Source organism: Mauremys mutica, chromosome 1, assembly GCF_020497125.1.
Source record: "Mauremys mutica isolate MM-2020 ecotype Southern chromosome 1, ASM2049712v1, whole genome shotgun sequence".
In the NCBI taxonomy this organism is placed as follows: domain Eukaryota; kingdom Metazoa; phylum Chordata; order Testudines; family Geoemydidae; genus Mauremys; species Mauremys mutica.
The window spans coordinates 28,760,291-28,972,592 of record NC_059072.1 but is presented as its reverse complement, the minus strand read 5'-3'; the positions used below and the strand labels follow the sequence as shown (position 1 = coordinate 28,972,592).

The 212,302-nt window shown below is 43.5% G+C and overlaps 1 protein-coding gene across 3 annotated transcripts; it reads right to left on the bottom strand.

The window, feature by feature from the left end:
• Positions 1 to 1,818: 1,818 nt before the first annotated feature.
• Positions 1,819 to 171,585, bottom strand: PRKAR2B (protein kinase cAMP-dependent type II regulatory subunit beta). 3 transcript variants are annotated; one of them, XM_045030196.1, is made up of 11 exons: positions 171,095 to 171,585; positions 108,823 to 108,858; positions 43,170 to 43,222; positions 41,679 to 41,762; positions 17,074 to 17,180; positions 14,315 to 14,468; positions 11,132 to 11,233; positions 9,347 to 9,421; positions 8,061 to 8,126; positions 7,731 to 7,869; positions 1,819 to 4,051 (listed from the first exon to the last, which is right to left on the bottom strand). In XM_045030196.1, the coding sequence occupies exons 1-11, from the start codon at positions 171,423 to 171,425 to the stop codon at positions 3,918 to 3,920; spliced, it is 1,281 nt and encodes a 426-aa protein (XP_044886131.1). In that variant the 5' UTR covers positions 171,426 to 171,585; the 3' UTR covers positions 1,819 to 3,917. The 3 variants fall into 3 exon arrangements, with proteins under 3 accessions (XP_044886131.1, XP_044886139.1, XP_044886147.1); XM_045030204.1 differs by having other exon boundaries at positions 171,146 to 171,585; XM_045030212.1 differs by lacking the exon at positions 7,731 to 7,869.
• Between the last annotated feature and the right edge of the window lie 40,717 nt (positions 171,586 to 212,302).

The following is a 212,302-nucleotide window of genomic DNA, read 5'->3' as shown; positions in this document are numbered from 1 at the left end:
CATAGCTAAGTGGTGAAATTATGGTCCGCTAGCAAGGGGATGTTAAATCTCTACCTTCTCTCTGACTTTTGTTCGTGCTCTGTATAGGTGCATGCTCTAAAGGGAAAGGCCACCAGGAAAGAATTTCTGTGTGAGGGACAGAAAGGATATGGAAAAAATATGAGGGAGTTTTCACTAAATTTTCATTCCCACAAGTAGATGAATTTAACAACCCCACCAAACAGAAAAAGTTCATGCTTTTCTTCTCCGCTCTCCCACTCCGTTACTTGTCTAAATAGGTTGTAAGCTCTTTGGGAAGGGACCTGTTTCTTATGGGTCTGTAGCTCCCAGGTTACTTTGGGCATAGTACAAATAATAATAATGGTCTTGATTGCCATCTATCTCCAGATCCATGTTGGCAGAAGCCCTTTAGATGCAGATTTCTCCATTCTGCATGTGCACCCTCTCCTCCACTCCTCCAGATGCTGCAGAGGGCTCTGTAAGGTCAGCACTAAGGTAGGGGGTGAAGAGTGGCAAGGAGGCAGTTGCGGGACACATGTTCCTCCCTCTATCCCTGTGGAGACACTTCAGAAAAGACAATACATCCTAATGCTTAATCATCTTTTCCATGGAGCTCATCCCTATCCCCTTTTATAGCACTTTCTATCCAAAGATAAAAGTGCTTTCCCCAAAATCTTATAGGGATTCCATGAAGATTCAAAGTTCTTTACAGACGTTAAGTTTAAAAGTGCTGGTTAAATTCTAAATTTATACAGCAATATGATCCATTGGCACAGACTCCTGCACAGGTCAAAACTAGTGAATATGACTGCAAGACTTGGGCCTTGCATATCACACTCCACAAAATGTATAACACATTGACAGAGAGAATATGTGCATATTCCATGAGTCTAATCCTCAGATTTAAATCTTATTAAAATGAATATTTTAACTGATTTGACAACCTGAGCAATAAACTCATGATATGTGCTTTCTATATTCAAACTTATTTATTTTCTTTTGTATATTGTAAATCTTTAGTAGAAGAGAGAATGAGTAAAAGGCCAGATGTTCCATCCAGTAGAGGGCAGTGGTTCACAAACAAACTGTATAAAAGATTACATTAATGAAACTTGAAATAACATTGCTTAGGTTACAAAGGTAAGCACTCAATAGTTAGGAAATGCCAGAATTAAGGTTGACTGTGCATAATGATTTATATTAAAACTACATCAAATGTTATTAATGTTTAGTGAGACGCACCCAACTGAGCTAAAACCCCATTCATTATTTTAAATTGAAAAATTCATCTGCCAACAAATAAAATCCCACAGATTTTTTTCCCATTTACAGAAGCATTACAACAACCTGTTGCAACACAGAGCCTGACCTTGGGCCTCATTAACCCCAAAATTTTGTGTTTATCTTATAATTATCACACCTCTTGCATTTGAATTTAGCTGCAGTTTATAACTGGGTAAGGAGGATTTGGGGTGGGGTAGGAGAGTAAAACTTGGTTTTCAGTAAAATGGTTAAAAGTAGCCATCACCAGACCATGTCCTGGCATTTGATCTATACTGAGTGAGTGTCCAGAGTTGCTGTATACACATCCTGTTTGTGTACAAGTTATTTTCTCTTTTATTTGTTCCCAATACATGAAGAACTGAGCAAGAGGCTCAATGTTTGTAAAGTTCTTCGAAGGTTTAAAGCACTACAAAAGTGTTAAAAATTATGAATGTGTTAATAAGCGGCTATAAATAATTCACTTATAACTATTTATAAAAATGAACACTGTATATATATATATATATATATAAGTGTTGTTTATTGTAAGGAAACTTTAAATATAACAAACAATATTGAAAATATTGTTACTAGCATTTATGGCCTTGATTGGAATTCATCATCAGAAAAGTAATCATTAGCATTTTTCTGAATAACATTAAGCTACTGCAAAAAATAAGTAACTTTTATAGATTAAGCATATAGAATCACATACAGATTTTGGTTACCTGATGTTTTCTTCTAGTATAACAAACTTCACTTTTTTCAATAAATCAAAAGTACAAAGGCATTCATATGTGCAACTATTCATATCAGGAGGCTGTGTAAAAAAATTGTTGACACTTGTAAATTCTGCTGAGACTGTTTTTGTTAACAATGTTCATTTATAATTTATATCATATTATACGATATAAATTACATGTTAGTAATAGAATTGTATAATCATAGTTTCATATTCAAGTATGATTGTATAAATTGTCAGAACAGATCACTATAACTACAGGATATATAATTATACCAACTGACAAACACAAATACATTGCATTAGAAAAGTCATTGTCTAAGAAGAAAAGTAAGGTGTAACTTTTCATTTGTTTAAAACAGGGATCAAGCAACCTTGTTGAAACTCTTCTGGTTCTGTCTTGGTAGAACTACTGCAACTTGTCATTATGTGAACTACCTTTCCACATGGAGCAATAAACATGTCAGTATATAATGTGAGAATTGGACTGTGTCTGATACTTCCAGTTATAGACTTTTACTAGTGAGAAATGAACCTTTTTTTCTTATTTTAAGTAAGATAATACTTTCTCCTTCGTCACAGAGCAAAACTTTACCCCATCCTTTGACTGATGCAATGACAGTCTTTTATGATATCTTAGGGGCCTTTGGTCTCTGAAGACCAAAGCAGAATCTGTCAGCTTTAATGACATGCTCTCCAAACATATATAAAACAGCCTTTCGTATTATTGATCTTTTAGATTCACATTCTTTCTCAGACTTGCTGGTAAGGATTTCGGGGACCAAAAATTTTAGTATGGCTTTCAACACTTTATATATTACAGACCAGATTCAACTACTAACGTCAGACTCTACTAAGAGAAAGAGATACAGAGAACATTTGACTTGAAATGTACAGAGAAAAATAAGTGATTTTTAAGGACAAAAATTTAACCCTAGTGTAGACATCAAATAAATATGGGAAAGACAAAATGCATAAATTTTTAAACAAGAAAGAAATTAGAAGGAAAATGATGTAGGTTATGCATGATTAGATAGAATATGACAGTTGTCTACATAAAATACTTTTGCCGTTTTTTAAAAAACATGCTTGCATCAAGATTAATTTGCCAGCTTTCTCAACAGAGGAATATACCACTTATATGTAACAAATAAAAATGCAGTTTATTGCAAAAATATAAAAATCCCCTAAATTGCATAAGATATAACAATATTTTCCAAGTGGGCTTGCTGAAATGTGACATATTAAGCAAAGAGGACTTTAATACCAAATCACAAATGTTAAAATAAGAATTGGGTAATGAACTTTACACAAAATGTATTGTTGTGCCTTATTGTTATGAGGAATTTGGAGTTATTTCTTTTTTATACAGCTATAGTAATTGCAACATAAAATTATGATAATTGTAATAGGCAGAAATGGATACCTACAGCATACCTTCTGTATTATCAATACTAATGAACACTCTGTGCATTAATACTTTAAACATATCACATTCAAGCTAACAGTCTTTCCAGAAAATCTTAACCATTTTATAGAACAGAAGCTGGTTGAACAAATTCATCAGCATAGTGTTTTCTTGAAATCTATTCTTTATGAAATGCTGTATACAAAGAACTGATTTTCAAAAGGTGCTGTGCATCTACAGCTACCCTTGACTTTAACTGGAACTGCTGGTGCTAAGCTCTTCTGAAAATCAGGACCAAAGTCTATTAAATCCCTATTTAGTTTACGGATACATCCATTGTAATATGTAAAAAAGCAAAAACAAAAAAACTCCAACAAACAAAAAAACCCCAAACCCTAAAATCACAGAAAATGCTTGGCATCTACAGGAAGATAGATGTTCTCAGTGGACTAACCACTACTGTGCTATTTTCTTGTAACAGATCTTGTTGTTCCATACTTTATTTCATGCACTGGGATCAGCAATGTCCATGTTTGTTCCAAACAGAGCAACTAGCTGCTCCTCATAGTTTGCAATGTTTCTTTTCATAATTTCCATACAAGGTCCCAAAAGCCTTTCAAATGCCTGTACATCCATAACTAAGATAAAAAGGGGTGGGGGAAGAGAGAGAGAGAGAGAGAATGTAATGTGACCATCAGCTGCAGAAATGAATTTCAGAGTTTATGACATTCATTGTGTAGAATTTTAAATTATAATGGGAAAGGCATCAATGAGGCCCATACTATGTCAGTAAAGCTGGAGATAACTTTTCCCATACGATTCAGACCTAAATAATACCTTGACCCCAATCCTGCAAACATTTATGCCTGTGCTTAACTTTATTAGTAGGAATAGTTCTACTGATATCAATGCATAAGTCTTTGCAGGATCTGGGCTTTAATAATAATTGGAGATATACCTATATTTCCTAGAACTGGAAGGGCCCTTGAAAGGTCATTGAGTCCAGCCCCCTGGCCTTCACTAGCAGGACCAAGTACTGATTTTTGCCCTGGATCCCTAAGTGGCCCCCTCAAGGATTGAACTCACAACCCTGGGTTTAGCAGGCCAATGCTCAAACCACTGAGCTACTCCTCCCCTCATGTTTTGGATGACAATTTAAAAGTACAGTTATCCATATTGGTTCACCAGGCGTGTTAATCAGGAGAACTAAAAATACTGTCGTCAATAATTTATTTTTTACTTCAAGAAACTTTACATTTTAAGAAGTCTAGAACTAACTTTGTATCTATTATGTTAGCACTGAAAAGTTTAGTAAGTCGATAAAAAGTCCATATGCAGGAAAACTGATTTTTTTTCAGTCACACACACAATTTTTCCTACAAGTTTATATAGTACAAATTATAGCATGAACGTGCATATATTTTCAACTTATGTCTTAATATGTTACCTATGGCAGTTCTTATGGGAAAATACACATTTAGATGAAAACATCAAAATGAACAATTCTGTTACACACACACACACCCAATTTTTTGCTATCCTGGAATTGCCAGTAATTTATACATACTTTGCATCAAAACAGCTTTCCTGTTGTCTCATTCTCTTTACTTCCTTTCTCTCTTCAAAAAGTTGCTGGAGCCATGCTCCTGCTAACACATACCTGAACGTTTTTACTTCAGATATAACTCTTTGCTAAAACTGAGAATCTCACCATTTACAGCTTGATATCATGCACAGATTTTAAGTGTTAATTTTTTAATTGTTATCTTTGTTATTCATAAAGCACCATAAATGTGCATAGAGCCTTACAGACAGATAAAAGAAAATGTCCATGCCCATATGAATTTACAATCTAAACTGTATCTGTTGCATAATCATGACTCAATATATTAAATAGTAAAATTCACTTTGTGGCACTAAAATAAACATGGCTGCTTACTTACTATAGATATAGTTAGGCAACACACTCTGTACATTCCATTTGAATGATTCTAATGCCTGGCCTATACACAAAGCTGCACCAGTTTAACTAGAAGTGTGATTTTAAACATACTTAGTTAAACCAGTACAATTGTGTGTGGACACTTATATCAGTTTTGAATTAAACTAAGCTGATTTAAGATAGTCTTACACCAATTTAAGGATGTCTGTGCTAGCGGTGTTGCATTGATTAAGCTAATTTGGTGTCTAAATCAGTTAATCGGTGCACAAACTGTGTGTAGACAAGGCCTAACAGTGTATGGATGTCACACCCAAACCCATCCAACACTACACAAGAAGAGTGTGCTATCAATTTTTAAAATATTTTTTAATAGTTCAGCTAGCAGAGTTTTGTCCGCAGTCTGGGTAGGATATAATGCAAATAAAAGGTTTGAAAACTATCCTCAAGATTAGGTAGTAACTCTTCAGCGTATCTATTTATCTAGGTATTTATACTGTGCCTATCACCATAGTATGATAGCCCACAACTTTGTGAAATTTCTCAGATTGCTTAAATAAGGTTTGTCAAGGAGAATTCAGTGGTTTTTGGGAACTTTGTTTTGAAAACATTTTCCAAGTTAAGATTCTGTGGAATACAAAACCAACTGGGTAACTCTGGGAAGGGCTACAGCACACTGTACTTTTCTAACAGACTATAGTTATAAGAGGTTCCAAAAGGAACCTCGGGGTTAGACTAGATGAGCCTGGCGGTCCTTTCTACCACTATGATTCTATAATGGCTTCCGTTGAACTTGGGGGTGGTATCTTGGTTTGCTTTTCTTATCTTCTGCTCAAAGTTATGAGTCTAATGGCACTGAACCTATTGAACAGTAATCATAGTGGTTTCTCTCAGGTATTATCTGTGAGCTCTAGCCAGCAATGAATTTGGTCTGTGCTTGCTCATCTGATGCCATCTTAACTGGTTCTTGTCATCAAAAGAAAGAAGAAAACTTCCTCCCTGAACCAGCCTCCAGTGGAACAAGGTCGCTGCTTTCTCAAAGGTGCCAGTGACCCAACAACTTGCCCACACTGGACCATAACAGATCTTCTTTCTTATCACCACTTCATCTTCCTCTTCTTTGGTCTTCTTTTTTCTGCTTGTTTATCTTTGTTTGGCTGGGGAGACTTATTTTTAAAAACCCAGTAGCTTTGTGAATAAACAGAGAACATTTTGTTTGCTAGCCTGATGTCTGTCATTTAAGAATACAAACTTTGCCTTTGTATCTTACAATTTTCCTAATAGTTAGATTAATAAAATGGAAGGGTTATATAATGATGTGACTGAGAAGTTAAACCTTAAACCATACAAAAGAATCCTATATTTCAGCATTAAGGGATGCATTAAGTAACATCTAAATAAACCATAAACCATGTCAACTCAGTTGGGATGAGTTAATTGTTTTGTTTTGAATGTAGGTTCAGGGTTTTTTTTAAATAACAAAATTACTGAAGGAAAGTTAAGTTAAAGAAATAAGTTTTGCATTTAGTTCTGAATGCAGTGACATTCGTGGTCATTTATCACTTCTAGTACTGAGTTACACAGTCTTGGTCCACTCCTGTGTAAGAGAAGGGAAGACTAACCCTTGAGGAATTGTACAGATGATGGTTCTGGAGGTGGAGGAACAGCTGTCCATCATGAACTTGTGCAGCTAATCCCAGGTGAAGGATTGAAGCCATCTTTCCAGTTCACCACTGCGGTCTCTCAAAGGAGAAGGAGTAGTATTTGTTTTAAATGCCACAAAGATCCAGAAGAAAACACATGTATTTGTACATCATGTCCACAGACAAGATGACGTTCTCTATTAACACAATCACTATTATCTCTGCTCTGTGGCTCAGCCTGAAACCTGACAGAGTGACATGGGCTGGTAAAGCCAGAGACTTTGCTAACGACTTGCTAACTTACTCAGAAATGGGAAGTTAGATTAAATAAGGTAGCATGGAAGGTTGGTTATATTAAGCAGTTGTTTCTTAGGTGTTGGTTGACCACTGGGCAAGGACAATTTTTTATTTGTCTGTTAAGTGTTATGCAGATTAAAAGTACTATGACCTGGTCTGTGCTAGTTGGAAACCATTTTCAATGCCACCTAAAGAGGGAAGACATTGAAGGTCCATGGTTGACACAGTTGTCAATTACAAGTAATTTTTCTAGTGTACGTAAGAATATACTATAACAGGTACAGTACAGTCTAACAGTCCAATGGTTTTAAAGCAATGCTACTGGGTGACTGAAATCTGATTTTATGGTATGAAGGAACATTATAAATGCAGCCTTTGATAAGTAAAAAGATTCTTTTTTATTAGTCACAGCAAGGAAAAATATCACTGAATCAGTACCTAAACACTTGACAGTGCCAAGAGCAAATGCTGAAGCTGCTCGAGGTTTGTTAGTTACAAGAGCAAGTTCTCCAAAATACTGTCCTCTAGAGTACCGGGCTATTTCAACCGCCCCATTCTCTTCTACATCCTGTTTATTCTGAAAAGTCAGATAAGATAAGCATAAGAGACACTTGCTGAATGTACAGTTTTACTCAAAATGGAATTTAAACATGTCTAAAGAATAAAGAAAACTGCAGTGAGATAACTAGAGACATCTGCTGTTTAACATTTAGAATATATTAATGACTTCAAGATTTTGAAAAATTAAATTCATGTTAGGGTTTTTACCTTCCTTTTCATAGTAATTCTCACTTCTCCAGATTCTACAATGAAAAAACAATCAGCCATGTCTCCCTATTAAAAATAAAAAAGCAAGTAATGAAAACATGAATATTGCTTTTTTGTTTTGTAGTAACAGTAATACATTAAAATATATGTAGCCAGAGGCTAACAGCTAATCCTCTGGTACCTAATGCAAAATGCTTTAATACATTCTACTTAGAAATCCACACTCATGGCACAGAAGGATTAAAATGTCCATAAAGAGATGAGACGAGCAACAAGCTCTCCTGAAAGAAAATGACACCGTTGGCTCCATGTAGACCTCAGTTCTAAGCCATGGACAAAACACAGTATGAAGCACCAAGAGAGGCAAAAGAAGATATTGGATAACTTGGAGGATACTTATCCCTATTCCCCAAAACAAACAAGCTGCTTCCCTATGGATCAGTGGGCAAGAGCAGAATTGGGTTGGTGGACAGAAATAATCGGCCTGAAATCCAATTGCCACCTTCTTCTGTTCTAGAGGATTTTGAACTCATAAAATCCCAAAAATTATTCCCGATCATGGATGCTCAGGTATCAATAAGCATAGGAGAGGTTAAAGCCAACATCTAAAGGAAGTCCAAAGGCAACACAGAGTCTGAGTTGCCTGCAATCTACCCTGATGGAATTATCTTCACATTGTTCTTTTTTCGGAACAGAAACAGACACTCAATTATAAGATCCACTTTCAGCGCCTACTAGTACAAGCCTTCCTCTTCTATAGTATTTGCATAGTTTACTTTGTTCTGTTCAGACCAACAAAACAGGTTTCTTAAAATACGGCAGATGAAATAAAGTAGCTGTTAAAGTGGAAAGAAAACCCCCAATCAGACGCTGGATAAATATTCCACAACAGACATTTACCATTTACAGCTTTGTAAAAGCTAACAAAACGTTCCAAATCCCAGAAAGAATTAATTACATTTTGTCATCATAGAGACACACTACTAACCGCAGATATGCGCAGTATGGAAATATAAAAGAGTAAAAAAGCCACTGGAAAATTAATTGAAATAGCCTGCCAAGTATTTGTACAAAACTTTTTTTTTTTTGCTTTAAATTGTTATTTGGAATTTACATCATCATAACAACATATTTCTTTGAACTACACCATTTTTTTCAGACCAGTTTATTCCCTTTATGTGTACTATACTGAGACTCACTTAGTTTAAAAGAATGGATTCATTATAGATAATACAGTAGTTTCACTTATAGACGCAAAAACTAAATCAACTAAGACACTACCATACCTGAGTAATGATTTGTTCTCCATCTTTGTATATTTTGGTGCCTATTACATCCACCACTTTCAAGCGTTCAGATAGCTTTATAAAAAGAATGAGAATATTTAAAATGTTTTGCTAAAAATATTAACCATATGTTTTGCTAATCCTTAATACCTGTTTTTATGGACCTATATACAGTATAATACAGGGGTCTCAAACATGCGGCCCACGGAGCTCCCCAGGGCCGCCCAGAGGGGGGGGCAAAGGGGGCAATTTGCCCTGGGCCCCGGGCTCCGCAGGGGCCCCCAAGCTCCGCAGGGGCCCCCAAGAGAAAAGCGGAGGCTCCCGCCTCCGCCCCTCTCCTGGAGCCTAGGCGCATAGAGCGCCGAGTCTCCGTCCGAGCGCCTGAGCCCCGCCCCGATCCGAGCCGCGTGGGGAGGGGGCGGGGCTGGGAGCTCTGGGCTGAGCGCTGCGCTCGGCGTGGAGCTCACAGCCCCGCCCCCTCACCACGCGGCTCTGAGCGGGACGAAGCTCAGGCCTCGCCGGAGACGCGCTCGGGTAAGGGGAGGGGGGGGAAGCGGGAGCCGCCGGGGCCGGGCCGGGGCCTGGGTGGGAAGCGGGACCCGCCGGGGCCGGGCCGTGGGGGGGGGGACGGGAAGCGGGACCGGCCGGGGTGGGAAGCGGGACCGGCCGGGGTGGGGAAAAGAGGGACCCGCCGCCGCCGAAGCGCAGCCCGGTCTTCGGCGGTGGGGGGCCCCTTCTGTTCCGGGACCCGCCGCCTAAGTGCCCCGCCGCTAAGCCACCAAACAGCTGTTGGTGGCGCTTAGCACTTTCCAGGAGGGAGGGGGGAGGAGCGAGGAGCCGCGCGCTTAGGGGAGGAGGTGGAGAAGAGACAGGGCAGGGGCGGGGCCTCATGGAAGGGGTGGATTGGGGGTGGGGCCAGGGGCAGCAAGGGGGCGTGTCAGTGATGCGGCCCTCGGGCCAATGCACTAGTCCTCATGCGGCCCTCGGGGTCATTTGAGTTTGAGACCCCTGGTATAATATGTCCCTAGCCATCTGTATTGACAATAAAGGGATAAAGAGACCTCTGTTTAACAATTTTCCAGGGAATGGTTTACCAACATACACCTCTACCCGATATAACACTGTCCTCGGGAGCCAAAAAATCTTACCGTGTTATAGGTGAAACTGCGTTATATCGAACTTGCTTTGATCTGCCAGAGTGCGCCGCCCCGCCCCGGCCCCCCCAGAGCACTGCTTTACCACGTTATATCCGAATTCGTGTTATATCGAGGTAGAGGTGTACGTGTTTATTTTCTATTTTTGTAAGGTAAATCTACATGCTCTAAGTCTTCCAAAATACGTACTGGAGAAAGTGCATGTGTGTGCAGAAAAATATATCTTTTAAATGAAAGTATTCACTTTTTTCAACATGCCCAAAGCACTAGTTCAGATTATTAATATCCAGCAAAAATTCAGTTTAAGAAATGGAAGGCTGGAAAGCACAAACATATTCTAATCTTTTGCAGTAGTATGGCCTCTATCCTACAAGTTGATTTGCACAGGCAGACTCCTGTTCCAGGCAGATCCCGATTAGGGGACTGCTGTGTGGATCAAATTATAGGATCAAGCTTTATGAAGAAACTAAAATAGTCAATGGGGGGGGATCAAATTGGAAATTTCAACACTTTTCCTCAGAAGTCCCTTCTCCAAAAATAAAGACGTGCAAAATTTTAATCTAGAGGAAGTTTTTATTCCAAGATAAAACCCCATGCCACAACTACTAAAATAATGCAATTGAAAGCTTACTTCTAAAGATTTAAGGAATGGCAATGACTGAATAAAATTTTCATACATTCTTCTCTTTTTGGCATTGTTTTTTACAATGATTCTCCGGAATGTTACCCTGTCCTGAAAACACAAAGAGAAGAAAAAAAGTATATTAAAGGAAAATGTTAGCACAGGATGGAAAATGCATAAAAGAAATAGGTAAAATTTATAATGATTACAATCAGCCACTAGAGAGCAATTTTATGTGTTTTTAAGTACTTCCGTGAGGCCTTCTATTAAAAGGCGCATAATGAATTTGATATTTTAAATTGTATCAGTTCAAATAACTGATTTTTCTGATAGGAGATCTTTGAAGTCAAATCTCTTGCCCATCTTTTTATACCTCTTTTAAAAATTCATCTTCCTTGGTGATGTTTGCAAGGGTTTTTTGCGCAGGCCCAAAAGCAACACCAAACATTGTGGTGCCCACTCCTTCTCACCTGCCTACTTCTGTGCACAGCTGCTGCCTATTGAGTTTCAGAGTCAGCTGCGCAGCAGCAGTTACTGGCCTTCTTGTCTGCCCAGGGAAGAGCATATACACAAACTGCCCCCAGACAAGATGCATAAGATAGGAAATACAACTGGACATCAACAAAACTGAAACTGACTCTACACAAACAGCTGATGAATCAACAAATGGGAAACTGAAAAGTGATTTCTCCTCCCCACCCCACAATCAGTTTCAGCTCTAGTAATCTTATATTGTTACTTGTAAAAATAGCAATTACAACACTTTCAGATGGAAATGTAATTTTTAAGATGATTTTAAGTGTCCCTTTAAGATCTTGTTTTACTTATAAATTCAGAAGGATGAATAATGTCTGTGTAATCCAACTAAATGTTAGGGCATCCCAAGACAGCCTTCTTAACTAATTACAGAGAATTAATTTGTCTTTCAGACCATAAAAAGGTTCAATTTTTGACTCCTATTCAGATTTCTATGATTTTATATTTTTGAGGCAGATTGGCTGTTTACCTTCCTTTTTTGAACCAACATTCCACCTAATACAGGTTTAGGAACCAGACACATAGACCCAAACTCACAAAGATACTTAAGTACCTAAGCTCCAGATTGAGGTGCCGAAGTCCCAGTTCTGGATCCGCTGCAATCCACAAAACTATCTAGGTGCCTAAACTCGGTGTCTATTTTTCAGAGTAAAAGTTCCCTTGGTGCCTCTGTTTCTGCCTCTGGGCATCTATATCCAGATGCCTAACCTCACCTAACCCCGCCCCCCAAACCAGGGGAAGATATGTGTTCATCCACCTAAGTTGCATGTGGGTCCTGATCCAGCAGGCATGCTCACCAACTGGATCAGATCCCATTCAAAATCCAGCTACCAGAGGAGGAGGAGGTGGAGATGATGGTGTCCACCTTATAACTTTTAATTCAGTGGTTCAAGCACTCACCTGGGAGGTGGGAGACCCAGGGTTCAGTCCCTCTACTCCAAAAACTCTTTCATTATTTATCCACAATGGAACAGCTTCAGCAAGAGAGAGCCACATCAGAATATCCCACAGCTCAGTGGTTAGAGCACTCTCCTGAGAGGTGAAAAACCTCTACTCAATTTTTTTCTCCCCTCTGGCAGAGAGGGGAGAATTGAACCTGGGTCTGCCCACATCTCAGCCCCAGTGAGTGTGCTAACCACTGGGCTACAAGTTAGGCACCACCCCCATTTTGTGTGGAGCAAGGCAGGCACCTAACTCATTCCTGCAAGAGGCACCTAAGCTGCCTGACTCCGAGAGAGGGATTCCCGGTCCTGGATCACTAACCAAAGATAAGCATACCCCTGAAGTCTGGACTTAGGCGCCTACCTCTGAGAGAGGGGTGGGGCTTAGTACACACCCCTCTCATCGCATCTCCCTCTGGCTAGCCTAGGCTGTTTCTCACATAACGTGCTGGCTTTTATGGATCACATTCTAAGGGGACTATCCCTCCCCTTTCATTGTACAGGGAGCCTTGCACTGAAGTTCGCTTGTGGATCACAGTGTGGTTCCTGTAATTTTCTAGGCACCCACAAATAAGGAACCATGACGCTCCACACTGCAACGCCCAAGTCCCTTCATGGATCCCACCCATGCTGCCTAACCTTTCAGGCTCAGTTGCAGACTATGTTTATTACCAACATATATTAGCTTTGTATGACAAGTTTGGAGTAAATGACTCCAGGAAAACAAAATATATAATTTCAGATGATTAAAAAATTATCAGAAACATTGCAGTTAAATCATTTCATCCCACAGTTCTCAGCACATTTATTTCAAGTAATGAGCTTCATGTTAGCTAAACCAAACACATGGGACCAGATCCTTGGCACCACTTCAGCAGCACAAAGGGGCCATAAAACTTCCCTATGTGGGCAAAGGGAATTCCCTGGGGTGGGACAATCCTTTAAGCAGAAAGATGGGTTACCCAACTGTATGTCATCCTCTCTTGTTCTCACACCACCCAGCTCAAGGGGATGTGGCTGGAATGCACTGTAATCCCACTAGTACAATGGCCCTGGGTGGCCATTACAATCTATTGCAATTTAGAGCATCATTCAGGCTGCTCCAAGTTATGTAGAAAGCTCAGCAGTCTAAGGGATCAAGGTGGCAGAAAGCCACCTATGCTCCCCTACACCAAGCACTGCTCTGAATTGGCATCTTGGAATCAGTTACCAGACCAACATATAAGCCTTGAAGTAGAACAGCTTTCTCAAAGTACCTATTGCGCAGATTCCAGATATAGTAAGCTTAACAAATAGCACCATGTGGATTTTTTATACTGTAGCCAAATGCATTCATGTTTTTTGAGATCTAAGAAAATATTTACTATTTGGCAAAATAATTGCCATGTCTCTTACAGATGGAAACATGATAACTAAGCTCTGAAAGTTATTGAGGTATTTTCCAAAATTACTTTTGTTGTAGTACTTATATCAAATTCCCATTCTAATATTCAAGTTTCCTTGAAGCATATGTTCAGGGTCTGAGAAAAGACAGTATTTGTCCAGGATTTTTCTGCAAGTTTTAAAAGGCTTCTATCCTAATGATACATTTCCAATTATAAGACAATATTTCAATTTCAAATAGCTGTAGATACAGCTATACAATTTTAAATTATTTTATATAAAGACAAAAATGTTTTAATGAAAAATACATTCAAACATACATTTCACTTACCAAACCCCATACAGCACCAGGAGATGTAGCAATTATGGTAGCTGCTCTGGGTGTATTGTACATTAAGGCCAACTCACCAAAACTTCCACGGTTATCATAGGTACCAACACACCTCCCAACACCGTCACATTTTACATAAATGTCATATGTTCCTCTGTTAACAAAATACACAAATACAGTGAGTAAACATCCACCCTTTCCACTCCCCCATGTTCCTTCCTGAGCAGTTAGCTGGTTTAGTTTACTACCTTGTTTGTTTAGTTTACCAAGTTGATTATGCACCACGCATTACACTGATGGTACTGCTCCAGAAATACAAATTTTGTTCAGTTAAAAGATACTGAGTAGCTTGCAGGGTCATCTCACTTATTTGTGTTTGCCCTAGAAACGGGGGCTATTTTAAGGGGGACAGTTGCTACTTCTTTGTGAGGACATGGTAACTTTGCACTTGAAAAATAAAAAAAAATTCAGAATTGGAATTACAATTATAAATTACATATAAATAAAATCAAAATGGCAATTATTAAAAAATAAAGATGAACAAATTTTGAGCCTAAATTATTTAACAATTTCTTTTTAACCATGAAACTGTGTAATGTACAAAGTTGTCACAAAGAAATGGTTTCTGAAAACTATGCTTCTCTCCTTAAATTAATTTAAAATGTAAAAGTTCTTTCACATGTAAAATGTTTTTTAAAACAGTAATTGGTATATTGCAATATACAGTTGCATTAGTGAGAATGGTGGCAAAACATACCGTGAGTCCTTATCTAAAAAGTAACAAATACAAAATAAAAATATTGTATACTCATCTAATATAAAGTTTTAACTTTAAACATCAAAGCAAACCTACAAAAGTATTTATCGATAGTTGTTGCTCTGAGAAAGAAGTAAAATATGACAGCCACCAACTCTGATGCTGGGTCATTAGCTTGTTCAGTGCCAAATATTTATAGCCTTCCTTTTTGGAAGTAGCTGGAATGGAATGCATATGTCTCTACAATTCCTTTCCCTTCATAGTCAAGGACTCTGTAGACAGATAGTCAGAGTCACCTACACGTGAAAGCTATGTATCTGGAAGAACTCAATGGAGTCCCTGCAGCTTTCTGAAGAGGAAGTGGCTAAGCCATAAGCCCAGAAAAATGGGAGAAACTTGGATCCTCCCGTGAAGAATCCCAACTCTGTGTCACAGTCTCCTCAGAGATATACAGAGTACATTGGGGATTCTCTCTAGAAGCCAGCATTAATAGCCCTGACTATATCATTGTATCCTACCTGAAACTGAAGACAGAAGGTAGAAAATGTTTAGTGCAGAGGTTCTCAAACTGTGGTCCGCAGATAGTCCCCTCTAAGCTGCATGCCTGGGCGGCTGCACACAACAGAATGAAGGGCCACCCACCTAATTAGTGGAGCTGCACAGGCATGGCCCTACTAATTAGGTGCCTTGACCCTGGAGAAGTCGCACATGTAAGGTGAGGTGGTGGCTTTGGGGGGGAATAAGGGGCAGGTGGGAGAGGACAGTGGGGTGAGAAGAGGGGGCGGGGGGAATTTGGGATGTGCAGGGCTGCGGCGGCCAGAGAAAGAGGTGACTTTCCTCAGCGCCAGGGCTATGGCTGCCTGGGAGAGACGGCCTCCTTCCCAGCCTCAGCTCTGTGGCTGCTGTGGTGGGTGAAAGACCCCCCTCCTTCCCAGCCTCACCTCTGTGGCTGCTGTGGGCGGAGGAGAGATCCCCCTCTTTCCCAGCCTCAGCTCTGTGGCTGCTGTGGTGAGGGAAAGACCCCCCTCCTTCCTAGCCCCAGCTCGGGGGCTGCCGCGGCAGGGGAGAGAGGGAGAGACCCTCCCTCCTTCCCAAACCCAGTTCAGGGCTGCTGCAGTGGGGGAGAGAGGAAGAGATCCCCCTTCTTCCCAGACCCATCTCGGGTGCTGCTGCGGCAGGGGAGAGAGGGTACATCCATCGCATTAGAAAGGTGAGACTACTGATATTAAAATATGATTTGTGTGCTTTTATTTGTAGAACAAAAAAATGTTAATTCTTATTAAGTTTTTTTTATATAGCACTTCTATCCAAAGCGCTTTACCATAGTTAGCTAACGGTACAAACAACATTTGGAAAGATCATTAAATGGTCCACTGAGACCCACAGAAATTTTCAAGTGGTCCGCAAAAAAAAAAGTTTGAGAACCATTAGTTTAGTGCATTGACCTATATTGATGACTTGGTAAGAATTTAACCAAAGGTCAACAGCAGCAACAGCAACACAAAGAGTGCTCCCAAATCACTGTTTCAGCAATTATATCTCTCATTTTACCTATTAATCTGACTATGAAGAATTAGACCTATATGGGAAGTGTAGTTAAAATTTGTGCAATTCTTTGAAAATTTAAGTTTTCTTCTTATGAACAAGAAACTTTACCAACAGCATTGAGAATGTAATAAGGTTTCAATCAAATATTGAATGCTAAATCTTTTCCAATTATTTGTTACATTAAATCAGTTGGTCTTTGTGACAGAACATTACATTAAAGGACCAGTGACATGTTCCCTTGCAAACATTTTATTACAGGTGAGAACAGGCTAGATTTTTTCACTAACTGCTCTCTATTGTTCAACTACTCTTTAACTCTGATAAAATATCTTTGCATTTTCTTTCATACATGCACACAACCTGTCTGATTCAACTGCAAGTATATGCAAAAATATATTTTCATTGATACAACTGTGCATAATCCCTTGTGTTACAATAATATATCATCACTCACCTATCAATTACATAGAAGTTGTCACCATCATCACCTTGATCAATGACATGCTCCCCTCCTTCAACCAGCTTTTCAAACATAGCATCTAATACCTGAGACATCTGTTCCTATTTAAAAAAACAATAACAAAAAACCCCATAAGATGAAAATTATGCTCTAATTTTATGTTATCACCCTCAAAAATACAAATTAACTGTTTAAATGTTCTATTTAGTCTTAAATATTGCACTGGACACAGCTCAGATGATGATAGCACACCTGAAATATATAAAAAAATAATGTTACAATAATCTGTCAATTTATCAGAAAAATAGTGAGATTTTTAGTCAGTATTTCAACTTTTAGTTCCAGCTCTTTCCTTTTATTGTGTTCAGAGCACAAAGACACACCTGCAGTTTTAATGCTGCTGTTGTTCACTTTCCTAATGCAGTGCCCTGTAACAATCCTTTCCAAAACCGTCCCTTCACTTAATAATGCAAGATTACTTGATATCTGGTGTGATACCCAATATATTACTTGGCATCCCCTGCAGCCGCATAAAATACATTAACTGTTGCTTTGCTAACCAATGTGCGATGGCGTGCACTCACCCCGCACTGGATGGGGAAGTGTTAACTCCAAACTATGGGCTGAGGAAGCCATGCCCCCACTTTTTACTGGGCATGCTCGAGGTGTAGCACTAGTATAAAGGGGAGTAGCCCCCCAGCTCAGTCTGGGCTGACCACTGGAGAGGAAGGACACATGCTGCAGACTCCAGCCCGGGAGCTGCCGAAGTCCCAGACTGTGGGAACTGGAGGTGCTGTTACCCAGGCAGACACCAAGTGGGATGCCATTTGGAAGTCAGAGCCCCCGGGAGCAGCACAACCCAAGGAAACCAGAGACCCCCAAGACGTCTAGAGTAAGTGACTGCAGGAGTCATGGTAGGAAGTAGCCCAGGGAGGGACTAGCCATTGTCCCTACAGCAGTCAGTATGTTTTGGGAGGATCCCCACTGACTAAGTGGCGAGTCCACTTGCCACTACCAGGGCCCTGGGCTGGGACCCGGTAGAGCAGGGAGGGCTCAGCTATCCCTACCCAGGCTGCCACCCACCACTGGGAGGCAGCCCAATCCCCACTAGGCCTCCCTGCCCTGCCTACCAGGGCAAGCCTATTGACTTTATACACTAGGCTTCACTGTCTTGAGACAGAAGACAACTTAAATGCTGGCGTGCACTCACGCTGCACTGGATGGGGACCCCCCGTCACACAATGGTAGATATATTTGTGGCAATATAGTATTTACTTGACTTCGATACGTAGCACCTGAACTAGTATGTTTCAATATTGAAATTCCCCATTTATTTATACAATAGCCATATCTTGTGTATTAGTATGTGAAGCTATACACATGTAAATATACATGAAGTTACATAATATTAGTCACATATAATTAGTATCTATGAAGCACACTGAAGATAGATTATAACTTGCGAAGGGGAATACTAGGCACAGAGGTCCCTTGCGGGAGGACTCGGGTCCTACCACACCCCGCCCCAGGAAAAAGCAGTAGAGGTGAGTCCTCCAGGCTGCCTAGAACAGCTACAGGGAAGCAGCCAATCAGAGTCCAGCAGGCTCATATATAAAAAGGAGCTACTGGACACATTCAGTTGCTGGCTGGAGCCAGGGGAGCAGGAAGCTGTTTCTGGCTGGCTGCAGGAATTGACAGAGCAATTGCTGACAGGGACCAGGGGAGCAAGGAAGGTGCTCTTGGCTGCCTGAAGGGACTCAAGAAAGACTTAAGGGTGAAGATGAAAGTACTGGGGCTGTGGGGAAGTGGCCCCAGTAAAGGGAGGCAGCAGGCAGCTGCTACTTATAGGATCCCTTAGTTTGGACCCAGAGTAGTGGATGGGCCTGCCGCCGCCCCCACTAGGGAATTGGCTTAAGCACTTAGAAGGGATGTAGCCCAGAGAAGGGGCTAAAGACCCAGAAGAAGGTCAGCATTTGTGGGAATTTTTGATACCCCCTGGAAAGGGAGTGAACTGAATTGTAAAGAGGGACTCAGCTGAAGAGCTGGGGTAACTGGTGAAGAGCCCCCCCAGGGAGGAAGCCCTGTGGGCACTGCTCCATACCAGAAAAGGGACAAGATGAGAGAGAACCCAGCGGGGGCTGAGAGACCGTTTGGGAAGCAAGCCCATGAGGGGCTATAACCAGGGTACTGGGATAGGCCCTGTTGCCTGTTGGACTTGTACCCCGGAAGGGGTTTGTTTTATTAGTATATAAATTGTGACTCGGCTGAAGGGCTGAATCACTGAAGATCCACCTGACGAGGAGTGTAGCCAACCAGAGGCACCGTGAGCAGTGCAAAGCTGAAAAAAAAGCAGGTGTATCCACATATTCAATCGAGGACTTTCAAGAGAGGCAAGTGGACCCCACCATGTTAACTACATATACTGTAACTTCAGAAAATATGAATATTTAACTTTTTTTAAAAGTATTGCACATGTCAAGACAAACACCTGTCAGGGATGGTCTAGATAATACTTAGATAATCCTGCCTTGAATGCAGAGGACTGGACTAGATGATCTCAAGAGCCCCCTTCCAGTCTTGTACTTCTACGTCCAACATACATAGAAGCAACAGCTAAATTGAGTTTTCTTTTCCTTTTATTAATGTATATCATCTATAACACGTGCCCTTCTTCCTGTACGCATCTGTCAGGGGTTCCCAAATTATGGTATGTGTGTCACTGGTGGTGCATGACCCTGATGTTCCATCAATTCACTTCATCACAATTTTTTAAGAAGGGGACACATAATGTGAATTAATAAAGTTTGGGAACTGCTGATCTACAGGAAGGCTCTATGTGCAACCTTCCCTTTCTATAGACATCTACAGAAATACTTCTGTATTCTTCTCCCCTCTACTGATGGCCCCAAAGGTTCTATTTTTGGCCCTTCCTTCCCCCACCCCATTCCTAAGGCAAAAGCTGATCCACTCTCATGGCTTTGGTGGTGGTGATTTTTAAAATCTTGCCTCATGGGAACAAGAGAATATTCCTGCTAAAATGACCTTCTCCTCAACCTGTCCAGGCTTACATCACTGCTTCTGTCTGTTCGGACCTAACAGATACCCTGCTTTTTTCCTTAATTTAAATGACAACCTTAATTTCTCTTAATTCCTGTGCAACTGCTTCGCCTCCCTTTTTCTACACCTGTGGCCTCTCAGCTGCAAGGGTCACATTCTAACCTCAGAGACTTGCATATAGCTTCCATGCATGTCAACCTGAGTTGTACATGAATATCTGAGGATATAGTTTTGCCCTTAGTGATCAAATACAGTATACAAGTTAGAAAACGAGGTCTATACTGCTGACAAAATATTTCTTAGCTGTTTTAGTGTTTGGAGCCAACTTATGGGAATACATGTTTCCAAACCACTGTGAACCATTATGAAAAGGTAAATCATACGATGCCTAGATAACGTGGGGACAGAAGCAAACCTAAATGTGTGCAATGCTTCAATTGAATAGATAAACCCTGGACTTAACTAGTGCAGTCAGTGAGTAGGATGAGTAGGATTTCACACACTGGATACAACACCGCTTTAATGGAATAAGTAGGTTTATAAAGAAATGTAGCAGACTAATAAAGTGACAGTCTGAATTATGCTTTGGACACTACAACAACAAATATTTTACTTTACCACTGACATATGGAGTCAGAAGTATCAAGGGATACATTCAATTAAATCAACTCTCAAGTAGAAATATAGAAATGTACAGATGGAACTTGGGTTTCACAGTTTAAATACATTGAAGACCTCTAATTTCTAAATATCTTGCCAAGAATGTCTATGTAGACAATTTCCTTTAGATAGATGCTTTGGAACTTAACCTGTTTATTCTCTCCAAGATTCAGAAGATATTTTAAATTCAGCAACTCTATCATATTCTTCAGTTCATGCAACAGATCACACAAAGATTTCTGCAAACTGCACATGCACATTCAATGTGGCATCCAGCTAGTTGCTGATGCAGTACTGATGTTTCTTCTCCCTGTCCAAGTTTCCTCCTCAATAGCTGACCCAGAGAATGAGCTCACACACATAGTATCATTGCTCTGACAACTGGTCCACACATTTGTTTTTAATTGCCTTTCACATGTGCCACCCCAATTCAACAAATGAAAGAGTGTCAACACTCTGAGCACTGGTTTTGCATAAAGCAAGGGTATTGGTACCCGCTGCGAGGTAGGTAATTATGTATGATAATTCCCATATTAAAGATAGGAACATGGAAACAGAGATTAAATGAATTGCCTGGAGGCACCATATTCTAGACAACTAGGCACAGGATGCAAATGAGAACTTAATTCCAATGCTGATTCTCACACCAACCATTTGTGAAGTGGGGGTAATAATATTTCTCCCTCCTTCAAACGAGGTGTTGTAAAGATTAATTAATTCATGCTTGTGAGCACTCAGGACTACTGTGATGAGAACAACAGAAAAGCCCATATTCAGTGCAGCACTGGATAAGAACAAAAGAACAGCCATACTGGGACAGATCAATGGTCCATCTAGCCTAGTATCCAACCTTTGACAGTGGCCAATGCCAGGTGCTTCTGAGAGAATGAACAGAACAGGTAATCATCAAGAGATCCATCCCATCACCCATTCCAAGCTTCTGGCAATCAGAGGCTAGAGATACTTCAGAGCAAGGCTTTGCATCCCTGACCATCCTCGCTAATAGCCATTGATGGATCTATCCTCCATGAACTTATCTAGTTTCTTTTTTAACCCTGTTAAAGTCTTGGCCTTCAACATCCTCTGGCAAAGAGTTCCACTAGTTGACTGTGCGTTGTGTGAAGAAATACTTCCTTTTGTTTGTTTTAAACCTGCTGCCTATTAATTTGATTTGGTGACCCCTAGTTCTTGTGGTCAAGGATTAAATAACACTTCCTTATTTACTTTCTCCACACCAGTCATGATTTTATAGACCTATATCATATCCCCCCTTAGTCATCTCTTTTCCAAGTGCAAAGTCCAAGTCTTATTAATCTCTCCTCATACGGAAACTGTTCCATACCCCAAATCATTTTTGTTGCCCTTTTCTGTACCTTTTCCAATTCCAATATATCTTTTCTTTGGGATGGGAAGACCCGATCTGCATGCAGTATTCAAGATGTGAGTGTACTATGTTATTTTCTGTCTTATTATCTATGCCTTTCCTAATGATTCCCAACATTGTTAGCTTTTTTGACTGCTGCTGCACATTGAGCAGATGTTTTCAGGGAACTATTCATGATGATTCCAAGATCTTTCTTGAGCTGTTGCAGCACACTTAGACCCCCGCATTTTATATGTATAGTTGGGATTATGGTTTTCCAGTGTGCATTACTTTGCATTTATCAACACTGAAAGTCATCTGTCATTTTGCTGCCCAGTCACCCAGTTTTGAGAGATCCCTTTGTATAACTTTTTGCAGTCCGCTTTGGATTTAACTATTTTGACTAGTTTTGTATAATCTGCAAATTGTTCCATCTTACTGTTTACCCTGTTTACCAGATCATTTATGAATGTTAAACAGTACTGATCACAGTACAGACCCCTGGAGGGACACCACTATTTACCGCTCTCCATTCTGAAAATTGACCCTGTGCGTCCTATCTTTTAACCAGTTACTGATCCATGAGAGGACCTTCCCTCTTATCCCAGGACAGCTTACTTTGCTTAAGAGCCTTTGGTGGGGGACCTCGTGGATGGTATGTAGTACATAAGGCATAGATGTCACACACTGAATGGTGATGATAAAAAAAACAGAACTGCCTCATTCCCTGAGCGCTGTCCAGCCAGTGCACTAAAAACAGCATGGGCCTTGTGGGAACAATTGTATGTGACTGTGTAATTAGGACTGTCATAATGCATATATACAGGCAACCCTTAATTCTGATGGCTCCTACTTTTAAGTGCTCTGTTACTAGTTTTTTTCTAATGTAGTTTGTGTTTATATACATATAAAACACAATCAGATGCAGCTTTTTATTGCAATGTGTGCACATGTGCTATATGGAATGCTGTAGTTGGGGCATCCTGATAATCTATACTACAATCCCAGCAGCATTACAAATATGATACATTTGATTTAAATTAGACACATTTCCTTAAGGAAAATGTTGTACTAAACATGCACATTATGCCATTTTAACAACTTTTTTAGTCACTTCATTATTTGTTATTTTTGAAAAAAAAACACAACAAAGCACAGATTCCTCACTGAGAACTATGTACATGCCAAATTTGAAGCTCTATTACAAAGTGGGTTGAGTAGGAAAAACTGCATTTGAAATAATTTAGAATTATTTAGTATATTTATATATTATTTGTTTTCATACTTGGATAATTAATACAGTTGAGTGGAATTTCTTAGGCCATTCAAAAAATAATTACACTTTGGACTGAGAATAAGTGTATTAATGTCAGTCAGAAAAGGAACATTTTTGAGAAAGTGACTGGAAACATGGGTTTCAATCATGACAGCACACTTTAGAATAATAAAAATACCCTTTTTTGATAGAGAAAGAATCATTGCCATCCTCTCACACTAAGGGATAGGGAAGAAATGAAGTTTTCCTAGCAACACATCCACAGTTGATAGTGGATTCATGCACAAAGACTCCTGGCTGACACAAAGGACTTGAATATTACAGTTCTTGTCCAAGATATATTCTTTGTTTGAAATGTTGTGGCTAATGTACTTCACCCCAAAATCTTTGTTACAGCTGGCTTTGCAGGGGAAGGCAAAAAGACCGGTTAAATTGCAATGAATTCACAAAGTAACTTTACTACCTATTCCAAAACAAAATGTATATGAGCATCCATAATTAGCCTGGATACATAATGGGGGAAAAAAGCCTGATTATTGTCTCAGTTACACTGGTTTTACTCCACTACAACTTCAGTGGGTAGACTCTGATCTCACCCTGGTGTAAATCAAATCAGGGTCACAGACTTCAGATGGCAGCAAAGAGAGTAGCACAGTGAGGCTGTCTACACTAGATTTTTTTTCTCTCAAAATTTCACACCATTGCTTCTATCAGTGGTACCAAGAGTGGGATCACAAGTGTACACCAGCTGCTGGTGGCCACACGTATTTGTATAATCTACACCTATTCTGAGCAGGGTTAGACAATACAGTGGTTAAAGTGCTGGTGGACAGTCCATTCTAGTGCTACCACTCCCGGAGCTGTACAGATACCAACTGTGGCAAATTTCAAGAACAAAAATGTCTAGTGTAGACACAGTCTAACAATGCCTTCGAGCACTCTTCCTAATCTCATGACATACAAGATCTGTCTTTCTAATCAATCAAAATCTATCATTCCCTGTAATTATAACCTCATAGCACAGAACTAAGGAAACATTCAATATGTAAGTGGTTGTCATTATGACTGACAGCTACTGAAAAAACATAAGGTTTATTTTTAATTCTCTATTCACACAATATGCAAATTGGCTGCATGCTGAAGTAAAATGGCTCTGACTCACTGGAAAAATAACCATTCTAACACAAATTGATTTTATACACTGGGGCAAAATTGTTTGTTTGATACAAATTAAATCATATTTGATCTCACACTGCAAGAAGAGAAGTTACCTGTTGCGTTTGGCATTGAAATATTCATGAGAACAATATCTTCAAACAGTTGTTTCAAAATGTTATGCTCTACTATACAAAATGAATAGTCTAAAACTTGGCAAAAATTATGCTGGGAGAAAGAATTTGCACAGTTGTCCAAATAAGGAGTGATCACAGAAGTCTTGATGGTGCAGTAAATACAGACTTTGAGACACAACTTTTCCAATGGCTGTTAGGCATTCCTCTTAATTTGTTAATTAGTAAATTTGGCAAGTATGCCCAGAGGGCGCACAGTTTATGCAACTTCTAAATATAAATATCCATGATACATTGGGGACCATGTGTTGTCATTTCAACTTTTTAGTGCCTTTAGGAAAAGAGAATAAAAGAATCACTTGATAGAGTCCCAAATAGCCACATTTTAGAAATTGTATTAAGACAACAGTGTACAATTATAAGTACACTTAAGATTAGTCTACATTATTGTGATGACTGCCAAATTTAGTGCAGTGTTTGGATGGCATGAAGTAAATAAGGGATCAGCCACACATATACTAAATGTTGTTCGGTATTTGGTTTTTAACCACTGCCTCACTATCTATCTATCTATCCTTTAATGTGAATGAGGCAAGACTCCTGTGGAAAAGTTAGTGTAGGATTATTAAATTAGGACTGTATCTCTATGTATGTAAACAAGTGGCTGAACTAACACTGCGCGGAAACTTAAATTCTGGCATCTCCCGCTTTTGAGTGCTTGACTTTGCAACCTTAAAAACACTACATTTACATAGCTTGCGTTTTTTTAGTTTATATGTAAACATACATAAAATATGTCTGTGGCTCAAGGTGTCCCTGCACAATAAAACAGATACAAAATGAAACAGCAGCAACTCTCACCACAATGAACCACCACTAACTTAGAGGAGTCAGAACTTGAACAAGAAAGATAAAAAAAACAAAAAATGCAGAGGTCTAAATTTAAAATAATACTGTAGGAAGTAATAATACTTCTCCCTACTTCAAAAAGAGGTACTATGAAGAGGAATTCATTCATGTGTGCAAAGTACTGATGTACTACTGTGATGAGGACAACAGAAAAGCCATGAGGAAATTTAAAAAAAAACTATATTCAGTCCAGCACCTGGATGAGGTGTAGTACACTAGGCATGAGTTACATACTGAATGCTGGGGATAAAAAAGTCTTGAACTGCCTCATTCACTGAGCACTATCCATTCTGTGCACTGAAAGAGGCCTGGGCCCTGTACGAAAATGTTTTTTCCCAAAATTGCAGATCAACTTTTGTGATGCAACTTATACAGAAGTCAAACTAGCAATACAATGCTGTAGAGCTGTGCGATTCTCGCTTAGTAGAGCTTCTAAGCTTCTAAGCTCTTTATGCTCCCCAGAGCTCAGTTACATCCAGGAGTTTGGCTCTCACGGCAAGACAGGTTGCTACCCCGCAGCTCACAATTACCATTCATGTGTGTATGCTTATGTTCACACCTAACTGGTGTATCTGAAGGTCAATGATTCTTTTAAAATGAGTTTTACAACAAAATTGTATGTGTATATAAGCTCAGTAACACTGTTATAGATAGTACAAACAAGAAATATACACAGCTAAACCCTATAGCATAGTAATTTTTCTATTGTTAGTGACATCTCCCTAGAATAGTATATGATGCTTTTTTCAAGGTCAAGTAAAAAATTACCAGTTTTCACTCCTGGCCCTTCTAACTAGCTAATATTAGTATCACGTTTTAAGTACCATCCTGTATACACACACTGCATGAATAAAATAATGTTTTAGTCTCAATTTCCTTTGAAGTCAGGAAAATAAATATGGTATCTATCTCAAGGGGACTGTGAAGACATTTCTAATAGATAATAAACAGCCATTGAACATAACCAAACATGTACTATATTTACTATATATTCTATATGGATTAAAAACCTAGTCAACAGGAGTCCTTGGATAGGGGCTCCTGCTTCAGATAGGAGAGTGCTTATGGAATGTGATTTGCCCTTTGGAAATGCTATTTAGTTCCTTTTTTTTAAAACACTAGAGAGCCCACTAATTTGCCACCATTTGGATACCTGTGTATCTTATTAATGTCACTTCATAGATTTGGTAACATGAGCCCTTCTGAAAGGGGAGAGAGAGAACAATGCTCTCCCCACTGCACGTCTATTCATCAAAACAGCTGGTCCCAAAGAAGCATCAGCATTTAAATTTGTCGATACAAACTCCCAATGCCTGACCCAGTGATGGTAGCACTTTTTCAACTCAAGCAGGATAGAAAGAATGGAAAGTCATGATCAGTACAAAGACAGAAAATAACTTCCATGAGTCCAAATTTACTTCCCTACTATTCATGTAAAACAAGATATCCTGGATTTAAATGCACTACCATATATGTACAGTTGCAATGGTGCTTGCACCAGCCAATCTGGAACAAGGAGCTGGGCTCCAACTTGACTATTAAGGTAGATGCCACAGGCACCAGAAGTCTTGGATGAGATGCTGGGGGTGTGAAAAAGACCACGATAAAAACCACGATAGGAAAGATGATCCAGTGATTAGGGTTCTTGCTTTGGACTCAGGAGATCTCAGTTCAATTCTGTTCCATCCCAAACTTCCTGTATGACCTTGAGCAAATCACGCGGTCTCCCTGTGCCCCAGCTCCCCAGCAAGAAAATGGGGATAACAGTAGTTCCCTACCTCACAGGGATGCTGTGAAGATAAATACATTAAAGATTGTGAGTTCCTCAGATACTATGGTGAGGGAGCCATATAAATACCAAACATTGATATTCAGTAATTCCTTTACTCCAAAAAGACTCAGTTCACACAGTTCTTTGATTCTATTCTGTTCTTCCTTTCAACAACAATTTTACATAATCTGCTCACAAGTTAAAATGACATCCTGTCATTTACCTTTCACTCACTTTGGTCAATTTAAGATTTCAGCATCGAGTAGGATTCAGCATAACAGTGGGAGGGAAAAGAGGCACACAGAGCCAGGGTAGGGAGCAAAATGAGGAAGAGAAAATCATGGAGAGAGGTGAACAGAATGGCAGGAAGGTCTGGGGACAAAGGACAGTTTTTCTTCAGCAACTCACTAGACGATTAATGACTGCTTCTTGGAACAGCTAGTCCTGGAACCCAAAAAGGGAGAGGCAATTCTTGATTTAGTCCTAAGTGGTGCACAGGATCTGGGCCAAGAGGTGAATATAGCTGAGCAGCTTGGTAATAGTGAACATAATGTAATGAAATTAACATCCTTGTAGGGTGAGAAATACCAAAGAAATGCACCATAGTAGCATGCAGGAAGTATGGGTAATAAGCAGGAAGAACTGGAAGTGCTAATAAATAAATACAACTATGATATTGTTGGCATCACCGAAACTTGGTGGGATATTACACATGATTGGAATGTTGGTATGGATGGGTACAGCTTGCTCAGGAAGGATAGGGGGAAAAGGGAGGAGGTGTTGCCTTCTATATAAAAAATGTACACATTTGGACTGAGGTGGATATGGACATAGGAGATGGAAGTGTTGAGAGTCTCTGGGTTAGGCTAAAAGGGGTAAAAAAGAAGGGTGATGTCATTCCAGGAGTCTACTACAGGCCACCTAACCAGGTGGAAGAGGTGGATGAGGCTTTTTTTAAACAACTAACAAAATCATCCAAAGCCCAAGATTTGGTGATGACGGGGGACTTCAACTATCCAGATATATGTTGGAAAAATAACACAGCGGGGCACAGACAATCCAATAAGTTCTTAGACTGCACTGCAGACAACTTTTTATTTCAGAAGGTTGAAAAAGCTACTAGTGGGGAAGGTGTTCTAGATTTGATTTTAACAAATAGGGAGAAACTCACTGAGAATTTGAAAGTAGAAGGCAGCTTGGGTGAAAGTGATCATGAAATCATAGTGTTCACAATTCTAAGGAAGGGTAGAAGGGAGTACAGCAAAATAGACACAATGGATTTCAGGAAGGTGGATTTTGGTACACTCAGTGAGCTGATAGGTAAGGTCCCATGGGAATCAAAACTGAGGGGAAAAACAACTGAGGAGAGTTGGCAGTTTTTCAAAGGGACACTACTAGGGGCCAGAAAGCAAGCTATTCCTCTGGGTAGGAAAGATAGAAAGTGTGGCAAAAGACCACCTTGGCTTAACCACGAGATCTTGCATGGTCTAAAAAATAAAAAGGAGTCATATAAAAAATGGAAACTAGGACAAATTACAAAGGATGAATATAGGCAAACAACACAGGAATGCAGGGGCAAGATTAGAAAGGCAAAGGCACAAAATGAGCTCAAACTAGTTACAGGAATAAAGGGAAACAAGAAGACTTTTTATCAATACATTAGAAGCAAGAGGAAGACAAAGGACAGGGTAGGCCCACTGCTCAGTGAGGAGGGAGAAACAGTAACAGGAAACTTGGAAATGGCAGAGATGCTCAATGACTTCTTTGTTTCGGTCTTCACCGAGAACTCTGAAGGAATGCCTAACACAGTGAATGCTAATGGGAAGGGGGTAGGTTTAGAAGATAAAATAAAAAAAGAACAAGTTAAAATCACTTAGAAAAGTTAGATGCCTGCAAGTCACCAGGGCTTGATGAAATGCATCCTAGAATACTCAAAGGAGCTAACAGAGGAGGTAGCTGAGCCTCTAGCTATTATCCTTAGAAAATCATGGGAGACAGGAGAGAGTCCAGAAGACTGGAAAAGGGCAAATATAGTGCCCAGCTATAAAAAGGGAAATAAAAACAACCCAGGAAACCAAAGACCACTTAGTTTAACTTCTGTGCCAGGGAAGATAATGGAGCAAGTAATTAAGAAAATCATCTGCAAACACTTGGAAGGTGGTAAGGTGATAGGGAATAGCCAGCATGGATTTGTAAAGAACAAATCATGTCAAACCAATCTGATAGCTTTCTTTGATAGGACAACGAGTCTTGTGGATAAGGGAGAAGCGGTGAATGTGGTATACCTAGGCTTTAGTAAGGCATTTGATACGGTCTCGCATGATATTCTTATCAATAAACTAGGCAAATACAACTTAGATGGGGCTACTATAAGGTGGGTGCATAACTGACTGGATAACCGTACTCAGAGAGTAGTTATTCATGGTTCCCAATCCTGCTGGAAAGGTATAACAAGTGGGGTTCTCCAGGGGTCTGTTTTGGGACTGGCTGTGTTCAATATCTTCATCAACGACTTAGATATTGGCATAGAAAGTACGCTTATTAAGTTTGCAGATGATACCAAACTGGGAGGGATTGCAACTGCTATGGAGGATAGGGTCATAATTCAAAATGATCTGGACAAATTGGAGAAATGGTCTGAGGTAAACAGGATGAAGTTTAACAAAGACAAATGCAAAGTGCTCCACTTAGGAAGGAAAAATCAGTTTCACACATACAGAATGGGAAGAGACTGTCTAGGAAGAAGTACGGCAGAAAGGGATCTAGGGGTTATAGTGGACCACAAGCTAAATATGAGTCAACAGTGTGATGCTGTTGCAAAAAAAGCAAACGTGAGTCTGGGATGCATTAACAGGTGAGTTGTAAGCAAGACATGAGAAGTCATTCTTCCGCTCTACTCTGCGCTGGTTAGGCCTCAACTGGAGTATTGTGCCCGTTCTGGGCACCGCATTTCAATAAAGATGTAGAGAAATTGGAGAGGGACCAGAGAAGAGCAACAAGAATGATTAAAGGTCTTGAGAACATGACCTGTGAAGGAAGGCTGAAAGAATTGGGTTTGTTTAGTTTGGAAAAGAGAAGACTGAGAGGGGACATGATAGCAGTTTTCAGGTATCTAAAAGGGTGTCAGAAGGAGGAAGGAGAAAACTTGTTCACTTTAGCCTCTAAGGATAGAACAAGAAGCAATGGGCTTAAACTGCAGCAAGGGAGGTTTAGGTTGGACATTAGGAAAAAGTTCCTAACTGTCAGGGTGGTTAAACACTGGAATAAATTGCCTAGGGAGGTTGTGGAATCTCCATCTCTGGAGATATTTAAGAGTAGTTTAGATAAATGTCTGTCCAGGATGGTCTAGACAGTATTTGGTCCTGCCATGAGGGCAGAGGCCTGGACTCGATGACCTCTCGAGGTCCCTTCCAGTCCTAGAATCTATGAATCTATGAATTTAACTTCAAAAAGGGGAACTACATAAAAATGAGGAAGCTACTTGAAGGTAACATAAAAGGAACACTCACAAGAGTGAAATGCCTAAAAGCTTCATGGAAACTTTAAAAACACTATAATAGAGGCTCAAATTAAATGTATACCCCAAATAATTTTTAAGAGGATCAAAAAAAAAACAGCCACCATTGGCTAAACAACAGAGTAAAAGAAACAATTAGAAGCAAAAAGACATCACTTAAAAATTGCAACTCAAATACTACTGAGGAAAATAGAAAGGGGCATAAACTCTGGCAAGTCAAGTGTAAAAGTAGAGGTAGGCAGGCCAAAAAATAATTTGAAGGGCAACAAGCAAAACACACAAAAACTAACAGCAAATTGTTTTTAAATACATCAGTAGCAGGAAGCCTGCCAATCAATCAGTGGGGCCACTGTACGATTGACGCACTCAAAGAAGACAAGGTCATTGCGGAGATGCTAAATGAATTCTTTGTATCGGTCTTCACCGCAGAGGATGTGAGGGAGATCCCCATGCCTAAGCCATTCTTTTTAGGTTGAATATCTGAAGAACTGTCCCAGATTGAGGTATCAAATTGATAAATTAAACAGTAGTATGTCACCAGGAACAGACGGTATTCATCCAAAAGTTCTAAGGGAATTCAAATATGAAATTGCAGAACTAATAAATGTGGTATATAACCTATCACTTAAATCAGCTTCTGTACCAGATGACTGGAGGATAGCTAATGTGATGCCGATTTTTAAAAAAAGGCTCCTGAGGCCATCCTGGCAATTACAAGGCACATTGGTTGAAACTACAGTAAAGAACAGAATTATCAGACAAATAAATAAAACACAGTGTGTTGGGGAAAAGTCATCACAGTTTTTATAAGGGAAAGCATGCCTCATCAATCTATAAGAATTCTTTGAGGGCTTCAACAAGCAAGTGGACACAGGTGATCCAGTGGATATAGTAAAAGCAGCAAAGAGTCCTGTGGCACCTTATAGACTAACAGACATATTGGAGCATGAGCATGCATCCGACGAAGTGGGTATTCACCCACAAAAGCTCATGCTCCAATACGTCTGTTAGTCTAAAAGGTGCCACAGGACTCTTTGCTGCTTTTACTGATCCAGACTAACACGGCTACCCCTCTGATAGTGGATATAGTGTATACTGTACTTGAACTTTCAGAAAGCCTTTGACAAGATCCCACCCCAAAGGCTCAAGCAAAGTAAAGCAGTCATGGGATAAAAGAGACAGTCCTCTCATGCATCAGCAACTGGTTAAAAGATAGGAATCAAAAGATAGGAATAATCAGTTTTCACAAACATAAAGAAGTACTTCTTCACATAACACACAGTCAACCTGTGGAACTCATTGTCTTGGGATGTTATGAAGGCCAAAAGTGTAACTGGATCCAAAAAAGAATTAGATCAATTCTTGGAGGATAGGTCCAAGATGGTCAGGGATGCAATGCCATGCTCTGGGTGTCCCTAAACTCAGATTGCCAGAAGCTGAGACTGGACAACAAGGAATGATCACTCAATTAACTGTCCTGTTCTTTTCATTCCCTCTGAAGCGTCTGGCACTGGGCAATATCAGAAGACAGGACAAAGAATTAGATGGACCAATGGTTTGACCCAGTATGGCCATTTTAATGAACTTGAGAGCCACAAACAGAGGAAGCTAACAGGAGAGTATCAGAGGCTAGACCACCCTCATCCTAGGTGGCTGACAGACTGCTTCCTTATGCCCCTATCGACAATGTGTAGGGGGAAAAAGCTGCGTGATCATGGTGGACTTCAGTGTAAATGACATGTGCTTGAGCTCTCATGGTGCCTGTACTAAAATGTCCTTGGAATTTCTAAACATTATAGCATTATATACAGTAGCTTAGGTACAAGTGATTATGGTTTGATATCAGAATCACGTTCAGATCAGTAATATACATACTTGCAGTTTTAACAGGGCCAATTTTACAAAGCTGAAAATAATTATGAGCCTAATCAGGGGAGGAAAAATTTAATCAGAAGAATGTGAATGATAATTGGAAATCATTTATGATACCCCAAAAGCCACAGTTCCACAGTTGAGGAAGAAATCTGTGCTGGTTAAAATAAGGAACCTGGTATAGAGGAGAAATGAAGACAGCCAAAAAACCCAGATGATATAGTCTCATCACACGGTGATGATAATACTCTTTCCATTCCACTAATATCTCTGGAGGATGTTAAACAGAAGCTACTAACGTCAGACATTTTTAAATCATCAGGTCCAAATGAGTTTCATCCAAAAGTTTTAAAAAAGCTAGCTGAGGAGTTCAATGGACCATTAATGTTGTTTTTTCAATAAGTCTAGAAGCACTGGAGAAGTTCTAGGAGACTGGAAGAAAGCTAATGTTGTGTCAATTTTTAAAAAGGGTAAACACGATGAGCTGGGTAATCAGCCTGATATCTATCTACCATATTTTCCGGCGTATAAGACGACCGGGCGTATAAGACGACCCCCTAATTTTCCACTTAAAACATAGGTTTTGGCCTATACTCACCGTATAAGACTACCCCCCCTTCTGAGGCTGAAGGACCCACCACCGAAGACCCGGTAGGGAACCGTTCAGTGAGTACACCCCCCACCCACGTCCTGCCCCCCCCCCTCAGAAACCACAACCCGCCCTGCCCTGCTCCTTGTCCCCTGACCACTCCTTCCCAAGACCCCCAACCCTAACTCCCCCCCAGGACCCCACCCCCTGCCAAACTTGCCCCGCTCCCTGTCCCCTGACTGCCCCGACTCCATCCACCACCATCCCAACAGACCCCAGAAATTCCCACGCGGTGCCTACCCAACCCCCCCTTCCCCATCCCCTGTCTGCACCCCCCAGAACCTCTGCCCGATCCAACCCCTCCTCCCCCGCCCCAGTCCCAGCCCTGGCCCTGGCCTCTTACCTCTGCCGGGGGCCAGGGTCGGAGCTGCTGCCACAGGGCCCAGCTTCCCGGGCCTGGCCGACACCGGAGCCGGAGCCGCAGCCGCGGGGCCCGGCTCCCCGGGCCCGGCCAACGCCGGAGCCGCAGCCACGGGGCCTGGCTCCCCGGGCCCGGCCGACGCCGGAGCCGCAGCCGCGGGGCCGGCTCCCCGGGCCGACACCGGGACCGGCGCCGCAGCCGCGGGGCCTGACTCCCCGGCCCGGCCGACACCCGGGACCGGAGCCGGCGCTGCAGCCGCGGGGCCCGGCTCCCCAGGCCGACACCGGACCGGCGCCGCAGGTAAGCCTTCCCGCCCCCTCCCACACCCCCCCACACCCACATACCCGGCGTATAAGACGACCCCCGATTTTTGGGGGCTTTTTTTAAGTTTCAAAAGTCGTCTTATACGCCCGAAAATACGGTATAGTTCTTGGCCCTATGTTTTAACATTTTTACCCATGATCTGGAAGAAAATGTAAAATCATCACTCAACGTTTGCAGATGACACATAAATTGGGAGAGTGGTAAAACAATGAAGGGGACAGGTCACTGATTCGGATTGTTTAGTAAATTGTAGGCAATTGTACACATTTTAATATGGCTAAATGTAAATATCTAGGAACAAAGAATGTAGACCATATATACAGGATGGTGCACTCTATCTTGGGAAGCAGTTAATCTGAAAAAGATTTGGGGGTCATGATGGATAATCAGCTGAACATGAACTTCCTGTGTGATGGTTGGCCAAAAGAGCTAATGTGATCCTGGGATGCATAAAGAGGGAAATCTCAAGCAGGAGCAGAGATTATTTTACCTCCGTATTTGGTACTGGTGTGACTACAGCTGGAATACTGCATCCAGATCTGGTGTCCACAATTCAAGAAAGATGCTGATAAACTGGTGAGGATTCAGAGAAAAGCCATGAGAATGATTAACAGATTAACAGTGATTAACATGCCTTGTACTGATTGAGCTCCTTGAGACTAGCCATTTAGCTTAACAAAGAGATGGTTACGTGGTGATCATGATTACAGTCTATATGCACTTATAAGGGGAACAAATATTTAATAATGGGCTCTTCAATCTAGCAGAGAAAGGTATAACATGAAAGCTGAAGCTAAACAAATTCAGACTGGAAATAAGGCATACATTTTTAACAGTGAGAGTAATTAACCATTGGAACAATTTACAAGGTTCATGGTGGATTCTCCATCACTGACAATTTTTATATCAAGATTGGATGTTTTTCTGAAAGATATGATCTAGCAATTATTTTGGGGGAAGTTTTATGGCCTGTATTATACTGGAAATCAGACAGATGATTATACTTGTCCCTTCTGGCCTTAGAATCTGAATCATTGCTTTTAAATATTTCCTAAAAAAAAAGGAAATTCACAGACAAAAATGTATTTAAAATAGATTAAGAGCTGAATAGATATTAATTAAATAAAAACATTATTAGCCACCAAAAACTCCCTTCTTCCCATCCACAATACCTCATCTATAATCACAAACCTCTCCTTGCATACTGTCATACAAATCTCAGAGTTACCATTTCATAGCCAGATCATCCTTCATTCACCACGTTGTTCACAATAAAACATCCATACATCTCGCCATCGAATCACAATACAGGAAAAAATTCAATTCAGGTATTGTTAAATGAAGTAACATTTCACTGGCAGTTTTGCAGAAACAGAAAAAACCCAATAAAAATTGGTAAAAAAAGTCTAGTTGAATAACATAGAAAGCATCACAAGGGTGGCACAGAACAGTTACAAAGTAGAGTTTAAGATACCTAAAAATTTCACATAGCACAAAGTTCTTTGTCTGACCTATTTTATATAATATATGATATGAAGTTATTCAACATCAATGTAGAAAGCTGGGAGGAGCACGCAGAATCCCATCCGATTTGGAGGGAATATCTGGCACTGGGTACAGCTGAACATGAAACAGCTTTGATCCAGAGGATGGATGCAAAGCGAGAAAGATGAAAGCAGTGTGCTGTAATCATGGACTCTAACTCAGACAACACATGGATCTGTGAAATCTGTGTTGCTCTTGAATTGGGCTAGTCAGCCACCGTGGGCAACAGGGGGGCCCCCACAGCTCCCTGCCCTCATTTTATACACACAAAACAATTAAGCGTAAACCCTATGCCCTTATAGCCCACTTGGGACTTTAAGGTTCACATGTCAAAGGCCTCTATTACCCATTTGTTTCTTATTACCCATGACAGAGCACTTTAATCCAGTCCAAGATTGTTAGCTCCCTCCCGTGACATCTGCTTATTAGCAAAACAAAAGACATTCCTTTTTCAATACCAATTGCAGCTGACTCATACGCCTAAATATGCTTGAATATTAATTAATATTCTCCTTAAGTAACCCTCTTAAGCACATAATTTACCTTTGTTCCCAGATAGCTGCAACTCTGCCTCTCAAATAACCACACATCTCCATCAAGCAGGCTTAATGATACTTCAAACATCTTTGAAGTCAACATGTGTAAGCAAGCCAAACTGTCTGGCTCCTCCCAGCACTTTCCAACACTGATTGCATAAACTAATACCTGTTTCCTCTCAGAACAATGGTAAAGTGTTATTTAGATAAAGAACAGCAGCAGTGATGTGCTACAAATATATATTTTAACAAGGGTCTTCACCAAAGTTGTCGCTGTAGTTGCATACCAACAGTACTTGCAGACAGAATGAGCTAATGTAACTATTCATTTGCTTTCTCATTTCATCAGAAATGCTCTTCCAGAACTTTATACAAGGAAGAGACACCAGCAGTTGGCAAAGAAACATATTAAACTACACTTTGCTGGCAGTTATACTTCGTTTCTGACAAATGTTGGCATAATACAGTGATCACTCTGTGTAATTTAAAGTTAGGGGTGGAGTGACTGTGATGCTGGCAGATCAGGTGTCAGCTATTGCCAAGGCTGTAGGCATCATCTGAGCACTGACAAATGCATAGCTGGAATCCAGACTAGCTCACCTGTATGTTAATATTGTTCAAGATAGCTACTGAATTTGTAAAGACATGTTTAGTTTTTAGATTTTACAAAATGCTTGCACTAATCTTACTTATGTCTGTATCCCATGATATAAGGAATAATGTACGTTTTACTTTATAACTGTCAAAAGGCCTGCTCTGAACCTGTGAACTCAGGCAGGAGGAGTGATTCCCTTACCCATCCAGGAGGACTATCAGAACTAAGCGGGCCATTGTGAGGCATCACGATACAAAGACTTTGGTAATTGTCCCTACACAAGCTATATGCAGAAGTGCAGGTCAAGAGGGAAATAAAGATGCTGACATGACTATTTTTCATCTCTTTGCTGTTTGGACTCTGGCAGGGCTGGAGCCAGGAAAAAAAGGCAGATCCCCAGGGTCAAGTTGAGTTAGCCCTAAAAGACATTTAGAGCTGACAGACTATCATCTCTCTGACACCTTTTGGAACAATAGGCTGTAACTTATTTGTGTACATAGGCTGCCTGCTCTAACCTGTAAATAATTCATTTATTTTTCCTAGTTAATAAATCCTTAATTAGTTTACTATAGGATTGGATACAAGTGTTGTCTTTGGTGTGAAATTTAAGGTACACATTGACCTGAGGTAAGTGACTGGTCTCTTGGGACTGGGAGCAATATTTTTAATATTTTGTGATCTTTGTTGTAAGTGACCATTTATCACTAAATCCAGCTTGCCCAAGTGACTTGTGTGCCCGTGGGTGACTGTCTGTTACTCCATAGTCAGACTGTTATAGTACTCCAGGAATTCACATTTGTTACTGGGTTGCTGAAATATAATTACAAAACATACCACCAGTTTTGGGTGCCCAGACAGCATGACAATCTAGTGAGGGTGTAGGAATTCTTTGTTTTTTGAATATTTTCAATTTAATATAATCCAATCCACTCCTAAAGTAAAATGTGCACATATAATGAGCTTAGTCATCCCTGACAGAGATAATATAATTATATCCAGGGAGGGATAAACTACATCAGCGGCATGGAAATCATCGTGACCTTCCTTGCATTTTGGTGGCAAAAGAATTTTAACAAGGAGCTCCTGGAAGACCCAGACAGCCCCCTACAGCACAGCACAGCACTGAATGTCAAGTCAAAGAGGCATATCTGGTATATTTTGACATCAAACAGCCTAATAAATTTAATATAAAATAAGTCATACATGTAAATAAAGCTAACTGTGTAACAGGATACTTGCCCTTCAGACGTTCACCCAGTCTGTACAAACTGGCTGCAGATATCAAAGCATTATACCTCTATGCATGTAAAATTAAATGCCCAAAATCTTGGTTAACACAGAAGGAAGGGTTGCCCACTGGTGCCTAGTGTCCTTCCAGAATGTGCAGATCAGCTAAATGTAAATCTCTGAACACCAGGAAAGGAAGAGTTAAAGTAATGCAAATTCAAACTTCAGAAAAAACAGGAAATAAAGTGTTACGGTATAGGCCATCTCCACAATGCAGCTTACGCTCTGCCCTCTGGAGCTGGCGGTAGCCACTGGGAATGGTTCAGTAAGGGGGCTGCCATAATAAGTAGACATGAGGAAGTTCTAAGAGAATGTACTACTATTTGTATTGTGATCCACAGATTTGAATTTCAGCATTAATCTGTGTGTACTACAGCTGCCTTTACTGTTAGGTGTAGCTGTATTGAATGGTGAGGGGATCAGCTGGAGCAGTTCTCACTGTGATATGACAAGAGATACGTGCATACTTTGAAAGATCAACTATGCCTCATTTCAGTAAGCTGTATTTGCAGTATGTGCACAAGGGTGTCCTCTTGCCATGAGGATTGTCAGCAGTCTTGTGACAGTGGCCTCCAAGGCTTAGTGAGGGTGAGTGAAGGCAATGTCTCAAAGGAAATCCTCAGGGCAAAGGTGAAGAAGTGGTAACATTTAGCAAGTCTTGGGTGGTTTGTGTGGAATAGGCTCAGTATTTCAGAGTAGGCCAGGTGTAGTCAGCTATGCCAGACCTAAACCTCAGTTTTGCCTTAGCAAAGAGAAAGTTTTACACTTTGTCCTACAGGGTTCACATGGTCTGTTCCTAAAGTGTTCTATAGTATCTGGAAGGGCAGAATGCTAGCATGTGCATTCGGAGTCAGCCAAGGCATCGTTCAGAAGGCAGAATTAAGGCTGTCATGTGGGGAAGGGAGTATACCTTAACTTTGTATTTTCTGTTTTTTTTAGGACTGATTACTAAGGGACAAAGTGATAAACAATTCAAGGTCGTTGTTGGCATTCATGGAGTAGCTGCAGATGGTGGAGTGATCCTTCTGGGCCCAAGAAACAAGCACTGACTGGTGGGATTGCATCGTAACACAGGCTTGGGACAATGAGCAGTGGCTGCAGAAATTTCAGACAGGAAAGGCACATTTCTGGATTTGTGTGCTGAGCTCACCCCAGCCCTCCAACATATGGACACCAGAATGAATGAGAGCTGCACTGATGGTTCAAAAGCCAGTGGCAGTTGCAGTGTTGAAGCTTAGCTGGAAATCATTTTGGAGTTGGAAAATCCAGTGAGGTCATTGTCATGCAAGCATGTAGGGTCATTAATCCTGCTACACAGAAGCGTGATTGTTAAGCACATGGCAGATATTGTGGACTGATCTGTAGCTATGGGGTTCCCAAACTGTGGTGGAGTGATAGACAGCACGCACATTCCTATTTTGGCCCCATCCCACCTTGCTACAGAATACCTCAACAGAAGGGGCTACTTTTCTATGGTTATACAAGCAGTGGTCGATCACCAGGGACACTTCATTGATACCAATGTGGGCTGGTCAGGGAAGGAGCATGATGCTCACATCTTTAAGGACATAGGAGTGTTCAGGAAGCTGCAAGCAGAGAACATTTTTTCCTAACTTGTGGATTACCATTGGTGATGTTGAAGTGCCAATAGTGATCTTGGGGGACTCAGCCTACACCTTGCTCATGAAGCTGTACCCTGGCCACTTTGACAGAGCCAAGGAAATATTCAACAACTGACTCAGCAGATGAGAATGACTGTTGAATGTGCTTTTGCAAATTAAAAGGATGCTGGTGGTGTTTACTCACTAGATTAGAGCTCAGTGAGAAAAAATATCCCAATGGTTATAGCTGCCTGCTGTGTCCCATATAATATCTGTAAGGCAAAAGCAGAAAAGTTGCCACTGGGGTGGAGGTGGAGCAGCTGTCTGCTGAGTTTGAACAGCCAGACACAATGGCCATTAGCGTTCATTGCAGAGCTATGCGGCTGAGGGAGGCCTTAAAAGAGCACTTTAAAGGTCAGCCACAGTAATGTGCTGTGCTGGACAGTGATCTGTCTGGCCCTGAAATTTTGGGAGTTGTTTGGAATTGTGTAGTGCTTGTAAAAGCAGCAAAGAGTCCTGTGGCACCTTATAGACTAACAGACGTTTTGGAGCATGAGCTTTCGTGGGTGAATACCCACTTTGTCGGAAACAGTTTTTAAATAAGCCTCTGAAAAGGCAAAACATTTTACAATCATGTTAATGTATTTCATTTTCACTAATACCAGGGTTATGTTACTTGGTACTAAAGGAAAGAACTGTGCTGTATACACCTCACAAATTTTCATAATACTTTTTTTTTTGTGAAATGTGCATCTATACAGCTTACAAAAAGCTCAAGACGAGCAGCAGCAAATCTATTATTACCTTACAAGATGTAAGTTTGTTTCAAGAATGTCTATACCAAACTCTAACTGAATTCAATCTTATTGACACTACTAAATATTGGCAAAAAGAACAGGAGTACTTGTGGCACCTTAAAGACTAACAAATTTATTGAAGCATGAGCTTTCGTGAGCTACAGCTCACTTCTTCGGATGCATAGAATGGAACACACAGACAGGAGATATTTATACATACAGAGAACATGAAATGGTGGAAGTATGCATACCAACAGGAAGAGTCTAATCAATTGAGATGAGCTATCGTCAGCAGGAGGAAAAAAACTGTTTGAAGTGATAATTAAGATGGCCCATAGAAGGTGTGAGGAGAACTTAACATAGGGAAATAGATTCAATTAATGTAATGACCCAACCATTCCCAGTCTTTGTTTAGACCACAGGTAATTGTGTCTAGTTTGCATATTAATTCGAGTTCAGCAGTTTCTCTTTGGAGTCTGTTTTTGAAGTTTTTTTGTTGCAAAATTGCCACCTTCAAGTCTGTCACTGAGTGGTTAGAGAGGTTGAAGTGTTCTCCCACTGGTTTTTGAATGTTATGATTCCTGATGTCAGATTTGTGTCCATTTATTCTGACACAAATCTGACATCAGGAATCATAACATTCAAAAACCAGTGGGAGAACACTTCAACCTCTCTAACCACTCAGTGACAGACTTGAAGGTGGCAATTTTGCAACAAAAAAACTTCAAAAACAGACTCCAAAGAGAAACTGCTGAACTCGAATTAATATGCAAACTAGACACAATTACCTGTGGTCTAAACAAAGACTGGGAATGGTTGGGTCATTACATTAATTGAATCTATTTCCCTATGTTAAGTTCTCCTCACACCTTCTATGGGCCATCTTAATTATCACTTCAAACAGTTTTTTTCCTCCTGCTGACGATAGCTCATCTCAATTGATTAGACTCTTCCTGTTGGTATGCATACTTCCACCATTTCATGTTCTCTGTATGTATAAATATCTCCTGTCTGTGTGTTCCATTCTATGCATCCGAAGAAGTGAGCTGTAGCTCACGAAAGCTCATGCTTCAATAAATTTGTTAGTCTTTAAGGTGCCACAAGTACTCCTGTTCTTTTTGCGGATACAGACTAACACGGCTGCTACTCTGAAACCTACTAAATATTGCTCACTGTAAAGAATCTCTTACCGGATCTAGGTTCTTAAAAAGAAGAATGTCCTTGCAAGCCTCTTGCAATCTGTTTCGTTGATCATCTGTTTTGGGGTAAATAATCTGAAAGATATAATAGAAATTTCTGGTTTAATTTTCTTTTCTCAGTGCAGAACCTTAAAAATGAAATGAGCACATAGCTGAACTCTGAACTAACCCTGCTAACAAAGTTTATATAACAGTATGACACCCTTGGCAGCATTCTTGTCTCAAAACCATAAGGACTTGGGTACATATTCAATAAAGACATTACACCACAGCAGTGCTTAATTTGTAAGGAAAGAGGTGCCAAGGCTCAAGCAATTTTTTACATTCATAACTGATCCACCAAGCCCAGAGATGCCAGAACTATGAACGGCCAAGCCTATGGGTGCCAGGGCTCAGCCCTGGCAAACCCTGGCACAAATTAAGCACCGCACCACAGTATTAGGGAGAGCAGCATTAATCTGTTTGTGCTTATCCAGCCACTATACCACTAACATCCAATTCATTTTTGCAAATCCTCGTGGGATACCTTGAGAGTTCAAATTTTATTATCTAAAACAACTTACTATTGTTCTCAGTTTATGTTTCAAACATATTGGGGTGATATGTAACACCAAAGTCATGCGTCCCCTTGGAAATGTTTTTTATTTGCCATGAGTATTTCCCATATCATTTTCCAACACTTTTGTACATCAGATCTGGGTTAATTTACATCAGAATTTTCACACAGTAAATAACAAACTGCATAGCATCCAAGTGGGGTACAGATGTACTAAATCAGAAAAGAAGACCAACCCATCCCAGTTTAGTAACGTGATTGGCAACCAAATTGTTTGTTTCATTCACAGTCTTAAGAAGGTGTAATGAAGCATCATAGCTGTAACACCATATGTAAGGTAGCTTACATATGGTGTTACTTTTAAAATATTGCAATCAACTGAGTTGAGGCACAGCTTCAAAAATTGCCTCAAAATCATACTTGCACTACTTTATCCTCAAAGTTAATGTAATACCTTTGAAGGGGTGACTTACTGAGTTATTAAAAATATTAGTTTTGTTAATTCAAACAAATAACTATTGCATTTCTAAATTAGAAAATATCTATGCAATTTAATCTTTTTCCCCCTGGAAAGATATTAATACTGCTGCAAAATTGTAAGGCTATTAAGTGACTACTTTAAGAGCACAGGGCCCTTTGGGCAAATATATCATTGAACAAGAAAGGTCTCATCAAAAGTCTAGGTATCACAGAGGAGATTACTCAAAACATTTTTTAATATTTTAAAAATTGGGCCCTACACAGGGACGTAGTATAGGAATTAAAGGGATGACAGTTCTTTGGAACAAAGTCTCATACACTGTCAAAGAATACTGAAAAAGAATAGTTACATTGGTTCCATAACTACTATCATCAGTGACATCTTTGTTTTTATTTCTAATGTCTGAAAACTGAGAGGTAAGCATTTCACCCAATGAGTTACATACCCTTGACTCTGTGTCATCCTCTTCTTCATCAGGATTGTAAGCTTCTGCACATACTAAAACAAAACAAAAATGAAGAGTTTAAGCTGATTCTCAAAAGGCAACATATTCTATAAGCATTTACAGAAATAATAATAGGAAACACACCATGTGCAATACTGAATTGTAGTAACTGATAATTTCTCTCTATTCTTTTCCTGTTAAGGGCTACTATTTCATGAAGCATAGTATAGTTGTTAAATATTTATATTACACTAGTGTCCAGAGATCCAAACCAGGTGTGGAGCTCCACTGTGCTACGCATCCTACAAACTGCCTACAATGTCCATTTTATAAAACTTTACAGTTTCAATAATTTAACGAGCCCGATACAACTCTCTGTGGAATCAATGGAAAGCCTCCTGCTGATTTTACTACAGTTGGATTAGGTCCAAAGTAAATGAAAATATGCCCATAAAAAGGAAATTTTAAATCTGTTGAACAACTACAGTATTGTATCTCTAAATAAACAAAATATTCTTATAAACAGTATTATGGTAGCTGTAGTATTTCAGTGATGACAGTCAGGTTTTAGGGTAACCTATTTACTTAAAAATAACTCAAAGTAAACAGTAGTGATATGTTGTAAATCTAGCATGGCTGTATGCTCTGTCTCACACTCTGCAACTGGTTTCTGTCTGTCTGTGAGAGTTAGAGTGTCAAGAGGAAGCATAGTTCAGTACTGCATAGTGTCTTGCAGCAGGTATAAACACAACGACAGTATAGCACACTTCTCATTTCCCCCCCCACCTCCAATTCTCTACGCTAACAGATTCTAACAAAAACATTTATTTAACTTGATATCTTTTATATTATTATCACAGTATCAACAGGTCTCAGTCAGTCTTTTCAGACTTTTTAACAGCCTTCTAGATCTATTGAGAAGAAAACTGAATTTAGGTTTATCTATGTCTTAAATAATCTTTTTAATCTCTTCACACAACCAGAAGCTGGATCAATCCATTAAGGTATTTTTGTCCTTTTAGTGTATCTGTTCTCCCTTCACTCTTCCTTGATATATGTTCATTCTCACTCTGTCTCATTCTTTGGACATTAGCAGCTTCCTTCAAAAAATGGTTTCCATTTTCTATCATAACTGACTACTGATGATGTGACGTTTCTTTAATCACTGTAGTTTGTTCTGGACAATGCAGAATCTATGGTTTATTAATTGATAAAGGCCTTGTTCTTCTGTTATAATTTTGATCTGTCAATCTTTTTTCCAGGACTAGAGAGTTATCTGTCTTCCTTTGGTTAGGTCTTATATCTTGTAATTGAGTATGTATCAGGGCCGGCTCCAGACCCCAGCGCGCCTGGGGCGGCATTTTGCCGGGAGGGCGGCAGGCGGCTCCAGCGGACTTCCCGCAGTCATGACTGCGGAGGGTCCGCTGGTCCTGCAGCTCCGGTGGACCTCCCACAGAAATGCCTGCGGAGGGTCTGCTGGTCCCGCGGCTCCGGTGGAGCATCCGCAGGCATGCCTGTGGGAGGTCCACCAGAGCCACGGGACCAGCGGACCCTCCGCAGGCACGTCTGCAAGAGGTCCCCCAGAGCCGCGGGACTGGCGACCGCCAGAGCGCGCCCCGCCACCCTGCTTGGGGCGGCGGAATTCCTAGAGCCGCCCCTGGTATGTATATGTTTATTTTATAACTGTTCAGCCAGTGGTTTTCAACATTGCAGAAGCATTGCTCTGTAGCTGAATAACATTAAATGTGCAATTTCTTTTCCATCAGTTGCTTATTTGAGCTATTTCTTCACTCTATAGACTCCACAATATACTAATTCATTTGCTTGTGGGTATTTCAAGATGAGATATCATATGCTGAAATTCATAAATTTTATACTCTATTCTTGAGCTGTGGTCCATTGTGTTATTATAGTCCTTGAAATGTCATGATGTGCAAACATGGTTTTAACATTCCTGAACACAGCTGATGCTGTGGTATCATAAAGTGTCACTACTGAAAAGTTGCTCCATTATGATCAGGAGATCATGTTTTCCCAATACAAACAAATCAGCTCCGACTATGTCCTATGGGATTACAGGCTGCCCATGCAGTGTTAAAGGTTTTCTATGTTGTGCATTTCTGAGCTCCAGACAAGTTACACACTTCCTCACTATTACTCCAATACAACTATTCATCTGTGATCAGAATACACTTCTAGAGCTCTTTTTTGACCAAGTCATACCTAGATATCTTTCATTCCATTCATGGCTGATAGCTTGTATTACTTTTCCTTTCTAGCTCATCCCACATTCCTGGTTATAAAGAACGTGAAGCTTTTATCATAGTCACATTCACTGCTACTGCTCACTCCAGATCATTTTATGTAATAGTCACCATTGTTAGCCATTCTATTCTATAAAGCAGCCCTAGTTTCATGTGATACAGTATAGTATGTATAATTATCATGCAAGTACTAAAAGGAAACATAATATAGACAGCCACCATTTCCCCCCACAGCTTAGTTTGACAAAGTAAAACTGTTTATTTAAATCTTCCAATTGTGTACCACTTAGCTCATTCACTGAGATGGACATTCGAACACAGAGAACCCTGAATAAATCAACAAGGCTAGGATTAAAGAAAAATTCCAAAGAAAAATATGAGTTACTGAAGTGCATTACATTACCAATACCACACATGCTGGGAATTGCAAACAAGTGAAATAAGTTGCCTTGTCAGGAGGAAGATTTGGGCTTTGTAAATTATGGTTCATCCATTCATTCAAGGTGAAATCCAGAAAGCATTTCACTGATCACTATATACAGTATGTTCTATCTTATAAAAACAAATGGAAATAAAATTACTTCACAAATGAATCCATTCCTAAATTAAAATAAATATATAGCTCACTTACATTCAGAACATAGAAAAGGTAATACTATTTGTATAGTAGCTATCCATCCCCTTGCTATACTGAAAAATTAAGGGTTTCAGAGTAGCAGCCGTGTTAGTCTAGATCTGTTGTTTTTTTTTAATTAAGAGGACTTCAATAACTAAATAATTAATGATATTATACGTAATTCATTACACTAAACATATGGGGAGAGAAAAGTCAACATGCTTTCACCATTGGTAAGCTCTCAATTTATGCATACTTTGCATACACAAGAAAATATTATTAGAAAGAGATCATGGTGTATCACGCTGATAGTGTTAAATAACTTTTCTACTCCACACTGTGAGTAGGGAATATACTTCCTTTTATAGTTTACATTTAATCTTTGCAATATTTATTATCAGTTTCTGACTTCCACTTGGTCAAGATTCAGAGGGGTAGCCGTGTTAGTCTGGTTCTGTAGAAGCAGCAAAGAATCCTGTGGCACCTTATAGACTAACAGACGTTTTGCAGCATGAGCTTTCGTGGGTGAATACCCACTTCTTCAGATGCAAGTGGTGGAAATTTCCTGGGGCAGGTATATATAAGCAAGCAAGAAGCAAGCTAGAGATAACGAGGTTAGATCAATCAGGGTGGATGAGGCCCTGTTCTAGCAGTTGAGGTGTGAAAACCAAGGGAGGAGAAACTGGTTCTGTAATTGGCAAGCCATTCACAGTCTTTGTTTAGTCCTGAGCTGATGGTGTCAAATTTGCAGATGAACTGGAGCTCAGCAGTTTCTCTTTGAAGTCTGGTCCTAAAGTTTTTTTGCTGTAGGATGGCCACCTTAAGATCTGCTATTGTGTGGCCAGGGAGGTTGAAGTGTTCTCCTACAGGTTTTTGTATATTGCCATTCCTAATGTCTGATTTGTGTCCATTTATCCTTTTCCTTAGAGACTGTCCAGTTTGGCCGATGTACATAGCAGAGGGGCATTGCTGGCATATGATGGCATATATTACATTGGTGGAAGTGCAGGTGAATGAACCGGTGATGTTGTGGCTGATCTGGTTTGGTCCTGTGATGGTGTTGCTGGTGTAGATATGTGGGCAGAGTTGGCATCGAGGTTTGTTGCATGGATTGGTTCCTGAGCTAGAGTTACTATGGTGCGGTGTGCAGTTGCTGGTGAGAATATGCTTCAGGTTGGCAGGTTGTCTGTGGGCGAGAACTGGTCTGCCACCCAAGGCCTGTGAAAGTGTGGGATCATTGTCCAGGATGGGTTGTAGATCCCTGATGATGCGTTGTAGGGGTTTTAGCTGGGGACTGTATGTGATGGCCAGTGGAGTCCTGTTGGTTTCTTTCTTGGGTTTGTCTTCCAGTAGGAGGCTTCTGGGTACACGTCTGGCTCTGTTGATCTGTTTCCTTATTTCCTCGTGTGGGTACTGTAGTCTTGAGAATGCTTGGTGGAGATTTTCTAGGTGTTGGTCTCTGTCTGCGGGGTTAGAGCAGATACGGTTGTACCTCAGTGCTTGGCTGTAGACAATGGATCTTGTGGTGTGTCCGGGATGGAAGCTGGAGGCATGAAGGTAGGCATAGCGGTCGGTAGGTTTTCGGTATAGGGTGGTGTTGATGTGACCATCACTTATTTGCACCGTGGTGTCTAGGAAGTGGACCTCCCGTGTAGATTGGTCCAGGCTGAGGTTGATGGAGGGGTGGAAGCTGTTGAAATCGTGGTGGAATTTTTCCAGAGTCTCCTTCCCATGGGTCCAGATGATGAAGATGTCATCGATGTAGCGTAGGTAGAGAAGGGGCGTGAGTGGACGGGAGCTGAGGAAGCGTTGTTCCAGGTCGGCCATAAAAATATTGGCATATTGTGGGGCCATACGGGTGCCCATAGCGGTGCCACTGATCTGGAGATATATATTGTCAGCAAATTTGAAATAGTTGTGTGAGGATAAAGCCACAGAGCTCAGCAACCAGGTGTGCTGTGGCATCATCAGGGATACTGTTCCTGACAGCTTGTATTCCATCAGTATGCGGGATGTTTGTGTAGAGAGCCTCTACATCCATGGTGGCCAGGATGGTGTTTTCTGGAAGGTCACCAATGCATTGTAGTTTCCTCAGGAAATCAGTGGTGTCACGGAGATAGCTGGGAGTGCTGGTAGCATAGGGTCTGAGTAGAGAGTCTACATATCCAGACAGTCCTTCAGTGAGAGTTCCAATGCCCGAGATGATGGGGCGTCCAGGATTTCCGGGTTTGTGGATCTTGGGTAGTAGATAGAATAACCCTGGTCGGGGCTCTAAGGGTATGTTGATTAGTTCTGGTGTTAGTGTAGGGAGTGTCCTGAGTAGATGGTGCAGTTTCTTAGTGTATTCCTCAGTGGGATCTGAGGGAAGTAGCCTGTAAAATTTAGTATTGGAGAGTTGTCTGGCGGCCTCCTTTTGGTAGTCAGACCTGTTCATGATGACAACAGCACCTCCTTTATCAGCCTCTTTGATTATAATGTCAGGATGGTTTCTGAGGCTGTGGATGGCATTGCGTTCTGCACGACTTAGGTTGTGAGGCAAGCGATGTTGTTTTTCCACAATTTCTGCCTGTGCACGTCGGCGGAAGCATTCAATGTATAGGTCCAGACTGTCATTTCGACCCTCAGGAGGAGTCCATGTGGAGTTCTTCTTCTTGTGCTGTTGGTGGGAGGGTAACTGTGTATCCGTGCGCTGTTCAGTGTTGTCCTGAAAGAATTCTTTGAGTCGGAGACGGCGAAAGTAGGCTTCCAGATCACCGCAGAACTGTATCATGTTGGTGGGGGTGGCAGGGCAGAAAGAGAGTCCCCGAGATAGGACAGACGTTTCTTCTGGGCTGAGTGTGTGGTTGGATAGATTGACGATATTGCTGGGTGGGTTAGGGGTACCACGGTTGTGCCTCCAGCTTCCATCCCGGACACACCACAAGATCCATTGTCTACAGCCAAGCACTGAGGTACAACCGTATCTGCTCTAACCCCGCAGACAGAGACCAACACCTAGAAAATCTCCACCAAGCATTCTCAAGACTACAGTACCCACACGAGGAAATAAGGAAACAGATCAACAGAGCCAGACGTGTACCCAGAAGCCTCCTATTGGAAGACAAACCCAAGAAAGAAACCAACAGGACTCCACTGGCCATCACATACAGTCCCCAGCTAAAACCCCTACAACGCATCATCAGGGATCTACAACCCATCCTGGACAATGATCCCACACTTTCACAGGCCTTGGGTGGCAGACCAGTTCTCGCCCACAGACAACCTGCCAACCTGAAGCATATTCTCACCAGCAACTGCACACCGCACCATAGTAACTCTAGCTCAGGAACCAATCCATGCAACAAACCTCGATGCCAACTCTGCCCACATATCTACACCAGCAACACCATCACAGGACCAAACCAGATCAGCCACAACATCACCGGTTCATTCACCTGCACTTCCACCAATGTAATATATGCCATCATATGCCAGCAATGCCCCTCTGCTATGTACATCGGCCAAACTGGACAGTCTCTAAGGAAAAGGATAAATGGACACAAATCAGACATTAGGAATGGCAATATACAAAAACCTGTAGGAGAACACTTCAACCTCCCTGGCCACACAATAGCAGATCTTAAGGTGGCCATCCTACAGCAAAAAAACTTTAGGACCAGACTTCAAAGAGAAACTGCTGAGCTCCAGTTCATCTGCAAATTTGACACCATCAGCTCAGGACTAAACAAAGACTGTGAATGGCTTGCCAATTACAGAACCAGTTTCTCCTCCCTTGGTTTTCACACCTCAACTGCTAGAACAGGGCCTCATCCACCCTGATTGATCTAACCTCGTTATCTCTAGCTTGCTTCTTGCTTGCTTATATATACCTGCCCCAGGAAATTTCCACCACTTGCATCTGAAGAAGTGGGTATTCACCCACGAAAGCTCATGCTGCAAAACGTCTGTTAGTCTATAAGGTGCCACAGGATTCTTTGCTGCTTGGTCAAGATTGGATTTTTTTTAATTTACACACCCACCCACACCATTCTCTTTACTTATGTGGTTAGTTGCAGCTCACAGTACTACAAATATAATTTATTTACTGATTCTAGACATTTTTTAACAAGAATTAGTTACAATAAAATTAATTGCACAGGAAAGTATCTTAAAATCATATCCTCATTATAGAATAAACTGTAACAGTAACTATTAAAGCATATTTCACACTTCCAGAAGCTCATTAGTGTAATGGAAGAGCTATCACTTACTAAAGGAATCACTCAGTTTCTTGTATCAAGTGACTATCAAGAAATAACTCTATAAAATAAAGGTTGAGTAGTGCTACGTTACATATATTTAAGGCAGCAACATCATCATATAAAAGGTTCCATCTGATTATTGGTGTATAACAGCACTTAGTGATCCAAGACTCCTCACACAAGATAGTGTGTATATAGACACCATGGGCAGTGGCTTTGGAATGCAGTTATGGTCAGAAAGAACAGCAACATCGATTTAGCAGGTCTGGTGAAGACACGCTAAGTCGATGGCAGAGCACTTTCCTGTCAAATTCAGTACTCCACCTCTCCTAGAGGCAGATGCTAAGTTGACAGGACAGCGTCTCCCATCAACATAGCATAGTGTAGATACCGCTTTAAGTCAATGTAAGTTACATCACTCGGAAGGGGTGATTTTTTCATATACAACCCACAATGTGTAATAAGTTGAGAATCACTGATTTTTATACTATTATTCCTGGGGAAATTCTGCACCACTGCAAATGGGCAGAATTCATGTGCCACACAGAATTTTTTTTTCCAGCAGAAAATACATTCTGCCAGAAAGGTGCTGCAATTATGTTTTTCACCCACCAGGGGCCGTTGTGATGTCACAACAGAGCAGCTGCTCCCAGGTGGGAGCAGACCATCTGCGGCTAGGGAAGAGAAAGAGGCTGCCTTCCTCACAGTGCCCTGCCTGTGGGGCCAGGTCAGGAGGAATGGGATGGGGGGGGGGAGAAGATGGACAATGTGGGGCACATGGGGCTATTCAGAAAGACTAGTGGGGGAACAGACTGGGGCAGGGACTGAATGGGAGTGCAGGAACATATGGGGATGGGGTGGAGAGTGCAGAGCTATGTGGGGGAAAAGAGGTGGCTGAGTGGGGGTGCAGGGACACATGGGGACGAGGCAGATGTGTCTGACTGAATGCAAGAGGCTAGGGATCAGCTAGGGTCTGCATGGGGGAGGCTCCCTAACAATCTCTCCCTGATCAAAAAAAAACCCTGTTCCATACTTCTCCCACTCACATCCAACAGCCTACAAGTTCACCCCCAGGTTCCTTTCCAGCAATGACTTCCCTCTCCCTCAGCTCCTCCATTACCTCTGACTTCCCTGACTCTTTGCATTGCTTCTGGAGGGTGTGGTAAATAAGTTTCTGTATTGTAGTTTAAATGAATTATTACTCAAAACTCTGTATTAATATGCCTAGTAAAGAGTCTATTTGTCAAAAAACATGTCCTGAATCTTTTTTGTTGTCTGTATTGTTACATAGTTGCTGACACGTATTTTGAAATAAATTACTCAAATAATTGAAACTGGCCTGATTATATTGTGTTATTTTAACATATAAAATATCCAGACTTTTAAAATATTATGTTCAGAATTTTTAATTTTTTGGTGCAGAATTCCCCCAGGAGTAATACTATATACCACAAAATGGTTGAAATAATTGAAAGCGAAAAAGTATTAAAATATCAACAGTTGATTTTTACTGAACTATCTATCACGTGGGTGTCAAAAGCTTTGGTGGCCCAATAAGATTGCCAGTGATGGACATAAACTGTATATACAACCAGGCCACCTTAAGATGGAGCACAGTGGTGCTTGATTTGCAAATAGGTCATGTCTCTTTGAGATTTGCCACAATGATGATTTAATGAACAATGTACATGTTCATAAACTATTCAGATAATTTCCACTATATTTAATGACCAAATGCATTATAATAAATAGATCAGAAAACTAATCTAACCACTTACTACAAAACTACTACAGCCAAAATTTTCAAACCTAAGTAAGAATGATCTGATTTTCAGAGATGATAAGCACCCACAATTGACTCAACAGGGAATTAGCAATGGAAATATCCACAACTGACAAGGATGTCAGAAGCGGAGAGAGTGAGAAAATGGTAAATATTGTTACATTAATGAGGAAGTAGAAATTGACATTCACATTAATAACCAAAGCAACTATGTGGTTTTCTGTTGAACCTATCCTTACTTCCCCTTAATCCCACAAGTGCTTCCTATCAACTCTACTCATGTCATGTCTTTTTAACCTAGACTGTAAAATATATGGAGCGTAGCACATTGTTTTTTGTCGTTAAACCAGATGTACTTTGTGTGTGTGTATGTACACATGCTGTATCCACATAAAACAATAGGATTTAACGAGAGACTGGATATAGGGGATGTGATAGAACAGACGTGGCCAAACCACAGCTTGTGAACCACATGCAACTCTTTTTTACAGTTAAAGTGCAGTCCACAGAGCCCCCCACACTTCCCCCTTTTCCGCCTACCAGCTGGTGGGGGGACCTTCGGGAGTCTGACCTGGGGCAGGGTGGTGGGACTAAGGGCTTTAGCCCCATGGGTGGGGGCAGTGGTGAGCTGGAGCCGGTTCCCACTGGTTTGCAAGAACCGGTTGTTATATTCAGAAGCCGTTTTAGAACCGGTTGTTCTGGGACAACCAGTTCTAAAAGGCCTTTTAAACTTAACAAAAGCTCCGGCAGCTGTCCACCCCGCCCCCGGCCCCAGCTCACTTCCCCCTCCTCCCCTGAACACTCCCCCCCTTCTCCTCCCTCTCCCCTCGAATCAGATGTTCGCGGGAAGCCTGAAACAAGCAGCAGGCAGGTAAGCTGGGGCGGGGGGCATGAGGAGGGCTCCAGGGAGGCACGGCGTGGCTCAGTCTGGCTCCGGCCGAGCGGCTCCCTCCAGCCCGGCCCCCTGGCCCTGGCCTGGCCCTGGCCGAGCGCCCCTGGCTCCGGCCCCGTGGCTCTGGCCCGGCTCGGACACCCCGGCACTGGCCCCAGTCCCGGCCGAGCGGCTCCAGCCCGGCCCGGCTCAGGCCCCGCAGCGCTGGTCCGGGTCCCTGGTCCCGGCCCAGCGGCTCCGGCCCGGCTCAGGCCCTGTGGCGCCGCTCCCGGTCCCGGCCCGGCTCGGGCCCCGCGGAGCCACTCCCGGTCCCGGCCCAGTGGCTCCAACCCGGACCCGGCCGGGCGGCTCCAGGCAGTGCGGTAAGGGGGCAGGGAGCAGGGAGGGGGTGTTGGAAGAGGGCAGGGGAGTTTGGGGGGCTGTGGGGGGGTGGATAGGGGTCGGGGCAGTCAGAGGGCAGGGAACAGGGGGATTGAATGGGGGCAAGGGTTCCGGGGGGGCAGTCAGGAAGGAGCAGGAGTTGGATGGGGTGGGGGGGGCAGTCAGGGGCAGGGATTCCAGGGGCAGTCGGGGACAGAGAAAAGGGGTTGTTGGATGGGGCAGGGGTCCCGGGGGGGCATCAGGAATGCAAGGAGGGGTTGGATGGGGTGGCAGGGGGCAGTCAGGGGACAGGGAAGGGGGGTGGATGGGGCACGGGTCCCGGGTGGGGGGCGTCAAGGAACGTGGGGGATTGGATGGGGCAGGAATCCCGGGGGGGGCACGACCCCCTCATGGGGTGAGGAGGAGGGAACCTGTTGTTAATATTTTGGCAGCTCATCACTGGGTGGGGGGGGTGTTGAGGCAGAAGCCATGCACCCCGGTAGCTTCCACCCCGCAGGGCAGAAACCCCGTGCCACTGCGGGCACCTCCCTGCAGGGCAGTTTGTGCATGTCTTGTGGCTCTTGAATATTTGAAGATTATTATATGCCCCTCAGACGGTCAGTAAGTTTGGTCACCCTTGTGACAGAAGATTAAAAGATGACACTGAGTTTACAAACTTGACAGTAAGGACAGTGAATTTAAGAGAAAGAAAAAGAGGTGGAGGACAAGTAGTTGAAGATAAAAAAAAATTGGTTTTGGAGAGAACATGTGTGAGATCATGGTAAGACAATCAAGAGATGTCAGAGGCAGTAAGATGCAAGACAGGCTACCTGGAACTAAAGTAAATTTGGAAGTTATTTGCATAAAAGGGACAGCTAGAACTAAGAGAGCAGATGAAGTCACCAAGAACATGTAGAGGTAGAAGAAGAGATCAAGAAAGAACTTTACAGGGGTCTGACAAGCAGGGGGAGAGAACAGGCAGATGATGCACTAAAGATACTAAATGAAGGAGCAGTCAGCAAGATAGGAGAAGAACCTAGAAAGCACAGGAGTCACAGAAGCCAAGAAAAGAAAGACAATAGCTAACAGTAGATATAAATCAGCAAGCAGGTCAACAATTAGGATAGACAGGAGCCATTTTAACTTATTGAGAAGGATTTTTGAGACAAAAGGGAAGCAGTAGTTAGGGAGGCTAGAGGGACTGAAAGAAATTGAGTTTTTTGTTGTTGTTTTTTAAATCTGACACAAGCACAGGCTTGAAAGCTGAGGGAAATAGTCAGAGGACAGAAAGTGGCTAAAGGTATGGATGAAGGTAGCTGCCAAGGATGACAGGAGATGAAAAGTGATGGGTTCAAGGGAACAGAGATCAGATGCAGATGATGAAAGGAGGCCCTCAAAGTCAGAGACCAATGTAAAGAATGAGCAAGTTAGAAAATGGGAAGGAAGGACATGACGAGAGAATTTTCCAACTATTGTCAAGTTTTGTTTTTGTGGTAAGAGAGGGTTAAGGAGGCAGGGGCTGCGTAAGAAGTTTGAGAGATAACTGAAGGTGGTCTGAGCAAGGAAGCCTGCAATGAATATGGAGCTGCTCTATAATATTTATGTATAATGTACGTTGGCCTGGTTATGGGGATGGTGATTTCTGCATGAGTATTTTGTTTTAAGCATTTCTCATCAAAGGTCTATCAGACAGGAAGGAGAAGATAGGTCAAGATGATCACCTATCAGTTGCCACTTCAGAGTTGTTTGGGACAACCCCAAAACTACTGACTATAACAACTCTGGCTCAGTCTCTTACCAACCTGCTTAAATATTTTGACCTGGTAAAGACAAAAGTCCACCAACACTTGAATAAGCCTCATTCAAAACAAAGAAGATGGATTTACAAGCACACTCTCTTGGAGGTATGGGGAGAAGCAGACTGAAAAAGACCGTCAGACACAGGTATCCATGGGGAGTGTCTGAAGAAGACAGGCCTCCCTAGGTTGCCACTATGGGAAGGGAGAACATTATGTAAGACAGACATGTTCAGGCAGTTTGTTGTTTTAAAATAATTTGTTCTTTAATGCTTTGTTCAGACTACTAAATAAAATACTCTGATTTAAGAAGGCCGTTGGTCACTATATCCCTGGTTTCAGGTTCCTGAAAGAAAGAAATGCAGGTGCTTCAAAATCCAGTCAGACCCTGAGGCCTGGTCTACACTAGGACTTTAATTCGAATTTAGCAGCGTTAATTCGAACTAACCGCTCAACCGTCCACACCAGGAAGCCATTTAATTCGAACTAGAGGGCTCTTTAGTTCGAATTTGGTACTCCACCCCGACAGGTGGAGTAACGCTAAATTCGACATGGCTAGCTCGAATTAGGCTAGGTGTGGATGCAAATCGAACTTAGTAGCTCCGGGAGCTATCCCACAGTGCACCACTCTGTTGACGCTCTGGACAGCAGTCGGAGCTTGGATTCTCTGACCAGCCACACAGGAAATGACCCGGGAAAATTTGAATTCATTTTCCTGTCTGGGCACTTTGAATCTGACGTCCTGGCTGGACATCGGGGCGAGCTCCGCAGCACCTGCAACGATGCAGAGCTCTCCAGCAGAGGAGTTCATGTTATCTGTGAATAGAAAGAGGGACCCAGCATAGACTGACTGGGAACTCTTCGATCTGATCGGTGTGTGGGGCGAGGAGTCTGTGCTTTCAGAGCTGCGCTCCAAAACACAGAATGCGAAGACCTACGAGAAGGTCTCCAAAGCCATGAGAGACAGAGGATACAGGCGGAATGCAATGCAGCGCCGCGTGAAAATCAAGGACCCCAGACAAGGCTACCAAAAAATCAAAGCGGCAAACGGACGCTACGGAGCCTGCCACCACTGCCCCACCAGTGACCGTGGACTCTGACGATGGGACAGTGTCGACGGCCAGTTCCTCGGTGATGTTCGCGGACGGGGAAGATGAGGAAGGGTTTGTGGAGGACGAGGCAGGCGAGAGCGCTTACAACGCTGGTTTCCCCGACAGCCAGGATCTATTCATCACCGTCACGGAGATCCCCCAACAACCCTCCCCGGCCATTAACCCGGACCCTGAATCAGGGGAAGGAGCAGTCGGTAAGTGCTTTAACCATGTTAACTTTTATTCTTAATATAACAGGAATCTTAACTGTGTGAAAAGGAGGACTCTCTATATATGGGGATAGAACAGAAATCATCCTTGGAGATCTCCACGAAGCTCTCCTTGCGTTAATCGAAAAGCATCAGCAGGAGGTTCCTGAGGAGAGCTGCCTTATTGGGTGCTCCGTGGTAGTACAGTTTTCCGCGCAAGGCTTTCATGAGGTACTCAGGGAGCACTGCCTCCCCGAGCACGGCTGCATCGGGCCCTGGTTCGTGCTAGCTTTCACGCAGCATGCGCTCTCTATCTCCTTCAGTGACCCTCCTCAGGGTGATTTCGCTCGGAGACTCCTGCATCTAATTAGGTTAATTACTGTAATTTTACGCCTGGTCCAAAGTATTTTTAAAAAAATCTACGGACAGACGGCATAGCACAGACTCAGCATGCAGCTGCGTGATGAGCGTAACGGAAAGCCAAAGAATATAATGGACGCTCATGGAGGGAGGGGGGAATGAGGATGCAAGGTATCCCACAGTTCCTGCTGTCTCCGAAAAGTATTTGCATTCTTGGATGAGCTCCAAATGCTTCTAGGGTCAAACACAGTGTCTGCGGTGGGTCAGGGCATAGTTCGGCAATTTGCGCACACACCCCACCCACCACCAGAAGTGAAAACAATCCTCTGTTGACTCTTTTACATGTCACCCTATCTTTACTGAATGCTGCAGATAGACGCGATGGTGCAGCACTCTATGGATGGCTGATGATGAGGATGGATTTCCATCTTTTTGTACCATCAGCCTACTGGCACATGGGGCAGTGCAAAAGGGCTGGTAACCATGCCGACTAGTATCAGTAAGGTTAATCAAGGGCGCCTGTCCCTAATTTTTGATGGCTGATGGTACAATATGGCTGGTAACCGTCCTCATCATTGCAACAGGGGGCTGAGCTCCATCAGCCCCCACCCTTCATTGTAAATAAAAGATTCAATTGCCCCTGGACTAGCAGAGGGATGATGGGCTCCTTCATCCACACTCCTTAATGTCCTGCCTGGACTATCATTGCAGCTGGAAGCTTCCTTCCACTCATTTCTCACAAACAAGTCACTGTGTCTTATTCCTGCATTCTTTATTACTTCATCACACAAGTGGGGGGACAATGGTATGGTAGCCCAGGAAGGCTGGGGTAAGAACGGAATGAACAGGTGGTGTTGTTGCAGGAGCACCCCCTGTGAATAGCATACAGCTCATAATATATGCAGGATCAGACACAGAGCAGCTGTGCTCTCTGGTTCTATGATACAGTGGTTCTCTAGTACACTTGCCCATAATCTAGGCAGGACTGATTCTATTTTTAGATACCAAAAAGGAGGGATTGACTCAGGGAGTCATTCCCAATTTTTGCTTTTGCGCCCCTGGCTGCTCGGCCAGGGGCACTTATGACAGCACCAAATGGGGCAGTGCAAAAGGACAGGTAACCATGCCCATCTTATTACCATCTTATTATCAATTTATGGTATGGTTGATGGTACAATATGGCTGGTAACCATCTCTGCTGTCATGCAAAAGCAAAAGCATGCTGCTGTGTAGCGCTGCTGGCCCGCCTCTGTCAGCGGCATCTAGTACACATACGGTGACATACACAAAAGGCAAAACAGTGTCCATGGTTGCCACGCTATGGCGTATGCCAGGGCAATTCTGGGAAAACGGGCTTGAAATGATTGTCTGCCGTTGCTTTCCCGGAGGAAGGAATGACTGGCGACATTTACCCAGAATCCACCGCGAAAATGATTTGTGCCCCAGCAGGCACAGGGGTCTCAACCCAGAATTCACAGAGACAGCCTAGACTCAGTTAATTGTTCGCAAAAATGTATCTTTGCAAGGAATTCACTCCCTGTTTCCCATCTCACAGCTTCCACTGTCTCCAGACCTGCCACAGCATCCCCCTCGCAGAGGCTGGCAAAGATTAGGCGGCGAAAGAAAAAGACAAGGGACAAGATGTTCGAGGAACGTATGGGCTGCTACCTAGCAGAGGCGGACCAGCAGAGCCAATGGAGGGAGACCGTCTCTCTGTGCCAGCGCTCACACAGCGAACGGGAGGAGAGGTGGCGTGAGGAAGACAAGCAGGCGACTGAAACAATGCTTGGACTAGTGAGGGAGCAAACGGACACGCTCAGGCGCCTTGTGGATGCTCTGCAGGACCGCAGGAGGACAGAGACACCCTGCAGTGTATCTGCAACCGCACTCCCCCGCCACAAAGTCCCATACCCCCCTCACCGAAAATAATCAGGAGGAGGGGCGGCCGGGGACGTGAATACTGTCACTGCACCACAGCACAGTGCTCAAGTACCCAAAAGCTCTCATACCCTACATTTGCCGAAGTCCTTCACTTCCAGACTCAGAGTAGTCCCAATCCCAGTCCCATCCCCTAACTGTCTACTTAATTAATAAACATGCTTTGCTGTTAATTACTGTTTCCGTTATGTTTTTTCAAAGAAGACTGTGTTTGAATGGGGGGCGTGGGGAAGGGGGTGGTTAATTGCATAGGACAGTCACCTTTCCCAGGGTACAGACATGGAGGCAGGATCAGCAGCGGGTCACACACACGGTGCAGTCAGTAGGCAACCTGGTCGGTTTTTGGAGGTGGTTTCCAGGATCTGTGTGGGCGGGGGAGATGTGACTTTGCAGCGGGGGAGGGCGGTTACAGATCTTATACAGCGGTCCTTGTCCTGGACCGCTGAGTCACGCAGCTGAGGAATCTGTATCCGTCCTCCTCCACCACAAGGTCACATATCCGCCCACACACAGAATTCCATAAAGAGGGATGGCAGGCTCCGTTGAAAGAAGCATTCCGGCACTGCGGACCGCTCTAGGAGCAGGAGCCTGTCATTCCTTGAGTTTAGAGGCGGTCTTTACATCACCGCACACCCTACCCAGCACAGCCTGCGTCCCAGTTTCAACCCTTTCACGAAAAGTCATGAATAAAGAAACCTTTGTTAAGTAATAATGGGACATGTATTTTATTTTTACACGTGTGCTGGAAGTGGGGGTAACGGGGTGAACGGGGTATGTAACCGAAGAGGAGAGTCAACAGTCAGTGGGTAAAGAAACAGGGGCAGGTTCAGCTTCTCTGTAAAGAAACTGAACAGTCACAGGTCACGCTGCTCGCTGGTATTTGAAGAGTTCCTTGTCGCTGTCCCAGGCGCCTGTATAGGGCTTCATGAGCAAGTGCATTAGCGGGCAGGCTGGGTCCCCGAGGATGACTATAGGCATCTGCACATCCACAACAGTTATTTCGTGGTCCGGGAAGAAACTACCTTCCTGCAGGCGTCTGAGCAGCCCACAGTTCCTGAAAACACACGCATCATGAACCTTGCCTGGCCACCCGACGTTGATGTTTGTAAAACGTCCCCTATGGTCCCCCAGTGCTTGCAGCACCATTGAAAAGTAGCCCAATTTCTCAGCAGCTGACTGTGGAAGAGGTGGACGATAAAGTGCGAGGAGGAGAAAACGGCGATGATCGCAGCGGGCTCCGTGCTTGCAGTGCTGTGGCGTCCGCGCTGTCACTGACCAGAAAAGTGCACGAACAGATTGCCCGCAGGCGCTTTCAAGGAGGGAGGGAGGGAGGTTGTGATTGACGGTTCAATGACGACACTTACCCAAAACCACCCTCGACACATTTCTCCCCCCAGCAGGCATTGGGGGCTCTACCCAGCATTCCAATGGGCAGCGGGGACTGCGGGATAGCTTCCCACAGTGCACCGCTTCCAAAGTCGACGCTGGCCCCGTGAATGTGGACTCAGAAATTCGAATTAGTGTATCTAGTATGGATACACAAATTCGACTTAAGGTCGAATCCACAAATTCGAACTAAGTTGATTCGAAATAATCTTGTAGTGTAGACAAGGCCTGAGGGAGGCAAGCAGTTGGTATTGTGACAAAGTCAGGCCGGATGGCTGCAAGAGAGTCCTGGAAGGCCGATATATTAGCCCTAGAATGTTAAAGGCCCTTTTTCCTACAAGCTGAGCAGGAGTTACCTCAGGTCAATTAAGGACAGCTGAATCCAATTAAGGGCTGCCTTAGGCCTTTAAAAAACCCTTCTGTGGGAAGAGGAAGGGAGAGAAAGAGATAAAGACAAGCTGCTGCCAGGCTAGTGGCAACAGGGAAATAAACTACTCCAGGGTGAGAGGCTGTGCCCCTTCCCATAGGGGAGATAGCCCAAACTGAGTGCCTGCTAGGGGAAGGACTGACACCCCCAGGCAACCAAGAGGATGACACCTGGCCCCAGTGAGGGGGGGCAGTGAAAGGTACCTGCCTGGGTTTTTGTTTGAGACTGTTTCCTTTTTTTTTTTTTTTTTTTGGTGGGAGACTATCCTTAGACGGACACTCAGACCTACCCTGAAAATAAATCAAGGGAGCACAGAAGGGGAAAGGCAAACCCTGCCTGAGTGGGGCTGATTACCCCAGGCCCACCATTGCCTGAGGAGGAAGCGCTAAGGCTGGCGAGAGAAAAGAGGTGCCTTGCCACAGTATATACAAGGTACAGTAGCCAGGTTCCAGTCTAAGGCCACGTCTATACTTACCCGCCGGGTCGACGCGGCGAGTTCGACTTCTCGGAGTTCGAACTATCGCGTCTGATCTAGACGCGATAGTTCGAACTCCAGAAGCGCCGCGGTCGACTCCGGTACTCCACCGCGGCAGGAGGAGTTGCCGGAGTCGACCTTGGAGCCGCGGAGTTCGCTTCCGTGGCGTCTGGACGGTAAGTCATTCGAACTAGGGTAGTTCGAATTCAGCTACGTTATTCACGTAGCTGAATTCGCGTACCCTAGTTCGAACCAGGGGCTGTGTGTAGACCAGGGCTAAGAGAAGAAATCTTGTGTGATTCCACATTGTGACAAGTAAGGAGCTAACACCTATGGGCCTGCACTCACAAAAAACAGAAAGGAGGCAAGGTGCAGCTAGCCATGTAACCATGACAAACCCATTAACAATAAAAGGAATAATATGTGTGCACTTCTTTGGAATAGAATGGAACCTCTTATTTGGGGAGGAAGAAGGGTGAAAAAGAATACATTTATAAGAAATCTTGCAATGGATGATTGTTTATATTTTATTATAGGTGGCTCTGGTAGCAAGGCCTCTAGTTAAATTTGCCTAATACTTTTCATTATAATATTAATTTGCTTTAATTTACTTAAAACTTGATTAAATTGTGGGCATTGTTTCAGACAGCAATTTGTTTGTTTTGTACCTTAAATTGTTTACAATTAGCTTTGCACTGGTATTTTTGGCCCTTCTATGTCTCATACTGCTCCACAAGCATTTCTCTGCCCAATTGAGCAACACCACTGACAGATTCCAGACAGTGTCATCCATGTTTTCCTCACGTGGCAGGATGAGAACCATTATTCAGAGCACGGGTTCTGAGCCTGTTTTATATCAACACCATTCCTATATAGCTAGGACTAAGCAACATGCAAAAGGAGAGGGTGGTCACCATGCCTAAAAGAGCATCACAACACTGAAGTTCAGCAATCTTGAAATACAGCAGCAAGGATAGAGGAGTGTAAGTGAGTGGTAGACACCACTGATTTGGCAGACATGCTCTCTACACACATGCACCTCATACATAATTTTAAAGCTTATTATGTCTATTTTAACAATGAAGTATGATGTGGATCAAAGTATCAAATGGTACCATTACCCCAGAAAAAGTGATAAACAATGACACCATCAACACATTAAAATGACCACTTTGAAATATTTGCATTTGTTTCTAGTCCCTTAATGACTATATATTATTTCAAGACATAAAATTGGAGTTCTTTGTGGATTTCTTAAACCATCCCATCAACGACCTAAAGGGTAAAAAAAAAATCATCAATCTAAGAAGAAATTTGTACTAGTATCATTGAAATGTAATAGTGCTCATGACATTTCTAGTCAACACCATTATCATCATTTTGTTCATCATTATGATCTCTGTCACAAGTGCATGGGTTACCATAGTATTCATTGCCTTAGCATGTACACAGTTCTGTGCAGGGAAGATTATTCTGACTATAGACACAGTTGATTGTGCAGTGACCCCTACTGTTACATGCACAAATAAGGTCTTGAAGAAGTTCAGGTGCCATTGGGCCCTTGAAGAATACAGGAATTAGTTTACCATTCTCATTTTTCATTCATATTGCAATGGTGATCGAATATCTGGTTTATCTATGTGTGAAGATATCCAAATCTTTGTTTGCCAAGATGCTCTTCCAACATGCTTTTCAAACTGTCCTCACATGGTGGGAGTTCAGCCAGTGACATGTCCTTTTTAATGGCTAGATTGAGACGCAAGCAAAACAGATCCCTGTGGGTCTCCTTTTCTTTCTTGCCCTGGTCATACAGCATTGCTACCAACTTTCTTGCTGCAGAAATCGAGGCTTGTCCTTCATGCTTTCCCAATCTGGCAAGATCTCTGAAGCGGTTATCTAATGTGTTCCATTTTGGGGACGTAGTGAACAGCAAGGACCAAAACATCTATATCAGGTGTCCTAATTTACTATGGTTCCTTTGACACCAAAAGCCATACTGGAGTTTCCTTGTGTCTGCTTCCTCCTGAGTACTGTAGAAGTCTTCCTCTCATCTCTCTCCATTTGTTCACCAACATCTGCTATTTTCAGTAGGCTCTTTTGTGCAACTCATGTTACATGCAGTCTAGTAGATATGTTAATAAGTACCTCTGCATGTGGTTCAGAGTCAGATGGGTTTGTCATATTGTTGATGATCTGGCTAGTAAGAGCTGTAACATACTCTTCATCCCTCTTCAGTGCAGAGGCAAGCACTTGTTTGTGGACTTCGTCTTCATTACTTCTTGTTAGCCCACCTCTTTCTCGCATAGCTTTTGCATATTTGTAATACGAAGCTGTGTACTGTCATCTCTAACTCTAATACTGATCTGTGCAAAAGTGTCACTGAATTAAAATCTACTGCTATTGGTGCACAGCCTTCAGTGTGAGACTGATCGGGTCAGCAAATTTCAGTTGAAAATATAGAAAAAACTATCGTCACTTGAAATGCTTTGACAATTAAGAATATGAAATGTGAAAACATTTCATGATAGTATTTTGCAAAACGTTGATATTTGCCATTTTCATCATATGCTAAGGACTTCATTATTTTTGAAAAAAATACACCTCTACTCCGTTATAACGCCACCCAATATAACACAAATTCAGATATAACGCGGTAAAGCAGCGCTCTGGGGAGGGCGGGGCTGTGCGCTCTGGCGGATCAAATCAAGTTCGATATAACGCAGTTTCACCTATAACGCGGGAAGATTTTTTGGCTCCCGAGGACCCAGTGTCTAACCACCCTTTTTAAAGCAAGCTAATCAAGAAATGAGGAAAATGAAGACTCAAACACCACCAGTTAAGCTGCCAGTACCCCGAATAAACTCCTCTCAGTAAGTCTTCAGCCCAGGGCACAGTACAGATAGAGTACTTGTTGCGCTGATGAATTACCTCCTTCTATCCACAAACAAAGAAAGTACAGCCATACTCAACCTGCTAGATCTCTCCACTGCATTTGATACGGTTGATCATTAAGTACTCCTGTCCTGCCTCCAAGAGGCTACAGGAGAAATGGCCTGAACTGGTGTTAGCTCTTCCTCTCAGAACAGAGCTTGAGGGATACTAAGAAAATTGTTCCTCCACTGCCAAACCTTATGGAGTCCCACAATGCTCAATTCCCCTCTCCCATATTTTCCAGTCTCTACATGAAGTTGTAAGGAGGAGGCTGGTGAAGTGCCAGCAATATGCAAGTGACAGACAGTTCTGAGGCTCTTTTTCACCGGTCATCAACAGCACCATCTCTCAGCTCTCTGTGTCTACTCAAAATCACCATCTGATTGAAGGGAAGCTGGCTAAAGATTAACTCAGGAAAGAGTGAAATGATGTCAGTAGGAAAAGGAGAGCACTTTGAAAAATGTCTTCTCCTACTGAGGGTGGTGGGAGAAAAACGAGTCCTGACTCTGAGTCTGAAGCAACAAACTAGATGCAGCTTTATTTCGAGCAATTGCAAATGCACAGGAGAGTACTCATGGGCAGGGGTTCCCCTCCCAAAGCAGGTCTCCATTAGATGAACAATTAAGGCAAGCATTTATACCTTTTGTCACATACAGTAATGATCAACAGCTGCATTTTGTTTATACATATTCCTTCCTGATATCTCACTTTTTTTCATTAATTTCTGCCACAGTATACATTCCATTCTTATCTAACACAAGGTCAAAACAGTCTCTCTTACAGTCTGTTCCCACTCGCGTTATTAGAGTCAGTGTCAGTCTGACTTTGTTAGCCTGACTCTTGCTCTATTCCTAGAGACTAAGATATCTATGTTCAAATTCCCTTTATCCCTTTCTCCAGTTCCACAGGGCATATAGCCTCAAGTTGTCAAGACAGTCTGCAGCCTTGTGGTCCTTTTGGACTTCTCAGTGCTACTGGGTGCCTAACAGATGAGGTGAAAATAGTACCCACTTCCATTTGAAACTGACCAAAGAGAGTGCACCCCCTCCTGTTGAGCAAAGACCTGGTCATTGTGATCCATGCATGTGTCTCTAGGCTTAATTATTGCAGCTCCCAACTAGTAATGAAGCCATGCACCCTGGAAAAGGATCAAACAGGTACAAAACATAGAAACCTTTCTGTTTAGCAACATAAGTCACCACAAATATAACACTTCAGTGCTCCACTCTCTGCACCAGATTCTCATTGAATACAAAATCCAATTCATGGTCTCTATCTGATGTTCAAGGCCTCCAGGGGATTGCCCATTGCTACTTGAGGGACTGCCTCTCCTTCCCATAAACATGACCTTCCAGGATGGCTACATTCCACCAGAACAATGAAACTATCAGCCAATAGGGGGAGGCAAATGAATGTGAGAGGCAGAACTTTCACAGGAGCTGGACCTGGGCCATGGAACTCACTCACACAAAAGATATGAATAAACAGACTCACCACTTTCAGAATACAAAACTCACTTATTCTCCTCAGCTATCCCTCAGTGAATTCTTTACATACATATGGTCTCACACACATATGCATTTATTTAAAAATAAAACCACATATAAATGAATCCAATCATTTATCCTACTGACTGGAAAGGAAGAAAGAGATATAGTTATTTCTATTTTAGAATACTGTATTTGGGAGGCATTGTAATTACTGCTCCTAAAACTTTACTCCAATTGTAAAAAGTATATGAAAATTTGTAAGATGTTACAATAACCTAAAATAACAAATGCTGATGGAAAATAGGTCAAGTTGCTTTCAGTAGTGAATTTATAAATAGGTGCCAAACAGCCAGCCAGACTAAATAGCTCCAAACAAACAAAAACAAAAAAGGCCAAGTTGCTATGATTCCAGGACTACATTGAAATCATGCTTGGTAAAAACACAAGAACCAGAAATTAATGAACCAGACTGGTGTGTTGGATATTAGGTCTAATTAGTGGACAAAATAATGAGGGAATGAGCTATTCCACTCATCATCCCCTTTATGGTCATTAAAGAAAGCTTTTTTTTTTTTTTTTTTAGGTGGGAGGGGGAGAATACAGAGGCTACTGGAGCAAGCTTCATTATCATGGCTGCCACCCCCACTGTCTCTTGGGCCTTCATTATTCTGATCCTGAGAGATGTCCTGACCAGACTGGGCAAGAGAGAGGTACCTAGATTACATCATCACTGTTATCAGCTCTGGTTGAATCTCAACCACCATCTGAGATAAAACAAGACCAGACTTTAACAGCAGCAGTAATAACTCTAGCTCATCTCAACTAGTTTCTTCTTTTACCCAAAAGGACAGTTATTAAAGTCTTTGATACCATCTAAGACAGTGCCTCTGGAAGCCGGTCCACCGCTTATTCAGAGAAAGCCCCTGGGGGTCCAGGCCGGTTTGTTTACCTCCCGCGTCCGCAGGTTCGGCCGATCGCGGCCCACTGGCCGCAGTTCACCGCTCCAGGCCAATGGGGGCTGCGGGAAGCGGCGCAGGCCAAGGGATGTGCTGGCCGCTCTTCCCGCAGCCCCCATTGGCCTGGAGCGGCGAACCACAACCAGTGGGAGCCATGATCAGCCGAACCTGCGGACGCAGCATGTCATAGGTCTCACCCCCACTTAGAGCTGTTGGGTTCCAATATGGGGACCTGCATGAATCCTTCTTCTAAACTAAAATCCTAGTTTAGATCTGGTAAAGCTGCCACCACCCAATAAGGTACGTGTATTGGGACACAGTCCTTCCCCAAAATCCTTGGGGATCCCAAGAGCCCCAAATCCATGGAGTTCTTACACCCAGGAGAAATAAACCATTCCCCCCTGCTTCCTCCCCGCTCCCTTTTCCTAGGAGAGATACTGGGATCTAACTACAGAGGGATGCCTCCCCCTCCCCTTTCCCTGATAATCCACCCAAGGAAAGACCAACCAAGTCCTTAATAGAAAACAATTTATTAAAGAATAAAAAAGAAAGTCACTGTCTCTGTAACCAAGATGGAACAATATACAGGTCTAAACTTATCAATCTCTGGAGAGAATCCCCCCTCCTTTCTTTTTCAGTAAAAGCAATAACAGTACAGAATTAAAGAAATTCCTTCAGCAACACACAATTGCAAATGTAGAAATCAAATTATAAGACTAATCCGCCTTTCTAATTAATACTCACTATTGAATAGTAGAAACTACTCCAGGAGAACTTGGAGACATGACTGGCCTCTCTTAGATCCAAAAAGAGAATGAACACTTACACAAAGAACACAGACAAAGGCTTCCCTCCACAGAGATTTGAAATTATCTTGTCTCTGATTGGTCCTCTGGTCAGGCGGTCATCAGGTACTGCATGTTAACCCTTTACAGGTAAAAGAGACCTTAACCCTTAACTATCTGTTTATGACACAGCAGGTAAACAAAACTGGCCCAGACCACAAGGGGTTTTCCCTGAACAAGCGGCGGACCGGCTTTGAGAAGCACTGATCTAAGAGACTGTCAAACAACGTGGGTTTTTTTCCTTCTAAAACCTCTCTCCAGATAAAGGGAAAGGGAACATGAGATGTTATTAAAATATGTAGTCTTTTTTAATTTAAATTGAATCTAGTGATTTTGTAGTAAACTAATTGGCTACAAATGAAAGCCTTACTTAATACTTTACATTTCAAATGCTTTAACTTTTTTTTTTCTTTTCTGTTTCTTTAATAAAAGGTTAAAAGGATTGTAATGGTGTTTGCTATGGTATTAAGCAGGCTGAGGTCTCTGTATACCAAACTCCGAACCTGAATTAACATTGTTTAATGTTGGACAGTGACTGGGTTATGTTAACACCTTTGGTCCATATGTTCCATTTAAATTAATACAACAGAGAAACTCAGACATTATGGTGAAGGGGTTCCAATAAAAAGAGAGAGATCAGATAGATGACATTCATGTGATATCACATATATAATAGAAAAAACCCTAAGGTCCTTTTTAATATTTAAATATACGCAGACAAATTGCTTAAAGTAGCTACAAGTAGCTTCTATTTCCTAGAGACTGACTGACTGAAACCATGCCTCCCAGCTGGTCATTCTCCAGGAAAACTGACCTAGAACTGTAACAATAGAACATCCTTCTTTGTAGGGTATTAGAATCCAGACCTAGAGTTTGGCCCTTTTGTCCTGAGGGAGGGAGTGCCCTCACGTGTTCTTCAGCAACAACTAAAGAAACACAACTGAGCCCTTGATGGAATCACGTCCAGCCTTCTCAACCAGAGTTGGAGGTTCTCAAGGACAGGAACAAAGAGAAAATAAGAGGAATATTCAAGGCTCCAAGAGCTGCTTGGATGAACCCTAAGGGAAACTTCTCTCTCCATGTATATCTTGCAATTCAAATATTAGTGCTGAAGAACAGTTTGCTTTTAATTTGCCTTCAGTTCCAAATACAGTTCTGGAAATTTCAGATTTAACAATTATATAATCATTCAATGTAAAAAAGTTACCAATACTGCAACACAGTGCTCCACAGTAACAAAAATGTTCCAGCTGAATGAGCCAGACTGTACTCAATGATTGATGTACTTGGTGCTAGATTTACATCTAAAAATTGTGCTAATCCTAAAGAATGTGGAGAGAAAAAAAACATTGCTGGTGTTGAACTCAGTAACAGGACTGGAATATTGTGAACAGAAATTAATCTGAATACAAATGCCGTACATAGTACAATTACTTGTAAAATAAATGGTGTTTTTTTCACTCTCTCAGAAGTGTACTCTTCTTCAGGCAACTTGCCAAACTATAAAAGGAAACTATATTTCAGTTATAATAAAACTGCCTAAAATAAAAAGATAACTATATGTGAGAATAAAAAGACCCCTTCATTTATTCTGCATTTTCTTTCAGGAAAAGCTTGGGATAAAAGATTCACTATTATACCTTTGCCATGCAAAATGATTAATGTCTTAACAGTGATTCTGTATGTTACATAAGAAATATAATACAGCAAAACTGCCAAAAAAGGAAGTTTTGAAAACTTCCGGATCATACAGCCAATTCCATCCAACAGTTTCAGCCAATTATGTGTTCAATAATAAACCACATATATTACTGAAGCAAAGCAAACTATTTCTATACATCTATTGAACACATTTAAAGTCATCCAAGCACAATGCAAGAAAAGAATAAAGCAGTTTTTTACCATGCAGAGAGGCTATGAAAGCAGATAAACTTATTTGAAAGTTTTATAGCTCTTAGAACAAATAAGTGCCTGAAGCTCCTCCAGGGAATTTCATTGTTTTCAAACCAAAAGTGAAAGTACAATCTGGAAGCATTTAAATGGCAAAAAAACTGACTGTCCTCTCTCTGTTTTTCTCTTCCACCCAATGACCACAAGATCTGTTAAGGTATGAAGGATCACGCCCAGGTTTAGTATCGATGAACCAGGGTCCTAGCGCCCTGGATCAATGTCTACAGTTACACTAACTCATGTATGCCCGTGACAATGGATGCAACTCAGAGAGTGGCGGGACTTTCCATTCCCCCTCCAGGCTGACCAAAGAGAGTACCTCTGAAATACCTCTTGATACACTGATACAAACAAGTTACATATTGCTCTTCTGACATAGTTAGTTACTGTCCCTTGACATGGGTTGTTACCACCCATTTACATTGTACATATTGGTTCAATCAAAACATCTCTATCCATTATACTGTCATCCTGACCTTATCTTTAAGAGAGGCCAACGTGTTCCTGTTATATTTGGTAGTGGGGTTTTTTACCATACTTGGTATTGGGGTATTCTGGTACCATCCTTCTAGAATGGGTTTCCATGAGTGTCCTGTGCCTAGCCTCTCTTAGGAATGTGTGTTTTTGTGCAATACGAGCCCTGTTCTTGACAGGCTCTCTGAGCGTGTACGCAGACAGAGCCTGACTCCTGCTTACAGCCTGTCTCTTGCTGACTTTGCTTTATATTAGCAAACTTTGGACCACTACTTTAGCTAAGGCCTCAGGCCAGGCGTCTGATACAAGGGCTTATATCTCAGGCTCTCTTCCTACTACAGTGAGTGACTGCATAATGTTCAGCAAATGTATGAGAAGATGTCCAAGTCCCTGCTCTGCATTTTCTCTGATCTTGAGGAAGGCTATGGGAGTGGAGAGGGATCTCAGGGTGTGAGTTCATACTCTAGAATGAGGTTGAAGGTCATGAGTGCAATAGCAATAGGTAATGCAGTCCGATATTCATCTTTGCTTAGAGAATGGGGATCCCTTAGATTTGTCTGCAATGGAGAGAAATAGTCTGGGAGATTTTCTGAAAGGTTTAGTCCCATCCAGATAGGAGGCTAATGTTCTCCTGACCTCAAGTGTGTGCACTGTTGCCTCCCTTTTGTCCCAGTGTGGTTTGGGTACAAAGGCTGGGAGGTGGATAAGCTGATTCATAAAGAAGTCTGAAGGTATTTTTGGTAGGAATTTTGGTTGTGGTCATAATGTAACCTTGTCTTTGAAAAAGATTGTAAAGGGGGGGTATATGCCATTAGAGCCCCTCTCTCTCTCTCACTCTCCAAGCAGATGTGATGGGCACTAGGAATGCATTTTTTATAGAGCGGTACAGAAGAGAGCAAGCGGCCATAAATTCAAAGGGAGGCCTTGTAAGGCAGTTGAGGACAAGGTTGAGGTCCCATGCTAACATAGGACATCTGATTTGTGGAAAGAGCTTACCCATACCCTAGAAAAACCTCTTTATTGTAGCATGAACAAACACAGAATAACCGTCTATCTTTTATGAGGGAAGGCAGTGATAGCTGCAAGATGCACCTTTACGGAACTTAGAGATAATCCTGACTTTTTTAGCTTTAGGATGTAATCTAGCACTAGTGGTAATGGAGATGGTGTAGAGGTAACATGTTCTAAGTCACACCAGAGTTGGAATCTCTTCCACTTCTGAATGTACGTGTGAGGAGTAGTATCGGTGAGGAGTAACAGCACCTCCTTTACATCCTCAGAGCAGTTCATTTAGCTTTGAGGTGCCATGCCTTGAGGCAGAGAACCTGCAGATTGGGGTGGTGGATCTGTCTGGCTTCCTGAGAGAGGAGGTGAGGTATGGGAAAGAGTGATTGGCACGCAAATCACCAATTGAATAAGATCTGGAAACCATGTCTGTCTTGCCATAGTGGAACTATAAGAATAACTTGGCCCTTTCTTTTCTTATCTTGAGCTGAACCTTGGATATTAGAGGAATTGGTGGAAATGCATACAAGAGACTTCTGTTCCATTGGAGAAGAAAGACATCTCCAAGAAAGTGATGACCCAGATCAGCCCTGGAGCAGAACTAGTAGCATTTCCAGTTTCTAGCTGTGGCGAATAAGCCTATATTTGGGACTCCCCAGTGTATAAATAGGTTGTAAACGATGGAAGGGTCTATTTCCCATTTGTGATCAAGGGAAAAATTTCTGCTAAGAGTATCCGCTGTAATGTTCTGTATGCCCGGGAGGTAGGCTGCTGAGATGTTGATGTGGTGACGAATGCACCAATTCAAGAGTTCCTCTGCCTCAGAACAAAGGGAAAGTGATCTTTCTCCTCCCTGGCAATTTATGTAAAATATACAAGAGAAATTATCTGTCACAATCATTATATGCTTGCCTCTGATCAGTGGTAGGAAAGGTAAGCAGGCACTCCTGAGTTCTTTGAGCTCTAGTAAGTTGATATGCAGTGTGGATTCAAAAGGGGACCATTTGCCTTGAATGGTGTGGGTGTCCAGATGAGCTCCCGATACCAGTAGGTATGCACCTGTCATCCATATTAATGATGGAAGTGGCTGAGTGAAGGAAGCCCTGGTGCAGATATTGTGAGGATCATTCCATCAGCCAAGTGAGTTTTTGACCATCAAGGGCATCAATAGAAGTTTATTTAAACTGTGTCTGCTTGGAACATATACCGTTCTGAGCCAGCCTTTAAGGCAATGCATGTGGCGTTTCACATGAGTTATTACAAAGGTACCTGCCACAATGTGCCCCAATAGTTGAAGACCGTTTCTGTCCAAAGTCTAAGGGCTGGCCTGAACTGTCGAGATTAAGTTGGTTAAGATGTTGAAACTGTGCGATGGGAGGAAAGGCTTTGGCTTCTACTGCATCTAGGGAGGCCGCTATGAATTCCAGATGTTGTACTGGGGTTAAAGTAGACTTTTGGACATTTAGTTGTAGCCCTGACTGTAGGAATACATCCATAGTCTTTTGTATGGGTCTCACAGCATCATTGAAAGAAAGCGCTTTAAGCAGGTAATCATCTAGATACGGGGGTATCATAATTCCTAGTTTGCAAAGGTGTGGTGCTACCACAGCAGGGACTTTCAAGAACATGCTGGGTGCAGATGATAGACCGGGGATCAGCAACCTTTGGCACACAGCCCAACAGGGAAATCCGCTTAGGACGTGCGGGGTCCGATTCAAAAGAGCTGCCGCCAAAATGCCGCCGAAGACAGCAGCAGCGATTGAGCTGCCGCCGAAGATAGCAGCAGCAATTCGACGGCAGCTCAATCAGTTGCCGCTGTTTCCAGAGGCACTTCAGCGGAGGGTCCTTCCTCGACAGCAGCTGTTTTCCGGGGCCTTATCTTGCGGGGCCCCTCTCCAGGACACTGTGAGGCCCTCTTAGGCGCAGGGCCTGATTCACGGGAATCGGGGGAAATCGGCCTAAAGCCAGCCCTGTATCTGCTGGCAGGCCGGGACGGTTTGTTTACCAGCAGCATCTGCAAGTTCGGCTGATGGCAGCTCCCACTGGCCATGGTTTGCCGTTCCAGGCCAATGGGGGCTGTGGGAAGTGGTGTGGGCTGAGGGATGTGCTGGCCGCCACTTCCTGCAGCCCCCATTGGCCTGGAACGGCAAACCGCGGCCAGTGGGAACTGCGATTGGCTGAAACTGAAGACACTGCAGGTAAACAAACTGTCCCGGCCCACTTGCAGATTTCCCTCATGGGCTGCGTACCAAAGGTTGCCGATCCCTGCAATAGACCAAATATGAGCACTTTGTATTGAAAATGTTCTTGACCCAGAGTGAATCTTAGAAACTGCCTGTGCAATGGGTAGATGGTGATATGAAAGTAAGCATCGTTTAGGTCAATTGAATAGGACTGGTCCTAGGACTGACCCTTGGGGAACACCACTAGTTACCCCTCTCCATTCTGAGAATTTACCATTAATTCCTATCCTTTGTTCCTTGTCTTTTAACCAGTTCTCAATCCATGAAAGGACCTTTCCTTTTATCCCATGACAGCTTAATTTACGTAACAGCCTTTGGTGAGGGACCTTGTCAAAGGCTTTCTGGAAATCTAAGTACACTATGTCCACTGGATCCCCCTTGTCCACGTTTGTTGACCCCTTCAAAGAACTCTAATAGATTAGTAAGACACGATTTCCCTTTACAGAAACCATGTTGACTATTGCTCAACAGTTTATGTTTTTCTATGTGTCTGACAATTTTATTCTTAACTATTGTTTTGACTAATTTGCCCGGTACTGACGTTAGACTGTAATTGCCCGGGATCACCTCTAGAACCCTTTTTAAATATTGGTGTTACATTAGCTAACTTCCAGTCACTGGGTACCGAAGCCAATTTAAAGGACAGGTTACAAACCTTAGTTAATAGTTCCGCAACTTCACATTTGAGTTCTTTCAGAACTCTTGGGTGAATGCCGTCTGGTCCCGGTGACTTGTTAATGTTGAGTTTATCAATTAATTCCAAAACCTCCTCTAGTGACACTTCAATCTGTGACAGTTCCTCAGATTTGACACCTACAAAAGCCAGCTCAGGTTTGGGAATCTCCCTAACATCCTCAGCCGTGAAGACTGAAGCAAAGGATCCATTTAGTTTCTCTGCAATGACTTTATCGTCTTTAAGCATTCCTTTTGTATCTTGATCATCAAGGGGCACCACTGGTTGTTTAGCAGACTTCCTGCTTCTGATGTACTTAAAAAACATTTTGTTATTACCTTTGGAGTTTTTGGCTAGCCGTTCTTCAAACTCCTCTTTGGCTTTTCTTATTACACTCTTGCACTTAATTTGGCAGTGTTTATGCTCCTTTCTATTTGCCTCACTAGGATTTGACTTTCACTTTTTAAAGGAAGTATTTTTATCTCTCACTGCTTCTTTTACATGGTTGTTAAACCACGGTGGCTCTTTTTTAGTCCTTTTACTGTGTTTCTTAATTTGGGGTATACATTGAAGTTGGGCCTCTATTATGGTGTCTTTAAAAAGTGCCCATGCAGCTTGCAGGGATTTCACTTTAGTCACTGTACCTTTTAACTTCTGTTTAACTAAGCCCCTCATTTTTGCATAGTTCCCCCTTTTGAAATTAAATGCCACAGTATTGGGCTGCTTAGATGTTCTTCCCACCACAGGGATGTTGAATGCTATTGTATTATGGTCACTATTTCCAAGCGGTCCTGCTATAGTTACCTCTTGGACCAGCTCCTGCGCTCCACTCAGGATTTAATCTAGAGTTGTCTCTCCCCCTGTGGGTTCCCGTACCAGCTGCTCCATGAAGCAATCATTTAAAGTATCGAGAAATTTTATCTCTGCATTTCGTCCTGAAGTGAAATGTTCCCAGTCAATATGGGGATAATTGAAATCCCCCACTATTATTGGGTTCTTAATTTTGATAGCTTCTCTAATTTCCCTTAGCATTTCATCATCACTATTACTGTCCTGGTCAGGTGGTCGATAATAGATCCCTAATGTTATATTCTTATTAGAGCATGAAATTTCTATCCATAGAGATTCTATGGAACATGTGGATTCGCTTAAGATTTTTACTTCATTTGATTCTACATTTTCTTTCACATATAGTGCCACTCCCCCGCCCTGCATGACCTGTTTTGTCCTTCCGATATATTTTGTAACCCAGAATGATTGTGTCCCATTGATTGCTCTCAGTCCACCAGGTTTCTGTGATGCCTATTATATCAATATCCTCCTTTATCACAAGGCACTCTAGTTCACCCATTGTATTATTTAGACTTCTAGCATTTGTGTACAAGCACTTTAAAAACTTGTCCCTGTTTATTTGTCTGCCCTTTTCTGATGTGTCAGATTCTTTTTTATGTGACTGTTTATCATATGATCTGGCCCTTACATTATCCTCTTCCATCCTCTGCTCCTGACTATAACCTGGAGATTCTCTATCATTAGACTCTCCCCTGAGAAGTCTGTGTCCGAGCCACATGCTCCTCTGCAGCAGTCGGCTTTCCCCCATCTCCTAGTTTAAAAACTGCTCTACAACCTTTTTAATGTTTAGTGCCAGCAGTCTGGTTCCACTTTGGTTTAGGTGGAGCTCATCTCTCCTGTATAGGCTCCCCCAATCCCCAAAGTTTCCCTAGTTCCTAATGAATGTAAACCCCTCCTCTCTACACCATCATCTCATCCACGCATTGAGACTCTGAAGCTCTGCCTGCCTACCTGGCCCTGCGCGTGGAACTGGGAGCAATTCTGAGAATGCCACCATAGAGGTCCTGGATTTCAGTCTCTTTCCTAGCAGCCTAAATTTAGCTTCCAGAACATTTCTCCTACCCTTCCCTATGTCATTGGTACCTACATGTACCACGACCAGCGGCTCCTCCCCAGCACTACACATAAGTCTGTCTAGATGCCTCGAGAGATCCGCAACCTTCGCACCAGGCAGGCAAGTCACGATACGGTTCTCCCGGTCATCACAAACCCAGCTATCTACATTTCTAATGATCGAATCTCCCATTACTAACACCTGCCTTTTCCTAGCAACTGGAGTTCCCTCCCCTGGAGAGGTAACCTCAGTGCGAGAGGCAACCCCAGCACCATCTGGAAGGAGGGTCCCAACTATGGGAAGGTTTCCCTCTGCTCCCATTGACTGCTCTGCTTCCCTGGGCCTTTCTTCCTCCTCAACAGCGCAGGGGCTGTCTGACTGGAGGTGGGACAATTCTACAGTGTCCCAGAAAGCCTCATCAACATAACTCTCTGCCTCTCTTAGTTCCTCCAGTTCCGCCACCCTGGCCTCCAAAGTCCGTACGTGGTCTCTGAGGGCCAGGCGCTCCTTGCATCGACTGCACACATACACCACCCGCCCACAGGGCAGGTAATCATACATGCTACACTCACTGCAATAAACTGGATAGCCCCCACTCTGCAGCTGGGCTTCTGCCTGCATTGTCTCCTAGTTAATTAAAGGGTTGTTTAAAGCAAGAAGTTTTGAATGTAGTTTGGTTTATAGGTTTTAAGGGGAATAAAGGGGCACAGATAGAACCGACAAGGGACCCCCACTCCCTTCCCACTCCCTTGCGAAACTCCCTGTTAGCAGCCCCTGTTCACAAAGTTCTCTGGTCGCTTGTGCGCGGCTTTATAAAGCCCTGGCCTGTGTGAATGCCCTGCCCACTAATTAAGGCTCAGTCAAATACCAGAGGCTTCTAGCTTTCAGACCTTCCTTTGAAGCTCACAGCCTCCAACTGCCAGCCACAGCACACGGTCCTTCAAACAACCAAACAAACAGACTGACAAACACAAGCTCAGCACACAGCAAGTAACCCCCAAACACAAACACACACACACTACAGACAGTCACTTACCCCAAGGATGCTGTCTATGACTCCATGCTAAGACTGGTATAGTGATCCAGGAGTTCATATTTGTTACTGGCTTGGTGAAATCTAATTATAGAACATACCACCAGTTTCAGGTATCTGCCTTGTTTTCTGACAGTCGGCTCTGAATTAGGTATTCATAGTTGTGAGTCCCTCCAGACAGCGTGACAATTGGTACCTAAGGAGCTTGCAGCCTTGTGGATACCCTACTCAGTGGACTTGTAGCCCACTTTTTTGAAACTTTTTAAGAGAAATCCCAAGATTTCCTCTTTGAAGTTACAAGAGAGTATTGAGCCAAGGATGCTGATGGAATTGGTCTCGTCAGGGACTGCTGAAGAGGGGGAGTCCTGGAGCGGGGGTCAAAGGCTGGTATGAGTGAACTTTCCATCATAAGGAGTCTTAATTTTAGTTCAGAATTCTTCCTAGCCCTTGATTTTAGTGTCAGGCAAAAAGTGCACTTCTAAAGCACTTGTGACTATCTGAGACAGCGAATGCAACAGGAATGTCTGTTGCTGACCTGGAATGACTTCTTGGCATGAGAGACACTGTTTAAATCCAGGGAAGCCGGGCATACCTTTTCCAGGGTTCACTTTCTGAGTGGGAAGAGACAAAGAAGAACTAACTAAAGACAGGAAGTTGGCTATTCTAATAACGAAATAAAGAAAAAAAATTGAAAGTAAAGGAGGGGAGTGTTAACATTAATTAACAGTAATTCTATGAACTACACTATTAACTGAGAACAAAAGTACGATATAGATAAGGAACTCTGAAATCGGACTGTGCTAAGGCCCCATCTCAGGCCCAAGGAGGTTGAGAAGGAACTGAGGGTGGTTTGCCTGCACAACACTAAATATCACTGAGACAAGAGCACAAGACGAGGAGAGCGTTCGTGGGAGCCGAACAGACACTGCTACTGAAAAATCTCCAATCTGATGTGTGGGGATGCAAATACATCTACAGTGGAGCACCCATAGGGATACTACTCAAAGAAGAATCTGCTACTTCAATCCAGCATTTGGACAAATAAACCTTCCCTCTCCAGTTTAAGAAAATTAATGCTACCTATTATGTCAACCAAAGCTATAGCAAATGTTCTGCCAATTGCTGTCTGTGATTGCAATTGAAATCTTAGCTCCTTTATCAGAACAGAGATGGCCAGGGTCACTAAATTTAAAAGTTATTTTATTTTTAAGTTATTCTTCTGGCTTTCATAATTTTAAAAAAGTACCTGCCAACCTAGTGAATGGACTTACCAGTTAATGGATCTTTACACTGAGCCCATCATTCCCCCCCTCACAATATTTACAATAGTTTTAATTGGTATAATCTAGTCCAATATAATATTTTAATTTCTTTCAGCACTACAATACGTACATACCACACATGCATAAATGCAGTGAGGTATTGCACTGAGTTCCTTGAATGAATTACAAAGGATTTCAGTAAGATTATACAAAGTACCCTAAAAAAACCTACAAAACTTCTTTACTTCCTTGGGGCTAAAAATTTGGTAAAAATAGTGTAAAGAGTCCCATTGACTTAAAACAGGCACTGCAACAGGCCCTCAAAATTATTCTGCAGCCTCATGAAATTAATTCAATAGTTCATATTATACACCCCATAAAGATGAACCCAAGTATGTTAGCTATAGGATCATATAAGAATAAAATTATACACACTACATTAAAGCACTGTACATACAGTATGGGTAGCCTGTGGGATCCAGAGAATGGCGGATACACCATATATAGAGCCTCTGCTCCTTCATAGTGGTGCATCTGTCCCCCGCAGTCCCCAGCCATTCCTTATATCTGTAAGAATATAATAAAAAGAAAATGCATAACATGGTGCTTAAAGATCCAAGAGAAGAGGGTGCACATGGTTCAGGATCTCTGCTCCATCACCTAGGCACTACCCAACCACTCTGGGTCTTCAATCCACCATAATACAGAACAAATTTCTAGAGTTTAATGCCACATGGTACAAAATGCTTCTCTTTAATGTAGGTCTTTAAATGGCAGAGGACCAGTGGTGAGTGGAGAACAGTTTGCTGTGTAGCCATATTGTTTGGCCTGTGGGTCAGTCTATTTTAGTGTTTATTTCCACATTTAGATATTGTGGTAAGCATACACTAGATTAACGTACACATGAATAAAATAGGATTACTTAAAGAAACAAATGGACAGACCATCAAAAAAAGATAAAATGAAGTTTTCTTTTTAATAATTCTGGGCATATGGGTGCACATGCACGCTCACATACATGCACACACTCACTTATTTAAACCTTCCAAAGACTCTAAAAGACGTCTCAGCAATTTAAAATGAACTAACTCAGCCACTATCCCTAATGATTTTCCCAATGCCTATATCAGAGGGAATGGAGATTGGACAGTGATAATTTCTTCACTGTTTTCTGTGGGAGAGGCTATAACAACAAAGAAATCAAGGACTTAATCAACCTGAAAACTGAACTTTGGATGCGATCCCTCCAAGTTAGGGTTGAGGCAAAATGGCAAGGCAATATATAAAGCAGCAGCTATTTGTGCTGTACCCAATCTATTTTATTCCAAGTACATTACAAAACACAAAATAAAATGGGCAAAATTTTTCAGCCAAAACTTTTTTTAAGGTTAAAGACGCAGATTTGGAGACACTTAGCAAATTCTTATTCGTTTTACCTAATTGTTCTTGTCCGGGGGAAAAAGCAAAAAATAAACCCAAAAGAGTTTAAATGTTTCATTTCAACATTTTAAAAACAAAATGTTTAAGTGATTTCAGAAAAAAAAATCAAATGTTTAGAAAATCTTTAATCTTTTTTAAAAATAAAAAACACTTAAAATCTAATAAAACGTTTTGTTTCTGTCAAAATGAAGTATTTTATTCAACCCAAAATGAAACTGTTTTCAACTTTTCAGTTTGCCTAAAATGTTGAAAAATGTCATTTTCAGGTTGACCCAAAATGATATCTCCCTCCACCCTCCTTTTTTTTTTTTAAATTGGCAGCAAACCAAAAACACAGTTCTTTATACAAGTCTACTGAGAATGCGGATCTTCAGTTAGCCTGGAGGTCCTAGATTTGTGTTGTTCCTTCCTGCTGAGTAACCTTTCTTTGTTCTGTTCAGCGAGCTAGCAGCAACATGCAATTCATGAATAGCCCTAATCACTGAAAGTGCTATGTATTTGCTCTTTAGTGTCCATGAATGTAGTAGATTCCACTTTGCACTTACCACACTAACACAAAGGAGCAAAAGGGAGATGTTTTACAGAGCATATTCACTCAAAAATGGAAGGAAAGGAAATAGCGAGATTGGCTAGAAATGCATAGGTATCAGAGAGGTAGCCATGTTAGTCTGGATCTGTAAAAGCAGCAAAGAATCCTGTGGCACCTTATAGACTAACAGACGTTTTGGAGCATGAGCTTACGTGGGTGAATACCCACTTCGTCGGATGCAAGTGGGTATTCACCCACGTAAGCTAATGCTCCAAAACGTCTGTTAGTCTATAAGATGCTACAGGATTCTTTGCTGCTTTTAGAAATGCATAGTTCCTATTGTTTACATGCAAAGAGGGACCCATCAGTCTGAAGTGGTGGTAACTAGGCCATAAAAAGAAGTAATTCCACTCAGTGACACACACACACTAATGTTTTTATGATGATCCATGAGTAAGACTCCGCTGCATACTGCTTAATTAAAAGGGAGTCTAGTAAATTTAGAAAGTCATGATTTGCCCATTAATAGATATAGGACACAGGTGAAGTCACCAGTTCCTGTTGATCTAACATTGTAACAGTTGATGAAAAAAGAAGGGAAATCCTAACTGGTACCATGCAAGTAAATATGTTTCTTAAGTCACAGTTAGTCCATAAGGTAACATAAAGTTCTTAAGCCAGTAATAACATACATTGATAAGTCAACATTTATGAAGAACCTAACCCACATTAAATCCTTCATACTGCCTGGTGCTCAATGACATGAAAAATGTGCACTGAACAGATGAACATCTAAAACTGCAAAAAGAACAGGAGTACTTGTGGCACCTTAGAGACTAACAAATTTATTTCAGCATGAGCTTTCGTGGGCTACAGCCCACTTCTTCGGATGCACAGAATGGAACATATATTGAGGAGATATATATACACATACAGAGAGCATGAAAAGGTGGGAGTTGTCTTACCAACTCTGAGAGGCCAATTAAGTATGAGAAAAAAACTTTTGAAGTGATAATCAAGATAGCCCAGTACAGACAGTTTGATAAGAAGTGTGAGAATACTTACAAGGGGAGATAGATTCAATGTTTGTAATGGCTGCTGAGAGACTGCTGAACTCGAATTAATATGCAAATTAGATACAATTAACTTAGGTTTAAACAGAGACTGGGAATGGTTGGGACATTACACTAATTGAATCTATTTCCCTATGTTAAATTCTCCTCACACCTTCTATGGGTCATCTCAATTATCACTTCAAAAGTTTTTTTTCCTCCTGCTGATAGCTCATCTCAATTGATTAGACTCTTCCTGTTGATATGCATACTTCCACCTTTTCATGTTCTCTGTATGTATAAATATCTCCTGTCTGTGTGTTCCTTTCTATGCATCCGAAGAAGTGAGCTGTAGTTCACGAAAGCTTATGCTGTAATAAATTTGTTAGTCTCTAAGGTGCCACAAGTACTCCTGTTCTTTTTGCGGATACAGACTAACACGGCTGCTACTCTGAAACCTGTAATGGCTCAGCCATTCCCAGTCCCTATTTAAGCCTATGTTGATCGTATCTAGTTTGCAGATCAATTCCAGCTCAGCAGTTTCTCGTTGGAGTCTGTTTTTGAAGCTTTTCTGTTGCAAAATTGCCACCCGCAGGTCTGTCATTGAATGACCAGACAGGTTAAAGTGTTCTCCTACTGTTTTTTGAGTGTTATGATTCCTGATGTCAGATTTGTTTCCATTAATTCTTTTGCGTAGAGACTGTCCGGTTTGGCCAATGTACATGGCAGAGGGGCATTGCTGGCACATTGGTAGATGTGCAGGTGAATGAGCCCCTGATGGTATGGCTGATGTGATTAGGTCACTTGAACAGACGTGGACAGAGTTGGCATCGGGCTTTGTTGCAAGGATAGGTTCCTGGGTTAGTGTTTTTGTTCAGTGATGTGTGGTTGCTGGTGGGTATTTGCTTCAGGTTGGGGGGTTGTCTGTAAGCGAGGACAGGTCTGTCTCCCAAGATCTGTGAGAGTGAGGGATCATCTTTCAGGATAGGTTGTAGATCTTTGATGATGCGCTGGAGAGGTTTTAGTTGGGGGCTGAAGGTGGTAGCTAGTGGTGTTCTGTTATTTTCTTTGTTGGGCCTGTCTTGTAGGAGGTGACTTCTGGTACATCTAAAACTGCTCTCTTGCACAATGCATGTTTTTGAGCCCTCACCCTGAAAGATATGGGGCAACCTCAATTCCCACTGAAGTCAATGGGAGATGCTCAACACTTTTCAGGATTAGGCCTTAAGTGAGACGTTTATATAAATTTTAAACCAGGAATTATGGTAACTGATTTTCAATTATAACAATGCCCAACCAATTTTCTTCTATTTAGTTATGGCCATATTCCTTAATGGGGGGATTCTTCATATGCCAAGTTTCAAAATTCAGCCATTTTGATTTAATGGTCTGAGAAGTGCAGCAATTTAAAAAAAAATGGAAACACTGATTTTGCTTCAGCTCTTGGCAGAACTCAAAATGGTTGAAGGAATTTTACTCCAACTTTCAAAAATAATTCCATTCAGGACAGAGATGAAGTAGAGAAAATTTCATCCCAAAAGTTATTTCCCACAAAGTTATGAGCATGTCAAAACTGGGGATTATCATTGGCACTCTTTTGCTGTCTTAGCTATGACCCAACAAATGCTATAATAAAATGAATAGACTATGAAACCCAATGGGCTCCCATTAATAAAGCATTCAGTTGACATCATGCTTTTCAAGAAATAAAATCAATGCACTAATTGTAATTCCTAGCATTTTGTTGCATTGGACCACCAAATACAATAAAACCATCAAAATACTCATCCGTTCTACTATTGATAATAACCCAAATAAAACCATACAGTAAGCCAATTAACATTAGGGGGTCTTAAAAAAATCTAATTGATTTGTTTGCTGCATTTCAAATCAAACCAAACTGAACATTTGGCAAAAATATAAACAAGTAGAAAAATAAAATCAAGAGAAAAGAATTTACATATTTGTACACCTCCCATAGGAGATGAGGTGAAGTAATGTCTTTGTGGACACAGAAATGGGGAATACACAAAGAAACTGAACAAAAAAATAAGCAGTTATTAACCTTTCCATAACTTGTTCTTTGAGATGTGTTGCTCTTGTCCATTCCACGTTAGGTGTGCATGCACAGTCACTGGAGAGTTTTCCCTCAGTGGTATACGTTGAGCCAGCTCTAGTGCCCTCTGGTGCCGCATGCTCATGCGCCAGTATAAGGGGCCCAGACGGCCCCACACTATATCAGTTCCTTCTTGCTGGCTAACTCTAACCAGAGGGGAAGAAGGGTGGGTCATGGAATGGACGTGAGCAACACATCTCGAAGAACAGTTATAGAAATGCTAGTAACTGTTTTTTCTTCTTCAAGTGCTTGCTCATGTCCATTCCATGTTGAGTGACTCCCAAAAATTACCTGAGGAGGTGGGCTCCGAGTTCATGGACATACGGATTGCAACACTGCTCTACCAAATATGGCATCATCTCTAGTCTGCTGGGTGATGGTGTAGTGGGAGGAGAAGATATGTACCAACGACTGGTCACTGCTCTGCAAATGTCCTGGATCAGGACCTGAGCTGGAAACACCACACATGAAGCCTGAACTCTTGTTGAATGAGTGGTCAAGATGGCAGGTAGTGGGACGCCCATCTGCTCATAGCACCTATGAATGCAGAAAGTGAGCCAGGATGAAATTCTCTAGGCCAAAACCAATAGGCCTTTCATTCTGTCTGCTACTGCCACCAAGAGCTGCACAGATTTATGGAACAGCTTGGTCCTTTCTATGGAGAAGGCCAGGGCATGTCTAACATCCAGCATGTGGAGATGCCACTCCTCTGTATTCTTGTGTGGTTTTGGGAAGAATACTGGCAGGAAAATAGCCTAAATACTGTGAAACTGCGAAACCACCTTTGGGAGGAACATGGGGTGGGAGCGAAGTTACACCTTGTTTCAGATGGAGTAGGTACTCCAGCATGGATTGGAGAGGTGACCGAGCAGGTAAGAGGCCTCAGTGGGATGACCACACCGAGAAACGCTTCCACTTGGAGAGATAAGTAGCTCTAGTAGAAGGCTTTCTACTACCTAGCAAGACCTGTTGGACTTGTTCTGAACAAGCTAGCTCTGACAGATTTAACCGTGGAGCTTCCATGCGGTCAGATGGAGGTCCTGGGGTCTGGATGGAGCAATCAGTCGTGACCTTGCAAGATCATGTCTGGGAGGAGAGGGGAGGGAAGGGAGCGGCAATGGGGTCGCTCTCTACATGTCCAATAACATGCTGAACCAGTGCTGATGCAGCCATGCATAGGCTATAAGAATAAGTCTTTTTTTTTGTCCTGCCTTACTTTCAGCAGGACCTTGTGCACAAGAGGAATGCAGGAAAATGTGTAGTACAGATATTTTATCCATGGGAGTAGGAAGGCATCTGTGAGCAACCCTGGGCTGCAACCGTGCAGCAAGCAAAACTGTTGACATTTCCTGTTCTGTCTGGTTGCAAACAGGTCTACCAGGGGGAAACCCCCGCCTCTGGAAGATGGACCTGGTTATGTTGGGGTGAAAGGACCACTCGTGGTGAGAAGAGGAAGTTCTGCTGAGGTGATCTGCCAGCGTGTTTTGGGCTCGCAGAAAGTGAGAAGCTTTGAGGTGGATGGAGTGCTCCACACAGAAATTCCACAAACGAATAGCCTCTTGACACAGGATGGACAAGCATGCTCCTCCTTGCCTGTTGATGTAAAATAGAGCTGCCATGTTATCCATAAGTACTCGCACAACCTTGTCTGCAATCTGGGGTAGAAACACCTAACATGCTAGGTGGACTGCTCTGAGCTCTCTGACATTTATAAGCAAGGAGAGCTCCTCTTAGGATCATAGGCCTTGAGTCCTGAGGAACTCCAGGTGAACTCCCCAACTAGATCGGATGCATCCGAGATTAAGGATACTGATGGCAGGGGAGTAACAAAGGGAATGGCCAAGCCCACCGACCAGGGATCCCTCCACCAGTTGAGGGAGGCAAGGACTGGGCAAGAACTGTAAGCACTGAGTCCAAATGGTGACAGCTTAGTCAGTACACTGAGGCCAGCCAAGCTTGAAGGGGTCTGAAGCTTAAAGCAGTCTCACATACAGTACTATGTAAATGCATGTGGCCAGGTGACCTAAAAATTTGAGGCATAAATGAGCTGTTGTGAGCGGGGTGGGCCTTGACCTGCAACATTAGCAGCAACATTGTCTGGAAGTGAACCTCTAGGAGGAAGGCCCTGGCCCAGGTGGAATCAAGTATCACACCGATAAACTCTATCCTCTGAATGGGGATGAGAGTTGACTTCTGCTCATTTATCAGTAGGCCCAGGGCTCAGAAGGTAGCTTGGACAAGACCGATGCTGGCTCTCAACTGGGCCTCGGACTGGCCTTTGATCAGCTTTGTTTCTTAAACAAGTCGTGGCATGGTGGCAGAGCTGAGAAGCGGACCAGTTGTTGAGGTCTGAAGTGCTTCCTCGAAGGTGCCAGGGCATAAAGGACCAGGGATTTGAAAGTGGCCCTAGAATCCTTAAGGCCATGGAGTTTTGCCTCCATCTGTTCTGAGAAGAGGGAAGTTCCCTCAAATGGAAGGTTCTGAATGGACTGCTGAACCTCTGGTGGTAGGCTCAAGGATTGGAACCAAGAGCACCTCTGCATGACTACCGCATTGCCAGCATTCTGGCAGCCATGTCAGCTGCATCCAGGGCAGCCTGGAGGGAGGCCTTGGCTATAATCTTTCCTTCCTCCACCAGATCAGAGAATTCCTGGGACTCCTGGGGCAGTGAGTCCTTAAATTTAGACATGGAGTCCCAGATGTTATAATTGTACCTCCAAAGCAAGGCCTGGAGGTTGGAGATTCAGGGCTGTAATCCACCAGTAGAATAAATCTTTCTATCAAACAGGTCTAGCTTCTTTGAGTCCTTTGCCTTGTGGGAAACACCCTGCTGGGTCACACCCTTGCCTGTCTCTTCTGTTGGCTGCTGCGACCACAAGCAACTCGGGATGGGGAGGGGAATATATGTATTCCTACCCTTTGGCAGGAATAACGTACTTTTTCTCTGCTCTTTTTGAAGTGGGGGGCAGAGAGGGTGGGGTTCTGCCATAGGGATCTGACTGGACCCATAACAGCCTACTTGAGGGGTAGGGTCACCTTTGATGGGGCTGCCACAGCCTAGTTGTACATCAGGCTGTGGGAGGATTCTTTAAGCACCTCCACTTCCAGCCCTAGGTCAGAAGCTACCCTTTTCAATAACTCCTGGTGAGCTCTAAAGTTGTTCTGAGGTGCTGAGCCACTCAATCCTGACCCAATCTTCATCTGGGGAGGAGGAAGCCTGCATCATCAGGAGGCCTTTCTCCTCTTCTTCTGCACCAACCACCTCACATAGCCCCAAATCTTAAGTATTGGACAGTGCAGGAAAAGGGCCCTTCTCTCGAATGCCACTGAGTATGAACGGCTTGAAGGCAGTCCTAGTACCAGGGGAAAACCCCCTGGATTCCAAAAAGACCATTGGACCTGCACAGGCCACTGCCCATTGGATCAAGCACCTAGAAGGGCACCCCCACCAGGTATTTTTTTAATGTATTTTGAATTTTTGGTTTATTTGTTTACTAAAGCATGAAAGCAATATATTTAATGCTCAATATACAGTATCTTTCTAGACCAAAGGCAACAGACTATGTTAATACAGAGCTAGATTCTTACCGTTAACAAAAAAAAATCAGGAAATGTAAAACATAAGGGTCCTACACTGTTAATGTATATGTGTACACACGTGCACACACATTTATTGTGCAAGTTAACATTGATAAACACATATCTGACAAAAACACAATAGTGAAAAGCTAAGCCACCTTATAATACATACCCTCTACTACACTACCCACAGACACACACCTCACCACTACCACAACTACCATGCACCACAGAGCACAACCCACATGTTCTCCCCAAACTATCCCTTCTATACGCACTCCTTTACCAGACAATGTCCTTGTGATGACGTGAAGAATCTGTAGATACAACTTATTAATTCTGGTTGATGCTATGAAAATATTATAAAACAACTGAATCAGGGAACGCCTCCATGTAGTTTTCACCCCCGGCTGACACAGGCTGCAGGCTCAGCACATACCTACCAGACCTGGGGCAATGAAGAGTCATTATAGCTAACGACTCTGCCCTGGATCAAACAACGTACAGGCTAAGGAGTCTGCTTAGAGCTTTGCAGGGCTCACACTGGCACTCTAAAAATAGCTGTGTAGACAGCACTTTGAAGTTGTAGCTTGGACTGGAGCTTGGGCTTTGCTGCAGTGTTGCTCTGCCCTGCAATGGAGGTATAGTTTTAACTGCATTTCCAAGATAATATGGGGATCTGAACAAACCACTAATATTTGGGATCAGGAAGGGTTTCCCCCAGGCAAAATTGGCAAGATGTCAAGAGTTTTATTTTGTTTTTTTGTGATCCTCACAGCATCTTGGAAGTGTGCTTTTAGGTTAATAAGGAGAAAGGACAGGAAATTAAAAGGTGTAAGTTTGTAATTTCAGCACGTGGCCTGTGTCCAGTGCAGATGAGAGGCTCAAAAGGGACAGCATCAGAGATTGGTTGAAGGAGGTCAAGCCTGAATATTGGTTATTTGGTATGCAGGCCCAAGTAAGCACCTTGTGCTGGGAGGGAAGAGGGATTTAACACCTCCGCCCCCTCCCATTTAAAAGCTTAACATTAATAAAGTTGCAGCCTTCTGCTCTAAAATCCATTTGCTGTGTCTTGATCAAAATCTGATAGCTCTTCTTAGATCTGTATCAAATAAGCATGTTTTTCCTCATGATAAAATTTTGTACTATTCACTGAATATATACTGTGCCATATGGCAATTATTCATTTTGGCATGCTCATAGTAAACCTGGACAACAATACAAGATGTCAGAAGCATATGTAGTATTTCTTATTTTGCACAAAACAGTGATTTCACAGATGCAGAATAGGAAGTTACCACTTGTTTGTTAATGATACACATCAAGCCACAGTAAAAATCTAGTGTCTATTGGTACAATATGAGTAAGGCATTATTTAGTTTTAGTTTCCCCTTTAGGACTTTTTGTTTTTGTTTTAATGAAGATGCTGTTTACTCTATGTGTGCGCACACATATGTATGTTTTACATACATATAAATATATTACACGAAGAGGGAAAGACAGTGATCAAAAAAATATGAAAACCTTTAAAACTAGTTTTCATATAGGTCATGAACTGTATTGGCTGTTGCTTGTAAACTGTAGTACAATGTATTTTAGCAGATAAGTCATCATTCAGATAGATAATGAGTGATGAACCATTAAGTCCATGAATACTGTAAAAAAAAAAATCACATCAAGCTATGTCAGTGCACTGTGGAAAATCTGCATACAGAAACACTTCAAGATTTAAAGCTATAATATGTCAGTTTCTATTTCCATAGGCACAGCTACAGGTAATGGAACCGTATCTTGACACTGTTTTCCACAGGCAGTGGTGATTTTAGCTGATATCTCACTCCTGATGATCACAGAGTATGTCTACACTGTAATTAGAGGACTATGGTAGCAGGAGTTTATACAGTGTTTCCAGATTTCATACCAAAAGCTATATATGTACTGCTTTACACACACAGAGTAAATCTGTTAGGTATTCTGGGATAGATTAATCCCCACTCTGTACATGAACACATAAGTAGAAGGAAAGACCTTGTGGTGGGCATGTAGGGTATGTGTAGCTACATACCACAGTGAAAGGCAGGCTGTGTCCACCCTCATTGAAATGTGAAGCTGCACACAACAGTGAAAGGCTCTGCCAGGGGGAGCCTTTCCCAGCTGCCTACCTCTGCCAGAGCCTTTCCCCACTGCCGGAGTCTTTCACCGTGGCAGGGAAGCAACACCACAATGCTAAAAAGAGCAGTGTAGCTGTGAGGCACTGCTTGGGATTGTAGAGTACTCTACAATCCCAAGTATGTAGGGTATGCAACTGTAGGGTGCATACCCTACAGTTCAGGTGTGTAGGACGCTCTACTTGCCTAAGCAGTGCCGCAACATCTACACGGCTACCTGTGCTAGCTGGGCATGCAGTGTCTGTGCTCTACACAGTGCAAGCAGAGGCAACGCGTGCTGGGGTCATGCAGTCACGTGCCACTGCCTCCCCCTGACTTCTGCGAGCACCTAACTGCCCTTGCAGGGCTTTCTCTGCTCGGCCTGCTGGGGGAGTAGAAGGGGGCTCTGTTCTCCTCATGCTGCACCTCCAGCCTGGCACGTTTCCAGCTCGCTCAACCCCTCTCCCCAGCAGCCAGTCCCAAGCAGGAAGCAGAGGGGGTAGGATGGAGCTGCTTCTCCTGCCACATGAGGCTTGCTGCCTCTGCAGCACGGCATCTGCCTGGGAGAGTCTGGCTGGGGAAATGGTTGTGGCAATTGCAGTGCAGGTAACCCTGGTGTGGTGGGGTGAAGTGGGGAGAGTGCAGCAGCCCCGGGCCAGGCCCAGACAGGGAGTGGAGGGGGCGGGACAGATCCACTTCTTCTGCTGGGTGAGGGTGACCACTCCAGGTCGCTGCCTCTGTGTAGTGCGGCAGCTGCCTGCAAGAGCCTGGCTGAGGAGGCGGCAGCGGCAGCTCATGCAGCAGGTAACTCTGGCAGGGCAGGGAGAACATGGAGGCCCTGGGCCGGGCACAGGGCAGGGGGTCACTGGGGAAAGCATCATGAGCAAGTTTCCCTCTGCTCAGACCAAGTAGGAGCATTGCCCAGACCCCTGAGGTGTCCGCGAGGGAGCTCCAGAGAGAAACTTTTTTTTCTGTGAGTCGTTCGTCTCCCCCGCCAGTGTTGGCCCTGGCTCAGAGTCATGTGCTCCCTGCTTCTGTGGCCCCAGCCCCACAGGAGCCAGGATTGGCTGCCCTGGCCCAGGGAGGTGGAGCTGGAAGGTTCCTGCACCCAGAGGCAACACATGGGGTGGGACAGTCACGTGACCCCCCCACACCTTTAAATTGCCCCTCTCTTGCCCCCCATTATCAGCAGATATGGGTCACCTCTGCCCTCGAACTGCAAGCCTTGGGCAGGCATAGAATTTGCCCCCTCTCCCCCGCCCCACACATGCCCTATTGTCCTGACTGGAACTGCCTCACCCCCCCACACCCACCCCCACAAATATAGAAGTCAAACTATGCCTACGTCTGTAAACGTAAACCTACAAGACTGGGCCAGAATTACAGCCTCTGAAGCTCAAGAGCTACTAAAAAAATACGCCAACTAAACAACTCAAAAGAAAGGGAGCTGGGAGTATGCAGAGTTATCGCTCTGACGCTTCCATCAACATGCCTTTCAGTGCTCTCTGGAACAATGCAATCTCACACCACCCCTAACAAAGGGCTGTACTGCTACTAGAACACAGTCTTTTGTGATTTGCTGCTTTATGAAGAAGCATTTTACACAAATAATATATTTATTACCATTAGTTTTTGCATGTGATAGTAAAATGATCTGGTCTAATACAAAAAAAAAAAAGTTTTAGCACTTGCAATTGTCAAGCACCTGTCCCAGATTTTCTAGTGTATTTGGTCCTGTACAAATGGTAAATGCTTCTTCTAACACAGTTTTGAATAATTTAATTTTAAAAGCAGAACAAACATACACCACACATTTCTGATTTTAAAATTACCTCCCCAATGGGCTTTACAAGAGAGAGAAGAGCACTTTTGCCACCATTATCAACAATCAGCAGAAAGATCTGAAGCTTAAAAAGGGCTCTTTATTATGGATTCAAAGTAGTTGGTTTTTAATTCTTTTAGCAGGTGCCAGCTGTTCTATCATACCAAAGCTACACAGAGAGGTCAAAAAAACCTCACAACTCTACATAAGACTGGTGTAACAGAACTATTGCCTGCAGGAGTATGAACGGCTTTTTGGGCGATCGCATGATTCATCAGAAGAACAAGATAAAAAATTCCAGAAATACTGGCTCCACTCATTAAACCGCATTTCCTCTCAATCCTTAAATTTGACTATATCTACACTACAAACCTTGGTCAACACAAGTTACATTGACAGGTTTCAGAGTAGCAGCCGTGTTAGTCTTTTACAAGTTACATTGGCATTCACCTGTATATCACTCAGGAGCATGCACACTTGGGCTGATTGCATTGGTATTGCACATCTCAGCAGGCGTACTTGTGTTGATGCAAAGGGCGATGCACCACATGCTGTCATCTGAAGCAATATCTTTGGGGAAATGTTTGCAGTGCGTTGTGGGATACAAATGCCTTGCTCGGGGATCTTTGGGAGCTAGAAGTTAAGTTCCCAGCACATAACTTTCTCCTTCCCATAATGCTGTCCATATCCCATAGTTTTCGCACCTTTTAAAAAAGGTCCCACAAACCCAAGTGGCACATTTCAATGTGCACCATCTCTGACAGAAGCACAGAGACCACACAGTTCTGCTCTATTTGCATGAAGATTGCAAATACAGTACATGTAATTCTCCTGTAGTTGCAGGCCTGCAGGAAATACTGCAACAATGGTGGACAGAAGGATTTCTTTGAGGACAGTTTGCTGGGTGACAAAGAAAAACAATTCAAGGTTGTCGGTGACATTCACGGAACAGCTGCAGATGGTGGAGGGCTGCTTCTGGGCCCAAAAGAGAAGCACTGACTGATGGGATTGTATCATAATGCAGGATGAGCAGTGGCTGTGGAACTTCCGGATATGTCAGACCACACTCTTGGATCTGTGTGCCAAGCTCTCCCCAGCTCACCTCCACTGCATAGACACCAGAATAAGAACTGTTTTGACAGTGGAGAAACAAGTATCACTCTGGAAGCTCACAACACAGGATTGCTACAACTCAGTGAGAAATCATTTCGGAGCTGGAAAATCCGCAGTGGGGGCCATTCTCATACAAGTGTGTAGGGCCATTAATCGTCTCCTGCTATGCAGCACTATGACTCAGCTACGTGCAGGTCATAGTAGATGGATTTGCAGCAATAAGGTTCCTAAACTGCAGTGGGGCAATGGCACACAAATCTCCATTTTGGCACCAGCCCACCTTGCCGCAGAGTACATCAACGGAAAGGGCTACTTCTTCCATGGTTATGCAAGCGCTAGTGGATCACAGGGAATAGTTCACCAATATCAAGGTGGGTTGGTCAGGGAAGGTGCATAAATCTCACACCTTAAGAACATAGGACTGTCCAGAAAGCAGGGACATTCTTTCCAGAAAGGTAGATTCTCACTAGCAATGTTGAAATGCTAATAGTGATTATGGGAGACCCAGGCTAACCCTTGTTCTCCTGACTCATGAAGCTGTTCACTGGCCACCTGGACAGCACCAAGGAAAAATTCAACTACCAGCTCAGCAGGTGCAGAATGACTGTTGAATGTGGTTTTGGTATATTGAAAGGATGCCGGTGATAGTTACTCACAAGACTGGATCTCAGTGAAAAAAAGATTCCAGTGGTTACAGCTGCCTGTAGTATTCTGCATAATATATGTAATACAAAGGGGGGGAAAGCTGCCATCAGGGAGGAGGGTGGAGTGGCTGTCTGCTGACTTTGAACAGCCAGACACAAGGGCTACTACAAGAGCCTAATGTAGAGCTATGCGATTGAGGGAGGCTTTGAAAGAGCACTTTTAACCATCAGCCACAGTAGTTTTCTCAGATGGAGTGTTCTCTTGCCAAGTGTTGCTAAGAATTGTGTAGTATTTTCTGTACATTTATAAATATGACTGGGTATTTTCCTGAAGCTATGAACTCTGTGGCACTTGCTGTACATTTACAAGTATCGTCTGCTTTGACAACCACTCTGCTTTCTGCAATATTTATTATGAACTAATAAAGATAATTTGATTCTCCAAAAATGGAAATTTTATCAGTGGGAAACAGTGCAGAAAATCAATGTGCAGAAAAACCACAGGCAACGTTATACACATTTTTAACAAATTCACAGGGTGAAACTTCAAAATTGGAAAGGGAGTCCAATGTGCACATATGTAATCCTCTGTGTCTACACATACAGCATCCGTGGTTTTCACTGCTCAGTGTACATGAAGCAGTACTTTTCCTTGTCCCCCAGCATGACCCGGTAGGAGTAAGGAGGTATATGATGTCACATGGTATGTTGAGTCCCTAAGTCTATGGTGGGGGCTGTAGGGAATAGCGACCATGGAGTTCACCAAGGACTGCAAAGGGTGGAGAGTCTGGGATTTTTGAACCTGTAGGTCAACCAGAGTCTGCAGCATTTGGGTTTGCTACCTGAGAAGACCCATTATACCCTGGTGCATCTCTTGCTCCTTGTACTGCTTGGACGTCTGGGCTTTTTCCATGCTGTCAGTCATACTGGCCCTCCAGGCCCTCATTCGTGGTTCGATACACCAGTGACTTGCAGGATCTTGCAGAACACATCCTCCCTATTCCTCTTCTTTCTCCTCCTCCTCAGAGTCAGGTGTTCTGTGAGTGTGGAGGAGACTCCCTTCAAGGCCACCAGGGCAGAAGATGCTGGTAAAAACAGACAGATGTGCCATTGGATTTACAGTCACAATAGAAAGTGAAAGATAAGTTTCCAGAACGCCCTCCACCTTATTCCCATAATAAGAAATGCTTATAGACATTTCAGTTTTGGAATGTCTCAGCACAGCACTGCTCTTCCAGCCCCAGCAATGGAGATTATGGCCCACTAGGGTGAGGAAGGCTGTTCTGTTGCATAAAGCTATAATATGTCAGTTTCTATTTCCATAGGCACAGCTACAGGTAATGGAACTGTATCTTGACACTGTTTTCCACAGGCAGTGCTGATTTTAGCTGATATCTCACTCCTGATGATCACAGAGTATGTCTACACTGCAATTAGAGGACTGTGGGAGCCCAAGCCACCTGCCTTGGGCTCATGGGGCTCGGGCTGTAGGGCCGTTTAATTGCAGTGTAGACATTCTGGCTTGGGCTGAGCTCTGGGACCCTCCCAACTTGCAGAGTTCTAGAGGCTGGGCTCCAGCCTGAGTCCAGAAGTCTACATTGCATTTAAACAGCCCTGCAACCCAAACCCTGTCAGCTGGCCTGGGCCGGCTGCAGGTTTTTAGTTGAATGTAGACATACCTAAAGGCACAGAGAACACATTTGTTTCAGGGATCCTGAAACTGCCTGGTCCCATATGCCACTAGCCTGTTTCCTGCAATGGTGTCAGCTGAAATCACTGCAGAGGGGCATGGGAAATTGTCTTGACACCAAAGAAATAGGGCAACCATCCCTAGAAACCTACAAGAGAGGATTGCAGAGTATCTAGATGACAGTTTCATTGAGATTTCTCAGGAAGATAAACAGGACATTCCTATTCACAGAAACAAAGTGCTCTGCATGGCCATTCCCTACCTAACCCAACAGGGAATGAAAAGCAGATGCCAACTCTACCTCTTGCTGTTGCACCTTGACCTCTTCTCATATGAATAAAACAATGAAAAGTCGATACTTTGTCTTGTTACCATGGGGATGAGCCAGGAGCCATCTTTAATTTTAAATATTCTAGGGAAAATGCACGCACATACTTACCCAAGTTTCCTTCCCCTCCATCAGATCATCTGTGCTTGCCTGATGGGACAGGCAAGACTGCGCAGGGTCTTGAACAAGTCCTGACTCAGAGCATGGCTGGAGCTCCCCACCACATTTCCTGCCCCCTTCCTCCTCCTCACTAGGCAGCAGCAGTCAAAAAAGCTAACAGAATGTTAGGAAAGAGATATGTAAGACAGAAAATATCATAACACCATTATATAAATTCATGGTACGCCCACACCTAGAATAATGCTTGCAGTTCTGGTTGCCCCATCTCAAAAAAAGATGCATTAGAATTGGAAAAAGTACAGAGAACTGATGACAGGTATGGAACAGCTTCCATATGAGGAGCGATTAAAAAGACTGGAACTGTTCAGCATAGAAAAGAGATGACTAAGGGGGGATATAATAGAGGTCTATAAAATCATGGTGTAGAGAAAGTGAATAAAGAAGTTTCAGAGTAGCAGCAGTGTTAGTCTGTATCCGCAAAAAGAACAGGAGTACTTGTGGCACCTTAGAGACTAACAAATTTATTTCAGCATGAGCTTTCATGAGCTACAGCTCACTTCTTCGGATGCGTAGAATGGAACACACAGACAGGAGATATTTATACATACAGAGAATATGAAAAGGTGGAAGTATGCATAAATATGTATGTATAAATATCTCCTGTCTCTGTGTTCCATTCTATGTATCCGAAGAAGTGAGCTGTAGTTCACGAAAGCTCATGCTGAAATAAATTTGTTAGTCTCTAAGGTGCCACAAGTACTCCTGTTCTTTTTGAATAAAGAAGTATTATTTACCCCTTCATGTAACACAAAAATCAGGGGTCACCTGATGAAATTAATAGGCAGCAGGTTTAAAACAAACAAAAGGAAGTACTTCTTTACACAACGCACCTGTGTTGAGTTAACCTGTGCCACTCATTGCCAGGGGAATGTTATGAAGGTCAACAGCGTAACTGGGTTCAAAAAAAGAATTAAATAAGTTCATGGAGGATAGGTTCCATCAATGTCTATTAGCCATGATAGTCAGGGATGCAATCCCATGCTCTGACTGCCAGAAGCTGGGACTGGACAGGGGATGGATCACTCAATAATTGCTCTGTTATTCCCTCTGTGACAGGGTGTATACGCCCCACACAGACAAGGAAGGGGCCAGAGAGGCCCTGCAGCAGGGCTAGCCTCACCTCCCCTCCAGCCCTGTCAATCATGCATGTTAGGGAGGCAGTCTTTAAAAAGGAGGAAGCTGAAGTCAGCAGGGGAAGAAGGAGCAGGATTGCCCTAAGCAGCAGACTGCAGGAGTGACTCCTGAAGCTCTGGAGGGAACTACTAGGCAGGAAACTTTCACCCCAATCCTGAGGGTACAGCAGACTCCCAGGGTAAGACAGATAGGCTGAGCCTGTCTCAGTGACCCAGCCAGAGTGATGTCTCCAAACCCACTACGATGGGGCTGGATCGTTGGCAGTACTATAGATTCGCCAATCCACCCCCACCCCCTTTGCTGGGATTGCAGGGAGGGAGTATCCTTTAATGCGTGGGGGTTTGTGACTTTCATTTTGATCTATCAGTTGGAGAGACCTAAGGAGGCCCACAAGGGCAGAACCACCCCCCTGCAAGTAGTGGGGAAGTGGGGTCCGGGTTGTGACCAGCCACTGTAGCTAACTGAGCATGGTCAGATTCTCCACTCCCTGAGGGAAGAACCACTAAGGACTCTGCCTGCATTCTCTATCACTTGTAATATTCGATCAGTCCTGCTGAGCAGTGAAGGGGGAAAAAAACAGGAGGCGGCCCAGGGTTGTAAAGTCCATCCTGAGAAATGGATCTAGAAATGGATCAGCAGCAGGCCACCCTACAGCAATAGCAACAGCAGCTGCAGCAACAGGAAATTAGGGGAATTAGCCATACACCAGCAGGAGCAACAACAGAATTCAGTGCAACAAATGGTGTCTGCACTCCAACCTCAAGAGATGACCGGAGGTAGAGGCGAACACCATTCAGGGCCCCCCTAACGCGACGCCTCCGGAACATTGGGCTGTGTTATGGCACCCCACCTGTCGGGACCAGCCCAAACCACATACTGAGAACTTGACTCAGCATTGACTCAACATTGTCCCGGGACTATGCAAAGGTAAGCAAGGCGATTCTTGACTACCTGGTCTCACTAAGGACATCACTAAGGAGACTCACTGGTGGCAGTTCCAGGAAGAGGCATACCCTCCAGGGGCACACCCACAAACAGTAGCCCAGAAGTTAAGAGATCCCTTCTGGAAGTGGTTGAAGTGAGACTCCTAGACAGGGGTACAGGTGGCAGAGCTCGTACTCATAGAGCAGATCTTACAGGCAGGAGGATGGGCTTGAGTGTTAAGACTTTGACCCGAGACCATGAAGGATGCTGGAGGCCTTATGGAAAACTACTAAGCTGCCTACAATCCCCCCGAGACATCTGGAGGTCGGACTCAGAAAGATAGAGATTTGCTGAGAACCAGTGATGCAGCATATGAGGCCTGACAGGGTCTCAAAGGGACCCCCAATTGCCAAGAAGAAGCTAAGTCCCCCAAGCCGGAACAAAAAGAAAGGAGGGCAGGTTGGCAGAACCCTCTACCACACATAAAGGACCCCCAGTCTCCCACAATAGTACCTCCTGCACAACCCCAGAGAAACCAGATAGGCCGGGTAATAGCAGGCTATGCCACCACCTGACATCTGCACCGTCAGTTGGGAAGTGCTTCTCCTGTGGACAGTGGGCCACTTCTGTAGCGACTGCCCCTATATGGAATGTGACTATGGGTGAGTGTGGCCCGCAGACTCTAGAGACCATAAGAAGAACTGCAAGTAGTCCTGGTGTGGGTAAGAAAGTAGTAAGGTTGGTGGGCTCAGGATGTAACCAGACCTTGATCTGCCAGCAACTTGTAGACTCAGAGAAGGACACTGGAGGAATGGATCCTCCACCAGTGTGTCCGTGGCGGCATAAGGCACTACCCCTCACAACAAGTACAACTGATGGTGGGGGGACATTCAGTGACTGTATGGGTGGGCACAGCGTCCACACTGGCCTGACCAGTTATACTCAGCAGGGACTGGGAGTGCTTCAGTGAGGTTCTGGTGAAACAAGCCAACGCATAACTGCTGGACCAGAGTCACTCCACCATAGAACCTACGTGGGTGGAGGTGAGCGAACTCGACAATCCTGGACAGGGACCATAAAACCAAAGGACCCAACCCTCATCCCAACCAAGTCCGCAGCTCAAAGCTAAGACCTACAATGACCACACAGATACCCTAACCTAAGTCACCAGTTTTGTGCAGGAATAACAAGCAGATCCAACCCTCTCCCTCATGTCTGACCAATTAGCCATGGTAAATGGGGAAAGTCATAGACCCCCACACAGAGAGAAACAATGGCCATGTTTCAAATTACAGGGACAACAGCTTTACTGCATGGAGCAAGCAAGACAGACTGTGGAAAGTAGGGCCCAACTGCTAGCTGATCAGGGCATCTATGGCAGGAGAAAACTGTTGAACACCTCATGGTTTGCTTTTACTGGCCTGGGGTGTTCCGGGATGTTGCAGACTACTGTGCGTCTTGCCTGGAGTGCCAACTCTGAGGCTAAGGGGGTCAAATGGGCAACTCTTGTCCCACTGCCCTTAATAGAAACCCCCCTTTGAGAGGAGGATAGGGTTGGATCTAGTTGGCCCCTTAGAAAACAGATCATCAGGCCATCAATACGTATTGGTAATAGTGGATTATGTAACATGTCACCCAGAAGACAGTCCCTTGTGCTCTATCAACGCAAGTGTGCTAGCAAGTAAGTTAATGAAACTCTTTGCCAGGGTAGGCCTGCCACAGGAAATCTTGACCAACCAGGGACCCAACTTTACATCCAACCTGATGCAGGACTCATGTAGTCTCCTTACGATAGACAAGTTAAAATCCATTGGTCTACCATACGCAGACGGACAGCTTGCTGGAACATTTTAATAAGACCCTTAAGGGGATGTTGAAGAAGTTTTCCTCCACTAATCCCAAACACTGGGATCAATTGTTGCCTCCACTACCATTTGCTAATCAGGAGGTTCCCCAAGCATCCACAGGTTTCTCACCCTTCGAGCTGTTATATGGCCAACACTCCCAGGGCAGCCTCAACTTATTACAAGACTCCTGGAAAAGCCAGGGACCATGAGCAGAAAACCTAGTCCCACATGGCCTTCAGTTGCACAAACGGCTTAAAAGATTGGGGGCCTTTGCCCATGAACCTACAGGAGGCCCAACAAAGTTAGGCAGTGATGCACAACTGTGGAACCCGGTTACACGAGTTTCAAGCCAGGGGACTGAGTTCTTCTGCTGTTGCCAAGCACAGAGTCCAAGCTACTAGCCAAATAGCAGGAGCCTTTTGAGGTGTTGCAATGTGTAAGCCCAGTCAACTATTAGATACAAAATCCAGGAAAAAGAAAAAATGACACCCACTCTACCATGTCAACCTACTAAAGGCCTGGTGTGACAGAGAAGCCTTCCTTATCACCCCCGTCACCACTGACCCTGAACTAGCACCCAAGATTCTGACAACAGAGGCTGATAATGCTGTCAAATTGGGGGAAATGCTTGGGGCTGAACAAAAAGCCCAGATGGATCAGCTGGTACAAGTATTCCCTCAGGTATTCTCCGCCCTTCCTGGGTTTACCCACCTGACATATCAATGCATTGAGACCAACCATGGAGACATGGTGAGGGAGGACCATCGGCCCCCTCCCAAGATGATATGGAACATCATCAAGACTGAACTCCATGCAATGCTAGATTTGGGCGTAGTAGAGGAATCCCACAGTGAATGGCGGAGCCCCATAGTTCTCATCCTGAAGCCTAATGGCACAATGAGGTTTTCCATTGACTTCCAGAAGGTCACCATAATCTCCAAGTTTGATCCATACCCCATGCCACAGGTGCACAAGCAACTGGAACGACTCAGGGTAGCCAGATACCTGTGCACATATGATCTAACAGATCCAGCTGACTCCAGAGTCCAGGGAAAAGACGGCCTTTGCCATGCCCTTCGAACTCTACCACTTTCTGACCATGACATTGAGACTTCATAGGGTGGCTGTAACCTTTCAGAGGCCAGTGGATCGAGTGCTACTTCCACACAGACTCTATGCCACAGAGTATCTAGATGATATACTATATAGCCCAGATTGGGACAGCCACATGAGGTACTAAAATCGATCATCAAAGCCAGCTTGACTGCCAACCCAGCTAAATGCAGATTTGGGAATAGCAAGACCATGTAACCGGGACAAAACTACAAGCTTTGGCCAACTACCCAATACCCACAACCAAAAAACAAGTTATGCAATTCTGGGGGTTGGTCAGATACTACAGGTGATTCATTCCTAACTTTGGAGTAGTGGGCCAGCCTGGGTCCCCCACTTGCCACTGAGGAAGTGGCTGAACTGTTGGACTGCGGTACTTTCCCCTGGAAAGGGGGGAGCAGATGCTGTGGTCTTTGGAACGACATGGGTCCAAGAGCAGAAATGATGGCAGCAAGACATCACTAGAAGAAGGAGCACGGATTAGCAGAGCTAATCCTCGGGACAGCCAGCAAGAGGCGCTAGCATGGTGAGTTGCACCCTGACACAGAGACGTCAGTTATTTAATAAAACCACTGTGCAATTTAAGAAATATGTAGCTCAAGGCTTCATGCTTCCCATAAGGCATATGGAACTGACAATGTTTAGGAAGCAAACATCAAGCCACTGTACATTTCCTAAAATGCAAATGAACTAGCACATGGTGTTCAAAATGTATACAGGAATGACATTAAATAACTTAATATCCCATCCTCTACCCAGAACTACTCAAAACATCAGTATTAAATTCAAATTTGGTTTAAGGGACAACCCATTTGAGTTATACTGTTCAACAATAAAGAGAAAGTGCTCAGAAAGTGAAATGCTTCATTTATGGAATTTCCCCAAAGCATAAAAAATCACACCAGGTGACATTGCAGACAAAATGGATCCACTTTGGCAAAATTGATGTTACAAACAGGCTTAAAAGATGTGGTTCATTTATTCTGTAACTATAACAGAGATAATAGTTTCTCTCTAATTAGTTATCAAGGAGCAAGTGTTAACTATATTTGTGAAAGAATAAGTTAGAAGAAAAATTGAGATTAAGACCATAGTAGTTACAGATGCTGACATAAATTAGAGAAGGCAAATCAGAAATATTTAAGAAGAACTGATAATAGCCATCTGCTCCAAAATGTTTTTTAAAATACAGTCTACATATGAAAATGCTATACATACAAACTTTATTAACTGTTTTGTTTCATTAGCCTCAAATGGTAAAATACAAGCACTTGCATAAATGGATTTAAAGGTTATTATTAAAGGCTAGAACTGTAACTTCTTTGAGCACCTCTGTATTCTGTGCTGCAATGCTATTGTGTTCTCTGGTATATTGCCAGTTAAGTGACATTCAAAGGTGGATCTGGGGAGGAAAGTAGTATATGCTAATGATTGCTAGGTGTACAAGAGTGTGACTCAAGCACTGTGAGTCACCTTGTTTCCTCTTGCTTCTAGTAAGAGGGAGTCTTGTCTCTGGTAGGCAAGAGCTGAAGGTTAGCTCCCTAACACCATCAGCTTCAGCCACCCAAACATTCTCATCTGGGCTACGCCAGACCAGTCTTTGCCTTGCAGGGTAAAAAGGTACACCCCAGTCCAAGTCCCCTTGAAGCTTTCCCCCATGATTTCCAGCCCTTGACACTGGCTACTCACAGAAATCCCAGATCCTCTGCTGCCAAAGGAGCAGTGTACCCCAGTTTACCAGTTTTACCTTAAATCATGTTTGAGCACTTATACTAAAACAAAAGAAGGTTTCTCTAAGAAAGAATAGAGATTTCACTAGCAACGAGAGTGTGATGGAAAAAAAATGGTTACAATATAAAACACGAACTAGTGCCTACACTTAATAGCTATCTTTCCTTACTAATGAAGTAGGTTTTCCACCCCCACAAAGTTCAGTCTGTTGCAGAGCTGGGTGGCTTCCCAGAAACCAGGATCCAATCTTTCATGAAACAACCCCTCTCAACAAGAGTCTCCTCAGTGACTAGACCCAGAATGTCTTTCTCGACCCTGCGATATACTGAATCAGTCTTTTATCTTTATTCACAGACAGGGTGATCCCCTTGATGTCAGATCATTCCTTTTCCCTTCCAATTAATTTTGATGTTTACAGTTGGTCTTTCATGGTGACCGTAAGGGTATAATTTTCAATACAGTTACATTATTCCTTAACTAGTACCCGTACACATCTCACAATGCTTATGAGTATCATTAAGTTACAAGCTTTCAGTAGAGACCTCACATGCTACGCTTCATGGATAAGTACCATGAAAATAATGTATTTGGTGCAGTGAGTTTGCCCAGGTTGAGACATAAGTTGCTTGTTAAGAAAACTGAAACCTTTGCCTGTTGGCACCAATGAGTCTCTGTCACAAAGAGATGGCCTGGATGTTAAATGTAATGGGAGCAAACTGATTGGTTGCTAATATGGAAAATTGCATAGTTAGACTGAGAGAACTGAGAATATATCAGAAAAAAATAATGTCATGTGTTCTATCCACTACAATTTAGCATTCATTAAAATCTTCTATAGCAGGGATCGGCAACCTCTGGCACACGGCTCACCAGGGTAAGCTGGGCCAGTTTGTTTACCTGCCGCGTCTACAGGTTTGGCCAATCGCGGCTCCCACTTGCTGCGGTTCGGCGCTCCAGGCCAATGGGGGCAACGGGAAGTGGCGGCCAGCACATCCCTCGCCCCGCGCCACTTCCCGCTGCCTCCTTTGGCATGGGACGGCAAACCGCGGCCAGTGGGAGCCGCGATTGGCCGAACCTGAGGAAACAGCAGGTAAACAAACTGGCCTGGCCTGACAGGGGGCTTACCCTGGCGGGCCACATGCCAAAGGTTGCCGATCCCTGTTCTACAGTATCCACTAAGGAGATCTTAGTAAATTTGTTGGCTGTTATACTAATACTCTCATATTTGCAAACTAATGCTTATGGATAAATACCAACCATATTTATTATTAATTTGAAAAATTTGTCTTAAAGTCTTGTCTTGAAAGCTGTTAGCTCTGATCTTGCTTAATGGAATTTAACAACTTAGTTATGGAACTTGCCTTCTCTGCCTATACTGTATTTATTTTGTTGAAGTTTGATTCAAATTTATATTAACCAATTGTCAAATCAGTTTATCAAAACTGTTCAAATCCCTTACTAAAGTGTGAAATTGTCAAAGCTGATTAAAGAATTGATCTGTCAGGTTCTGTTTCAGGTGTCAAGACTAGAAAGGCGGCTACCTAAAATGCTAAATTATGTTCTTCTCTTATTTCAGACAGAGGTGGGCGGGATACCGATTCACCCAGAATTGTGAACAGTTGCTTCACAGACTGATCTCTATCTATCCAGTACACTGAATGAGACAGAGTCCTGTGGAAAAAATAATTTTGATCATCTAAGTAAAGACTGTCCTCATGCATATGCACCAGGGACTAAAGCTAATGTTGCAAGGCAACTGCAAGTATAGTTAACCATAACAGTTAAGTGCTTGACTTTGCAACCTGAGGCCTGATTTACAGTAGGAAATTAGGTTGGTAAAACTACATCATTCAAGGGTGTGAAAAATCCATACCCCTGAGCGACACAGTTAAACTGACCTACCCCCGGTGTAGACAGCACTAAGAATTGTCCCATTGACCTAGCTACCACACCTTGGGGAGGTGGAGTACCTATGCCGATGGGAGAACCTCTCCTGTTGGTGTCGGTAGAGTCTTCACTGAAGCGCTAAAGAGGTGCAGCTGCACCACTGCAGCATTTTCAGCGTAGACAAGTCCTTAGTGTCGAATAGTTATTTTGAATAAAATAATTGTGGGTGTTAATTGAATGGTTCTCTCTCTCTCTCTCTCTCTCTCTAAAAATAAAATTGTGAAGAATTGGGCATTTAAGCCAGATAGTGTCTAAAGGCATATAAGAGACATGGATGAACCCAGGCATCTTTGAGTTCTCATGTTAAAATACTAACATACAGAAAATTCAGACCTTTAAGAATCCGATGATTCCCCTGAAATCAGAATTTGATTTGCTTAATATACAACAGTTCTTCCTTCTACTTGCACTCTAGGCATGGCGTGTATAGATACTTTAGTATGTCAATATTAATTCATCATTTGTTCCAATACATTTTCATCTTCTGCCTTTAACGAAAACACATGACCATTTTATTTAAATTATCCTCTTTTCTTTCTAATAATAATAATAATTGGAGCTATACCAATCTCCTAGAGCTGGAAGGGACCTTGAAAGGTCATTGAGTCCAGCCCACTGCCTTCACTAGCAGGACCAATTTTTGCCCCAGATCCCTAAGTGGCCCCTTCAAGGATTGAACTCACAACCCTGGGTTTAGTAGGCCAATGCTCAAACCACTATCATAAGAAGTGAATGCCTGCCTGTAAAAGTGGAGGACAACTAATTCCAACAGGCTGTCATCACAGAGAACATTTAAACTTTTTGTGAGTTCAAAGGTTTCTTCTCTTCCCCAATAACATATTCCATTGTTGGTTTCCAGTATCAGTTTTTGCCATTATTCACTTGTGTTTAACACTGCAACTACATTTAATACCACAGTTCCATGAAGGAATGAATTATATTAAATCTTCCTCGATTAATATCAGATTTTTCTAAGTAGACTAAATTCAGTAAGAATTCTTCTTTGCTTCTTAGGATATCTAGCATACTTATCATGGAAATAACTGAAGGAAAACTAGCAGCAATACATGTAAACATTACCACATCATTAAAATGCTGAGAACTACCTTAACAATATAACATTAATTCTATTATCTTAATAAAAATTGAACTACTTTGATGTGTTTAGGTTTTTTATAACTGATTTTCAATTTAGTAAATGAGAAAATAATCACTATCAACTCATTTTTGCAAATTTTAACCTTGCTAGCAAAAACAAACAAACAAAAACACTTTAAAAATGTATTTCACCATCATATGTAAATGACTAAGCAGGATACAGGCCAGTTAAGTAATTAGCAGATGAATAAAACAGGCACTTTCCAAAAGAGCTGCTTCTTTTCAATAAAGCATTGTGAAAGCATGGTTTTCCTTTTCTAGTATTTCAACTACAGTTAGTCACAGTCCAAGTGACACATTGAAGTGCCACATACATTTATATCATGTCCAGCTGTCCTATTTTCTTCTTTATAGAGCCTCAGAGACTGCCAGAGTGAGGTACCCTTACAAGTATATATCATCTTAAAGAACAAGCTTTCTGCTAGCACTGCAAGTCACCTAACCTTGACAGCTCTATATTTCAGGTTCATTCTAAATAGAGTATTTTCCAATTTTACAACTTCTGAATTAAAAATGTGTTACATAAGAGCGATAGATGACCTATTTATCTAGCTTTCCAAGTTGCTGAAGCATAAGAGCCTGAGGCATCTGCTGAGGTATGCACAAGATCTTACAAGGCCTGCAGAAGCCTTTCCAGTCCCAGGTTTCCTACCCAGATGAATCAAAACCTCCATAACAAGGAAAGATATTGCTCCTCAATGAGGGCTATTTCCATGCTAAATTTCACATTTCAAATCTCCTAAGAGAAGACAATCCCAGGGTCCAAAGACATTGAAGCTTCCAAGAGCAGACACAGAATTAACCTCAGCAGGCACAGAAGCATTGAGGGGATACAGGGCAAGAAAGGGACCAGACAGGACTACCCCTCTTCCCAGCAGCCTAGACCACAACTGTGCAGGGATGACTCCCCTCAGGGTCATTGGACTCATACTGCTCGTCCCACCTCACAAGTCACTTGGGTTTGGCAAAGAAAAATTCTGAGTAAGACCCAACTCCAGGCACCAATGAAATTGAAGGTGGCAGGAGCAAACATGCAACCAGCATCAGAGCTTTTGCAGTAGGGACAGACAGACACTGATGACACTATCAAATAGCTTTCTACAGTTTTCGCTCTGGATAGTCTCTCCCCTTGCTGATTGACTGACTACTCCAACTTCCTCTAGCTCCCTTCCTTAAAGCCTCATTTCACCTTCCTTGCCTGCTCCCCTTCTCCCTCTTCAATCCTGCCTTGTCCTTCTACCCTTTTCAGTATTCCCCACTCCCTCATCTTTGTCTTCTAATTCCCTCCTAACAAAACCCAAGTCCATTATTTTTTTTAAATTGTGGAAGTAGCATGATGTTTACTGCTATCAAACTGCTCACTCTACTTGTATGTTCCATCCTTTTCCCCCAACGTCTCTGTCTTGTCTATTTTTAGACTGTTAGCTCTTCAAGGCCAGGACTGTCCCTTACTCTGTTTATCCAGTGCACAGCACAAGAGGGTCCATTCTTGGTCAGTAACTAGGCACTATTGTAATAAAAAATACCAACCAAATGTTCCAGTTGTAGGGCCATTTTGTAAAAAGTCAAGAATTTGAGAGAATGGGAAACATGTATTTTTCACTCTCTGCCTGTTCAAAAAAAGCAGCTAAATCACTTTCCTCTTGAACCTTAAAATAATCCACTTTCTGGCAGAGACCAAGAATAGAAAATTCCAGCCCAAGAAGCGAAAATTTCAGAAAGTTATGATGAACAACCTAAAGCAGGCTTTAGAATGTAAATTATTGTGCAACATAACTAAGCCAGGTCATACTAGCATTCCACTATGTCACATTTATACACACACAGAGATACATTATTTATCTCACTGAGTTTTAAGTATTAAAATTCAGGAACAATTACATCTTCCTGTTTCCCCTATATACCTGCCCTCCATGAACAAATGGAACACTGATAGCATATTAGTATATTCACAGTATGCTAATGGAACAGCTATTAAATAATAAATGCCTTATATTGTTATCAGCAGGTGCTTCAACAATTAATCTCTGGCTGTTTAATTTCTAGCTCTGCTAAGCAAAGGAACTAAAACTTATGCAGTCTACTAAAATAGTAAGGAATATCTCATAATTATGATAGAAACATCACAAACAACTTGTCCATTGTAGTGGTGAGTACCAGACTTTGAAAAGAAGTAGTAGAAGCCTGATGTAGATTTTTTTCTGTGGCACTTACTTAAAAGTCACTAACCCTGCAGAGTTCAGAACCTTAAGATTAGTTAGTCCTGGTAAAGTATGTCTCGAGGTGATTGGAATCCATATTTTAAAAAATTATTATTTTTTCCCACTTGGGCAGGCTAGCATTTCCTAAAAGTATGAATCAACTTAAAATTATTGAATTCTATGAAGTTGCAGTAGGTGGAACATTAACATATACATATGGCTTTTCCATCTGCAAGAGCATCTTGAATATCACAATGTACGAAAAGGTGCCTCAACAAAAAAAATTGCATTTCAAGATTACTCCACTTATTTTAAAATGTCTTTGTAAACTGTATGGATGTCAGCAACAGCCCTCATACAATGTCTCCTTATATTTTACAAATACACCGTTTAAAAATATGCTATACCAATTCTATCACCAGTGAGCATTTAAGAATAAAAATAAGAAATATCACCCTTCATGACTTTTTTTGTTTCAAAAATAACTACTCCATGATTATTATAATAAGGCTGGTCCTGCAAATTGTAGGTATATACCGTATGTTACTGTAAAACAACCACATAGGGATGTAACAGGAATTCTTACTAGTGCTGCTGCTTTTTTTTTTTTTTTTTTTAAATGGGCCTAATTTTCTTGAAGCCTTGCAGTTCTTTTCTCAACTCCTTACCTAGTCAAAACTCCCAGGATTATATTAGAGACAGTTAATGCACACATCATTAACACAATAGACCATTCTGGGCCCTGTGAAGTCATTACAGTCTAATCCGTTCACAGGTCTATGCAAGTGCACTAAATGTCACATTTGTTTAAGGAGAAAAAGCTGTTTTTGTCAGTTATCACTTTTCTAAACGACATAACTTCATGTTCTCTCTTTATAATGGACAAATGCACACTATGCATTAATGGCCCACAAGAGTTGGTTTGGTTTTTTAAAGTGTTGTTTTTCAGATATAGGCATGCAGAAAAAAAAGTGTCCCGAACCATTGTTTTCCTCCCAATGTTATAATATAAAAGTAATTGCTGATTTTTTCCCTCTACAATATTAACTCACTTTTTTCTATTGAATTGAACCCATCTATTAAATTACAAAGCTGTCATTCCTTTGCTAGTCAGCTTTCATTAATTAAAAAGTCAACTATTGATAAAAAAAGTTACAGTATACCCTTGCCAACCGTCACACACTACAGGTAGCACCAAAAATATCTTTCCTCACTTTTAGTGAATGCTCCTGTTTGCTAACAGTTCATTGGCTTGATAAAATATACAATATTGGAATACATGAAATATTATCACGTATTTAAAACTACAAATGCAAACATAAAATAAGCTAGGTTTTGTGATGCATTATCCTTCTTTAATGTGTGTATCACTTACCACAGGCACCAGTCCTGCAAACATACATGCATGTGACTTTGCATTTATTTTATGCCGTTCCCACATTTCAGTTTTCAATATGGCAAAGACTTTTGGGCTGACCATAGCATAGCTGAAGTTGCCAGGGAAGAACCTAGAGGTTTTGGAAGCAGGATAGGGAGCATGTGTGTCAGTGTGCTTATCCCATACTCCAAAACTATCTGTTTCGGTTAAAATGATCAACAGTAAAATAGTTCATAGCGGAAAGTGTCAGTGTTGTTTTCTTTAGGCTTCAAATTTAACTCACTGAGATAATGGAGCTAGTTCACCTCTTCAGTGTTGCCAGCTCACAATTTTATAGGTCTCATGATAACTGGAGATTTTCTTAACGCGTCAGCTTGTCAATTCACCTTTTTTTTTTTTTTTAAATGAAAGCTAAGTTTCTCACCTTCATGGCTGTGGAGAAACATTTGAAAACAGGAAACCCAAAGGCTATGAACCCAGACAACAAATAAAAATAACCCAAAAGTAATTTTTTTTAATGTAATCATTTTTGGGGGGCCAACTCATGATTTCTAAATGCTCAGGCTTGACAATATTGCATTTCAAAGTTTGCAGGCCAACTCAGAGCAATGACACTGGTTTACAATCCTTTGATATTTTCTTTGCACCCATCACCACCAGAAACATTCTTTTTTTTTCCTTTCTTTCTTTCTTTTTTTTTAAAGTAAGCTTAGATTCTTGACCAATTCTGTAACAATGGGAGAATTCTATGGCAAATTCTGTGACCCTGGAATTGCAGGATGCCTGAAGTCTTAACAACAGTCATTGTACATACAGTATTTTTTTTCAGCAAACCAGATAACTAACTTAGAGAAACTTAAGTTAGTTATCTGTGAACACATATAATTAATATTACTTAACATAATAGCCATAATCATCATTATGTTTCAATAGTTATATAGGCCAATGAAAACATGCAACTTTATCAAACCTACCTGATGCCCGTCTAGTGAACCGGTTTATCACTGGAGCTAAAAGAAAAATAGAAAGACATAATTAGACTTTATTAATGGTTTAAAGACAGAACTTTAAAAAATAACACTATATAAAAATAGTATTATTTTGTTTAAAAATTCTCTGTAGATTTTCAGAGAAACATGCTAGTTGTCCTCTAAATCTAAATAATATAATATAATAGGAGATATACCAATCTCCTAGAACTGGAAGGGACCTTGAAAGGTCATTGAGTCCAGCCCCTTGCCTTCACTAGCAGGACCAAATTTTGCCCCAGATCCCTAAGTGGCCCCCTCAAGGACTGAGCTCACAACCCTAGGTTTAGCAGGCCAATGCTCAAATCATTGAGCTATCCCTCCCCAATGAGGGGATTAGTGCTGAAATCGACCCTGCTGGGTCAAATTTGGGGTAGTGCGGCTGCAATTCTATGGTATTGACCTCCGGGAGCTATCCCAGAGTGCTCCATTGTGACCGCTCTGGACAGCACTCTCAACTCAGATGCCTGGCCAAGCAGACAGGAAAAGCCCCACAAACTTTTGAATGAGCTCCAGTCACAAAAGGTGTTATGGTCAGTTATCACTTACATTTAAAGAAATTAAGATTTAAAAAAACATTTTCACTCTCTTTTTAAGCATTACTATATGCATGTATTTATTGCCATGTCTCATTATGAAATACTTTATATTTGCATCAGTTACTTAAATAACTAGGACTGCAAGAAGCCAACGTCTACAAATGATGCAAACTTGGATGCAAACATTTAATAGAGTGGATTTTATTTTATTTTATTTTTACAAAATGTACAGATCTAGATATCAGTTAACTTAAAGATACTCGTGCATAAAAAAGGACCAACCTGAAATGGCACTTGAGGAATCAAAAGTTATACAGGTCAGTAACTGTTCACATAAGACAAGAACAACGCCAAAAAACGCCAAAAAAAACCCCTCCATGTGTAGCTCCAAGGCACCAGTGACTCACAAACTACCTATAAATGTGCCCTGTACACACTGAGAAAACAGAGATTCCCAGCTTGTTTCTAACCCTGACAGGCCTAGTGTTACCAGCACACTCAAGGACTGCTAGAGCTAGAAACCAATGTTTTATATATTATACCATCAAAATGCATACTAGAATCTGATTTCAAATGATAATAAATTATCTCTAACCCTAGCAGGTTAAGAGATGAATTGTTAAAATCTTAATAGAACTGAAAGAGAGACCGAGATGATAATCAGAATGACGTATTTTAAAGTGTGGGAGTCACCTACTTTTATAACAATAATAACATAAGAAGGAATATTTATAACTGTATAAAACCCTCTCAATCATTCTGCATAAACATTAAATGAAGAAAATATTGAATTTTTTTCTTCACTTATTTTCATTTGGGCTTATATAGCATTTCTTGAATGTAGACATATGCATATAGAACTAAGAACTGCTTAAGAAATAGGAAAGTCTGAATCCCATGAAGCTACTAACAGCCTCTCAAACTCTGTTATGAGAGGGAACAAGAGCAGAGTTACACATTCTGGTTCAAATTCACAGATGGTAGTGGAAGATCCTACTAGCCAGAAGCATACCAGGAGATGCAAACATAAACATAGACTGCAGTGATGCAAAGGGACCAAAATTCCATTACAAGGAAAAGCAGCTTGTCAGGAACCAACCAGCACAGGTGGGGATGTATACAATATCCATAGTCTCAGAGCCTTCTCTCAGTCATTCCCACTGGCAAATATTAAATCTAGCCCCACAACAGCAGAAACATTTGTGGGGGGCAGAGGCAGAGGATGAAATAATGACTGCTTTTTGCAGGGGTGAATCTCATCTTGGGTGTAATGGATTTGGCAGGCATCACTGGGCTCTTAAAATCTATTTCTGTACTCCTCCCCGATGAGGGGATTAGCGCTGAAATCGACCCTGCTGGGTCAAATTTGAGGTAGTGCGGATGCAATTCGACGGTATTGACCTCCGGGAGCTATCCCAGAGTGCTCCATTGTGACCGCTCGGGACAGCACTCTCAACTCAGATGCTTGGCCAGGTAGACAGGAAAAGCCCCACAAACTTTTGAATGAGCTCCAGCATGGACCAAATGGGAGGTTCTGCATTTGATCGCTGTATGGGGAGACGAATCTGTGCTATCCGAACTCTGTTCCAAAAGATGAAATGCCGGAATATTTGAAAAAATCTCCAAGGACGGAGGTTATAACAGGGACCTGCAGCAGTGCCACGTGAAACTTAAGGAGCTCAGGCAAGCCTACCAAAGAACCAAAGAGGCAAACGGCCACTCCGGGTTAGAGCCCCAGACATGCCGCTTCTATGATGAGCTGCATGCCAGTCTAGGACGTGCCCCTACAACTACCCCACCCCTGTGCGTCCCTCCTAATGCACCCCTCCCAGGCTACGTTGGCAGTTATCCCCCAATTTGTGTGACGAATTAATAAAGAATGCATGAATTTGAAACAACAATAACTTTATTGCCTCCACAAGCAGAGATCAAAATGGGGAAGGGAGGACAGTTGGCTTACAGGGAAGTAGAGTGAACCAAGGGGGCGGGTTTTCATCAAGGAGAAACAAACAGAACTTTCACACCGTAGCCTGGTCAGTCATGAAACTGGTTTCAAAACTCCTCTCATGTGCACAGCGCGCCTTGCTGTGCTCTTCTTACTGCCCTGGTGTCTGGCTGCACATAATCAGCGGCCAGGCGATTTGCCTCAACCTCCCACCCCACCATAAACGTCTCCCCCTACTCTCACAGATATTGTGGAGCACACAGCAAGCAGCAATAACGATGGGACTATTAGTCTCGCTGAGGTCTAACCGAGTCAGTAAACTGTGCCAGAGAGCTTTTAAATGTCCAAAGGCACATTCTACCACCCTTATGCACTTGCTCGGCCTATAGTTGAACTGCTCCTTACTTCTGTCCAGGCTTCATGAGCCATGGGAGCAAGGGGTAGGCTGGGGTAGGTGCGACCAGGCAGTGCTGCTGACTGGGAGAGCAGCCTAAGGCAGAAGCCTCCAGCTGGCATGATATTCCAGGCAGGACTGACTCTCCATTAGATGAAACTTAAAGAAGAGAATGACCTGGAGTCATTCCCATTTTTGTCCAGGCGCCCCTGACCGACCTCACCGAGGCCAGCCAGGAGTAACCATGTCTGCCCAGGCGCCCCCAACCAACCTAACTGAGGTTGGCCAGGAGCACCCATGGTACCATGATGACGGTTAGCAGTCGTATTGCACCGTCTGCCATCCGCAAGGCAAGGCAAGGGGATGTTGCTGTGTAGCACTGCAGTACTCCGTCTGCCAGCAGCTCCCAGGAGACATACGGTGACAGTGAGCTGAGCGGGCTCCATGCTTGCCATGGTATGTCATCTGCACGGGTAACCCAGGAAAAAAAGCAAGAAGTGATTTTTTGCTGTTGCTTTCACGGAGGGAGGGGGGCCTGACAACATGTACTCAGAACCACCTCCAACAATGTTTTTGCCCCATCAGCCATTGACAGCTCAACCCAGAATTCCAATGGGCAGCGGACACTGCGGGAACTGTCGGATAGCTACCACAGTGCAACACTCCGAAAGTCAACGCTAGCCTCAGTACCGTGGACGCACACCGCCGACTTAATGTGCTTAGTGGGGACACACACAATCGACTGTATCAAATTGATTTCTAAAAAATCGACTTCTATTAAATCAACCTAATTTTGTAGTGTAGACCTACCCTTAGAGGCACCCAGGGTGGTGTGTAATTTTCCCAGGTTAATGGGTAGGGGCTCGAGCCAGTTCAGTGTTGTTTTATTAAAAAGGAACCCTTAGATATTGGATCCAGCATTTGTCGCTGCCAACTCCACCTGGCAGAAGCATTACCCTAAAGAAACTAAATGAATTCTTTGCTTCAGTCTTGACGGCTGAGGATGTTAGGGAGATTCCCAAACCCGAGCCATCCTTTGTAGGTGACAAATCTGAGGAATTGTCACAGATTGAAGTGTCACTAGAGGAAGTTTTGGAATTAATTGATAAACTTAACAGTAACAAGTCACTGGGGCCAGATGGCATTCACCCAAGAGTTCTGAAAGAACTCAAATGTGAAACTGCGGAACTATTAACTATGGTTTGTAACCTGTCCTTTAAATCAGCTTCTGTACCCAATGACTGGAAGATAGCTAATGTAACACCAATATTTAAAAAGGACTCTAGAGGTGATCCTGGCAATTACAGACCGGTAAATCTAACATCAGTACCGGGCAAATTAGTTGGAAGAATAGTAAAGAATAAAATTGTCAGACACATAGAAGAACATAAATTGTTGGGCAAAAGTAAACATGGTTTCTGTAAAGGGAAATCATGTCTTACTAATCTATTAGAGTTCTTTGAAGGGGTCAACAAATATGTGGACAAGGAGGATCCAGTGGACATAGTGTACTTAGATTTCAAGAAAGCCTTCCACAAGCTCCCTCACGCAAATCACCAATTGAAGATATGGAAACCATGTCTGTCTTGCCATAGTGAAACTTTAAGAATAACCTGGCCCTTTCTTTTCTTATCTTGAGCTGAACCTTGGATATTAGAGGAATTGGTGGGAATGGATATGTCAGGGTTCCCTCCCCACTCTAAACTCTAGGGTACAGATGTGGGGACCCACATGAAAGACCCCCTACGCTTAATTCTACCAGCTTAGGTTAAAAACTTCCCCAAGGCACAAATTCTTCCTTGCCCTTGGACAGTATGCTGCCACCACCAAGTGAGTTAGACAAAGATTCAGGAAAAGGACCACTTAGAGTTCCCGTTTCCCCAAAATATCCCCCCTTAGCCCCTTCACGCCCTTTCCTGGAGAGGCTTGAGAATAATATACCAACTAAATAGGTAACCAAGGTGAGCACAGACCAGACCCTTGGGTTTTTAGGACACTAAAAACCCAATCAGATTCTTAAAAACATAACTTTCTTATAAAGGAAAACAGTAAAAGAAACACCTCTGTAAAATCAGGATGGAAGGTAATTTTACAGGATTGTAAGATTCAAAACACAGAGGAGTCCCCTCTAGGCAAAACTTTAAAGTTACAAAAAAACAGGAATAAACCTTCCTCTTAGCATAGGGAAAATTCACAGGCTAAAACAAAAGATAATCTAACACATTTCCTTCCTATTACTTATAATTTGTAATCTTAGATGCTTAGTTCAGATATGGCTTTAGGAGATGTATTTTCCCTGCCCTGGTTCCTCGCTAACCCGGAGAGAACAACAAAGAGAGAGAAAACAAAAACCTTCCCCCACAGATTTGAAAGTATCTTCTCCCCTCATTGGTCCTTTTGGTCAGGTGCCAACCAGGTTATTTGAGCTTCTTAACCCTTTACAGGTAAAGGAGGGATTTTATGCTACCCTTAGCTGTATGGCAAGTATCAGAGGGGTAGCCGTGTTAGTCTGGATCTGTAAAAGCAGCAAAGAGTCCTGTGGCACCTTATAGACTAACAGATGTATTGGAGCATGAGCTTTCGTGGGTGAATACCCACTTCGTCGTATGTTTATGACAGCATACAAGAGACTTCTGTTCCAGTGGAGGAGAAAGACATCTCCAAGAAAATGGTGACCCAGACCAGCCCTGGAGCAGAATTAGTAGCATTTCTTGTTTCTAGCTGTGGTTTCGGGCGAATAAGTCTATATTTGGGACTCCCCAGTGTATAAATAGGTTGTAAACGATGGAGGAATCTATTTCCCATTTGTGATCACGGGAAAAATTTCTGCTAAGAGTATCCGCTGTAATGTTCTGTATGCTTGGGAGGTAGGCTGCTGAGATGTTGATGTGGTGACGAATGCACCAATTCAAGAGTTCCTCTGCCTCAGAACAAAGGGAAAGTGATCTTGCTCCTCCCTGGCAATTTATGTAAAATATACAAGAGAAATTGTCTGTCACAATCTTTATATGCTTGCCTCTGATCAGTGGTAGGAAAGGTAAGCAGGCATTCCTGAGTTCTTTGAGATCTAGTAAGTTGATATGCAGTGTGGATTCAAAAGGGGACCATTTTACCTTGAATGGTGTGGGTGTCCAGGTGAGCTCCCGATCCCAATAGGTATGCACCTGTCATCCGTATTAATGATGGGAGTGGTTGAGTGAAGGGAGCCCCAGTGCAGATATTGTGAGAATCTTTCCACCAGCCAAGTGAGTTTTTGACCATCAAGGGAATCAATAGAAGTTTATTTAAACTATGTCTGCTTGGAACATATACCGTTCTGAGCCAGCCTTGAAGGCAACGCATGTGGCATTTCACATGAGTTATTACAAAGGTGCCTCCCACAATGTGCCCCAATAGTTGAAGACCGTTTCTGTCCAAAGTCTAAGGGCTGGCCTGAACTGTCAAGATTAAGTTGGTTAAGATGTTGAAGCTGTGCGATAGGAGGAAAGCCTTTGGCTTCTACCGCATCTAGGTAGGCCACTATGAATTCCAGATGTTGTACTGGGGTTAAAAGTGGATTTTTGGACGTTTAGTTGTAGCCCTGACTGTAGGAATACATCCATAGTTTTTGTATGGGACTCACAGCATCATTGAAAGAAAGCGCTTTGAGCAGGCAATCATCTAGATATGGGGGTATCATAATTCCTCGTTTGCAAAGGTGTGCTGCTACCATAGCAGGGATTTTCAAGAACACACTGGGTGCAGATGATAGACCAGGGATCAGCAACCTTTGGCACATGGCCCAACAGGAAAATCCGCTGGCGGGCCGGGATGATTTGTTTACCTGCAGCATCTGCAGGTTCAGCCGATGGCAGCTCCCACTAGCCGCGGTTTGCCATTCCAGGCCAATGGGGGCTGTGGGAAGTGGCATGGGCCAAGGGATGTCCCGGCCACCACTTCCTGCAGCCCCCATTGGCCTGGAATGGCAAACCGCGGCCAATGGGAGCTGCGATCGGCCGAATCTGCAGACGCTGCAGGTAAACAAACCATTCCATCCCACCCGCAGATTTCCCTGACGGGCCGCGTGGCAAAGGTTGCCAATCCCTGCGATAGACCAAATATGAGCACTTTGTATTGAAAATGTTCTTGACCCAGACTGCATCTTAGAAACTGCCTGTGCAATGGGTGGATTGTGATATGAAACTAAGTATCGTTTAGGTCAAGGGATGAAACCCTGGTTCAGAGATGTGATTATTGCTGCCCATCCTGAAATGTATCTTTCCGAATCTATTGAGTGACCTTAGATCCAGAATGGATCTTCAACCACCATTCTTTTTTGGTATCAGAAAGTATTTGGAATAAAAGCCCTTCCCTCTGTGTTAAGTGGGAATTGATTCTATAGCACCTAGGTTCAGAAGATAGTTAGTTTGTTTTCTCATGTAAAAGGTGCTCGCAAGAAGGATCCCTGAAGGAGGTTAGTGAGGGAAGGTAAGTAGGAGGGAGGGAGGTAAAATGGATCAAATATTCCATGGAAATGATCTCCAGTACCCACTTGTCTGTGGTTATACACTCCCAGTTTTGACAAGAAATTGTAAGGTGGTCGCTGAAGGGGTGGAGATGTTTGGGTCATTGCAGCAAATAAAGCTGAGGATGGTAACTCGAGGCCTTGACCAATACATCAAAATTGGTGTTTAGATGTAAATGGCTGTGATTCTGAAGATTGTGGGGCAGCTGGTCTTCACTTCTGTAGTAGTTGTCCTTTCTGTTGAGATTCATAATGGCTCTGGGATCTCTGTGCCATCCATGACTTACTATATCTTCTTTTTTGAGTAGGTGTGTAAATTCCCAGGGAATGCAACGTGGCTCTAGAATCTTTTAATGTGTGGAGAGATTTGTCCATTTTTTAAAAAACAACTTAGATCCTTCAAATGGATGGTCTTCCACAGTGGATCATACATCCTTTTGAAAGCCAGAAAGGAGAAGTCATGAGGTTCTTTGCATGACAATTGCTGTTGAGATGGAGCGAGCAGCTGTTATCAGCAGCATCCAGAGAGGCCTGCAACAATGTTCTCACAAGGAGCTGACCCTCAGGAGTGATCGACTGAAACTATTGTTTTATCAGTTAAGAGATGTTCAATGAAGGCATTTAACTTAAGGTAGTTGATATGATTGTATTTTGCCATAACGGCTTGATAATTAGTGATCCTAAATTGTAGGGTCACTGACGAATATTACTTTCCTTCAAATAAATTCAGTTGTTTCCAGTCCTTGTCATAGGGTGTCGATTTAGTGTGGTGCTGTCTGCCATGTTCATTTGCAGTGTCAACATCAAGGGAATTTGAAGATTGGTAAGAAAATAAAAAATCCACATCTTTAGAAGGAACATATTTTTTATCTGCTCTCTTACATGTGAGAGGTATTGTGGCTGGTGTCTGTTATATGGGTTTTGCTGGGTTGAACAAGGCCTCGTTGACGGGGAGCGCAATATGAGCTGATGTTGAGGTATGTAGGAGGTCCAGCAGCTTGTGTTGTGTCTCCTTCATTTCTTCAGGGGAAAATCATGTCTTACTAATCTATTAGAGTTCTTTGAAGGGGTCAACAAACATGTGGACAAGGGGGATCCAGTGGACATAGTGTACTTAGATTTCCAGAAAGCCTTTGACAAGGTCCCTCACCAAAGGCTCTTACATAAATTTTGTTGTCATGGGATAAGAGGGAAGATCCTTTCATGGACTGAGAACTAGTTAAAACAAAGGGTAAGAATAAATGGTAAATTTTCAGAATGGAGAGGGGTAACTAGTGGTGTTCCCCAAGGGTGTGTCCTAGGACCAATCCTACTCAACTTATTCATAAATGATCTGGAGAAAGGGGTAAAAAGTGAGGTGGCAAAGTTTGCAGAGGATACTAAACTGCTCAAGATAGTTAAGACTGTCGGTAGACAGGATACTGAGCTGGATGGACCTTTGGTCTGACCCAATAGGGCCATTCTTATGTTCTTATGTACCCAAATGCTAATGCAATTATAGGTGATATACTTCAGATCATTACTGATTAAAAATACAGTATCTATAAAAAGTATCTGTAAATGGAATCTGGTTCCTTTTGCCTCTAGAGTTATCAGTTCAAATCCATTTCAGTCACCAAAGTAACCATCATCTAATGACTGTTTGGGTAGCTGCAGTATGTGAAATCAATTTCATATCACAAAAACATTTGAAACCTAACTGACATCCTTCTGCTAAGAAGACATAAAATAGTGTCCCCTGACATTACTAAAAGAGTTTCACCAGGTCAGGGAGAGGAACTTTGCGGATACAGTTGTACTACAAATATAATACCTGATCTGAAACCAAACTCAGTAAGGACACACCCTTGGTTCTATCAAACAGTTCTAATGATATTGCCCTAAAATATGCTCAAATTGACTGTACACCAAAAACTGGCTTGAAAACGCTGCATATTTATTGATTTGCAGTAGCAAAATAGTATATTGAGTTCTGCATAATTATAAAAAGGGGTCAAACATAGGTTTGTAAAATCTGGTTAATGAGTTTTCTCCAAAAGGAGCAACCTGGGAGGCAAATACATCCAGTTTGCTTTTAGTGCCACTTGATGTTTCCTGTTGATTAACAGATTGAATTCCTTACCACAACTGCACATTATATTTCAATTAGAGGAGGATCTCATTTAAGTGCATGATGTCATTTAAATACTAATGTGACTTTTCAGATTCTGCTTTACTCCAACGAAAATATGTTGTAAGTTTTCACAGAGGAACACCATCTGCAAAGGACAGGAAAGAGGCAGATTTTGCTGTCAGCACCATGTTTTTATTGAAGTCTCTCACTTTAAATTATGAAATAAATCAATTCCTATGCAGTATATGTGACAGTCTGGCTTACAGTGCACTGTGCTTTGAAGGACACCATTTTCTTGTTAAACAACATAATGGTTGTATGTTTCAAACCGTGGAAATAAATCTGCCTGTATACAAAGTTCACACTTGGAAAAACCCAGTTCAGACAACTGTGCACAGCTACAGAATTTTTTAAAATGTATTTTGGTGATAAAAATGAAAATAAGTACACAGATACATTTGGTACCATAGGAATGATGAAAATGAGGCTAAACTTAAATATGTATCTATCCGTCCATAACTGTGGGATCATGTACTGTAAAAACAACTGTAAATTATATAAAATAAGTAAAAACATTTCCACCACCCAATGAACCAACCAGGATTATCAATACCGTACCCTTCCTTATATTTTAACACTTACATACCCCTTTATGAACATCGACTAGTTATCACAACACCCCTGTGAGATAATCATTGTACTGAAGGGGAAACCAAGGGGAAAAAATTAAATGATTTTTTACAGAAAGTCAGTGTCAGAGATCATAAGAGGATGAAGGAATCCCTTGCTCCCAGTCCTATATATAGTTCACTAGTTCTTATACTATTGAGCTACCCCTCATTGTGGTCCCCTCAATTTAATTGATCAAAAGGGACAAGTTTGCAGCAGACAACTGGCTGAGAGTGATGCTACTGCCATTAGTGGCAGCTGAGGTAGCCAGTTAATAACCACACAAACACATGAACTGGTCTGGAGTCCTCAAAAAAAGTTAATGAACTAGTGACTATTAATCTAATGAACTCAAAATGCCTCTCTTGGTGACTGCCCTGGGTGAGAACAGTGAATAACCCAAGATGTTTTGGAACAGTCAAGAGGCAAAACTTCCAATCTCAGCTAATCAGTTCCAAGAATATCTTCAAAAAACAAAGCACTAGAAGAGGGGTCAGCAACATTTCAGAAGTGGTGTGTCGAGTCTTCATTTATTCACTCTAATTTAAGGTTTTGCGTGCCAGTAATACATTTTAACATTTTTTAGAAGGTCTCTCTCTGTCTATATTATATAACTAAACTATTGTCATATGTAAAGTAAACAAGGGTTTAAAAAATGTTTAAGAAGCTTCATTTAAAATTAAATTAAAATGCTGATCTTACGCTGCTGGCCCGCTCAGTCCGCTGTCGGCCTGGGATTCCGTTCACCTAGGCCGGCAGCAGGCTGAGTGGGACCAGCAGCCGGGACCTCAGCTGGCAAGGGGCCAGCAGCCAGAACCTGGGGCCAGCAGTGGGCTGAGTGGGGCCAGCGGCCGGGACCCCAGACTGGCAGTGGGCTGAGCAGCTCAGACCACTGCCGCTCAGTCAGCTGAGGGTCTGGGGTCCCGGACCTGCCCACATAGAATGGGTACCTACCTTCTCCCTGGTTCTCTTCCTCTCTCTCTGCACTGAGCTGAGGGTGGGAGTGCACTGAGCACAGGGCTTGGGGTGAAGGAGCAGGCTGTGGTCGGGGTGTAGGGTCTGGCCGTAGCTAGAATGAAGGAGGGGGCTCAGGGTTGGGGCAGGAGGTTTGGGTGTGGAGCGCTTACCTGGGCAGCTCCCATTTGGTGCGAGGGGTGCAGGTGGGAATGTGGGGGGGTGGATGCAGGAGCTTCCGTTTGGTGCTCAGGGTGGGGGTGGGTATGTGGGGGGTGCAAGAGTCAGGGCATGGGGTGTATGGGGGTTGGGTATGTGTGGGGGTGCAGGAGTCAGGGCAAGGGGCTGGTGGCATGTGCAGGAGTCAGGGCAGAGGGCTGGGGCATGTGAGGGGGTGCAGGAGTCAGGGCATGGGATGTGGGGGGGCTGGGTATGTGTGGGGGGGCTGGAGTCAGGGCTGGGGCCATGGGGGGTGCAGGGGTCAGGGCAAGGGGCTGGAGCTGTGTGAGGGGGATGCAGGGGTCAGGGCAGAGGCCTGGGTGTGTGAGGGGGTGCAGGGGTCAGGGCAGGGACTTGGTGTGTTGGGGGGTAGGGCGGGGAACGGGGTGGGAGTTGGGACTCCTGGGCTCCGGGAAGGGGCTGGTGTCTGATGCTCGGGGGAGGAGTGCTGGGAGCAAGGACTCTGGATTCCTAGCTTTCCAGCTGGGCTCTAGTCATTCGAGGGGGTGGAGGGCAGACAGAGACTAGGGCTCTGGACTCCTGGGTTCTGCCCTCAATGCCGGAGGGGAGCAGGGTCCAGTGACCTGGGGTGGGGAAAGAGGCATGACCCAGCTGTTGCCAGGGTCCAGCAGTCGGCGAGCCACAGCCCCCGGGCTTGGGTTCAGGCTGTGGGACTCAGCCTGCCCCAGTACAGAGCTGAGATCATCCCAGCACCGGGACTCCAGCCTCTGGGCAGCCTGCCTGAGTCCAGGGAGCAGGGCCGGCTGTGCTCAGGGTGGGTGGGTGGGCACATGGCACAGCTGGGACCCAGCACCCTTCCCCACTTACAGGCCTCACAGACGCTGCAACTCCTGTGGGGCCGGGTCCCTCTTCCTGCCCCTGCCGGAGGGGCCGCTTAGACTCCGCGGATGGCAGGTAGCAGTATGGACACACTAACCCAGAAACACAACCTCCCGCCGGAAGTGACGAAGGTCAGGAAAGCATGTGCAAATGCCGGCGGGAGGGGCAGAGAAGAGCGGGCCGGGCCGAGCCGGGCCGGATTTTTAATGGCACGCTACTGCCTGCTGGGGTCCCAACCGCCGGCCCCACTCAGCTCGCTGCCGGCCTGGGTTCGCGTGCCATAGGTTGCCGACCCCTGCGCTAGAACACTTTAAATAAAAAACCTTTTGGGGGTGGTTTTTTGTTTTAAATGAAAACTAAAAGATTAGCATTTACATTTCTAGATCCCTCAAATCTGTCTCTGTTTGTAAAATGGGAATACTGTTTACCTTCCTTTCATGGGTGTTGAGGGGCTTAATATTTATAAATTGGTGTAAGATCTATGGATGGAAGGCACTATTTATGTATACAACAACATCAGCTCAAATTCACATATTTTAGTGTAATACTCAAGCACTGAAGTAATGGCAAAATTCCCATCAATGTCAATGGGGTCGGTGCATTTAATAGAGCCAGAGTTTAGGAACCTGCTTCTGATCTCATTACATGATTTTACACTGGTTTAAATCCACTGACTTAAAAATAGTTACTCAAGTTTTTTCACTACATCATGATAATTCACTCCATATTAACAAGAATGAAGCCAGACTTTTAGATGGGGCTTAGTTGTGCTTAAGGCTCCACCTTTTATGTTTCCAAGCCCAGCTCACTTCTCAGAGCTCCACAAACCTTCAGAAAAGCTACTGAGTTATATTGATCACAATTCTTACATTATACGATTTAACACCAGCTTGTCTTCTAATTCTCATAAAAACAGATTAACAATTAGGATGAGCTAAACTAATCAGAAAAAATCAAAATCAGAATTGGATGCTTCTCTGGAAAATACGTGTTAGGTAAACAGAAGTTCTTTGGCTCAATATGGAGGTAACAGGGTGAAATATGGCCTGTGTTATACAGGAGGTGAGATTAGATTATCCCTCCTGGCCTTAGAATCTACTAAACCATCTCAAGAAACCCACACATCTAGGACGATTATAGAATCTAGCTGCTATAGTAAAAATGCTGTTTAACACAAAAAAGACTCCAATACGGATCTTCATATGAAATAAAATTTTAAGAAGTCACTTCAATGTAAAGGGCTTTTCCTCCCTTTAGTTATCAGATTCTGGCTGTTGCATTCAATGACAGCCTGTATAAAAAGAACAACTCTGTGACAATCGTGGGAATAGTTAGGTCTAGAGGGAGCTGCTTTCTGTCTTCCCCGTGAGGAACTATGATGGCTCTGACAACAAACAGCAGAACATGGAGACAGGAAGGGAAATCAAGTGAATAAAAAAAAAAAAACCTTTAAAACAAAACCAAATGTCTTCCTTTTTAGTTATGGCATGCCTTTCTAAATGTATACACTTCATAAGTCCAGGAAACAAACTATAGCCGTGAGGAGTCCGGTGGCACCTTAAAGACTAACAGATTTATTTGGGCATAAGCTTTCGTGGGTAAAAAAACCCCACTTCTTCAGATGCATGGAGATAAAATTTCTGATACAGGCATAAATATACTGGCACATGAAGAGAAGGGAGTTACCTTACAAGCGGAGAACCAGTATTGACAAGGCCAATTCAGTCAGGGTGGATGTGGTCCACTCCCAATAATTGATGAGAAGGTGTCAATACCCAGAGAGGGAAAACTGCTTTTGTAGTGAGCCAGCCACTCCCAGTCCCTATTCAAGCCTAAATTAATGGTGTTAAGTTTGCAAATGAATTGTAGCTCTGCAGTTTCTCTTTGAACTCTGTTTTTGAAGGTTTTTTTGTTGAAGGATGGCTACTTTTAAATCTGCAATTGAGTGTCCAGGGAGACTGAAGTGAGGTTATGGGTTAAGTGATGGGGCAAGTGATACACAAAAAAAACGAGAAGTCCGGTGGCACCTTAAAGACTAACAGATTTATTTGGGCATAAGCTTTCATGGGTAAAAAACCCACTTGCAGCATCACTTGCCCCATAATCTCAGCCGTACAGAACGCAACACCATCCACAGCCTCAGAAACAACTCTGACATTATAATTAAACGGGCTGACAAAGGAGGTGCTGTAGTCATCATGAGTAGGTCGGATTATGAACAGGAGGCTGCCAGGCAACTCTGCAACACCACATTCTACAGGCCACTATCCTCCAATCCCACGGAGGAGTACCAAAAGAAACTATACCATCTGCTCAAGAAACTCCCTGCTATAGCATGGGAACAAATCTACACAGACACACCCCTAAACCCCGACCAGGTGTATTCTATCTGCTATCCAAGATCCATAAACCTGTAAATCACGGAAGCCTCATCATCTCAGGCATTGGCACTCTTACAGCAGGATTATCTGGCTATTTGGACTCTCTCCTCAGACCCTACACTGCCAACACTCCTAGCCATCTTCGAGACACTACCGACTTCCTGAGGAAACTACAATTCAATGATGATCTTCCTGAAAACACCATCCTGGCCAAATTGGATGTGGAAGCTATTTACACCAATATTCTACACAAGGATGAACTACAAGCTGTCGGAACAGTATCCCTGATGAGGCCACGGCACACCTGGTGGCTGAGCTTTGTGAATTTGTCCTCACCCACAACCATTTCAGATTTGGGGACAACTTATACCTTCAAGTCAGCAGCACTGCTATGGGTATCAGCATGGCCCTGCAGTATGCCAACAATTTTATGGCTGACTTAGAACAGCACTTCCTCAGCTCTCATCCCCTAGCACCCCTCCTCTACTTGCGCTACATTGATGACATCTTCATCATATGGACCCATGGGAAGGAGGTCCTTGAAGAATTCCACCTGGATTTCAACAATTTCCACCCCACCATCAACATCAGCCTGGACCAGTCCAACAAGAGATCCACTTCCTGGACACTACAGTGCAAATAAGCGATGGTCACATAAACACCACCCTATACCGGAAACCTACTGACCGCTATACTTACCTACTTGCCTCCAGCTTCCATCCGGGACACATCACACGATCCATTGTCTACAGCCAAGCTCTAAGATACAACCACATTTGCTCCAATCCCTCAGACAGAGACAAACATCTACAAGATCTTTATCAAGAATTCTTAAAAGTACAATACCCACCTGGGGAAGTGAGGAAACAAATTGACAGAACCAGATGGGTGCCCAGAAGTCACCTGCTACAGGACAGGCTCAACAAGGAAAACAACAGAACACCACTGGCCATCACATACAGCCCCCAGCTAAAACCTCTCCAACACATCATCAACGATCTACAACCTATCCTGGAAAACGATCCCTCACTCTCACAGACCTTGGGAGGCAGGCCAGTCCTCGCTTACAGACAGCCCCCCAACCTGAAGCCAATACTCACCAGCAACTACACACCGCACCACAGAAACACTAACCCAGGAACCAATCCCTGTAACAAACCCCATTGCCTACTCTGTCCCCATATTTACTGTAGCGACACCATCATAGGACTCAACCACATCAGCCACACCATCAGGAGCTCATTCACCTGCACATCTACCAATGTGATATGTGCCATCATGTGCCAGCAATGTCCCTCTGCCATGTAGATTGGCCAAACCGGACAGTCTCTACATAAAAGAATAAGTGGACACATATCAGACATCAGGAACGGTAACATCAAAAGCCAGTAGGAGGACACTTCAATCTCCCTGGACATTCCATAACAGATTTAAAAGTAGCCAACCTTCAACAAAAAAACCTTCAAAAACAGAGTTCAAAGAGAAACTGCAGAGCTACAATTCATTTGCAAACTTAACACCATTAATTTAGGCTTGAATAGGGACTGGGAGTGGCTGGCTCACTACAAAAGCAGTTTTCCCTCTCTGGGTATTGACACCTCCTCATCAATTATTGGGAGTGGACCACATCCACCCTGACTGAATTGGCCTTGTCAATACTGGTTCTCTGCTTGTAAAGTAACTTCTTTCTCTTCATGTGCCAGTATATTTATGCCTGTATCTGTAATTTTCACTCTATGCATCTGAAGAAGTGAGGTTTTTTACCCATGAAAGTTTATGCCCAAATAAATCTGTATTTAAGATGCCACCGGACTCCTTGTTGTTTTTGTTGATACAGACTAACACGGCTACCCCTCTGATACTTGGAACCTATAGCAGCAATATTACAAATATAAAATATATCCCTTAAATTTCATAAGTACACCTCACCAACTTTACCTCTCTATCATTCTGTTCCTGTTCTTTAAGATTACATTTTTGATTAAAATCATCAAACAGCCTCCAACTCCAGATTACAACCAAATGGCAGGACACTGAACAGGGAGCCACTCTCAAATATCAGAGCAGTTTCAAAGACAGCGCTGGAGGATGCTCAAAAGATGTGGACATTCAGATATCAGAAGCTGTGGTCATGTTTCAGGCCCTTCAGCAGCCTCTGTGTGGACACTGTGATGTCAAGCTTGCCACAAAGCTGCTGACCTACAGAACCACAGTTATATTAACTTTATTGTATAAAAGTGAAGCAGGGGCACCGAGGACGGTGAAGAACACTGGATTGATATTATCAATTCTTGTCATCTTTGTCAGCTGTTCCACATTAAGTAGCAGGACAAGATCAAAAATGAAGATATTCTAAGTTGAACCCACTAAATATCTCCATTAGCACTGGTTCAGTTCTGGTGGCTTTGTTGGTATGGACATATTATTAAAATGGAATACCAATAAATTCTAAAGTATGTACACCAAGGAATGCTGCTACACAGCCAGTGATCAGGTGGGTGGCAAAAGGTTTGGTGGCATGATAAGATTGCCAGTGATGGACAGAAACTAAATATTCAGCCAGATCATCTTAAGGACTTACCCAGAGATTGATCCAGGTGGCACTTGATCTGCCAAAAGGATACATCCCTTTGGGATGGGATTTACCATGATGATGATGATTCTATTCTTGTTCTTTAAGTTTACATTTTTTATTAAAAACAACAAAAACAAAAAACAAACAAAACAATTGCTTGGGCCCTGAGCAATCTTTACCCCGAACAGCAAAACACAGTCCTGCTGATGTGCACAGATATGTAATACTCTGCTACTGAAGTCAAAAGTTTGGATAACAGTCCTCCTGTCAGGTTCTATGATAAGGAAACAATCCTTGAACTTCTCCACTAGAGTGGAAAGGGGCTACATCTCCCCCAAATGATATGATCTACCCAGATGGCTCCCTACAAAGAAAGACACTACTACAACAGGAAGCACTGCTGGGGCAGGCTCCCCAAGAAGACTTCATTGCTAAAGAGGTATTGAGCAGCAGCAGAGTTAATTCTGCTGGGGACAAAGAAGAGTATGTGCATGTGCATTCACATGCATGGATGTGGTACTGTATGAGATGCTGTAAAAAATATTTCAGAAAGTTCAGCAGGAAAAGCTGGGGAGCCACCCCCTGAGGTAAGGACTATGCTGGAGCCCTGGTTTTGTGAGCCAGGGTGTGAGGGAGAAAAACGAAATCAAGATGGAATTGATTAGGATGTTTCAAGAGAAACAGTTGCTGGTAGGGGAAAACTCTGCTATGTGGAATGTGCTGGGGTAATAACAAATTTTAAAAAACAGTGTCAACCTACAACTTTAAAACACTTACCACCACCACCACCACCACATGTTTATTAACATTCACATTGCTAAAGACATCATACCAACACATCAGCTGCTCCTTCAAGAAGCAGAGTAAGAAAAGGTGCACAGACACCTGCTACCTTGCTCAACAAGAGGGTAACTTGATAGGACCCAGTGCTGTAGTGAACAGAAGGAAGCAAGGGGGAGTACATGCTGGGGAAATGCAATGGTGGCCCCTTCTTCTCCACAGACTCTCTGCCTCTCATAAGCCAGACAGAGGAAAACAGGAGCTGATTGGCACCTCACTCCCTCCCCTCATTAATTTAAACATTTTTCTGGATATTCTGAACTCTCTCACTCCATTTCAGCTTTCCCACCCTCCCTCCCTGTGGCTGTGGTATAGAAGCTGTGTTTTTAGGATTCTGTAGGTATGGGTCAGGAAGAATTTTTTTCCCATTTGGGACAAACTGACAGAGACTTGGTGGGTTCTTTCACTTTCCTCACACCGGTGCATGGAGGCACAGCTGGGTTAAATAGGAGTAGGACTATGAAATATTAGTAATTTGTATAAATGTTTAGTTCATTGCAACTTGCAGTCCAGTGCAGAGAAAAGGCCAAAAAAGCCAGCTCCCAGAAGTAAGAGACCTGCCATTTCACTGGTGGATCTTTGTGACTGTGGGAGAAGGAGAGACAGGAAGTCTTCACAGTCTCTTTGGTACCTTCTTTGGTATCCTTGCAGGGGGCAGGGTGAGAGGATCAAAATGATTGAGCTGAAACATAGGGGTAGGCTGAGGAGAGTCTACCCTGAGTTATGGATTATAGGACTCCTACCATAAAACCCCCATACTGGACACATTTAAAGGCCTGGTATGTGATAGTCGGGAGAGACAGGGCAGATATCATACCTCCTCAGTATTATGTTAATAAAGTTGCAGCCTGCTGCTTAAATCTATCTGTGTCTGTCCTCATTCACCTGAATGTCCTAAATCAACAAACTCCCTACATTTTTACAAATATAAGCAACAAAATAAGGTAAACATGCAAAACCAAGAGTTGCTAATTTTTGTGCTCCTATAGCTCAATATGTTTAAGATGAATTTATAAGCCATTAATTTGTAGTATAGACTACATTTCTTTTTGGCATTAAAAATCCTAACAATGAAATCCATTAGACTGAAGAATAGGCTTCCAAGAGAAGCCTCATAACCACAATTACTTAAAAGGTCATGTTCTAATTTCTCTGATTACTTGAAATGACTGCTACAGCAGTCAACCATTTTTCTAACACCAGCATCTCCCATTTACTGAGTGGTAGCAGAATTCTGTAACCTTGCAGGGTAGCTTTCCAGTCAAAGAGAAAATCAATGATGTCAAGTCTGGGTATTCTGTGTGTACCTTATTTTATTTACATATATATACACACCAGACCTGAAACAGAGGCAGTCAGAAATGTCATGCATGCAATCCCCTCTTGCAGAAATCTCAGTCCACACACCAACACCTATTTCCCAGGAAGCTATTTTATTCCAAGAATGGCCTCTTAATATAGAGAACAAAGAAGATAGCAATCTCTCTGCTATCTGTCACAGCTTCTCTCAAAGAACTACTGCATAACACTGCATTAAAAAAAACTAGTCGGAAATTATTTCTTCAAAAACTAAAAGTTTGCTTTCAGACTATGATAAAGAATTTTTAAGACTGCGACAATGACACCTAGTGACTTTTGTCAAAAGTATACTCCTCGGGGAATTCTGCACCACTGCAAATGCAGAATTTTGCAGAATTCCCTGTTTCCCCTGGAGAATTGCTGGCCACCACTATTGGCTGCTGGATTCTGCAGAGCCCAGTTTGCAGTGAGCAGAGCGCTCAGCCTGATGGAGCTGGAGGCTGTATGCTCTTTGATCCTCATTCTCCTGAGAGGGGAGTGGGCCCAGGAGACCCAGCCAGCTCTGGCAAAGGGTAAGGAAGGGCAGGGCCACACCGCACCATGTTCCCCTGCAGGACAGTAAAGAAGTTGGGAGGAGTAAAGGCTCTGGGGGTGCTGGTGTCTGGGCTGGGGAATGCCCTGCGGATGGGCTCTGGAGGGAGGAGGGTGCTGGTCTCTAGGCCAGGGGGTGCCCCATGGCTGGGCTATGGGAGGGATGGGAGTGCAGATGTCTGGGCTCTGGGGGGTCCCCCCCCGACAGCCCCTTCCCCAACTAGAACTAGGTTGTTGTAGGGGGTTCTTTAACTCTCTACTCCTGAGGGAACCTTTTTTGCTGTTGTCTGTATTGTTGACATACTTGTTGACAGGTATTTTGAAATAAATTACCCAAAAAATTGAAACTGGAGTGATTATGTTGTGTTATTTTGACAAAATATGCAGAATTTTAAAATATTGTGCATGGAATTTTTAATTTTTTGGAGCAGAATTCCTCCAGGAGTAAAAGTATTGAAATTTTCTCAATAAGAATTTTTTGAAAAATAATTTCAGAATGTGATCATTTATTAATATATCATCACACAGCAGCAAGAAGAACAGAGCTGTTGATAAATAGTCTATTTCTGATAGAGCAAAAATATTGCAATTTCTTGTTTTTTTAAGTCCCAGCTCCTATTGTGTCTATCTGTTTAACCCCATTATTATGGTATCAGGGGGACAGAAATGCTAGCATGACATCCCAGCAAACATTAAGCCAGGGGTGGGCAAACTATGGCCCGTGGGCCGGATCTGGCACCTCAGGGCTTTGGATCTGGTCTGCGGAACCCCCCCCCCCGGCGCTGGGGGCCCCACACCGATCTCAGAAGCAGCAGGCACCACTTCCCTGTGGCCCCCGGGTGTGGGGACAGAGGGCTCCGTGCGTTGCCCTGGCCTCCAGGCACCGCCCCCCACAGCTCCCATTGGCCGGGAATGGGGAACCACGGCCAATGGAAGCTTCACGGGAGGTACCAGGAGGCGCGGCAAGGGCAGCACACACGGAGCTCTCCGCCCCCCCCTCCCCCAGGGGCCACAGCGCTTCCTGGAGTGGCGCGGCACGGGGCTAGGGCAGGCATGCAGAGAACCTGCCCTGGCCCTGGTGTGTGCTACTGCCACCCCGTAGCTGGTTTAGGTAAACAGCAGCACTGGGCCGGAGCCCGAACCCCTCCTTCACCCAGCCCCCAAACTCCCTGCTCTAAGCCCCCTGCCTGCACCTCGCACCTTTCCTGCACCCCAATCCCCTGCCCTGAGCCCCGTCCTGCAATCCGCACCCCTCCTGCACCCCAACGCCCTTCCCTTAGCCCCCTCATACAGCCCACACACCCCTCTTCCCCAATCCCTTGCCCTGAGCCCCTTCCTGCACACTGCACCCCCTCCCACACTCCGCACCCCAACCCCCTGCCCCAGCCCTGCATACAATTTCCCCACCCAGATGTGGCCCTCGGCCCCAAAAGTTTGACCACTCCTGCATTAAGCCATACAAAGATTCCAACGTATTAGTCCAGCTTTAAAATTTTTACATTAAAGTCAATTCTATATTGACTTTAAAATTCTTGTATTTTTAAAATACTATTACAAAGCAGCTCCATTGTAGTCTTCTTTTGACATATATTTGCAGCTAATCATTATGCTGCAAATTGGCTAGTTATTTAACCTTGACTATAATGAAAAAAAATGGCGCGTACACCTTGCATCCCTTATCTGTGAAAAACAGTTTCTGCTATTATTCAAAACTGTTGCTGTGCATAATGCTTTACATGCAAATAAAGAAACAAGAGCCCTGCCTGAAGGAGCTTTCAATTTGTATTAGACTGATAACCCAACATGCTGAAAGTGGCTGTAGGAGCAACAGAAAATAGGAAGGGAATGCTGCTCTTGGGGAACATATTTGTTTCCACATAAGCAGATCTTATAATTTTTTCGTTTTTTAAAAACAAGAAACTTAAATTGTGTTTGATGGATTAATTTTCTGTGTCAGAATATAAAAGTAGGTTAAATAAAATGCTTGCTGTTATATTTAATTGTTCTTGTTATCTGAAGCATGCATTATGATGCACAGCACTGTCAGACATTTTTGCTTTATAAGTTCATCCTGGTATTATTGCTTATACCAATGTACTCAGTCCTTGTCTCATAAGAACCACTCAAAGTCATTTAGCCAAGGGGAAAAAAGTTATTCAAATCTCTGCTTCCAATTTTAAACTATATCTGAGGCTGCAACAGGTTAACCTGTGCAATGACTATTCACAGACAGGCTGTGAAACCTGAATTGTAAGGAAACCCTAGTCTGGTGAACTTAGTGCCCCCTACACCCACCAGCCATTCCTGAGGTTGCCACGTGTGAGCTGTCAAGCATGCTCAATAAGTATACGAGAATTCACCATGTATTCAAGTATTATCACTAAGGCTATGATTTTGTCATGGATATTTTTAGTAAAAGTCAGGGACAGGTCACGGGCAATAAACAAAAAGTCACGGAAACCATGACCTGTTCCTGACTTTTACTAAAAACATTCCTGACAAAATGGGGAGGGAGGAGGATCCAGCACCCTGCCCCATCTCCCCTGCAGTGGCTGGGAGCTGCAGGGACCCCATTGCCCAGTGGCTGAGAGGGGTCTCCCGCCGCCCTGCAGGGCTAGGGTTGAGGGGGTCCGTGCCTTACAGCTATTGTTTGTCTATCTGCAGACTCCAGGAAACAACATTGCTTAAACCCTCACTTGGAAGGTCCTTCACAAACCTAATAGCTAGATATTTAGGCCAAGATTTTTAGAAAATGGGTGCCTAAAAAATGACCTAACTTACAGACATGTTGACCCCCCAGCCGCTCTCATTCATTTCAGTGGAAGCTACTGAGAGCTCAGCATTTAAGAGTATACAGTCTAATTTTAGGCGCCTATTTTTAAAAAATACTTTAGGCCACAGTTGATAATCTCTGTACAGTAGCCACAAAGTTTAATTCATTAAAGAGAATACAAATGAGACCTAGTTGGGACACGTAAATGGAAGAGATGGTCCAAATGTGAGCCCCTTATTTATTACATCAGCACCTGCTGTTACACACATCCAGTGCCTGGGGGATTTTATTAGCATCTCATAGCTCAGTGGTTTGATCATTGGCCTGCTAAACTCAGGGGTGTGAGTTCAATCCTTGAGGGGGCCATTTAGGGCAAAAATTGGAGATTGGCCCTGCTTTGAGCAGGGGTTTAGATTAGATGACCTCCTGAGGTCCCTTCCAACCCTGATATTCTATTATCTCTTCTGTAAGGCTTGTGTTGGTATAACTACCAGTATCAACGGCACTATGTTGACAGAGGGCTTCTCCCATCAACATAGCTACCACCTCTCAGGGAGGTGGAGTACCTATACTAACAGGGGAAGTTCTCACTTGGGTGTAGGTAGAGTCTTCACTAAGCACTGCAGCTATGCCGCTGCAGCACTGTAAGGGCTTGGCTACGCTTGCCAGTTACAGTGCAACAAAGGAACCCCGGGTGCACTAGCTCACTCCCTGTCCACGTTGGCAAGGCACATAGAGCGCTCTGACTCCGTGGCTACAGCGCTGCTGGTACTCCACCTTGGTGAGAGGAATAACGTTTGCTGCACCTTGGCTACAACGCCCAAGCATCAGTGTGAATGAGGTGTTGCATTACTGTGCTCTGATCGGCCTCTGGAAATGTCCCATAATCCCCTTAAGTCAAGTGGCCACTCTTGTCACTGTTTTGAACTCCTGTAGGAATGCAGAAATGCCCTTTCAAAGCTCCATTTCTGACATCTGGCATGCAAGCCATTACTGTGGAATGCTGTGTGTGAAAGAGAGAGGTGGTGGGGAGGGGGAGGTCTGCTGCTGTTGAACTTAGAAGACAGCATGCTGACATGCTCTCAGCCCCCTAAAAACCCTCTCTCTCCCCCCACACACTCCCTGTCACACTTCACCCCACCCCTCCCGTTTTAAAAGCACATTGCAGTCACTTGCATGCTGGGATAGCTGCCGCTGCAAGTGCCACAAATGTGGCACGCCAGTGCACTTAATACTGTCAGTGTGGACAGACTGCAGCGCTTTCCCTACTGCACCCTACGAAGGCTGGTTTAACTCAAAGCGCTCTACATCTGCAAGTGTAGCCATGCCCTAAGTGTAGACTAGCCCCAAGATAGGAGCAGTGACCAGAACTGCTTCCCCCTCACCTGCAATCTATGTTTAGTCAGAAGGCTGCAACCTTTTCTTTGAAATGCAGGCTTCCCTATTGTTATTCATGTCTTTGTCACCCTGTCATCAGAATGCTACAATGCATTCTACATAGCTATCACCTTAAAATCTTTCAAAAACTAAGCTAAATATAGAGAGCTGCTCTTCAGTTGTTAGGAGTATCTTGGGAAAAATATATTACATATAAATACCTAAATTAGATCAGAAAGAGTACATATATGCACAGGTGATTTTTAATTTGAATTAGCTACCTATTAGTTTTTGGGTGGAATTTAAGATTTTGGTCTTGGCCTATGGTTTAAAGTGCTAAATGGCCTGGGATCTGCATAGCAAAGAGTACCTCTTGTACACCTAATATTTACTCTCAATAGATCTGAAATAGTCACATTTGCAAACGTTAAGCACATGCACAAGGCCCAACACTTTTCTCAGGTGTCTGAGGAAGCCTGAGAATTCTGGGGTGGCTGGGATCATTAGAGAGGATGGAGTCTTCTACAAACAAACAAACATAATTGTTTGAAGGTTGTTTTGTTTAACTGGAAGGTGGGGTTGTTTGAGGCTATCTTACAGTATTTGTCTATCTAGGCTCTTGTATGGGCCCTAAACCTACAATATACAAGCACCTTGCCCACAAAATGAATTTATCCTTGCAACATTCTTTGAGGTAGAGAAGTATTTTCTCCATTTTACGGATTGGAAACGGAGACAGAGAGACTGACTTCCCCAGGGTGACTTAGGGTATGTCGAGGGGAAAGGGTCTCAGACCCTGGACTCCAGTCCGAGCCCAAGCATCTACAATGCAATTTTATAGCTCCGCAGCCCAAGCCCCATGAGCCTGAGTCAGCTGAGATTCTGTGACACAGGCTTTTTAGCACATCATAGACATACTCTTAGAGAGTTTGTGTGAAAACCAGGAACTGAGCCAGGTTCTTCTGAGTCCCACTCCAGCTCCTTAACCAGAAGTCCATACTTCTATTTAAGAATTTGTATGAGCTGTATTTACTAATACTATATGAAGCCCCTAGATCCTTAGGATAGGTGCTCTGATATTCACTGAAAACAAATAATCAATGCTAGGAAACTGTCCACTTTTGGAATGTTAACACTTTTACAGTAACTCCTCACTTAACATTGTAATTATGTTCCTGAAAAATGCAACTTTAAGTGAAACAATGTTAAACTAATCCAATATTCCCATAAGATTTAATGTAAATGCGGGGGGTTAGGTTCCAAGGAAATTTCGGGGGGAGGCAGACAAAAGGCATTATACTGTGTACACTGTGGTTGGGAAGTGCCCCTGGCTTACCCCACACAGGCACAGCCCGCTGCAGGCAAGGAAGCTAGGAAGCACCTTTCAGCAGCAGCAGCTTCCCCAGAGAACAGGCTCAGATTTTGCCAGGAATGCTTCAGGCCTGCCTCTTCCTGTCCCCGCTCCACTCCAGGCCCACTTCTTCCCACCTCCACTCCACCTCCTCTCCGGAGCATGCCACATCCCTCCCCCCACTCCCCAAGGTCCTAAGCCACCAAACAGCTGTTTGGCAGCGCTTAGGACTTTCTGGGAGGGAGGAAGGGAGGGGGAGAAGCGGAGACACAGGGCTTCCCCACTCCTGCCCCTCCCTCCCATAAAGTCCTAAGTGCGAAGTGCTGGTAGGGAGGGGGAGGAGCAGGGAAGCCCCGCGTCTCCACTCCTCCCCCTCCCTCCCAGCTGTTTGGTGGCACTTAGGACTTTCTGGGAGGGAGGGGGAGGATCAGAGACACGGCGCTTTCCTGCTCCTTCCCCTCCCTCCCAAAAAGTCCTAAGCACCACCAAACAGCTGTGGGGGAAGTGCTGGGAGGGAGGGAGAGGAGGCAGAGAAGTGGAACTTGTGAAATGCTCCCTTGTAAAAGTTGTATTGCACAACTTTAAACAAGCATGTTCCCTAATTGAACAGGGACGTAACAATGACACAACGTTAAGTGGGACAACGTTAAATGGGGAGTTACTGTACATGTTTAGCTATAGGCATTGTTATTGCTCCTATCATAAGTTAGCATCTCATGTCATTGCTTTATTCTGCAAAAGCCACCTATGACAGCCTATACCCAGCATGAAGGCACAACTAAATTGGCTTAGAACGTCCCTTAAACTTAGACTGAACCTAAGAAAGACTATGTTGCTAGGTCAAAAGAAAAAAGGTACAGTACTTGGATGCTGATAATAGGATTAAAATACATTAATTAAAGAAAAAGCATATAAAAGTGTAAGTTAATAAAGATACTGAATTATAAGTACAGAATTAACAAGTACACAATGAAAAATATTATAAAATACACTTATCTAAGGTGTAGAAAAATGACTATCATATTCTTCTTCACTCAGTTAAAAGGTCAGTCACAACTAGATGAGACCACAATAAATATGGGCTTATAGTGAGGAGTGAGAGTAAAATCCCTGAATCTGAGTAAAGTATGTTACTAGTCACAGTAGGATGACCTTAAACAAGGCATGACAGAAGAGAAAAGTATATTTTGGAGGCAGAGAAATTTTGTGGAATACTGGAAACTTATGTTCTTTCCCAAAAATTATATCAGTAGGTAAACTAAGGATACACTCTAATACTAGATCAATAATGATTCATTAGTGTCAGGGTATAAAGGTTAAGATATAATGGTTGACACTGTGTGTATATGTGTGTTTGCTACACAGAAAAATTCCTGCAGAGTAAAATAGCAACACCTTCCTCAGCCATGATGTAACTGGTTCTCCCTATTCTTTCTTTGGCTTGAAATGATCTCAGCCAATTACAGTAAATAGTTTTCCTGCTACAGAATTCTATCCGGATTTAGAATGCTTACATATGGAATGAACACCTTGTGCTCAGCTGCATAATTAGCTTCATTAACATGCCATCTGATGCCTTTTATAACAGCAGCTACATTCTGATTTGGCTAAGTCTAAATAAAAGCTCAGAATGAACACGGAATTGAACAGTATGTGCACAATGAAACAACCTGAAACAGATCACCAATGACAGTTACAAATATTTAAACTTAAATTTACTTAATCTACAATGCATTTCTGTTCTACAAATGTCAATCTCTCTTACCTCTATCTCCCCACATCTCCTTCTTTTTCCCTCTTATAGTCCCTCCCATCCACATATTCCCTAGACACGCACAAAATAATATAAATTCTAAGTTAGCATCTTTATGCTTATTCTGTACAATCTTCCACAATACTCCCAGATGTATATAACCTGGAATGAAGAGGAGAGGGTTGTTAAACTTCTTAAAAATATATTTATGATTATTCATGGAGGTAGGAGTAAACAGTCAGTCCTTTCATTTCTCTACTAGTTGACCTGGAAATAAAAAGGTCTGAGCTATCACTAAGGAAACTGATGGTTTACATTGGGTTTACATTATCCAATTCAGAAGAGTTGAATGTACTGTAGTAGAAAGGATGCCAGCTGCACTCTTCAGTTTCCTGCCAATTTTTATCTCTGAATGATCCTGCAGCCAACACAAATACAGAACCAGCTCCTCAGCTAGTATAAATAAGTCTATTTAAGACTGAGAATTTGAAGTCAACAGAGCCTCACCCATTTACACCAGCTGAGGATCTGATGGCAAGTTTATATTTAAAAAGAACAAAATGGTGCCAGAGAAACAATATATTACTATGACAGAGCTGCATATTAGAGAGGCATATCAACTCATGGGGTTATGTCTAAATTTTTGTAAAGGACCAAATTTCTTGGTCAAGGTATAATCAAGGTCTGGATTCCAGAGAAACAATTTTCACATGGCAAGTGCTCCTATTCAATGAACACATGCAAGGCTATATAATATACCCAGGGCCTATTGCTTACATTTTTAGTGCATTAAATGAAAAATCAAATCACTGTAAAATCTAAAAATAACCTTGAGAAAGTACATAGATAAAATGTCAAATAGATGCAAATATTAGCATTAAAACACTTTCAGACAACTGTTTTAGGTTTTGAATGTGTTTCATCAAATAACATTATTGTAGGCAATGTGTATATAGAAAGATAAATGTTCAATACTTTAAAGCCTTTTGTGGTTTATTTAATATAAGTATCAGAATTTGAAATAAAATAACACTTAGTACACATGAATGCTTTATCTTTTATGATTCAAGTCTTTCCAATAACAAATACACACCCACCTACACATGTATTAAGCAAAAGATTCATGAATATTTACTGTGAAATACCTGTTAAAACTGTAGTATCACTACTGAAAATGTAATTTTATATGGCAATACAAATTTAAAATAAAATATGCATGAATAATGTATAATTATACTACTTGCGATCAGTGGGAAAAGTGATAGGTCCTCTGTTGGAAAAGGGCCTTAAAGTTTGAAGTGAGTTCAGTCAAGGCAAAATGGAGGCAATTGCACAGATGATTATCAGTCAGAATGGAGCAATTATGCAGCTCAGTGTTGTTCATTTTTGAGAATGCTGTCTCACAGACATATGTCTAGCCAAACCTAGTCAAAATATTAAATGCCACCTTCCTCAAGTGTGCATATGTGGAGTGCAACACCAGAGTTGTCCAGAAAGTTTCATATGTAGTGTCAGTATGCCTCACCTTAAGCACTTCATCCACTTGTAAATCAGTAACTTCCAGCTGTGGTTTTGCTTTTTCAACATCTGGAAAGGATGCTTTTACTTGATTACACTAAGTGCCAAAAATGGGTTCATTACGAACAGGAAGATGTCTTTAACACTTTCTAATTCTTGGAATCTCTGCTGGAAGTTTTGAAGAAGGCTGTCCAGAGATGATGCCATCTGATTTACATCTGCAGTATCCCGGCAGCTTAGCAAAGTTGGGAAATGCAGCATCTCCTCAATTTCCAAATCACTTTTGAAGAAACTCCATTTGTTTTGAAATGAAGTGTCACTGCTGTACGATTTTGTCCCTGTAGCTTTACGCTGAAATCATGAAAGTGGCCTGTCAAATCAACAAAGAAGTTCAGGATGCTCATGCTTGTGTAACACCAACAGACCCCAGCCGTCGGCGGGTGGGACTGAACCTGGGATCTCTGGAGCTTAGTGCCTGAGCCTCTACCGCATGAGCTAAAAGGCTGTACAACTAAGGCTGTAGAGCAATCCAAGCGTAACACTTGCATTGCGGCATCCCTCAAAAATGCGTGTAGCTCTTCTGCCTTTTTCCCAGGCATGTTATGTAGATATTCTTCTATATGAACTCAAATTTCCCACAGCCTTCTTAGCCTTGCCCTCTGCTCAGTTACTGGATGTCATTATGAACCAACAAGTCATTATAATCTGCAGATACTACTGAAAGAAAGGTTTTGAACTGTCTGTGTTGCAATGATGACTTGGGCTGAAAGAAGTTGACAAGGTTAATCACCGTTAACATTACATTAGCATGCTCATCGTTCAGTTTTGCACAAAGTGTGGTTTGGCAGATTATAGAGCGATGGGGAATTAAAATGAGTTTCAGATCGTTCAGATGTTTCAAAAGCCCTTGGTGAGTATGGATCATGGCAGCAGTGCCATCGGTTGTAATTGACACAATCTGAGTCACATCAAAACCTTCATTAGACAAAACAGTTTGAACAGAATTAAACAAATTCTCACCTGTTGTGTGATTGTTATGCAGTATAAGTGACAACAAACCCAACACACATTTCTCTCCATTAAAAAAAAAACAGACATACAGTGCTACCTGCCCTGTGTCTCTGATATCACAGGATTCCTTCACTGTGATGGACATGCACGTGCTGCATGCATCCCTACACCTACAGACATTGCTCAGCTTGTACTAAATTTCCCAGCTTTGCACTCATGCAGCAGTGGTCACTAGAATAAATCAGTACTTGCATGTTTAAAACACACAATCTCCATCCCTGTTTGGAATCTATCTTGGATCACATGTGTCAGGGTTGGGGAGTAAGGGGAGGGAAACGGCATTGCTTCCACCCTCAACTGCAGCAAAGGCCAACCCACAACACTTAATATCCTCCATAACAATAATTACATTGGTTCAAAACTGGCAAAGTCCTGTCACTTATGATTGACACATGAGTTAGATAATGACAGAGAGTACACTTAAAAAGTCTGTGGACGATGCCAAGCTGGGAGGGGTTGCAAGTGCTCTGGAGCATAGGATTAAAATTCAAAATGATCTGGACAAACTGGAGAAATGGTCTGAAGTAAACAGGATGAAATTCAATAAGGACAAATGCAAAGTACTTGCACACATACAAACTGGGAAATGACTGCCTAGGAAGGAGTACTGCAGAAAGGGATCTGGTGGTCATAGTAGACCCCAAGATAAATATGAGTCAACAGTGTAACACTGTTGCAAAAAAAAAAAGCAAACACCATTCTGTGATGCATTACCAGGAGTGGTGTAAGCAAGACGTTCCGCTTTACTCCACTCTGATAAGGCCTCAGCTGGAGTATTGTATCCAGTTCTGGGCACCACATTTCAGAAAAGATGTGGACATATTGGAGAAAGTCCAGAGAAGAGCAACAAAAAATATTAAAGGTTTAGAAAACATGACCTATGACAAAAAGATTGAAAAAACTGTGTTTGCTTAGTCTGGAGAAGAGAAGACTGAGATGAAAGATGGTAACAGCTTTCAAGTACATAAAAGCTTGTTACAAGAAGGAGGGTGAAAAATTGTTCTCCTTAACCTCTGAGGACAGGACAAGAAGCAATGGGCTTAAATTCTAGCAAAGGAGGTTTAGGTTGGACATTAGGAAAAACTTTCTGTCAGAGTAGTTAAGCACTGGAACAACATGCCTAGTCCTTCAGCTCACATGTAGATTGTGCCGATCACAACACATCTTCCATGCTTCTCTTATCCTGGCCTTCCTTCTCTATGTGCAGCTATGCCTTTTCATGATAAAATTTTCCCATCTCTTTAGATGTTGGCCGAGTGGTTGTTTCGGTTCCCATGGGAACCAGTCAGCGACAGCTGTAGTCCATCAATTCATAGATTCATAGATTGTAGGGCTGGAAGGGACCTCGAGAGGTCATTGAGTCCAGTCCCCTGCCCTCATGGCAGGACCAAACACTGTCTAGACCATCCCGGATAGACCTTTATCTAACCTACTCTTAAATAGCTCCAGAGATGGAGATTCCGCAACCTCCCTAGGCAGTTTATTCCGGCATTTAACCACCCTGACAGTTAGGAACTTTTTCCTAATGTCCAACCTAAACCTCCCTTGCTGCAGTTTAAGCCCATTGCTTCTTGTTCTATCCTTAGAGGCTAAGATGAACAAGTTTTCTCCCTCCTCCTTATGAATCCCTTTTAGATACCTGAAAACTGCTATCATGTCCCCTCTCAGTCTTCTCCTTTCCAAACTAAACAAACCCAATTCTTTCAGCCTTCCTTCATAGGTCATGTTCTCAAGACCTTTAATCATTCTTGTTGCTCTTCTCTGGACCCTCTCCAATTTCTCCACATCTTTCTTGAAATGCGGTGCCAAGAACTGGACACAATATTCCAGTTGAGGCCTAACCAGCGCAGAGTAGAGCGGAAGAATGACTTCTTGTGTCTTGCTCACAACACACCTGTTAATGCATCCCAGAATCATGTTTGCTTTTTTTGCAACAGCATCACACTGTTGACTCATATTTAGCTTGTGGTCCACTATAACCCCTAGATCCCTTTCTGCCATACTCCTTCCTAGACAGTCTCTTCCCATTCTGTATGTGTGAAATTGATTGTTTCTTCCTAAGTGGAGCACTTTGCATTTGTCTTTGTTAAACTTCATCCTCAGACCATTTCTCCAATTTGTCCAGATCATTTTGAATTATGACCCTATCCTCCAAAGCAGTTGCAATCCCTCCCAGTTTGGTATCATCTGCAAACTTAATAAGCGTACTTTCTATGCCAATATCTAAGTCGTTGATGAAGATATTGAACACAGCCAGTCCCAAAACAGACCCCTATGAAACCCCACTTATTATACCTTTCCAGCAGGATTGGGAACCATTAAGAACTACTCTCTGAGTACGGTTATCCAGCCAGTTATGCACTCACCTTATAGTAGCCCCATCTAAGTTGTATTTGCCTAGTGTATTGATAAGAATATCATGCGAGACTCTATCAAATGTCTTACTAAAATCTAGGTATACCACATCCTCCGTTTCTCCCTTATCCACAAGACTCGTTATCCTATCAAAGAAAGCTATCAGATTGGTTTGACTTGATTTGTTCTTTACAAATCCATGCTGGCTATTCCCTATCACCTTACCACCTTCCAAGTGTTTGCAGATGATTTCCTTAATTACTTGCTCCATTATCTTCCCTGGCACAGAAGTTAAACTAACTGGTCTGTAGTTCCCTGGGTTGTTTTTATTTCCCTTTTTGTAGATGGGCACTATATTTGCCCTTTTCCAGTCTTCTGGACTCTCTCCTGTCTCCCATGATTTTCCAAAGATAATAGCTAGAGGCTCAGCTACCTCCTCTATTGTCTCCTTGAGTATTCTAGGATGCATTTCATCAGGCCCTGGTGACTTGCAGGCATCTAACTTTTGTAAGTGATTTTTAACTTGTTCTTTTTTTTAATTTTATCTTCCAAACCTACTCCCTTCCCATTAGCATTCACTGTGTTAGGCATTCCTTCAGAGTTCTCGGTGAAGACCGAAACAAAGAAGTCATTGAGCATCTCTGCCATTTCCAAGTTTCCTGTTACTGTTTCTCCCTCCTCACTGAGCAGTGGGCCTACCCTGTCCTTTGTCTTCCTCTTGCTTCTAATGTATTGATAAAAAGTCATCTTGTTTCCCTTTATTCCTGTAGCTAGTTTGAGCTCATTTTGTGCCTTTGCCTTTCTAATCTTGCCCCTGCATTCCTGTGTTGTTTGCCTATATTCATCCTTTGCAATTTGTCCTAGTTTCCATTTTTTATATGACTCCTTTTTATTTTTTAGACCATGCAAGATCTCGTGGTTAAGCCAAGCTGGTCTTTTGCCACATTTTCTATCTTTCCTACCCATCGGAATAGCTTGCTTTTGGGCCCTTAATAGTGTCCCTTTGAAATACTGCCAATTGTCAGTGAGCCTAGCTATATGCCCGGCCCATCACATTTTACTGTACCTGCTTTCATCAAGGACATCCTGCACTCCACTCTGCTGTCTGATCACTTCAATGGGGACTCAGTCATATATTGAAATCCCCAGAATTCTTCTTTCCATCGCCTTCTCCGTGACAGACAGTTGTTGCTCCGCTATCTTCATCAGCACCCATCTTCGTTGCTGCCATACAACACCGCTGGCAGTACTGTTGAGTTGAAGAGGTTGGTGCATGTTGCCTTGTTGAGTTTTCCTTGGAGGACATCCTTGATAGAGTTGAATGCTTGCCAATCAGATGTTTTTCTTTGTGAAATTTCACCTTCCTTATTGCAGTGCATGTTAATTTCTTGGCCCAAATATATGTATTGTTCAACTTCTTCTATTTGTTCTCCCTTGACTATTATTTGGGCTTTTGGGAAGACATCAAACCAAATAAATTTCATTTTAGAGCAGTTCATTTTCAGTCCAACTTGGCTATTTTTTGTGTCAAGTTCTTGCAGCATTTTCTGTAATTTAAAAAAAAAAATAATTGGAGATATACCTATCTCCTAGAACTGTAAGATCATTGAGTCCAGCCCCCTGCCTTCACTAGCAGGACCAAGTACTGATTTTTTCCCCAGACTCTCTAAGCAGCCCCCTCAAGGATTGAACTCACAACCCTGGGTTTAGCAGGCCAATGCTCAAACCACTGAGCTATCCCTCCCCTCCTCTGTTTAATAGTGTTTTCAGCAATGAACATATCATTCACGAATCTGAGGCAGCTTAACTGCTCTTGGTTGACACTGATTCCACCCTTCCAGTTCATCCACCTCATTACCATTTTGAGGCAGGCTGTGAAGAGTTTTGGTGAAACCGTGTCTCCTTGTTTCACACCTTTTTTGACTTGGATGCGAAGGAGAGTGTCAAAGAGTTATATCCGTAGTGCAGTCAGAATTTACGGCCTTTAATAGTATGACAAGAGAGCATCCTTTAGAAGTTTGATGTAGTTTGTGTTGATGCCCTGCTCTGCAAGAGCTTTCAACACTGCACTGATCTCTACGCTGTCGAACGCTTTTTCATAGTCAACGAAGGCAATGCATAAAGGGAATCTGTATTCCCTTGAGTGCTCCAATAGCTGGTTTATAGTGCTAGTCCAGACTCTGAGAGTTGGTTTGTTATTATTTTGGTGAATAGCTTGTAGACATGTGAGAGCAGGCATATTGGACGACAGTTCTTTAGATCTTCATAACTGCCCTTCTTGTACAGCAAAATGGAGGTGGATTCCTTCCAGCTGGATGGTATCTTCTGCATTTCCAATTAAGCGGTCTTGGCCTCCAGCTCTCATCATTTTGCTTGTCACTCTGTCTCTTCCTGGAGCTTTTCCTTCCTTCATTTGGTAAGCTGTGTGACCTGGGGTGCCTGGGGCAGCCCTCAATGGAAATGCCAAGGTCAGGGCAGGCTGCAAAAGGGAGAGCAGACACTCTCAAGACTGGGGGTAACACTGAAGTTATTCTCCTCAACCAGTCACAAACTGCGCTTCTGATTCCCCACACTGGTTATCAAGAAGCAAATAAAGAAACCCCCTTTATTGAATTCCAGTTCTCTGGCTCCCAGTCAGCACCCAGGTCCAGTAGAGTGAGAAGTTATTTAAAAAACTCTGCTCACATATGCAAAATGTTCTTCTGATCCCAAAGGGTCAGCCATGTTACCAGGGCATAGGTTGCCCACCACTGGTCTAGGTTATGACTATACTGTTGATAAACTTCAGGTGGCTGCCTCCTGTGTTTGCAGAATATACAGTATTAAGAATCAGCTAAAGCTATTGCAGCACTGTTTTGCCAAACACTGTAGCTCAACTATGAAAAATAGGTTTTATTTGACTGCAATTCAAGTAACCATTCCTAACAGAAAAAAGACACGAACAGAAGAGAAGCAGGTAGCTTTTCTAGGTCCATCTTCTCACTTAAGCATTCACTATATTATGTGACCATAATTAATTGACAAGCAACACATTTCCTGAACATAGCCTAGACACACACAAACACACACACACAGCCTCTTTATAAGCAAAAACTGTCAATGGAATTCCTCATTTTGGAAACCACAGCAGGCTGCCAGGGGTGCAGAATAGGAACATATGATTGCAAGGGACCTCCTGGGTCATCAAGTCCAGTCTCCTGCAGTTGCAGGTAACCCCATCATATAATCCCATTCATAAATTTATCAAACACCATCTTACAACTATTTCTAGATTGTTTGCCCCACTACTAGATTTCACAGGATGACTGGCCCCTTTAAGAGATCGGGGTCCTGCCCCATCTGTGACCCACTCAGTTATCTTTCCTGGGTAGGAAATATTATTGCAGCCACAAGACAAGTCAGTCAGTCATGTGGCTTAATCAGTCCAGGCCTTGTAATAAAGGAGAAGCCTCCAGAGAAGGCAGACAGCTCAAAGAAGAGAATGCCTGCCTGCCTGCCTAGACCATCTCCAGATGGAGGACTGTGGGCCCCTGAACTAAGGAGAAGGGGCACTCTGTAAAGAAGGTCTGGGGAAAACTGCCCCTAATCACAGCACTGGCCCCAATGAGAGAGGCTGTGGGACTCTTGAACCAAAGAGAAGAAGGGTTTGGGACTGAAGGGCCAAGGAATCTGTATTCTGCAAATATTTAATAAATAAGACCCATGAAGGGGGAATCTTACTTTAAATATTCTAGCGTGTGAGTAAATTATTGCAAGAATCCTGAGGCAATTGAGGGCAGGATGCCTGCAGATCTGTATTGTGCCACAAGGGGATGTGATCTGGGACAGTCCCCACCACACTATTGGAAAACTGTTCCAGAGCCTCGCTCCTTTGATGGTTAGAAAGCTTCTCCCAATTTCCAGACTGAACTTACTCACAGTTTATATCCATTTGTTCTTGTGCTAGCACTGTCCTTTAATTTAAATAGCTCAGGGGTAGGCAACCTATGGCATGCGTGCCGAAGGTGGCACGCGTGCTGATTTTCAGTGGCACTCGCACTGCCCAGGTCCTGGCCACCAGTTCGGGGGGGGCTCTGCATTTTAATTTAATTTTAAATGAAGTTTCTTAAACATTTTAAAAAACTTATTTACTTTACATACAACAATAGTTTAGTTATGTATTATAGACTTATATAAAGATCTTCTAAAAACATTAAAATGTATTACTGGCACGGGAAACCTTAAATCAGAGTGAATAAATGAAGACTCGGTACACTGCTTCTGAAAGGTTGCCGACCCCTGAAATAGCTCTTCTACCTCCTTGGTGTTTACCTCTCTTGGTGTGTTTATAGAGAGCAGTCCTATTCCTCCTCAGCCTATGTTTTACTAGGCTAAACAAACCAAACTCTTGTAGTCTCTTCTTGTAAGATAGGCTCTCCATTCTCCTGATCATCTAGTAGAACAACATAGATCATATTCTGCCAAGCAGCCTACTGAGAGCACCACAGGTAAAGATTTCTTGTTAAGAATTCTCTTCAGCCTTCTTCCTTTTACACCTCATTTATAAAGACCAAAACCTGGCCCACCACACAACAGGAGTATTTAGAAAGAGAACTTCCTGTTGAAACCATGGATTAGCCAGTGTTCTAACCAGACAGTCAAGTTCATTTTGCTCCGTCAACTGCCAGATGTCTTTTCTAGCTCATTTTCATTTTAAATAATAAGTTATACTTAGGAAAAGGGAAAAAAAAATGTGTGGCTCACGAGTAGTGGGATTTCTATCAAGCAGATTTAAAGACCCACTATTGAGCTGACTCCCTAAGCATGCTTAATTAGGGGAATCCATTTGAAAACATCTTTCATTGATAGTTTCTGTACATAAATAGCAGATTGGAGGGTGGTAGAAACAAACATTTTATTCCATACTTGAGCTAGACAGGGATTTTTATCTCCTGAATAGAATTAAACATCAATGGAAATCCTATTTGTTGCTGTAAGCAATACAAAAATCCCTCCATGGTAGAGAGATCAGCCTTTATATTAAGGGCACATTTATAAAGGGTTACATAAACAGATATTACAAGAATGTGACAGACATGACTTGTATGTGTTATGGGTGTTATAAACAAGCTATTGATCTGTTGGACTCTAACAACTGATTAACCATTTAATACACATCTATTATTTGTATTGTAGCAGCATATAGTGTGGCCTCATTCATGGATCAGGACTCCATTATGCTAGGCACTATGGACAACAGAACAGTAATTTATTAACCCTTTTCTATATATAAATTATTTTCAAGTGGGGCCTCATTATAAAGTGTGACCAATAGAGCATACTATTCAGTAAAGTCTCCTAACTATTATGGCAACATGGACAGAAATCAGTTTTCATTAATAACCATGTATTGTCTTTTCTATTCAAGAAGAAGTAATATAACCAGAAAATAAAATGGCAAATATAGCATGCAGAATCTCCAGTGTGCAGATAAGATAATTCTATATCTGTTCAATCAGAAACTAATGATGTGGTTGCCAACCATCTTGCTAGGGCTCTCCAAGGATCAAAAACTGGATAAGGGTGAGCTGGCTCAAACTTAATCCAAGTAAGGCTGATGGCCAAGATTTTGCCTAATTTGAGATCCCTGAAAGAAACATGATTTTCAGAGGTTGGGTGCTTGACACTTTCTGAAAACTGGGACGCTTTAAAATGTCTTAAGTTAGACCCTCTAAAACCACTAGCGAGTAAATTTTTAAAACATTGACCAAAGTAGATTTGGGGAAAAGATAACTGAAAGAAATGAAGCTAACATCAGCTCTACCAACTGAGGACGTTTGCTCACTTTTTGCAATGCAGGTTCACAAATTTTTCACAAGTTTCATAATTCTCACTGAATATTCAGACTTCTGGATGTCTAGATAGAAGTAGTGCTTAATAGCATATCTTCCATCTACACTTGGCCAGGAGGATGGGTACAATAGGTAGAAATTTCTCAGAAAAGTCTAGCATCAACAGGAGCTTGACTAATTAGTTATTACAGAGATCTCATGGCAAGTATGATATTACAAACACACTGCAGCATCTATCTAGATAAGATACTTATATGGTCCGATTACTGTAATATCTGAGCACCTCACAATCTTTAATGTAGAGAGACAAGGTGGGAGAGGTAATATCTTTTATTGGACCACTTTTGTTGGTAAGAGAGAGAAACTTTCGAGCTTCACAGAGATCTTCTTCAGTCCCAGACCTGAAAAAGAGCTTTGTGCAGCTTGAAAGCTTGTCTCTCTCACCAGTCGAACCTGGTCCAATAAAAGATATTACCTCACCCATCTTGTCTCTCTAATATCCTGAGACCAACATGGCTACACCTATACTGCATACAATCTTTAATGTATTTATCTTCATACACCCCTTTGAGATCAGGAATGACAGTACTTTCCTTTTTAGAGAGGATGATCTGAAGTACAGATAGCTAGATTTACAAAGAGGATTTAGGTGTTGCAATGCTGAGTGTTGCAACACCCAACTCCTAAGCACCTTGCAGTCCAGTGAAATTCACAGCCCCAAGGTGCACAACTCACAATGATCTGGGCCCTAGGCATCTGACTGATGGGCCAGAGGGGGATGCCCATCTCCACTTGGGATTATCAGCCACAAACCCTCTCCTGGAGTTCAGCGCCTAAATCAGATCAGCCCTTCCTTCTGAAAAAACAGAGAGAGAGACTCACTTTGAATGGGGGATATCTGTTTTCAAATCCCTGCTCTGCCTGATTTAGAGCAGGGACTTGAAACCAGGTCTCCTACATCCCAGGTAAGTGCCTTCACCACTGGGGTTCTGGGACACATATACACTCCTGACCTATTTGCCCCAGCTGTCTTTTGTGCAGGCGATGCATGCTTGGAGCATGCCTACTGGATCAGGCCCTACAGGCAGAATAGGAGGGGGGAATTCCTACTTTGAGAATCCTGCCATGGTTTAGGCATGATCAAGGGCTCTGAGCAGCTCATTAGCTGTGGAGCAGTGTCAGGATTTAGGCAGCTTTGACCATACCCACCAGCAAAAATTCTGGTGCCTAAATCCCCATGGGAACTTGTGGGGTTAGCTGGCAGCAGTTTTGTGAATGTCAGTTGTGCCTAAGTGTTGGACTCAGGCACCTAAAAAGACAGTGAGTTGCCTAAGTACCTTTGTGAATCTAGCCCAGAGAGATTAAGTGACTCGCCCATGCTCTCACAGGAAGTCTGTGGCAGATCAGGGCACTGAAAACAAGTCTCAGTCCCAGACTAGCACCCTAACTGCTGGAGAATCCTTCTCTTTAAGGGTGAAAACAGATTCATAGATTCCAAGGCCAGAAAGGACCACGGTGATCATCTAGTCTGACCTCCTGCATATCACAGAACACAGAACTTCCCCAAAAATAATTCCTAGAGGATATCTTTTAGAAAAACATCCAATCTTGATTTAAAAATGGTCAGTGATAGAGAATCTACCATGACCCTTGATAAATTGTTCCAATGGTTAATTACTCATCATTAAGAATTTACATCCTATTTCCAGTCTAATTTGTCTAGCTTCAACTTCTAGACATTGGATCATGTTATACCATTCTTGGCTAGACTCAAGAGCCCATTATTTAATATTTTATCAGTGTAATATTATATAATATAATCAAGTCCTCCCTTAGTCTTCTCTTTATTAAGCTAAATAGATTGAGCTGTTTGAGTCTGTCACTATAAGGCATGTTTTCCAATCTTTTAAATCATTCTCTTGGCTCTTCTCTGAACCCTCTCCAATTTATCAATATCCTTCTTGAATTGTAAGCACCAGAACTGTACACAGTATTTCAGCAGTGGTCACACCAGTGCCAAATATAGATGTAAAATAACCTCTACTCCTACTTGAGATTCCCTCTTTATGCATTTTAGATGTACTATAGCTAATTTTGCAGATGTGTGGGTGATTTGGAATTAATGTGTCTGCCTTTTCAATTTTCTTTTTAAAATACCACAAGACATCCAGGCCAAATCCTATTTATTTTATTTAAATAAGTAGTCCATTGGAAGACAGTGGAATGACTCATGCAAGGCAAGCAGGATTTGACCACTCGAGTGCGGAGGAGAGACCTCCAAATTGATGCAAAATGATATTAATAAAATTATCATAACATAAATCATTATAACTTGTTTGCACTTTTGCTGAATATTAAGATATAGTTACAAGAACATTATAGCCAGGATGTTTGAAAATAACAGCACATATGTTCAGCTAGTTATGTTTAAAAATATTAAAGCTAATCAAAGAAATTTCAGAAGTTTTCTGCTTCTGTCTTGCAAGGACAAGCAAACCTCAAGAAGGCAAACCCCATAAATATTCACATTTTAAGTAGAGGCCTAATTGTAAAAAGGAATGTAGCGTGTGTTATCAAAGCAATAAATCAAGGGAAAGTGGTTCTCTACCACCCGCCATCCTCTTGGAAGAAAACCTGCTTCTGTTTTAAAACTTTAAAGAAAGAGAAGTAGCTAGAGATTGTGATGGGTTCCCCTTGGGGTGCCACCTGGAACTGGGGTACCACGAAGCCCTCTGACTCATCAGCCTGGGCTCCCTCTCCCACTGTGCTGCTGTGACAAACTGTAGACCCGCTTCCGGTCCTACACTCCAACCAGCATTCACACAGGCAGGGACACACCCAGCTGCAATTACATGCAGGCTTCGACCAGCCACTGCATGAACCAACAATAGAGAGGCTACAGCCAAGATAAACCCCAGCTCCCCAGCCTAAGACCCCAGAACTATACCATCCGACCCTGGGGTCAAAACCCTGACCAGTATGAATGTATTACTTGGTTCACCCCTCCCTCATTGTGGTGAGGAATGTGCAACAAGCCTGTGTTAACCAAGCTGAGATTTTTCCCCAGACACTTCACTGAAAGGCACAGTGGTATAGATAAAGCAAAAAACAAGTTTATTAACTACAGAAGCTAGATTTTAAGTGATTAAAAGTGAGAGTAAACAGATCAAAGCCGACTAACTAGCAAATAAATAAAATGACAAACTAAACCTAAAATACTAGCTAGATTGGATATGAATTAGCAATTTCTCACCCTGGCTGATGATACAAACAGTCCACCAGGTTTCCATACACAGGCTAGAAACCCTTTTAGCCCAGGACCAGCACTTCCCCCAGTTCAGTCTTTGTTCCTCAGGTGTTTCCAGGAGTGTCTTGGTGTGGGGAGTGAGACCCCTAGATGATGTCACACCCCACCTTATATAGCTTTAACATATGGCAGGAACCCTTTGTTCCAAACTCAATTCCCAGACAAGTTTGTGGAAAAATACAGGTATCAAAATGGAGTTCAGTGTCATATGATCTGGTCACACGCCTTTGCTAAGTCATTACTTACAGGCTCTCTGGAACTTCTCAGAAAGGCTCACCAGGTGGGGGATAAGCTTCTCCTCAGGCCTATTGTTTTCCCTAACAGGGCTTTGAAGCTGTACTCCAGCTCCAGCTCCAGTCAAAAACCTGCAGCTCCACTGTTCCAGAGCTGCTCCAGCTCCAGCTCCAGGCTCCACTCTAAAGCCCTGTTCCCTAACGGCCCATTATCGTGAATAGGCCCTTCACAGCCAGCTGTCTAGACTGGGAAGCCTTTTGCCTGGCAGGTGTTACCTAGGTGTAACCACATTTGAAATAGATACATAGTCAATATTCATAACTTCAGATACAAAAATGATACATGCCCACAAATAGGATAACCATATTCAGCAAATCATAACTTTTCCATAGACACCTGACAAGACATGTCTTGTACAAAATGCATCATAATTATATCATAACCATACAACTATGAAGATATGGGGTCACAGAGATGTTTTAAACTTTTGTTTATTTCTTAAATATTGAAATAGCAAACCCCTTTGTGAAATGCATACACCTCTACCTCGCTATAATGTGACCCGATATAACATAGGTTCGCATAAAGCGTGGTAGCAGCAGGGCTCCAGATATAGTGTGCTACCCCGGGGCTGCAGCAGCAGGGCTTGAGCAGTGCTTTAAAGGATCTGGGGCTCCGGCTGCTGTGGGGAGCCCCAGGCCCTTTAAATCACTGCTGGAGCCCTGCTGCCGCTACCCCGGGGCTGCAGCAGTGGGGCTCACCAGCGATTTAAAGGGCCTAGGGCTCCCCACAGTGGCTGGAGCCCGGAGCTCTTTAAATCACCACCGGAGCCCTGCCACTGCTACCCCGATATAACGGCATTTCACCTATAATGTGGTAGGGATTTTTGGCTTCCCACGACTGCGTTATATCGGGGTAGAGGTGTATTTGCAAATATGTTTGTTAAATGCAATGCTCCCAATATGGGTCCTAATATCATTGTTATGCAAATGATAAAATGCTTTATGGATCAACATGGAATCTAATGACTTTGCTAAACTAGTGTGAGAAGCCATTTAAGTACAGACAATGTATACTAATAGGGAATTAATTAATTACTGGCAGTGCACAAGCAAACCCTCAACCAACTCCAGAAGACAAGAATCATTCCTCCAAAGTCAATAATTTTAATTATTTAAGCTAAAGACTTTGTACGAGTTCTTTAATTAAAAAGACTACTCTGAGAACTAAAAACTTTTGTACAAAGAACAGAAGCACTGACTTTTTGAAAATAAAATTTCATTTCCTGTCAGACTCTAATATTAAAAATTGAGAGAATATTGCAGAAACTGGACTAAATAAAAAGAAACTTAAACTTAACTTTATCAGTTATCTGGATCTTTTCTGCCACAAGAAGAACAAAGCAGTTAAAGAAAAGTTGCATATTATCAAACAGACTGCAATTCAGGAGCTTAATACATCACATAAGCCAACCCCAAAGGCATAAAGCCAATGAAAGGGTGACAGCAACTAACTTTGGATCTAAATAAGCCTGAAAAGGTGTTTTCTCCTATAATTTCATTAAAATAGGAAAGAGAAGGGTACAAAAACTCTGAAGTGAGCATCCCTCACACACAACTTCTGCTACCCTGCTCAAAAACAGCACTTCACAAGCAAGCTGCCACAAGCAGATAAAAAAAACAGAGACAACTCAAGAAGAAATCAATCCAAGAAGAACTTCCCTAAGACTTCAATATGGATTAGTGAGAGGAAGTTAACTGAGATACTACCAAAGGATTAGATTTAAAACTCTTGTAATGATTTTGTTGGAATATTGAAATGTTCTTGTAATTTAAGACCAATGGTTTCTCCTGTTGATCACCATGTAGACCATGAATTCCTAGAGAGGAGACGAGGGCTAAACACTGGTAAGGAGAGAAACAGTGGGATGTAAACTATATTTAAGATTCCTAATATTCATAACTGGCATGTATTAAGACAGCTCCCTAAATGGCTTCTTCTAAGTAACTTACTTAAATACCTTCTTTGATTTCATAGAATGTAATTAAGATTGGTTACTTAACCCAACTATAAACTGTTTAGGTTATTATTAACAACTACACAGTCTTCATTTGCCCTTAAACAAATTATTTTTCCCATATATAAACAATTTTAAGTATCTAATAAGATATTAAAACTGAATTCACAATAATTTTGGAAAATAGCATACTTTGGTCTTTCCTTGTCAAGATGAAAGCACCCCCAGAGGTATTCACTCTCAGGTGTAATCTCTGAATAGAAAGATAGATTCTTAACAGAAAGCCAAAGAATCAAATGTTCCTGCTGTCTCCGAAAAGCATTTGCATTCTTGGCTGAGCTCCAAATGTTCTATACATCTTTACTGAATGCTGTAACAAGTCACTGTGTCTTATTCCTGCATTCTTTATTACTTCATCACACAAGTGGGGGGACAATGCTATGGTAGCCCAGGAAGGCTGGGGAAATAGCATACAGCTCATAATCTATGCAGGATCTGACACAGAGCGGCTTGGTTCTCTGATACAGTGGTTCTCTAGTACACGCACTTAGGACAGCAGCAAATGGTGCAGTGCAAAAGGACTGGTAACCATGCCCATATTAGCAATTTATGGTATGGTAGATGGTACAGTATGGCTGGTAACCATCTCTGCTGTCATGCAAAAGCAAAAGCATGCTGCTGTGTAGCGCTGCTGGACCGCCTCTGTCAGCGGCATCTTCGACTGTCTCCAGACCTGCCACAGCATCCCCCTCACAGAGGCTGGCAAAGATTAGGCGGCGAGACCCTCTCTCTGTACCAGCGCTCACACAGTGAACAGGAGGAAGTACCGAAAAGCTCTCATAGCCTAAATTTTGAGAAGTCTAAAAAATACTTTTTTCCCAGTTTCAACCCTGTAACGCAAAGTCATCAATAAAGAAACCTTTGTAAAGTTACAGTGGAACATGTATTTTATTTTTAAACGTGTGTTGGAAACTACCTTCCTGCAGGCGTCTAAACAGACCAGAGTTCCTGAAAACACACACGTCATGAACTTTGCCTGGTTGAAAAGTAGCCCGATTTCTCAGCAGATTAGTGTATTTAGTGTGGATACACAAATTCGACTTCATAAGGTCGATTACACAAATTCGAATTAAGTAGATTCGAAATAGTCTTGTAATGTAGACGTACCCTTAGAAAGAAGGTTACACAATAAAGACAATACTACCGAGACCAACCAGAATTCATGTGTTACCAATTGAACACATTAAGGGTGCATCTACACTGAATGCTTCTTTTGGCAGCGTGTGGTGTACATAACCCTATAGCTCCCCTAGCTTGGGTATACATAGCAGTGTAGACCATGAGGCATGACTTAGGTGAGTAAAGACACACCTGAAAAGCGTGGGTATGTACTCAAGTACAAACCCACACAGCTCCCTAGTCGCCCAAGCAGTGCCTCCCTGTCTACACTGCTACATGTAGCAGTTTCATGTCCCACTGCCTCCCTACTGCTGGAGCCTTTTCTTGCCACAGGAACAGACTCCAGCAGCAGAGAAACCTCTCACAGGGGGGAGGCAGTGGGAAAAGGCTCCATCAGCTCTGCACTGTTTGAGACCTTCCCTGCCACAGTGAAGACTTCAGCAGTGGAGAAAGGCTCTCCCAGCTCCTTACTGCTGGAGCCCTCCCCCTCAGCAGGGAGAGGCTCTGGCAGCGGGAAAGGCTCTGGCGGGGTGGGGGGGAGGCAACAGGGAAAGGCTGAGCCCTTTACTGCGCCCTCCCCCACCAGAGCCTTTCCTTGCTGTAGTCAAAGGCTCCAGCAGTGTGGAGCTGCTGAAGCCTTTCCCTGCTGCCTTCTCTCTGCCGGAGCCTTTCACTGACTACTGCAGAGTGGATGTGGTATGCTTCTCACTGTGGTGTGTAGCTCCACATGCACTGCATGCTGCCACCAGTGGTGTGTAATGTACTGCAGACACAACTTAAACAGCCTTTCAACTCCAACATATAGTCATCTACAATTACACTCATCCAATTCCTCACACACACAACCTTAACTCCAACCTAAGCTCATTAAGATACACTGCCTAAAGACAAATTTGTAGTGGTAAAGTCAATAATGTGTTAATTGTACATGAAAGAGCATGAGATTGAAGTTAAAGTGAACTGAAAAACTTCAGGTCACCTTTTACTATGCACTACTGAGAAGTCCAATACTTTTAAAACAAGCTTCCTTCTCCCACACCACAAAAAAATAAAGGACATTCAATAGGTCTATAAACTATTTTGTCTTGGAACATCTAACACAAGTAAAACCATGTCACTTCCTAGCGAAAAGTAAATATAAAAGTACAGTTTCCGGAACAAGTGCGTATATGTCCTTGGCTTTGCTTTTAAATTTTTGAAATGAAACATGTGTTTCTATTGTGACCTATTGTATCTTTCTAAAATCAAAAAGAAATATTTTTATACAGCAGCAACCAGACTGATTTTAGTCTTCAAGTGTATTAGTTACACATGGAAATGCATTTTGTAAATGTTAAAGTTTTGTAAATGTTATAGCAACTATGTTTATACTCCTGACTTTTAGAAGAGCCATGTTTTCATGTAAACTTTGACCTGACTATTTTAATTTAAACTCTTACAACAAAATAGTTACACAACGGAAACAGTCAAGTATCAGAGGGGTAGCCGTGTTAGTCTGGATCTGTAAAAAGCGACAAAGAGTCCTGTGGCACCTTATAGACTAACAGAAGTATTGGAGAATAAGCTTTCGTGGGTGAATACCACTTTGTCAGATGGAAACAGTGTGAGTTCATTTCACATTACTTGAGATATACAAACTCCTAAAACAGAGCAATTCCCAGTAGCTACAGAGTGCTTTGTAGTTATCTAACACAATGTCAATATGAACTACCAGGTTTCAAGAAAACTGTTTGTCTGCCTTATCTATTTTGTTTCGGCTACAGTCTTCTTAGGTGTTACTATAATAATGAAAGAAACATTTTCAGACAGAAGTGTGATTTTAAATTGACAGTCTCCCTTTAAGGATCCCCTTCAGATTCTGGAACAAAAAGGCCCTTCTACAATTAGCTATCAAATGGGAATTACAGAATTCCATACATCTTGCACCTGTATACCAGGAACAGAGGATCCAAGATTCTGATACAGTAGAACCTCAAATTTACAAACACCGGAGTTATGAACTGACCAGTCAACCACACATTTCATTTAGAACCAGAAGCACACAATCAGGCAGCAGCAGAGACAAAAGAAAAAAAAATGCAACTACAATTCAGTACTGTGTTAAATGTAAACTATTAAAAAAAATAAAGAGAAAGCAGCATTTTTCTTCTGTATAATAAAGTTTCAAAGCTGTATTAAGTGAATGCTCAGTTGTAAACTTTTGAAAGAAGAAAAAACGGTTACCCACCTCCTTTTAGTAACTTGTTCTTCGAGATGTGTTGTTCATGTCCATTCAAAGTAGGTGTGCGCGCGCCGTGTGCACGCCAGCCGGAAGATTTTCCCCTAGCAGCGTCCATAGGGTCGGCCCTGGCGCCCCCTGGAGTGGCACCACTACGGCGCCCTATAAAGGGGCCTGCCGACCCTCCACCCCCTCAGTTCCTTCTTGCCGGCACTCCGACAGAGGGGCAGGAGGATGGGTATTGGAATGGACATAAACAACACATCTCGAAGAACAACGGTTACTAAAAGGTGGGTAACCATTTTTTCTTCTTCGAGTGGTTGTTCATGCCCATTCCAAGCAGGTGACTCACAAGCCTGAACCTAGGTGGTGGGGTTGGAGTTCACTACTGACTGGAGCACTGCACGACCAAAGGCTGCATCATCCCTAGCCTGGTGCATGATGGCATAGTGCGACGTGAACGTGTGGATGGAGGACCACGTGGCCGCTCTACAAATCTCCTGAGTTGGGATCTGAGCCAGGAATGCCGCAGAGGAGGCCTGCGCCCTAGTGGAGTGAGCCGTGACCACAGGGACAGGGGTCTTAGCTATGTGGTAGCATTCCCGGATGCAGGTCGCGATCCATGAAGAGATTCGCTGAGAGGAAACCGGGAGCCCTTTCATCCTATCCGCCACCGCGATGAAGAGCTGCGTCAAGCGTCTGAACGGCTTGATACACTCGATGTAAAAGGCTACGGCCCTGCGGACATCCAGGGAATGTAGCCTCCGCTCCTCACCGGAAGAGTGTGGTTTCAGATAAAACACCGGGAGAAAGATATCTTGTCCGATGTGGAACTGTGAGACGACCTTGGGGAGGAAGGCCGGGTGAGGTCTAAGTTGGACCGTGTCCTTATAAAAGACAGTGTACGGGGGCTCGGATGTTAACGCCCTGAGCTCCGACACCCTCCTGGCCGAGGTGATCGCCACCAGGAAGGCGGTCTTATACGACAAGTACAACAGGGAGCACGAAGCCAGGGGCTCAAATGGAGGTCCCGAGAGGGCGGAGAGGACCAGATTCAGGTCCCAGGCAGGAGCTGGCTGACGAACATGCGGAAATAGCCTGTCCATACCCTTGAGGAAACGCCCTACCAGCGGGCTCGCAAACACTGAGGTACCCCCCTCTCCCGGATGGAAAGCCGAGATGGCCACCAAGTGAACGCGAATCGAGGAGAGGGAGAGGCTCAGTTATCTGAGGGGCCACCGACGCCGAGGAGACTGAGGCCAACCTTGATCGAGGACCAAACGCCTGGCCTACCGACTGGTGGTAGGCCCAGGGGGTACAAAACGGCCACTGTGAGGGCGGGTGCCATTGCTGCTGCCACTGTGGGTAACGCTGGTGGCTCAACCCCAAAACCGATTTCCTGCTCCACGACCAGCTGGAGTGGTAGGAGTCTGCCTTTGAGTCTAAAGTCTCTGAGTAAGAGGACCTGGGGGGAGCAGCACCCCGTGCCATTGGAGAGCGATGCTGAGGCGGCGGGGAGCCTCCTATCTGGTCCGGTGCTGCCCTAGTGGCGCGGGGCGGGGAAGGAGGTGACAGCATGGCCGGCTTGACCCTCGATTGTACTGGGGGACGGGTCGTGGTAGGCAACTCCCTACTACGGTGCGGAGAGGCCGGCGCCGGGAGCCCCATCAAGTCTGAGGCCGCCTCAAATGCCTCCGGTGTCGAGGGGAGGCGCAAGTCTCTGCTGAGGTCCGGGGATTTGGCCGGTCCGGACTCGACCTCCCTCTCTGCGGTGCGGGAGTTGACGGAGCAGCCGAGGGCTGTAGCCCAGCCTGTCCGCTTGCACCCGCGGACGGCGTCAGCCTCTGGGGGTCCTGGTGGGGTGACCGTTCCCTCACCAGCTTCCTCTTCTTAGCGGGCACCGGAGACGGTGAGCGGTGCTACACTGAGGCCGACTTCCTATGACCCGACTCCGTTTGGTGCCGGGTTTTAGATGACTTGGGCTGGGCCCTAAGTCCTGATGCCGGTGCCGGGGCGCTCCGCACCGAGGAAGACGTGCTGGGCACCGCCTCGGCCGGTTCCAGGTCCGAGGGTGGCCGCAGGGCAGCCTCCATTAGGAGGACTCTAAGTCTTTGAGCTCTGTCTTTGAGAGTTCTCGGGCGGAAGCCCCTGCAGATAGAGCACCAGTCCTTTTGGTGGCCCTCTCCGAGGCACCTCAAACAAGCAGAGTGCGGGTCACTCTTGGGCATGAATTTCCCGCAGTCCTTGCAGAGTTTAAACCCGGGGGACCCGGGCATGCCCCAACGGGCGACGAAACGTGTGTGTGGGGGGCCCAACTACCAAGAACTATATACAAATGATGTAAGTAAACTAACTATATACATGGACTATACACAAGGATAGGACACTGCTAACTTGCTATGCGCAAGAGAAGTTCCAGCTAGCCGTCACCGGCGGTAAGAAGGAACTGAGGGGGTGGAGGGTCGGCGGGCCCCTTTATACGGCGCCGTAGTGGCGCCACTCCAGGGGGCGCCAGGGCCAACCCTACAGACGCTGCTAGGGAAAAATCTTTCGGCTGGTGTGCATGCGGCACGCACACACCTGCTTGGAATGGACATGAACCACCACTCGAAGAAGAACCAAAATGTTTTGTTCAGAGTTATGAACAACCTCCATTCCCAAGGTGTTCGTAACTCTAAGGTTCTCTACTGTACTCATAACCTCTTCTACCTCCTTTTTCCTATATTTGCACGTCACAAATTAATGCTGCTTGAAGCAGCCATGTGCTTTTCTGGATATTACTGCTATTTGCGGTGGTGGCATTTGCCGTTTATAGCACTGCATCTATTGATTTATGCCACAGTACACCGTTTGTATTAATGTTATCACAGCATTTCACTGAGCCAGTGTGATTTTTAAATTGTAATGTTTTTAAAAGGAATATCAATATGTGTCAATTTGTATGTGCTATGCAGTAGCTGTGTATTCTTAAGTTTTAGTCATGTTAGCTGTACACACACATTTTCGTAATGTCCAGAGATCATAAAATATGAAGATATTTCAGCCTAAATCCAAAAGGCATTTTGGGTGAACGATTAATAGCAAGGCACTAGATAACTAGATAACTAATTTCTTCCCTAATCAGGGATGATAATGTTTTTTTAACCAGTAAAGCATGTTTTAAGGAATAAAATCAATACTTAGATCAGGGGTCTCAAACTCAAATGACCACAAGGGCCACATGAGGACTAGTACATTGGCCTGAGGGCCACATTACTGACACCTCCTCCCGCCGCCCTCGGCCCCACCCCCACTCCACCCCTTCCATGAGGCCCCGCCCCTGCCCTGCCTCTTCCCACCCCATCCCTGCCCCCATTACAATCCCTTCCCTGTCCTCCCTTCCCCATTTTGATCTCTGCTTGCAGAGGCAATAAAGTCATTGTTGTTTTAAATTAATGCATTCTTTATTAATTCGTCACACAAATGGGGGTGGGATAACTGCCAAGGTAGCCCAGGAGGGGTGGAGGAGGAGGGAAGCACGGGTGGGGTAGTTGTAGGGGCACCCCCTAGACTGGCACGCAGCTCATCATAGAAGCAGCATGTCTGGGGCTCTGACCCGGAGTGGCCGTTTGCCTCTCTGGTTCTTTGGTAGGCTTCATGTGGCACTGCTGTGGGTCCCTGTTATAACCTCTGTCCTTCATGCCCTTGGAGATTTTTTCAAATATTCCAGCATTTCATCTTTTGAAACGGAGTTTGGATAGCACGGATTCATCTCCCCATACAGCGATCAGATGCAGTATCTCCCGTTCGATCCATGATGGAGCTCTTTTGCGATTCTGGGACTCCATGGTCACCTGTGCTGATGAGCTCTGCAGGGTCACCTGTGCTGATCAGCTCGCTACGCTAGCCAAACAGGAAACAAAATTCAAAAGTTTGCGGAGCTTTTCCTATCTACCTGGCCACTGCATCTGAGTTGAGAGTACTGTCCAGAGCGGTCACAATGGAGCACTCTGGGATAGCTCCCGGAGGTCAATACCATTGAATTGCGTCCACACTACCCCAAATTCAACCCAGGAGGGTCGATTTCAGCGCTAATCCCCTCGTCGGGGACGAGTACAAAAATCGATTTTAAGAGCCCCTTTAAGTTGACAAAAATGGCTTCATCGTGTGGACAGGTGCAGGGTTAAATCGATCTAATGCTGCTAAATTCGACCTAAACTCTTAGTGTAGACTAGGGCAAAGTGCTTAAGTGACTTCCACCACTTCACTGGTGTGACTTTCTTTAAAACATCAGCAGCAAACATATATTTCTTGAATGGTTCTTATTCCCAAACTGGGTCTCTTTTACGGCATGCTGCCATTATAGATTTTCCCTTCTATTGAGAGAATGGTATGGTAGATCTCAAATCAATGAAGGCTACTCTCAGAAAGGCCTCAAGACTTCTGGAATATGCTGCTCAAACAGTTTCACTTTTGTTTCTACTACCTGTCCCTCCCTTCTCACATTTATCTCCAGATTTCTCCTCCTTGTCCAAATCTATTCCGCCCCCAACAATTTTCTATTCATTGAACTTTTTGAAACTTTGCACTTTTAGAGAGAGGTAAATTTGCAGAGGGACAATAGGGTTGAGGTCTGTTATTTCTCAACTCTATATATTATTTATTTATTTTAAAACATTTTTGCTGATAACAAGCATGTTATCTCTGGAGACACAAATCCATAGTTTGAGAACTGCAAAACTAAGCATCTCTGATGGTATCTTCTAGACTGAGCACTGAGTCCCATTGGGTAGATAGAAAGATTAACCTAAATAATCTATACAGAAGCTCCTGGACCCCCATTAGATTGGGTCCCTAATCCATGAATACTGGAATTCATTTACAAACTTTTCTTAAACATTACATGAATATATTGTCTTATACTATAGAATTAGAATTTATAATTCCTATTCCATGATGAGATATCTTTGTGCTATAATGTATCTTAATTAAAACTATCTTTAGATGGGTTTTTTCCTCAAAAAGCATTTTATTAAAAAGAAATCCGATTTAAATAAAAAAATCAGATTTTAAATTTAAAAAATCCTATTTTTTTAAATCATTGGTTTTTATCCACCCTGGGTGCCTACTTACGGATTCTGCCCTCTCTGCTGATTGAAAGAAGCAGCTAGCACTTTCCATTTGGATAGCTCCAATTCCTCCCAGAATCAGCAATATTTGGACTCAATCTTGCTCATAAGAAATCATGAGACATTATTGATACAAATTCTGTTTTAGAAAAACTCACCAGCCCACTGGCATAGACAGAGAAAACTGGTGATTAGCAAACCAAAGTGAAACAAATTAAGTTACTCACTTTCTTAACTTTCTACATATATGTTTTCAGTTGCATCTCTTGTTTACAACAAAAACTACCTGACTTCAGCATCAACTAAATACCCCACTCCAGGTACAGAAAAACTGGGCTAAAATACAGCAGACTAAAGCCACATTTGTCCATGCAAAAAGTTCAACAGGAGCATTAATTCTTCCTGCATTAATTTTAGACATGGTGGTGTATAATTTGAAAAAAAGCATTGGCTCTGGTGCCTTTGAATTCTGGCTTACAAGGAATCAAAAATATTTTGAATGATCATTAATCCAACACTGGTGCTTAAAAAAAGCTTACTAGTCCTGAAAGCATTTGTACTCACTCAAGTTTCTCTAGCCTTGGCAAATGTTACCAAATGTAACAATTCCTTTACCAAAATTTCTATCAGGTTGCTGAATATCAACTACATGAAACTTAATCAGTTTCACAAAACTTAAAAGTTAGTGGGCAGTTTCACCAAAGCCTTATGTCAGCATAAATATGCTAGAGGTCCCTGTGGACCAGGGGGTGCTAATGAAAAGCCATGCCACCAGCAGCGGGTAGAACTCAAAGGCATCCATGCAGTGGCAAAGGTGGGTCAAGATAGTCGGGGTAAAACATAATGGTCAAGATCACAGCAATCAGAATGTGTACTATTCCAGCGGCTTCTTGAGGAAGCTCACACTACTGCACTTACACTGATAGGATTAATCCAGGGTAATTCAAAATACAAATATCGGATCTGAATGTTTTACCTTTAAAAAAAAATATCAAAAGCCCAAGTCAGAACAGAGCCATACAAGCACCTATCCTTCTCTCAGGCTGTGTACTCAAGCTCACAATTTTGGATGACTATATTGGGTTTCAGCCTGTATCCACGCTGACAGTGAGTATTCTGTACACCTTTTATTTATAGTTCATGTTGAGACTTGGTCAGGAATGTTCGGTTTCTTGAGCAGGGAACGTGTTATGTTTTCTTTACACTACAGAGAGTCTATAAATATTAATAAAAAGGTATTTATCTACATCTGAGTTGTAGGGACGTAGCATGGTTTGATCCTGTTAGTAATGCTGTACCTCAAAAGGAAGGGATAAGTCATCAGCAAAAAAATTTGGACAATTGTAAACAGAAAAATAAACCATTAAGGAGCATGCTATTTTCTGAAAAACAAAAGAAAAAAATCTATTTTATGCAATAATTTTCTTGTCCATTCAATTAATGAAGTCTTCATGATTACAGTAACTTACATGCTATTGCCCTTTTAAGCCAGCATTGCTAGCCAAATTAAGTGTAAGAACTCTAGACTCATCACTAACATTTACCTCAAAAAGCTCTCCATCTCCAATTCTAGTCCCGACCATTTACTGTAAATATTAATATCATTAAGTACAGCAATCTAAGAGGCAAACACTCAAGTGAAAAGTACTTAATGTTATTAATGCATGTTTATGAACACTTCACTCCAATAATCAATAGGCTTTTTGCCCTACTGTTTTCCAAAATACAGTAAAACAAATAAAGAGAGTCAGAATTTCTCTGCTTTTTCATTCTTGATCATTTTCTCCTTCTACTTGGAATCTCTAGACTCCTCTGTGGTGCAGTGATAATGGGGTGAGTTACATTTATTTCCCCCAGATTGGAGGTGAGTCTATTGTCACATACACACAGCCCAGGCAGAGCTCCCCCTGGCTTGGCACTCACCAGGCTGTTGCACTTGGAGCGTACCTCGCTGGGTCATGTTTGCTTTTTAAGCTTTCTTACTCTGAACAGAGTCACAGCACTAGCCCCTAGGGCACTCTCGGAGTTCAGATCCTCTATCTACCAGCCTCCCCCTACCTCCCTCCTGAGAGCAGAGACCCTGTGGTCCCACTACCTAGGCCCTGTGACTTGTGCGGGCTTCCTCAGATTCTGCAGTAGCTTATGCACAACTTTTCCCAGTGTTCCACCTTGTGGGTACTTCGGGTTCACTCTTCAGACACAAGTTTAACTCTTCAGACATAAGATAGCAAAAGCAAACACAGCAATAGACTACACAGGATTATAAAGCAAGTGACTCTTTACTTTGCAGCACATGAAACACACAGGTATAGACAAAATAATAAACACCTATATGCAAGTCCCTGCCTCAGTTTTCTCACTACTATAGATCATTCTTTGAGTTAGGGAAGAGTCCTCTGAAAAGTCCAGGTTTCCCTTCCTGTAAATGACTTCTCTTCAGAATCATGCCATCTCTCTCTCCCTCTGCTCCAACTTAGCTTGCTTCCCTTTCACCTTGGCCAGTCCTGCAGTTAAACAGGGCCCCCCTGCTATGAAAGCATGCCCCTCTCTTATGCCCAAAGCAATCTCTCTCTTGCTCTGAGAGTCCATCAAGTTTGCATGTTCCACTTCCAACAGAGGGTTTCTTTGTTCTGCTGCTAGGAAGTTTTTATCTCCACTCCCCATAGAGAAGTTGAAGGGCCTAGCTTCTCCCAGTTTAAGCCAACCCACTGTCCCAAAATGTTTCCACCTGAACAGGTAACCACTTGAGGTCTAAAGGCCAACCACTGTACCTGGTTTGATACATAATATAGCCCCTGACAGCAAATGGTGGATTCCCACATACTCTGCTGTTGAAAAAATACAGCAATGTCATGACATCAACCAGAATTCATAAGTTGTACATAGACAGATTCCCAAAATCATCATGGCTGCTGTACAATTCACTTTGCAGAAGATGTTATGCAGTGAGCCCTGTATTTTATCCCTGCAGACTCCAGACATCTTTGTAATTTCAGTCTACATCCTATTTCATCTTAGATTTCATGCTTTCCTGCACAATGTAGCATCATTTTAATTATTGAACGAATAGATGTTTTGGATGCCTGACTAATGAGACATTATTGATGGAGCCACAGAGCAATACAATGCTGTTACAATACAGTGCTCATCTGGGATCGTGCGGAAATGAGAAGCAGCATAGACACAAGCCCCTATCTGGGTTAATAGGTATGTGCAGTACAGCTGTATGCTTTTAGGCTCACTACTTGCAGTAGTGCCTAAAATCTCAGGCTTCACAAGGATTTGACTGTGTGCAGGGAGCTGGCTTAAGGAGGATGCTCACTGAGAGGCTTCATAGAGTAGAGCGTGGCAGTGTTTTTATATGCCAGACCTGAGGTTTGCCTCTGAGGCTGAGCACTGCTGGCTGACAGCTTCTTCAGTCTATTGGGGTTTACAAAAACTAGGACAACACACTGCTTTCTGCAAAAACAACATGGACAGGTCCTGAAAACAGGGACTTGCCTAGTTTTCAAGGACAAATTGTTATCCTGTTTAGTTATAAAAACTGATACTGTGTTGTTCATTCATATAAATGCACAGTGGAGTGTAAACACACGAACCAGCGAGTGCAGAATTTCTTTAGAAGGGTGGTACAAGAGCCAGTAATTAAATAAAAAGACTTGCTAAAACTTTCCTAACAAAGAAATATATTTTCTCTGTAATATATTTGGTATGTACTAGATACTTAGTGGTGTGGTGTAACATAAATGTTAATACTGGCACTCATTTGTTCATTGCCACGCATGAATAGCGCAGTCATCCCATGCTTATGCCACCAATATCTACTACATTACCATGTATTCCATAAGTGTAAGTATATACATACACACACATATATATATACATAGGCACACAAACACACATATATATATACACACAGCAGATGGCCCTGATAGCACTGCCTATTAGTGAGGCTACCTGACACTTCCCATTGTAAGACCCTGTTTTCAGCTACTTATAACTTTGCTAACCTTCAATCTTTGGGGCTAAAATTTTCCATGCTAAGTATCTGCCTCAGGCTGAATTTCTTCTAGAAAATTTCAGCCAAGACAATTCATTTTTTTCTAAGGAATAATATGTTTTGACCATGTTAAAAAAAAAGCTCCACCACCCTCATGCTTTGCAACAGGGACTTGAAATTTGGCAAGGTGGTAGCCGTTGTGTCTGGGGTGTGCCTTTTGCTATCCCTGTGAAAATCTACCCAAATTTGACCAAGTTACAAACCTTTGGGGAGAGAGGGAATCACAATTCACATCTGCTCAGACTTGCTAGAGATTCAGAGTTTAATTCCCCAAAGATTCCGCCAATGTTGAGCATGATCCAGCCTAGGAATGAGCAGGATGTCCTGTGCAATTGCAGTTCCCAGTTGCTCCAAGCCATGGCATGTCCAGGCACCAGAATTGAGAGTAGGGTTCTTTTCTTTCCTGTTCTCTCAGTATCTCCCAGGTCCATTGACACCAACTCCATGGGTGCCTGGAGGCTCAAGCACTCATGGAAAAAAAAATAGGGGGAGCTCAGCACCCACCAGCCAAAGCTGTTTGGCAGGGCCACCGATCAGCTGTTCATAGACTGGCAGGAGGCACTCAGGGGAGGGTGGAGAGCAGCGGGGGGCAGGCGGACAAGGGCCTCGGGGGAGGAGGCGGAGCGGGGGTGGGAAGAGACAGAGCAATGGCGGAGCCTCGGAAGATGGGCCAGAGTGGGGGTGGGAAGTGGCTGAGCAACAGCGGAGCCTCGGGGGAAGGGGCGGAGTGGGGGCACGGCCGCAGGGTGGAGCAGGAGTTGAGCACCGACCTGGAAAAATAAAAGTCAGCACCTGTGCCCATGACAACATCCAGGCAGGTGCCTTAAGGTTTGTACAGGCAGAGCTTACCCCAGTGGAGTCCTACCCTGACCTGAATGGAGCATGTAGATATTACTTCATTATTTAAGTTAAAAATATAAGTTTACACCAGTATTCTGTAACTACTTTGGGAACTGAAACTGTTTATTTAAAAATAATCCATTTGAACATACTAGGTGGCTCAGTAAATTGGTAATAGGCTACTGAGCTTTTCACCTCTAGGTCACCAGTTCAAATTTAGTTCATTGACAATGACTGAAAGACATTACTTTCTGAAGTTTGTTCAATGACCTTCAGGAAATGAACTTTAACAAGCACTAAATTCAATTAAACTATATACAGAAATACATATTTCACCATTTGTATGTATTAGCATTTTCCTAGATTTACGGTTTACTCTAAAAAATTCAGAAATCTTTCTACATGGCCCTCAATTTGATAATTAAATATCATTATGATTATCTATATAAAGACTGTAGTTTTGTTTACACTACCCACTTGATTATACTGACTCATGCCTACTAATATAACAACTAGGTTATATCTGCATAACAGACCTGAAGTAATTTTTGCAACCAAACTGCTCTGTTTTGAAGTTTTAATAAACATGAAAATACCTCCTTAACCATTTATAGAAGCTAAACAAAAAGGTGACATAATTAAGTGCGTTATGATGTCAGTTTTACAAACAGTAATATCGTGAGGAAACAAAATATCACATTTGATTTTCAGGCATCCCATTTTCAAAACTGACCTGAAAACTAATAAAATGCATTTATTATTATAGTTCTCAGACTTTTCACGTGTGTAAATGTTCAGAAATAGTCAAAAGAGAAAACCTGAAACAGATTTTAATTTTACTGATTTAGAACTAGTTTATCACACTGTGTCATACAAGATGACTTGGCAATATTAATATATCTGGACATGTTCAAGATTTATACCAAGTTCTGTCTGAAACTCAGAATTCCACAGATAAAACAGTGCTATAGCATCTCTATGAACACAATGCATTTTTAAAAAGAATTTAGAATGGATAAAGTGACCAGAACAGAAAGGAGTGTCATTCATATGAAGTTGTAAGATACAGTAGAAATGTTTAACTTGCAGTGTTTTATTTTGTTATTGTGCGGATGTAGAGGGTGGACATAGCTAAAACATATAAATGTATTTTATAGTTCACATTTTCAGGAATAGTATTCATAGCAACATATGCAAATAAGAGATATGCAGATGCAAAGTCAGCCTTGAAAGAAAAATATCCAAACCGAAGCATTTTTCCTGTTAAAATACCTCAGTAAATATCCCAAAGGGCTACATAATATTGAGTGGTATATATATAACTCATGTCAATTGTGTTACTAAGAAAGCAACAACAGTGGCTCTAGAAATATCTGTAGAAAATCACATTAAGGTTGGGTTGAATATGAACTTTCGCTATAGCTGTAAGTAAATATTTAACAACAGCTGCTATAAATGATGCAACTCATTTTCCACCAAAATAAGGTTTATAATAGCATTGGCACTTCAGAACAATTTAAAGAAAATAAAAATGGTAACAATTTGTAAAAGCCAACAACATTTACTGAAGAATTTTAACTTTTCAACAGGCACATCATAACACATGATTTACTATGAATTTCAGTCTCTAAATAATCTTGGCAACATATTAAAATAAAGGCTCAATTCTCCCTTAAATATGGACATAATTCTTTCTAATGTTACTGGGACTTACTCATATGCATTGATGGGAATTATATTTATATAGATATTTACTATAAAATCTAAAAATAATTTGCATAGCAGCCAGTGTGCTTAGCAAGCAATTCTTCAAGTATACTAACGTTACGAGAATGCAGTTTAATGTTTTTATTATTTATTTTTTAAAGAAATCACATATACCTCAGATATCCATTCAAAATAAAGGTACCTTTGGCACAAGCTGATCCACAGCTTGCAAGGTAAGGACCTTAAATTTCATTTAATTTCGGTAACTAATCTAATGTACAGGGTAATGGACTTGGACTCAGGAAACCTGGATTCAGTTCCTGGATCAGCCAGAGACTTGTGTCTGACAGTGGGCAAATCTATCCTATTGCTCAGTTCACCATTTATAACAAGAGACAGTGCTTTCCAACCTCACAAGAGGTGCTGACAGGGAAAAATTAATTGACTGTGAGGTGTTCAAATACTACAGTGAATGAGAGTCACATAAGTATCTAGATAGAAACATTTATTCAAAACAAGAATTGGGGGACAATGGCAATTACATGTTCTCAACAATGAAACAATGTTCAGTTTGAATTCCCAAATGAAAAAAGGGAACATTGTCAACTTAACATTTACTTGATTTTTTTTTAAAAGCAGAACTTTCAGGTGTTACGCCTACTCTTGAGTCCCCTGCAATTTTTGTCATTTTGCGATCAAATGTTCTCAGTTGATTAAATATGTTTCTTCCCTCCTTCCTGTATAAAAGCCCCACACAAATAGGGGAAACAAACTAACTATACAAATAGTGATGCAAAAGGCAAAGGAAACAAACTGAAACAACATTTCCTAATCATTTCCAGTGTTAATAATCAAAGGTGCTACTTACAGAAGTGTAAAGTATTCAAAAATAATTGATTTTAAGTTTATGTTTAAGACCATAAAACAGTTATTAAACTACAAATCCCTCTATCCAGTTATCAATATGAGAATGTGTAGATACATGTGTGCTATTTTGAAGGTACAGACATCTATGCTAAAAGTAAAATTTTTACAAAAAAAGTTACATATAACCAGCCACTAACCATTTATTAGAACTGATTCATTAATCCCTGCCTAGTGGTTCCCAAAATATTTACATCCTGTGATCCTGAACCATTCATTGCTCCACGCTTGGAATTCTGATACAGATTATAAACCTTAGTACAAAGCATGCTTTAAAAAGACTCCAAAATATCATATACGCTTTGTTTTACAAAATTATTTTTACACATAATTAGTTAGTTAAATAATTCCTGGTTAGTCTCTTTTTTAAGCAAAACTATTTACAATTACATTCTTCCCCTAAGACCACAAAACATTGAACATAAATAAAATGTTTTTATTGTTGATTATGGATATTCACTACAATTCTTAGAAAGCTTCTTAAAATATCCTACAAACATTTACATGTGTAACACATCATAAATTCAAGCGACAATGCTGTATTTATACCATAAATATAACATACAAGCAGTCCACTTACCATGGATTAAACTCACAGACTTTTTAACATAGTAAGAGCCAGGTTTGACAGTCATGTTCAATATGAAGAAATGAAGATATTTTAATTTTTCCCCATTATCATTCTGTCTCAGCTTGCAGATACACTAACGGTTTTAGGATTTTTGCTCACCTCATAGATGACGTAATGGTTTCAGCAGAGTTCAAAACTATTACATAAATCTACAGTACCCAATTAATCGCTACAGATTCTTATAAATGACAAACCCTATTTATGTTGGGGCAAAGATTACAAGGATGTTGAATATCTTAATGTGCAGCATAACTTTCCAATTTAGATGTAAATATTATTTAAGCTAATTTATTTCCCCCCCTCCTTAAATAGCTAATTTATTTTTTCCACCTTCTTAAATATCTGACTTTCAATGATAAAATGCATATAAAAACATTTAATTTATTTACAAAGCTAGCACAGCTCAGCTGGCAAACAGCAAGCTTTTGGATACGGTTATGCAAATACACCTTGAACTTGACCTGGAAGAACCAATATTTCAATGAGCTAATGAGGTTCTTCATTTTCAAACTGTTCTCACAAAACTGTCAATGATATCAAAGACATGTTTATATTGTTTCCCTGTCCCCCCACCCCTCCTCAAATCACCACTACCAATCTACCCTTTAGTTAGCTAGTTCATAGTATGTAGTCTGAATGCTCTGCACCTTTTCAGAGACAGTTGCAGTTTGTGCCCTTGATAGATGCTTTGTCTCCTAATAAACCCTGTCAGCTACACAAAGAGAATTTTTAACTGTGGGCAGATAGGAATTAGCCTGTAGTGAAATGAAGTACTGCAACCATTCTTTGCTGTCCTCTCAGCTATGCTTAATCCTTGGGCCTTCCTACTGTGCAGGTAGTTTGAACATAACTATTAAAAGGAAATAAAAATTTTAACCTCTGGTTGTCTACCTTATGGAACACCCAGGAGCACATCTAAGTAAAATGCTTAGTTAACTTAAGTGCATTTGTACAGCAACATGTCCTTGAGCATTAAAGCACCGAAAGCACCAAAAGACTGACTTTCTATTCTATGATTCTATATCTTACTGCCTATTCATAAAACAGAAATAGCAATATACTATTTGATTAACAATAAAATATAGATTTTGCCTTCCAATATCCCTACTACAAAGAAGGGATCATTAGTCCCTCTTTAAATTACATGTCATCTCTTAGGCATAATGCAGGCCTATACACAATAAACAACATAAATATAAAATCTGGTGCAGTGCTACACTTACATACACCATGCAGCATATCTGGTGGCTGGGAGACACCCATGTTATTAAAGTTCAGTTTGACAAACAGAACGGAAGCTAACCTTCAGTTGTCTGTCATTTTGTTTAAATACAGAAGGGGTGGAACTTGCCAATAGCAGTAACTTGACAGGATGCTTCTTCCCATTCATTCTCCATCCTTCTGGCCAGCATACTCCCTACAACTTGCTTGCCCCGTTTCCTTTTTGAGCCAATCTTTTAAGAAAATGGATTTTTTTTCAGTCTTTAACATGGTACTACTCAACAGCAATAAATAATACAATTGTGACCATGTTCAGTATTTGCAGCCCCAGAAAGTGCCAGAGATACATCGAGCCTGAAGCGGGAAGGGACAGATAGGGCATCTGCCACAACAACTTTATATGCTTTGACAAAGAAAAGAAAAAACGCATCATGTCACGGTTCGTAAACTATGATTTCAAATGCAGTCCTGCTGCACCAGGGAGCTGGGATTCACTCACTGCACCTTCTCGCTCTCTCTCCACTCGCACATCATTACCCGTAGCACACAAGGCTGAAAGCACAGTAACAGTTGTGTCCTGAGCCCTTCCCCTTGCTCTGCCCATCACTCATCCTCACAGCAAGCAAGGGAGAAGCGCGCAAGGATGCTGGGCTTCATCCCGCCCTTTCAGGAGAAGGGGACCTGAATCTAGAAGTCACGCAGGCGAAGCAATACACGGTCCTGTGAAGCCAGAACTACTGGCACCCCCAGGCCGGGCAGTGGGGGCGTGCGGGGTCTCCCGGTCACTCCTCAAACACTACCGCCGCCAGCTGCCTTTCCCCGTGCAGCCCTTCCCCTCCTCCCCGGGGTATCGAGAGGACTGAGCCCTTCCCCGTCTCACCTAGTCTCGGGGGGGCGCCCGGCCCTCCCCCGACCGGGACCCCGCCCTTACCGGCGAATTCCTCCTCCTCGTCCCCGCTCTCCGAGTCGGTCTGCATGGGCTCCTCGGCGAAGCTGACCCCCCGGGTGGGGGCCCTGCGGGGCGCCAGGCTGCCCCTCTCATGGCCCGGCGCGGGGGAGCCCCCCCCGGCGCCGCTCTCCGCCGCCTCCGCCTTGAGGCGCCCGAAGTACTGGAGGGCGAACTCCAGCAGGTCCCCGGGCTGGCTCCGCAGCACCTCCACGGTGAAGCCCTGCAGCAGCTCCGTCAGCCCCGCCGGGATGGAGATGCTCATGCCGGGGCCGGCCGGGGCGAGGCGGCGGGAACCGGGGCCGCAGCGCGCGGGGGAACCGCAGCGGGTGCAGCGGGGAGCCGCAGGGGTCCGAGCCCGCCCTGGCCGCTGGGGGTGCCGGGAGCGGCTCTCTGGGAGCCCGGGAGGCGGCGGCTGCTCTCGGTTCCCCGCTCGGCTCGGCGGCGGCGGCAGCCCCGGCGGTGCCTGTAGCAGCCCCGCCCCCGCCTCCTCCCCCAGCGCCTGGGGGGGCTCGCACGCATGTGACCCGGGAAACCATGACAACCTCCCGCCAGGGACTGCGGGGCGCTGCGCCGGGCGGGGCGGGGCGCGGGCTTCCCCCGGGAGCGCCGGGCGGGCAAGAGAGGGGAAGCGCTCGGGCTGCGGGGACAGTGCGGCTCGGGGCTCTGCCTCGCCGCTGGCAGGGCAGGGGGCTCAGCCGGGGATGGTCGGAGGCGGGAGGTCAGGGTTTGCCCAGGCTGGGGAGGTACCTAATCCCCGAGGAGATTGGGACATAGGCCCTCAGCCTTCGCTCTCCCCCGGAGCTGGGCATGGCACACCATGATGCAGGGGTCTTACAGCCACGGGGGAGCCCTCCTCTTTGGGGCTTCAGGGGGTAGGTCTGACCTTCCACTCAAAGCACCAAGGAAAGGGAGGGGTTGTGCAGCTACTGGGGCAGGTGGCCTTTCCACCTTCCCTCTTACAGTAAAGCCATGGCTATGCTCCAGGCTTTGGTCCATGCAAGTTAGGTCAGCATGCAGCCACTGAAGTTTGTATATGGCCCTTGCACACTGGGCTCCTTGTGTGGGGGTGCTGCAAGTACTCACTGGGGTGCTTGTTGTAATAGTTTCAATTTAAATTGTGGTGCACCATGGGTAGGTATCCCAGCGTGCTATGTGCCACCATCCAGCATAGTGCATTTTGGGAAATTTTTGCAATGTTTTGTGGATAGTAATGACTTGCCCGGGGATCTCTGGAAGATAGTTTCATGCTGAGAGCTTGACTCCTTTTTCCATCTCATAAAGCCATTTGTATCCCAAATTTTTATGCTGTTTGTTAAAAATTCCACAAACCAGTGCAGCACTTTTTGGTTTCTGCCAGCTCTGAGAGAAGCATGAAGCCAGCAGACCTCTACACTATTCTTGTGAATGGTGCAAATCCAAAACACACGATCTGCCTGCATTTGCAGACCATGGGGAAGTACTGAAACAACAGGGAACATGAGGATTTCTTTAAGGACAGCTTGCTGAGAGATACAGTGAAGAACAATTGAAGTTTATTGGTGGCATTCACAGACCACACACACACACTGTGGAGTACCACCTTTGGGCCTGGGAAATGAGCACTGCCTGGTGAGATCATACCATAATGGAGGTATGGGAAAATGAGCAGCGGCTGTGAAAGGCCACAGTCCTGGATCTGTGTGCCCAGCTTATCCGAGTGCTCGAGTATTGGGACACCAGAGAGCTGCATTGACAGTGGAGGAGCAAGTGACCATCACAATCCTGAAGCTTGAAACAGGATTGCTACCAGTCAGTAGGAAAACATTTTGGGGTTGGAAAAAACACAATAGGGGCCATTATCATGCAAGTGTGTAGGGTCATTAATTATCTCCTGCTATGCAGGACTGTGACTCTCAGCAATATGCAAGACCTAGCAGATGGATTTGCTACACTAAGGTTCTCAAACTGTGGCAAGGCCATGCATAGCCCTATTTTGGCATGCATTCACCTTGCCACAGAGTACAGTAATAGAAAGGGCTACTTTTCTATGGTTATGCAAGCTTTGGTGGATCACAGAGGATGCTTCATAAGCAGGGCCGCCCAGAGGATTCCGGGGTCTTCGGCGGCGGGGGGCCCTTCCGTTCCGGGACCCGCCGCCAAAGTGCCCCGAAGACCCGCGGCGGGAGCCCCCCGCCGCCGAATTACCGCCGAAGCGGGACCCGCCGCCGAAGCGCAGCCCGGTCTTCAGCGGTAATTCGGTGGCGGGGGGGGTCCCCGCCGCGGGCCTTCTGGGCCCTTAGGCGGTGGGTCCCGGAACAGAAGGGGCCCCCCGCCGCCGACGCCCGGGCTGCGCGGCGGCGGCGGGTCCCGCTTCCCCGCCCCGGTCCCGCCCCCGGCGGGTCCCGCTCCCCACCCCGGTCCCGCCCCCGCCCTGGCCCCGGCCCCAGCCTCTTACCGAGCGCGTCTCCGGCGGGGCCTGAGCTCCGTCCCGCTCAGAGCCGCGTGGTGAGGGGGCGGGGCTGTGAGCTCCACGCCGAGCGGAGGCAGCTGCCCCGCCCCCTCCCCACGCCGCTCTGAGCGGGGCGGGGCTCAGGCCCCGTTGGAGCTCCCAGCCCCGCCCCGCTCACCACGCGTCTCTGAGCGGGGCGGGGCTCAGGGGCCCTGCCGGAGACGCTGAGGCTCCAGGAGAGGGGTGGAGGCAGGAGCCTCCGCTCTTCTCTTGGGGGCCCCTGCGGAGCCCGGGGCCTGGGGCAAATTGCCCCCTTTGCCCCCCCCTCTGGGCGGCCCTGTTCATAAGTATCACAATGGGCAGATCAGAGAAGGTGCATGACACTCACATCTCTAAAAACAGAGGACTGTTATGAAAGCTGCAGTTAGGAACATTTCCTGAGCAGTAGACTACTACTGGTGATATTGAAATGCTAATAGTGATTCTAGAGAACACAGCCTTCCCTTGGCTCATGAAGCCATACACAGACCACCATGATAGCACCAATGAGAGATCCAACTATGAGCTCAGCAGCTCATTGAATGTGCTTTCAGCAGACTGAAGGGACACTGGCAGTATTTACTCGCTGGAGTGGATCGTGGTAAGAAAAATATCCCCATGGGCAGAGGTGCCTACTGTATCCTGCATAATATCTGTAAGGCAAAAGCTGCTGGTGGGTTGGAGGGTAGAGGGTGAGCAGCTGTCTATTGACTTTGAATAGCCAGACACCAAAGACTATTACAAGAGCCCCATGAAAATGTATGCACTGGAGGGAGGCTTTGAAAGAACATTTTTAACAGCCACAGCAGAGTTCTGTGATGGAGTGTTCGCTGAGCCTGGGGCACTGCTAAGGATGGTGTAGTGATTGCTGTACATTTATTAAGATGGCTGGGGGGTTTCCTGAGGATATTAATTAGAGGGTGCTTGGTGTACATTTACATGTAGTGGTTGCAAACAGTTGTTGCAAACTGATAAAATGATTGATTCTTCAAAAATGTAACATTGAGTGGAAAATAACGATACAGAAGATCACTATGCAAAAAAACTCTACACATTTTAAGGGTATGTCTACACTGGAAACTTCAAAGGAACGTTCCCGCAGCAGCGCTTTGAAGTGCGAGTCTGGTTGTGCGCAAGCGCTGGGAGAGAGCTCTCCCAGCACTGCTGATAATCCACCTCCATGAGGGGATTAGCTCTGAGCGCTGGGAGTGTGTCTGAGCCTGTCTACACTAGCGCTCTAAAGCGCTCAGACTTGCTGCGCTCAGGGTGTGTGTGTGTGTGATTTTTCACCCCCCAGAGCCAGCAAGATAGAGCGCTATAAAATCTAAGTGTAGACAAGCCCTTAATGTAATAGGGTGAAAAATAAAAATTAGAAAGTAAACATTTTATGTCCATTTGAGTAAACAAATGTAGTCTGTTATGGCTAACCATACACCAGTTGTTCTCACAGCTCAGGATATGTAAAGCTGGGTTCTCCTTGCTGTACCCCACTGTGGAGTGGTAGAGGTAGTGATGTGCTCTGTGATGCCACGTTGTACATTAGGAGGTGCAGGGAGCAATGACCATGGAGGACTGCAAAGGGAGAAGTCTGGGATTTTTGGACCTATAGGTCAACCAGATAGTCTGCAGCATTTGGGTTTGCTGCCTGAGAAAACCCATTATGTCCTGGTGCATTTCCTGCTCCTTGTACTGCTGGGACTTAGTCCCTGTCCTCTTTTTCATTTTCCATGCTGTTGATCTCCTTGAGCTCTTTGTTCATGGTCTAATGCAGCAATGACTTGCTGAACATATCCTCTCTAGTTCCCTACTTTTCCCCCTCATCAGGGTCAGACATTCTGCAAGTATGGAAGTGGCATCCCTCAAGGCTATCACACCAGAAGCTGTGGATGAGAACAGACAGATGTGCCATTGGATTTACGGTCACAACAGAAAGGGAAAGTTACATTTCAAAACTTCCTCCTCTTTATTCCTATAAACACTTTTACTAAGCTATACTTATTGACACTTCAGCTTTGGAGCGCCTCTGCACAAGACCCCTGTCCAGTCCCAGCCACAGTGAGTACAGCCCACGGAGGAGAAGGCTTTTCAGTCCATCTTCCATAGAAACCAATAATAGGACAATGGCACTTAATAGTGGCGCTGCTTTCCACCATCAGTGGAGATTTTAGCTGCTCTATCACTCCTGAGGGTCACAATGGCAGAGAACACAGCTGCTACTGGCATCACAAAGCTGCCCAGGCTCATATGCTACGTTTACTACACTGGTGCCAGCTGAACTCATTGCAGAGTGGCATGGGAAAGTGTCCTACCATGGAGGAAGAAATAAGGCAGCCTTCCCCAGAAACATTTGAGAAAGGCTTGTAGAGTATTTCCATGAAAGTTTCATCGAGATCTCAGGAGGATTTAAAGGACATCCCCCATTCACATAAAAAAGTGCTCTGCATGGCCACCTCCACCTAACCCAATAGGGGAATAAAAAGCAGATCCCAGCACTACCCTTGATTGTTGTATTTCTTCTCCTATCAGTAAAACAATGAAAAGTTGATACCTTTCTCTTGTTAACTTGGGGATGGGATGGGTGTCATTGTCAAAGTTAAACGTTGTAAGGAAAATTGCATGCACACATTTACCTGAGGTCCTTCCCTTTACCAAGTTCATCCACGCTTGCCTAGAGGGACTGTAGCAGGGTCTCAAACAGGTCCTGATCTGGAGCATGGCTGGAGTTTCCCATTGCATTTCCTACCCCTCTGCCTCCTGCATATTCATGATGGGGGTTGCTGTCTTGGGCTCCTCCAAGGTATTCACAATGGTCTGTGGCATGCTGGTGGGACCTCTACCTCTATGGCATGCAGCTCATTGTAAAAGCAGCAGGTCTGCAGGGCAGCACACTATTGCTGGCCTCCCTGGCTTTATGGTATGCCTGACAAAGTTACTTCACTTTCATGTGGCACTGCTGTGGATCCCTGGCATACCCCTTTGACTACAGTCCCTGTGCAGTCTGCCCATAGATGTCCATGTTTCTATGGCTGGATCATAACTCTTTTCCCCCCAGACCCAGGAGATACAATACTTCCCGTCTACTCCAAGCAGAAGCATATCTAGTGCATGGAGCTGGTATGATCAGGTGCACACAAGGGAGAGTTGCTAGGTGTTCTTGCCAAGGTGGGCAATCAGGAAAAGGCATTTCAAAAACAGGAATGGGGGGTTAAACAGGGCGAAGGAGGGGCAGAATGCCTTCTGGGCTCTGTGATCCCAGGCAGTGGAATTTACAATTGTGACTGGACCAGTCACTGTTACAGTGAATGAGGCATTGTGGGACAGCCGCTGGCTGCCTGTTAGGATCTCCACAGGTCATTCAGTGTCTACACGTTGACCTCAGTAGGTAGATCATGGCCCAATGCCATTTGGGGAGGTGGTTTTTCTGCATTGCCAGAAACAAATTTGAGTGTGCAAATAAGTTGATGTGAGTTGCCTTGCATTGATGTAACTTTGTAGTGTAGATCAGGTCTTATTATTTGGGATATTTGGTTTAAAAGTAATCAATTCTCTTTAACAGAATTGTTGCATTTCTAGACAGAGGTGCTTTTACTGTCAATGAGGTCCAAACATTAGGATACCAGAGGTCTGAAATTCTGCTTCTGTGCAGTTAAGATCCTGTGGCACCTTATAGACTAACAGATGTATTGGAGCATAAGCTTTCGTGGGTGAATACCCACTTCGTCAGATGCATGTAATGGAAATTTCCAGAGGCAAGTATAAATATACAGGCCAGAATCAGTCTGGAGATAATGAGGTTAGTTCAATCAGGGAGGATGAGGCCCTCTTCTAGCAGTTAGGGGGGGAGGGATAGCTCAGTGGTTTGAGCATTGACCTGTTAAACCCAGGGTTATGAGTTCAATCCTTGAGGGGGGCCACTTAGGATCTGGGGCAAAAATTGGTCCTGCTAGTGAAGGCAGGGGCTGGACTCAATGACCTTTCAAGGTCCCTTCCAGTTCTAGGAGATAGGTATGTCTCCAATTATTACCTTTTTTAGTTGAGGTCTGAACACCAAGAGAGGAGAAACTGCTTTTGTAGTCTGCTAGCCATTCACAGTCTTTATTTAATCCTGAGCTGATGGTGTCAAATTTGCAAATGAACTGAAGCTCGGCAGTTTCTCTTTGAAGTCTAGTCCTAAAGATTTTTTGCTGTATGATGGCTACCTTAAAATCTGCTATTGTGTGGCCAGGAAGGTTTAAATGTTCTCCTGTAGGTTTTTGTATATTACCACTCCTAATATCTGACTTGTGTCCATTTATCCTTTTATGTAGGGACTGTCCAGTTTGGCCAATGTATGAATGACTCAGTTCACACTTCTCAAAGCTATTTTGGCAGGCTGCATTCATTTCTGTGGCATTTTCTGATTTATCTGGGAACATCCCATTGAAATGAATGGGCCACTTCAAACCTCTGTGATAAGTCTATTCATCAGAGCACCTTGGACCTGATCCTTAATGGTATTTAGGAACTCAAGTCCCATAGAAATCAAATGGGAGTTAGGCATCTATATACCTTTGAGGGCTTGGGCCCTTTCCCATACATTAGCCATTGGAGTGGAGTAGGGAATATAGGTCTCCCCTTCCCCTTATTGCCTCCATTTGGTAGATGTTTACCTCACAGGCCATCAGTTACCACCTTCCCTCCTCCACACAGTCCCTCCAGCCCTTCTGAGACCATGAGGAGGCTAGAGTGGGCAACTGAGTGGCAGTGAGGTATTTCCCAGGAAGACCCTTTGTTTTCTGCCTTCAAATAATTCCCCTCATCATTACCACCACTTCCTCAAAAAACAAGTAAAATTCACTGTCCAACAATTTTATTAATGTGGAGTTAAAGATGACCAGCAATATGAAATGTTTCAGAATATGAAATGTACCCATACTTAAATATCTAAAACCAAGAAAATACAAAATTAAGGTAAAAAGCAACAGAGAGTCCTGTGGCACCTTTAAGACTAACAGATGTATTGGAGCATAAGCTTTCGTGGGTGAATATCCACTTCATCAGACGTCTGACCAAGTGGGTATTCACCCACAAAAGCTTATGCTCCAATACATCTGTTAGTCTTAAAGGTGCCACAGGACTCTGTTGCTTTTTACAGATCCAGACTAACACGGCTACCCCTCTGAAAATTAAGGTAATATCTCCCATGCCACACAGCCTTAACTTTGCTCCCCTTGAACAATGCCCCAACCCGTCCCTGTCAGAGATCAGAGGATTGTATTCTTTTGATCATGTAGAGGACCATGGAGACAGTGCATGAAGAGTGGGGGGGAAACTTTTAGGTCTTGTTTACTAAACTGTATACCTATCCTAGGAAAGACATACAGTTTTATAAACATGAGCTACCTAAGCCTGACCTACACTTGACAACTTGGCTTTGGGCAAACAGCCCTCCCAAGGATTTGCCAAATGTTAACATGATTTTATCCTTGTCCTAAAGATTCCCTCTGGGACATCACCTTCAGTTACCATTGACTGAGCTGTGGGTACACTGTGATGTGAACCACCAGATGGCTAGAACTCCCCAGAGCAATAGTGTAGCACACAGGGCAGAGAAGGTGCATGGCACTGTGTGCATGCCAGTGCAGATGTGGGTTTCTGGTAGGCACTAAGTGTGTCTGACCAAGTGAGTGTTAGAACTTGGTGAAGCATTTCTATTCATTCCCCTTTCTTCCTGACATACTGCTACCTCCACATGCTGGCTTTCTACTAGGTGACAGCCATACTAGCAACCTTGCAATTCTACAAAGTATGAGAATTTAAGAGCAGAGGGGCCTTTGTGATCATCCACTCCATATCCAGCTCAGAATAACAAAAGGGATCCCTGTTCCCTCTAGCTCCAGCTCCACTTCCTCATATGGCAATGAGAGTTCTGGCAATTTACTGCAATTAATCTGGTTCACCAGGTCGACACCTAACACAATAAGAGTATGAAGAGAAGTGATAATATACCATTATGTTGGACATCACACAGAAATTGGCAGATTTTGCTAGGCACAGGTCAGGATTTATTTGGTTTCCATGCCTATTGCCAACTCTATGGGGAGGAGAGTCAAGGTGGTTGGGGTTGGGGGATGGTGCGAGAAATGTTACCTTAATGCTGTATTTCCTATATTTCAGAGGGGTTTACATTCATTTTACCTTAACTCTGTATGTCCTGGTTGTCAGAGGTTTAAGTCTAGATGCATTTCACATTCTGAAAGGGTACAAGGCACTGCTGGCCAACTTTGATATTCCTGAATGTTTTACATGCACTGCAAAATCTCTTTGCCTATATGGCAGATTTTAAATTTGCAATCTCTTAATGATGTAACAATTGTTTGTAAGCACCTCAAATCTGGAGTGAGCACAATAATCACTTAGTAACTTTTGACCTCCTGAAGCATCTTTAAAATACCACATTTGTTATTTTTTTTCTCTTGATGTACAAAGCAACTCTCACTGGCTTCCAAATGAATCAGCTAATAAACTCATTCACAGATCTACTGATAGTCATGAAGTCACATACTTCGAGCAAACAACAAAAGGAGCAACTGTACAGAGTCAGGTATCCTGTCATTCACCTAGTCTGCTAAAGTTTGTGATAAGATATTTTCATTTTACCAAAGCCAATTAAAAGCCCTATAGAGCCCAAATTTATCTATCATTGGTTTGCACTTCTATCAACAATCTCGAAAACTTGTAGATATAGTTCATTGATCACATTTAAACTGTTTGTCCTCAGCTTCAAGGTTCTACATAAGTCTCTATTTACATCTCTGCTCTTAATTCTTCCTATTTCCCATCTTGTGCCCTTTGCTCTGCCCACTTCTCTTGCCTTACCATTCTCTTTGTCTCCTTGCACTCGTGACAATGTCTTTTACAATGCCAGCATGATCCAACTCCTCTTGTAGGAGATAAAAGAATGCCTTGGTAGTTAAGTTTAGGAGGCTCTAGAAACCAGGTTGGGATTTTGGTTTTATATATTAGAAACAATATTCTCACTCAAATCTGTGTTCTTTGATAATAAACTTATTCTTATTTTCACTGAATATAAAATTGTTGGGTGTTAAATGGAGTGATAATCTGAGTTAGGGTGACCAGATGAGAGGAAGAACATATCGGGACACATGTGGGGGAGTGGGGGGGCAGGGGGGTCACTGGCGGAGCAACAAACAAACAAAAAAACCCCAGTGCGAAATATCAGGACAAATTACGTCCCGATAAAACATCGGTCAGGACACGGGACAAACACCTAAATATCAGGACAGTCCTGATTTTATCAGGACATCTGGTCACCCTAATCTGAGTTGAATTTTATAAACTGGTATGTACTATTCCTTTGGGAATAGCGGACCTAAGAGTTCTGTGAGTATTTAGTGGAAAGGGGTCGAGCATTCCAGAAGGAGGCTCGGAGGACTCGGGAGTTGGTGTGTGCCCCTACTACTTACCGGTACAGAGACAGTGAGGCCTGCGGAGGCCTGGAAGGCAGTTCTTGTGTTGCCAGAGGTTGGTGGTTTCAGGGAGTTGATCCACAGCAGGCACAGATAAGAATTTCTCATGCTAAAGACAAGGTGCATGTAAAGGGTTGGACTCACCCCTGTGGCGCCTCCTACTGGTTGCTCTCCGAATTTAGCTCAGTCCAGCTCCGGAGCACCCTCTGCAGGCCGGTGATCCACCTGTTCTTCTGGCCCCCGTGTCCCTTCCTAGACCCGGTGCCCCTTTCTCTGGGGTGCTGCCCCCTGGCAATAACCCCTTTCTTACTCTGTCTGGGTTTCCCCTTCCTTGGGAACCCCCCACCCTACTATCCCCACTTTGCCTCAGTAGTGGCTACTGCCCAGTCTCTATTTAGCCCCTGTTCGCTGGGGCAGACTGCAGTATCCCGTACTCATCATTGGCAAAGGGGGTTTGGACCTGCTGCCTTGGCCTAACCTTAAGTTGCCCTCTGCAACCTCCCAGTACCTTCTGCCCTCTGCTAGGCCGCAGCCTGGAGCTTTCCAGGCCAGAGCTCCCCAGCTCCTTAGCCTGTCCCCAGCCCTGCTTCACCCTAGGTACCTTGTCTCATCTACCAAGCAGCCAGGCCCATCTCTCTCTATCACCAGAGAGAGAGACTGTCTGGGCTCCTGGCTTCCCTGCCTTTTATAAGGCCCTGCTCCTCAGTTTGGGGCGTGGCCCCCAGCTGCAGCCACTTCCCTAATCAGCTCAGCCCTGTCAGTCCACTTTTTAAACCCCTTAAAACCCCAGAGCAGGGGTCCACCCTGCTACAGTGCATCACAATTCTGGATACCCTGGGAAGCATCACAGCCAGTCCATACACCTGTGCAACAAGGACTGAATAACCAGGTTTGACACAAGGTTTGGGATGGAAGGAATCCACCTCAGAAAACAGAAGCAGTGAAGCCTTGTGAATGTAATAGCCCCTGCCATTCCAGCAGCTTTGGGTTGCCAGGGGAAAATGGTCAGTAGAGTTGTATAGTAGTAGATTTACTGACCACCAAGCCCACTTGTCTCCCAGTTCACCCCTGTCATCCACATCCAAAACTTCATTTTTGGGCTGTATGGTTCCTTAAAAACCTATCAGTATGCACAAGTTCCCCAAATCCTGCCCCTTCCTATACCAAGGAACCACACTGTGGCCAAGAAAGTGCAGGATGGGTTATATATAGGATTTGCCATTAAAAAGTCTTTTATATTTTAAATGAGATAAGGTAATTGTGTAGATGTCATATCCTTAGACTTTTGTAAGGCATTTGACTCAGTACTGCATGACATTCTGATTAAAAATTTAGCAGCATACAGTATTAATAAATCTCAGGTTAAATGGATTAAAAACTGGCTAACTGATGGATCTCAAAATGTAGTTGTTATTGGGGAATCATCATTGAATAGGGGTGTTTCTAGTGGGGCTTTGCAGGGATAGGTAGCAGACCTGCCACTATTCAAAATTTTCATCAGTAGTCTAGAGGTCAATATGAAATCACTGCTGATAAAAATCTGTGGATGACAAAGATTAGTAGAGTGGGAAATAACAATGAAGCAGGGCAGTCATAAAGAGCAATGCAGATTGCTTGGTAAGCTGGGCCAAGTCAAACAAATGCATTTTAATGTAGTCACATACAAGGTCATACATCTAGGAACAAGGAATGCAAGCCATACCTACAGAATGGGGCAATGTAGCCTGGAAAGCAATGATTCTGGAAAGGATTTAGTGGTCATAATGGACAAACAATGCAACATGCACTCCCAGATTGCTGCTGTGTGGCAAAAAGGGCTAATATAACTCTTGGGTGTATAAACAGGGCAGTGGTGAATGGGAGGAGGGAATGGATTTTACCCCAGAATACAGCATTGATTAGACTGATACTGGAATACTGCATATTGTTCTGGTGTCCACATTTTTTAAAAAAGGACACCGAAAAGCTGGAGAGTCTGCAGAAGAGTCACAAAAAGTATTCAAGGACTGGAGAAAATGCCTTACAATGAGAGACTCAGAGCTCAATCTGTTTAGCTTATCAAAAGAAGACAGAGGTATTTTGTTTGTAGTCTCTAAGTACTTTCGGAAGCAGGAAACACCAGTATTAAAGGGCTTTTTATCAGAGAAGGGCATAATAGGAACTAATAGCCAGACAAATTCAAATTAGATATAAAGGCACACATTTTTAACAGTGAGGGTGATTAACCACTGGAACACATTTCCAAGGGAAATGGTGATTTCTCCATCTCTTGCTGTCTTCAAGTTAAGATTAGATGCATTTCTGGAAGATAAGGTTTCAACAACTCAAGTTATTGACCTCACTAAAGGGATGGTCTGTGATATAAAGGAGGTCAGACAGCTAGATGATTGAATGAAAGCCTTAAAAATCTATTAATCTAGTTCTTGATTTTCAGAAAGTGCTGGGTACCTTCTCTCAGAAAAAAATCACATCATTTTTGTGTTTTAAGTTGGGCAACTAACGTTGCTAGTTATGCTGAAAATCTCATGTATTGTTTTTTAAAAGTCCATGATTTTCCAATAGTATGTGTGCTGCAATAACAGTTTGCCATAGACTACAGGTCCACCTAGTCTGATGCTTCAGAAAGACAGCAAAATCCCCTTGTTATATGTCTGTGAGTTTGTGAAATATCAAGGAATATTTTGAGGAAAGTGCTGGTAAAAATGTGCTTAAAAAACAAAACCAGCACCACCACCAGACTTGTTTTCAAATACCTAAGGCACTATTTAAACCCAAGTTAGCTCTCTACATTAAATAAGAATAGTTTTGCTTGAATAAGTTTTTGTTTTGCGTGGGAAGAGGAATGGAATCTCATGAGTAATGGAAAATTAAATCTCTCCCTGAAAATCTAGTGCTCTGATCCACTGAGCTTCTGGTCTGTTAGTATTACATAAAGCCCAAGGTTTAGCTTTGAGATCTTCAAAGGACCCCATGTTGTCATCTGCTGTGTGGCAAATATGGGGAGCAAAGGAGGGGAAACAGCTGTTGGAGAGAAACATGCAATGCATGTTCTGAATTGCTCATTGGCTGCCAGCATTCCCTTCATACAACCATTGCACTACTGGTATTGCTCTTGATTTCTTGGGAACTAACTTGCCAGTGGGGGCTGAAGTGTTTGCCGTTCTAAGTGATATGCTCCCCTAGGGAAGACAGATTTTTTTCTGTGGAAATTTAGCTTAATATTTGTGCTTGGTTTCTTAGACCCTGATTCAGTAAATGACTGAAGTATCTGTCTAAATTCAACAGAACCCTTAGTCCCATTCTGAAGTGGTTTCCCAAACTGGGGCAGTGATGAAGTGTGACACTCATAAACCTGCAGAATTCTGTGCTGTGAAAATTGCCAACCTTATTAATGGAATGAACCATTTCACTGTTCTAAGTCTATAGGTTATTAAAGGATGCGTTTCTTCCACACTTGCATCGATCCTACTGGTTTAACACCAATTTATGTTGTGCTAGATTGTTCTGAGACTAACACGCTGGGCTATATCACACCTTTTGTGCATTAAGTATAAAACTTAGAAGAGAAGACATGTGGATGCCAAACAACAGAAATTCAGATGTTTGTCTTTGGTTATGTCTGCACTACAGCAGATACGGTGGCATAGCTACAGTGCTGCTGCTGTAGCACAGACACCTCCTACATCAGTGGAAGCGGTTTTTCCGTTGATGTAAATGTGACCCTAAGAACCCCTCAGTGCCAACTGGCAAAGTGTTCAGTTTGTAGCAGCAATTCCTGGCAGGCCTGATAAACTCACTACACCGAGCACTACACTGCTTTCATAGTATTTATCCATAAAGAATATCATGTGAGGTCTTAAATGAAAGCCAAGATCACACTGACCATTAATATCCCTGTGAAATGTATGTACAGACACTATATAAAAGTTAAATATTAAAAATATGTTTCTAAAAGTCTGAATTAAGACTGTGTTGATAAATACGTTTCTGCCAGCAAAGGATGTATGTTCCCCTGTCTACCTCAGTTCACATGTAAGTTAAGCACTGTAAGTCAACATGTCATTTACATACAAAAGATAACATGAGGACATGAGATCATCATGGTATCAGCACACCACAGGATAAACCTGACAATGAGGAAAAAACAGTGAACTTTGGGAGATAAGGAGAAGGCAAAGGGACACCCCTTTATCCTGCACCTGAGGAAGTAATGGAGCAGTGCAATTATATTAATGAACATGTGATCTCAACCTGCCCTGGCTGGAAGCACTGTAAAGGACATTTAGGTGAGATAAGACTGCTTTTAGACTGATGGTTAGTCTGTTTAAGTTAAGTTTAGTCTGTAGAAAGAGAGTACTACTTTTGTTTTATGTATAACTTGTTCCTATTATCCTTACTATCTCTTAAGTATTAGCCTTTGATATATTTATAGTGAAAACTATCATAAGTTTATATCTCAGTGCAATGATGTTAAGTTGTGAGCTGATCCTCAGTTGAATCAAACAAGCTAGTGGGTGTTCTGCTCCTTTGGAGATAGCAGACCTGGTATTACTGTGGTTGTTCAGTGGATAAGGGAATGAACACTACATGGGCTGGCATAGCACATGGAGATTGTTGGGTGACTGACACACTGATAGTGTCAGGGAGCTGACAACGAGTTAAGCACTAGCAAGTCTCTTTCTTGCTGGAGGCAGCAGGTAGCAAGGTGATTCACAGTCCTGAGTACCCAGAGAACCATCACAGTAGGTAATCAATCTATCGAAGAAGCAGTAGTGAGGTCAATGGAAGCATCCTTCTGTCTATCTTGCTGCGCCTACAGGGCGGATTAGGTCGACTACCTATGTTGCTAATTTTGTTGCTATGGGCTTGACTACACTTGAGAGTTACAGCGCTGGTGGAGGCTTTCCAGCGCTGCAACTTAGTAACTGTCCACACCTGCAAGGCACATCCAGCGCTGCAACTCCCTGGCTGCAGTGCTGGCTGTACACCTGGTCTGCTTGAGGTGTAACGAGTGCAGCGCTGGTGATGCAGCACTGCTCGTCAGGTGTGGCCACACACCAGCACTGTTATTGGCCTCCAGGGTATTAGGAGATATCCCAGAATTCTTTTAACTAAATTACTCTCTTTGTTTTGTTATGCAGCCTCTCTTTGTTTTGTTGTGAACTCGGGGCTCCGGGAGCTGCTTGTCTAAAAAACAAACACAGCTCCTGTTTGCTGTGATCAATCTGTAACTGACTGTGAACAATCAAATGAGATAACCCCTGTGAATGAGGCAGGCAGGGGGATGAGTGTTTGCTTTTGACGAGAGAAACAGCGGGGGCGGGGCAGAGAAAGGGAGTCCGTTGGAGCAGCTGCTTATCTGGTCTGCAGGCTGTTTGCAGTAAGGGATCGGGAAAATTTTCTGATTTTGCAAGGCAGGGAGCTGATACACAGTGTCGGCTCCAAAAATCCACTCTCTCTCTCTCCCCTGCTCCCTGTCACACTACATCCCACCCCCCTCTTTTGAAAAGCACGTTGCTGCCACTTGAACGCTGGGATAGCTGCCCATAATGCATCACTCCCAACAGCGCTGCAAATACTGCAAATGTGGCCACACTGCAGCGCTGGTAGCTGTGAGTGTGGCCACACACCAGCGCTTTCCCTACACAGCTGTACGACCAGCGCTGTAACTCCCAGCGCTGCAACTCTCAAGTGTAGCCAAGCCCTATGTCTATCTAATTTTAGGCCTTTGTCTATGAGGGAAGCTGTGTCCCTGGAGCTCCAAAAGGCTAAGCCTGATAAAATAGTGCAATACAACTCAGCACAGCAGACTGTAAGGGACCAAACACAAATGGTTCAGAGTTACACACTATAATGCCAAGTATGCAGAACTGCGGATTATTTGTAAATCTGTATTTGATTTTAAAAAAAGCCGTCTAAATTTAGTGACCCTTTTCAGATTCTGGAACCGAAAAACTCTTCTCCATATATAGCAATTATTATATGGTAAATATGAAATTATTATTTATTTTTATTATGGCAGCATCTGGAAACCCTGTTGTACTTGATAGTGTAGAAACACATCTAGAAAATATTGGTAATAAAATACCTCAAATCTTGAAATCAGTCAAGTCTCCCTGCTTAATATAAATAATGCATATGGAAAAGAAGTCTACTTTACCACTTTGATAAGAAACAGAAGATTTTAATTTTTTTATAAAGCATTTTCTTTCATGTCATCTGTAATGTTAGTATTATTTTCAAATTCTAAGTTTAGCCACTGTAATAGAATATAATCAGTGCCAGCCATGCTTTATATGTCAGCCCCATGAGTTTTTTATTATTGTTTTCAGGTGTATAAAGAAAGTGAATGAGGAAAAGCTATCTTCACAAAACACAAGAACCAGGGGTCACCCAATTAAATGAATAGGTAGCAGGTTTAAAACAAACATAAGGAAGTACTTTATACAATGCACAGTCAATCTGCGGAACTCATTGCCAGGGGATGCTGTGAAGGCCAAAACTATAATGGGGTTCAAAAAAAAGAATTAGATACCTTCATGGAGGTCAGCTCCATCAACAGCTACTAGGCAAGATGGACAGGGACTCAACCCCATGCTGTGGGTGTCCCTAAGCCACTGAATGCTAGAAGCTGGGACTGGATGATAGAGGATGGATCACTCAATAAATTACCCTGTTCTTTTCATTCCTTCTGAAGCATCTGCCACTATTGGAAGACAGGATATTTGGCTAGCTGGACCATTGGTCTGATCCAGTATGGCCATTTGTATGTTCTAAGATCTATTTTTATTCAGTTCTATGGGAAACACACACATACTTTGTTTAATTGCCCAAAATTTATTTCCGAATGCTTACTGCTTATTTCCAACAGAGTGCTTTTTCCAGTTTCAGAGTACTTTGCAAGAACACTTTAATGCCTAATCCAGTAAGTAATCCTTATTCATGCCATAAGTAATCCATATTTTGAGGACAACAGCCACATATACAGAGCTGGGACTACAGCCTAGTCCCCCCATCCACTTCCTGAGCTGAAGAAAATCTCCCATTACTGATAGTAACAGTAGGCCCCAGAGACGATGCATAATTCTTGATGGAGGGGGGGCACAATTTAAAGATGGGCGGGGGGGCACGTGACCACACCATGCATCACATCTGGACTGAGAAGCAGCAGCAGAGCCAGGAGCACAGGGCAGTATCAAGTGAGTGCCTCAAGGAGCATCTCATAGCAGCTGGGCTCTGCAGGCAGGGGCTGGCTCCAGGGGGCGCCGGGCTCCTTCAGGAGAGAAGCAAGAGCACATGCTGTGCTGCCTGCCCTGCCTGGGGAGTGCCTGCCTGTGCAGGGATGGCCTGGCTCAGGAGCAGCGCAGGGAAGGCTGCTGGGCAGCCAGCCAGTGCCACAGCTCCCACAATGCGGAGGGCCAGGAGGCTGAGTGGCTCCCACCAGCTTCCAATCCAGTGACTCCTGGCAGAAGGCTATGGTTTTCAAACTGTGGGGCATGCCTCCCCTGGGGGGGGGCACATTCCCCACTTTGAAAACCTCTGTGCTAAATGGAAGGCAGAAATCTGGTGGGGGGCATGTGACCCACATGCCCCCCAACCTCAGTGTCACCTCTGGTAAGCCCCTTTTTCTCTCTCTGGACTAGTCATGAGAGAGCAACATCCCTCATACACACAGCGCCTGTACACTATGATACAAGTAGTTCCATTGACATCAGTGGGGTAGAATCTCTGCTGTGTCCAGATTCTGCTGAGGGTAGCAAGTTATGGGAGTTGCTGCGGAGGGGGATCATGGATGATTTTCTGTCACTGCCCTGAGTGCAGGTTAGAGTAGTTTGGTGACTCCTCAGACTTGCACCAGCTGAGTACGATTCCCTAGGAACCATCCACTAGGTGGGGCTGGTCAGAGCACATCAGGCTGCTCCAGACCTGCCCTCAACATGTCCCCTGAATGGAAGTCAAGTGGTTGCGTGGAGGGATGCCTATGAGCTGGCTCTGCATCTGGTGAACAAGGGAGAAGATCATCTGCCCCAATAGGACAACATGCATAATTAAGGATTGGGACTTAACTGATAAAATCACTTAAATATTTCATTCTGTAATATCATTGCCCTTTGGGTGAAATTCATCCTCGGCACTGAAATGACTTTCCCTCTTTGGACATGAATCTCATTTACACTAAGGGCTTGTCTACACACAAAATTGATGTACCGTTTCAACTAAAAACAGTAGAACCCCCCTCATGTGGATGCAGTTATATCAGTATAAAGATGCTTGAGGGATTGTCTACTTGGGAAAGCAATTGCAAATTAAACTAGGATGTGAATTTAAAGCACAATATTCTGCATTAACTCCCCTTGTGCCTTTGTGTGGTTTTGCTTAATGAACTTCCAAAGTGAATTTACCTAAATGGCACAAAAGCACTCTTAGTGAGGATAAGTGTCCACAGGGGGAATTATTCTGCAACTGCTATTCCCCCATGAAGACAATCCTGATATAGCTATTTCCCTATGGGATTGGAAATAAACCATACCAATATTAGGCACTTTTTATGAATATAACTGTGGCTTACACCACAATAACAATTTCTGTTAAAAAAGCCCACTGCGTATAAAAAAAAAGATTATATTAATACAAAAGCTGTGTGCAGACCAGATCCAATGACCCTTTACATGCCAGAGTGGTGTACAGGGGCTTTAGTATAAATGAGAATCAGACCCTATGTGAATGAGTATTTGATCTAATATTGCTGGTTTGTACTTAGAGAGTTGGGGTCTTTGATTATTGCTGCATTTTAGAAATATCAATAAATAAATAAATAAATCACATGATTGTCAATACATCATATAAATGCAATTTACAGGTCTGATACATTGCCCACTTTTGTAACTTGGAATCTTGATATCCATTTCAGTGGATGTTGGGTGAGGCTCTACAGGATTCATGTTGATTCCTCATATAAAAAGGTAATTTAATACAAAAAGAGCAGGGGCGGCTCTAGACATTTTGCCGCCCCCAAGCAGGGCGGCATGCCGTGGGAGGCGCTCTGCTGGTCGCTGGTCCACCAAAGCCGCGCGGGACCAGCGGACCCTCCGCAGGCACGCCTGCGGGAGGTCCACCGGAGCCGCTTGCCACCCTCCCTGCGACCGGCAGAGCGCCCCCCGCAGCATGCCGCCCCAAGCATACGCTTGGCGTGCTGGGGTCTGGAGCCACCCCTGAAAAAGAGGGCAATGTTTCAGAGGCTTTAAACTATAGGAAAATGTAGATAAAGAAAAGTAAACTATTTATACAGGAGTATAAATTATATAAATTAATTTCTATACAATTATCTCAGGAAGCTGATCAAAGTTTAAGTTATGACACAGGCCAATATAAAAATGGGGCTGGAAGAGTTTTAATATCTCTGTTCATGACGTGCATGGAAATTTTAGGAAAAGACCTTCAAGCTTGGGTGGTGTTTTACACTGGCACATGCAGTGCTTCCTATTTATCAGTTTACATGATATAATGCTGAGTGAGTTTAAACTAATAAATACTAATGGAAATTAAACTGGTTCTGTGCAAATATACTAATTAATGAAACAGCATTTAAATAATGTCCCATTGTATAAACCATGCCGCAGTTCTCTGTCACGTTATGAAGAGGATACCTCAGATTTTTGCATGGGAACTGACCTAATCCAATTAAGAATATTTAATTTACTTTGTGTGTTTCAATCACCTGCATATACCAAATCAAATCTTAATGTCAATACCTGATAATATCATAGAATATCATGGCTGGAATGGACCTCAGGAGGTCATCTAGTCCAACCCACTGCTCAAAGCAGGACCAATCCCCAGACAGATTTTTGCCCCAGATCCCTATAATGACCCCCTTAAGGACTGAACTCACAATACTGGGTTTAGCAGGCTGATGCTCAAACCACTGAGCTATCCCTCCCCCAGGTACTGTACTAAAAGGAGCATTGTTAAGCCTGAAAGGCTCTAAATATACAAGCCCTTACTCATAACAATCCTTATTCCAATGAGTAATCCCATTGAAATCAGTGGGACTACTCAAATGAGAATGCAAATAGGTATTACAGTATCAGCCCAAATTCTCTGCTAAAGTGACAGTACCACTAACAAGATGATCTGCTTTCTGATGAAAAAAGGGCAGCAGGAATCTAAAAATCAGTATTTTAAAATATATGACTGTCACGGACTCACCGGGCCAATGATCTGGAACTACTCCATACGAAGCCAGTCAGGACTCTGGGAGAGCATGCCTCCTCTCTCTGAGCATACAGTCTCCAGGGCAAGAAGCTTACACAGCTTTGATTTTCCTGGGTCTGACCTTGGATCATTCAGCATCCCCTTCCACACCGTGCCCTTCCTGCAGCAAGTCCGCCCAAGTGGGGCTCCTGGGGAAGCCAGAGGGTCCTGCACCCCAACTCCGCAGTCAGCAGTGACTCTCAGCCAGCCAGTAAAACAGGAGGTTTATTGTTCGACAGGAACACAGCATAGAACAGAACTTGTTAGCACAGAAATCAGTGACTTTCAGCCAGAAACCCTGGACACCCCCGTTGCTCCTCATCCTTCTTTTTGTCTCACTTCCTGGGCAGAGTCACCTGGTTGTCACCTGGTTGCATCCCCCTCTGGGTTTCACGTTATGAAGGGCACCAGTCATAGCATATGTGCAGGCAGCTGGAGCAGCCTCACCTGCCCCAGAAGTCTCAGCCACAGTCACACATGCCTATTCCCACCACCGAGGTATTGGTTCAGCACACAGGGAAACTGAGGCACACACAGTATTCAGGCAAAACAGTAAAACTCACATAGGCTCAACAGTAAGACTCACATTCAACATAACAAGGGAAAATCCCCACTTTGTCACAGTGACCAAAACTGAAACCCTGTGGAAATCTGAGTTTTTCAATGCATATAACACACTCCTGCTGGGAGATTAGGCTGTAGTATTCAATTAATACTGGAGTTACTAGAGTTCTTGCATATAGAAATAGACAAATTGCAAGAATCACATGATGATTTTGAAGTAAGGTTTGAATCCATGTCCATTAGAATTAACAATGCCATGGGCTAATGTAGACAGGCTAAAAAGTTGTGTAGATAAAAGTCAGTGGGGCTGAAGGGTTTATTTTATTCCATTTCCTTAATAAAGAGTCTCTCTCTGGCATGGAGAGATGATTTATACTTGTAGAAAATCTGTAGCATGGTAGGAATCACACACACATGCATAATCAATCACACACCTGGTTTACAAAGTCCACTTCTACATCAAAATGTTCCAGATTGCTTATATGAAGCCTAATTGCAACTAATACATTAAGAAGCCATAGTCCTGATAGCCTTATCTCAAGAGCAAGACAAAGGGCCCAGTTCCTGCATGGCAGCCCAAGGAGAGCTCCTCTTAGCTCAGCTCACAAATGGGTGTACCAAGGAGGCTTTAAGGTTGAACATTACCCACATCTCTCATAGACTACTGAAACTGAAGGGGCAATTCTACCTATTCTTTTAGCATCCCCAGCTGAGAAGGAGTTGTATTTCCCTACTCTCTGGGCCTTCCATGATTTTAATCCCTTTCCATTCTCTGATCCTGGGCCAATCTGCAGCTTGAGGTTCCTATAAAATGCAGCTCCAAAGGGCTATTCTAGAATGTAGGGGCACTCCAGAAGCAGGGACCAATCTCCACCTAAGCCTCCCACCTCACTTGGGAATTCGCCAGTGGCCAGATACACCAGCTTTAGAGTCACTTTGTGGCAAAGTGGCCTCAGCACAGGGGATGAGCCAGCCTACGGTCCTTTCAGATACTAAAAAGAAAATTGAAGGATGCCAAGCTGTTCTTATTCTTCCACATTTGAGCTTCATAACAGAGGCAGAAGATAAGAACTACCGTAACCCATGCCTGCGTGGTGTGGCACTCTGTCCCCCTCTAGTGGCACCTAGACGTCTAACACAGGCCTGTACAACTCGTAAAGCATTAGGGGCCATATTACTCCAAAGAAAACAGCTGAGAGCCAAAACCCCCTGGCCCTGGTGAAACACTCCCCCCAGTGCAACCCAGCCCCCCCGAAACACATTCCCTGCCCCAGCACTGCCCGGCCTCGTGGAAACAACCCCTCCCCCAGCGTCGCCTGCCCCACGGAAACAAACTCTCCTTCCCCAGTGCTGCCCTGCTGAAACAGCTGTGGGCTGAAAAGTAAGGTTTTGGGGTGGGGGTGGGTGATACTTTATTAATAATTTTTCAATTAAAGCAAAAATAATTTTTTAAATTATTTTAATTTTTTTATGAGTCATGGAAAAATGAAAAACACCTGTTCCATTGAAAGAAAATATTTGTACTTTTCATAATTACCTTGCAAATTTAATGAGAGATATTACATCTCTTTTCGGCAACAAGCTTGTCGTATTCGGGGGTCATATTTGAAGTGGATATTTTCATAATGTCTTCCAAATGGTAATCAGTCAGAGAAGAACGTTGCTTGTTTTTATTCATGTTCATGATGGAAAATGTTTGTTCATATATGTAAGTGCTTCCAAAAATGCTGAACGTTTTCAGTGCAACTTCGATAAGATTCTTGTATTTTTCATCATCCAGACTTTTGCAGAAGTCCCGCAGGCTGCTTTCTCTGTGCTTATTTCGGTAAACTGACGAACACTGAAGTTCAATAACCTCCAACTGCAAGTCTAGTGGCACTTCCTCTGGATTCACAGAAAAGGGATCTTCAATCAGCTTCAACTGGACATCTTCTTCTTTAGACAAAGTAAGTCTTCTGTCAAATTCTTCAGTCAAAAGATTGATGTGCTTTGCATATTTTTCTCCTAACTCGGCATGTTTGTGCTGAGGGATACGCTGTGCACAAGTGGGAAAGTGACACATTTCACCTTTTGACAACTGACTTCTGAAAAGTTTCAATTTCATTTTGAAAGCTTTCACTGCTGCCCACATCTGAAATATAAGTTGATTTTTTCCCTGAAGTTGAATGTTGAGATCATTCAGGTGTGCTGTAATATCACAAAAGAAAAAGAGATTTTGATTCCAGGACTCATTTTCAAGCTCTGGGAATTTTATTGGCCCGTTTTCTAGGAATTTTGCTACCTCCTCTTTCAAAGCAACGAAACGCTGGAGCACTCTTCCTCGACTCAACCACTTCACTTCCATATGGTAGATTAAGTCACTGCATTTGGTGTCTACCCTTTCAAGAAAGGCTCGAAATGTCCTATGTTTTAGTCCTCTAGAATAGATGTAGTTTACAATGGAAACTACCACTGACATTACATGCTCAAATTTTAAGACTTTGCTACACAAAACCTGCTGATGTATAATGCAGTGATGTTTGGTTATTTGTCTCCTGATAAATTCTTCAAGAAGAGTAACTGCTCCAACATTTTTTCCGCACATAGCTGGAGCACCATCAGTACAAATGGCCACCAAGTTTGTGAAATCTAATCCTGACTTATCATTCATGCACTTTATCACTTCACTGGAGATTTCTTTTCCGGTTGTGTGACCCGTCATGGGGCACATGCCAACAAGTTCTTCAGTAATTTCAAAGTTTTTATCAATACCTCTAATAAAATAAGAAGTTGGGCGGTGTCTTTTAAATCAGTGCTTTCATCCATAGCTAGAGAGTAAAAGCAGAATTCACTGACTCTCTGCTTTAACTGATCACTTAGATTGGCAGAAATGTCAGCTATTCTTCTCTGTATAGTCATGCATGATAGACTGACAATCTCAAATATTCCCCTCTTTTCTGGACATAACTCAGATACAGCCATCAACATACACTTTTTAAAAAACTCACTTTCTGTGAAGCATTTCCCAGCAGCAGCAATTTCCTTAGAAATTTGAAAGCTTACTTTAGTAACCGTATCATTCTCAGTGCTCACTTTCTTGAAAATTTGCTGTTCTCCACTAAGGTTTTTCGCTTAACTGGCTGCTTTAATTATTTTTTCATTTGGGTTCAATTTGGTGAGATTGGGATGTTTAGTTTCAAAGTGCTGTTGAAGGTTGTATTCTTTCAGAACGGCTAACGTTTCACGACACATGAGGCACAGTATTTTGTCTTTGGAAACAATACATAAATATTTATTCATCCATTCAGTGTTGAAAACTCTGTGCTCTGATTCTATTTTTCTTTTCAGTCATGGTATCCATTATGAAGCTCAAGATTTTGTTGAATAAATTCACACACAAGGGAAACACTCACAGTCACACACAAAGAGAAGAGATATCTCACGGCGCATGGCACACTAGCAAGGCACTGACAGTGTGTGGAAGCCTGTAGAGGGGGAAAGAAACGGTGCACATTGGGTCAGGGCCGGCTCTAGCTTTTCTGCCGCCCCAGGCAGAAAAGAAGAGCGCCGCCCCCCCCCCCAGCGGCGCCGACCGCAGCCCGAGCCCCCGCCCCCCGAGCAGCGCAGCGCCGCCCTAGCCCCCCCCCGGGAGGCGGCCCGCAGCTGGCTACCGGTTGGTCTGGAGGGTGGGGGGTGGCCGCTGCCCGCAGGAGAGCAGCGCGAACAAGCTGAGGAGCGGCCCCTCCTCTGCAGCTGGGGCAGGGCCGCGCTACCAGCTCCGCCTGGGGGGGGGGGCCTTACTGCGGAAGAGCGGCGGGAGCTGGTAGCGCAGCCCTGCCCGGGCTGCAGAGGAGGGGCCGCGTATCCTCCGCGTGTCCCCGCCGGTGCACTCCGAGAAGCGGCCCCTCCACTGCAGCCGGGGCCGGGCCGCGCGAACGGCGCCGCCGGGGGGGGGGAGGCGGGGGGTTGCTTACCTTGGAAAGGCAGGAGCCGGTAGCGCAGCCCTGCCCGGGCTGCAGAGGAGGGGCCACTTCTCGGAGTGCACCGGCGGGGACAAGCGGAGGAGAAGCGGCCCCTCCTCTGCCGCCCGGGCAGGGCTGCGCTACCGGCTCCCGCCTTTCCGCGGTAAGCAACCCCCTCCCCTCCCCAGGCGGAGCTGGTAGCGCGGTCCTTCCCCGGCTGCAGAGGAGGGGCCGCTTCTTGGTGTGCACCCGCGGGGACAAGCCGAGGAGCGGCCTGTCCTCTGCAGCCGGGGAAGAGCTCCCGCCGCTCTTCCGGTAAGCGGGCACATACACGCCCGTCATTTCGCCGCCCCCTAAATTTCGCCGCCCTAGGCACCTGCTTGTTTAGCTGGTGCCTAGAGCCGCCCCTGCATAGGGTGACCAGATCACAGCAGTAAAATAGGACCCGCCCCCTGCCCGCTCGGCCCCCCCCATCACACCCCTCTTCAGCCCCCAGGGGTCACTATATTACTGCACACAGCCATACCAAAAATTGAAATACTGAAAATGGATGCCTCCCTCCAGCCACTGACTTGCCGCTCGCCTCCTCCTCCCCCCTCAGTATAAAGCCTTGCCGCCACTGCCTGCCCGCCCGCTCGGCTCATCATCCCCCCATGAAATAAGGGGAGGAGAAAAGCGGGACAGTTTGAAGGGATTTTCTGGGGCTATGAACTAAGGGGAGGGGAAAGGGGGGCAGTGTGAAGGGATTGGATGTGACTGTCCAACACACAAACACAGGGGCCGCAGGGAGAGGGCAGTGTGATAGGGGCCGGGGAGGGGGAAAGTCCCTGGACCAGGGAAGGGGGCAGCAGTCGGGGCAGGGCAGGTGCAACACACACACACACACGTCTCCCCCGTGGATTTCCTGGCTGCCCACAGACAGTTCAACCCCCCCTCCCCCCGATCACTATGGAGGCCGCCTTGGGACCAACCAGCACAGTAGCCACCTTGCCCGCCCTCAACCAAAAGGGAGGGCTTGGGGGGGGGTCTCAGGCAGTCCCCCCCAGCCCCCACCGAGCTGCGGCTTGAGCCCAGGCTGGGCACCACTGGCTCTGCCTCGTGCCCAGCGCTTCCCGCCTCAGCAGGCCCTGGAAATGACACACCCACTGTATGCCAGGCAGGGGGAGTGGGAGACAGAGACACGTGCGGTTCTGGCAGTCAGGGCGGTTGGCGCGCGGAGCGCGTGGGGCTGTGAGGTGGGCCCCCCCCCGGGCAGGGGGCAAACCCAGTAGCCTGACCCCGCCACAGCCCACGGGCCACACATGTTGTGCAGACCTGGTCTAGAGTTTGATGAGTCTGCTACAGTAGAGGCTCATACACTAAGCTTTAGAGATCCCTGGTTTGATCCCATCCAGTGATGACGGGGGTCTGTCAGTGTTACATTAGCAGACTGCTACAGCCATAATTCTGTATCCATCAAAACAGGATGGTTGTCAATAAAAAAGTGGTTTTCAAAATCCTGATGGGTATCTTTGAAATCACTAGATGCAAACTTCCCTTGGATCCTTAGTGATATTTCTGTGTCTTCCTTTGAAAGGGGTTGGCCCACTGAAAAACTTATTTCTTATCTCATTTGTAGCAAGATGCTGCCTAGCTGCATGTTGGAAAAAGAAACATAATCCAGATACAGTTGCTTATCTTAAAAGGTTCTTGATACCTTCTTCATGGGGAAGGTTACAAACAAACAATACAAAAAACAAGTCCAAATTATTTCAATACAACGGAATTCCCTATTTTGGAACAAGAACAAAACATTTTCCAAATGCAACCACACTTTTCTCATGAGAAGCTATGTGCAAGCTTAGCCCTTTTTATCAATAGGGTATTCTGCCTTTTTGGGGGGATATCTGTGCATACATTTGTTATATCTCTATGATTACACTGCAATGTCTCTCCCCTGATTTAGTTTGTTTTCTCTACTGTCCTAGGCCATGATCCTTCAGTTAGGTCCATGCATGTGCCTGCTGGGTCAGGGTATTATTTCTAAAAGTAAATGTTTTTGTTTAAACTAGCTGTTTCTGGGATAAGGCAGCAGCCAATTCGATTTGGGGGAAGATCGGAGGACTCTGAAAAGAAAGAATGTGTGTGCTCGAGTGAACTTTAAAGACCTTGGCCAGATCCTCTGGTCATTCTTCTTGGTAAATGACCAACTTACCTCTAGGTCGGACCATTTAACTCAGTTTACAAGTACTTACACCAAGACAAGAAATTCATGATACATCTAATTTGTTCACAGTGAGGAAGCCCATCTCCTGAGAAAGATGATCTATACAAAGCATATCATGTTGGTGCTCTATAACCTAGTCTTGGGCACCATAGGTCTCCTCAAATTTCTGGTATTGATTTACAAAGTGTTTGTGAGATAGGTCCACACTAACTCACCATTACAGCTATGATTGTCTGGTATGCTATGTCTAGAATAGCTCATATATACTCTAAGAGTAGCTGGATGTACAGTTTTCTTAACAACAGGTTGAGGGCTATAGAACATTTTCCCTAAAGAGATCAGGAAGAGTTCTATCCTTGCCATATTTATACCATGCTTTTGGACTACATTGGTTCCTCAGTTTAGCTGAGCTTGTTTCTCTCTGGTCTAAAAGTAACCGCAGCAAGTCCCAAGTGAACTTTCAATATATACCCAACATTATATCACATGGTAGTATTTTTTTATTTTTCTACAGGAATTATTATAAGTTTCCTAGATATCCTCCAGCTTACAACTGTGATATGTCAGCATAGTTAAATATCGGATTGATGCAGATAGTGGGACGCTTGCCATAATGTGGTGGATTGTTTCTGGCGTGGTGCCATATGCCTAAACATTGCATCCACCTCCTCAGAAATGACACATTGCTTTCCTTCTCATTTGACAAGATCCTGCTAGCATGCCAATGAGGACTATTTTTAGTACCGACAAGACAATCTGTATAGCCAACAAGCTGGGAAAATGGCCACGATGATGAGGCTGGAAATTTATCCAGGGTGGTTTCCAGGACCTGAGGAAGTCTTGAGGTGGATTTTCTCAGATTCTGACTTTGCATCTTGTTGTTTCCCTCTGGGCACAGCATATCCTGCTCCCATGTATGTTCTTTACTTATTACAGACCTACAAGAGCTCAATATTAAATGCTTCTTATGCCCAGGGTCCCATAGACTTTCTGATTCCTACTCAAGCCATTTTTCCTCACAGAATTTGTCATGTTGCCAAATTTCTATAGGATTCTATATTCTGGCCATAGAATCTGTCATTTTGCAGCAGCCAGATGTCTGACACTTTGTTCTGTCAGCTGAAGTGGAACTTGGCTACAACTTTCTCTTTCTGAGCTGCTTTCACCACAAGGAGGAGTGTGTGACTCAAGCAGCTGCCCTAACAGGGCCCTAGAAACAGAACAATGCTCCTGTCTCATCAGGATCTTTCTTGCCTATTTCTAAAGGTGTGTCCCCTGATGGGAGAACATAGCAACCAGGGGCCGAGGCAATGAGTCATGAGCACTAGGCAGAGTTCAGTTCAATTGGACTGGTTTAAGGCAGCCTGGGGCCTTAGACACACCATTACCCAGCCCCCACCCCCACGTAGCATCACTTGGAATTAGGGTTGCCAATTTTGGTTGGACACATTCCTGGAGGTTTCATCACATGACTAAACCCAGGGTTGTAAATTCAATCCTTGAGGGGGCCATTCGGGGTAAAAATCTGTCTGGGGATTGGTCCTACTTTGAGCAGGGGATTGGACTAGATGATCTCCTGAGGTCCCTTCCAACCCTGATAGTCTATGATTCTATGACATAATCTTTAATTAAAGATTAATCTTTAATTCCTGGAGACTCCAGGACAATCCTAGAGGTTTGGCAACCCTACTTGGAATAGCAGCAGCATAGGACTTTATTTTGTCCTTCCCCACAGGAGTGACAGCAGGGGACACTCTCTACTCAGAAGCCGCAAGTACAGCAGCAACTAAGGGTCAGAGGTATCTCAATAATTACTTCAGCATCACTATTGTATCACCTGGGTGGGTGGGTGGGTGGGCCTGGCCTGCTGCCCTCTTCCCCCTTTGCTGCATACACAATCCTCTACTGGTAATGCCCACCAGAGCAGAGGGTCTTAGAGTTAACATCCCATTGAGATGAATAGAGCAATTTACACCTCTGGAGCAGGAATGTCTGATGACCAGATGGCTTAGTGGTCAGCTCACAGTTTTACAGTTTCTGCTAGTCTGTTCCAGTGGCCCCCCGCTGCAGCCTCAATCAACCCCCAGAGTTCAGTCACTACAAAGGAGTAAGGCAGGGGGACCCAGGCCTGCCTACCCACTCCAGCAGGCCCCAACCCAGGGTGCTAGGAGTTTTTCAAAGTGTTCAGCCCCGTTACTGGGCTACCCCCAAATTATTTTTCCCCAAGGTCACTTCCTACCAGACTGGAGGTCCTCAGTTTGTGGGGTAGTCACTAGCTTAGCAGACTCTCCTCAGTATCTTAGTGTTCTGTTCAGATGGTAAATCTATTTTAGGACTTTCAGCTCCTAAAGAAGAGGGGAATCCTAAGACCCTGGTGATAGAGTAGCCTTCACAAAGCTGTTGCCACTCCTGGCACACTTCTCAGCATCAGCCTCGCTTCCCAATGCCACATTCAGCTCATTCCCCCCTGTCGCCTCACCTACCAGTGCCCTTTTAAACTGTTTTACCACTGGGAACATGCCTGGCACCTGTTGAGGGGCAGGGCCTCCCTAGCCCAATATTGCTCTACTCCCTTCCCTGGTTCAGGATGGAGTCTGTAGACGGCCTCACAGCTCTCATGAGCTATTACTTCAATCTGAGATCTGCAACGGTTACAGTCATGTTTTCAAAATCTCCACAACCAGGAGGGCTAGGAACTTATTTTTCTTTCTAATGGAAGCTGACAGTGTGATGTAATCACATAGCTCCAGGGCCCTAGGCACAGACATACTGTATTTCTGTTTTAATCTGGCTATGGATACATGTGTACCACTCAGTTGTCTTCCTTACCTCCCCCAGAACCCCTGACACACTTCAAGGCTCAGGAAGGATGGCGTTCAGCCTGGCATCTGCAGCCCATCTGCTTGGCCCTTGGCTGTCACAATCCTCTTTCTTCAGGCCCAATCGGCCTTGCCTACCAGCCTGGGAAGCTTTACCCACTTGCCACATACTACTCTGAGCAGATAGATGTTTTACCTGCCTGGACCCCAAACATCCAACCTTACTGGGAGTATCTTTGCCCCCTTACCAAGGGTCTCCATTAAAGATATTATTGCACCGCTAGAGAAGACTCAGCAATGTACTATACAAAATCAGCAAGTTAATGTAATTAACACAGTCAAGGAATTGAGGGTTCCCGGACTTGGAACTGAACGGGACCTGCCACAGATTCTGGGACCATTGTGCCACAGAGTACAAGGGGCCCTGTCTAGAATATTTCAACTCTGAGCAAATGCAAATATTTTAATGTTATTATGATTTCTGAGTGTTTTCCTCCCCGGGAGCTGGAATGAACACTTTATAAACTACATGAAAAGAGATGCTGAGAGGCATATCATATACAGCAGGAAATAGTGATGTTTGTACAACTGACGAACTGTCATGAGATTTGTCAGAATGAGGGCTAACTTTGGGCAGAGAAAAAGTATTTCCTGAAGAGGCCTGATTATCTCATTGAGACTTGCAGGGACATGGATGAGGGCTATGACAAACATAAAAACTGTTATGTTGCATTAGACCAGTGGTCCATCTAGTCCAGTATCCTGTCTCTCATAGTGGCCAGCATAAACATTTCAGAGGAAGACACATAGCCCCCACAATGGGAATTAATACAATAACATGCCCATGTGGAGAATTTCTTGCCAACCCCAATGTGACTGAATGTACCCCCATGTACACACCCTACAAACCATTGTAATAATCTGTAAAAATATGCCTCGTGAGGGATCATTTGAAAACTAATTACTCACTGGTCAATAATATCATGATAAAATGTATGTAGCACCATTATATATAAAGTTATGAATGCCCCTGAATGATGATGGTGGCACATGTTCAAATCCACATAGCCCCAATTAGGCAGAACTTGTCAAGCAGGTCTTAACAAAGGAGAGTTTGTTTACATCTAAGTTATAAACCGGGTCTTCAGACAGATAAAGGGAGAAAACAGGAGACAAGGAAAATCTGTATTTCATCAAACAAAGGTGAGAGGAAACAGCATGCAGCCCCTTTTAGCACCAGACTCCATGTCACCTCCTTTACTAAATAAAAATAATAAATAATAATTGGAGACATACCTATCTCCTAGAACTGGAAGGGACCTTGAAAGGTCATTGAGTCCAGCCCCCTGCCTTCACTAGCAGGACCAAGTACTGATTTTTGCCCCAGATCCCTAAGTGGCCCCCTCACGGATTGAACTCACAACCCCCTGGGTTTAGCAGGCCAATGTTCAAACCACTGAGCTACTTTAACTAGGGGTGACCCTGAGGAAAATGCATTTTGAAGGGTGACTGAACTTTAAAAGTGAGAGGCAAAAACACCCCAAGTTCTCTCTCTCTACTCATCTCTCTCTTTTCCACCTAAGACGACAAAAGAAACAGACTATGGACTTCAGGAGCAGATCCTGACCTGAAAGTTGGTCAGCCCTGTTGCTGGAAGCATGTGGTAAGAACTTTACCTAGAACCAAGTCTAGTTTATTAAATTTAGAAAGTGTTTTCACTTTATTTCTCTTGTAACCATTACTGGCTTTCATGCCTTATACTTGTACTCACTTAAAATGTCTCTCTTTATAGGTAAAAAACAGGAGAGGGCTGGACATTGCAGAACACACATTATCTGGGGAAAATCCGGGACCAGGAGTGTGTTGGAGTGACCCTGCAAGTAGTTATCAAGGCTGGTGGAAGCCAGAGTGTGACTGATGTGTGGCTGGCAGGCTGCAGCTATACACAGACAGTGTGTTACCTGCATGCTGTGTCTGAGCAGCCCAAATGGGAGCTACAGCAGCAAAGTATTGTGAGGCAACGTTGCAGGGCAGGTAGTGACAGCCAATCACTGGTTCAGGTTACACCCCTGGAATGTCATACCCAGACACTCAGTACTTAGCCTAGATCCTGAAGCATGAAGTTGTATATTCCCTTATTTTTATCATAACTAATGTACCTGCATATATTTTTATTAGTAACAAATTTCTGATCATGTTTTGAATCTCTTTGCCTCATTATAATTTTGTGGCAGTGAATTTTTCAAGTTATTTATACAGAAAGTAACAATAATTTCTTTGCATTATGGAGAGATGGTAACTTGTCTGTAGTCAAAGTTATGACCAATGTGTTTTGAAACCTTATTTTTAGCCCCTCTTACAACTTTGTATTGGAAAATTAGTTCGGCCTGAAAAAAGCCAGATTCCACTCTAAAAAAGACAAAGGAGAACGTTTGTGCAAAATTTGAAGAAAAATGTTCAAGTTGTTGGGAGCTACATTAGTACATCACCCTATTTTGAAATTTGGACCTTTAATCATTTCCCTCTCCCTTCAAGGGTCCTCTTCATCTACCCTGGTCATACCTAGTTATATTAAGTTTAGTTTTCTCTTAAGCTGCTGACAACAAAACTTTGTGGAAACATGCAGATAAGTATCTGCAGATGGGCTTGTTTCCAGTATGTCCCTTCACACACTTGTGAAATAAAGTTGGCAAGAAGTTCACCAATACTGTTTACATGGCAGCTCTAGGAGCACCACCAGCACTTGTAAATTATGATGTTACTATAGAGGCTAAAAAGCATCTGTGGTCTTTTTGTACCTTTAATTCAAAGCAGAGTTTGGGGTGCAATTGTATTTACTAGATAGCACATTGTGCCACACTCAGATCTCTTTTGTTACTAAAATTGACTGGCAGTTCTCATGCTGTGTCCAGAGTGGCAGCCTTGTCTTTTGTATCCCCAGGAGATTGCTCTAGAGCTGCTACAGCTTTCTCTAAATTTCTCTGGATTAAATAGATGAATTGTGCTTGTCCTTCACAGTCCTGTGGAGGGCTCTGACACTTAAAATAACACTATTTGAAATGATAAGGTCTTCTTCCTGGGGTTAGGATGGCTTTACACAAAGAACCAGTTTTCCCTATCAAGTGTGTAATTCCTCACCATCAGCACCTCTCTGGATAAAATAGATAGTGCTCCTGGGGTGGCTTTAAGGTATTTCTTGCTATAAAACAAGAAAAAAACCCATATATTACTATTTGTCTATTTATTTTTAGTATCAGTTAACACCCCTTTCCTCTAACACTTCAGCATGCATATTTCAGGCACATGTGATGGTAATAGCAACTGCCTTCATATTTTCAGTTTGTTCTCATCTCTGGGCCAGTGTCAGCCAGTGTCAGCCTAGAAAAACTGCCTTCTCATCTGTAGCACAAGCCTTGTTTCCATAGGCCTACAGCAAAGTTTTTAACATATTAGCTGGCTCTCTTTGTCCAATTCTGTAGCAGCTGGTGCTAAGAACCTCTTCCAGCAAATATCCTAAGCATGCGAGCAGCTTTACTCTCCTGATTATTACTGTTAATATTTACATTGTGATAGCACCAAGAAACCCCAGCGAAGGAACCAGTTGACCAAGAATTCACAATCTAAAGTCAAAGGGACTGCTCATGTATGGATTTGCAAGATACATCCACTGGACAGTAAATTTAGTACACATGTAGGGAGCCAGGGTGGCTTCTCTCCGAACCTGAGAATAAAGAGCCACTCTCTCAGACTGAGGGGGCAGGGCCAGACCTGGGGCGGCTCTAGGTATTTTGCCGCCCCAAGCATGGCAGGCAGGCTGCCCTCGGCGGCTTGCCTGTGGAAGGTCGCTGGTCCCGCGGATTCGGCAGCACGCCTGTGGGAGGTCTGCCGAAGCCGCAGGACCAGTGGACCCTCCGCAGGCATGCCGCCAAAGGCAACCTGCCTGCCTCCCTCGGGGCGACCGGCAGAGCGTCCCCCGTGGCTTGCCGCCCCAGGCATGCGCTTGGCGTGCTGGTGCCTGGAGCCGCCCCTGGCTAGACCAAGCTTACTCCAACCCCTGGAAGGGGAGGGGTGGAACAGGAAGTACAAAGGGTGGGGCCCTTAAGCCAGTCAGGGTAGCACCAGGGAGGGAGGCAGATGCAGACTGCTCCCTTCAGACCCTGCTGGTGGTCCAAGGGAGACTCTGGACCAGGAGAATCCTGACCTGGAGGAAGGACTGGGGCTACCAGGACTGCCCCCTGCCAAGTACCCGGAGGAACTGGAGGAGGTGGAGGGGGAGCTGGAGCTGCCAGCAGCTGAATACCCGGACGAGCTGGAAGGACCGGAGGGACTTGCTCAAGGGACCGGGTAGGAAGTAGCCCAGGGACAGAACTGCACAGTGTGGTGAGTCTATTTGGTCAGTGTGTTGCGGAGGGACCCCTCTGACCCAGTGGCGGGACCCTTGTCCCACCACTGTCAGGGCTGGAATGCAGTGGAGTTGGGTGGGCCTGTGTTCCCCTACCCTGGCCAACCCGCCTTGGGTAGCAGAATCCTGATAGCGCTGTGGACTCTCGCCGCCGCAGCCGCCGCTCCCTTGCCTGAGGGGCGCGCTGTGGACTCTCGCTGCCGCCGCTCCCTTGCCTGAGGGGCGCGCTGTGGACTCTCGCTGCCGCCGCTTCCTTGCCTGAGGGGCGCGCTGTGGACTCTCGCTGCCGCCGCTCCCTTGCCTGAGGGGCGCGCTGTGGACTCCTGCCGGTGTCCCTCCCTCCACTAGCTCCCTAGTGACAGATGGCATGATGCAGGCTGGCCAGTGGAACAGTAGCTCCCCACTGCCCCCTAACAGCTCGGTGAGCCAATCGATGCAAGTCGCAATATACCTCGTAAGGTTTACCATGAAAAATACCCTAAATTAGTGATTTATTTCTCTTTATAGTCTTATCAGCACAGCTCCTCAACCTCCTCTCCTATTTCTTATATTTCAGATGAAATTCTATTAAAATATAGCTTTTAACCAGGCGAAAACTCCTGCTTTTTCTTCTTCTAAGTACATCCACAATGTATTTTCAACTATGGGTCTATATAAGTAAATAATAATTATGGTTAGTGCTAAGATTTTATCATGGATATTTTTAGTAAAAATCATGGACAGGTCATGGGCAACAAAGAAAAATTCACGGAAGCCCGTGACCTGTCCCTGACTTTTACTAAAAATATCCATGACAACATGGGAAGGGACTGGACAGCTGTGGGAGTGGCAGGGAGCTCTGGGAACCCCACCATCCATAGGGACTCAGAGCTCCAGGGTCCTCCTGCCCCCTCCCCAGTGGCAGGGAGCTGTGGGAAGCCCCCTGCTGCCACTGCAGTGGGGAGCTGCAGGGGTCCCCTTGTCCCACAGCAGCATGCAGGAAGCTGCTAGGATCCCCCTGTTTTGCAGTGGTGGCGAGATGCTGGGGTCCCCCTGGTGGCAGTAGGTGGGAAGCTGCTGGGGTCCCCCCGCCCTGTGGCAGTGGTAGGCAGGGAGCTGCCAGGGTTTGCCTGCCCCATGGCGGGGAGCAGCAGGGGGTCCCCCTGCTCTGCAGTGGTGGCCAGGGAACTCCCAGGGGCCTAAATGTATGGTAAGTAGTGGCTGAATTTATATGTGGGGCCTTAAAAGAATGGCTTCCAATTTCCACTGTTATGTTCTGTACTAATGTAAATTCAGAACAACCAGAGAATCCAATAAATCTTAGAAGAAAATAAGTGACCTTAGGGCTGGTCCACACTAGCTCTTTAAATCGAATTTAGCAGCGTTAAATCGAATTAAGCGTGCACCCGTCCACACCAGGAAGCCATTTAATTCGACATAGAGGGCTCCTTAGTTCGACTTTGGTACTCCACCTCGACAAGGGGAGTAGCGCTAAATTCGACATGGCTATGTCGAATTAGGCTAGGTGTGGATGCTAATCGATCTTAGTAGCTCCGGGAGCTATCCCACAGTGCAACACTCTGTTGACGCTCTGGACGCCAGTCGGAGCTTGGATGCTCTGACCAGCCGCACAGGAAATGCCCCGGGAAAATTTGAATTCCTTTTCCTGTATGGACAGTTTGAATCACATTTCCTGGTTGCTCATCGGGGCGAGCTCAGCAGCACTGGCAACGATGCAGAGCTCTCCAGCAGAGGAGTCCAGGCAATCTCAGACTAGAAAGAGGTCCCCAGCATGGACTGACCGGGAAGTCTCGGATCTGATTGCTGTGTGGGGCGATGTGTCTGTGCTTTCGGAGCTGCGCTCCAGCAAACGGAATGCAAAGACCTTCGAGAAGGTCTCCAAAGCCATGAGAGACAGAGGATACAGCCGGGATGCAATGCAGTGCCGCGTGAAAGTCAAGGAGCTGAGACAAGGCTACCAGAAACTCAGAGCGGCAAACGGATGCTCCGGAGCCCAGCCCCAGACATGCCGCTTCTACGAGGCACTGCATGCCATTCTCGGTGGGTCTGCCACCACTGCCCCACCAGTGTGCGTGGACTCTGAGGATGGGATAGTGTCGACGGACTGTTCCTCGGAGATGTTCGCGGACGGGGAAGATGAGGAGGACGAGGCAGTCGACGGCGCTTTCCCCGACAGCCAGGATCTCTTCCTCACCCTCACTGAGATCCCCTACCAACCCTCCCCAGCCGTTACCACGGACCCTGAATCGGGAGAAGGATCAGTCCATAAGTGCTTTAAACAAGTTAACATTTATTTATTAAAAGCAGCTAAGAACAACGAGTTAACATTTTTTTTAGTAATTAAACAGGGAGAGACATTAGGAGAACAGAAGGTCTACATACAGGGGGATGGAACTTTTATCTTCATAAGATATCTCCAGGAAACTCTCCTGGAGGTAATCTGAAAGTCTATGCAGGAGGTTCCTTGGAAGAGCTAGCTTATCGTGTGCCCCGAGGTAGCACACTTTGCCTTTCCATGCTATAAGCTGGAACTCCGGGACCATTGCCCTCACGAGCATGGCAGAGTAGGCCCCTGGGTTGTGGTGGCTTTCTTCCAGCATGCGCGCTCTCTCTGCCCGTGAGACTCTCCTCAGGGTGAACTCTCTCGCACACTCCTGCATGAAATTAGAGTAATTGGGATACTATTAGTAATGGGAGCGCTTAACTGTTCCTTTGCATAACAAGAAGCCTCACTTAACAGCCACGTGCTGCAGTCTACAGAGTGGCAGCATACAGGGATCTTTCCCAGTGAACAGCCGCGAGGGGGTGCAACAGGGGCCGAGTTTATGCTTTCAGGATTGCCTGCATCAAGAGGACAGAGCTGTACATTCACTTCTATTAATCCAAAAGTGTTTGGCTTACCATGCCTTGCTGCTACACGAATTCTTCTTTCCTGCAAAGGTTCTCTGATCTGCAGCCCAATACCCCAGGCAATGAAAGCGCATTCAGAGAAATCGAACTTTCCATTAGTGAGTGCGCATGAGACAGGTGTTGTGCATACTCTTGTTCACAGACAATGAGTAGACTATGTTTCTTTGTTTAAAAAATGTATCATTGTAAGAAATTCACTATCTTTTTGACATCACACAGGTGCAACTGTATCACGACCTGATGCACCATGCCCCTCACAGATGATGGCGCAAACTAGAAGGCGTAAGAAAAAGACAAGGGACGAGATGTTTGCTGAACTTATGGGCTGCTCCAGAGCCGAGGCGGACCAGCAGAGCCAGTGGAGGGAGAACCTCAGTCAGCAGCACCGCTCACTCTGCGAACGGGAGGACAGGTGGCGTCAGGAGGACCAGCAGGCGACTCAAACGCTGCTTGGACTAATGAGGGAGCAAACGGATACGCTCAGGCGCCTTGTCGATGTTCTGCAGGACCGCAGGCAGGAAGACAGAGCCCCCCTGCACTGTATCTGCAACCGCCCACCCCCGCCTCAAACTCCAATCCCCCCCTCATCAAAAATAACAAGAAGGAGGGTCACCAGGGGCCGTGAAAACTGTCACTGCACCACAGGACAGTGTTAAATTACCCAAAAGCTATCAGTCACTACATTTTGAAAAGTCCTTCCCTTACTGTGTTGTTGATTATTAAAAGTAGTTTTCTGTTACTTACTTTTTCCGTCATGGTTTTTTACACAACGCTGTGTTAGATGTCTTGGGTGGGTCGTTGGGTGGTTGAGGGGGTAGTGTAATGCATAGGACAGTCACCTTTAGCAGGGTACAGAGACGGGGGCTGGATCAGCAGCATGTCACACACACAGTGCAGTCAGTAGGCAGTTAGCTGGTATGGGAGGTGGTTTGCAGGTTTTCTGTCGTTGGGGGTGGTACGTGCATTTGTAGCGGGGGAGGGGGGTTACAGATGTCATGCAATGGTCCCTGTAATGGACCGCAGAGCCACGCAGCAGAGGAATCTGTATCTGTCCTCCCCCGCAACAAGGCCACATAGCCCCCGCACACAGAGTCCAAAAAAGGAGGGATGGTAGGATCCGTTGAAACAACCAGTCCGGCACTGCTGACCGGTCTGGGAGCGGGAGCATGTCAAACCTCGACTTTAGAGGCGGTCTTTACATGACCACACACCCTACCCAGCACAGTGTGCGTCCCAGTTTCAACCCTTTAACGCAAAGTCATCAATAAAGACACCATTGTAAAGCTACAGTGGAGCACGTACTTTAATTTTTAAATGTGTGTTAGAAGTTGGGGAAGCGGGATGGATGGGGTATGTAACTGCAGAGGCTAGTCAACAGTAACTTGGTAAAGAAACAGGGGCAGGTTCAGCTTCTCTGTGAAGAAACTGAACAGTCACAGTTCACGCTGCTCGCTGGTACTTGAAGAGTTCCTTGTCGCTGTGCAAGGTACCTGCATAGGGCGTGACGAGCCAGGGCATTAGCGGGTAGGCTGGGTCCCCTAAGATCAGTATGGGCATCTGCACATCCCAAGCGTTATTTTGTGGTCCGGGAAGAAACTACCTTCCTGCAGGCGTCTAAGCAGACCAGAGTTCCTGAAAACACGCGCGTCATGAACTTTGCCTGGCCACCTGACGTTGATGTTGGTAAAACGTCCCCCATGGTCCACCACTGCTCGCAGCACCATTGAAAATTAGCCAAATTTCTCAGCAGCTGACTGCGGAAGAGGTGGACGATAAGTTGCGAGGAGCTGACAGCAGCCACAACTGCAGCGGGATCCGTGCTCGCAGTGCTATGGCGCCTGCGCGGTCACTGAGAAGAAAAGTGCACGAACAGATTGCCAGCTGGCGCTTTCAGGGAGGGATGCTGGGCGTGATTGACGGTTCAATGATGACAGTTACCCAAAACCACCCTCCACACAATTCCCCCCCCCCAGCATGCATTGGTGGGAAATCCCAGCATTCCAATGGGCGGCGGGGAGTGCGGGAACTGTGGGATAGCTTCCCACAGTGCACCGCTTCCAAAGTCGACGCTTCGCCCGTTACTGTGGACTCACACAGTCGAATTAGTGTATTTATTGTGGATACACAACTTCGACTTCATTAGGTCGATTCCAGAAATTCGAATTAAGATGAATCGAAATAGTCTTGTTGTGTAGACGTACCCTTAGACACTAAAGTGCATTCTTTTAAAAATCCCAGGGGGAACAAAAAGAACATCTGATGTTAAGAGGCAACCAAGCTTTGCAGCACCTGTATCAGACCCTGCAGAGGAGATAATCCGTGAATAATTAACATTTCCTTTTGTATAGTCCCTTATGAAATTGTCATAATATTTTTAGATGCTTAGTAGAATTGTATTACATTCGAAGCATACATTAATTAGAGAAAAGATCTTGCAAGGTTTCATAGTTACCTTTTTTCTTTTCCTGCAGTTGAGTTCATGTTTACAGGTAGCATTCTGCAGGCTCTTTTTCTGATGTATGAATTTAGTACTTTCTACTTTAAATGTGTCCAGTGTATACGTCACCAGCCAGAGTCAGGAGACCTGGGTTCCATTTTCAGCTCTAACACTATTGAGCTGCGAGACACTGGGAATGCCACTTATCCTCTCAGAGCTTCAGTTTCTCCATCTGTAAAACGGTCAAAATTATCAAACAAAGGGTGGCCCAATAGTTAAGTCACTGGCCTGGGTACTCAGGAGACCTGGGTTCAACTTCATGCTCTGCCATAGACTGCCTCTGTGAATGTCACTCAGCCCCTTGGGTCCTCAGTCACAATGCATGAGGATCATAGTACTTCCCTACCTCATAGGGGTGTTGAGAAGAGAAATACATTAAAGATTGTCAAGTACTCAGGTACTATAGTACTGGGGGTCATATCAATGCCTTAATACATTTGTATAATGCTTTGAGATCCATAGATGAAAAGTGCTGTATATGTGTTAAGTATTATGGCTTTGGTAATAATGTAGTGTTACTGGTAAGTACTGAGTCAGGGAGAATGTAAAAACTTCCTCTTTCTGGTTAAAACCTCAGAAGAGGAATGTGTGTGAAATCTGGTAAAATGACAATACATACATAGTGTTGCTTTGGAGTTTCCTGGCAATGGAGGGAATTTGCTATTTTCCAGTTTTGGTCTTCATCTGGTTGGTGAATCTTACCAATCTACAGCTTCCATAGTATTGGATGGAAATGCAATTATATGTATTAAGATGATGAATAAACAGAATGTTAAAGTTATAATTAACACTTGCCACATTACTTTTGAGCTCTATCTTCTGCAGTCCAACAATGAGGTGTAAATGGAACAGAAGGTGGGATTTCTTTGAGCATGTTGGAATCGCTTCAAGCTATAGAAGACAAAGTGTATATTTTATCTTCATTCAGGGCTAAACAGAAAATTACGTTTGCCAAATGGCTGAATGGGAGGGACTGAAAGCTAAAGATTGGCAGGCAACAGTAGAATCCAACCACATAAATACACAACTATTTAAAAATTAGATGGTTACTAGGCCAGCCAGGTAACCTCGTTGTCATGGTCCGTATGTATAGAGAAGATCTGGGTTCAATTCCTGGTCACTCATTGCCCAGGCTGGTAGAAGCTCCAAGTGCTCTGGAGGCAGGGCTCTCAGCTCATGAGAGGAGGGAGGACTACACATTACTGCACAGTGAGCCTGTAGCGGGGTGGTTACCTGCTCCAGCTCTGACAGGGTTAAGGCCAGCCCTGGGAGAGGGCTGGGGCTCTAAGGAAAAGCCCAGGCTGCTTAGGAAAGCAGGCACAGCTGGGGCCATGCCCCAAACAGAGCACAGCAGGTCCTTATAAAAGGCTGCTAGCTTGGAGCTAGAGTAGCTCTCTCTGGTCTTGGAGGGAGCAGGGCCTGGCTGTCAGAAGCAAAAGTACTGGGCATGAAGCAGGGCTGGGGAAAGGCGAGAGGAGCAAGGGAGCTCCAGCCTGGTCCTAGGCCCACCCCTGAGATACTGGGTGGTAGAGGAAGACAGCAGGTCTTCCCCTTGCCTGTGATTACTGGTTCTTATACTGCAGTCTGCCCCAGGGAGTGGTGGCTCATTG

Coding starts and splice junctions, on each gene's coding strand:
- PRKAR2B (XM_045030196.1), bottom strand. CDS start 171,425: ATGAGCATCTCCATCCCGGCGGGGCTGACGGAGCTGCTGCAGGGCTTC. Junction 43,223..108,822: donor GTTCACTAGACGGGCATCAG/GTAGGTTTGATA, acceptor GTTTTGTTTTAG/TATGTGCAGAAGCTTACAAT. Junction 17,181..41,678: donor TTTTTAAGAACCTAGATCCG/GTAAGAGATTCT, acceptor TTTTTTAAATAG/GAACAGATGTCTCAGGTATT.